This window comes from Caenorhabditis elegans, chromosome X, assembly GCF_000002985.6.
Source record: "Caenorhabditis elegans chromosome X".
Lineage (NCBI taxonomy): Eukaryota > Metazoa > Nematoda > Chromadorea > Rhabditida > Rhabditidae > Caenorhabditis > Caenorhabditis elegans.
In genome coordinates, this window is record NC_003284.9 from 1,002,258 (window position 1) to 1,274,242 (window position 271,985).

Here is a 271,985-nt window from a genome sequence, read left to right on the forward strand (position 1 = left end):
AACACAATTGCCGCGTGCCGGTTAGCGATGTACATCAAAAAGTACAATCCCACAATCTTTACTGGTTTTCCGTCCGGTTACCCAATACTCACTGTCGGCTGGTGGCTACTGGTGGGATTTAGAGATATAATAAAGTTCGGAGAACAGGGAGAGAGAAATAGTTACAGAAAAATAAACTAGGTTTTGAAACTGGTGTACTTATGACATAACGAGTGATTAATGTTTTGCTCTATTGAATAAACAAAAACGGATTAAAAATTGTTGTTGCAAACGAAAACTTTTTTTTCTCTAAATTTTAAAAAATATTTTTAAAAAAATACGTAAACCTAGGCATGTTAAAAAATTGTCCCAATTTAAGACTAGGTTTACCACCAACGCGTTCGCGACTCACCTGTACTGTCCAGGGCACGGTACCCTTTTAAAAAAAAGAAAATGAACTCAAAAACTTTTTTAAATGAGATATTTGGTTCGGAGGCGTTTAGGACCGTTTTTTTTTTGAATCGGTCGGCCCTCTCTGAGCTTCTGAGCAGGCATACATACCTGAAACAGTTTGAATACCTGCGGAAAAAATTTGATACCTATATCTGCATAATTAATACGAGAAGGTCCTGAAAAATAGAACGAAAAAAAAAATATAGACGTGGTAGACCGAATTGTTATTTGCACTGTCCAAAACATTAATTGAACTGCACAAAATTAGGATTGCATTGATACAATCAGCGGTTGCACTGACCACAATTTTAATAGCACTGACCAAAAAAATCGAAGTAGAAAAAGAAGCTGCATTGAAACAGTATTGCATTAATAGTACTGAATAATAATTAAAAAAAACACCCAACTTATTTTAAAAACCATCCTTCTTCACGGCGGGATAAATTAAATATTTTAATGCCCAATTCAAGCGCACAAATAAATTTTATTTCATTGCCCAGCTATTGATTGCACTGACAAAATCAGCGATCACACTGACCAATAAGTTATTGGCACTCACCAATATGTTAATCGCACTGACCAAAAAATTGAAGTAGAAGATAAGAAGCTGCATTGAAATAGTATTACTTTAATAGTACTGAATGGTAATTTTAAACAGCACCCAACTTATTTTATAAACCTTCTTCAAGGTGGGATAAATTAAATCTTTTAATGCCCAAGTTAACCGCACGAACAAGTTTTATTGCACTGACCAATGTGTTAATTGCACTGACAAAAGCCACCGTGACCGATATCATGGATGCATATTGCACTGGCAAATATCACGTCAAAACGTTAAACGTGGTGACAAAACTGATGATTTAATCATTATATAATAATTTTCAACTTCATGCTACACGCTTTCCCTTCTAACCCAAACTTCCAATAATTTACACCTTGAACAAAAGAAGCCTGAACATATATGCATATAACTTTCCCCTCTTGAAACGTCTTCACCTTGACTGTAGCTTTTGTTTCTAGCTGAATCTGAATCCCAATTGTAGGTTTGTTTTCCTTCTACCATTCCCTTTTTACCGCGCTCATTGTATGCGGGAAGTGGCGGAGAGAGGAAGGGCGAGGTAAAATAGCCAGTTTCCCCTTTCAACGAAAGAGGGGCGTATAACCTGTGTGCGGATGTACCGAGATGAGTATTTTTCGTCTGTATCGGACGACATGGGCGTTCTGTTTTTCTCATATGTTTGTCATAAATCTTAGTTAATCTGACTAATCAGTACCGTTCTGGTTTTAATTTTGAACTGTTGAAATTCAATGCTTGAAACTTAAGACATTCAAAAACAAATAATATTCTTTGCATGCAATTTCAAATAAAAAAAAACGATCTAGCGTTTTGTTCACCTGAAAAGCATTTAAAAATTTCTCGTAAAAAGTTATTCCCCAAAGAGTGTGTTCGCCTGGTTTTAAGCCTGTTGTAATTTTTAAAAGCTTTTCAAACCCGAAAACAGCTTTAATCATTTCTCAGATACTTTTTATTGACAAAATAATCAATAAAACTGCTAAACTAATAAAAAACTATACCTGTTTCAACTTTTTTACGTACTCTATAATCTAAATTATCTTTTATGTTTATTGCTTTAACTTGTATTCCAGTTATTTCACATGCGATCCATCATATTAATAATATTGGTTTGTTCAATAAGCTTCTGTTCCGGCCAAGTGATTATTGCTAAAAATACACAAGGTAAGTTAACATTTAAAATTTATAAAATTGATATTTCATTCTTTCCGTTGTGTAGTTTGTTTTCCAATTGCTGTTTGAAAATTTTGAAATTTTTTTAAAACTAAGGTTTTAAGTTTCGATTTTTTATGATTTTCTCAACATTTTTTGTAACCAATAATAATTTGAGAAAATTTTTTGAATAATTTTTCTCCAATTTTGTTGTTTAGAATTCATTCATGTCTTTCAAATTGACCGAAAAATTAGCAGAAAAAAGCACAGTTGTAGATCAAACAACTGTTTTTTAACCATTTATTTTTGATCAATATTTTTAGAGTTTTATGCTAAACGTTCAGAAAAACCTAAACTGCTACTGAAAACCATAAACCGGCGTGGCATGTGTGCACAGATTTTAAAAATTTGGTGTAAATTTTGAAATCTCTTTTGAAATCGCCACACAGTTTCCTTAAAATTTTCAGTTTGGCTTCAAAAAATTCCAATAAAATAATAGCATTTATTTTTTTTTGTATGATTAACAGTTTCACAAAAGTATAGTTTATTAAACTTCCCTATTATGAAACCCAATTTATTACACCAAAAGTCATTTAGTATCTAAAGCTTTCCATCGGAAACGTTTACTAATTGTTATAGAATAACCAAGTGTCTTTTCGACTTTTTCTCTATCTTTCCATTATTCCAGGCGACTTTCTGTCTTTTTCCGTCGCTTTCCTCTAACCTAGTAGTAATAGGAGTAGTACTCCAACCCAACTCGTCATAATTATGCCAGCAGGGTAATTATGATTCCGAATCGTTGTTGGTAGGTGGGTGTCGCATGCCGGTATTGTGACAGTAGCGGTAATTATAAAGAAGACTGTGTGTGTATGTATAGATTTGAGTTGAATTGGTGGAAAAGAGAGACACAAGAGAATAGATTTATACTTTTTGCAAGGAATACCTTTTCTTTCGTACGCATCTCAAAACAAGGTCATTGGGAAATGGGTAATTTGAGCTGGGAGTTGATGAGTTGAAACAAGGAAAATTGTAGTAACGGTTTGGCCAGGGAATTGGCGAGAATTGACAAGTATTCAGTACAACTTCTCTTCGAAAAAGTGGAAAAACCCGGTGACCATCATTGGAGCGCGCTTTCACAGCTTTCGAAAATATTTTGTTAATGTAACAAGTATACGAAAAATTGGTAAAAATGTATCGATAGCTTTAGAGATCAGCCAATGTTAGTTAACAAAGTGAAACAGTACAAATACATCCATTTTTTCAGAAAATTTCTGGAATTAATGAAATTGTCAGATATAACAAATCAATAAGTTTTATACAACTCAATAATCTTTTTCAGTAACTCCCCGATGTGGTTCTCAGCTTATTTCAATTGAAGTCAACTTTGACCCGACCCAACTTCCCGGTGGAAAGTTCACAGATTGGATTATTGTCGGAGTTTCAGGTTTTAGAAAAAACAATTCATTTAGCTCCCAATTTTTCATTAATTCAGGACGTCCGGAGTGCCGACTACGCGGAAATGGAGAAACAAAGTATATTATTGAAATTGCTGTTTTTAATGATCCCTGCTTAACACAAATAGTGAGCTAGTTTTCTGTGACCCAATTGTACAAAACAAATTTCCAGCCTGCTCGAAATGTGTTCCAGAATAGAATTCGGATTGGTAAGAATCCAGTGGTAATATTGGAAGAAGACCAATCCGTTACTGTCAAATGTATATATGGCCTGCCAACTGTGGAAACTATGACCCTTCCAATTATAAACTCAAATTTCAATATTGACAAGTAAGCTGCAAAATAAGCCAGACACATCACAGACGTTTCAGCTTTGGACACCCTGAAGCGGAAATTCGTACAACATCTTCAAATTCTTCGGATCTATCATCAAGCATATCTCAATCAAGAGCTAGTTTAAGTGTAGACGAGAGCACAAAAGTGAGCTTTTATGTTTTCCAGTTTAAAAAAATCAATTCGATTAGTGTTCAATTATCATAGCAAAACTTTAAAAAAACATTGAAATTTATTGAAATTAAGAGCTGACCCTTACTTAATTTTCGCAACTCAAAATTTTGAAATTCAACTAAAAATCAGTATTTTCTACGTATTTTTTTATTTGTATTCGAACACTGTCGTGGATTAAACATGCGAAATTGATAATTATATTATTAATGAGAATAATATAAAAGCAATTAAATACTATGAGAGACCCCTTAGCGTTTGCTCATTGGAATAGACATTGAGAGTGGCTCTCAGTTACAATCACCTGCAGAGGTAAGAACAACAGAGCAAGAGGGAAGACTGTAGACCATAAATTGTATTATTGTGAGTATAATAAACAGGCAAACATGCCGCATATCTAGATCAAACTATAGATAAGACTTATTTTGCGCACAGGCCCACTCGAATATCATATGTAAGTAACCAATCAATATTGGTTTCAGGAATCCATGCACCAATCATTTGAAAACAGCGAGTCAATTGATAGCAACCAGAGAGGTATTTTACATATTGAATTTCACGTTCATTTCATATTGACCCGGAATTTCAGCGACTCAAGTGAGGGACTCTTCAAATTTCGGTGGGACTCCCAATCTTTTGCCAACTCAAGGTTTCAACTCTGAACAATTTGCTGCAACAACTTTACGAAATGGGCAAAACATGAATGGAAATTGGGAAGCAAATCGGAATACGAATGCTCCGAATAATTTTCAAGTGGAAACTGGAAATGATGAGGCGATAAATGGGAATAGCATGGGAAGTGTTCCAGGAATGGGAAATAGTTTTAATAATTTTGGTATGGTTTTTCCCCAACAACTACCAATTGCTCAATATTTTTTTCAGATACATTAAACACTGGTCAAAGTTCTAAAAAACGCTCTTTCTCTATGATTTTCATTACTGCCGTTATATTAATTGTATTGGTATTCCTTGCACTGTTAGGGTTCTGTTTAATGTTTTTACGGCGGAAGCTTGCAAGCAGAAATCGGCGGTTGTTGGTAGACCGAGTCTCAGACAGAACATGGCCTGCAAACACTTCAAATGATGAATATGGAACTACTTCGTGAGTTTTTCATATATGGGATAGATATGGAATGCTTTAGTTTTTTGCATAGTTTGTAGTATTTGTAGTTTGTAGTCACATTCAAATCATTTTCAATGTCGGATAATCTGTAGCATAAGTGTTGTGGTACAGTGAGGATATTTTTTTTTCTTAATTAGGTTGAATAAAATTGGACTCAATTGGTATTGGAAATAGTATTTGAAAATAGAAAAATAGTAAAAACCGGAACAGATCAGCCGGGCATTGTGCATACCAAATAAAACGGTGGAAAATTAAGTTTGAATTTTAATTTCAGACCACCACCAGTTGCTGCTAAACCGAAACACTTTGATAACAGACTGGAATCCCATAACACATCTGTTGGGAGACATTTATTCAGGTATCTGTTGATAGTCCCAGGATTCTAGTAACAAATTATGTTTCAGATCTCCAGCAGCAAGAAACTTCCCGGATCTATCAATAGTAATCAAATCCGATGTAAGATTATTTTGTGTGGTGAAACAAAAATTGTAAAAAAAAGTTTATTGATTTTTAGAGCACGAATGAAAATGACAAAACATCTGGAAGACGTCGACCAAGTGTAAAAATATCGAAAAAGAAAACGCCTGCTCCGAATGCAAATCTTCCTTTAAAGTAGTTCCCTTTTTCCCCTTATTTTCCTCACCGTTCAAAATCAATTTTCAGATCAAATCTAGAAGAGTTTGTGTCAAAAACTTATGCTCTTGGAGAGTACAATAATTTGGCAAGTCCAGCTTACGCCTACACATCCGAAATTCACGACGAGAGAGAAGTAGACGTGGGGAACGATGTGCGATATGAGGTAGAGTTTTCCATTTAATTTTGGGAAAGGCTAGGTTGAAACTATTGGGAAACTTGAGAAGGAAAACAATTTTCCAGAAATAAGACTGCCTATGAAATTTGAAGGAAAGCTCATCATATTAACAGTAATATATTTCATTGAAAAACTGAACAGCTCCTAACGTATTTTGCTGCATTCCAGAAGCCGTACGAAAAAAGAAGTGCCAGCAAACCAAGAGCCCCAAGAGTCGAGGACGGAGCAGTATCATCATTCCGATCAATCACTGAAATTGTTCATGCCGCGGAGACAGCAACCACATCGCAAGGTGAGGAATGCAGTAACCAGATGAGTTTTTGCACTGACAAAACATAACTTTGCACTGACAAAACATAACTTTGCACTGACAAAACATAACTTTGCACTGACAAAACATAATTTTGCACTGCCCATTATAACATGTTAATTAACCTAAACAGCGTGTTATACACGCAACGCAGCTTTTCTTTTTTTTTAACTGTAAGACGTTCAGTTTTTGTGACAAATTGTTCATTGCTCAGTTTTTATTTATTTTGGAAACATATTTTGGAAATTTTTATTTACAGATCAAAAAGGAAACGGTGATTCCAGTGAAATGCAAAACATTTTGATGGATTGTGTTTTATCGATAAGAGGGTTCGGATACCGAAAGCTCACAGAACAAGAAATAAGTTAGTTTCAACTCAAATTCGCAAGACCCAACAAAAAATCCTATTACAGTTCGATGGAAAAACTTGATTCAGCAAGACTCCCACATCCGTGAATTGCTAGTTTCCTCAAAAAGTTCGGCAGAAATAGAAAACATATTTGAGCACGAGGAATATAAAAATATGTTCACGTCATCTAAATGGCATGAAATCGCACTTTGTGTGCATCGAGCATTGGTAATTAATTATTTTTACGAAAAGTTGATGCTAAAACCAATTAAATTTCAGACGAACTCGCTAGACCGATCAAATTCTAGATCTGAGTTGCAGTTATTCGTTGGAAATGTGCATACTGATTGGTAACTAAGCAAGTGTTTGAGAACGAAACAATACGGGACTGTAGTATCCATGTTATTTAAATAATATACTTGTGTGCAGTTAAATAAATCAATAACAATCAATTAATTATCTCAAAACAAAAACTGCTCCAGGTTCATTGTACAATAAAACTAAAAAAATGTGAGTTCATAAGCGCTCTGACATGTACTTGTCGCAGAATTGAATGGTGCACATGGTGTCAAGCTGTCCCATTACGATTTGATCTACAAAATAATGCGGAAATTTTTTGCCCAAAAATGTGACATCAGGACGTTCTTAATGATGCAAAATCAGTTGCGAACTCTGCGTCTCAACTACAAAGTTTATTGTAAATCTACGTAGATTAAAGCGACATAGGGCACACTAACACCACGTGCAGACGCAGATCAACATTTTTTATCAGCACTGACCAAAAAGTGTCAAGCGCTGCCCAAAATGTGACCGCACTGACTATACATTTGACTGGCACTGACCAACATAGCTGTAGCACGACCCAAATTTGCAGTTGTGGTGGGGGCCAGGGCAGTTGCAAAAAAAATTGTCGACCAAAAAAAGTTTTTGTATGTATTATGTTTTCTCATATCAACATAAAATTTGTTGATAAGAAAGCTCAAGTCTCAGCTGCATTAAAAACTTCCTGTGCAATCAAAGGAACAAAAAACCCGACGTGTATATATTAAAGTTTGTTAGGTTGTTATAATGAGTAAATTTAGCCAGGTTTCTGAAGTTTTTTAATGATTTTTCTTGTAATGTGCAATCAATCAATTCATGAAATAACGTTTTGTTAGTTTTGTTATACACAGTTCATTACAATTTAAAGTTAACGGCAACTTAAAAATACGTTCACTCACTTGCCAACTGATAAAAAACGGTAAGAAAAGTGCATTTTAGTTGATTTGATGAAATTTTACCTCGAGGTGAAAGAAAACTGTTATTGTTTCCACCGTATAACCATTTTTATGCTAAAACAAGTTCAAATGGTTTTTCTTGGGATGCTAAATTATTTTGATTCGGTTTTTGCGTACCCCTGTCCGCTGATGTAAGAAAAAGGTATGAGACATCGTCAATTGATATAGACAAACACATTTTAGATAAATAGTTTTTGAAAAATGTGAGCATTTGTTTATTTTTTACAAATTTTGAAATTTTTCCAAAAAAATCCTTATTTTGATAGATTTCCTTAAATTTGACTTTTTGGGAAAAAAATCTGCTAAAATTTTTAATGATTTTTTCTCAAATTTATAATTTTTTACAATTAACTTGAATATCTTCAAATAATATCATTTCATCTCTGTGGATTCGGAATGATACCACTTCTTAATAAAAGGGCTCGTCAAAATGAGAGAGTGCGCGACAGTTAGACGTTTGGTGAGAAATAGTGTACGAGATAGTGTAGTCATAAGTTGTTAAAGGTTTGATAACAGAACTAGTATATAAATTCACAGCAGGGGCAGATAGCTCAGTCGGTAGTGGTGGCCGCTAGCAATCAAGTCCAAGTCCGGCCTTGCCCCGCTAGGTTCACCCAGCCTCTATTGGGAAGTGGAGCAATCCACGACTGGACTATCGGCCACAGTCCCCGGCCCATTGGGATCACCACCAGGCAGTGTACCTGACTCCCAGATCCGCAGTGCATAGCGCTTAAAGAGCCGATTGTCCTTTTTTTTTAAATAGTCATAAGTTGTTAAATGTTTGATAACAGAACTAGTATATAAATTCACATTCTCCGCGTGCAAATTCAAAAACTATTGATAAACCTCCCAATAACTCTGTTTTATTGCTTTATTAACGTTTCGAAGACCGGTGCCATAGTCTTGAGTTAATCTTTGTAGAAAACGTTGTTATATTGTTATACTAATAAAAAGTTTATTGATAAGAGGACACCAGTGTCCTCCCCAAGAAGGATGATTGTCTTATCTTCTACTCTCACACAATGTGTTGTCCGTCTCTTCCCCGCCGCACCGTCTAACTATGTCATATGGCATTGCCTTGTGACACAATCTAAAAAACCACGGTCATGAGACAACAGAGACCAAATTAATGAATTAGCCTCTCGCACTTAGTAAAGATTCAAAAACTTTACCTAATGATTCTTTCTCATTTTTATCTTTATTGATTCAACATTTCAAAAACTTGTATTTTTCATCTAAAACTATAAAATGTTTCAGATTGAGCAAGATGGGGATGTAGTCAAATCACAAGAAGACGCTCGCGCGGAGCATCAATCAATCCGCGAAGGGCATCGAGCTGAAAGAGAGAGCAGAACAGCGGAGCCAAAAAATATGGATAAGATGATGAAACTAGTCAATTCTCTCGTAGAACGTGTCGCTTCGTCATCTGATGCGGTTGTTCCAAAGAATCCATTGTCCAGCTCCACCAAGCCAGCGAAAAAGTTCAAGTCTCTCGATGCTCGTCGATCCAGTTTGGCCAAGCGGACTGGAGCACATTGGAAAAAATAATTGGAAAAGATTAGAGATGAGGAAAGCAAAAGCCGTGGTCGATGCTGAAAGGTAATTTCACACTTTTGATTTTTTAAATTATAATGTGAGTTTCAGGCAGAATAAGTTCAACCCGATTTTTTCCCGACAAAGATGGAACTCAAGGATCACCTCAGAGACAATCAGGGAGAGGAGCAAAAGTGTGAAATTCCCTTTCAGCATCGACCACGGCTTTTGCTTTCCTCATCTCTGATCTTTTCCAATTCTTTTTTCCAATGTGCTCCAGTCCGCTTGGCCAAACTGGATTGACGAGCATCGAGAAACTTGGACTTTTTCGCTGGTTTGGTGGAGCTGGACGATGGATTCTTTGGAGCAACCGCATCAGATGACGAAGCGACACGTTCTACGAGGGAATTGACTAGTTTCATCATCTTATCCATATTTTTTGGCACCGCTGTTCTGCTCTCTCTTTCAGCTCAATGCCACAGCGCCCATGGTGCCCCATCTTGCTCGATTTGAAAAATTTTATAGTTTTAGATGTAAAATACAAGTTTTTGAAATGTTGAATCAATAAAGATAAAAATGAGAAAAAAATGAAGAAATGAATGAGAAAGAAGGAAAAAACTAAAAACAAACAAATGCAATGTTTGATATCAAAAGTGACAAAACGGAAAATTGTCATGAAATATTCTGTAAACGAACGGAAGGTTTTTTGTTCTTCTTTGTTTAATTTTTTGCGGAATCAGTGTTGTAATTTATTTTTTGATTTTTTTTGGTTTTTTTGGTCTCAAAAAACCAGCAAAAAAAACCAAAAAACAAAAAATCAGCCCTGGTGGGGGCTATGCACTGCAGTGTCGTGCGGCTCTTGAAAAAAGTCGGCTCTCGGCTGGCGCCAAGAGATCTCACTGTCCAAATTGTTTTATGTGTCGATACAAACAAGGTTTAATTATCAATGCGTATTTATATTTTCTCAGAAAGAAATCGAATTGACACAAGTTGATACTAATATTATTTCCTAAACAAACAAGTCCAGATGACAGGCGAACTTTTTTTGGAATTTATAAAATTTGTTAGTAAATGAAATTTTGAAGGATGAGGGAATGGGCATACAAAATTTGATTTTCGATCACGTTTCAAATTGTACTAGATATATAAATGCACAGAAAGTTTAGTTTGAAGGGTTTTGGACAAGATTCAAAAAATTTGAAAAAAAAAAGAAAGAAAACATGGAAAGAATGAAGGAAATGGAATCAAATCAGCCGAGTTTTTTGTTTCTTTGACACATGAGAATTACACTTTTGAAGAAGGGGTAGAGAAATTGAAAAATAATTGAGTGGAAAAAAGGTATAAGGCGATGAATGAAGAATCTACTATAACAACAACATAAATCGAAGAAACAACAATGAAAGAATCAGGAATTTTGGGCGTTTTGGTGATGCGCTTGATAAAAAAACAATGTTACTGCTGGTGTCACTCCGTTTTGATTTCCGAATCTGTTTGAAACGCTTGTGGCACTCCTTTTTCCGCGTTTCACAGTGAATCTGTAATTAGACATAATTGGCGTTTTTATTTGACACTTGTGAAGTAGTTGAATTTCAAAAATGAATTGCTGGTTTATTTTTTTTAATTTCTTTTAAGAATAGAAAATTAATCAAAGCGTGGGTGAGGTTTACATTTAGTCTCAGAAAATTGACTTATCTGGGTTTATACTTGTAAAAAATGTCATGGTAAGTTCAAATGTTTTGGCTAACCTGGGTCAACCCATAATAATCCAAAAAAAGTCTAGGGGCTGAAATCTGCACAATTTCAACGTTAAACAGAATCTAGTTTAAGCAATGACATTGATAAAAAACAATTGAAAGATAATTTTGGTAGAATTTTGAAAGTCTGCCCGTTTCTGAGAACTTTTAGTGTTTAACAACTTTTTTTCTATTTTCTAGAAAAATGAAAAAAAAATTAATCAAAAAATGTCTGGTTAGTTTCAGAAAATTACGAATTTTTGGAAAAATATAAAAAAAATACCGTTACGATTTTACTGAAACTTATCTAAAAAATTACTTATACTCTTTCGTGCATTCTCATTAAATTAATCAAGTTCAACAGATAAAAATTCAAATCTTACAAGTGATTTGATCGAAAAAATATTTTCCTGAATCTCAGTAAAAAAAATAGTGAAAAGGGTGAAGGCAAAATTTTTCAAACAGTTTCAAGTTTTTGGGATATGGCAATTACCAAATATAATTTGTGATTTCGTATCAAATTTTAGTTCCGTTTACTCCAACAAACCTGTGCCGCGAAAAAGTCGTGCTGAACTGAAGGAGCGTTGCCCATTGCAACACCTGGAGCTACAATTCCACGAACATCACACGGATGGATGCAGTCACATTCGTGGCGCCAACTGTCAATGTCCATATCTACAAATTTTCATATATTTGTCTCTGTTTTCAAGTTTCATTTTAAAATTTTTAAGCCGGCCGTTGAATTTTTTGCTCTACCCAACCTAAATATTAGTAGTTATAAGCAAGAGTTATATATTTTCGTGTATTCCATGTTCTGGTTTTGTCGAAGGTAAGATTGAAAAAAATTGAAATTTTTCAATAACCCGCGTGAAATGATTTCAAATTTAAATTAGTCAAATTTTCAGTTTAACCACATTTTTTTCCAGCTAAAAAACATTTATTCATAACTTTCCGCACCTTGATTTCAACTTTCAGGTTTTTCCTCTTTGAGCTTACTCCCTCAACAAGTAAAAATTCGATACCATTTAACTCCTAATATTATTCTCATATAGGTGCGGGATAGCTCAGTCGGTAGTGGTGACCGCTAGAAAGCTGCAGGTCACGAGTTCAAGTCTGGCCTGACCCCTAGGTTCACCCAGCCTCTATTGGGAAGGACAGTCCCCGGCTAGGAAGTGGCTTAAAAGCCCGGTGGGATCACCACCCCCAGCCTGAAGAACGGATCGTCTTTAAATCCTATTTTAATCCATCAAAAACCTAACCCCTCCTCCTCTCTTGTTGGATTCAAATTCGTCGTCCAAAAAAAAACGTTGGAAGTGGACCAGAAGTGCGAGTCAAGTACATGCAAAGGCGAGGTTTTTGAGAATTCAGGAAATTGAGTAACAGCACAAAGGACACACGAAAATAAGTAGATTGTGACAGATAGAGAATGAAAAACTCGGAGAAAAAAGAAGTAGACAAGCTCTTTGGGGTTTAAATAGAATAGAAGTATGAAATTGAAGATACTTGGTTTTTGATTCGATTTTTTAATAATATATACTACCACTGTTCAGTAAAACTCCAAAAAATTTTAAAATGTGACGCCGCCTGCCTACATGGCGTAATTCGTCTAAAAACTACTTGAACCGAATTTTTTTATTATACGAACTATTGGTTGTGAAAAAATTGTGAACTCAATTAAAAACCATAAATTTCAATAAAACCATTTCCTCCGTTTTCCCCTCACTGAAACTTTAACATTTCCTGTACTTTTGAGATGCTCCCTGATAAATTTTCTTACCTCTACACTGAAACGACGGATGACCTGCGTAGTCCCATAATTTTGCAGGTGCGAGATGTGGGCATGCCAATTGAGTATAGTAGCACCAGTTAATACACGGAGGCCGTTGCCAGATTTGAAGCGATTGAACCAACAACCATCTACGATACCATATCTGAAACAAATTTTTTTTGTATGCTTTCTCAGATCTTTAGCTTTCCAATACAAATAAAGATCAAATGTAACTACCGAATTTTGATCATTTTCAAGTTTTTTTTCATAAAAATTTCATAAAAGTGGGCCTAATAAACTGACAAACTGAGAAAATAAGTTCGATCAAGAAAACGCCAAATTTTTTAAAAAGCTTTACGAAAACGAAAGATGAGTTTTTAAAAGATTTTGAATAGTGATACTTTGAAAAAAAAATTAAAATTTTTATTTGATGTGAAATTAGACTAATATCCTTTAAAATTTGGAAATTGCCTTAAAAATACGTACTTTACCGACCCAGTTGAAGTCAGTGCACTTATTAATTTTGTCAGTGCACTTATTAATTTTGTCAGTGCACTTATTAATTTTGTCAGTGCATTGGATTAAAACATTTAAATTCGACTATTTTAACAGGCCCAAAAATGCAATTTAACATGTTTCATTTTTAAAATTTTTGCAAGTTTCCAAATTGTTTCAATCATTTTGTCCAATCGTTCCCTTTTATCACATTCACTTTTTATTTGAGAGCCCCCCACTAACTTTACAATTATCACAAGTTGCGTTCGGCGAGAACGGTCTTGTTGCGGAGGCAGTGTCCACCGCTGGAAGGCAGTCGAAACGAGAAAGAGTTGTGTCGAAAGACCGATAGGCTTCATTAAGCTTACGAAGAGTGCCTGAAGCAATATTCATTATTATTTGAGCAAGAATTCGTGTCTTCATTTGCTGCTTCCTCTTTTATACTTCGAGAAAATTGTCTTTTCGTTTGTCACTAATTCACACAATTTTAAAAGGTGGGATTGAAAAAAGTTGATGGGTAATTTTTGCATTTTCCTGCTGAAAACAAACCTGAGATCCTCCGGAAACACGATGTACACCGATTTATACTTCCCGAAATGCAATCATTACCCTTCTCGCCGGCATTCAACTGCCACGTGTCAGTGTTTCTCAAGCCGACGGCGAATATCTGCAAAACCATTAAATATCGAAAATTGTTAACGAAAAAATCTCTCACTTCAAAAAATGATAACGGTTGTAACTCTGGAAAAAGGAACACATGCTTTAATATTCTAATACGTGATTGTGTGCCAGCTGAGCAAATTTCAGGAATGACGTCATCAGACCAAACTGTGCAACGATCAGTTACATTGTCGCTATGCTGAAAAAAAATTTGCAAGAGAAAATCAAGGATTTATCACATATTGGGCTGAATAATGCTGTGACTTTTCTGTCAGTGCATTGATAGTTTCTGTCAGTGCATTGATAGTTTCTGTCAGTGCATTGATAGTTTCGGTCAGTGCATTGATAGTTTCGGTCAGTGCATTGATAGTTTCGGTCAGTGCATTGATAGTTTTGGTCAGTGCATTTAAATATTTTTTTAAATTTGTCTCACTTCTTTACTGTTATTTTGATAGAAAGAGTTTTAAAAAATTTGAAACAATATGCATCTATTTTTCTTAACGGACTTGCCTTTTAAGGTGCCAAATTAACATACCTGCGCAAAAAACCCAAAATTTTTACAAGGAGGAATTGTGTTGGATAAATGAGATGAAGAAGCGCAATTGAATAAAGTAAATAATTGAATAATAAGAATACCCTGAAAAGTTTCAATATTTAATGATATAATGGTTTTCACAAAATTTCCATTAAAACTTTCAAACTCACATCGGTTAAATATCGGCGAAAATTCTTGGCCCAGCACCTTCTTGGAGAACTAGTTTTCTTCGAATCGGATAAAATTTGAGGCGAAGGCACAATATCAAAAGGCTTTAACCATAATCGTTCAGTAATATCATTTTTGAATTCAAAGTTTGGCTCGTCAGTTGAACTGCAGCTTTCGTCTTGAATGCTCGCACAAAACGACTGGATAAAATCGGTGATCGGCGACGAATTTGCTTCTCGCCGGCCGAATACTTCTGTAGTGTCTGGACGAGGAGCAGCTGTAGGAGCAGGCGGATGAGTGGGTGGAGGCTTTTGATGACGACGCTCGTATCGTAGCGCTTCTTTTGTGTAAGGCGTGCGAGGCCGCATCGTGCGCGGAGAATCCACGCATGTCAGGCTAGCCCGCGCACTTCGGAGCACATCTAACTACTTTCTGAAAAAAAAGTTGTAGATTTTTAAATTATTTCGCAAAAATCTGAAGTTAGCAAGAAGAAAAAAAAGATTTTCGTCGATTTACAAACAGAACACAAGAGCTTTGATGCATGGGGGACTTTTGGCTCCGGCAAGCGCTCAAACCGGAAATAACTCAGAGGTATTTTGGGGTTAAAGTTTAAAAAAAAACGTAAGTGGTTACCAGACACAAATTGCGCTGCAATTCAAAATTCAAGGCTTATAGGTTATTCATAGGCCAGAGCACATAGATTTTGTTATTTATATATACTACTGAATATTCTAGAATCTACATCAAACAATGCTGCTCGGCCAAATTATTTAAATGTTTTCATAATTTTTGAAGTTTTCTACTAGTATAAACCAATAAATTTGTGGTGCTATACTATGATGGCTAGTATCTGGGGTATATTTAATTTTTTTAAAGTTGTTTCACTATGTATAAAAAATGTAGAAACATTTTTTTCCTGTACACAAAAAAAAATATGGGAACATAACATTCATTTTGAAATTCTTATATTTTATGAATACTAGTTTCACAGTCTCAGGTCCATATATTTTTTTTATTAAAAAAAAACTCAGTATGGCCGAAGACTAAAAATTCAAAAAGTTTGGAGAAACATTTGAACAGATCTTCAAATTTTTAACCGAAATTTTGGTAATCAGTAAAACTATTTTCAGATTATGGTTTTTTATTAAAAATTGACAACTAGTTGGTCAATTTGTAAAAAAAATATAAAAAAATTCAAGAAGCAAACAATGTATAACTTTTTGAAAAAAAAAGTGTTCCCACAAGAAGCAACTCTCGAAATGTGAAAACGTCTATCTTCGTATAAATAAAACAAAAGGCATGCGAAAAGATGTCATGAAAATACACACCATCGGCTCGCCAATACATCCCTCTTCTTTCCCCCCTCCTCTCTCCGCTGGCATCCCAACGCACACACATTGCAGCACACACACACACACACACCACACCAAAACGAAAGACAGCGAAAAGAGCACCACTCAGAACAAATGAGATGCTCAAAACCAAATTGAAAAACCAGGACAACGACAAAAAAGGAATGTATAGATATCGATCTGGAAAAAAGTAAACGAGAGAGAGAGAAGGAGAGAGTGATGGGGAAGCAGAGAAAAAGAGCTCCTCCTCTTCTCTCGAGTTGAAGCAAAGGCACTAGCGGATATAGGACTTTAAATAAGTTATCGTGACGAGGCGGTCCCATAGGACCTAATTTAAATTACGTCCGGCTTGGTGGGAGGGACGACGTGAAAGGAGGAGGCGACGGGCGGGCTGCGGATGATGAAGGAGGAAGATGGAAGAAAAAAAAGAAGAAAATGGTGAAGAAAAAGAAGAAGAAGAAGAAGGAGAAGAAGATGAAGAATTTGAAACAACTACTCGCATTTCTGAATGAGAAGCAGAAGAAGCAGACACGCTTTGTTTTAGGCACTTAAGGGAATTTTCTGGAAATTTTGCTTCTGCCTTTTTATGATATACTAGCAAGGTTTTTGTTTGAACAATGTACATCGTTATCTACAAAATTGAAAATCCTGTAATTCTACTATTGAAATTAGAAATTTCGTAAAAAGTTGGACATTATTGCAATTTTGCCGTATTTTCATGATTTGCTTCATAAAAACGTCACCTATTACAGAGCTGTGTGGCATATTTCAGCAAACGCACAAGACTGCTTATTTCATACATGAGCACCTAATTTTTTCTAATTTAAAATTTATGTAAATGTAGAAAAAAGGTTTTTCTATCTGCAAATAACATTTATTTGTGTTGAAAAGCTTTTAAAAGCCGCATATAGTGCCCAAAAGTTGTAGTTAGCCGAAAATGTGCCGTTGAGAGTTTTTCGGCGAACGACAACATTCTGGTACTATTTCAGGCTTTTTTGAAGCTTTTCAACAAAAATAAATATTATTTTAAAAATAGAGCAAATACAAAAACGAACTCAAGAAAACTTGCGCTTGGAAAATAAAACAACTCAAATTTGAAATTTGAAAACGTGAAAATTAAGAATAACCTCTTAATCTGACAATAAACAGGCAGAACGTTCCTAGGTAAGCTTCACAACTAAACATTTTGTCACAATACGACAGAAAATTGCAAAAAAAATTTCAAATATATGTACATAAAATTAGTTTACATTGAAGTATTTTACGGTGAAAAAATGTCTGGAATATTTGAAAAAATAACGATTTTAGAATCACGTGAATTATTTCAATAATCAATTTGTCAAAATGTGGAATTTGTCAGTACCAACAACATTTCCAACACGAAAAAAAAAGAATGTAAATGTGTTTTGAGCAAAATACAACAGAGTTCATTTCCACTCAAAAAAGTTGTTGGAAAAGCCTCTGAAAGGCGTAACAAAAGGGAGCAAACCGCCAGCACGACTCCCACCAAAAGTCGAAGCAGCAGCAGCAGCCGCAATATTTCGAAAACGGGAAAAATGGCGAGAAGTGAAGAAACAGAAGGCAAACTCAACAGCTCTAAAGTGTTATGACTGACGTTTTGAAGAGACGAAAAACTATTATTTTGAATACTTTGAAGATTTGAGGAAAGTTTTTTGAAAAGTTCAAAAATTAACTGGCTTTTCTGTGCAAGGCTATCAAATGTCCGAAATGTTTTAGCAACCGGAGAGAAAGAAAACATTAAGGAATCACGGAATACCAAAAGATGATAGTTAAGCTGATTTAAGCGAGTTTTCTGAAACAGTTGCTTACAAAAAAGTCCAGTCGGAGAATACAAATGAAAATTTTGAATTCAAAATCAAATTTTGCTCAATCCAGTGATAGGACAGTTTTTTCTCTATCTGCCAAAATATAAGAAATAATAAAGCACAAAAATCTTTCCTCTATTTCTGTGGTAATTACTAATGCAATACAATGCTAAACTAGTCTAATTTTTTACAAACTACTAAAATTATTATTTTAATAAAAACCTCTATTCCCATATCTGCAAAAACTGATTGAATACCAACAATTTTTGTATGGCGTCCTAATTTTTGTAGCTTCATTTTCCTCCTAGACAGCGGTGAAAAAAACAAGGCTCTTTTAGTTTTAAGGCTTACATATGAACAACCTTAACATTAAGTCGGGCACGACTTTATTTGGAATTCAAAATTCATATTACATTGCATGTCAAGAAATGAAATAATTTGACGCAAAACACCGAAAAAGTGGTGAGTCGCAAATTTCTTTTTCCATATTTTTTACTACAATTTTAAACAAAAATTGAGTTTATTATTGAATTTTTTTGTGAGTATAATATTTGAAAAATGAAAAGAAAGTTCAAAAAACAAAATTAATAGGTCTTCCAATGAGTTGCTGTAGTTTTTTGAACACAAGTTTGCTTGAAGCTTTCCGAAAGTTCTAGAATTTTTCATGATTCATGATTTCATGAAAGTTCACGTCGTCTCAGTTTCACTTTGTTAAGTAAAACAGTCTTGGCAATTCAGCCTGATTGAATATGGAAACTTTAGGTGCCTGAACGGAACATGTGGTTTGGAATATTTTGATTTTTTTCTGAGACTTCTGAAAAATCCAGAAATTACCAGAAATTACTAATTAATTGGCTCAAGGTAGTGGACATTGTTAGTGTATGCCTGGATTCATATAGAAATGTGTTATGTCTAAAAAAATTGTTTTAACTTTTTGGCTCAACTAAATTCGAATTTTTGAAATTAATCCTGATATCGTCGAATTACTGTTTGATTATCATTTGGGATTTACTAGTCTCGAATACACTTTTTGGTCGATAACTGAACTGTAAATAGTTAGTTTTCCAAAAACTGTTGTCAATTTAAATCTAAGATTGCACATTTATTACGCAGCTCAAGTTTGGAAAAAATCTGAATCGTGGATTTAAACCATTTTTATACCGCCGTATTACAGTAATTACGTGTTTAGTTATTCAAAGTATCTGATTTTTTTGAACTCAAAACTAGTTAAACGTTGTAAACTCAGGATACGGTAAGAACTGACAAAGGCTAACCTCTAAAGAACATAACTCAGTTACTGGACTCTGATGCCTCTTTTGTTGATCGGGGACTTCCCTTCTTACCCTTTCAATTATTTAATTAGAAATGCAGACATTTTTGAGTACATAACCTCCGTGTGAAGTAAGTGAGTTATGCCGTAAAAAATAACTGTCAAGCCAGTATTTAAAACGCTGACGAGCAACACAAAAAAAAACAAAGAAAAATGAAAAAAAAAATGCATTTCGGACTAAATAGAAGGCAAAACGACGCAAGATGGCAAGGCAAAGCGAAGAAGAAGAAGAAGATGGAGAAAACGAGGGATGATGCAAAAGAAGCAGCAGTAGTAGTGACGAGGAGCATCAACTTTGAGCAAGGGTGGAAAGGAGGGCTTGGGAAGAAGGGGGTAGGCAAGAGAAAGAAGCAGGGGGCCTAACCACTTCAGTAAATATCTTGCCAGTAGCATTAGCCCCCCCCCCCCCCCCACCACTGTTACCCTGAGTCTCCGATGAATTCATACTATTCGTGGGGGCCTTCGCATGCCTTCTTCCCTTCTCCGGACCCTTTTTTCCGTCGTGTCTTCTGTCTTCATACGCGCGCGCGCGCAACGATGCTCTCACCAACCGCGACAGACGCAGCGCTTTCGCTTTACAACAACAACTTCTTTTTGGACAAACTCATAGTTGCGAAATGGAACAGAACAGCGCCTGCTCTTCCTCGCGCGCGCATCCCTCTTCTCCTTCTGCTTCTTCTGCTTTTTCTTCTTCTTCTTGCTTCATCCAACTTTTTCCCGTCATCTCCATCTTTTCTCCCCAGCTTCATCTTCTTCCCTTGTTTAGTTTTGATAGGGTTTGTTAATTGTTGACTCTCTTCGTTTGTTGTTCATTTTTTGTTGTACGTTGTAAACAATAAACTTGTTTTCTTCATTTTCTCAACCGAGTTTTATTGTTTTCAAACGAACCGAAACTCACAGATTTCTGAGTGTTGTGGCTGATGTTAATGGGGTTTCTATCACGTTATCACACTTTTGATGGTAAATGAAATCCTTTTTTAACAAAAAAAATTTGTTCAGAATAACAGATGTTAGTTTCAAAAGTTTCAAATAGATTTGGTCAGTGCAATTTCAACTTTGGTCAGTGCATTTTAGTCTTGGTCAGTGCAATTTCAACTTTGGTCAGTGCATTTTAGTCTTGGTCAGTGCATTTTAGTTTTGGTCAGTGCATTTTCAATTTCGATGAATGCACTTCTATTATTGATGCGTTGCAAACCGTACTTTTCTTACTTATTTTTGGTGCATTTACAACCTTATGCACTGCAGTTTTTTCATTGATTTTTAGTTTTTATCACAAAAGTCGTTAGTTATAGCTAAAGCGCCAAACCAAATACTTTGACTCAAATTTTGGCAAGCGGCAAACTTGGAAAATTTAGTTCGCCCAACTCGGCGACTTTGTGACAATCTTTTGGCGATTTCCACATGTCGGAAAACAATTTGCCATACAACATATTTCGAAACTCCTGGCGCACTATACTCTGGAAATATCACTTTTCTGTTTGAACCATGGAAAATCTCAAACTTTATCAATCTATAATAACTAGATATGCTAGACATTCTCCTCTGCGCCTAACCTGCACATCCTCATAAAAAATAACAGCATGACTTTCATATGTATGTTAATGTGTATCTGGCATGGAATATCGGATAGATCAGGTATACATCACATTTTTGAATAATGTAATGGACTTCCGCAGTTTTTTTTCTGGAGCAAAAATATGGGATTGTCTGATGTGAAAGACTTTTGGTGAACTTATGAAAAGTTAAAACATACAATCATTTATTATTTGAAGCCACTGGAGTTATTTACTTTGAAAAACAGAATTATGGAAGGAAGTGGCGACAGATAGATGCCTAGAACAAACTTTTGATGCGCTTGAAGCCAGTGAATGCCTCGATCTGAATATTGAAAACTATTTTTCAAAAAACACCATAACAAATCTTACCAGGAACAGGATGAAACCAATAATAGAGAGCGCGATGAGGCCATAGCAGGTCCAGCTCACTAAAAATAATTATTAAATTTCATAAAAGGTCCAATAAACCAACTCGGCTCGGCTTTCTTTTCGATTTTGTAGATCCTCTCGGCTCGCTGTCGCTTCCGGATTTCCGTTGCTTCTTGTCCAACACGACGTCTACGAAGTTCTTGGTCAGCCATTTGGCTCAGCTATATGTTGGGAAGAAATGAAACTAAATGATTAAAATGTGGATTTTAAATTTTACAAAATGTTATATCACAAAAAAATATTTTTAAACATTTTAGCATTTTCTCGTATAATATTGCAACTAGAATTCAAAATTTAAACAGAAAGCGGAAGAGAAGTAGTACTAAAGGCTTACCGAGCTAATCAATGCGAAAAGCGCTGAGCCAAGAGTTACCTAGGTAACTATGATAACAATAGGTTAGAGAAGCTGAGAGATTTCACTTTGTGAAGAGGTTTTGAGAAAATTGAAATATGGGTTTTTTTTTTCTGTTTGAAAAATGTTTCTCGATAAGTTAACTGGGAATTTAAAATTTGCATTCAACCTCATTCAACCTCTAAGAAATTGAATGAAACTGCTTGAAATTTAATTTTTTCCAAAATTTGTAGTTATAAACACACCGTTCCTACAAATTTTTAGAGGTTAATCTGGCGTTCTCTCGGCTGAACCCTTGTCTGATGTTAAAATTTTATACGAATAAAGGTGGAATAATTGATTTAGAAAATTCATTTAATATATTGAACGTTCGACATTTTTATTTGAGAATGGAAACCCTACCTGGGTGCTTTAAAAGTTTTTGGCACCACCAGATACTATAACAGCCAATCTCTCCCTGGGAGTGTTTGGGAGTCCTCAAGTGTTAAAAATTAATTTTTTTGATGTGAATTTATCTTTATTTGAAATGACCAAATATCATTTGAAAAACTTCAAAAAAAAATTAGATTTTTGAAAACTTAAAAAAAAAATTGAATGTGTGTTTATCTCATTTTAGTTTTATTCAAAATTTTAATTACTGTGTCATATTAATATTTCTGGGGTTTTTAATTTAAAGTGTCAATTATTTCAAATTCGGATAGACAAGCATGCACTTTTTCCATTTGAACTTTTTGCTTCTCATTGATATCCGTTAGCTCCGTTGAGTTGAAAGTGACCGTCAGTTCTTTTGTATCCGGTGAAAGCGTTCTCTTTTCATTGGTATCCGTTTGCTCCGGTGATAGGTGTGCTGCTTCAGATGTGTCGGGCTTGCTGTAAGTTGCAGGTATTATAAAAACCATGTGTTTGGTCCTACATTATTCTTACAATAATTATATAAGTAGTGCTGTTATGCTGTTATATCTAACCAGCAAAATTAAGAGCCTCTTTTTTTCGCGGGTCTTGATGAAAGTCGGCTTTCTTCGTTTTGCCAGATAAAACGTTAATATCAGACTATTAAACACATTGTTTTTAATACATATAATAACCAATCAACTAACCTTAGCGATGGTTTTATGAATCCAATCGACTCGAGAATTGCTTCGGCAGCTGCTCTTTTTGATATTATTTTACTTGGACCTCTCCCTTCCAGAGTTTTGTTTTCAAATGTTGCTTGGATAACAAATTCTCTGTGCTTGCCCACGGCTTGTTCTTTGACAAACTCGAAAGTCGGATACTTCTTATAAAATTTTTGTGCATATTCATTTAATTGAGCCACTGGGTTTAGGACATCAATCTCCTCATCTTTTTTCATTGTGGCCTGATTCTTTTCGGTTTTGCGCACATTGGCAGCAAGGGCTGAAAAATATAAATTTATAACTGGGCAACAGAAACTATTCACAAAAATTCTGTTTCAATAAAGACTCAACAACTATAAAAACAACAAATTTGCTACAAACCTGTTGAGCCCTCAGTTTCTCGGTTGTACCTATTTTTCTAAAATTTTCTAAACTACCACATTTTTGGCACACGTCATTTTTTAAACTCAACCCCTATGGAGGAGCTTTTTTTCCACAACTTTCGGAAAATTTAGAAAATCCTTTCTTGTTGTGCCGATGTTTTCTTTTTGGAAGTTTAAATTTAAAAAAAATAGAAAACTGCTTTTCAATTTTAAGTTTCCAGAATTAGCTGAAAATTTGCCTCAAATGAACCAATGTGCTATTAGAAAAACTTAGAAAAACTCACTAAGATGCTCAACCGTAGCCAAAAGCTGTGTGCATGCTTCCTGCTGAGCACTCTTCTTATTTTTGCCCTTGCCCATCGCTTTTGCCTTCACCACATTATCGTCCGCCACCAGAGTATACCTAACAGCATATTGTCTATTATGTTGATCACCTCCCTCCTCCAAAACTTCAAAGTTAATTTTCAGTTTTAGCTGTTGAGCTTTCTCGTGGATGATACTAATCACTGATTTCTCGTTGAGCAGTGGGCTCAATACTGTGAGGGGATCAACGGCAGCTTTCTGTTCTCCGTCATCGATAACCTAAAAAATAACAGTCACTACAGAAAAATTGTTAAACTTCAAAAATACCCCTTGCACTTTGGTCCTTGCGACCGCGCTGGATTAATTGGTAGAGTTGGGAAATTTGGTGAAGCCATTGATCTTGACGAAGATGGGATTTGATGGGTATCTGGAAATATTAAATAATTCTTTTTTTTTTAAATATAACACTTAAGAAGGTTGTAATAATTTCGCGAGAGTTTAAAATCTTAACGAAGGAGTATACATAGAATAAAGAAATTGTTTCAAAATGTAGTATCTGTGACAAATTCTTAGTCACAGAATTTTTAGTCATAAAAATCAACCTTTAACATTTAACTAGAAAAGTCCTAGGCCACGACGTTAATTTGAATTTTTATCGTTTTTTGAATCGTATTTTTAATAAATAGTTTATATAATTTTTTCGTCTCAGTTTTCTTAAACTTTTGTTTTAAAAAATTGAGGAAAGTTACAAATATGGCCTAAGAATTTTGTCATGGCCTAGGAAAAATTTGCGCACGAATTTCAAATTCAACCACTTTTAACTACTTTCTGTCAATTCCAAACACCAAATGCTGAATTTTGACGGATTTCCCCGTTTTTTTCCAAATTGCTTTCACATTAAAACCCCAGCTCCCCACACGTCAAAAAATTTATAATGAATGCGTATCAAGGTCCACAGTAGACAACTTATCAGCGACTAAATAAACCTCGTGCACTTCTAAAAAATTTTAAAAAACATGTTTACAGACAAGAGGTAAAAATTATTTTAGACACTCCGTTTTTTTTTAACTATAGGCGGTGGTGACCTTGCGCACTTCACACATGACTTGATATGTCTTCACTTCACGTGTAAAAGTGCGCGTACAAAGTTTATTGGCATTACAGAGACACTTTTGAACGACTACCTTCTTTTCACAATATGATAAATGGGTATTGATTAAAAATCTACTCATATGATGACAAATAATCTTCTCGACGCGTCAAGAATTTATTTGGAAAACGTGGACTAATTAATAAATTTTTATTAGCAAAAGTTATGTAGTGGGTATAAGATGACTTTCTATAAACATGGCTTAAAAAAAATAATTTATGCATTTTTGTGTAAAAATCTATGTAGGACCTTGTTTCTTTTTAAAATTATAGAAAAAGAACAAAAAAAAACGAATAATTTGAGTTGAAACCAATGTGAAGTAGGGCACGGGAAAATAGTCGGAGTATTGAGGAAAAACAAAGAAAGTTCAAAATTAAAAAAAAAATAGCAAGAACCATCCAAAATCACTAATTATTTCTACAAACTAAAAGACTGTTTTATTTTTATATGTAGTGAACGCTAATTCCAAATATTGTTACTATTGTTACTGTGTACTCTGATATTGATGATAACATGATAGATGAAAGTAAGATTAGATGATAGGTAAGGTCAAAAAAATAAGTTGATGAAATAATACTGTGATAAGTGTTCAACCGTATACACATCGTCGACCATCTCGCAGAGGCCAGCAGCCGACACTTACCTGGTGAACATGAAGCGGTAGAAATTATAGCCGCCAACTCCTATCGTGAAGTGACCGACATCTCCTGGGTGAACACCTCACACATGGACACAATTTTTGAAATAATGGTTTCATTAAAATTCTCAATAAAAAATCTATTAATTTGCAGAAGACTTATAAAAAGGCATATTTAACAAAAGACAAGATATGAATTTGGAAAAGCAAACTTTTTCAAAAAAAAACACACAGGAATGGGGGAGAGGGGACATGAATCTACTGTTTCACAGAAAATTAGTATTTTGTTTATAAAAAGGATTCTAAGGCCAGATGAATGAGAAAACCGCGTGTTTGTATTACATTAGGGGAATTTTTAAAGACTTGTAGAGAGATGGGGTTTGGAAAATTGAATTGCATTATGAAAAACTGTATTAACTGTATCTTATAATTCTTTGGTTGCCGTACGGACTTGGAGGCAGTAGTTTAATTCTGCCTCTAAATTTCACATAAAAATTGAATCAATTATTGACAAACTATGGCATTTTTTGCAGCTATCTAACGGTTAAAATATTGTAAAATGTGGGGACTATGTCTTGCTCGCTGAGAGCTCCTTGAGCTTAGCAATAGCGTCAAGCGCTGCATTCTCATCAGCTTCAGTGGTGCTGCAACCGGTACCATGTCCAACCTGAAATTGAGACCTCATTTTTTGCAGTTTTCAACGAAATATTGTAGACCGTGTTACATTAAAATTAAAAAAAAAAACAAATTTCTAATTGTAGGCAGGCTTAGGTAAGAAAGCACCCGTTTCAACTCAATTTTCAACTCACCAGTGGTGCTTCAAGTCCTATTGACACGATTGTAAAGTGCTGATCAATGCCAACTTGTGGAAAGCTTGTGTATTGTAAGCTGAACTTGAAGAAGTCGGACAGCTGCTCCAGATGGTGATGGGCGGATGATGATTCTGTATGTTTTTTTTGTTTGCCTTTTTTAATCAGGAAGTATTCTTAAATCAAAAATAAAAAACTCAAAACAAACTTACGTGAACTTTGAATCGTCGTGTTTTTTGTTTGCAGGTAGGATTGAGCTCTTTCGGAAAGTTCCACAATTTGCTCAGCAGTTAAAGCTCTTCGGTTTTCTTTGGACCTCTTGAGCCGGCGGATTTTGCCTTCGACAATTGCATCTTTCTTGAGTGATTGAACAATTGAATTCGGGTAGTCTTGATCGCCTGAAAATGATTAATTTTTGAGATTTGGCTGAGAAGAAAAGTTGTCTAGAAAACTTGAATTCTGCTGCGGATTTATAAAACCTTAAAAAGGTGACATTTTTCCAGACAAAATTGTTTCTAGTTCAAAGTGCTTTTGTGCTGATCTAAGCTGTCTTGTGGAGAGTTTTGAAATTTTTTCAAATAAAATAACTAAAAAATAATGACTAGAATTTGCCAAAAATCAAATTTCTAAACAAAACACATACCTGGAGGAGGACAAGCATGTACTTGAGAGTTAAAAGTAACTCTTCGTTTTTCTGTATCCGGTGAAAGTTCTCTCTTCTCACTGATATCCGTCTGCTCCGGTGATAGTTGTGCTGCTTCAGACGTGTCGGGCTCGCTGTAATTTATGGATATTTAACAAAGCTAACGTAATTGTAAACTACATTTATAGTACATCCACTACACCGGTCAAATTGACTAAATAAGACAGTTGCGGACCTAGATTCATGCCGGCTCCCCCTACCCAAGTTTCACTAAACAGAGCTCCATCTATGAACTATTAAAACAATTGCAATTTTCTCATACATATGCACAACAACCAATCAACTGACCTCGTCGAAACCGAAACTGCCGTTGGCGGAGGACCAGTCCAGTGAGAAATTTCTGGCAGGGAAGGATCACAGTCTATCATTTTCTTAAGCAAACTTTTACCGGGTGGTGGTAATGGTTTAACGAATCCTATAGACTCCAACATCGCTTCAGCGGCGGCTCGTTTTGCTAAACGCTTGTTTGGACCTTTGCCTTCTTGAACGTCGTCTCCATACTTGACTTGAATGATGAATTCTTTGTACTTGCTCACACCATGTTCGGCGACCAACTCGAACGTCGGATGTTCCTTGCTTTTTGCCTGAGTCACTTGAATCAATCGTGACACTGGATTGATTTGATGTCCATACAGGGGATCCATCTTCTTGTCTTTGACAATTGTTTTTCGCTTTGGTTCACGGTTCATTGCAGCCAGCTTTTTTTGAGTTTTGCACACGTTGGTGGCAAGGGCGACCGGATTGTTTTCAGGAGCTGGAAAAAAATTGAAATTTAGTTTCAAACTTAATTTTCAAAATAAAATTATTTTGTAGAAAAAATTGAAACAAAAATTCAGGTAATTTTCTACAGGTAACAGATCACTTTTACTTAAATTTAGAACGGTAAAAATTTACTATATCGAGGATGTGAAAATTAAAAAATTAAAACAAGAATAGTTAGATTTTATCAAGGATTCAAGATTTGGTCAAATTTCGGATTTAATATTTCGGGATCTGACACCGTGCCAACTACCGTTTTCGCAGTTTTCTGAGAGCAATATGTGACAACGACGCTCCGTTGTTACTAGTCGCGTGTTGTTTAGCGTTCATAAAACCTTTTTTCGAAAAATTCTGAAAAAACACCATTGGAGCTACGTTGTCACTTATTGCTTTGAGGAAAAAAACGAAAACGGTAGTTGGCATAGTCCCAGGAAAACGTATCTCCGGAAATAGTAAATCTAAAAGCCGTAGATCCGAAACTTGACCATATCTTAATTCCGTGGTACCTCCAGCTCCTCAAGCACTATGCGTTGCAGAGACTGGCAGTCAGATACCGTTTTTTTTTAAATTTTTTTTGTGACAAAATTTTAAAGTTACAACTAAAATTGAGAACTTCAAAAAAGGTAAGTAATGTCCAAATAAAATACAAAAATGCTAAAACTCACTAAGATGCTCCACCGTAGCCAAAAGCTGTGTACATGCTTCCTGCTGAGCACTCTTCTTCTTTTTGCCCTTGCCCACCGCTTCCGCCTTCACCACATTACCGCTGGTCACAAAAGCACACCTTACAACATATTGCCTATCGTGTGGAGGGCCTTCTTCTTTCAGAACTTCAAAAACCACGTTTACCTTCAGCTGGTAGGCCTTCTCGTGGATATCACTTATCACAGATTTTTGTTTGTGAACTGGGATATTTTCTTTTCCAAATCCATTATCAGAGCCATTTTGGTGCTCGCGGAGCAGTGGACTCAAAACTGCAAGGGCTTTTGCGGCTGCATCCTGTTTTGCTAGTGGATAGGTTTCACCGATTCCAGTTGCAATTGATTTTCCATTGATGTTAACGATGACCTGAATAGGAAACAATTTACCAAAATCTTGAAAATTTATTCAAATACCGCTTGCAATTTCGGTCCTTGCGGCCGCGCTGGATCAATTGGCAGAGTTGGGAAAGGTGGTGCATAGAGAGCCATTGATTCTAACGGCAATAGAATGTGCTCCGGTAACGGGCATCCTGGATCGGGATAAACCGGCGGATTGCAGGAGATGTAGTTAGGCATTTGGTATTGTAAGGTTCGACAGACGTTTTGAAGAACGCGGTGGGGTTTGGTGGTATCTGGAAATATTTGTATTGTCTTTTTTCTAAAAAACAGGGCTCGAGAGGATTTTACTAAAATTTTCTAAAATAGTTATGATTTGCAGTTGAAGAAATACACAAAACTGCATGAGTCTTTTAAATATTTAATAAAATAGTATTGGAAGTCGTTCAAAAAATTTTTTCACAAGTTTAATATTTTTATAGGGATCAAGCATGCAGCAATGACCAAAATTTGATATTTTTGAAAAACATCGGCTCTGATTCAAAACTTTGATTGAAAATTGTAAAAAAATATAAAGGCCAATTTTTCACGCTCTTGCTAACTATCATTCTATGTAGAAGCACAACAAATTTTAATGGTTAAAAACCTTCACAAAGATTCGAAAAAAAGTGAACCTTTTAAAGTTGACAATGCTTACCAAATTATTTAAAAGTTACTGTTTTTACCCTTAAACCGCTATAAAGTTATATATTTGTTCATTTATCTAGTTTAAAGGTATAATCAAATCAAAGAGAAATACAATATAAAATGATCTTGAGATAAAAAGATAAAGTGACCAAATCTTGACCGGCAACAGTCAAAGGTCAAGTGGATGGGATAAGTCACGGGGATGGAATTAATACGCGCAGCAAAAGCCGATGGACTCATTATTTCAGGCAACAGTCTAGCTACGTGGTTCCATAATGACAAGTTAGCATGTAGAAACCCGTTATTTGGTATACCAGTTGAATACAACATATATGGAAATCTTTTGGAACGAGAACATTTAACATAGAGAAATAATGATGGAAAATGATATGACTTTGTGACAATGTTATAGAATGTTTTAAGAATCATAAGGAGTCTTCTGTGGAGGGTGCTTTTCAATTCAAATTGGGAAAGCCTATCATAATAGGATGAGAATTTCAGATTACATCTTTGAAACACTTTACGTGAAAAGAAGCGAAGTGAGGACTCTAGTTTATCTGAAAGGGCAATAGTGGACGGGTGAAAAATCTCGCAACCATATTCCAGGATTGATCTGACATAGGTGTTGTACAGTTTGAAATAGAATTGGGCATTGGAAGGCTGGAATGATCGAAACAGCTGACGGCATTTCAGTCAAGCGGCATTTGAGATTGAGATAATGTGTTTCTCAAACTTCAGGTTATCATCAATAACTATTCCTAGAGCTCTGAAACTGTTGTGCATCGGGAGGGAATAGATCGAGCAAATCATTTATATAAATTAAGAAGAGGTACGGTCCAGCTACAGTTCCTTGGGGCACTCCTGAAGTGACATTTAGGGTGTCTTGAGAAATCAGGTTTCCTACTTTGACTCTTGAAGTCCTTTGATTGAGGAAGGATCTGAACCATGAGCACGTTTTCGAGTCAAGGCCATAGTTTTGAAGTTTAAGGACGAGCAAGTTGTGTGGAACTGTGTCGAGTGCTTTCTTGAAGTCCAGATAAATCACATCGACATACTTGTTTCTGGTGCTCAGGATTCTGTGGATCAGTGAGGTGGATTCCAGAAGTGCTAGGGTGCAAGATCTGGAGTTTTGAAACCCGTATTGTTGACTGGAAATCTTTGAGTGGAACTCTCTTTTTAAGGAAGTGATAACAACTTTTTCAAAAAGTCGGGAAATCGAATGCGTGAGAGAGATTGGGCGGAAGTTGTTACAGTCGGTGAAGGAGCCTTTTTTATGAACGGGGATCACAATTGACGATTTGAATGCCGAAGGAAACTTTCCACAGTTGAATGAATCGGAGAATATTAATGAGAAGGGAACTGATATGGAATGGCAGCACTTCTTGAGCATAAAGAAATTGATGGCGTCTGTTGAGAATCCAATTTTTGGAGCCAGTTTAGTAATGATCCCTGCAATTCTTATTGGCGAGAAATCGATTGAGTATTTGTGCGGTCGACGAGCTGGCAATGCGGGGAAGGGATCACACTCGGGAGTGAATAATCTTGCGAATGTACGGATGAAATCATTGCACATCTGGGTTGGGTCCGTAATTATTACATCTTCTTTTGTAAGACAGGTCAATGGGGGAGAATAGGAAATTCTCTTCTTGATGAACTGGAATAGTGAACGCGGGCTTTTGGAGTTTACAACATTATAATCCTGTTTGGCGAGTTTTCTCTTGATGCATGTCAATTCACGTTTCACTCGCTGCTTGAAGTTGACGGCAGTCACGAGTGGGAAGTTTCGTTTTACGGTTTTACGAATACGTGACTTATCACTTGTGGTTTTATGAAACCGTACAGGCGAGGTAGGCGTGTAGAACCTGATCAGTTCATTAAAAAGCTTCAAGAAGTGATTGATCGTGGTATCGGTGCTTGAGAAATACGAGAGTTGACGTTCCCAATTGAATGAGCTCAAATGTGCATTCAGTTCCCGGAAGTTGCATTTTCGAAATAGAATGCGAGGCTCGGTTGAATCGCCAATCTTTTTGTTGGTTCGTCTCGTATGCATTTGAAGTGTGAACGATATCGAGAGGTGATCCGAGAGCAGAAAATTGGGGAGTAGAGTTGCATTGAAGGATTTGTACAACCACTGGGATTCCACTTGAACTGGGGTATGTTAAAATCACCGAGGATATAATGGCATTTGATGGTTGGACATATTAGTGATGAGATATTGGTGAAGAGACTAGAAGTTTGAGATTTAGTGGAATCAGGCGGTCTATAGACTATATCTGGAATTGGTGTGGGGATGGTCGAGGACTAAAATATCGCAGTGGTGGTTGCTGTAAAACTGACTGGAAAGAGAATCAGCAACATTTAAAACAATTGAGGGAGTGTAGAACACTACAACTTGTTGTTTAACCCAGAGCCACAAAAGAGCAAAAAGGAATTTTTGCCTTGAAGGAATTCCTACAAATAACCACAACAGAACAATTTCTCACCGTTTATCCTCTTTTTAGTGGGTTTCTCAGTTGGAAGTGGAAGTTTCGTGCCCTTGAGTGCTGCTTCAGCGGACGCTTGTTGTGCTCTTTTGATTGATGTTCCGCTTCCTGAACAAATTTTATGAAAATTTAGCTTTTTTTCTAGAAAATTTTACCCTCAAATGTCTCAGCTTCAGTCAAAACTAGCTTCACCGTGAACAATTTCTTGTGAGCCGGCCCACTTTCGTCTTGCAAATTGTAAACGTGCCGCAGCTTGTTGAATCGAGCTATCTGGAATTTTTATTTTATGAACGCAAAGTTTGAATCTGGAATTTTGTTACCTCTGCCACTCTACACATTGCCGACTTCTCCTTCTCTTTTGCATTTGTGTAGTCATAGAAATTCGTCGGCGAGTCTGCCTCGAATTTGTGTTGACCGCACCAATGTTGGGGATGCAGGCGTTCTGGTTTTTGCTCCGACTGAAATTGATGAGAGTTTTTTCCAGCAGTGCTTCAGAATTAGAAAATTGCAATTTTTGAAATTATTGAAATTTTACAGCTTTCCAAAAAGTACTGACTTTCCAAAAAAAATGTTTTTTTTGCAAAATATAAATTCTTGTTCAAAAAATATGTGCAACAGCTTAATGTTTCTTTGTAAAATTCGTTGTTTTTTTAAAAACATTTTTGGATGTTTTAAGGGAACCGATATCTCAGTATTTTATAAAATTTTAAAAGAATACAAAAATTAAAATTAAAAATTTCAAAACCAAAACCAAAATTCAAACAAAATTGAACAATTTCGTAAAATTTCAGTACTAAGTGAATATCTTAATAGCTATCAAAATGGCTCACATTTTGTTAAACGACATTGTTAAAAGAAAACTTAAGTAGGACAATTTTTGAATGGCCGGTAGTTTTTTTTTTTGAATATACCATCCTCGTGAATAGTTTGATTGGCCATTTTTTCCAGAGTTGAAGTTTTTTTAGATTTAGCATAGGTATTTTATTGATTTTTGCATTTTTTTTTTCAAACCAAAAAACTTACTTTCTCCGCAGAAATCGATGCATTTTCCAAAGTATCTGCCAGATCCGTAGTCGTCTCCTGTACTATCATCACTCCATCCATCTTCTGTGTGAGCGTTGTTTCAAATACAGCCTGCATTGGGACAGAGGAGGTAATCAATACATTTGGATGCACATCCCACAACACATACACACACTGTGTTCTCTTCTCTTGCAGGGCAATTGAAGGGCTGGCCAGTGGAGCGCGGTTGCGTAGCTGCGGCGGCTACGTGGTTAACAGACGTTGCCCTTTTCCTTTCAATGCGTATTTCACCATCGTTTTTTGCATTTTTTTTATGGAATTCGAATGTTGTTTTTGGATTTTTCAAGTTACGATTTAAAAATTTAATTTTCGTAATTAAAACTTTCAATGTTTTTGAAAACATGTCCGATTTAATCCAACTTTTCGCATTTTCCAACAAATTGCAAAATAATTTCTTCTATTAAGTTTTTATTTTCAGAGTAATGGAGCTAACGCTAATTGCCCGTGTACGAGACGGCCTTATTTTGGCCACATCGATTGAAGGAAACAATGACGGCAGTGTAAGTTGCCATTTTTCATTTTCAAGTTAATTTTCAGAAAACATGTTTCAGGGCGACTCAAGTATGGTGAAATACTCGAATCAAGCAAAAATGCTCTTCAAGAAGCTGAATGGGGCTCCAGCACAGCAAAGTGTAGAGTCAGGACCATTTGTTTTTCAGTGAGTTTTTGAATTTTAAACTCTAAAAAAAACATTTTGCTCAATATAAACATTTGATTCATTCCAGCTACATAATCGTCCAAAACATTTGCGCCCTGGTCCTCTGTGATAGGAATTTCCCGCGTAAAGTTGCCTTCCAGTACCTCAGTGACATTGGCCAAGAGTTTCTAAACGAGAACAGTTCGAGAATCGAGCAAGTCGTTCGTCCATACCATTTCCTCGAATTTGGTAGGTCAATAAAGTTTTGAAAATTTGCAACTGCGACGTGCTTCAGACAAATACATCCAACAAGCTAAACAAAGATATGGAGACACCAACAAACACGCAATGAATACGGTATCCAATGAGCTCCAGGACGTCACAAGAATTATGGTCACTAATATCGAAGATGTCATTCATCGAGGAGAAGCTTTGAATAGTGAGTTGATTTTCTTCCTGAAAAATTCAGCTTTTCTCTAACTAATAACTATGTTTGGACCTTGCATTTATCGACCTTGGTCAGTGCGCTAGATGATTTTGTCACTGCACCACACATTTTTTTTAGCTTATAAACGTTTTTTTCCCGATAAGTGATTTTTCAAATATGTTGTATTTAGTAGTACAATTCAGTATTGTTTGGAAATTTTAATAATTTTTAAGCCAGTCGCCACGTTTGGACAACTCACTATTTGAAACTGTTCACAATTTTGATTGGTGTTTTTGAAAATTTACTTTTTTACTTTTTAACTTTAACAAATAATTAAGCTTATTAATGTTTTGTTTTTTTTTATTGAAAAAAGTAGATAATCAAAAAGAAAAAAAGAAACGTTTTTTTGCACGTACATTCCTTTTGGTCAGTGCATTTTATATTTTCTGGTCAGTGCATTTTATATTTTTTGGTCAGTGCATTTTAAATTGGGTCATTGATAAGTCGCGGAAAAAATAAGTGGTCATTCGATTGCAAACTCTCTCAATTTTCAGTTCTGGAAAACCGAGCATCCGAATTGTCTGGAATGAGCAAAAAATACAGGGATGACGCGAAAGCCCTGAATCGACGATCAACCATTTTCAAAGTAGCAGCCTCGATTGGAATTGCCGGAGTTCTTTTCCTCATGCTCCGCTTCATTTTCTTCTAGAATTACAAAATTACCTATTTATTTCTCAAACAAAAAAAGAATCCTGATGGGTGTTTTTCTTTTCTCGCTGCTAAATTATTGTGTTTTTCACCTTCCTTCCAAATCATACGAATACTGTGTTAAATGTATTTTATTTTTTTGAAATTTAATGAAAAAAATTACAAAAAAAACAATACAAGCACACATCAGATTTGCCGCGATTCAGCTGGAGTGAACGTTGTAGACTGAAAATTAAAGTTATATTTTTCAGGGTATTTGAAAACTTGCCTGTCCACCAATCCAGGCTTTATATTGTTGATCATTGCCATCTGTATTATGTTGAGCTTCAAACTTTGGCATAGAGGAAGAAGGGGCAGAACATGCTTTATCTAAATAATTATATTTTTTAATTGGAACTTTCAGATAAAAAATGTAACTGGTACAAATATTTGTAATGTTTGCGGAACTTTTTTTTTGGTGACCAGAAAATTGAATTCAAAATCTAGAAGTATTCGAAGTTTTTACCAGAAAAAAAACGTTACAAATATTTCACTTATAAAAACTATTGAAAAAAGGAGACTGATGGGCATTCACTGAAGCTGCTCACCAAAGCACTGACCAAGTTAACCAAACGCACTGACCAAACTTATCAAATGCACTGACCAAGTTTACCAAACGCACTGGCCAAAGTTATTTCTGCTCTGTTCAACCTTGTACTCAGTTGAGTTTTTATTTCTTACAAAATCTCACCTTCTTCAGATTTCTCTACATCTTCGGTATCTTCATCAACTTTTACATACTGAAACATAAAAATACTCAAATAGTAGCACCCTTCAAGCACTCACTTCATAAATAACTTTATCATTTTTCTTCCAAAACTGCACATCGGAGTCGTTATTGAGCTCTAAGAAGATAAAATATTAGTACTATTGAACTACTGAAATTGCCCAAAAAATTAAAATTACTCGTGTTCCGGTTTGTTCCAAATGCAGGCTGTCCCTTCTGTGAAGCGAATTTATTGGAGCCGTATTCCCAGGAAATATAACTTGGCAGAATTATTTTTCTCTTGTGCTTCTCAGCTTGCTTTTTGGCATACTCCTGGATAACCACAACATGAAGTGTGAAAAATCTTTTCTAATGGTCATTATAGAATTATGGTAAAATTTGGTAAAACGGACTAACTTTTTAAATATAAAATAAGTCTGACGTCACCATATTCCTAATAATAACTCGAATTTCCAAGAAACTGAAAATATTTGTCTTTCGATGTTTTGCTTTTCGACTTTCCAAATTTTTGGAAAAATTTCATACTTTCGAATAAATTCACTATTTTTGAAAAAAAACTTATATTTTTCTCTTCAAAATCACCGTTGTTTTATTTATTTATTTTTAGACTTATCAATGTTCATACACATCAAAAATTAAAAAAAATCATTTTGTTTCTTCAACTCACTGTCTCATTTTGCATCTTGTTTCGACAGTTTTTGAAGAAAAAAAATCAATAGAATCACAAAAATATCTAAAGAAATATCCGCTGCTGCCAAGTTGAATGTTTATTTGAGTCTCGAATGAAACCGAATGTTTGTTCAGTGATTTTTCCAAAGCCACCGGGCTCTAACAGTGTACGCGGTAGAGGAATAAGTGCTTTATAAATATAAATTACTTTATTACAAACTACAAAAATGCTTAGTCATGTGAGAAACATTGAATATCTGAGACATGAAAAAGGAATGCAAATCACAGATCGAGAAAACTGTTACAATAAAGCGATGGGTTTTAAATAATATGTACAATGAGATATCACAAGTTTTTAACGCCTGCACTTTTTGATGATGATACCCAGTAGAACGACAGTACTCTGAAAATTTTCCAAAAATATTCAAAATGCTTATGCAATTTCTGCAGAAATTAAAAAATATGAACTTACCAAAATGATATGTAAAAATGCGATCATAGTAGTTGTCCATCTAAATCCAACTCTTTCAACTACAACGCTACCAAATGTGGGACCAATGAAAGATCTGGAAATTTTTTTAAAGAATTATTAATCTGCAATCAGATTTTTAATTTATTACCCAAATCCAAACGCAGCTTGAAAAATTCCAGACACGCAGCCATAGGTATGGAAATTGTCGTCAAATCCTTTGTCTCTGCAAAATTTTGATTTACAGGTAAAATGCTGCCACATAGTTCAAGTTAGGTCTTCCATGGGAAGCAGGCTTGGTTTGAGGGACTGCCTCAAACCTGCCCGGCCTCACCGCGCAATCCTGCATTCTGTCATGAAATGAAAGGCTTGGTGATTGCACCACATAGCGCGAAAGATAATTATTTCGAAGCGGCAGACACTATTCGGGCTTCACGCAGGTTTCGACGCCACAAGGTAGCCGCGGCAGGCTTTTGGCGCCAACATGGAAGCCCTACTTCAAGTGCATAAAATGAGACGGTAAGGCACAATGAGACTGATGATTTTATAAAAACTGTATTTCAATTGCTGTAACAAAGAAATTGACGAAAATCTAAATTTCAATAATATTTGACAATTTTTTTTTTCGAATTTTTGAACGGCCAAAAAAATTATCTGAAATATTTTGAAAAGTCTCATCATGAAATTTGGTTGCTCATAACTATAACTATCTGAAAAAATAAAAAAAAATTATCTGAAATATTTTTATCTGAAATATTTTGAAAAGTCTCATCATGAAATTTGGTTGCTCATAACTATAACTATCTGAAAAAATAAGCGGTTCCTATGAAAATGTTTTTAAAAAATGGGAAACATTTTTAAAAGTACTTTTTTATTCGTTAACTTTGCAAAATTCAATTTGCCAAACCGCAACTGCTTAGAAAATAAATTAAATGACCCCACAACTTACTTGACTTCATCTAAACACATCTGGAAGCATGGAATGTAAAGCGCACTGGCAGCCAAACCAAGAACTGCCAAGGAGATACCAATTACCCAGAGATCTCTAAAATTGTTCCAATTTTTTCTTCAAAAATTAAAAATTTGAAACTAACTTCTCAACATAACCATTCAACAATGGTGTTGGGCCAATGAAAAACATTGATAATAAAGTAGCAATTGATCCGAAAAGTAACAAATTCTCTCCATTATGAAGTCGGTCCATAATTGCTCCGAAAACCGGGCACATTACCGTGTAAAACCCACCACACAGTAGGAACATGAGTCCAATTTCAGTAGGAGTTAGTTTGAACTAAAAATTGCAAGTATCTTGTTTTTGTACACTTCAAATTCAATTTAAAAAATCAAATACCGATTCCAAGTGGTTTGAGAGTGTTGGATCCAAAAATGACAGAGAGATTGCACAGGATACCACAGAGAAAATTGGGAGCCAGATTTGAGGTAATCGCAAAATTTCCAGCATTCCTTTATCTTCAGGGTTACTCTCATCATCTGCAACATTGTAAGAAAAATCAAACAAAACGCTGGTCATTGCATTCAAATTTTAAACAGAGTAAAATTTGGTTTCGATCAGCGCACATAATTTCTTGTCAGTGGATCAAAGTTTTTGGTCAGTGCATTACATTTTTTGTCAGTGCAAGTTTTATGGTTGCATTACATAGAATTTTCAGCCAACTTAGATATGTTTTGACCAGTGATAGTTTTAATCGGCGCACAGATTATTTCTACAGATTTTCATAATTTTTCATTATGCTCATACCTTTAGTGTTTTCGATTAAAAAGAAGGCTAGTACACTAGCAACTAGCAGCACGATTCCTAACACCAAAAATGGAAGCTGAAACCCGCCAATGTCATAAAAGAAACCACCAATCACTGGTCCAGCAGTGTATCCCAATCCAGCAAATGTTTCCAGAATGCCCTAAAAACTGATTCAGCTAAAATTAAGCAAACAAAAGAAAAACAAACCACAACAAATGCGACATTTTTGGGGAAACTTTTGGCGGCAATAGCAAAACTAGAAGTAACAAACGCGGCATCTCCAACAGCTTCCAATATTCGAACAAGGACACTGAACCAGAAAAATGTGTTACCCGATGGGAGAAAGTTGAGAAATCTGAAAGCAAAAGTAAAATTGAAGATTTGAAAAATTGCCAGCGTCAAATGTTTCTGGTCAGTGCATATAATTTTCTGGTCAGTGCATATAATTTTCTGGTCAGTGCAAATAATTTTGTGGTCAGTGCAAATAAACTCACCCAAACAAAATTGCCGTAACCCCGGTAACCGCAATTCCAACAATGAACATAGTTCTAGCTCCAATGAATATGATCTGAAAAAAAATTGTACAATCTGTTTTATAATGAAAAAAATAAAAAAAACTCACATATTTTCCAAAAAGCGGTGAAATGATAAACATGGTAAATTCAAAAATTCCAAACACAATTCCTGTCTGCGTTTCTGACAAGTTTTTCAACTTGGCTTCTGCTGGATAAAATGGTGCAATACATGAAAATGCGATTGTTGAGCACAAATTGGCAAGACTAAGCATGGAAATTGAAAGAAGTTGACGGGAAGATAGAGCAGATACTGTGTGAAGAGCACTCTTAAAAAACATTTAAATAAGGGCTAAAAATTTTAAAAAAATCAAACCTTCAAAAACGGCACCGCCTGCTCTTCATCGGAAATCGCACTGAAAATTGGGAAATCAATTTGGATACTTGTTTCTATATTTCTAGATTTTCTTACAGAACTTCAAAAGTATCACATAGCAAACAATTATCATTGTGAAAATAAATGTAAAATTTAGAATTTCAAAAAAGAAAACATATTTTTGGTCAGTGAAAAAATTGGTCAGTGCAAAATAAAGCAATTCAAAAATTCTCACCTTTCCTCATCCGAGTCGCTTTCACTACCTTCGGACTCCTTAATACTAAGCCGTTCTGCAGTTGACTCATAATTGATTTTTGCACTCAGTGCTGACGATCTTGGCCCATCCACTGAGATTTGGGTGGAGATCGGCATAAACGGAGAAATAATGAACGGTCTAAAAATAGTCAAGATAACATTAACAAATTTTTTTGAAAATCTATCCAATCTCCTAGCAAAATTCCCCTGACTTCCCGAATCAGAAAAAACTTTGGAACTATCGGTTGGTTTGAAAAGATCATTGACGATATCTGGTGGACTACGTCATTTTTCACATTTTTCTCCTCCAATTTTTGATTGATAGGTCAAGTTTTGTTTTTAGATACTTGTTCTATAATCATTATAGAATTTTTGAAAAAAGAGTATAATACTACTTTTTTAAACAAAACGTATTAACACCAAATTTACATTTTCCATTTTCATCTTAACGGTTTTTTTTAAGTTTTAGCGCCAAAATCAATAATAGTTTTTTGAATAAAAATTTCCAAAAATTTATCAAAATTGCTAAATGTTCAAAAGAATATTGAAATTTTTTTTCAGTTAATTGAAATATACCATTCTCAAAACTATTTCTCGACATAAAAAATAACTTCCTAACCTTGAGGCGGTTCAAGTAGCCGGAAGACGGTGGAAGGGGTTGAAATTTTGAAAAAAAAGCATTACAATTTTGTTACAGTTTATTCACATATTACAAAAAATCCTAAAATCGAGAAAATTGATTATGTGTTTAAAATAGCCAATATGTGGGTGGAGCCAAGTTTCAAAGAATTTCAGTTAATTTCAAACATTTTGACACAGTTAAAAACATTGTACATTTTACACTGGTTATAAAAACTCTATTAAGTACAAGTATCTCAAAACAAGAACAAGCTAAAATATTAGTGGAGCAATTTTTATACTTGAACTGGAATAAGCTCCGCCCAAAAACTGGCTACTCTTTGAATACATTTTGTGCTTTATAATTTAATGTCAGACAGTTTTAAGGAAAAAACCAATAAAAAGTTTTGCCAAGTATAAGAAAAATCGGCTCTAAAGAGCCAAAATATAGACGGAGATTTTTTTGGAGCTGTCCTTGAATTGACCATATTTTAAAAAAAAGTATACCAAAAATATGCACCGCCAATAAATGGATAATTGGTGTATACGGCATGGTTCAAAAAATTCAAGAGAAGTGTAACTGGCAGCAAAAATTTCGAAAATAATGAAAAACACCTGTACCTGCTGTTTTCACTGGTTCGAACCATAGCAACAACCGAAAAGAGACAAAATGCAATATTTTGTCCAATTGAGTACGCAACCAGTTATGTTTAACATAAAAATGACAATCGCCTGCGCGTATAAGCTGTACCGTCAACATTAAATTCGTACAACCCGACATATCTAGGCACAGGGAAGGGAGGAGATGGGATGTGGAGGACGGAGGGGGTGAACACAAGAACGCAGTCCGTAAAAATGCAACTTTTTATGTGTTCTTTTGTGTCTTCTTAGTGTGAAATTTATCTTGTTGATAAGCCAGGGAGAAAATGTGTCTGCGCGGTGGTTTAAGTGTAAAGTGAGATGTTTCGATTAATTCATAATTTTTTTCTGCCATCTTCTCCTTTCAGGCTTCTTTTTTTCTGGGCTAAGAATAGTATTTTAATTTAAGTATCAATTTTTGAAAAATAAATTTAGGTACCCATTTTGCAATTTTTTATTATGCGCACCTAATTTGTGTCCACCAAAATAGGCAATAAATAGGTTTCAGGCAGGAGAAAGAGCCTGAAACATGACTACCCAAATTTATATATTTTGTGAAGTTCAAAATGTGAAAAAGTTCAATTAAAAAACATTTAAAAAAAACAAAAACAAGAATAATTATTTCTTGTTTTATGTGTTGTGAGGTCTAAAAATTCACTGCCCCGACTTAATTTGAAAATTTTTAAATTTAATATCCTTTCAGCCACAATTTTCAAAAATTCGTTTTCAACTTTTTTTAATCAGTTCAGATTTTTTCAAACAATTACGAAATGATGTCGAAATGCGTTTGAACAAATTATCATATTACAACAGATCAATTTTTTTTAAATCTTTCAAAATGTTCAGTCAAATTCTTGGCTACATTTTTGAAATAATTTGAATTGTTTTTAAACTTACAATGTTGATATAAGAATTTGTTAAATGTTACTGTGACATGTTCATTTTAACATTAACAATTTCCGAAATTCTGAACTCACTCTCACTTTTTTGAAATTTTACTTTGAAAATCTAAAATTCCGTTTTAATGTCATCTTCATCAATTTAAATAACACCCGAACAGATAAAGAAAAATAATTTTAAAATATCAATGAGTCATTTGTTGAAAAATAAAATATTAAAATAACTCGGGCTTGCAGCAGATTTGGTTTTTATTCTCTATACCTGCCTAAGTCTCTTTAGATACAAAACATGACGCAACTTTCTAACATATACGCAGAGTTTTTTGAATTTTTAAAACATGATCGCTTTCTAAATTTTACCAATTTTTTTCCGAAAAAAAATCAGGACTCGGGTGAACTATTTGAAAATCCCACTTACTTTTTTGTCATTTTTGAATATCTAAGCAAGCTTGAGCTTCTACTGAAAATTGAGGAATCAATATAACAAAGTGTAAAATCGGCACGAGGGGAGGTACTTTGCCAACACAAATATCGGAAAACAACGTGGTGGGAGAGAATTTTTGCCGTTTGTTTCGACACCTTCGTCTACTATCTCTCCCACTTTCTCTTTTGTTTTGTTATTATGATTTCAAATTTTCATGAAACATTTGTAAAACCGAGAGCTTATGAAATATTGCATCACCTTGGCTTTTTCTTCCGGTTTAATCCCTGCAGAGTGTTGAATCTCGGACGGCGTCTTTTCTTTCGGGCAAACTCTCGTGGACCAATCTGAAATATGTTTTCTACCCACAAGAAAAGTGCCTGAGCTCGCTCTACATATATAATACACCTGGTTTTTTTTTAAATAGGCCTTTCGAAAAGTTAAATAAGAAAAAACCTAAAATTTTATCTTGTGAATTCAAGAAAAATTATTTTTCGAAATTTTTTGAAATTTTCAAAAAAAAAGACTAGCACTGTGTTCGGTGCTTTTTGTGGCACACATCGAAAATGCCGAATAATACTAGGCCAGTCTGGCAGAGGCTTAAGGGAAATCCAACATCAGAAATTCAAAATGTCAAAATTGTGTTTAGTAATGCCAAAATAATATATTCACACATCGTTAATCATTGTTGTTGGAGCTTCAAAAATGCAATTTCAGATTTACGGTTTTTCACAGTTTTTGAGAAATAAAAATTTGAATATATATTCTATGTACAACTGATCCAAAATAGGACTTAATCAAATGAAGATGAATATTTAAATACTTAAATTTTTGTGATCTGTTATTCAAAAAAAGAGCTTATTTGATCTTCTATGCCAATGTGAACATTGGAAATTAAATATGAAATCTATGAAAATTTGAAAAAAAATTGTTTAAAATTATTGTCCGAATGGAGCTTCAATGATCGGTTCAATAGTTTTCTGGGCACTTTGAAATCGTTTCATTATTCCTTTATACTAATGAAAAATATAGATGACGTTTGAAATACTTGTTTAAAAGTGAACCAAAAAAGTTATCAGTCAAAGTTCTGGCTAATTGTAAAAATTTCCAAACTAATCAAAACACACGGTATATTAATTGTTACTTTTCACTCGAAAAAACAAAAAAACCTCTGATCTCGTGGTTGTCGGTGGGTTGTGTCCAGCTTGGTAATCCTCATTGAATCCGTCGTACCCAACAACTGTGGGCAGGGAACTGAAATAAAGCGGTTTTCAAATAGACAAAAAACAACAAAAAGGCACGTTGAGCTTACATTGATGGATGGAGAAGTGGTGTTAGCTCGTTGTCAATTGCATTGGATGTTGAATGGTTTCGTGTTTTTAGGTGCTGAAATTGATATTCTACATATATTGACAATGGTCTGTCTGTTTACAAGTATTGAGTATCAGCAAAGCCAAGGTGGAACAGTAAAATTTGAGTCATTTCTATGTTAGACTATGAATAGCTTAAAACTACAAACTAGTTAAATTCCTAAATGAACGACTTGAAACTTTCTCATATTTTTTTAAACTGAAAAATCACATTTTCGTTCTAAATCTTCAAAATTAAAAGTTTAATATTAAGCGATTTTTTGATAAAATTCCAATCTAAAAACATACCTGTGTAGACTTTCTAGTGTCCGCTGTATTAATTGAAACAACTTTTTTCTCCTTTTTACCAGCTGATGTTGACCCGCTTCTTTCATTACTGGTACCACCGTAGCCCACTAATGTTGGATACTGAAATATAATTTAAACTCAGCAAAACTTCACACTTTCTTACATAAACTTCACTGCTAGTATCCATGTCTAATGGATCCTGATCGAACGTGTATGGCATGTCGGTTCCAGACATTTTTGAGCATTTAGTTGTTGGTTGTGTTTCTGGAAAATCTGCAGGTTAGAATTTTCGAGAGGGAAAAAGTTGGAGAAAAAAATTGCAGAGAAATTGAAGATTTTAGGAACACAATTCCACATCAGATTTGTTTTCAATATGGTCGGGATGAGTACGTTTTCAGAATTTAGAAATTTAATATAGTCTGTAAATTTTATTTTTCACCCGAAATCTTCGCACTTATCTCTGCAAATCACAACTGTTCCAAAGATATTGCTCAAAAAGTATTCATTTTGAAAAAACATTTCCTTCGAAAATTCAAAAAAACGATTCAAAACTACCGCTCAATAAAAAAACAAGGAGACATGAATACGCCGCTAAATAGTTGTGTGTGTAACCATAAATCGATTATTTTTGTCTAATCGAGACTGTCTTATCGGGGCACACAAACACCCAAGGACAAACAGGCACAATTAGAGATAATAATTAATGAGCACAATGTAGTAGATGTCTGATAGAAGTCACAAACTAGAATAGCAAAAAGTACACGGTCATGCAAATGCGGTATTTTAACGTGAATTTTTATATGGAGTATTATCTGTGAGTTTTTTGTGTTGAAAACAACAAATTGTTGTTAACTTTTTGATGTGTTCATTTCTGTTTCTTTGGGTCATAATAACTTTTTCTAATGTTTCTATAATAAATATGCTATGAAAATATAAATGTTGTATTCGTATAAAAAAATATAAGCACAATTTTGAAAGATGAATATTAGAATTAAATATTAAAAACTGAAAGCTCACTTTTCAGACAATTGTTGAGACGCTTTGGGTCTTTACGGAACTTGGTCTTTTTACAGACACAACAGCTGTAAACAAAAACAATAGAAATAAGCCAAATGATTATTACAGTAATTATCTAGAATATTGTTTGGAAGATTGAATGGAGCTGTGCAGAAAATTGGGATATGGAATAAGTTGCGAAATTGGCAAGCAGCACAAAATTCCTACTGTGGAATGCATTATCTGGAGATTCAAATCGTTTATCTTCACATCAACACCTTCCATATTTTTTCTGAACTTCTCCATTTTAGCGTGATTCATGTGTGTGCTCTACTTAAACAATAAATTTTCCAGACTTGGGCACAGTGCGAATTGTAGTTTTTCTGAATTCCTCCATTTCAACGTGATGTAAAGTGGATACGAATGTGGAGTCTCCTATTTTCTTAGTAAAAACCTTGTCCGGGGTGTATACTTCTTTTACTTCAGAATTCTTAAATGAATTCGATGTGCAGTTTCCACGAGACGTATAGCAGCTGTAGTGTCCTCCAACTTTTGGCATTTTCCGGCAGATATAGTGTCATTCAAAGTGAACACACCAAGTCTCAATACCAAAAGAGCACTCCATTGTGGGTGAATGAGCCGACCGGTGCAACCTAAAAAATGTGTGATTGAAATCTTATCAGATACATATGTTAACTTACGAGCTCCACTTTAGCAACAAGACGAGGAGGGTTTTCTTTTCCGCAAATTTTCACGTTGTAGTGAACTAGACATCTTCCACACAAGAGTGTATAGTCCAACAATGGAAGGATGTCGGTTCCAAACTGATACTGATATCCAAGATCGTTTAACAGTGCCTACAACTTCTCATATCAGGGGGCAGGATAGCTCAGTCGGTAGTGATGACCACTAGTAATCTGGCGGTCACGAGTGCAAGTCCTAGGTTCACCAGCCTCTATTGGGAAGTGGAGCAATCCACGACTGGATTATCGGCCACAGTCCCCGGCTAGGACGTGGCTTAAATTATAACCCAGTGGGAGCACCACCAGGCAGTGTGCCTGACTCCAAGATCTGCGGTGCATAGCCCATTAAGAACGGATCGTCCTTTAGTCTTTTAAAATATTCTCCATTCCCATAACAATCTTGAATTTATTGTAGTGTCCTGTGATTCTTGTTGATCCAATCACAATTGTCATTGTGCGCTCTACTTGAACAATAATTTTTCCAGAGTTGGGCACATTGCGAATTGTAATTTTTCTCAACTTCTCCATTTCAGCGTGATTCATGTGGTGCATTTGTTTTTCAAAGTCGACTGGAACAATCTTGAATTTATCGTGGTGTCCTGTGATTCTTGTTGATCTAATCACAATTGTCATTGTGTGTTCTACTTGAACAATACATTTTTTTAGTGTTGCAACAATCGTCGCGTCTACCAACTTCTCAGTGAACACCTTGTCCGAGTTGTAGACATTTTTCACTCCACAGTTTTTGTAGGATTTTAATGTAAAGTTTCCACGTGTCATACACATCAGTTTTGTGTATTTAAGCTTATTACAAAACAGATGTGAACAAACGAGTTCAACAAAAAAACTCATTGCTATTCATGAAGTCGTTGAGATCAAGCAACTGGCTGAAATACTTGAAATTAAATTTTAAGTTTCATTTAACAAAATACATACTTTTCCGTAGTGTTCATTCCCGATTGTAGATCTTTAACACCCCATCGCAGATCATTTATTTGTTTGTTAACAATCTCGGTGTAATGAGAGGTGGCGCCATGATCGTATACAGCGCCGGCCGAAAAAACTGAATAATTTCATCTCTTATTAAACCCCTGCTGCTCATACCTGAAAAACAAATGGCATATTTTTCGGATTTTTTTTACAACAAAAAACTTACTTTTGCATTCGGATTGCAGCAACTGGGTGAAGGAGTGGAATGGATTTTGATTGAAGATTAATTTTTCCGGAACGCATCTCTGTCGTTGTGCTGCTTCTTTTTCAACGTATCCAACACCAAGTCGAACAGATTTGAGCTCTCTTTGCGTGAAGGGAGCAAGAATCGAAAGAAGTCAAAGAATAAGAATAAACAGTTTCATTCTGAAAATAAATGGAAACAGAAAGTATGTAGAATATACAAAGTCGAACTGAATATAGAATGATGATGTACATGTTCTCCAGGAAAAAATGATGACAACTCCGACGCAGTTTTTAACCGCGTTTCTCAAATCTTGCGTTAATCAATATTTTTCATAATCATTATTGATTGATTTTTTGTCATCTAAGTCATCTCCTTGATTTACGGCCCAGAGTCCATACCTATTGTTATTTGATCCCTTGTGATTTTCTAATTCCTGTTTTGACTTCTATTCTCCCAACTTCATATGTTGTGTTGCTACTTTTTTCTTTACAATTTGCCTTTTTTTGGATAAGCCGCAGCTTGGCCTGCACAATGGAACAAAATTCAGCATACTCCGAAATTTTTGTAAATGACGCACACCTGCGAAAAGTACGCGAACAATTGGAAAAAAGACAAAGCGAGTTCAATTCGAGTAAACATGTAAGGCAAAATTGAAAACGGGAATATTTTAAAACGTGTTAAGATGATGCTGAAATGATTATTAAAATATAACATTTCAAAAATGTTCGGAAAATTTTTAGGTAATGAGCAATGAAAACTGAGCTTGGTCAAGACGTGTAAAGCACTGTTGAAGCACTGACCCCTACAATACTGAAGTTTTCATGTTTTGGACTATATTACAGCGTATAACTGGAAGATATAATTTTTTTTGATGGACGACTTTCAAAAAATTAATAATTTCCCCACTGGCCGTAGATCACGAAAAAGTTGCGGTCAAAAATTGACCAAAACCTGTCAAAACAAACTTGGAAAACATAGTAGCCGCCAAATTTCAAGAATTCAAAAATAAAATTAAAATTAAAAAAAAATTTCAGAAACGATACAAGATATTTAATAAATTCAAAAATAATTTATTACCATAAAATAAATAAAATAAAATCACATGAAAACTTGAAACATTAAATTCAAAATCTGCTATTGTACAAACAAAAAATCCTTGATTTTATATTGATGGCGATCACCATATGGTTTACCTGAAAATAGAACAATGATGTCACTGGCCCCGTGTAAAGTATTGAGGTTTTCGTCGTGTTGTGCCCGAAGAAAATTGGATGGATCTCGGTGGTTGGTCGGTTAATTTGACAACATCTTTTTTTCTGTTTAGGTTCCAAAGTTTTTTTTTCTCAAGGAATGAGTCATTTTATTTGAAAATCACGATGTTTTTTTCTTTCAGAAAAGTCGCGGTAACTGATTTTTTTTTAAATGAAAATTTGTTTTTTTGTTGCTACCAAATTCACATGCATTATCATATCATTGTTCAATTGCATTTAATCAAAATTGAATAAAAACTAATCTGAATAGAATTGTACTTCTATTCACTGGAAAATGAAAAATTGAAGAGATCTTGTGATTCCAGCTGCTGATTATTTCTTTTTATTTTTACACTTTTGTTTGGTTGTGCTGGCATCCAAGCATATTCAGCTTCCCTTTTTTTTCAAACTTTCCAATATATTGTTGTTACCTACTCAAGCCTAAAAATCAGAGACGAGGGCCGTAGGCCCTCTGACTCTTAAAAAAAGTTCTCAAAAAATTATCAAAAACTTCAAGGGGCCGTAACTCTTCAGTTTTGTTCGTAGCGACCCCATTTTTTTCGGGCCCCCAGGCCCGCTAGTCAATTCGCATATTAATTTTGGTCAGTGCGTAAAACATTTTCTGTCAGAAAATATAGTTTTCGGTCAGTGAATAAGCATTTTTTGAGCTGTGCATTAAATTTTTTGGTCAGCGTATAGAAACTTTTTGTCGGTGCATGGGAACTATACATATTTGGTAGTGCTTAAACAATTTGGTCAGTGCGAGCAAAGTCAGAACAGGTTTGAACTTTTTTGTAATTTTTTTTCATGGAAAAATTAACTAAACATTATTATTTTAAGCTAGACTTTCCCACATAAATTTTTCAAAATTTTGATTTTAAGTAAAATTTAGTGTATTTATCACCCCGGTTTTCTAAGCTGCTTATTGGTAGACGCCTGTGAAAAAAAAGCTTTTGAAAACATGTGATATCACCACGCCAAACAAGTTGAAATATATGTTATTTGTGAAAAAAACACTGATCAAAACTCAAAAAATTTCAGCGTCATCCCACCTGTCTGTGTCAAAATAACTTTTGGCACTGATTAATTATCATCTGTCAGTCTCTGCGTCTCTCAATCCATTCTTCTTCACACCTCGAAATCTCACTCTCTCATTATTCTTGTCGAGCCGCGGAGCCTCTCGCCGTTTTTTTCCGTTTGTCCCCCCGCGCTGCCGTGTCTCATTGCTTGGGCTCCTGAGTTGCTCCGTGAAAATGAGAGATAGAGAAAGGAGGCAGATATACTCTATCGAATAAAATCTGAATGATGTCGAGAGAAACTTGTGGGAGACAGGAGCCAAGGGGGGGGGGTCTGGGGATTGGCAAAAAGTTGTGTTCTACGCTGCGCAGGTTTCCAGCTCTTCCTCTCATTGATCTTAGTTTCAAGTTTGCACATGAAAAGTACATTCCTTTGTTGATGTACTTTTTTGCTATTTATCTTTCTGTAAATGTTTTTCTAAGTATTCAGTCAAAGTTTTGCACCTCTCGTGGCCTTGTTGGTGGAATTTAAATTTTTTCATGTTCCTCGAATTTAATAAAGTACTAGTTTGAAAATAGTTTTCTTTGTGAAAAAGTGCAAAAGTGGAAATAGTTTATTTTTATGAAGATCGAGAAAAGAAAAATGCTTGATTTTCGCGTACTATCCAATTATTTTTCTATTTATTTTAATGAATCCCAGCTCCTTGAAACTTTTTTTTCATAAACTCAAATGTCCCAAGCCGCGCATTTCTGAATGGAACAATTAGTGATATTATGGTCCGACATCTACCGAGTTCTGCGCTTTTTTTAGCAGTGACCAACATCAATTACAAACATCTTGTTTTTGACATCACGTTTTTCTGCAATAGATTACAATTATCGGAATTTTCCAAAACTTCAAAAAATGTTTTTTTTTCTATTTTAATTTTCCTGATCTTATTTGGTTTCTTATTCCTAATATATTTTCTCTCACCAAAGTAATGTTCCGATTCTCGAATTAAGAAAAGGGTCCGAATTTCCGCCTGACTAACTACATTTAGTAGTTCCGTTAGGGCGGGTGTCTAGAAAAAGTTTGGTAGAAAACAAATGTTTTTTGAATTTAAGATTGCCAAAGTAATAGACAAAAAATTAGGGGTTCACTAAAGAGTATTGTTTGGTTTTTTCAAAAGTTTTTTTTGAACATTTACATATAAGAAACATTTTTCATTAGTGTTGGCAGTGCTAACACATTTTGAAAATTGTCAATTGCCTAAAATTTTTGGTTTCCACGCACCTTCTCGTTGCAAATAAATATTTAACTATTGTCAAATATCATGTTTCTTTATTTTGTTGCTCATTTCTCCTTGCTTCCTTGATTTTTTCTGTTACTTCAGTTATTCAAATCGCAACTTTATCAAAATATATATAATACAAGCTTTTTGCATAAAATTGCCTGAAAAACGTAACTTAGCAGTTAACATTTAGGTGCAATTATTGAAAAAGTAACGAAAATTGTTGATGCACCATGATTCTTTTTTTTTAATTTTACAGAATACTGAAAAATCTGAAAATACTACGCTTTTTCGACTCGACCATTCCAATTTTTACTGAAATGACAACTTGAAATTTTATATTCAAACTAGAGCATGATACAGGAAGGAAAACTGGCAGCAGCCAAAAAATTATTTAAAAATATAAGCTTCTGATTTTTTATTATTTCGAAGCAAGTGGGTCAGCTTTAAAATACTGAAACTATCCCAAAGTTTTGGAATACCTTACAAATCTGAAATTGTTATACGATATTTTCTTGTTATTTTTGTTGATTATAATTTTCCAGACCTATGGTTTATCTTGAGCAATCCAAAGCAGGAGAATGTGTGATTCAAATATCGCCAGAAAGTATCTATTTTGCACTTTCATTCATCCCTCAACACTTTGACCTCCCTTCAGGTCAAATTGCGTTTATTTTCATTTTGAAGACATTGAAACCTAGGCTAAACTCTCTCAGGGGAGCATTTCCCATGTCTTCCTCCTTTCCGACATCTGTTTCAACCCGACTTCAAAATGAGAACCAGACTTTTTACACGTCATTCCCTCTCATTTTCTTTCCCTCTTATCCCAATAGTTTTTTGTTTCCGGATGTGAATAATTTATTAATTTTTTTATGTAGCAATAATTTTGTGCGGAAAAATTGATCAATTTTTGGCAAAGTTGGTGAGGACATTTTTTTCATGATGTATAAGAAATTTTCTCTGTAACCATAAATAATACTTTTAAATTTTCAAATTTTAAGCATACATTCAATGTATGTTAAATTAACAAGCTTCAAATTGTTTTGTCGAACATTTTTTTTCAATTTTGATTTTAAAATTGAACTTTAAGAATTCCCCCTTTTTCCAGTTTGTAAAATTCATTGCACTTTAGGAAACAAGCAAAAACTGAAATTAGTTTGTAGCAAACGTTTTGTCCCTAAAATATATCCCTCACAAAACTGAAAACTGAAAAAAAAAAGTTACTAAGGATTTTATTTGTTGGTCAGTGCAAAAGTTCCTTGGTCAGTGCAACAGTTTCTTGGTCAGTGCAAAAAAGCGCATATTCTGTAAGATCATAAAGTGTTCGGTCAGTGCATAAACATTCTTTGAGGTGTGCAGAACGTTTTTAGGTCAGTGTATAGAAACTTTTGGTTGGTGGTGCATGGAATTTTTTTTTGTCAGTGAACAATTGGTCAGTGCGCGTAAAATCAAAACACGGCTAATCAAAAAAAGTTCTGCTACTTTAACAAGCGCTGTAAAATTTTTGGTCAGTGCAAATGACATTCTGGTCAGTGCCTTATAGACTTATAAAACAATAAGTTATAGAGTTGTAATATCTTTTTTTTCTCAACTTTCAATTTTCCTATCTACCCATCTCACTTTTTGGTTGTAATTCTCAATAATAAATGTTCATCCTCACAACCAATTCATCATTATATAAATAGATTGGCAACAAGAAGACAACAACGTGACCAAGTGTTAATGAAAAAATAAAAAAGAAGAAGAAGCAACAACTGTTCGGATATAAGATAAGCAAACGAATCAATCACAGTGTGAAAAGGAGCGGGATCGGGGAATATGGGAAAATCGCAAAGCAAAGTGCAGACGAAAAAGAAGGCAAACAAGAAATTAACGACGGAAGAGGTACAAACACTAGAACAAGTCACTTATTGTAAGTTTGATTAGGAAAATGTTGAAAGTGGTTGTGTTTTATTTTTCAACGGTATGGAAACCTGTAAAAAATTTTTCCATGAGCCAGTTAAAAAAAAGAGTCTTAATATCTTAAAAAGTTTTTATGATAGTCTAAAATTAACTAACAAGTTCCAATTAGCCAGGTAAACCTGAACCAACTATACTTTGTAGTTAAACTTAATTGACTTATCGCAATCCTTGATTAATATTGGATGCATATTTTCAGTAAAATTTTTCATAGTTTAGAGAAAACCATCAAGTAAATGTGATTAACCCTAATTAATAAATGTTCTTCTTTCAGTCACAAAAAAGGAGCTCAAAAAATGGTACAAAGATTTTGTGAGAGACTGTCCCAGTGGAGAACTCAAGATGGAAGAATTTCAAGGAATCTACAAGCAGTTCTTCCCAAATGGTGACCCATCAAAGTTTGCTGCTTTTGTGTTCAATGTATTTGATGACAATCACGTGAGCTTTTTCAATTCGAAAAAAAGTAACCGGTCAGAAATGTATTTTGATCGTAAGTTAGAGTAACATGCGTGGGGATTTTGCTGGAATTGGTAAAAAATTCAACGTTATGATAGTAAAAACTTTAAAAAGTTTAATAAATTTTTTCAAAATTTTTGTTTTAATTTTGCAAAAGATATTTCACAAGCAAATGCGTGATTAAGTTATAACCACACTTTTTGAGTTCTCCGTTTTCCGAAAAATTTAGATAATTTTTTTCGATTATTGGTTTTGTGATTTAATCAAAAATGTCACGTATCAAAACTAAAAACCTATAAACGCCAAGAAAAATGAAAAAATATCAATTAAAAAAATTTAGAAAAGTGGTATAAATTTTTAATCAAGTATATTACACTATTGCAGTCTATCTTCTGATATTTACGGAAATCTAAAAAAATGACCGTGGCAATAATCAGTCATTACAAAACCGTTTACAAAATTAAAATACTATCAAAGTTTAGATAAATTTTAAAGCAGGTATAAACTCATTTTTTGGCATTTGAAAATATTTCCGCGACAATTATTATTAACCTAAAAGACAATAATTTTGTATTAAAACTTTCAAGAAAATATTTTAAAAAAATTATGATCCTTCAATTTTTTTAACGAGCAATAAATACAATTTATAAATTTTATTTCTTCAATTTATAATTGATTGGAAACTGATTTTTTTTTCGTTTTCGTAATTCAATGCGTGTGTTGCTTTTGAGCATTTTCAGTCGATAAGTATTTGAATATGATTACTTAAAAGCTTGAAGCATGCTTAAATGTACGAAATTAAGCTAAATATATCTGGGAGTATTAGCTAAAATTAAGGATTATTTTCAAGTTCAAACTGTAAAAAAAAGAGAGATTATAGTTATGCAATAACAAATTTTTTGTTCATAGACTCCCACTCCGATACATACTTTCAGGATGGTCACATTTCCTTCAGTGAATTCATTGCTGCATTGTCAATCACATCCCGTGGCACATTAGACGAGAAGCTAGATTGTAAGTCGAAAAAAAAAATGCAAAAAGAGACATTATTGAAAATGTATGAAAGTCACTTTGCAGGGGCATTCTCACTATACGACGTGGATAAAGACGGCTTTATTACAAAGGATGAAATGGCTGATATTGTCGATGCAATTTATAGGTGTGATATGTAGCAAATCTTAATGTGCAGAAAAATCTAATACACTGTGAGAGAAAAAAAATTAGAAGCCTGCAATAATTTCAAAAATTTTGGTTTAAAGGAATTTTTATTTGTATTTTTGTATTTCAAAAATTGTTCAAAAAAGTTTCTTTTTAAAATTGGTTAACAGCTTGAAATTGGAGTTTCCGCGCAATGACTTCAAATAAATTCTCAAACTTATTTTTTAAAGTTTATGTTTGGTGTTTGGAAAAAAATTAAAAAATGAGCCAAAAATGAATCATGTTAAAGGGCAAAAATACTGAAATTCTGTAAATTTTCAGTAACTCTATGCAATAAAAAATTCATCAGATTTTGCAAAGGGTTTTCTCGCACTCAACTAAATTATCCCGTTTTTCTCACTGTCATAAATATAAGTTCCGACTCTCACAGAGCGAGTTTCAGTAATTTTTCAATACCCTCTACTCCTTGAAAATTTATAATTTTCAGCATGATTGGAAATATGTTGGAACTCCCAAAAGATGAGGACACGCCTCAAAAGCGAGTGGAAAAAATATTCACAAATATGGACAGGGTTCGGAATTTAAAATTATATTTTTTTGTCCACTCATAATTTTTTTTTTTCAGAACCTAGACGGTCAATTGACAAGAGAAGAGTTCAAGGAAGGCTCAAAAGCAGACCCTTGGATTGTACAAGCGCTCACGATGGACATTTCAAGCTGATGTGAGATGAATGTGAACATTAAATGAGTAAAAGTATTATAAATTCGCCTGATATGTACACCGTATATCACAGATTTGCCTTTTCCTGCGATCCTCATTGAATACGTAATAATATTTTGATTATCGGATATTGAATAAAATGAAAAATGTTGGTAAAAAATCAAATTTTTAGATATTCAGATATATAAAATTGGGATTTTTATTTATAAAAAGTTTACAGCAAATTCAAATGCGCAGCCGACAGGTTCGCGAACTTTTGCATGAAGTTCTCGGACAGCAGCATATTGCTTATAAGTAGCTTTTGATAATTAGAAATCCCAATTTTCCAATGTTATAAATGTCAAGATCAATATTTTTCAGGCAATCTCAAATTAATAAAAATCACTTTTAGAAAAAAATTCCTGTCCTAACTTCTCGGAAAAATTTGAATTCTTACCCATACTTTTTTTTTGAAATTTTTGAATTAATGACCACAATTTTTTAAAGAAGTTTGAATTCCTGCCAAAATTTTAATGCCATTCCGGAAAATGTTTTTGTAATTTTCTATACTTTGCACTAATACTTTAAGTTTCTTAACCAAGGATGAAAAAGTTTTTAGATTGTTGCCAGAAAAACACTTCAAAAACTCAAAAACCTTTGAAGTATACAGTTCTAGAAAAAAAAACGGTTTTTTTATTTTTATATTTATTTTTTTTTGTTAGTTTTGTGATACCGCTCATTTGTGGTATTCAAAAATTCCATGATATATTTTCCTGAACATTTCACAGAAAATTTAATTTTTTTCTGATACTTTCACATAATAAATAACTGATTTATTCATGAATATATAAATGAAAAATAAGAAGAACTAGAGTTTCGTAAATTTTGAAAAAAAGTTCAGAAAATACATGATCGGGTTGAATGACAGTTGCAAATCGGAATTTGGGGGAAATTAGAGAGTTTTGTGTTTTGTTTGGCTGGTTTTTTTTTGTGCAAATCGAGAACGTTTAGGAAAGTATTGGTAGGATAAAGGCTATTTGAAAGATAATTGTATGTATATAGACTTTGAATTAATACAAATGATTGATCTATTAATAATGCACTATCTGGGATCCAAATTTCAAAAGGTGCAGCATTTATAGAGAAAAAAAGGAAAATATGATTATTGGTCTTTTTTCATAAATGCTCCAAACATTTCCACAGGTACGGGGAAAACAATTGTAGAATTGTGCTCAGCTCTGAAAAAAATTGGATTAGCGATAGCTCGGTTCCTCTACGATTTTCCATAGTTTCAAAAATTGGTACAATTCAAAGTTGGTGACTAATTCGAAATTCAATCCAAAAGAGCACGCATCTCTCTTCTCACCGAAATTAAATTTATTCGAGAAGTGTGGCAACTTACGCAATGCTGTTGAGTGCTTGCAAGTGACGAAGCTGAAGAGCAACTGGGTTCGCTTGAATGACATCGGCCGCTTCTTTGAGAGCCCGTGACGCCTTCTGCTCTCCCTCGGCGGCGACAACTTTGGCTCGAGCTTCACGCGCGGCCTCGGCTTCGGCGGCCATGGCACGTGTGAGTTGTTGGGGGAGACGGATGTCCTTCACTTCCACACGTTCTACCTGTAATGGAATGATTGATGGCTTTGAATTGTCAGACATGAAATTGACTAGATTTGAAAAAAAAAGTAACATGATAGATTTTCTATATTTTTTTGCGACAAAAAATAAATGTTTTCTCAAGAAAGAAGAAGTTTTTGAGTGTGAATTAGTTTGGCAAATCGCAGAAAGTCCGTTCAGTTAAAATATTGTTTTACGCAAATTTTTCAATTTAACAGTGCATTCAAAATTTTGTCAGTGCAATTGAAGTTGTGGTCAGTGTAATTAGAATAATGGTCAGTGCAATAAGAGTGTTGGTCAGTGCAAATAGAACTTTAGACAGTAGAATTGAAGTTTTGGTCAGTGCAATTAAAACTTAAAGCAAAACATTTCATTCTTGTAATTATTTTAGAAACCAGAAACTTTATCAAAAACTTTTTTTTTTGTCAAACTTCCACCCCTTAAAACTACTGCCCATCATATTTACCCGTTCGTCGAGATTTCTGGGTATTTCTCCAACAAAACATACTTGTTTATCCCCAAAATAACTACTAACTCTCTGGAGGCTAATCGGTGTGTTTGTTTGGGTTACGAAATTGTTTTTATTGAGCTTCTCAGTTTTAGTATTATTTGGCGAAGGAGCCCCAAATATGAGCATTGAGTGATCAGTTTATTATACTTTTGGGAAAAAAAATCTCACCTTAACTCCCCAATGTTCAGTTCCTTCATCAAGAATGGTCTCGCAAAGTTGAGCAATGGCTTCACGTTCTGTGAGCATTTCAGTCAAAGTTTTCATACCCAAAGCGTTTCTCAGCGTAGTTTGCGCTAGCAGTTTGGTGGAGTAAATGGCATCGTCAACATTGTTGACGGAAGCAATCGGGTCGGAGGTACGGAAGTAGACAACGGCGTCGACGGATACAGTCACAGAGTCTTTTGACAGGATTTCCTGCGGTGGAACTGCGTACGAGACAACACTAAATGAGAATAATAATAATCATAAACGTTTCTTCGAGACATTAAGTCAAATCATACCGAAGATCAATTTTTCGATAAGTATCAATACAGGGAATGATGAAGATCATTCCAGGACCACGAGCTCCTCCAAACACCAAACGACCGATACGGAAGATTACAACTCGCTCGTATTCTTTGATAACCTGGAAATCATTAATGTATCATTTTAGGAACTTTTGGAGTTAATATATTCCAAAAAAAGGTATCGATTGTGTTTTGAAAATTTGATAGATTTTTGAATAAAAACAATCAATAAATAACTTTGAACCCCAAGTTTTCTACTTCTTAAAGAAAATTGATTAATGTCGCTGTTTGACTTAAAAGTGAGCCCAGGTCAGAAAATCAGTGCAGTTTGAATATTGCATTGCGCAAAAAATATTTTTGACCAGTGCATTCAAACTTTCAGTTAATCCAGTTAGATTTGTGGTCAGTGCAATTAAAGTTTTGGTCAGGGCAATTAGAATATTGGTCAGTTTTATTGTTAATTGGTATTTTGCTCTGAACGAGGCAATGCCCACATTTTTGGAGTATTTAGTTAATGGCTCTATTTTTTTTCTTCAGTTATTTCGTTATATTATATTACATTACATTATTACATTACGTTACATTAGATCAGAAAATAACAACCAAAAACCCAAAAATCTAAGAACCCAAAAAAGTGGGCGCTGTTTAATTAGCCATTTGATTTTTTTTTGTTGGGAAAATTGAACAAAATTGAAAACTGTGAGACAGAAAAATTTTTAAACAATTATATTTGTTAATCTTAATTTTTAAGAAAACAAAATAATCAGATCATCATACTCTTCCATCAAATTGAATATTGTTAAATCAGTAAAAATCGAAAAAGTTACAATCTACGCTTTGAAACTTCAAACAAACGTTTTTTACACAGAAAATTATTTTTGATTGAATTTAGTAAACAAGAAACGTTTTTAAAGTTGTGTTTGATTTTCAACTAACTTTTTATACAAAGTTGTTTTGCCAATTAATTATCATAGTTTTTTTTTCGAGTATGTGAAGTTTAGAAAAATCGTGAAAATTTTCGTTTTTAGCACAATTTTACGTGATCTTAATGTTTTATTAATGTTGATGTCAAATTGTTAAATGAAATCAATACCATTTTGGGGGAAAAAATTAAAAAGCTGACTATTTTTAAATTGACCATTTTTTAAATAACGGCGTTTATGGGTTTCGTTTCCCCCACCAAATCCACCTTTAAAAACACTCAACTTCTTTTAAATTTTTCCCCGAAAAATTAAAAACTTTTTCATTAGATAATTGGAAGAAAAAACAAACCTTTAAGCATACACACATGGAAAATGGAAACGTGACAATAATAAGTATCCATGAAAGAGCTTGTAACGCATAACCGAAGATTGTGCCAATCGTCTCGTAATCAGGTGGCACATCCTGCAAAGTTAATTATCAATATTCAAGATTTTTCCATATCGATTCCATATTTTACTCCAAATTTTGATGGAATGCAAAAAGTATTGGAATCTTCGGGTATTCAAGAAAAGGAAAAGGGACTCGAGACATAAATCAACTTGGCCTGAGATAGAGAGAAAAGAGCACATTTAAAATGTACCCCCCTCCCCCACTTACCCTTTCTTTCCCAGGGCGACTCTTTTTCTCCGTAGGGAAAAATAATTATTCTGAGCGTAAAGCGAAGTAAATTGAGAATTTGCGAGAACTTTTGACGTGCCCTTTGATAAAGTGCTTGTTGTTGCGTGTATAAAAGTACATATGGCTAATTAAATAAAAATTGCACGCCAAGGAAAATGAATGAGAAGCAAAATTAGAATCCCACCCATAACAGAAAAAAAAACAACTAATAAATATGAAAATTTGAAAATTGAAGTTTCTCAATTTAAAATTTTTATTTTGGGAATGTGAAAATATTTCTTAAAAAAGCCAAATTTTGTATCATTAATTCAAAAATTAACAAAAAATAACTAAGCTTTTAATAAGGAAATATACTTTTTCAATCTGTTAATCCAATTCCATTTTTGATTTGGTCGACTTAATGAGAATCGTTTTACATTTTTTTGGAAAATTTTAAAATCGACAAATTAAGCTTGAGTAAGTTTTTTTCTGGAAAATACTGAAGTGTATTGAAAACATAAAACTCAAAGTTAAAAAAAATTTCAGTTAAAAAACTATAGTGGCACAACTTTTTGGTATTTGTGTACTGTAACGTTTTAGAAACATCGATTTCATAGTTTAAAGAAAAACAATCACATCATGTTTAATGGTGGAGTTTAGTCAGTGGGAAAATTTTTTTAAACAGTAAATGATAAAATTGGAAGAAATTTGTTTGGTTTTTTATGTGCAGTCAAAAAATGGTAAAAACTCAAACACCGATCATAATTTTGAAAATCGCCCGAAAAATGATTTTTGTTTAATGTAAGTTGTGTATTCTAATTACAGTTCAATTATTTTGTTTTAACTCGCAGAAACTCTTCAATTTCACAAAAAGTCCTTTTCTTCTGGAAATTTACTAAAAAGTTGATTTTAAAAATTTTTAAATCTAAAGAAATGTCTGAAGTTTTTTAATATTATAATGGCCATTTTAAGTGTATTTAAAGCAATTTCCCACTGACTGTATTCCATCTTTAATACACGAGTACTTGTTTTTTAAACAAAAAACAGCCCTGATATGCACTATTATCTATAAAGTGCAAAATTCATGAAATTCAACTATCGAACAAACTAAAAAGAACTTATGAATAAAATAACACTTTTCTTAAAACCGTCCAATTAAAAATTACACTACTTCCTGCTCGTCACAGCCCTTATTCAGAATAATTCTTTGTTGTTGGTGTCGCGAGTCCTTTCTCTTCCTTTTCCTTTTTTTCCAATTCCCAAATCGTTAATATTCACGTGTGAAAGAAGACAATAACAAAGCGACAACATTGTGAGTTACAGAACGGTTACTCTGCTCAACAGCAGAAGCATGCTCAAAAAGCGTGGATAGAATAGATGTGAGTGATGGTTAATGCCAACAGTATTTTTTTTGGATTATGCTCAGATCAGATAGGGAGGGGTTTTGTGACTAGACGTGTGAGGGGGGAGTTTGAAAAATGTGAGTGAAACACGCACTTGCTGTGATACCTGATTTGACGACGGCGTTACCCACTGAGGCTCTGTTCTTTCCTTGTTTGACATTTACCTGGAAAACTTTTAGGACGGTTAAAATTAAAAAAAAATAGTTTAGAAAAAAGAACGGAAAATATAAGAAATAAACTGTTTCTTGATGGGTCAGTGCAAAAACTAATTTTGTCAGTGCAAATTCAAATATTGTCAGTGCAAATTCAAATATTGTCAGTGCAACTTCAAATATTGTCAGTGCAAATTCAAATATTGTCAGTGCCTGAAAAATGATTGGGAAGGACGTTTTTTCGAATTTTAATTAATTTTTATATTATGTTTCAGTTATACATTTTTCAAAAGACGAACAAGATGAAAGAAAAAAAAAGAAAAAAAACTTCCATTTGACTAGAGAGAAAGAATTGACTTTGGGCAACCATGAGCTACGCTTCGCAGCTCAGAGTAATTCAATAGGGGAGAAAGAAGGGGGACCCCTCTGCAGTTCCTATGCTCCACCCACTTTGGCGAGGGAGCTTCGGAGCGAAAAAGCTGAGAGAGGCAGAATAGAAAATAGAGGCGAAGAAAATACGGACGAAGAGTTGACGAAGGAAAGAGGATAGCATTTTTTTTTCTTTCAAGCTGACGGCTAAAGTGGATGAATCTGTTTTTACTTTTACTTTTTTAAGCGACTAAAGATACTTTTACTGATTTTGGCGGCGAATGAAATAAGAACGAAAATTTTGAAACGAAAAACATAAATCACGATAATGTTCGTTTGAAAGTACTGAAATTAAATCAAATCTGCATTGAAAAACTAGAGTCTAAATTGTTAGGTTATGTTTTTGAAACATTTTTATATGAAAAAAGGAGTATGGAACTTGGAAACACTGAAAAACAATATCACCAACAGAAAACGCAAAGAAAAAATTACAGCAATCATAATCATATGAATTCCTAGCTAAAAATCCAAAAAAAAATCAAATTTGCAAGCAACTTCTCGTTATTTGGCAGGTGGGTCTCCATGTGCATACATACTTCTTGAAATTGAAAATACTAAAGAAAATATCACCACTTTATTTTCAATTTGAATGCATTACTATTTTGGAAAACAATAAATTTAATTAGGTAATTTTCACTGACCAAGATGATAAATGCGCTGAACAAATGATAATGGCAATGACAAAAATGATACAGGCACTGACCAAAATGATATTGGCACTGACCCATTTTCAATCTCTGACAAAGGTTTTTCAAAAAATTTATGACGATGAAGATTATCTCATTTTTGATATTACTTTAAGCAAAGTTAAATCGTTGAACAGCGACACAAAATATCAAGAATTATATTTTTGAGTTTAAAAAATAAGCAAACTGAAACATTTTTTTTTTAATTAGGAAACATTGCTGATCCATGTTGATCAAGATGTAAACTGAAAGGATATGTAACTATTTCACAGAAACTTGAAAGAAATGGGGAGCTGTGGCAAAAAAGAGCGGAAAACGAGTGAAAGATCATCAATGTTGCGGTTGCGCTTGAGCAAAGGGACCCTAAGAGTCTATTGAATCGAAAATGAATAGGAAAGAGAAAAAAAAAGAGGAAAGGGGTGGGAGAAGAAATAAAAAATGATAGAAAGAAGAATCGAAAAAGGCTCCACTCGCGTGAGAAAACCAAATTGTTGTGGTTTCTCGTTTTGCAGACAAAGCTCGTAGTAATAAAAGCAAGATGGAGGCCCCCAAAAGAAAAGCGTGCCCACATGCCAGCCACTCCCCAAGCCGCGGGGAGCACACGTCGTCTCGAGCACAATCGATGTAGGGAGAGCACATCTCTCCCTCTCTCTGCTCCTTCGTCTTGGGGTGCCACCAGCTTTACAGCTCCGGCCGGAGCATCTGAAGCAGCAGCGGCAGCAGCAGAAGAAGAAGCTGCGAGGAGATGGAGGCGCGCGCGCTCTCTTCACTCCGAGCATTTCCTTCTCCTCTTTCTCTTTCTTTCTCTCTTCTTTTTCACTTTCTTTCTTTTACATTAATGGTCCCAGGAGAGACATGAAAGAGGAGTGAGGCGTGTGTGTGTGCCAGCAGTCCATCAGCCTACTTTTGATATTTTGTCTAACTTGAAAAGTTTAAAGTGTGTGCATGTGCCTTGAAATGGAAAGTGGCGAGAATTTGAGAAGCTGAGCAAATGGTTTTTCGCTTTTTTCAAAATTTGAAAATGGTGTGAACATAACAAAACTAACGTTAAATTCAATCTAACAGACTATAGCTGACAGTTACTTTTTATACAAGAACAGTGTTCGAAGTGAAGAATTAGTCTCCTCAAAGTAGGCCACCAAAAAATTAGTTGTCTTTGAGCATTTCCAATAAGAAAATTAGCTTCTGTAAATAGGACTATTAAATTTGTGAAGATATTCAACTCGCTTATAGAGCAGTCGGCTTTTACGGATGTTTTTAAGGTTTTAAAATAAATATGCAAAATTCAACCTAAATTTGTTTTTTTTTTTCAAATTTCTAAATGACAAGAAAATCAAAGGGAGATCTTCTTTCTTATTTCATCAAACTGTTCAAAATTGTTATTTTTACGAGAAAATTCCAAAAAAAGTAGACTAGCTTTTACAGATGTTTATAAAAAAATTTTCCATATTTAACCACGATCGACCCTCAACACACTCACCAGGTCACCAGGTACCTACAGGCAACGTTTAAAAAAAAAGATTTTTTTTGAATATAATCAATTTCTTGAAAATACTGCAAATTGTTCCCATATTCACAAAACCTCATAAAAACCACATAAGATTTAGATTAAGTCGACACAAATTGGATTTTAAATATTTTCCTGGTAAATGATTTAGAAAATTTATAGATCCACTTCTCCCAAAGAGATTGTTTTCAGCTACTTGGCATGCATTTGATTATCTTGATTTTCATGATTACATGATTTTTAATGTTAACATCATGAGTTAACTTGCAAAACAGTTGATATTAAATGTTTCTATAGTTTTTCAGAAAATGATCTATATGATTATTTTGGCAGGAACACGTGATAAAAATTTGGAAACGTTTCGATTTTTGTGAATTCAGAGTTACACACAATTTAGATTGTTGTAAATCGCACTAGAAATTGTATGAAAAATTCTGAATTATCCGGGGAACACCCCATAACTTTGCTTATGATGGTGCCGTCTTACTTGATATTTTTTTCAAAATTTTGAATTCGATTATAAAAAATGTCTAAAATTTTATATTTTAACTGTGATATCATTATTTCTGTTTGAGTAAGAGTGTGCTAGTGCTCCAATTTTTTTTAAATGAATTTTTTTTTTAATTTAACGATTAATCAAAACTTTGACTGAAAACTTTGAAATATATATATATATATATACCAGCCGTGGACCGCACCTTCGGCGCGGCCCCCGACTTCTGGGGCTGAAAATTAATTTTTTATGAAACTACCGTAACCCTACAGTATTCCTACCGTACCACTATTGTACCAATACAGTACCCCGACTATATCCCTACACTAACCCTAACTCACTATCCCTCCAGAAGCCAAAACTTCACAGACTACAAAGACTACATAGACTACAAACTATGGACACACAGAATAAGCACTTTATATATAGTAAATGAAAATGATTTGTCAAAATTGTGAATGTTGCAGTTTCCTCAAATTCGATTGTTTTTCGAAATTACAAATTGCACCAAGTTTTTCGAGGCAATCATAGTTGGTGAAACTCAAAATAGGGCTCTCACCTAATATGCCGAGCCCGGTAAATTGTTGAATTAATACTTGGCGTTGAGTGTCAAATCCCCACAAACACTCAAGCCCCGATTGATATGATAATGCCTTTTAGCTTTTCAACCTTTTACCTGCCAACCCTTTAGTGTTTTCGTCATGCCGCAAAGGAACGGTAAGTGAGTAATACACTTTTAGGTTGAAAGGAAGACGACCTTTCACAGTTAGTCATACCATTATGTTATGCGTCGCGAGATATGTTTGCTTGTCCGGGTGGTGGCTTCAGACAAACAACAAAACGGCGGAAAAGTTGATGAAAGTGAAGTTTTCGCATTTTTTGTTTTTGTTTTTTGTTTTTCAGAAAGGCATTCCTTCTGAGAAGTATAATGGGAAGAAGGGAAGGTGAATCGTAGCTCCAGTTTTCTTTGTGCTATAATACGCAGAGCATGAAATTGACAATTCTAGACTGCATTGGTAACAAAACCTGCAAAATGTTCCACATTTGGCAATATCTAGGGAGTTCAACGTTTTAATTTAAAAAGGAATAAACATAAAATGTTGACAGAAAAAAATTACACGCCAATTAAAGTTTAACGAAATTTCTTCAAAAAATGATGCAAATCCTCGTGAGCAATTAAACACAATAAATATGTATATTGTTCATAAAATTCAAAAAATTTCTATCATCTCCAAAACTCATCGCTTCGATTCCTCATCATTATCTTCTTGAGCATTAAAAGTTTCTTCGTTGCCAACCGCCTCGATTCCAGCCAAATCCGCTATTGTTGTGGAGACATTCTGAAAAGATTGATATTAAAAAAATGTCCAAATGTTTAAATGTTTCTTACGTTGGTGGCATGACTATTACTGCTCTTGATTTCCGTGCTTGTGGAAGTGAATTTATATGCCGTGTCGGAGCATTTGATGCTGACATTGATTTCCAGATCAACGTAGCCTTTTGTTGATGTTCGGCAGGCTGGAAATGGCGATAGTATTAAGTTTTCAGAACAGGAGAAGTACGGAGATTTGATAAAAAGTAATGTGTAAATTTTAAAAGTAAGTTTAAGGCAGCAGTTATAGGGGTTTCATTTGACAACTCATTTTGCTCAATTTTAGTAACAGAGGCCGCTAGTAGTCTGAAATCTACGAGTTCAAGGCCTGCGTTCTCCTTAATTTATCCAGCCATAGCTGGAAAGTGAAACATTCCACAACCGGATTATGGGTCACAGTGCTGGCTCGGACGTGGCTTTAAGTAACTGAGCGCAGTGTGAAAACCACTAGGAACGCTATACTTTACTCTCAGGTCCGCAGTGCGTATTTATCTGAATATACATTATTGGTTTCAAAATTTTTTTTTAATTTTAAAATGAGATAATTGTTCCCGGTGTTACTTACTTCTATTCTCACAGCAAAAACAATTAAATTACAAAATTTTGATTCTTACCATATCTTCCATCTGCATTCGCCGGTAACATTGGATCCACAAACTCTGCATTCACTCGTCTCAACTTTGCAATCAATTGCTGAACTGTCGAAGAAGGTTCTGGCAGGAAACAGTGTACTCGGCAAACGTGTCTGAATTGATTTGAACTAAGTGAAAAATTGTTTAAAACTCACTTTCCAGGCTCTGTTGGAATCGGAAGCATACCATAGCCAGTCACACAATCTTTACCAGAATGGTCTTTAGAAAAACAGTTGAGTACAAGACGAGGCCCTGAAAAGTTGCACTTTTAGTGAAAATATGTTAACAAAAATTTATTAATTATCTTCCAACAACTTCACTTTAACAGTACATTGGTTTTTACAAAAAATAAGTCAACTGCTTTATTTGTTTTTTTGTAAGTTTAAAATGTAAAAATAACTGATATATATATATATATATATATATATATATATATACCAGACGCTGATCGCGCCTCCGGCGCATCCAACTGGCTGGAATAAATTTCAAATACCCCTTGAAGATAACATTGAAATTTTGAAATTAATTTGATTTTTTTGAAAATGAAAACTTTCAAAGTAACGGTAATTTTGCGTGTTGGCATAGCCTACATTGGACGGAAGGAAAATTTACTTTATATATAGTAATCTTCCAACAACTTCACTTTAACTGTACATTGGTTTTTACAAAAAATAAGTCAACTGCTTTATTTGTTTTTTTGTAAGTTTAAAATGTAAAAATAACTGATATATATATAATACATATATCAAAAATGTACATAAATGTATTATTTGTTTGAAATTACCTTTACAAAATAACTCACACATAAAAGGGCTGCTTCCTTTCAAACCACACTCGAAGGGCAAATCGATGAAAATCTGATTATCAGCGCCTCGAAATGAGAACGAGGATAGTGAAACTGTCTCTCCATTGATTATTTTCCAATCGCCTGTTGCAACAGTGCTCAGTTTGACACAAACATTGGATTCTTCCGGGAACTGAAATTAGTTTTATTATAGTTTCAGTTATATTTAATTGCTCGGCACATTACAGCGAAAAAAGTTATCTGTTTTTGATCTATTAAACTTTGCAGATATTATATTCTAAAAAAAATTATCAGAAAACTATTTGAAAATACATGGTTGTCAAAACTTCCACTAATAAAACGGTAAGTGCTGCTGGTTGTGCAAATAATCGTATTTTTCAAAAAAAGCACCACCAACAGCTCTGCAATATCTGTGAAAACCTATCTAATCGACTTTTTGGAGTTTTTTGGCAAATACGAATTTTTATTATAATATGAATTTCGAACTTATATTTCAAAAGAATAAGTGACTAGTTTTTGAAATTTTCACTTGTTTTACTACCTGTATTAACAAATAAGGTTAAGAAGCTCTCATTTTTTTTCTGAAGTTATAACAACAAAAATAGGAAAAAAATTACCTCGGTAGTCCGAACGTTTCCATGAATTGTCAGTACAATACTATCAGCTTTCTCCATCGTTTTTCACACTCCAAAACTGACAATCAATGTCAAAATTGTGAGAAGCGTTACGTAAACTAGTCTCTAGGTTGCCAAGGGAACATCTGCATAGAGAGAGCGTGCAATGCGGAGGGACAGACAAGGAAGGGGGAGGGCACCTGCATTTCGCGCACTCGCAGCAGATGGATACGACAACCAGCTGGTAGAAGAGCTGGAGAACCGGAAGGAACTGTCGATTGGTTATTAGATGTTCCGGATTTAGGAGAATATAAGGATATAGGACTTTTAGTGAACAAAACTGAAAACCGAGTTTCGGTATTTTGTTTGAGCAATGCATGCGATGAGATTAAGTTCACATATTACAGAAATGTGCATCAAACCAAAAATTGCAGATTTTTTTGGATAGTTTCAGTTAAAACTTGTTCAGTCTCTGGTGAATGGACAACTGTATTGAAATTTTATATTTATTAAGAAATTTGACGCAATATTTAAATTCCTTCAACATTACAATACATTTGTAAAATTGTAAAATCTTTTTTGAGGTGGTGGGAGAATCCAAACAAGACAATTTTCACGTTTTGAAAAATGGTAGTTTTATCAAACACAATTACCTTATTTCCTCTATTGGTCTTGCACCATACTAGCCAATCGAAAATTAGTTTTGCAGCCTTTTTTAGTATTGCACCATCTAATAGTCTCGGCAAAGACGTCTTTTGGCGGTCCAGCAAAACTGTGTGAAAACTCCAGAATTTTTTTCGAAAAACTAGACTTAAAAGCGTTCAAATTGTTGACAAAATATAGGAAAAGTATGTACTTTTAGTGATTTAATCGGTATCTAAACGGTTAAGTTTTTGATAAAATTTGGCCACTTATTTCAAGTTATGAGGCTGTCTCTAGTTGTTTTGCACCCCTACGGATCAATTGGAAATTAGTCGAGCATGCGAGACTAATAGAGGAAATACGGTATATAGCGTCTAAGACTTTGAAAACTGCCTTTCCAAAGCCAAAAACATTTTGTTGAAATTATCAAGCATACTGCGGTACATCAAAAAAAATACTGTGATAAAAATTTTTTACGGATAAAGCATTCTTTTAAAAATTCAATAAAACATATCAAAAAAAATTTAAATTTAAAAAATTGTTCAGTTCTCCAGGTCATGCAAAACAACGTCACTGGAACCAGAATCGATACGAGTTGCAGAAGAAATATGTCAGAAGATACGAAAAGTACAAAAATTTTGTATTTCTGGTGTTATGAGCGTTTTCCTGCTATCCCAGCAAAAAATATTGTTGCATTTTTTTGGTTCAATTTATAATAATTTAATAAATTTTTTTGCATATGTTTCAAAATTTCTTGTAGCATAGGTAATTATAAATTTAATATCTTATCGACTAGCGGGCCCTGCGGGCCCGCCAGTTGTAGGGGGTGTAAGGCGAGTCCCCTTGCCGGGCGTAGGTTCTCGGCTTCGCCTCGAACCTGTTAGTGGGTTCGTGAAAATTTCAGTAGGTCAATGGGAGTCTTCTTGATTTTTGAGTTCGGTTTGACCAAAAACAGAAGCACCCGTTGAATCAGTTAAAGCTGAGTTTTGATTGATTGAAGTTTGAGGAGGCACCCATATTTATTAGGGGAGACGCACCCATATTTTGTATAAAATCGAGTATTTCTATTCGAATCCCGATTACTCACAAAAAACAAAAAAGTTTGTCAGTTGGCAGAATTGAACCAACTACCAAAATTTCTGAGACATACGCAATAACCACTCGGCCATGCGGGATATTCCTCCAACAGGGATGTAGGGAAGAAAATTTTCTGGAGAGGAGTCGTCTTTCGATTCCGCTTTCTCCAATAATGTCAATTTGAGAAAAGATGTTTGAAAACCGTTTATCACTGATAAGTCAGCGGGAAAACGAATTTTTGAAAATTTTATTACAGGATTGTACTCATTATTGAATTCCCGAAAAGGAGACGTACAGTTGAGGGCTATATCTTGTAAACTGTTTGATTTGTAGAAAATAAACAAGTTTTGGCCTGAAAATTAATAAAAATAATATCTCTTGGCAGAGTATTTCTAATGCGACGAAACTTCATCTTCCATTAAATAAAATCAAAAACTATGAATCAAAAATACATTCCGCAAAACTTTAGTGGAAAAAATGTTCAGGAGACCCAGGAAACCACTCTTCCCAGTACTAAATTTTTGAATTATTTTTTTCTTGAAAAATTTTCCCACTGAACTTTTTACAAATTTTATATGTCTCGATGCGTCTTAATGAGACCTACACGTCAATTTTTGGAAAACTAAGAAAAATTGAAAACTGACCGAGTTATGATTGAAAAAGTAGATTCGCGAAATAGGGGAAGTGTGCAAAATTCGGCACTGATTCGTCTTGCTCGGCCGTCTCATAGAACTTTTTTCAATTCTGAGTTAAAAATCGTGTTCAGCGTACTTTTGTACGTGGAGTAAACAAAAAAAAATATCAAAAAAGATGAAGTAGAACTTGAGATAAAGACGAAAAACTACTTTTTCGGAAAAAAATTTTTTTTAGGCAAAATGTCATTTTTTGGCCTTTTGTTTTATCACAACTTTTTTCCATTTGCACTTATGAACTCAAACTTTTTTTCAAAAAATCAGTCTCTCTGAGTAGTATCTTGCACATGAGTTTGAAACAAAACAGAGCAAAACCCGAATTTTAATTCAATTAAAACATGCTTTTTTGGGGGTAAAAAAAGCAACAAAAAATTTTTTCAAACTGGGGAAAGCCGCCCTGGGCTCAATTTTGCTCCGAACTTAGTGCCGTTTTCTGCTCCACCGTGGGGCAAAATATTTCTAGTAGGATTTCAAATATTAGAGCATGAAGTCACACGGTTCAGGAATTGTGAATGAAAACGAAGTGGGACATTTTTTCGCAAGCCAAAAAAAACGCGAAAAAACGCGAAAAAGGGGCGGAGTCTGTACACTCGGCATTTATTAGAGGCTGCTTGGCAGAAATTTGGTTGTCCACTGCCTAAAAACGTACGTTGCAATAAGTTGGAAAAATTTTGAAATTTTCGTTATTCATGTTGCTATTTTTCCCAAAATTTTGAAATGCTTTACAAACTATCAGAGCTTTTTTTTTTCAAAAATTTTACTATGAAATTATTTTATAGGGTCTTTAAAAAAAATAGAAAACCGTACTTTCAGAATTTTCGACCCAAATTCTAGTCATACCCCAAATTTTTCCTTTTTCTCTTCTCTCCTTTCTAAACCGCCAAAAAATATCAGTTTTTTGGTGGTTGTTGTTCACACAAACAATACCACGGATACTGTGGGTTTGCAGTGTTGGTTTCTAATTAGAGAAAGAGGCGGAGCCTGTGTAGTTCAGGTCACAGTGTTTGTCAAATGACACATACACTCTTATAAACCGAGATGCGTTCGTTTTTTTTGTTGCACAAAGGGGACCCGTCGGCACATGAAAGGGGGAAGAAGAAAGTAGGAACAGAGCCTGGAGAAGGTGAGTGTAAGAAATTGGCTTTCACCGTAACACGTTCTACAGGTAAATAGTGGTAAATATAATTTTCAAAAAGATTCTGGTTTTTAGACCAGATTTTTTGTTGAATTTTTGTCTCTGGTAACTTGAAAAGATCAGAAACTAGGATAAATGCCTGCAAGCTCACAATTTTTTCCCAATATTTTTTTAGAATGCTCATAGCTCTTTTTTTTTATTTTTGGCTTCATTTCTTTTACAGGACAGTTCAACGTTAGTTTTTCCAATAAGCCTTTTGTGAGCCATATTGAAATTGTAGTTGTATGATTGAAAAGGGATATTTTGGATGAATGGTGAATTACAAAATTTTCGAACAATATTGCTTTTTATGAAACGTTGTGATGCGGTTACCGTAGCCCTTATCCACCAACGCAATTTACTACAGAACTCTCGGTGAGAGAATATTGTTTTCTGATGGGAATTCTTCGTCAGTGCTTCTAAAATTTTAATCAGATCTAGAATTTTTGTCAAGGCATATTCACTGCGCTTTTGAAATATTAAATAGTGATGTCTAAACTGTTTCAGTTCTAGTCAATGCTAACAGTTTTTAAAGCACATTGTTTAGTTTTCATAATTTTTATAGAAAAATTGTAACATTTTGGTCAGTGCTTCTAAAAACTGATCTCGTCTGAAAAACTGATAAGTTTTTTTTTTTTGCAAACATTTTTGTCAGTGCTTCTGAAGTTTTGGTCAGTGCTTTGGAAGTTTTGGTGGTACTTGTGTATTACATGCCCTCATTTTTAAATTAAATTAAATTTTCATTAATTTCTCCATTTAAATTAAACGTGATATACATTTTTTTTTCTTTTTAGGCTTAGAAATTGCTATTTCCTAAGCCTAAAAATTCAAAAGTGTGGTTCACGTTTTTATTTTGCATAACTTAAAAAATTACTATTAAAATAAGGGCATGTAATACACATGTACCGTTTTGGTCAGTGCTTCTGAGGTTGTGGTCAGTGCTTCGGAAGTTTTGGTCAGTGCTTCTGAAGTTTTGGTCAGTGCTTCTGAAGTTGTGATCAGTGCTCTGGATTTCCTAAACGGTGCGTAAGCTTTGTTTGGCAACATTCTGACCAGAGTTTCTGCAATTTGGCCAATGCGTTGAGACTAAAATTTGCAAAAAATTGAAATTCGAAAAATTCAATCACTTAAAACTCGCCATTATCCATCCGGTGGGCGTTTGAGTTTTTGTTTTTTTTTCTGTTGCGAAAGTGACTTTTCAAAAAATTTCAAAACATAATTCCATTATATTTTTTTATTTTTCAAGTTTTTCTAACTTTATCCATCCACTTCACCAAAAAACCCAAGCTCAAGGTTGCTTTTTTTGTTCTTCCGTTTCCTGCAATTTTTACTAAATCATTTGATTTTGCAGAACTGAAGTGTTTTGGAGCAAATCGCGGGAGCCCATCTTACCCACCTGCCTTTCCTTCCGTCACATCATCCGTCCCTCAATATTGCACATCTTCACCCATAGGCTTTCAAGGAGGCCTTCCTCCTCCTCCTCCTGCTCTGCCCCTCTTTCATCTACAGTATCCCTCCTGAAAGCTCAAGATCATAGCGACTCCGCCCACATTTCTTCTATTTGAGATAACTCTCTCTTGCTCCTGCTCTCTCTCTCTGTGTTTTGTAGAAGACCGGAGGCAAAAGCTCAATCTCATGGTGTGTATCGTTTATCCTTCTGGCGCGATGGAGAGGTGAGCGACAATGTTTTTTCAATTAAACTTGACGTTTTATTCGGGAAATTTATTTTTTTCCACAAATATTGAATTAGGTTCTTTTTAGAAGCTCCTGTGAACATTTAGTTTTCAAATTTAAATGTTCCGAATTTTTTCTACCGTTGTGAAAAATCAAGGGTCTACCAAAAAATGTTTTCTTCTACTTGGCAACATTTCTGCTATTGTCCAAATTTTTAGAAAAATCCAAAAGCTTATTTGTGTGTCTTAATGGATGGTACGGTGGAATAACGCTCTGGAAGCTTTTTGAAAAATCTAATTTTTTTACCGAACGTATTTTTTAAATCAAAAATTAAAAGTTTCAAAAAATCTTCAACAATTTATACTGATCTCTGAAGTACCCTAAGAATTGACTATCTTCAAAATCAATGCTTTTGGAGCAAATCTACAAACTTCCTCGTAAGACCGTCCCCATTTTTCCAGAGATTGCGACATAGTAGATTTGGACCAACCCTCTCTCGGAACAGTGATCAGTATCAAAGATGGATCAACGCCCACTGATATATGTAAGTCTACCAGGAATAAAAAAGAAATGGATAGAGAGTAGAAAACGAATAAAACTAATATCATATTGAAAACAATCAAAACAAGTTTTAAGCTCATAAGGTTTCCAGGGGCGGAAAGCTTGGTGAAGCACCTTATAAGCTTTCGAATAATTATTTTTGATGAGTCTGCTCCTCATTTCAGCGACAACGTCTAGTACAACGGAAGACAAGCTTTGTTCTGGTTGTGGGTGTCTTATCAAAGATCGGTATATCTACAGGGTAAGTATTGAACCATTTTTGTTTTTTTTTTTAAATTCATTCAGCAAATCATTTAATTTCTCACTTATTTCCTTGTCTTCCTGTAAATCATGAAATTTTTTTTGAATTTTTTTTCAATTGTATTTTAAACCGAACTTAACTTTTTAATTGATATAGACAAATCAGATCCAAAAAATATATTACAACCAGAATATTTTTTTTCTATAAGAACTTGAAAAGTCAACAGTCTGGTGAACATTTTGGAAAATGTCCCCATCTTTGAGATATTGGTCGGGTGCCTTAATTGGAATGATACAATTTTGAAAACTTGGTAGTTGTGGTTCTTTTAATGCCTTTATTCCAAATATCCCAATAGTTTTCAACGGAAAATTTTGAGGTTTCCAATATTTCTAAAATTTGGGGATAAGTACTACCAAAGAAAGGCGACATAATGCGGATTTCTTGTTCAGCCACATTACCCGGTTATAAACTATTATGATACCGTATTGCTCATATTAGTACTACATTTTATTGATAAAAATGGAATCAGGGGTGTGCGGCAAATTTGCCGAACTTGCCGTTTGTCGAGATTGGCAAGTTTGCCTAATTTGCTGTGCTTGCCTTTTTTCTATTTAAAAATTGTCTACTGCCAAAATATTAGTTAATTTCTTAATTTATTTCTTCCGAGTTACAACCTTAAAAAGCAGTAGGGTGCGATACTAAAAATGGAAAAACGGGGGTTATCTGGTATTTTAGTTTTATATTTTAATCGTCTTAGACAAAATTTAAATTTTTTTCCGAATTTTTTAAACAGTATACACGGCCACTTTTTTTTCGCCCTCTTTTTTTAAAGCTTTTTTTTGACAATTCGCATTAAATTTTCAAAACAACAAATGGCTCATATTTTGTTAGTTGACATTTTTATAATCTTGACTACAATAGTTTTAGACTCTAAAAGTAATGTGAGATATGTTATATATATTTTGGTACAAGACTGAAAGCGTATTTAAAAAAAAGTATATATTGTCAATGGAAATAATGTTGAAAAATCTGAATACAGTTGAACGATTAGTTTTGAAGTGGGACGGTAATTAGATAACACGTTTTGCTCACTTCGTAACTTACAATATTATATTATGACAAAATAATGAAGATTTTCAAAATCTTGAAATTCTCAGATTCTCCTATCAAAAATTAAAAAGTTTATAAAATTAGAAACTATTTCAATTTCATACAAAAATAATCTCTTCCATATCAACATTTTCAGGTAATGGAGGACAGTTACCACGAGAGCTGCCTCCGATGCTCGTGCTGCCAACTGTCTTTGAGCTCATTCAAGAAGTGCTTCTCACGGCATGGAAACATCTATTGTGAACACGACCATCAAATGTAGGCGCCCTTCTTGAGATTGCGTGCGGGGCTCTTCTATCTCAGACCACTTACCCAGGCAAACGTGTTTTGGGTTCTCACAAATGAGGGGAGGGGGGGGGGGGGGGGGTGAAACATTTTTATGCTTAAAAAGCCAGTATTTTTATTACCCCAATATCAAAAAAATTAACGTCTCTGTTCAAAATTAATTCTTGCATTTCAATTTATGAGCACAGTAATCCGGGAAAGTAGGTGGAGGTGGAGCCCCACTCAAGGGCCGTGGATTATTGCAACATACATATAGGGATTAGTGGTTGAAGTGAATCATTGACATGGTCACCTGGATAAGAAATCAACCAGGTCAATGTATACAAGAGCTTCTCTTTCTGTTTTGTGACCGGTTTTGGAAGAAGACGCTGTAGTATGAGGCTAGGGAAACCCAAAAAGTTGGGAGATTACAGCAAGAAATTTCACGAATGTTTGAAAAAAAATCTTGAACATTGTGCTAGACTACTACACAAAACTAGCATTCTAGGCCATGTACCTACCTAATTCTCTGTACCTTTAAGGCATGTGCTACATAACTACCAAATCAAAAACCGTGTGCAGCCTTGGTGCAGAGCTTAGATTTTTAAGTCCAAAAGCTTAGCCAGTTGCATAAATATTAAAGTCAAATGTTCAAAGGAAATAATATTCTGACCCGTGCTAATGCAATATTTGGTCAGTGCCAATGAAAATCTCCATTTTCTAATGAATTTTACGATTTGCAAACAACAAACATTCCAGACAGATGCGCGAAATGAGATGGCTGCCTGCTACCGTAGTGCTTTGTTGATTTAACACACATTTCGCTTCAAGCGTTTTGGTGTTTAAGAAATTGCGATTTGAATTTGGAAAAAAGGTTCAAATCAAAGAGAATTTTAGCAAGAAGCTTAGAAAATTCACGTAATGTATGCACACTAATTGATAAGAACACAGGATAATTTGGTAGGAGCTTTGTTTCAAACTTCTTAAAAACCAATTTCTTCACAAAAAAGGTCCAGAGCAATCAAAAAAATGTTTTCCAACAAAATTAAAAAAAAAATCATTATGAAACAAATTAGTAACTTGCCTCACTAAAAATGAGTTAACGCATTTTCAATATTTTATTTCCACAGAATCTTATGTAATGCGCGAAGCTTCCTGACACCCTTATAGGCAGATGTCTCCAATATGTCAATCTTTCAGGCTATATGGGAAGCGTTGCCGGAGATGCATGACACTGCTTCTGCCAACTGACATTGTCCATCGCGTACATTTTATGTACTATCATGCGCAATGTTTCAGCTGCTGTTCCTGTCAACGACCATTTAATCTGGTGAGTTGGTTTTAGATAAAATATTGTGATTTAAGTTTTCAATCGTTTTTCAAAATGTAAGTGAATAATATTTCACATTTTACCTGTGTTACCCTGGACTTTTGGAAACTCCCTGCGGAAAGAGCTGACCTATAGGCTCCCTTTATGTTGATTTTCTGTAAAATGTGATTTGTAAGGAATAACTATTTCCTAATTCAGGAATTAAAAGTCTGAGCACTGAAAACGTTTAGTAATACTTGAAAAAATATTGGAGCTTATTTAATTATCAGGACTAACTTTGTTGCAGGGTGATGAATATCATGTATTCGATGGAGAAGTATTTTGTCGGAATGACTACCAGTCCATTTGTAATTTTCAAACAAGTGAGTTTCACTATACCCTTACCTTCACAACTTTTGCAATTTCAGTATCAAATCCAGACCCTCTCATGGAAGAAGTAGTACGGTCAGAAATCCACCGAAAAACGCCAAAACGACCAAGAACGATCCTCAATGCTCAGCAACGGAGACAGTTTAAGACTGCTTTTGAAAGAAGTTCAAAACCAAGTCGAAAGGTTGGTTGGCTGACAGAATTCTGAATTCAAAAAAAATTATTCTAAATAATTCTGCAGGTCAGGGAGCAACTCGCAAATGAAACTGGCCTCAGTGTTCGTGTTGTGCAAGTTTGGTTTCAAAATCAGAGGGCGAAGATCAAGAAGCTGAACAAGAAAGATTCGGATTCAGGGGATACATTTAAACACGGGCCTGGAAGTGAGGGACGGAGCACGGAAGACATTCGAAGCTCTGATGATGAGGAAGAGTCTGTGATAAGTAAGTTGAAGAGAATAGGTATAGATATTGGCGAGTTGTGGCTTTACAAATTGAAATCAGTTTTTCAAAAAGTTAGAAAGTTTGTTCCGTAATGTATCGAGAGCTATAGGTACAAAAGAAACATTACACACGCCTGGTGTATATCAGTCTAAACTACACCATTTTTGTCTATTCTCGAATACCTAGTTAGACCACAGGTGATGCTGAAAGTTTCTAACAATCGGCAATTTTGAGAAGCCCGGTCAGAGCTCTAATCTTTGCACGCCGAAAACACTTATGTTAGTCCGGTTAAATTGGTCAATCTTTTCTTGACTAGCAATCCGGTGTAAAATAGATTGATCCACGTTTTGGGAATATGAGGGTTCCCGAGCCCGGCAAAATTGCGAACCTTAAAACAATCAAATTCAAGAAGGCTTCACGCGTAGTACACATGGTACGGCTAGCCGATACGGTCCGTGCTTGTGTCGGCTAACCATGCCAGGTGAATTCCTATAGATTTGTATAACCGGTGAGGTGTCGGGCGATGCAGGCCCAACTCGAAATTTGCAGCAAGATCGGCCTAAGCTTCACTATACTTTTACATAATTGTTCAGTTGGTCAGTCCCGGATAGCTGAACCAAAAGGGCTAAAACTATAGACTTCTAGAATTCAAACAATTGTTCTTATCAAAAAAAAAATTCAGACCTGGACGCTGACGAGGTGGAGACTTCGGAAACTTCAAGCTACACGGACCCAATTCAAAAACTGTATAATATGACATCTTCCCAAATTTATTTTCCATATCACTCTTGACTTTTTTTGTTCGGAAATCAAACCACCCGCTTTATTTTGCTTTTCACCTCATATTATTTATTTCGAGTTGCTATTTTTTTGAATTTTGAGAAAGATAAATATTTATTTCATTATTTATTTATATAAAAAAGAAACGAAATGAAAAAATACAAAAAAAAAAATGCAAACATGGATGGCAAATCGGCAGGAGGCTTCGGGAATTGTGATCAGTACTTGATGGACCTGAAGTAATCGGCCAGGGCTCCGGTGGTCTTGCTGCACATTTCTGGTTGGAGTCCTTTCTCGTAGATGGAAATAATAACGGCTAAAAGTTTCAGAGATTGTTTAAATCAGTCTAGTAATCCTAGTTAGTTCACCTTGGATAGTTTTGTAGATGAAAAATCCAGATCCTCCTTGCTTTCCAATTATTCTGTCATTATCTGCGTTGAGGACCAAGAATTTTTGTCCTTCCAAGCGGAGGCCGGTTCCAAGAAGAGCATCCTGAAAATTAGAGGGTGAGAATGATATTAAGAGAAGCAAAAGGTACCAAGGAGGTGAAGGCTTTTCCTGCGGCGACGGCTTCTTCGACGGAGATCTGGAAATACGTTACTATTCAAATTGTACTGCTTGATCTACTACAGTGCTCAGTGCCCCGACTCTAGCCTCAACTTATGTTTTCCAAAAAATAACGAAACCTTATTTTTAGGACTAAAATAATCCTACACTACAATATTCCTACACCATCTTCACCGACGATTCCTTCAATAGATAAAACGTATTTTTGAACAATAGTAACACTAAAGTACTTCTACAGTACACCAACACACCTTTCCTACATGAAGACTATTTTTATAACAAGCTAAATATGCTTTCAGTAACAAAACTCACGCAGGCGGTATTTGTTCATTATCTGTCAATGCACCATGTACTAATCTTTCAAAACTGGTGCAGACAAAATATAGATTTTGATAGAAGTTTACAGTGTTTTTAGATCAGAGATGAGATTCAAAGAGAGGTGGTGTATCGACCAGGAGTTGCATTCCTAGAGAAATACCTAGAATTCTAGCCTAAGAAAATTGCAAGTCCTTTCCAGTTTTAATATCTCAAAAAAGTTCTAACACCAATCACAAGCTGATCATGCCACTGAAAGTCGAGATTTTGGCAACTTGACAATTTTAAAAACTTTGAAAACTTACATTAAAGTTATCACTCTTTGCCCATACAGCTCCGTCGAATCCAAGAATGGCAGCCTTGCTCACATTTCCAGACCCGATAAGGTTATTGTTGATAATATCAGACCACGACATGTTTTCGTTTTGTGTGTGCTGAAAACTTTGAAAGTAAAAGTGAAAGTCTAGAAGCTCAAAACGTGGAAAACGGGGCACAATTGTGCAGTGCGTGGGAGAAAGAGAGAGAGATATGGAAACAGATGACGCTTGGTTTCTGACGTTTTCCAAAAAATCATGAAGAAATTATTTTGAAATAGCAGTTTGGAGAGATGAGTAATGAACACATGTTGATTAGATATCTGATCGCATGTCTGGTAAACGATTATGAAATCAGGTCTAACTACCTGCTTAGGAGAAGCTAAAACTTGGTTTTATAGAAGCTAAAACTTGGTTTTACAACAAAATTTTTTTTATAATTCGTTGTTAGGTAATTCGATGTCTATAAAATATTATTAGAATTTTCAGCGGATACTTTTAGATGGAAAGCGGCAGTTATTTTTATAGCAGTTTTGTTTTAGAAAATGACGTAAAATTTTCTACAAATTTGTGCCACCTTCAAATTTCTCAACTTTTACAAAGCATTATAGCAACATTAAATTAATACGACCAGGTGCTTAACATCAATATTGAAATCAGTGAAAGTTTGAGTTTGAGCCAAGAATTACAGAGCAAATAAAAAACCTTGAGATTTCTTGTTACCAGTACTGGAGAATTTAATTATTGAGGTTAACTAGAAAGGTCTCAAATCTAAAACCTGTCTGAGATTCAAAAAAAGATAGAAAGAATAGGCCCAGTATTTTTATCCTTAAATTTGAAATACCCACAATTGGATAGTTACTTTTAGGAATACTGTAAAAACCGGGACCAGAAGTGTTATCATGACTCGACATCTACCGGGTTACGCTCCGCATTGTGCTTCCATCAGTAGTGAGTTAGCTTATTGCAAGACCGAATCCCGGTAGATGTCCGGCCATGATATCATTTGGGGTGCTGATTTTTGGCATTTCCTCAGAAAATTATCCTCAAAGTGGATGCCTACTAAATTTCAAGATTTTCACGTACACGCACACCAGTTTTGTTACATTAAATGTAGTATTCGAAAAAAACATATATAAAAGACTTTAGAGCCACAGCAGGTAAATTATTTCTTAACAAAATTTTCATTTTTGGTCAGTTTTGCAATTTACCACTTTTTGATATTTTCAGAAAATACGGCAATATGGGGAAGACGTCATAAATAAAAACAATTCGAAAAAATTAACAAAAAGTGAGAAATCTAACTTTCAAAAAGTTTCAATAAACGTTCGTTTCAAAACCGGGACGCAAAGAGATCGGAAGATATTTGCGTGGGGTTCGTTGCTCGCTGAGCCTCTGTTGGACATAAAATGTGAGACTAAGACTGAATTGCCGCTCAATAGCCGTAAGACACCAGTTTGTCTCCTTGCCTCCCGTGTGTGTGTGTGTGAGAACAGTGTGTTGATCCTGAAGAGAGCGCGCGCCGATTGGAACAGTGTACGGGGGAATGAAGTACCGCAGATAGATGAAGGGCGGGAGAGGAGTCGCTGTGGCAGAGGAGAGCCTATCCCCGGGGCAGAACTCGACAATCATAGTGTAAAGCTGTCGTTTGCTCTATGTCTTTTTCTCTCATTTGCTTTATCTGCAGGTTCCACTGACGCGACGAAAACATTCAAGAGAGAGAAAGGGAAACGGATAGCCCCGCTCACCGACGGCCATCGAAATTTCAAAAACTATTGATTGATTTGCAAGGAAAGTGTCTAATGAGATCAATGTCGAATTTTTGATTTGCGGCTTGCACGCTGAAACATAAGGATGCTTTTTAGGACGGCTCATTTTGGCGTCCACTCAACAGGAAACGTCAGCCTAAAAATTGAATCTAGATAAAATTTGATGAAATAATAATATTTCGTTTTCAAAGTTCATGTGCCAAAAAACTGGAAAAAAACGATTTGGATCATAATATCTTTACTAACACGGTACGAAAAAACAAAATTTCCTGGGGCACCCAATGAAATTTGGTTTTAAAAATTAAGCTCTACAAAAAAATTCAAAAATTTCAGAGTTGGTACAGTTGATTTGTTGATCGAAAAGATGACCCCATTTAGTTTTTAGAAAAGAGTTTTTGTCAATGTCATAAATTAACAATAAACTGTGACAAAGAAATTAGCAAAATAAAGTTAATGTGACCATCTCGGCAAAACGGCCTAACTTCATAGCATACTCTTGCAACTTCTTAACAACAATTAGACATTTTAGCTTTTAAGCAAACTTCTGCAGCTTTTCAGACGACTTTTGCAATTTCTTAGTAGATGTAAAGCTAAATTTCGCTCACAATCCCGTTGGTTTTCGCAACTTCTTAACAGCTTTTTACAAAGTTATATAAATGTTTTTATTAAGTTGCAGGAGTATTCTATGAAGTTGCGACGTTTTGCCGAGATGATATGAATTACATTCAGAACATCGAAACTTCGGAAACTCAGTCCATTTTCAAAAATGGGTTTCTGTTAAACTGGAATGTTTTCAAATGGCTTTACGTGGAGTGCGCGGCAATCGGAATTTATCGGCAACCTGCAATTTCGGCAATTGCCGGTTTTGGAATTTTTTGGCAACGGCAATTACCGAAATTGCCTCAATTTTGATTGCAGCGCACTCCTGGAATGCTTTTTGTAAAATTATTTTGACAATTGAAAGCTGAATACCGCGCAGTAGATCAGAAACGGCAAATTGCCTAACTTGCCGGTCATTTGTCAAACGACGAACTTTTTTTAATTCTCAGACTATCAAAATCAAAAATCACCTGAACTTTCGAACATATTACGGTATTTTCAAAGGTGCACGGTCGTAAAAATGGTTTGTTTGGAGTAAAGAAGTTAAAAGCTTCTTATTAAAAACTGACGTGAAAATGGATTCATATACGGGCAAGTTCACCATAAAAATAGTCAAAATTTTGCTGAATTATTTTTAGCCAACACTGTTGTTAGTCGTTGTCAAATCGTTGTTGAAATTGGCATTCGCAGAAAATAGTGATTTGCCGACACCCCTAATTGATGGAATTCACCAAAATTGGGACCCTAACCGCCGACATCTCACGGGTTCCTTGCCCCACTATATTTAACTCGCTGTGCGCGCGGCGAGCTGTCTTGCAGTTTTCTTATTTTGAGTGTAACTTAATGTTATCAGCTGAAATTTTATTCATATCAGTGATATTTGTTATATTTATTACACTTTGCAGGTGAGCATGTTTCAATAACTTCAAATGACAACTCTTATTTTGTGCACTTTTGGGAGAAATTAACACTAGATATATATTCAGAGGAAAATGTTTGATTAAAAAATGACCAGAAGACTGAATGTGCGATTTTTCCAGTCTTCAAAAGATCAAATATAAGTAGCAGTATGCCTAGTTCTGTGGAATGGACAAAACTGTATGCTCGTTTTTAAATATTTTGTCAAAACTTGATATCATGAAGTTTTAGCAGTTGTCGCCAAATTTGTGTATACTTATTTAAACACGTGGAGTTATTTTGATTTGATCTTCAAAAAATGCGGGAGTTGAGACGCAGACACATAAATGTAGAATGATCTGAAAATGTTGCATTTTCTGTTTTCGAACCATAGAGCTTATGCCCTAATAAACTGGACAATAAATAAAGTTTCAAAGTTAATTTTTTTTGTTTCAGTATGAAAAACCAACAAAAAAAATAGTACGAAAAATGATTCTTAAAAAACACACGACAAAAAAACTGAGGCAAGTTGGTAGAGGTGTGAGAGAGAAAAACGTTTAGACAAACAAAGAGGCGTCCACCCGGAGACTTGCGAGAGCCCTAAAACTATTAGAAAACGTGAAGGGGCCAATTTTTGAATTTCTGAAAAGATTGGGGGAGGGAAAATACAAAGTAAAACGGTAGAAAAGAGATTTTGTAAAATGAAGATACATGGAAATTGATACAGTCAAGATTACAGATTTTTGACTTGACAATCTATTCATGAGCATTTGATACACTTTTGATGTTGGGCTTCAGAATGTGGCCAACACGGTCAGTAGCCAGTTCGATATCCTGAAAAAGGTACTTATCAGTTGATCTCCAGATTGAAAATTCAGTTGAAATAAGGAGATGACCACTAGTTTTAGGTTTAATTTTAGACTAGGTAACTACAAAAAATATCGCATAGTGATTTAACTCTGAACTCCTGAAAATTCTCCAACTCTGAACCTTCGGTAATATTGCTAGCGCATTTTTCCACTATTTAGAAGGCCCAAAAAGTCATAGGTAGGAAAACATTCTAGGAGACTTTTGAAAATAAAACTAGTTTTAAAAGAATATCTTAAATCTTGTGAAGAAGTTGGATGAAAAAACCCTTTCAGATTTTTGAATTTTCTGAGTTCTTCCAAATAATAGTATTAAATCAGCACTGACCTTTATCAACTCCGAATGACTCATCAACATTTTTGAAACAGTGTCATCATCACCAATGTTGAATGAGGCAAGTGAAGAGACTTCCGAGTTGTCAGATCCATCAGAAAGGCCAACTGGACGTGTGTGATAGCTGATGTCTGCTTCTTCACCGTGTCTGAAATTTTTTAATTATTTTTTTAAATATCATCTTTAAATTTGCAATACCTCGGCGGTGTAATGTTGTGTTTTTCAGTTGAATTGCCATTTCCAATCAGCTGCTGTGCCAGGAGAATGACTCCGGAGCCAAGGGATCTCGAATTTCGTTTTTCTCCTTCCTCCTCTTGCTCTGTTTTGATCATATTCAACACAATCGAGTCATCGTCCTAAATACAGAAAATAAATGTGCGGCCGACATGGATCGAGGTCCACAACAAGCTTCTCATAATGGCTGAGACTCTGTCGGGACAAGTATAATCTCTTACCTTATCAATAATATACTTGTCTTCGTACGGCGGCGGTGCGGTAGGAGCATATGGCGGCGGATTACCGGGAAGGCTCTCACTACTTTTGAAGTCACTTTTCTGATCTTCTTGATCCGATGACACGGCGCTTTCTAAGGAACCAGTAGATCTTTCCTCGTGAATCCGTTCACTGATTCGTTCCAAATTCCTCAAGGACGTTGTGTAGTCGTTCTTCTTCTGACGTACTTCTGCTTCGAGGCATAGAATTGTGGCTTTTTGGGCTTCTAGTATTTTTGTGAATTCCAGACGTTTTTCGAAGTACAATCGTGACTTTTTAATGGCATATCTAAAAAAAATCAGGGTTTTTTGTAAACAGTAGCGTTCATAGTTTGAATTTGAGAAGAAGAGTTCCAAAATTGTATAAAACTTTGAAGTTAGTAGTAAGTCAATGCTTTTTTGGTACTGTAGAGTTATTATAAAATTACTGCAGATGTATACATTGGTTTGGTGAAGTACTGTACAAGCAATTTTGAAAATAAGTCTCAAACTCTGAGCCAAGTCTACATTCCTATGCAATTTGTAACATGCTGTCGTAATACTGATACGGTAGTACTAATAGTACTGTAGAAATACTGTAGTAAGGTTTTTTGAAAAAAACTATCGAGTTAATATTGTATTCTTATTAATTGGTACTGTCAATTGTTCTGCATTTTTCAATAATATTTTAGTGAAGACTTTTAAATTTTCCTAATCTGTTTGTTGGTACCAATTTTTTTTCAGATTAAAAAATTGATTTTACTTTCTTCTTCCTAGCTCAACAACTTCGCATTCTTCTCCAGTTTTTTTTTTCAGAATACGTTTTCAAGCATTCTAATGGTCCCCCACCCCCAATAACTCTAACTTGTCCCATTTTTCATCTTAGATGTTCACCTGTTATCCTTCTCCATAGCCCTTATCTTCTCTGCCAAATGTAGCATCGCGTGAGCTTTGGACGCGTGCAATGACTCTGCCGCAGTTCGTTCTTCCTCCACTTCTCTGACCCTTTGAATATGATGATTGAGCACCTAGAAACGGGATTTGTACTTTTTTTTTTGTTTTTTTTTTTGGTGGTTTGAAATTTACAATTTCACAATTCTCCTATTTATTTGCACATCTGGATGGTATTATCGGGGGGCATTTTGGCAAACTATTTTCATATGTGTGTATGTGCCCTCCCTTAGTTTAATTTGGAAAGTGAGAAAAAGCGAGAGAGGGGAAATAGACGTCACAAAGTATTGCGAAATGTACCATAAAACCGGCTTGAAAGCTGTTTGAAAGTTTCTATAAAATGGAAATGTGTCTTTGCAGACTCCGAGATAAACATCTGATGTTTTTGTATTTTAATAGCTGTATGAAAAATGGGAAATTACAGATAACACTTTGTATTGAAGTATCAAATTCTACACTAATAGAGAACCTACGATAATTTCAAAAAAACATAGGCAATTTATTTGGATACATCTGGTAGTCTAAAAATTCTCTAGAAATTTAGTAACTAGCCTAGTAACTGAATAACTTGCCTAGTGACCTAGTAACTTACCAAATAATACAGTAAGTTACCAAGATGTATAAAAATTTCACTAGTAGCTAAAAAACTTGCCTAGTAACTTAGTAAGCCAGTAATGTACCTAGTAACATAATAACATTCCTAGCAAGCTAGAAAGTTACCTATGTAGTAACCAAGTAGCTCACCTAGTAATATAGTAAGTTAACTAGCAACAATGTAACTTATCTAGTAAAAAAAAATTGATAAAATTCGAAAACTGAACTTGACCTCTTTAAAGTTTTTGATTTAATTTCAAACGCGCAGAACTTTGAAAATTGGCATCAAGTTCAAAACTCCTTTAAACCTAACAAGTTCAACTGTAGTTTTCGGACAAAATCCTACCTCTAAGCACTCTGGAAGTACTGAAGTCTGCCGGGATAAGCTTTCCTGCGTGAGGGACACTTGTTGCTTTGCGATGCCTAAAATCGACGTAGCTCTCTCGAAACGTTCAGCGGCTTTTTGAGATTCTTCCCGAAGTGATCGTTCCTGAAAATAGGGATTTTGTAAAATGTGAGAAATTAGATTTTCAGTTAAGGTGAAATTTGGAAATTGACTTAAAATAAATGTAAATCGATATGAACAGTTAAAATGTATCCTTTTCATAATTGAAATTTTGAAATTCAAATTATACAAAATTTTTTGTTTTCTCGTTTTGTTCTAAAGCTAACGTTTTCTTATACACTCACCTTAATTTTTAATTCATAAAACGGCCGAGCTTTTGCAATCTGACTTGAGTACTGTTTTGACAGCTCTTTCAGCTTTTCTGACCACTGTACTTGTGTTTCTCTGTAATAAAAATTTCAAATTACCAATTTCAAATTTCCACAACTTCCACAAACCTAAAATCCGCCCTAGCCAAGTCTAACTGAACCTCCATTTTGTTAATCACATCTGTGGAAATGTTGAGCTTTTCCAGTTCCTCATGAATCATATTCAAATGACGAGTTTCCAGTGGAGGGTGTCCATCTTCTTCGAATTGTCTTGTTGTGGGGTCTGGAATTCAAAAATTCTGAATTTTAGAAGTTAAGAAATAAGATAGGTTTACCTGAAACAAATGTTTCGGTGACCTCCGAAGAAGTTGCAGTTTCGTCCATTTTTGTACTTTTATAGGTTCATGCAATTTTTGTGGTGTGTTTTGTTCTGGAAGTAAAACAATTTTATGCGGAATGAGGCTTTTGTACAATGAGTAATAGGAAGACAGGATTTATGAGAAAAAACTATTTCAGCTCAATTTGAAAATACCTAGAAAACTAATTTCAAATTAGCAACATTTTGATATAATCGAGTAAAATAATTTTGGGAACGTTTTTTAATTTTTTTTTAAATACAAAATGAAATACTATCTAGGAAATTTTAAAAAATGAACCGCAAAGTTAATTTCTCAACAAAATTTGAAAAAAACCAGCAAAAACTAAGATATAATACAAGCCGCAGAGTAAAAAAATCCGTTGCTGGAAAAAATATTATGTGTGTAGTTGACGAAAATCTGATTAAAATGGAACATTTCCCATCATTTTCTTCCAGAAAATGTATAAATGAGAAGCCTATTTCCAGGATCTACAAAAACCGCGAAAAATCTTAAGCACCTCCTCTGACAAGTTGCAAAAGAGTATTTCGAGCGTTCGTAAATGAGTCGAGCAGGTAACGTGAAGTGAGAAAAAACGGATCCTGATGGCATGTGTGCTCATGGAGCAAAAGTTGAAAATGAGCACACACACACACACACACACACACACACACAAAGGTAGAAGAACGACAAAAGCCGGGTTAAGGAGAGAGAGGGCGAAGGAGAAGGAAGAAGAAGCAAATATATTGTGACTCGTGTTGGCGGGAGTTTTATGCACACACATATGAATGCAAGCATGCACATTGAAATTTCAACTTGCACCTCCGAGAAATGTCGAATCGGCGCGCGCACACACACAGTAGCAGGAACGTGTAGGCGGAGAGGGGGGAGGGGGTTCAAAATAAAATTCAAAACTGTAAAACAAAACTATTCTTGTTTAAAATAAAGAGATCAAGTTGCCATGGTCATTTGATGGGTATTACCCATTGGGGATATAAATGATAGGCTTCTTGATTTTTGAACACTTATTTAAATTTCCACTTGCAAAATAGACAATAAAAATACTTTTTCCGGCATTTCAGTTTAAAAAAAAATATACGACCACGGCAGGGATCGAACCTGCAATCCCCAGATTCGAAGTCTGATGCCTTATCCATTAGGCCACGCGGCCACACGCCACGTTTTCACGGGGGTATCATGTTGCGATCGGTGGGCGCCTAAAAGCCGATTTTGCCGAACTTGCCGAACGGCTGATTCGGCTAAATAGGCTAGTAGCCGCCCACCCCTGGTTGCAAGACAATCCCACCTGTATAAACGTGGCGTGTGGCCGCGTGGCCTAATGGATAAGGCATCAGACTTCGAATCTATGGGGATTGCAGGTTCGATCCCTGCCGTGGTCGTATATTTTTTAAACGTTTTTTTCCAACAGGAATACCGGAGAAAAATACCTATTTCACAATTTTTTTTGTAATTCGGCTAATTTGCCGTCAGATTATTAGAAGGAGAAGATAAAGCTGTCACTATCAAGTTTTAGAATTGTTTATTTTTGCATGCACTGAAATCAAAACGACAGTTGAGTAAAAATTTCAAACGGTACCCTAGTGTCAGCTCGTGTAAAACAGCTAAACAAAAGTACTTTAGAATAGTTCCGTGCGAAATTTGGTTGAATTTTTAAAAGTATGAATTTGGAAATTTGAATTCCCTTACTAACTTGGATTCGCCACCGTTAAATAGGCAATGCCTTTAGCTGCAACGTGGCGTGTGGCCGCGTGGCCTAATGGATAAGGCATCAGACTTCGAATCTGGGGATTGCAGGTTCGATCCCTGCCGTGGTCGTATATTTTTATCTAATTTTCAGTGGTTTCTTTCAAAAGCTTACGACTAAAATACTAATCTTTTACACTTTTTTCCCATTTCCTGACTCTCACAACAAAAGGAACTTCAAGAATGTCTAATAACCTGTAAATCTCGACAAACATGCAAACATACAAAACATATTGACAACCGGCGTGGAATGTACATTCAACACGACCACACAGTAGTAGCAAAGGGGTTAAAGCATGAAAGATGGGCGCGAAAAAAAAAGAGAAAAACGGAAGGAATGAACAGAAAACGAGAGAAAAAGGAGGAGAAACTGCCAATAGACAGCATGTAAATAAATTGCGCCCCCCCCCCCCCCCCCCTTTTCCCGCTTCATTGCCATTTCTCCCCCGGCATTAACTTGTCCTATCGTTTGCATTCCAATTTTTTAGGTTGAAAAATTAAGAAAATTCGGGATTGATATTCTGATCTTTTGATATCAAATTTGTGGAATGTTCTTGACAAGAGGCCCTAGTATTTGAGCTCGGGTGAAAAAAGTAAAGGTTATGAGTGGTTTCTGGTATTCTGATTAAAAATTTAAGTGGAAACTAGAGTAACTCGAAAGTTGGAAAACAATGAGTGAATGCATATTGAAAAAAACATTTCCAGAAGTATATGGGAATTTGACATGAAAATGCAAACATCGAGATTTTAAAACTACAAATTTTTTATAAATGATTTTCAACAAACATTGCTCAAATCTAGATATTAAAATGAATTCTTTATAATTCCGTTTTTTTTGAACTAGCATCGAATTATTCTTTATAATTTTCCGGTGATTTCTTTTAAAAATTTCAGTTAAATTAAAAATAATTATCTGCGTTTAAAATTAAAAATAATTCGAATTTTAAACTAAATTTTTCAGAAAGATTAAAAAGTTTATTATATTCAAACAATTTTTTTTTAACTTTTTGAATTAAATTTAAAAAAAAAACAACCAAATTTTAAAATTCAAAGCTTTTGAAAAAAAATTATTATTAATTTTAAAATTAACACAAAAATTCAACTTACAAAATTTTAATTTTTTTCGTAATTAGAAAAATTACAAAAAAAAATAAAATTGGCTTGTATCAAGATGACAAACTAACATAGCTCTCATCTGAACAATTTCCTACTATACAAAAAAATCTTCAAAAAAATCCGCATTCCTTCCATGAAAATGCTTCGGGCCAAAACGTCGGAAGTGCATTAAAACGTGTCCTGTTACCATAGAGATGGGATGTCAATTTCCGCAAAAACAGAATAAAATACCTTTGGTTGCAGTTGTACGTTGTACAAAGTTTGCTCAAGCGACGGAGAAAGTTATTAGTATACGGGGGAGGCAAGTGCGAATTTTTGTTTGCGTGGGCTTGCAATAGAATTTGGAATAGAAACGGAAAATGTTCAGGAAATAAATAACAAAAATATTTTTAATGGAGATGCTTATATCAATAAGATTTGGAGAGAAAAATAACAACAAATGACGTCTGTTGGTTTTATAAAAAATATCATGCTTTTTAATTTTGAAAATGTATTTTTTAATTATTTAAGTCAAAAAATAGAAAAAAAATTTCAAGCTCTTAAACTAGTACCAAAAATTTTTCCCCGAAAAATCAATAATTTTCTATTATAAAAAAGAAAACCCCAAAAAGTTAAAAAGCGAGACCCCGGGAGAGATTACATTCTCTTCTTTTCCCTATCACATTTGCACTTTTTTCAAACACTTTTCGTCACAAGACTTTTGACTGAAAAATTCAACTTGCTGGATTGAAAATTTAAATTTTAAATTTCAAGTTGGAAAAATGTGTATATAAAAGAGCGGTATCACGAGAGAAGTATATAACAATTTTTTTGGTTCCGTAGAAAAATTGAAGATTTTCCATGGTACCTAGTGCAAGTCAACTCCGTAGAATATGAAAAAATTGAAGATATTTTCAAAGAGAATGAATTCTTAATAGCTTTCGAAGTAGCAGAAGTATATAAAAGCTACCGTAACCTTTTGGAAATCACTGCTCATTTTGGGGGACATTTTCTAATACATGCACTTCAACGGAACTCTGAAGATATGGGACCATTCAATCCCCAATTTTGAAGTTTTCTCAACAAAAAAGTACCTCAAAGTTGGCGTTGGCATAACTGAATTACAAATTGTAAAAAAGTAGAACAATGGTCAGTGTATCACCAACAAAAAAAGAGAACACATAGAGTTTTAATATAAAAATGAACTACAAACATGAATTGAAAACATATAAAGTGGCATGTTTCCTCGTACATAGGTCGTTCAACTAATCGATTTGGCCAAAAAACCCCAACGGCGAGTGTCATCTCGAAGGTCGAACTTGACGATTTTTTTTTGTTTTTAATTTGATACGGAATACTAGATTTGGTTTCTAACCTAGATTTGTTTCAGTAAAAGAGTAATGTTCGAAATTGTTAGGGAAAATAGATAGAAATAAAGTATTTGAACTTAAAAAAATGAATAAAAACAACCAAGGACGGTTAGACTTTTCAAAAAAAAGGTTATGACAGTTCATAGTTTCGAAAAACTGCTTCATTCACTGATTTTTTAGCAGAGAAAAATTTGAAATTTGTTTCTTTTTTTTGCTGAGAGTACATTTTTTTTAATATTTTGGACGATGACCATAATTTCAGAAATATCGGACAAGTTGTCTATTTTAGCGATATTTATAAAAAAAAACTACAAATAATTAGAAAAACGATAACCAGATATTTTAACAATTTAAGGAACAGAGTAAAATTAGAATGTAAGCCTGATAGAAAACAGTAGTACTTATCAGAAAAAGGATTTTTTGAAAAATAAATTATCTCGAAAAATATTTTTTTTTTAAACATGTAAGACATTTTCATGAACTTATGCAACAACTCAACTTTATAACTACATTAATAAATTTGAAAAAAAAAATGCTACACCTCATAGTGGCCCGAAACATTTATTTTTAAAAAATTCTCTAATTTGAAAGATGTTAATCACTACTATGCCTAGTTATTACTTAACATTTTTTTTATTTTCTGGCAAAAAATGACAGAACTACATTTTAAAATTAGTCCAAAAACATGACAATCAAACTAGTTTGTGGCAAAATAAAATTCAAACCAAAGGGTATATTATGTGAAATTAAATTGCGAGATACTAAAAAAGGACTTTAAATTTTAGAAGGAGATTAATCATAAAATGACGTATGAAAAGTGTAAAAAACAAAAAAAAAGTGAAAACCAGAAAAACAAAAAAAAATCAGCTGTATGTTTAAGGTTCGGGAGTTCAGAGTACACAAACTCACATGTGTGTATGTATATCTCTTTCTCTCATTCTCTTTCTATTGGTAGAGGGCATAGAGAAAGAAGTGACAGCTCTACCCTACGTGCCGCGTGCCTCGCGAAACGAGTAGATGGTGAGGGTGGTAGAGAAAGAGAGGGGTAAAGAAAAGAGAATAATGGGTGGTAGGAGATGGGGGGACAAGGAGAGGCAAAAGAGAAATGAACGGAGCGTAAAAACGAAGAAGATGAAGCAGAGAAAAGACGCCTGCTGCTTTTCCTTCGTCTCACAAGCCATTTCCACATGAAACTGGATTTTTTTTCGACAAAAAACAGCAAGGGAAAACGACGGTGTTTTGCTTTAGTTTTCAGTCGTTTGAAATCAAGATTATTATTAGTTTTCGTTTGATATTCGAATTCAATTTTACAACGAGTTGATTTTTGAAATTGAAAGGGCGAAGGAAAACGTAATTTGGTTATGTTTCACCAAAAATGTTTTGGGTCTCCTAGGTTAGAATTTTCAGCATCATTTATTTTTCCGAGCAAATTTTATAAAAAATGCCTATATCGCTTACAGATTTGACAGTATTCAGAAGATCTAAAACAAAATCAACAAACAAATTTCAGGTGATCAAAATTTTCACTGAGCTGAAAATTTCTACAACAACAGCAAGTCAAAAATTTTCAGGAAAATTTAAAATTGTACTGCTATCAAATTGAATAATGCCCCCATATTCTGGATTCCATGCTTCAAATTGTTGTTGTCTTTATTTAACGCTTCAAACATCGCCATCAAACAAAATGTTTACTTAGTTGCCACTTTCTTCACAAATAACTAATAAGTTTGAAGCTTTATAGAAAGTGTTCAAAAGAAAACATCTTATTGGTAGATATTAAAAAAAACATACGATGATATCATCATCAAATCTTAAGCTTTGGTGACTATTTAAAAAAACACATAATTGGGATAATTCAATTTTTAATGGTCACTGCAACTCATGAAGGTGATTAATCAGCATTAAAATTGGTCAGTGGAATTTTGGATTTGGTCAGTGCGATTTTTTAATTGGTCAGTGCAAATTTAAAATTGATCAGTGCAAATTTAGAATTGGTCAGTGCGATTTTTAAATTGGTCAGTGCAAATATAACATTGGTCGGTGCAAATTTAGAAATGGTCATTGCAAATTTAGATTTGGTGAGTGTAATTTGAATATTTAAAACAGTTCGAAAAATAACTGAACAGTTAAAAAAAAACTACGGATTATGAAAATTAATGTATCAAATTGTATACAGCCCATGTTGTTATTGAAAGTAAATTGACGAATGGGAAAAAACAAAACGTGATTCGACTTGTAATTGTACACAAACAAGGAATGAAAGTATTAATAACTGATTGGAAATTATTTGAATTACATGTCACATCATTTACGTCATTGTGCTCAAAAAAATGTTAAGAAGACAGAACAATAGAAAAATAATGATGATAAAATGACTCTGTATTTGGGCGTAATACACAGTACATCCGTAATGGTTAAATTTTTCTAATTTTTAAGTATATTTATTTTTGTTGCAAAAAATAAAAAAAGGTTTTCGATTTCAAAAAAAAAAAATTAAGTGACGAATGCTAAAATGCAAAATAGGCAGAATAAAAATCAGTTCCCACAAAGTCGTCATCCCTTAAAATATTAAAATTATAGTAATCGGATCACAACCAACTCCCGATCACCACGGAATTACCATACATTAACCTATCACTTTTTTTGAAAATCACACCCGGTCTCTTCCCCCCCCCCCCCCCCCCCCTCCTTTTTTCACAAAAAACGGGATCACTGGCAAATAGAGCAGCAGACAAAACAAGCACGGAGCTCTCACTTTATGAGTCATTCGGAAAACTTACGGAAAGTTCACATAGTTGTTGGCCTGTGACTCATGGTGGGAAGCAGTATAATTCTAAATGACGCGAAAAGTGTGATGTTATAAAATTTGGTAAGCTTCAGAGCATAATAATTGATAATCTGTGCAACTTCTACAAGTTTTACAGATTTTGACGATTCAGATCAAATTAAATTAATATTTTTGGTGGCCCAAATTTGATTCAAATTTTTCAGTAGTGACTGGGCTGGTGCAAACATTTTTTACAAATCTATTGTGTCTTGGAAATGTGCCCAAAAAATTGGTTGACAACACGCTTGCACATATAAAAACTGTGCTCTGCAACCCCTATAAAAATTTTTTAAATTTGTGATTTGGTCACTGCAAACACAAAATTGGTGATTGCGCTCATCAAGCTGGTCAGTGGCAACACAAAATTGGTCAGTGCACACATAACCGAAATTACAGTTGCAAATAATATTTCTTATTGAATAATCCAAAATTTTATTTTATTAAATAATACATAGAAGTGAGCAAAGTAGTAACCAGCAAAAAACACGATTCATATCCGAAATCTGCAAAAAGTTGTTCGTCTCGGAACGTTTCCAATTCCACAGGAGCTCTGCTTGGGCTCTTAACTGACAACCAGTTGGGAGATTCTGATTTTAGCCTGAGATCTGAAAAAAAACACTTACAAGTCTGAAAAATTTTTAGAAAACCCACCACGAGAAGTTTTAAGTGTTGTGCAACCTTTGAACAAATCCCCTTTGCAGTCTACAGCAATTGTTGGAACAGGGAATTTTAGAGACTTTGGGAAAGCTGAAAATTTGTCCGTGGGAATTTTCAGTCAAAATTGAAAAATAAACCTTTACTCGGCGGATGTAAATGTATCTTGATTTTTAGAAGATTCTTCATCTCAAATGTTGATAGGTAAAGCTTTTTCTTGATGGCAAAGAGCTGAACGTATGATTTTTTAATGAAAAAATTTCTAAAAAATGTTCATTGCTTACCATTTGTGAATTGGTTTTCTTTACCGGTAAAACTATAAAATCATAGCCAAACCTTGCACTTTGTAACCTGAAACTTATATAAACTATTAAAAATAATCAAATGTTTATAGTCTTACTCTCTTTCATCAACATAGACACCTTCCGGAATCTCGATTTTGTAGAGAATTCGGCATTGAGGAATTCTGGATTGAGTTTGAATGAATGCAGGTAGTTTCAGTTCTCTGTGAAGTCCATAACCGTTCACCTAAGTGTTAACTAGATTTATTACTGCAGTGGTTCTACTTCGATTATCACGAAAGTTCGAGAAGCACTGTTTCATTGCTTTACTTTGTAGATAGGCCCAAGTAAATTTTATACGGGGACCTTTCGAAAAATTAAAACAAATTAATGTTGAAATTATTGTCAAAAATTACAATAAAGAGGACAACTAAGCTGTACTCTCAAAGGATTTAGTAAAAAGGACTAAAAATAAGTTTGGAAAGTCTAATTCTATAAAATAGAGCACTGCATTAAAAATTTTTTTTTTTTGAAAAAGGAGCATTAATGTATAAAATGTTTGACACTTCTGATTGTTAAAAAAAGGTAAACGAAAAATAAAACCAGTGGAAAAATATTTTTAAAAGTATTTAACGTATATTAAAACACTTCACAACAACTTTGAAAAATATTTCTGATATATTTAATCATGTTTTTGAACATTTTTCCTGGTTTTGGTTAATTTTAAGTTTTATTTAAGACTTTTCTGTAACAATTCCTATTCTAATTTACCTTCATATCTCCATGGTTATCTTTTGCTAGCAAAATGCAACTTTGAACATTTACAATTAGTATTGCAAATAGCAGTGTGAATAAACCATCTTTGGCCACCATTTTCCCGATAATCAAGGTCCCTCCTCCGTTTGCCTTTAGGAGGAGGTGTCGTAAAGTGTGGTGCATTGTGTGCATGGCCACCGTGAACCGGTGTGCAGACCCGCGCACTCATCCTCTCTTTTTCTTTGTCTTTTCTTTTGTGTTACACCGATTTTTTTTGAAAACTGAATTTTAAATAAATTTTCTTGCTTAATTTTTCTTTTTTTTTTTCAGGTAAATGGCCGATATCATCGAGCGGATTCGGTCTCAGGACGAGTATCGGGAGTTTTATGAGTTGGCCACCAAAATTCGCAATCAAAAATTGCTTACGGACGCTGAGGTAGGAATTTTGAAGTTTTTAAAAGTGATTTCAAATACAAATTTCAATTTTTCAGCTCCACTCTCTGAACAGACACCAACAAGAAGTATCGGATAACGAAATTAAGTTGCTCACCGAGGCATGGAGAAGCTCCTACTGGAATGTAAGTGTTCTTGATGATTAGGATTCCCACTAAATATTGTTCAGAACGTTGGACGTCAGCTCAAAAACCAGGCACTCGAGCCAACAATTGCATGCAGGCTTCTCAAAGAGATTAGTGAAACTGAAGCTCTCCCAGCATACAAGTGAGTAAAGAAAAGCTGAGCTGCAACCGACATTTTCCGAGTTTTGCCAATAAATTGAATTTATATGAAGTGTAGTGAATGACAGAAATTATCGGTCGAGTTGCACCATGTCATAAAATATTGGATATGTCGATTTACGAACCTAAATTTTTTAATTAATACAATTTTCGATAACTGAAACTTAAATGAGCAAAATAATTTTCATGCCTAAAACCATGAAAACCAGAATGATCACTTTAACATATTGCCCGTAAACTCACATAAAATATGACTGGAAAATTTAAAAAGACCACTATTCCGAAAATGCCATACGAGCCAACATAACAATACAGGAAAAATGCAAATTAAAAAATTCAGGCACGTCGGGCATCACTTTTCCACTCTTGACCAATTGCTGACAATATTGTACAATGAGCCCCAGTCGGTCGCCGAACTATTGAATAGCATTGACAGAAATGATGTGAGTTTTTCCATTGTTTCAACACATTACCTATAATTTCCAGATTACATCAAACGACTCCACAATTCAAGTACTCTTCCACCTCGTCTACTCGTGCGCTCTGTACCCAGAGGATGAGCTCAAGATTGCACAAGTTGTGTGTAATCTTTTGAAGCTTCAACTATACAGATCTGGCAGTGAGATGAGGACAATTCTGCGGAAGGAAACTTCCATATCAACGAGATTCTACAAGCATTTTGTAGAACTAATACATCCGACAATGGTATATCTAACAAAAGCTTTGAGGAAAGGGGTTTTGGATGTTATTCAGTTGGGCAGCTTTTGGTTGGATATCGATGCAAAACAGGTAAATTTTATGATTCTGCACTGACCAAAACTAGGATGTGGAAAAGCTTATACAGTAACCACAGAATTCGGTTCAAAAATTGCACTGACCAAAATAGTGTTACTAGCTGTTAAAACAATTGTTAGTGTAGTATATGTCATCCACAAAATACTTAAAGTTTCATTTCAAGCTCTGTAGGCTTGAAAAGGCTTGACAATTTGTTTAAACAATTTCAATTTTAAAAACCTGGTTTTGGTTTAGCTGCTGGAAAAAAACTCACTTTCAAGAGAGCTTTTCATACGTCTATATTTTTCAGTCCACGGCTCGGTTCTTACGTGATAACAAGCAGAATGAGGATCGCCTACCCGAATACAGAGCTCTCGTTGTTTCCAAGCTAGTCGATTTTGTTGACACTTTTCTGGAAAGTGAGTTGTTTTCCGCCAAACAGAACAAATATAAAATTTTCAATGCATTTAGATATCTCGAAAGCTCTGCCAATGCTTCCACCAAATTTGAATTGGATCATTCGAGACATATTCTGCTCGCTGTACGAGGTGGTCGATGATGTGTCAGCTATTGAGCTGAGTCATGCTTGCAAGGATATGATTGTTTCAAACCTCATTTGCCCGGCAATCATCAGTCCGCAAAAGTTTGGAGTTGTGGATAATGATGTCAGAGTTGGGACAATTGTAAACCATAACTTGGTTCAAATCGCGATGATTATCCAAATGATTTCATTGAGGGAGTTTGAATCGCCGCCGGAAGAGTACAAAGAGTTTTTGAGCCAGTGTCGGGTGAGTTGTCTTTGGAATTGATACTGCTCTCAACTAGAAGCTTTTCAGAACACACATCTCATATCAGAAATGATGGATGCTTTACTTGTGGAGAAACTTGCTCCCGACGTTGAGATCACGTCGCTTATCGCGAACGGGACTGCTGAATCGGATATGGCTACGAAATCGAGTTTTGTTGGAACTGTGGCGGATGTTAACGTTTTGGTGAGTCATCCCTAATATCAAAATTTTATGAAAGTCTAGACAAACGCTCTTATTGTCAAGACCCAAAAGTGTTAGGCTCGAGGGACGTCAGTTTTAGAAATAGGCTAAAAAACAGTGATAGGAAAATCAGTGATGATGTTGGTTTCAGACAAAAAAGCTACTAGACTTAAGTCAAAAGATATCAGGCTATAGACCCAAATCCAAAATCTGTATGGCTATCTTAGTCAGCTAAAGTGTTGTATACCCTCCAAAATTTCACCAGGTGGTAGGATAAGCCTGGAGGTCTTCGAATATAGAAAAAAAGCGAAATTTCTAAATTTCAATTCCAGATTAAAATTATTCGTAATGCACCATCAACTTCTGACGCGAAGCTCTCAAGAATTTTATCAGTATGCGACAAGCTTCCCGCCACAATCAGCTCCACCACTCAAAAGTCACACTTTGACAACCTAGAGGCTTCACCAAAAATATCAACACTTCGTAATATTCATCGAAAAGGTATACACCCAAATGGGAACTTTTTTCATAACTGACACTTTTTTTCAGTTCAACACTCATTCAAACGAACCGGTGACTCTTTCAACGATATCAATGAGCTCGGAGCAAAACAGGGAGAAGCACTAGCTTTTGGAAAAGAGAACTTTGATTTGTTCTACTTAGAGTATAGCCCCAAAAACTACAAAGACGTTGCGGAAGCTGATCGTCTAAAAAAGAAGGCCGAGGAAAGGAGACAGTTGGCTGATTTGGAGAAGCTTCTGGAGCCAACTCCAGCACCGAAGGAGACTCCAGTGGAAAACAATCTTATTGACTTTTCGTCTGGTTCAGCTGAAACTAACAGCGAACATCTCAGTGACTCAACATCAGTGTCCCCCGAGCCTCTCACATCTACAGAAGAACTTCAGATTGGTGATCAAGGAGTTGGTGGCGAGCAACGAGGAAAACTTGCTAAACTGAAAAGTTTGAGCGATAGGATGAAGAAGGGTAAGAAGATTACTATTTTACTAAGTTGAGCTAATTTTTTTGGGAAGTACCAGGCAGAGCGGATTACCTGCGTAGTTAAAGTTCGAGTAGTGAAAGGACGCAGAAATTGAACTGTTGGAGAATTTCGGCATTTAGAAGAAATTACCATTTTCCGGCAATCTGTGATTGCTGAAATTCCACGCACCTCTGAAATACGTGGTTGAAAAACTGATTCTTAACATTTTAAAATGAACTTTAGTCCTCCCACTTTCAATTAGCTTTCAGTTCCATCCAGCGCGAATTCTCAAACATACATATTAGCTAGAGTTTTAGGAATCACACAATCCAACACCCTATCCGACATCCGTGAGCACCTCCGTCGTTCGGGATCATTTGTAAAACCACCTCCGTCAGGCATCCCCACTAGCAGCAGTGAGCAAAACCTACCAGACGTTGCTACAGGTCCACGTGACGATATTCTGGCTAAGTACGCGTCGATATCATCGATTAAAGAGCAAAAACCAGCGCTCGGGAATCTAATTGATGGCACTGCCTCTGCCTCATCGACTCCGAGAAAAGAGCCACTGGAGCCGTATTATTCGTCTGAAAATCTGGTTGGTTGTCGGTAAGTTTTTTAATTCATCTATATTATCCAGATTATGGTGTTTCAGGGCTTTTCAAGACACCCTTCGAAAAATGATCACAGTTCTCGGGAACATTTCCTACTTGCCAAGGATCGGGTATCGCAACGAGACAAAGCAAAATGAGTGGGACAAGAAAGTGCTGCTTGGGAGGTTTTTGGATGGAGTCCTCGTGGAAACTGAGCACAGGAGAGAGTACGGGCTTGCGGCTCAGTTGAGAGAAGTCAAGCGATGCATCGAACTCTTTGAGCACGCTGGGTAAGAGCGGGAATGAAACTATTCGAAAAACATTATTTCAAGCAGTGAAATACGCGATAGAAACAATCTTCATTTTTATAATGGATGACATTTTTCGAAGGTTCATACAGGCTTAAGCTTAGGCTTAGGCTTAGGATTAGGCTCAGGCTTCGGCTAAGACTGAGCCTTAGGCGAAAGCTTTGGCATAGGCTTAGATTTAGGTCAAGGCTTAAGCTTAGACTCTTTTCATACTAGCCAAATTCCATATCCTCAGTATTGATTTGTAGATGAGACCTTTAAAAATTTCAGCGTTGAAATCCTCATGGACCATTTGAAATTGAATGAAGCTGAGCAGGACAAAATCGTAAATGGAATGCGTGAGGAACGTGCTTCACTAATGAGAAAATCGAATGATATCTCTTCGTTGGAGCAAAGAGTTTTGTTGTAAGCATCCTTCCTTTATCTGTAAATTTTCATCGATTTTCATTATTTTAGAAACCGCCGGCTCACCGAGCAAATCCTCGTTGATTTCCTCATGCGCACTTTTCTGGAAACGGGCTTCAACAACAAGCACACAGTTGGCAAAACTCAGGAAGTGACGGCCGTGCTCAAGTTTTACGACGAATTCAAATACCTTCGAGCTCAGGATGAACGTGCCGAGTTTTTGAAGAATCTACTCACATTTTTGAGGGATCGCTTGATGCAAAACGTGGATTGGAATGTAAGGAAGCTAGTATAAAGAAGCTAGTAATTTATAAATGGTTTCAGTTTGCCACGGATACAATGATGTCGCGAGCCATGACAACCATCGAGCGTTATGTGATTTTTGCGGTTTATGATAACGCATTCTACCCGAATAGAGATGCGGATCATCACAGAGACAAGTGAGGATTTTTTGAGACTTGGGAGCTTTCAACAAGTGTAATAGCTAGAAACTGTGATGAAAAATTTGGCTTACTCTTGAAGCCATGCTCCAGAAATTTTGTGCAAAAATTGTGGCTTTTAAGCTTAAAATTGCTATTTAATATTAAGGGAGGGGGGCAGATAGCTCAGTCGGTAGTGGTGGCCGCTAGCAGTCTGGAGGTCACGAGTTCAATTTTGGCCTCACCCCCTAGGTTCACCCAGCCTCTATTGGGAAGTGGAGCAATCCACGACTGGATTAACGGCCACAGCCCCCGGCTAGGACGTGGCTTAAATTACAGCTCAGAGGGATCACCACCAGGCAGTGTACCTGAATCCCAGATCCGCAGTGCATAGCACTTGAAGAACGGATCGTCCTTTAATCCTTTTTTTAATCGAAAACCAAAACTTGAACAATAATTCATGTTATTTTCTCAGGTTGCTCCGTGGAACCATCGCCAAAGTTTCTGACGTAGTCACGCCGGTCAACGACTTTTTGAAAATTCCAGAAGTTTATTTTTTATTATTTGTTTTTTATTGAATTGAAAAAAATTGACTAACATATTGTACACAATAAAAATTGCAGCACCTCCACGGTGAAGCTCCCTGGCCGTCTGCTCAGGCGGAACTCTCAATGCTGGATATTTATGTGACTGCTCAGGACAAGCTCAACTGTGTGGTCCGATGCTGTGACGTCATCAACAACCTGGTGGCGTTGTCTTCGAAAAACGCGGTCGCATCCGCAGATGACCTCACACCGGTTCTAGTTTTTGTGATTATTAAGGTGAGAGAAGCAGTTGAAATTTCGTTTTTGTTTTGGAAAATATTTTAAATTTAATTTAAAATTTAGGCTTCACCGCTGCAGACTATAGTAATAACTAAAAAGCTGTCAGTTATACATATATCTAGTTAAAACATTTATGTAGTTGAACTTCTTTTTTTTAAATTTCGATATTAGCTTGAAGCTTTCAATTTTCATTTCCAGGCGAATCCACGTGCTCTTCTGTCTAACGTGCAATTTGTTGAAACCTTTGCCGGTGACCGCATCGAGTCGGGACGTGATGCTTACTACTGGGTCAACTTCAAGTCGGCTGTTGAATATATCAAGACAATTCTGTGATTGTATATTTTGAACCAAATTATTTTTTTTTGAATATATTTTATGGGAACACTTTCGTTCCGCAGCAAACTCAGTTTTTATTGTTATGTGTATACTTATTTATTACAGCTAATTGCGAAGAATGAATGTTTGTAGATGTTCTTTTGAAACTAATTTTAAAAAATAATATCACAATTTCAGTATTAGCGTAAAAAGCGTTAAAACTTTTTTTCATAGCTCTAGCACACGTGTAATTGTCTAACTTACCCGAGTATCATAATAACATTTCAACAATTCGTAGATTTTTGGAAAATTTTCAGTTGTGGCAAATCGCTAAGTTCTCCAGAAATGAAGCCTTTTTGAAAATTTTTGAGCATCACTGTAGAAAATATTTGTTGTCAAGCTTAGCTTGGTGCTTAAAAATCTGACTTTGTGCTTGCTTTACACCCTGCTCCACTTAAAACAATTTTTTTCTGTTGAAAAATTTTTTATGCAGCATGTGAAGGGTTTGGAAATTTTTCCCGGCTGGCGATATTTCACCTTCAAGCCCGGGAGCTTATCCCACTTTAAAAGATCAAACTTTAAATTTATGCTCTAAATTCAAGAGAAAATATGTTTCACTTCACTTTGGCCAAGAAACATATTTACTAATGCATAAATAACGTTTCCCCTTTTCCGTGGTGCCTCTCTCTCTCTCTCTCTCTTGTTGTATGCGCAGATCAATAACGTTCGCCCCGTTGCCCCAAAACCTCTGCGTCTCCCCAACCGTCAATACTGTTTCACTTCAAGAGACTCAGAGGTCGTTTGTATGTGCTGCTATCCTCAACAGCCCTCCCCTCATCTTTTCACAACCACCATCGTTCCTCGTTTTATGTATTTGTATCAAAGCGATCGAGATTTTGTGGACTCCGATAATCGGAATATTTATTTGATTATTTATTGATTTAATTGCTCAATTACATCTTTTTAAATATGATTTTTCAAGTGCAAAGGTGTTTTAAAACGCTTTTAGAATTCCAGTTGTTTGACACGTTAAAGTTTAATTTTCAGAGATGGAAGCTGAAACGTCAACTCAGGAAGTTGTGAAGCAGGTCAAAAATTTGCCAATTTTGATGGTAAGATTTCACTTTGCAAAAGTAAAAGTTGGTGAACAAGTAATTTTTGAAATTCAAAATAAATTAACTTCTGAATGGAAAACATTTCAAAAAACCACGCGGTTTTCCAACCAATTATATCAAATGTTTGATGCTCCATGCTCGTGAAAACATGAAGTTTAAGTTTCCAACAGCTTTTTAAAATTTTGTTCCAGTACACTTCACACTTCAAATCCACTTATCCTATCTCCAAACTCACCTTGATGAATTCTAAGTGGAGCTTGCCCTCTAAAAAATTCCATATTTTTCAGGAAGATGCTCCGGTCGGCTCTGACGATCACCAACTTCAATATTCATACACATTTTCGTATTTCATGAGGCCAACTGGCAAATTCGATCCGGAAGATTATGCTAGTTATGTGCAGCCTGTTGGAATAATGAAGTCTGTCGAGCAATTTTGGAGTATTATGGTGCATTTCAAACGGCCAACTGGTAAGGGTTTTGATAGTGGAAAGTATTTAAAAATAAATCAAAAACTATGCTTTAAAAATTAAATTTGAAAATATAAAAAAAACTCCAGTAACCTTATAAGAGTTCAGGGGTATTATAAATAGTGAAACTTAAAAGTACCTAAAGAATAATTTGACCTAGTAGTGCAAGACTGATAAAGTGTTTGAAACGTAGTTGAACACTTTCAACTGTTCCTTTTTAAGTTTTTCACAAATCTTTATGAATATCGAGTTTTTAAACTTTTTTTTAAGCGACGAATAAATTTTTTGATACTGCTTGAATGGTTTCAAAATCTGAAGTTAAAAAAAAATCTGAAGCTAAGCTAAATTAAAAAAAAAATTGCCTAAAGTATATTATTAACCAATGTCTAGATTTGCTGATAATTGACACAGAATTTCCAGAAATTTTTTATTTTCAAAAAGATTTCCCTTCCATTCCATTCCATAACTTTTACTTAATTCCAGAAATGTGCGACAAAGCTGACATTCACTTCTTCAAAACTGGCGTCAAACCAGTGTGGGAAGATCCGGCGAACTGCAAAGGTGGAAAATGGATTATCCGACTGAAGAAAGGATTGTCGACAAGAATTTGGGAGAATCTGCTCATGGCAATCATTGGAGAGCAGTTTTTGGTTGGAGATGAGCTCTGTGGAGCTGTGTGCTCAATTCGCAATCAGGAAGATATTATATCATTATGGAATAGGTTAGTGCTGGAATTTAAAAATTAAAACTTGGAGTATTTGGGAACTGGAAAACGTGAAAAAAACAACAATGCCAAATTGTGCAAGACCGACAAAAAACAACTGAAAACATTTCACACCATAAATCTTAAAAAGTCTTAGTGGAATTTGAAAATGTCAAAAAAATCTACTAGTGCTTCTGCCAGATGTGAAAATAGTGTAATTGCAAATTTTGTTAGCATATCTTTTGAATGAACGCGCCTGTTGCTTCAAGAGGTCACCAAATCTTGTTAGAGCTCCACTTTGTCAGATCAAATTTTGCGTAATTTTACACTTATTATTTTCTGCAATTTTACTTGGAAAGTAGAACAGTTGTGGAAAATTGAATCAACAAATTTGCCATACACCCTGATGACATTCCCAACTACATCAATTTTCCAGAAACGCAGACGACACCCCAGTAACCAACAGAATCCGAGAAACTCTTCGATCGGTGCTCCAACTGCCTCAGAACACGGTACTAGAATACAAACGACACGATGACTGTCTCAGAGATCAGAGCTCATATCGTCATACTACTAAAAATATCTGCAAATGATCATGCTGCTTTACTATTATTTTTTTCGATTGGGAATCATTTTGGGTCCGGAGAAAAAGAAAATGAGAGGAATCTCGTTATTGGTTTTAATATATTCTGTATAATGACTAGTTTTATGATTTCAAGTTTTTTTTTGAATATGTGGTTTAGTCTGGCGGCTCTTGGAGCTGATGGACACTTTTAAATAAATTTATTCTATTGAAAATTAATTGAAGAATTCTGCATTAACCAAACAAAATAATTTATTAGATTTTAAAGAATCATCATTAAATGTTAAAGGAGTTGGTGCATCACGTTACTTTCACAACCCTACATTAAAAAAAAAGTTATTAAAATACAGTCGTTTGGTAATCATCATGAAAAATGGACTCACGAGATGTCGACCGCTTTAATTCGTTCCATAAAATTTAAATAATATAGACATACAAAAACATATAGACCGAGCCATGAGCTATGTTTTGTTAGTTGAAAGTGTTTTGATAGCATCTCTAGTTTTGGAGTTATTCTTATTTGAAAGTGGATATCTTCTTGGCCAGCACTGTACTACGTGATGACCTAATTTTCAACTATTCAGCTACAAAATCAGATAGCTCAAAGTCGAAAATATATACCCCTCTTTTTTCAAAATTGCAAGCAAATTCACTAACGAAATATAAAAGTTTATTGGAATTAGAAGTGTCAACTGTAAATGCCACGTGGCAACCTCAGATTGAATCGGATGTTTCAAAATTCGAAAGTCCATAACCAAAAGTCGACGCACCTGAGTTATCCGAATTGTAAGTACATTACAAACTGAAATATATAGTTTTGTCTAAATCTTACGGAAACTGCCTCCTGCTGACCTCAATTTCAAAACTACAACTCCAGCAATTAGGTTAAAATGTAGTTCACAAAATGTACAACATTTTGTTACTTGACAATTTTTCTGTATCTCTAAAAAGAAGTGAGATACACTATCCAGAAAGTGACCATCTTTTCCCCCTCGAGCCCCCAACAGCTTCTGGATTTATATATTTTATTTAAAACTCAAAAACCGCAGGGCGTCGTGGCGGGCGTCTGTAACCTAGCCGGGGGCTGTATTCAGGGGGAGTTGACATCAAACCCTGTCTTTCTTTCATGATGTCATTACTAAACAAACTAAATTTTCTTAAGTGGAGCTTAACTCCCAAAAAAAAAATTTTTTTTTAATTTTGCGCGCGCGTGCACGTGGCATGGCCTCTTCGACCTTCAAAAATTTAATGCCCTATATCTCAGCTTAAATTAGCGATAGAAACCTGAAAATTTATCTATAAAGGTTTTCGACTCTGGGCTTTCAGAATTTTAAATGACATTTTAAAAATTAGGTTACCACGTGGCAATTTTTTTAAAAATTTCTTTGCCTTTTTTGCAAGTGCGCATTTAGGCCATAAGCGGCTACTAGCTAGAAAAAGCGATAAATTTCTGAAAATTTATGTGACTAGGTTTTAGACTGTGACCTTTCAGAATTTGAACATTTAAAATTGAAGTCATCGCGTGAAAATGTTGTTTAACTCGTATACATAGCTTTGTATTTCCCTGCTGAAAGTATGTAGTCATCTTAAAAATCAGACATATAGGGTTTCAACAATGAGTTCTCAGATTCTGATGTAAGCAACTTTAGTTTATACCTGTCCAATTTCTCAATCAAATAAAAATGTAAAAAAGAATCACGTGGAACCTCTCAAGCTGAAGTATTCCGCCTGAACCAACCATTTTTTTATGTACAACTCTGTCTCCAAACCTCTCAAAACCCTTCAAACTTTTAGCTCCTTGATTTCTTTGTAAATCTATTCCACCTCGATAATCCATCTTTGTAACCTCTCTCAATCCTCATTTAGACGTCAAGGATACCCCCTACCATTAGCCGCCCTCCGAGGAAAGGAACAAGTATAATTGTACAAGCCTAATGTCACCCCATTTGATGGACATGTGTGTACTTGTTCCATTAGCCACCTACCTTTTTTCATACTTTTCCATTTCAACTATTCAATCTATGTAGACTACCTATGGATAAATTTCATTCTCTGCTAGTAGCAATATTTCTGTTGAGAGCTTTGGAAGGTAAATAATATGAAAGTTATTCAAAATCAATTAATCCGTTCAGAAACGTATTCAACGTATCATGGAAATATCTATGGAATCCAGAAGTTGAAGGGCAACAAAACTGGAAAGTCGGTTTATCAACATTTTTGGTTTAAAAGGCATCATGTGCATTTGTGAGTTCACGTATTAATTTTAATTTTTACATTTAAAGTTAGGTGCTTTGACTGTAAGATACAAGTTGTCAGAATTTGAAAAATGTGGTGTGAATAGAAGTTGTCACGTGGCATTGGCAGCTGACATTTTAGATTATTAAAAGAAACTTAAAAATAGAAATAAAACATTATTGTCATTAATTTTGAAAAAAAATGTGAACAAACCCTTTAATTTTTATCTCAACAAGTAATCAATTTCTTTGCCTAAACTGCATTTTTGTGTGAAAATATTATGTTGCAGAAGACAACGGTACCCAAAAACGCTAATGTTTGCAAGGATGTCGATGAGCCAATGCTCCAAGAAAAAAGTAATATTTATAAAAAAAATTAATCATGACAGGTACAGACAGTCAGAAAACGCAAGTCCAGATAGGTTTTTTTTGAAATTTGTTTCAAGATTTGAACTATAAACTTTCAAATTTATATGTTCCCCCAATCTTAAACAACTTTCAACAGATTAATTTAAAAAAAAACCCCCCTTTTCAGAACATCAAAATCATACAAGTAAAACGAATTGGTGGTGATTACCCATATGGTCCAAAACTGTCATCAATCTCTGAAAACCAGATATGCCGCCCCACAACAAGCCGCTCCTCCTCACCTCATTTTTCTTCCATCGCTTTTTCAACTTCCCGACAACTCAACTTTCCCAAGGTCCGTTTGTTGGTGTGTTGCATTTCTTTTTATCAATCGAGGGCTTTCCGTGCACTATATGTTGTAATACTTTGTTGAAGACCCCCTGTGTACGTTGGGTACACCAGTTGGGGAATGAGATAGACAGTGATTGATTACTTGATGCTTTGTGGTTTGTCGGGCGGGGATTGAGTCAGTAGATCCAAAGAGGAGAAAACAAATATTGTTGCTCGGGTACATGAAATTAGCAACATAGTTTCATGGTGTATCGACATGAATTGAATTTTTTTTTTAAACTTGCTAACTGAAATTTTCTAAAAATGCTTTTGCCTTTAGTTTTGTAATTGAAAAAAAACTGATATGTATTGTTAAAACTCGCAAGGGTCACCGTTGAGCAAATTTATAAGCTGGTGATTTTTCTGTCTAGAAATGCAATAAATCTTTTATTTTGAAAATAAAAATAAATAGAAAATATTATGGTTTTTTTAAGGCGAGACCTATGTACCCAAATTTGTATGTACCTAAATTTGATTTTTTTTTTCAAACCAAAATATAAACTGCAATTAAATGAAATTGATCAGTGTAAATTTTATTAATTAGTACATATAGTACAGTATAGTGTATAATATAATATGCTATAAGATAGTATAGTATAAGTTAAATGTGCTTTAAGTTTCAAATCAAATAGATTTCAAAATTGTATTCACCTAAAGTCTAACCTCTGTTTTGAAATATTTCAAAAGTGAAAATTTTTCCACTGTGAAATTCAGTGGCAATGATTCTTTAGTAATGCAAATTTGTTAGAAACAGATATACAGTTTTTTTTTATGAAAAAAATATTTACTCGTTTTCAGGTCTTTTTGGAATTGCTATGCTGTATAGAAACACTCCTAAATTTTCAAGTAGAAATTGTAAAAGAAATTTCAAATTAACTGTTCCACGTTGCAACTAGAGCTCTCTAGAAAAAATCCTTTACACTATAAATTGGAAATAACTCTAAAATACTTTTCAGAAATCTTCGAAATCTCTGAACCAAGTTCATATCAACCTGGCAAAGCGAAAACAGTGGAAACGAAACAAGGCGTGGTGTACTCATTGTGAGTCATACTGGAAGATGAAGATTAATTCGAAACAGTTGAAGTCTAGATACCCGTGCTGTTGAATTATTTTGAAATATTTTTTTATTTTAAATAAATGCCTATTTTCCGCGTGAAATTATAATTTTTACTGCAAAACGACAACCTGTGCTCATTTCTTGGATTTATACTGAAAATTTGAGTTTCAGGTTGTGCTTGAACTTTGTAGATTTTATCAACATTTAAACATCCAAACTTCTGGAAAGCCCAGTTGGTCAGTTTTATTGGCGTTTTAATTACTGTAAATTGATACTTGATAGATGCGCAGACAATTCAACTATAAAAATATTTCGAAGACATTTCTCACAAGTTTCTTACAAGTACACCAATTTGTAAATGTAGTTGTCTTCAGGAAACCCCATCAAATCCAGGATACACATATAATTTGCTCTCCGAGCACTGACCTTTTCTCCCGATAACTATACAACTTGCTCCTCCCCCTTGCAAACTCTCAGAAGTTGCCCGCCGCGGTGCAAAAAAAACAACAACAACCTTCGATATAATATCAATTCTCTCCTCTTCTCGCACATTTTATAATCCGCCGAAACTCGGAAACACACAGTTTTTATGAGTAGTGGGGGGATTTGGGACTTTAGGTCACATAACAGCTGCTCTTTTATACACATTCCGATGCTCTTTTTTCGAAGGAACTGACTTTTTTTTGGCGAATGAAATTTGTATCAAAACATTTGATATAGTGAAGATACTAAACATTTTTTGAAGTTTCAAAGTTCCGTCTTCAAAACAAAAAACAAAGCAAAAAAAAAGTTCAGTTGGTTTTGGGTGTGCACCTAGTCTCAACGCCATATGACAGAATGTAGCGTCTGCTGCTGCTGGCAGTTACGGCTCTGGCACGCCAGATGCCTACGCCTGTTGTGTTTCATCTCATACCTCTGTACTCGAGGTTTTACCCCCCTCCTACCCCCACTGTTTATTACTTTGCTCGACATGTGCTGTTCTCAAGTTATTTGGCATCCCTTAGCATAACCCACCTCCTCACGAACTTTTTTTTTACTTTTTTTTTCCCCATTTAGTTAACTTTATTGTTTAGTTTTTTCAAAAGTTGTTATCTGATTTTTCATGTTTTTCACTTCATTCCTTTATTCCGTTTAAAAATTCTAGCTTGTGAAATTTTCATGATTCCACCTAACACCTCAAAACGTATACCAACTCGTTGAATTCTTAATTTTCATATTTAACTCCAAATTGAAAGAGTTTTCTCACTTCCAGAAATTGCTAAAAATCTCAGTTCCATATTGATTTTACGCGATTTCTAGAATTAGAGCAACTTTCTGAATACAACTTTCATAACTTTCGTTATCCTTTTTTTAGAGGCTTAAACCTATTTTAACGTTATAATGTAACTGTTTAGTTTGTAAATAATGTCTACGTAAATTTATAATTTGTATTTTTTGTTGTCTGGTTTTGAAATATCAAACCCCAAATGTTAGATTTGAGAAAGCCCGTTTAATTTTGAATTTTTCTATTGTGAGTACTTTTTCAGTTCTTTAATTTTTCATTTGAATCCCCAAAAAACTCAATTACTGGGCTTGAATTCATCTAGAATCTCCACATTTTTTCGAAAACACCGTAATTTTCTGGTAAAGTTGACCCAATTTCGATAACTTTTTTTCAGATGAAAATGAAAATTGAGCCAAAAAAAAACCCTACTACTCCCGCCCTTTCTATATTGCTCTGAAACCGAGAACATTCTGGAAATCTGGTTAATTTTACAGTCCCAAATTTAATTTTTTTACTTCAAAAACCATGTTATTTTTAATATGCACAATTTCAAGTCCACCATCTCTTTTTTTTCAGAAATCATCACAAAATGAAGTCCCGGATTTTTTTTATAACATTACTGACAATAGTTGCCGCTCAAGAATCCGCAGATCAGTTATGCAGTAGTTTCGATGCCCAGCAGAGCTGTGGACAGTGTATCAAAGCACATGCAGAGTGTGCATGGTGTATTGATCCCGTATGTTTACTTTAAAGTGCAGGGGTTTTGAGAGGGGGTACTAAAAAGTTGGACGTCTTAGATTTCTGACCTTTTTGTAAAATTTGATATCTAGCTAGTTACTTTGAGTTAGTTCAAAAGATTTTCCAACTAAAGAATTATTTAAAATCGTTTTCTATTTGTATAGTTCATTCCTTTTAACTGCAAATTTTCAAAAATTTTAAAACTGGGTTTAAATTTAAATTTAAATTTTATTTTTATTAATTTTAAATTTTAATTTTAAAGCGCCACTCTACATGCACCTGAAAAATTGTAGAATATCACATTACAAATGTTATCTTAGTTTGTAATTATTTGGAAAAAACCGAAGAATTAAATTATAGGTGCTTTATGATGCTTTATGATGCTTACAATAATCGTGCAGTTACAAATTCAGAAAAATTATAAGTGCATATGCACGTGGTGTCAGGCTGTCCTATTATGGTTTGATCTACAAAACAAGCGGGAATTTTTTGTCAAAACAACTGTTACGTCAGCAAGCTCTTAGCCATGCGAAATCAGTTGAGAAGTCTGCGTCTTTTCTCTTGCATTTTTTGTAGATCTATGTAGATCAAACCAAAATGGGACACTCTGACACCACGTGCATATGTGAATACTTTTGTTTCGCAAAAAAACTTTCAGCACTCTTCCCTTACAAACCGATGCCAGCTGAAATCCAAGTTTACCAATGAGACATGCACGCCGCACTTGGTGTATTCTCCACAAACCGCTCAGGTCAAAATTCAACAAGTAAGTGTTACAGTGGTATAGATCCTCGCTGTTTAACCTTTAAAATGTTACAATTTTTGAAAGTAAAACAGCGAGGAGGCATACCCATTGGAGCCTAATTTTCCAACTTTTTCTCCAGAACTTACCACTTGAAACCAAACAGCATGATGGTAAAACCATTGTTCGACAACAGCCACAAGCGGTTTCCGTCCGTCTAATGCCATGTAAGACTTGCGTTTTATTTTTTAAATACGTAACATTTTCGATAATTTGCAACTTTGTAGCTCACTCCGCCACCGTTTCTTTCAAGTACCTGCATCAAACTGACCCAAGCAGACGGAGCACCGAACCCGAGACTATGGAAATTCAGACTTCTGATGTTAAAGATACTCCACTGCAATTGAAATTTTTCATTGTCTGTGATGGGTAGGTGAAGATTTCGAAAAACAATTTTTATAGGAATCATTTCAGAGAGTTGAAGGAGACCAAGTCGTGCCGTGTGCAGAATAATCAAATCGTTGAATTTAAGATTGAAGTGAGTCTTTTTTTGTTGAAAATTTTGTTTGATCTCCAAAACTGGCAAAAAAAAGTTGTGGATTGCTCGTCACTGATATGGAATCTGCCTCGATTTTTCGAAAACATAAATTTCTCCTAAAAATTGAATTTTTTATCAAAATCTGAAGGCAGTGACCTAGGCAGGTGCCTCTTTTTGAATTATTGGTCGTATGTTTTCAATTTTGATGGTAAACTTGTGAAAAAATGGGGACAGCGGTTTTTTGACATGCTAAATCCGAATATAAGGTTCTATGGTAATCATTTAGTTTTCCAATATTACCAAATTTGAGAGGGGTTACCATAGCTGCAAGGCAAATTAAATTTAACAAAGGGTCGCCCATCACTTGGTTTTTCAAATTTTAATTTTAAAAAGCCCCGCACGTGTTTTCAGCTTGACCATTCGGTGTTATTTGTGCAAACACCGTCACGCGCAAATGTAGACATTTTTGCACGTGCGGTTGTGAAATTCCTCTTGGCGAATTCAAATATTTTTCCCGCCTTTTTTGAAAATTTTCGAGGCGTTGGTCTAGCTGAATAAACGTGTCCTGTGAAACACAATAAAAAAGGGCATACCTTATAGACACACCCCTAGTAACCAAATTTGCTATTCAGGTACGCTAGCAGAGACCAAAATCTGCTACTGAAAAAAGCAAAAAAGTCGCTAACCAACAAGACAAGTAAGCAAAAAGTACAGAGAGCTGATCGACACTAACCATGGTTCTAATAATTTTTTTTCTGACCAAAAGTGCTACGCCTAGACAAGCTACAAATTTTAAATATTGATCCACGTTTTATTTCCGAAATTTCAAAATTTTCAGGTTCTCGTCAACTCGTGTTCCAGTACCGGCGATATTACACTATCAGTAGGTATTCTTAGACAACGCACAATTGCTGGCCTCTACGTCACCACGATTTGCGGGTGTGAATGCGAAAAGCATCCGGTAAGATGATCCCAGCCACTTAGCACTTTTTACGAAATTTGAAACTTTTCTCTTTTGTTTCCTAATCACTGGCAATCATCAAAAAAGAATAATATTTTTTTTCGCAGGAAATCAATTCTCGATTGTGCCATCAAAACGGACATCTCGTCTGCGGACAATGTGTTTGTGATCAGTCACGTGGTGGGGATAAATGTGAATGTCCGCTTGCTTCGCATGGAGTTTCCAAGGCTTCTGAATTGGAGGACAAGTGCAGATTGTAAGATTTTTGAAATTACAGAGCGTGAGAAACTAAAGTTCTCAATAATACAGTCAACATTAGATGTTTTTAGCAAAGACTAGTCTGCCAAATTTGACTTTTTTTTGAATTAGGGAAATACATAAAGTTGCTGAGAATTACACTGACAATATTTACACTAAATGCAATAACCATATTGAGAGAGCACGTGGTGTCAGAGTGTCTCATTTCGGTTTGATTTACGTAGATCTACAAAAAAATACGGGAATTGAGACGCAGAGTTCTCAACTGATTTCGAATGGCTAAGATCGTGTTGACGTCACCTGTTTGGGCAACAAATTCTTGCATTTTTTGTAGATCGAACCGTAATGGTACAGATCAGAAACTGATCAAACTGTAATCCTTTGAACTCTACTTGCAAATAAATGTTTCCTGGCAAAACAATGTCAAGCTGGGTGATTTGTATCGTTGAACTCGGGGCAGCAAAAATGACGAGTTCTGACCATATTTTGATAACCGAACTACCAAAGTTAGGTTGTTGTATTATATACCAATGACGACCTGTTTGATCCTTTGTGCTAAGGTAGCCTTGCTTAGCCTTATAGTTTCGGAGTTCTGGAACTCTATATCGGGGACAAAAACCTTCAGAAGTAGAGTCCTCTCAAAACCAATCGAGTATTTTTTCAGCAATTCATCTTCCCCAGTATGCAGTGCATCTGGAAAATGCAAGTGTGGACAATGCCAATGCAACAAACCTACTGTAAGTGGTGTTACCCTCATAAAAATAACTATACAAAATTTTGTGTTGTTTTGAAATTTAATATCTTGTTATACATCATAGGTGACCGGCAAGTTTTGTCAATGCGACAACGACAGCTGCCCGTTGGCGGTCAATGGAAAAGTGTGCTCTGGAAACGGAGTGTGCGACTGCGGAGTTTGCAAGTAAGTGGTCGTAGTAATAATAACATTTGAGTGAACAAAAAATAGAACAATGAAATTCGTATATGTTACATCACAATCAGCTTTACAAATTCGTACTTTTTGCCAGATGCGAGATGGGATGGGAACGTGATGATTGCTCGTGCTCGACGGCATCCAACAATTGTGTGGACAATGGGGTAGGTGGTTGGGGGTCTGAAAATGTGAAGGCCAGGGTGCATGCATGGAAACTAGTTTATTAGTATGTCACCTTATTTGTCTTTAAAAGAATAAACTAGCTTGATATTGCCTGTGAATTTGAGTTTTCTGGAAAAGTGCAAATTGATACTGCATGTTGTTCAAAAGCTTGGAAAAACATCTCAAAAATATTTCTAATTAATCATCCAGCAGTGTATAAATTGTAATTCATTAATAGATAAGAAAATGGCTGCAAGTCTAACAATATATATTTTGTATTGTGAAAACTTTTTGACCTTAACATTCTTAAATTTATTTTTTCTAGGCGGTGTTTTTTTTCTGGGATACTTTGCATATTCAAAATTCTATAACACAGGTCCTCTTTGCATTGCATGAATTCACTTTAAACCTCATTCTTTTTACATTTTGAAGGAACTGTGCTCGAATAATGGGCGGTGTGAATGCAATCGTTGTGTTTGTAATATGGGGAAAACTGGGGCCTTCTGTGGATCTGACGAAAAGGTGAACTTTGTAGAGCTAGATAACGTCTTCTAATTGTACGGCTCAAAATCACAATGAATTTAACATTTTCAGACACCAGCCCCAGAGGAGAAGGATAAGCCAGAATCGGTGCCGGAGGAGCCAGAAGCCACTGAAAAACCAGACGACATGCCGTCTGACAGTGATCTTGAGAAGGAACTGGATGAGTCATCGAGTGCGAAGGAAGAGCAAACTTCCTCCAGTGGAGTTGTGTCGCGAGTTTGTGTATTGTTAACCTTTTTTCTTCTTGTTCTGAATTTTTAAGTAAAGCAATGAGCTCGATTTTCGATTTCTAGATTGCTCTTTCATCCTCTCTCGGTTTTCGAAAGTTGAACCCCACTTCTTTACACATGTTTCTAATGATGCATGTGTATTATAGGTACTTAATTTAATTTGGAAATTGCTGTAAAAAAGTGTACCGCTTTTTAAATGTGATTTTCAGGTTTAAGAGAAACCTTTTTTAGCCTGAAAAGTTAAAATAATTTAGTTTTACTTTCAAAATGCGTGCCTATAATACACAAGTTTTTTTTACCTTATATCTACATTTCTCAATATGGTTTATTTCTAAACAGTCAACTTGTCATACTTGGTAAAATCATCCGTTAATTTATTCAGAGTATCAAATTGTACTTGATATGCTTTTGGATAAAAGTTTTATTTTCTCTCAGTTTGAATTCAAAACATATGGAAAAGGGGGGTGTTTTTATTTTTATTTTTGTAGGTGTTAGAGGTGAAGCTTGCAATTTGTAAATTGCAAAAAAAATTCTGGAACTTCAAACCAATAAAAAAATAAATCTTCGTTTTTCAGTAAATTTAAACTCTGAGATTTAGGCACTATAAAAATTTCAGAAGCAAAACTCAACTCTGAATATCTGAAAATTGAGCCCGAAATATTTTCAGATACAGATAGATAGGTTTTTTCAGAAACGGATATTTTCATATTTTTCCTCGTATTTTTCTCCTTTTTGGCGATCTTCAAACATACTCTGCTAAAATATTATATTATGAAATTTATTGGAAGAAAAAATAATACATTTATCAGACCAGTATTTGACAATGTGACGGAAAGCATTAGAATTAATATAATATGAATTATTATTTCGAGATGCTCAAAATATTACACCAGAATTCAAATATTACTCCTGGTCCCTTACGCACAATAAAACTCGTCTCCAGCAAACCGTGCCTGGGACGTGCCAACGTGTTGCTGATAACGTTTGTACCGAACTTGGTCAGCGATTGACATTGTGCAGTGGAATGCCACACGGCAGACGTAGACGGAGACTGAGAGGAATGTTAGTGAGAGGCACCAGCCGACAATGCACAATTGGAACGTGGCTGGAAATAAAGTTTACTTGAATACTAGAAAAATTTACCATGTGAAATGGAACTGCTTTGCATTCTTCTTTTTTATCAAATAAAGTGTTGCCTTTGCACTTCATTTAAAAAATTTAGGTTATGGTGCATCGATAAGTCCAGTGTTTGAGCTCGATTGAAAATAATTGAAATTTAGTGATTTACTTGTGCTCCTAAACTCCTAAACGTTGACAGTGTATTTCTGCTTGCTTTGGGTTTACGAAAAACTGGCCAATTGACATGATACTTCTTATTTATTTTATAATGATTTAGTGGGAAATTACTTCTTGATTTTTTGATATTTTTATGTGCGAATCAAAATTTAGATTTAAGTACAGTTTCCGATCAAGTTTTCAACAATCACTTACCATCTACCAAATCCAGCTTGAAATGTGTAGAAACAAGTTGTGCACCCATTTTTGTGCACTGCAGGAAAAACATGAAGAGCTCACTTTCCGGCTTGATAAGCGCATAGGTAAAAGCCGTCAAGAAGACGGCACTGACAAATGTTTCAAGAGTCTGAAAACGGAAATTGGTTGCAGAATTGCTTTTAAAATACATTGACGTATGAATGTTCGTAACCCCTCGTGGGAACGATTTGAGCCGCTTTCACGTGGCGTCAGGCTGTCCCATTACGAATTAATCTACAAAACATGCGGGAAATTTTCCCCAAAAATGAGAAGTTTGCGTCTACATTCCAGAAATTCTCGTAGATCTACGTAGATCAAACCGAAATGGGATAGCCTGACACCACGTGTGATTTATTATTAATCCACGAAATAAAATTTTGAGCCACTAAAGACAAGACCAGCAGAAAATATTTTCAAAGTGATCCGAGTACGCGACTTGTACAAGTTTTATGAAAACAATTTTGAGTCGCTACGAACACTTTTAATTTCTTCAAAAACTCACTCTTAAAACAACGAATGGAATGCAGAAAAATGGCTGCTGGCGGATGATACCAATGTGCATCATGAGACTTGTCAGCACAATTCCACCCATTACTGCCGAGACGTATAGGATAAACTGAAAACATTTACGGGTTAAAATTTCACATTGGAATCAAAATAACTATGCTTTACCTTGTTTCTGATCCCATTGTAATACATAAAGGCATTGAAAGCAATCACAATAATGGCAAGGGCACAGTAGATGAAGGAAATACAATGGGCAGATGAGGACTCCTAAATTTCTGATTATTAAGTTGAAAGTTCAATCAGGGAATTTGCTCCGAACTTTGAATACCACAAATTTATAACCAGATCAACATCATATGAGTGACCTTCAAAGGGAAGGGAAAAAATGACATAAAATTGATTAATTCTCTTGCGGTTTTAATTATAGGCGCGTCGGCCTTTTATGTACCCAAATTAACAAATAAGAGCAGATGGGTAGAAAAAGGAAACATCAATTTTTTATGTCTTCTCTTGGTATTCGGCAGAAAATTTGTAAGAAACCAACATGCAAAGTAGCAAAGTAACGGAAAAAACCGACTCCCTATTTCTATGATAGAAAAAAATTTCAACATTTTTACGCGGAATCTATCGAGTTTTCGTTCCGATTATTCATTTGAAGTTATCCGTTTTTTTTTTCAAAAATCACTACCTCTTTGCCAGATCCCCGCTGACTCTTGGCAGATGTTCCTTGTTCTGGCTCTCTTCTCATCGGCGCCGACGACGGATTGTACTCCTGGCCGCTATTGTTTTTCGGCTCAAATCCTCCGTAGTAGTCATCTCTCTGAAATTGAATTATCAATGTTTGCAAGACATCGTTTGAAACTACCTGTGAATATGTGGAGTATGTGTAGTAGTCTGCAGTGAGGCAAGGTGCTGATGGTCTTGTCATTTTTGGGTCTGAAAATGAAGGTTAGAAATGAAGGGGTACAGAAAAAAGAAGAAAGAAAAGAAAAAAATTGCAACGACACTATCATTAAATTTAGAACTTTTTACATAGAATGATCCTAACTCGTAACAACTTAACTGTAAAAATTATATTAATAAATATTTTGTCAGTTGAAATGGTCTGACTGAACTAATGGGACAGCTACGGTAAATTGACAGCACTATGGCTCAATTTTTCGTGATATTTAACTTTTGATTTTTGGGCATACAGATAAGTTACTCTCGAAATTTATCAATCGATCCTTGGACTTTTTTGTTCGGCAGAGGCTGGCGGAGTTTACAAGCGTACGACGAGGTTTAACTTTTTTTACAGTTTTATAAATGGGACATAGATGAATATTTCGAATGCTAAATGCAAAAAGAATCAGCAAAAAGCTCACAGACCTGTCATTTTCTGCCGAAAAACGTCGTTTAAGGATCGATTGCTAAATTTTGGCAGTAATTTTGGGCACCGTTATTAAAAATATTTGTTAAAAGTAAGAAAAAGTATATTATTTCAAAAGTGAGCAAAACATGTTGTCTATTTCAAATGAGAATATTAAAAATTAATTAAAAGGTGCAAGTTAAAGAAGGCTGTAAAAAAATTAGCGTATGTCAGATCTATGTAAAAGTTGAATTATTAGTAAGACTGTATATTGTAGTACAGCTGGTGGTGTTCTTGAAAAAATTTTCAACATTGTTTTCGACTTTGTCAAAAGTTTTTAAAAGATGTCTTTGTAATGGCCAAAAATTTGGGATTTAAAATTGGTTTGAACTTGTGTTTGGTATTTTTTGAGACAAAAAATGATACAGGTAAATCAGGATTAATATAGAAGAATTACAACAAAAAAATCAGACCTCCCGTTCAGTTGAGCAACGGGAGACTAGGACCAAAAAAAAACGCGTGGTGTGCTCGGCGGGGCTCACACTCGTTCGGACCCCCGTCTCGTCGAGTGTGGGAGAAGAAGGATACTCAATGACAATAAACGGCGGGAAATGAAGGAGGAAGACGACGAGCAGTAGAGAGACAGACAGAGAGAGATGGAGAGGTTGACCTCTCCTTGCGAGTGACCAAGCGGGTCTCTAGGGCCGATCGATTCTCTGGACCAGAAAGATGACAGGGGAGAAGACATGGGCCAAACGACAATTGAATAATTGAGTTGATGAAAGCGAGAGGAGGGACATGACGCACATTTGTTCTTCGGCTCAGTGAGCATGATTGAATAATGATAGATCTCATTTATTTTTCATTTTGACAGGACAACCAACATGTTGAAATATAATCCTGGACGATTGCATGAGGAAACGGAAAACATGAGAAATAGGAGCAGCGAAATCAAAATGTTTCGAGATTATTTCTAAAACGAGAACTGACATTTTATATAACTCAAAACCTGAAAAAACTTCTGAATAGTGTACAAAATCATTTTAGACGTGTACGCTCAAAACACTGATCGAATTTATGTCTAGGCTAAGAAAACTAAATGTCTCTACCTTCACGCGGTGCCAGGCTGTCCCATCACAATTTGATCTACAAAAAATGCGGGAATTTTTCACCCAAAACATGTACGTCAGTTCTAAACGACGCGAAATCAGTTGAAACCACTGCGTCTCTTCTCCCGCATTTTCTAGATCTATGTAGATCAAGCCGAAATAAGACGCTCTGACACTACGTGTACCATGATTTTGAACATTTATTTGTTATTGTAGCTATAAACATACACATGGTTGCATACGAAAATTCAACTTATGAGAGTTTTAAGGCAGTAGATTGTTCTGTTTTCGGTCAAAAAAAATTCCCATTAACCAGAGATATCTAGAATTAATTTTAAAAAATTGTGAGTTTTAAAATACACTACCACCTAATTATAGGACATTGAAAGCTTTCGGACAAAAATTTGCGGGAGCAAAGCTCAACTTTAACATCAAAAGTTACTTTAAATCAATGTCTGAAATGCGTCAATTCTTTTTTCTCACTACAAATTTTCTCTCAAAAAAAAATTAAACGAACTAAAAATTTCTGGTAATTTAACTTTTTTGGTGCACATTTTCACGTTAGTAAAGCTGAAAAAAGGAGCCATTTTTGCAAGTTTTTGCATAAATTGTCAAAGTGTAAAAGTGTCATGTAGTAGTTTTTCATTAAAAATGCAATATATGCACACTTTTCTCAATTTAGAATTCAAATTTTGTGTTGCGAAAGTTGTCAGCTTCTGACTAATGTTTTATAGGGAAACTTAGAGGTTATATTGAATAATAAATTCCAACTTACTAAAAATGTTTCTAGCCATGAAAAACGGGAATCTCATCCAGCTTTTCAGTTTCGTAATAGTCTAAGGATGTTATGAAATTTTGAAACTTTCTGTTGCTGTGAAAAACTAATTTATTTTTTTTTGAAAATTGAAAAAAGAAAACATTTTTGAATAGGAGCAGAAACTTTATTTATCAATTTTTTGTAAATTACCTAAGCATTTTTGATAGTTCGAAGTTTACTTTTCAAATTGAAATACCGAATTTCCAGTTCAAATGCCATTCTCATATTTTATATTAAATTAACATTTTCAGATTAAAAAAAAACTGCATACATGAGACAGGAGACCATTTTCACAAGAAATGTAAAAAAATAATAAGACTGAGTTTTTCGTGGAACAGTAGAGTAAAGAGGTCTAGCTGATGCTCATGTTTTAAAAGTTTTTAGGAAACTTGCATTTCAGGGTGCTTAGCTTTTCTGAAAATCTAAATTAAAAATTTTGAAAAAAAAAGAGATAAAAGTGAAATTTTCCAGTACCAAAAGCCTCTCGAAAATAGAATATTGAGAACATTTGTGTCATCAACTACAATTTCTTCATTTCCTCCTCCTCTTCGGACTCCTCTGCCATCTTCCTTCCCCCAGTTTCTTCAATTCTATCAAGTAAAAGATAGCCATCTTCCATCCTTTTGCCCGTTGTTTCATCTTCTCAAATACTACGCGCCAAAACCACGAGTCAGTCATACAAAGGGAAAGATTTATTGGTGTTATTTTTGAAAAAGGGGAATGAGAGATATGAAGATGTGAAAATGTAAAGAGCTATGTGTGTTGTGGTGGGGAAGAAAACAATTGAAACAATAGATTGCCTTCTGTTTATGGTGCATCGAAGAGGTTTTTGTGATTTTCTGAAAAATCTACATGGCAAGAAGAGGAGATTAATCAATTGGAAAAACTGCGATTCGAGATCTCGCAAGCTTCCAAATTTGACCATCAGCAGTGTAGTGTACCTAAAAAAAATTCCACATTTGGTGGGAAAACGCTTTTAGGAAAACTTGGTAAAATTAATTTTTCACGATTGAAATATACTAAATATTTTAAAAAATTCTAAAAACGTATAAAATTAGTACTGTTTCTGACAATGAAAAACTGTATATTTCAGATTTTGCTTCAGTGAGCAAACTAAATTCAAACTCTCTAAACATATCGTTCTCTAAACCAAAAAGCCTCAGGTACTTACCCTCTCCAATTCATCATTAGAAAAATAATCCCCTGAATCATCCGATTGGAAGTTCTCGATCACAAGCGTGCCATTTTCATACATGTGCTCACGGCCGTCTCCGGACTTTTTTGCGTTCTGAATTTTTTAGGTTGTTAAATTTTTTAAAACTACAATTTTGTTTCAATAAAAATGTTTCCAGTTTTGAAAAAATTAGATATCGAATAAAACTTTAAAACAATCTACTAAAAATCTTTTACATTAAACGATTTTTTTCCGAATTTGAATTCCCTCGCAAATAAATGACCCATCTTAAATTTTTTTTTTGAATTTTTTTTTTTCGAATTTCTGATTTTTAATTGCAAAAATACAGGAAAATTTACCGTATTTTCTTTATTAGAGTCGCTTGCTAGTCTATATAGTTTCAGATGTAATTTCAACAAAAACTATCTGACTTTTCTTAAATTAGTCGCATTATTTGTCAAATTGAAAAAAAAATTATAGGAATTCACCAAAAGACAAACTAAATATAAAATTTTGAAAAATACTAAACCGTCAAGAAATTTACAAAAAAATCGAAAAGGAATATTAAAAAATCACAATTTTCTCAAAACAACTTAGATTTGAAAACATAATTTAAATGTAATGAAACAATTTTCAAAACTTAACAAAAACACAATTTCTTTAATTGTTCAGTTCACCTTTGTCACCCATCCATTACAGGTGTCAGACGTTTTCTCATTTTTCTCGCAAGGTCTTATGGTTTCTTCAATTCCATTTCTGACGCGCTTCCATTCTTTTACCTCTCGTCCAATGTCAAGTATTAACGTTTCACCGACCTAAATATATGTTCTTCTATATCTGATTCGGTGATTCAGGGGTTTGCAAAATTTTCAATGAAATGTGCATTTCTAGTCTCAAAAAAAAATTTCAAACATTTTTTATAACTAACAATTGTAAGTCATGGTGCAACAAAGAAATTGTGTGAACTGTCAGCTTATTTCTTTGGGTTTTTTATGTCTGTGTAATTACCAGTTCAACTTTTAAAATGTCAATATTTTCCGATAATGTCTTGGTTTTTCAGCTTCGAATTTCAGAATTTTTTTCTAGATTTTTTAATATAAATTTTTAATAATAATCGTTTTTGTTAAACTCAAACTAACCTTGACTGGATAAATCGTTAGTGCACCATCAACTAAAAAATTGTTAGATGCAGTAATAAAAATTAATAGAATATTTACAAAAAAAGTATGCATAGTTTTTAATTCGATGAAAATCCCACAGATGAACACCAGAAAACAAGAGACAATAGAAGATGAACGTTGAATGGCGGGTCAAAGAAAAACGCTATGTGATGGGTTAAAAAGAAGATACGCGCAATCTTTTTATTTTGAAATTTCAAACAGAGTAGAGAAAATGATAGAAAAAAAACAAGATTGACACAAAAATAGGCTGGAAAACCGGTTGATATCACATTTTTCTCTAATTTTTTTTTCAAATTTTTAATTAGTTTCACTAATTTATTGTCACGTGTAGTTGACCTGATAATTGTGGAAAAAAGAAATATATAATTTGTGTTTTTCAATAAATATCATATCTCTAAAATGACTTTTTTTGAGATTTTTGGAAAAACCCAAATATAGCCGAGAATTACAAAAAAAGCATTTCATAATTTATTATAATGGAACAAATTTTTTATAGGCAAAGCTACTAGGTTAAAAAATTTTACGGGAATACAAAGAAAAAAACTGATTATTAGAAAAAACAGAAAATGACTGGTAATTATTGAAATTTTTAGAATTTTCCAAAACATTAAAAAATTTAGATTTTTTCAAAAATCATAAAATACACTTTTGGTACTGACGGCTTAAGTATTTGAAAACATACGTTTTAATTTTTTTTTAATTGTGACGTCACAATTTTTTAAGAAAAATTTCCCTATGATATCAATTTGAAAAAATACTTTTGAAAAAGTAGATGTACAATTTTAATATAGAAAAATTATAATTTTTAAAGAGACTAGACTAAACTGTAAATTAACCAACTCCTTCACATTTCTAGAAGTTTTTTTTTCCGTTTTTAATAACTTGTTGATGAGTTAATAAAAACGGAAGAAGATTACGCATAGATCAGTATCACAAAACTGGCTAAGTTTCTATTTTGTATCTAGTCTGCTTATTAATCAAATTAGGTCAGCAAAAACTAATTATCAGTTACGTACTGCGTCTGCTGCTCAAAGCTGACATCTCTAAAGAACCTGATCAAACATGCAACTTTTTTTGAACTCCGGATGTCGCGGAAAATTTAGCTTGAAAAATTGGTAAGGTCAAAACTTTGTAAGAAAAATTTCCTAGAAATAAAAAAAAATACAAAACTGAGTTTTTAATTTTGGAATTTTTTAATTTTCAGAAGAATCCCAATTAAAAAACAATTATCAAATCAGAAATTAATTAAAACTTTCTATATGTTTTTCTAATGACAATTATAATACAAGCAATTTTTAGTTTGCAAAGAAAAACTCAAAAATGTATCAGATTTTTTTCAAAATTTTTTTGAGTCAAATAATTACTACATACATATTTTATTTTTCTAGTCGAGTCAAAAGAGTGAAGTTCCAGTTTTCACAGAAAGAAAACTCGCTGACCAGGATCTCTGTAATGTTTCATAAAATGTATAACGACTATAATAAAATTTAAGTGATTGCAGAAAACAGATAACGCCATGCCTTCTACTATTGACGTTTGTGCTCGGCGGTTCGATAAACTCTTGCCGCTGCTTTTGAAGCCTTGTTTTTCAACATTTACAACAAGGTGGGTTTAGGTATTTTAAAGTTTTCATAATTTCTTATCAATTTTATTATTATCAACAGATGAAACAAAAATGCACCTGTTCATTATTTATAATGGTTTTAACATTTATTTCAATAGCTGATGCTGCTTCAGATGCTGCGAATAAGGGAGTTTATAAGGTGAATGTTCTCAAATTTAATAAAGCTTTCTAAAAAAACAATAACGTATTTTACAAAAAACTCATTTATGAAAATATGTTTTTTTTTTGAAATTTAATTTAGAACATCGCCTAGCAAATTTAATTTTTCTAATTTGGAAAACTTTCTTGAAGCTACAAAACTTTTTATTTTAATTTTCCAAATCCTGACTGCAATTTTGAATAGGCGATTTTGGCTGTTTTGTCTTGCATTATCAATTCCAATTTGAAATTTTCTGAAATTTTTTTAAAAATTACATTTAAGTTTAATTAAGAAACTTAATTATAGAGTTGAAGTTTTTGTCAAGCAACTATCCCAATTTCAGGTAGTAAATTCTACAACAAAAGAGCCGTGTATAATATTCCAAGCAGATATATATTTATACCTAACTTATCACACCAGTGACAGTGAGGTAAGTGATTTTTCACTATTTCGAAAATTCATCCAAAAGTGAAACAACTTGAAAACCACAAAAACTGAATAGACTACATTTGACATGTCTATTTCTACAATTATCAGCAAGTTCAAGCCATGTGTCATTTGACATTTGTGTAGTTTTTGGTATTTTGTGACTTGTGAGGGTACGTAAAATAAAAGAAAAGTAGGATTGAATAGTATCCAAATTTTTTTGAAATCTGATTTTGAAGCTTTGAAGTATAATGGCTTTTAAAGGTGCTACACGTAGGTAGGCAGAAATGTATTCAGGTGTATGTGCTTGCCTTTCTATATTTTGCATTTTGGCATTCAACTTGTCGGTTTAGCAAACAAAAAGCCGTAATGTAGCCTACAAGGACGGAAGTAGTGAATCACTGAAGTACATATAACCAAGGACCAAAAACATTTTCAAAACGTAGTAGGCAATTTTTCATACGACTAAAGCTAGATTGTAGTAATTAAAAACGTCGATGCACCATGATCAAACCTGAATTTTTCCACAATTCTCGTTTTACAGAAGGACGTGATAGTTCATGTGCCAACATCCTCAACAGCGGACACTGGGGTGTCATCATGCAACGTTACGATAACCACGTCTGGAATGTCTGTTGAATCTCAGTTACTGAGAGTAAACTTGGACCATGTAAGTTTTAATTTATATACTTTATTTGTAAAAAGTTATACAAAGTTATAACAACTATTCAAATAATTTTTAACATGAAAGGAGTAAATAGGTAGTGAAACATTTTCGTATAGCTTGAAGTTTTAAACAACGTGCTGCATAAATTTACTATAGACGTACCTGTAAATTCAAATTTTTCAGATGAATGGCTGGACAATTGACTTTGCATTCACCAAAGATAATCGATTCAAAACGGAAAAAGAAAAACAATTTGCACTGTATCAAGTGAATATCACTGCAAACTTTGCATCCGATCCAACTGCATTTCCCGATTTCAAATATCCCACTCAACAGTACTATCTTCATGTGGATCCCAACGATTTGTCGGATATTGGAGGTTCTATATTTGCAAGTGTGGGGCATTCATATTATTGTCCAAGTGAGCAGAAATATGCAATCAATGACAATGACAATGATAAGTATGGACCAATGGCCTAGTAAGTTTTACTACTAAATTTGTGACAAGTAGTAACAGAAAATTTGGCCAATATTACAAAGTTTCAGTTTTGGAGTTTTTTGGATCAGTATATTAGTTTGGTACGCTGATTGTACCACTTCAGCCCCAAAATTGGCCAAAGTGCCAAAATACTAGATTCAGATTTATATATTCAGCATCAAATTTAAATTGACAACAATTCAAGCGTTTATGGAGGACACTGATTCCTTTGGGCCAAGTAAGTCAATTTTTTTCAAAATGTTTTTTTATGCCTGATTATGTTCAGAAGAAACTTGTCCAACTGATCAAAGTACATTGGATTTGGTTCCAATTATTGTCGGATCCGCACTCGCTGGACTCATTGTGCTCACTTTGGTTGTTTATTTGGTAAGTAGCTCTACGTTAAATTGTTTACCTATTCATGGTGCATCGGAGGTTTCGGGCAGATTTTAATTTTTGAAAACAAAAAATTGGCTGTGAGAATAGTATATTCAGGTTACCGGCTAAATGTGAAGCCGGGAGTTTTGAAGCAGAACTAGGTCTGTAACAAAGCTGTGCAAAGTTTGACAAAAAAACCAGCAAAATGCCGATAACTAGAAACTGTAAATGTTCTACTTTCCCACACTGTATCAAAAATTCCCAGCGATTTACATAGTTTTCCAATTCAGATCTATCGAAGCTTCTTACCAGAGGAGGTGCTCAATTTGGTCAACCCAGAAGCTCATTTTGACAGTGACACAGCTTCCAATGACGAAATAGACAAGACATCTTCAATTGAGCGATTTTGATTTTTAATTTTCTTTTTTTAAAAATTTTTCCACACTCTTGATTTAATAAAATGAAGGAATTGTCGAGCTTTTCAGTTTCTTTTACAAATTAATGTTTTTTTGAAAAACTGAAGGTTGGTTGTGGATTACAGATTTTTGCCTGGAATATTTTAAAATACTGAAAAATCCAAAACTATTTCGATGGAAAAATTTCTGATTGAAGTTTTCAGTTGTTTGATTCAAAAAAAATGTCACCTGCTTATTGACACGTTACTATAGGAAACGTGGATTTTGTGGGCAAAAAAAACTGAATTTTTTGAATTGATTTCTTAAAATTCATAATCAAAATTTTGCATTTCCCATATTAAATCACGTCAATTTTCCAAACCGGTTTCTTCATAAACACGACAATAAAACATTGTTTTCCATTCTCCTCGCCCCGCACGCGCGACGAACGATGACTAACAAGTGCAAGCGCGCTCCGCTGCACACCTCCCCCTTCCACATGTGAATGGAGGTCAGTGTGTGCACACGGACCGTTCCCTGTGTTTTTTGCAGTGTGCGCGTCGTGGTCCGCACATCGATTCTAGCCAAAGGGGCGACTATCGATTTTGTTTGTTTATTTTTCATCTTGTTCTCTCTCGTTTTTAGTTTATCTTTTGTTGGGGAATGATATTCTATTTCATAATCTGTTTATTATATTGAATTCGCTCTGAATTTCCCGTGACTTGCTTAGTTTTCTCTAGAAAAAATTTCAAATTAATGTTTAAAATTTAAAATTTACAGAAAACCAAATCTTGTCCACCTGGAAATGTTGTCGGAAGAGGACGTTCACACAAATTCCTACGCAGGACGCACCGTTGCAGTTATGGAGCAGCCGGACTTGTTCAGCGACGACTGCGATGAGATCAACTTGGGGAATGAGGACACGCCGCCGTCCAAGCTCCGGCTTCACACGACCGAGGAGCCCAAGGAGAGCAGCTCACCGGCGGTTATCAATTCTATTGAGGATCACGATCAGTGAGTTGATTTCTTTTTTGGATGAAATTGGCAATCAAAAAATGTTGGAAGGTGTTTGTCTGATAATTAAAAAAAAATTAATAGATTTTCACGTTTTCAGAAAAAATATTGAAAATTTGAACTTTTCAAATAATTTCCAGCTCAAAAGGAAATTTACAATAAAATTTTGCAATTGAACACAATTTTTATCTGTCAAGTGTTTGCAACTGTCTAAAGAAAGCCGCAAAACTTAACAAGTTTCTCTATAAATCCATAAAATTTTTTCTGCTTCAAGATTCTACAGGAGATATTATTTTCCAGGTTAGCAGAAGGCTATATAACAATTCTGGAGAAATTTACAAATTTTGAGTTTTCGAGAAGCTTGAATTAAACGTTCAATTTCAGATACGTCGGCAATGACAATCACTACGCTCAAATCTCGCCCGAACCAGCACTCTCCAACTTCAAAGTCACAATGCGGGAATTCGAGAAGCGCGGTGACGGCATGAACGCCTATATTGTATACAAACTCGAGACTGAGGTACGACAAGCCGATGCCAAAACGATAAAAGAGCTCTTTGGTTTCAGGTGTCCGGAGTTGTTGGATACACAAAGCAACACTATGAGACGTGGCGCCGGTTCTCGGACTTCTTGGGACTTCATGGCAAGATCGTGGAGAAGTATCTGGCCAAAGGAATCGTCATTCCTCAGCCACCTGAGAAAAGCATCTCAGCACTGACCAAGACAAAGGTACTTGGAATATAATATGAGAGAGCTCTGGAACATTATGGAAGCTAACTTCAAAAAAAATTCTGAAAAATTATACAACTCTGAAAAAAAATGTTTGCTCAAAAGAACTAGCGGGAACACTCCAGCCACGCCTTCTTACCAAATTTATCATGGCTTCCAATATTTTGTCTATAAATTTTGGATTCATTTTCAGAAAACGGTTCACAAAATGTGCTCTTTTTAAGGGTTGGGTTTTTAAAACTAAAAAAACCGCCCGAAACTGTTTTCTGAGCATTAACTCTGATTGCTGTTGTCTGATATTGCAAACATTTCGAGAACACTACGAAATTGTAATTTATTAACATTTTGATCAATAAAACATTTTCAGACAAACTCGGACCCTGCAATGAGCCGCGAAGTTGGAATCCAGCGTGCCCGCCAGCTGGAACGCTACATTTGCCGCCTCATCCAACACCCACGGATGAGAAACGACTGCGATGTGCGCGACTTCCTCACAATTGAGTCGGACCTGCCAAAAGCCGTGCAGACGGCTGCACTGTCAAGCTTCGGAGTGAAGAAGATCTTCAAGAACTTCCAAGTCGTCTTCTCCAAGATGGCATTCCACATGGAGGAGGGTGATCGATGGTTTGAGCAAGTGCAATCGCAGGTTGATGAGCTTGATGAGGCGTTGCGCAAGCTGTACACGGTCACGGAGACGCTAGTGGCTTCTCGTAGAGATATGGCGACCAGTGGAGAGCAATTGGGGAAGGTGAGCTTCGGAGTTCAACTTGAAGCTACTGTGTATTAGTTGCCATTTCTACAACTTTAAAGGAGGGCGTATTTATGCGAAATGGTCTCGCCACGCGCCACCCATTGATTTCGGGGCGCGTGGCGAGACCAATGGGGCTTGCGCGGTGAGACAATTTCGCATAAATGCGTCCTTCTCTTTTAAAATCGTAGAAGTGAAAAAGTACACAGTATTGCTTGTAAACTGCTAAGATAGAAGTCCGGTAGGGGATAGGCCCACAGCTAATGAAGCCCTGACGCTTATCCCTTTTTCAAAACCAAATCTTAATTCATTTCTCATTCCAGGCCCTGTCAATGCTTGCTGCTTGTGAAGAGTCCACATCACTTTCCCGTGCCCTCTCCTCACTGACCGACGTCACTGAGAACGTCTCTGCTGTGTATGGGAAACAAGCCGAAGTTGACAACTCGAAGTTCTCGGAGTCGATCTACGAGTACATCATGCTGATCTCGGCGCTGAAGGATGTGTTTGGTGAGCGTGTTCGTGCTTGGCAGCAATGGCAGGATGCTCAACAGACGTTGGCTCGCAAACGCGATCAGAAGACGAAGATTGACTTGTCGGCGGGCGGCAGAAATGAGCGGTCTGATCAGTTGAAGGGAGAGATTGAGGATACGGTGCAAAAGATGGATCAGCTGGAGCAACACTTTATCGAGCTGAGCAAGGCGATTCGTGAGGAGGTTGCGCGTTTTGATGCCGATCGCAAGCAGGATATGAAGAAGATGCTGGTCGAGTATATGGAGAGCATGATTCATACTCATACGGAGGTAAGGTTCCAGCAGGCTTTGTGTGGTTTAAAAATACTGCGAAATCTTTATTCAAATCCAGAAAACCATCAAAAAATGTTCTTAAAATTCAGCATTCTCAAGCTCTCAAAAACTTTTTTCAAACAGAAAAGCGCAGAGTTTTAGTAAAATAAAATTACGTATACGTAAAAAATCTATACCTCTCTCGTAAATTGAAATGGCCTAGGTTTACACTCTTCCCCGGCCACCAGCATAGGCTAGTCTTTGTGAGTGGTGTGTATGCTCGATAGGAATTGACGCGTTGAATTTAGTGCTTCCGTGAATTTGGCTGATGAGCAATGCTCATATGAGTTTCACATGATTTTAGTTTGTCACTTCAAAGTGTGAATTAGTTATATGCATGAGCAAGCCCTAAAATTGAAGCGAGAAAGAAAAGAAGATGAAAAGAGGGAGATTCCTTAAAAATACGATTCCTTAAAAATTTTCTGGCTAAAAACACTAAAAAAATTTTTCAAAAGCTCTACTAAAAATTAGGGAGTGTTCAGGAGCAATGACAAATGTCCAAGTTTGCAATTGAATTGAGGGGTTGCATAATCACTTGACTGAATATTAAATACAACTCTTATAGAATTAAAAAAAAGTGACCTGATGGAATTTTAAAATACCCTAGTCACATCCAAGCCGGGGCTGTGATCAGGCTTTGATCAGCCCAGTTGTCTGTTAAAGCTAGGTGAACCTAAGAGCCAGGAAAGATTGGGACTCCTAAGATTGCTAGAAGCCACCAATACAGACCACCACGTTCTATAGGATTCTTCAAAAATGTTCTGGCTAAAAACACTTAAAAATTTGCTTATTCAAAAGCTCTACTAAAAATTTTTCCAGCTGCTCCATTTGTGGGAGAAGTTCGAGCCGGAAGCCAACAACATTCGTGTCTAACCTACCACTAGTGTAAATTATTCATCCTTATTTATTGCCAAAATCAATCAAACTCCTCAAAATGTCAATTTTATATTATTTTGTGCACTCCCCCTCTCCCCAGTCGAAATTTTATTATCTGTGATTTGAATGCAAAACTTCTAAAAATCCCCGTTTGATTTTGTTTCCTACCAACTACATATAGTCATTATTATATTTTATAACTTATTCTCTCCATCACATTTCACCTCGTCTTCATAATGTCTTCACAAAAATATCTATTGGTTTCTTTGTTTTTGGATATAAAGAGCTTCTTGTCAGATTCGGCAAAAAATGAGACTGTTTCTTCTGGCTACGGATTCCTGTCAGCTTCATATTTAACAGAAATTCAACTGATCAATTCACAGAGCCAGATTTATGTCGGCTGCTCAAATTTCGCTAAACGGCTTCGGCCTATGCTTGTCTTCAGATCATGCTCAAGTGTCGGACTCGGATTTGTGTCTGCTGCCAATTTTGCATACCTCAATTCAAATTGGCTTCTCAACTTGCGCGCCCTGATTTAAAAAACCTTGATCTTTGTTGGCTTTTAGAAACTTGAAAATGTTTGGTTTTCTTATTTATTTCAACTTCTATAACAAATGACAATTTGCAAGATGATATTTAAAAAAAAAAGAAAATAACAAATAGTATAAAGTATTCACAAGATATCTATATATCTATAACTTGTTTGGGAACGTGAGCTGCCAGGCCGTGTATTCTGAAATTGAATTTTGTGTTTATATATTTTTTGTTTTTAATAAAATACCATTTGAAATCCAATCCACAAATCCGCCTAATCGATCACCGTTCAAATATAAGTCAGGGCTGTGGGCCACTCTATCAGAGGTCAGTTGTGTTCCGAGAACCTGCATATTGACAATTTTTAGTATTAGAGAGTATGGCATTTATTGCCCAGGAGATTTGGAAAAGTGGTCATGTTGCATCAACTTTCAGTTTCAAATGTTTTGCTAACTATAGAAATTTAAAAAAAAATTCCACCTAATATTAATTAATTTTCTACTGACGAAAAATGTATTTTTATAAACTTGTAGTTTAGAAAAAAACTATTAAAACGAATTTTATGAATAGAAAATAAATTGTCAATTTTCAGTTGATTCAAAAAAAAAAATCACAAACAGTTTTCGATGCACCATAACTGAATTTTTAATTTTCCCACACTTTTCTAGTATAAACTTTCAATTTTTCAACCAAGTTGCAATTTTCCAAAGTAACATAGATTCAACCTTCAGCTCAAAAAAGTTACCTGTGGTGTATAAGAAAATGTGCTGTTATCAAAGTTTGTCTGAATAACATAAGTTGAGTATCTAGTGTTGAGATGTCTTGATGTTGGACCGTCGATGTTAGGTGAGATTCTGCAAGAAATGTATAATTCCTGCTGAAAAACTCTTGAAGCTTACGTCTCTGATCCAGTAATAACAATAATATAGTTGGGCCGGTTAGGATCCACACCAAACTCTGGCTCGTTGAGAATAATTGAGTCGATTCCTCTGAAAAAAAAGTGTATATTTGAATTTTTATTTTGCCAGTTTTTTTTTCTAAAAGCTTAAAAGCTCTTCTTCTCAACTCTTCTCAACTTCTCCCCACAAATTTCAGAGCATTGCAAGTCTAATTTTACATGCTTTGAGATCATGCTCGAAGAATCTACCCAGTTTGTGTTATATACCTACCTTCTCAAGTTGCTTATTCCAGAAGATGTGGTGATTTGGAAGTTTGAAATCTGAATTCTCAGTGACGTCACATCTTGTAAATCCGTCAAACTCCACACAGTGTTCACGGATCTTCCATATGTCACCACAGCCATCTTCGTATCATTTCCAGTTGATGTAAAGTTACCAACATTAGTGATAAAACTGTTCAAGAAGTTCTGCACATTCTGTGTATAGCCTTCTCCAAGAGCACTGTCCACCAGGAATATGTAGTCTGCCTTAACAGCATCCTTGCCGGAAATTGGTGTTGGGTAGATGGTGTTCTTGTAATCTGAAAATTTATGTTAACATTTGGATAGCGTTTGGTTACTCCAAAATTACAATAGCAATAAGTTAAGGGCACTGTAGCATCACTATCAAAAGTTTTATACAAAGGTAGTGCAGTCTGGAGCTTCGATAAATTTGCGAAACATTACCATTGTTCAGAGTTACCAAGAGATCGTTGACTGCTGGAGAATTGATCGATAGACTAGAAACATTTCTGACAGTCTCGTAAAATCCTGTATTTGTGAAATTTCTAACATAGTCAAATCTCTGGTTGTTGAGCCCCAAAGCAAATACCTTAAAATGATTGTGTACTCAAAACTGAGCAACCTCCTAGAACTTACAGAAGTCAAGTTCTTGATTTGCATTGCAGTGCCAGTATCTTTTGTATAGAAACTATCGGCGTGAGATAAAATGATTGTATAAGTGGTGACGTCATCTCTCCATCCGTTGGCCTCAGTGAGGAAGAAGAAGATTTCCTGCTCAATAGCTCCTGCCAAATCTGCGTCAGTAGAGTTTTCAGTGGCCTTGGCCAGTGTTAGCTGTTGGATTCTCTGCTTCACAACGTCATTGCTAGTTGACTCGAACAAATGGAAACCGTCCTGAAAATAATGGGATGTGACTAGAAACAAAATGATTGACTTACATGAGGAATGGTTCTTCCGTTATATGTCTGAAGAGCAAATTGTGTGGAAGATGGACCGACTGAGAATTTGGATGTGAAGTCTTGAAGGAAAGACTTCATGATCGAAAAATCAGAGTCAGTGAGACCAGTTTCATCCAGAAGGAAAATGATGTCGGCGGCAATTGAGGACGTTGGGAACGTGATACTATCTTCTGATTGTTGGTCTGCAAAATAACAACTGTCAAGTTGAAAAATGTCATGTTTTCCATGATCTTGTAGCTAAGTGAGCTCTCAACTTTGCTCAAAACCGTTTTGAAGTTTATGGAATCATAGCAATATTGTATTTCCCACTCACCACTATAGATTCTATTGGAAAGTGCCAAAACTGGATTTGGTGTAGAAACTTGCATCGATACCACACGATTGAGAAGATGAATGCTTGAGGAGACACTAAACCCGGAAATTAATTTACTATTTTTTATATGCTAAACTTACGAGAAAACATTGTTCGACGAATAAACCAGCTCCTGGAAATTGGTGCTTGCTGACTGGTTGTAATTAGCCACGTATAGTTGCTGCCCGGAGAGGAGCTGTTTCGAGTAAGACGTACCGGTAAGACTGAAGAATGTTATTTTGAAACGGGCAAATTAATTTTGAAAAACTTACTTCGTGGATCCAACAACGTAAATAATATAAGTTGGGCGGTCTGGTTGATTTCCAATCATATTTGACACGTATTGAATTGCATTTCCAACATTGGCTGTGTAGGATGAAGACGACATTGAGGACTTCCATGATGTCAGGTATTGATCCACAGCCTGAAAAATTTCAAAGTTTTCTAAAATATGCGGTATACGATAATTTAAATTCCGCACAGAAGTTACTTCTCGGTAAATCGGCGCCACTTCTAAACCAACTTTTTTTTTCTATCTGCCATTTACAAAAGCGGCAAAAGTTGGTTGAAGTTGGCTAAAGTTGGTTGAATGAGGCAGCGTTTTTACGCTTTGAACAACTGAAAAAAGTGTGTGAAAGTTGGCGAAAGTTGGCAAAAGTTGGTCAAGAAGTAGGCAAAATTGGTTAGAAAGCAGATAAAGTTGGTTTGAAAGTGGTTAAAATCTAATGGCAGATAGAAAGTCACAGTGTACACTTCTCCCAAAATGACTGTAAGAATGGACTCCTTATATGATTTTAAACCCGACTCTGGACATACAAACTTCTCTCAAAAAGAAAATAGACTTCACATGTACACTTCTCCCATAATGACTGTAAGAATGGACTCCTTATATGATTTTAAACCCGACTCTGGACATACAAACTTCTCTCAAAAAGAAAATAGACTTCACATGTACACTTCTCCCATAATGACTGTAAGAATGGACTCCTTATATGATTTTAAACCCGACTCTGGACATACAAACTTCTCTCAAAAAGAAAATAGACTTCACATGTACACTTCTCCCAAATTGACTGTAAGAATGGACTCCTTATATGATTTTAAACCCGACTCTGGACATACAAACTTCTCTCAAAAAGAAAATAGACTTCACATGTACACTTCTCCCATAATGACTGTAAGAATGGACTCCTTATATGATTTTAAACCCGACTCTGGACATACAAACTTCTCTCAAAAAGAAAATAGACTTCACATGTACACTTCTCCCAAATTGACTGTAAGAATGGACTCCTTATATGATTTTAAACCCGACTCTGGACATACAAACTTCTCACAAAAGAAAATAGACTTCACATGTACACTTCTCCCAAATTGACTGTAAGAATGGACTCCTTATATGATTTTAAACCCGACTCTGGACATACAAACTTCTCTCAAAAAGAAAATAGACTTCACATGTACACTTCTCCCAAATTGACTGTAAGAATGGACTCCTTATATGATTTTAAACCCGACTCTGGACATACAAACTTCTCTCAAAAAGAAAATAGACTTCACATGTACACTTCTCCCAAATTGACTGTAAGAATGGACTCCTTATATGATTTTAAACCCGACTCTGGACATACAAACTTCTCTCAAAAAGAAAATAGACTTCACATGTACACTTCTCCCAAATTGACTGTAAGAATGGACTCCTTATATGATTTTAAACCCGACTCTGGACATACAAACTTCTCTCAAAAAGAAAATAGACTTCACATGTACACTTCTCCCAAATTGACTGTAAGAATGGACTCCTTATATGATTTTAAACCCGACTCTGGACATACAAACTTCTCACAAAAGAAAATAGACTTCACATGTACACTTCTCCCATAATGACTGTAAGAATGGACTCCTTATATGATTTTAAACCCGACTCTGGACATACAAACTTCTCACAAAAGAAAATAGACTTCACATGTACACTTCTCCCATAATGACTGTAAGAATGGACTCCTTATATGATTTTAAACCCGACTCTGGACATACAAACTTCTCACAAAAGAAAATAGACTTCACATGTACACTTCTCCCATAATGACTGTAAGAATGGACTCCTTATATGATTTTAAACCCGACTCTGGACATACAAACTTCTCACAAAAGAAAATAGATTTCACATGTACACTTCTCCCATAATAACTGTAAGAATGGACTCTTTATATGATTTTAAACCCGACTCTGGACATACAAACTTCTCTCAAAAAGAAAATAGACTTCACATGTACACTTCTCCCAAATTGACTGTAAGAATGGACTCCTTATATGATTTTAAACCCGACTCTGGACATACAAACTTCTCTCAAAAAGAAAATAGACTTCACATGTACACTTCTCCCATAATGACTGTAAGAATGGACTCCTTATATGATTTTAAACCCGACTCTGGACATACAAACTTCTCACAAAAGAAAATAGATTTCACATGTACACTTCTCCCATAATAACTGTAAGAATGGACTCTTTATATGATTTTAAACCCGACTCTGGACATACAAACTTCTCTCAAAAAGAAAATAGACTTCACATGTACACTTCTCCCAAATTGACTGTAAGAATGGACTCCTTATATGATTTTAAACCCGACTCTGGACATACAAACTTCTCACAAAAGAAAATAGACTTCACATGTACACTTCTCCCATAATGACTGTAAGAATGGACTCCTTATATGATTTTAAACCCGACTCTGGACATACAAACTTCTCTCAAAAAGAAAATAGACTTCACAGTGTACACTTCTCCCAAAATGACTGTAAGAATGGACTCCTTATATGATTTTAAACCCGACTCTGGACATACAAACTTCTCTCAAAAAGAAAATAGACTTCACATGTACACTTCTCCCAAATTGACTGTAAGAATGGACTCCTTATATGATTTTAAACCCGACTCTGGACATACAAACTTCTCTCAAAAAGAAAATAGACTTCACATGTACACTTCTCCCAAATTGACTGTAAGAATGGACTCCTTATATGATTTTAAACCCGACTCTGGACATACAAACTTCTCTCAAAAAGAAAATAGACTTCACATGTACACTTCTCCCAAATTGACTGTAAGAATGGACTCCTTATATTATTTTAAACCCGACTCTGGACATACAAACTTCTCTCAAAAAGAAAATAGACTTCACATGTACACTTCTCCCAAATTGACTGTAAGAATGGACTCCTTATATGATTTTAAACCCGACTCTGGACATACAAACTTCTCTCAAAAAGAAAATAGACTTCACAGTGTACACTTCTCCCATAATGACTGTAAGAATGGACTCCTTATATGATTTTAAACCCGACTCTGGACATACAAACTTCTCTCAAAAAGAAAATAGACTTCACATGTACACTTCTCCCATAATGACTGTAAGAATGGACTCCTTATATGATTTTAAACCCGACTCTGGACATACAAACTTCTCTCAAAAAGAAAATAGACTTCACATGTACACTTCTCCCAAATTGACTGTAAGAATGGACTCCTTATATGATTTTAAACCCGACTCTGGACATACAAACTTCTCTCAAAAAGAAAATAGACTTCACAGTGTACACTTCTCCCAAAATGACTGTAAGAATGGACTCCTTATATGATTTTAAACCCGACTCTGGACATACAAACTTCTCTCAAAAAGAAAATAGACTTCACATGTACACTTCTCCCAAATTGACTGTAAGAATGGACTCCTTATATGATTTTAAACCCGACTCTGGACATACAAACTTCTCACAAAAGAAAATAGACTTCACATGTACACTTCTCCCAAATTGACTGTAAGAATGGACTCCTTATATGATTTTAAACCCGACTCTGGACATACAAACTTCTCACAAAAGAAAATAGACTTCACATGTACACTTCTCCCATAATGACTGTAAGAATGGACTCCTTATATGATTTTAAACCCGACTCTGGACATACAAACTTCTCTCAAAAAGAAAATAGACTTCACATGTACACTTCTCCCAAATTGACTGTAAGAATGGACTCCTTATATGATTTTAAACCCGACTCTGGACATACAAACTTCTCTCAAAAAGAAAATAGACTTCACATGTACACTTCTCCCAAATTGACTGTAAGAATGGACTCCTTATATGATTTTAAACCCGACTCTGGACATACAAACTTCTCACAAAAGAAAATAGACTTCACATGTACACTTCTCCCATAATGACTGTAAGAATGGACTCCTTATATGATTTTAAACCCGACTCTGGACATACAAACTTCTCTCAAAAAGAAAATAGACTTCACATGTACACTTCTCCCAAATTGACTGTAAGAATGGACTCCTTATATGATTTTAAACCCGACTCTGGACATACAAACTTCTCTCAAAAAGAAAATAGACTTCACATGTACACTTCTCCCAAATTGACTGTAAGAATGGACTCCTTATATGATTTTAAACCCGACTCTGGACATACAAACTTCTCTCAAAAAGAAAATAGACTTCACATGTACACTTCTCCCATAATGACTGTAAGAATGGACTCCTTATATGATTTTAAACCCGACTCTGGACATACAAACTTCTCTCAAAAAGAAAATAGACTTCACATGTACACTTCTCCCAAATTGACTGTAAGAATGGACTCCTTATATGATTTTAAACCCGACTCTGGACATACAAACTTCTCTCAAAAAGAAAATAGACTTCACATGTACACTTCTCCCATAATGACTGTAAGAATGGACTCCTTATATGATTTTAAACCCGACTCTGGACATACAAACTTCTCACAAAAGAAAATAGATTTCACATGTACACTTCTCCCATAATAACTGTAAGAATGGACTCTTTATATGATTTTAAACCCGACTCTGGACATACAAACTTCTCTCAAAAAGAAAATAGACTTCACATGTACACTTCTCCCAAATTGACTGTAAGAATGGACTCCTTATATGATTTTAAACCCGACTCTGGACATACAAACTTCTCTCAAAAAGAAAATAGACTTCACATGTACACTTCTCCCATAATGACTGTAAGAATGGACTCCTTATATGATTTTAAACCCGACTCTGGACATACAAACTTCTCTCAAAAAGAAAATAGACTTCACATGTACACTTCTCCCAAATTGACTGTAAGAATGGACTCCTTATATGATTTTAAACCCGACTCTGGACATACAAACTTCTCTCAAAAAGAAAATAGACTTCACATGTACACTTCTCCCATAATGACTGTAAGAATGGACTCCTTATATGATTTTAAACCCGACTCTGGACATACAAACTTCTCACAAAAGAAAATAGATTTCACATGTACACTTCTCCCATAATAACTGTAAGAATGGACTCTTTATATGATTTTTTTCTCTTTCCTTTTTTTTGGGAAAAAAAAATTGCCTAGATTATTTTTTAAAGCCTCCAAGAAGTAGTCATTTTCTCAGCTAGAAACTCTCCACCGAACGTTCTGTTATTTTTTTTTAAATCGTTAAAAAATTCGTAAAAAAACTTGACCGCGTGGGAGAGTTGAACTCATCAGAGAGTTGAACTGGACATACAAACAAAAAATGATTAACTTCAGATTTGTTTGTTCAACTCTCCTAGCGGTCAAATTCTTAAACATTCTTAAACAGTCATCGGACATTGTTAAAAAGCGCGCAAAGCTTAGACACTAGTTGACCTGAAATGTAAGCTGCCAACCGTTGATCTACTGTTTTGAGCTACACCTAAGCTTCGGTGTTATACAAGCTTCAACATGAAAAAGTGCACTGAAAAACAACCTACCAGCTGTGATGAAGAGAGTTGCAATGGAGCAATGACATTGTCAGAGAATGGCACAATACTGATTTGAGTTCTGTAAAACTTTTTCCAGTTAAACTAAATACCAAACTCCTAAAAATGTTACTTAATATTTCCCACAAGGAATGGAGTCACGGAGTCTGACACAAATTGTACAATATTGCTATGATCCGCATAACTATTTCCGGATTGGTCAACAACATAAATCAAATTTCCGAAGAAATTCGACGTAGATGGTGTACGCTTTTTAGTTGTCATTTGATAGATTCTATCAGCCAAGTTGTAATTTGTGTCGATTCCAGTGAAGGAAGAGTTCCAATCGGATACCATGAATGCATTCTGAGCAAATGAAGATAGAGCCGAGGGAGTCATATTTGAAGAGAGGCCAATGGAAATTGTGCGAATACCCTTGCGTTGGAGGTTCGACAGCTCCTGGGATACAGAGGAAGATGACCTGGAAGCAGTTGTTGAAAAACTTATTTTTGAGGGGTTGAACTCACGATCCAAGCGTGAAGAGCACGAGGAAGTTCTCATTAAGTGCTCTGTAGCCAGAAGTTGTATTTTCATAGACATTCTGTCGAACATTAGCAAGAACACTTGCAACATCCCTATAATTCTGATGGGATCTTGAGAACAGAGATAGCTTCTCATTTCTGCAGGAGCTCAGGTCGTAGTAGTTATTGGTCTAAAAACTTGATTAGAGAGGAGATACACTTCACAACCTCACCTGAACAAAGATGCAAGAGTACTCAACAGTGGTTCCATCAAACGTGGCTAGTGTGAACCTAGATCCCTTCTCTCCCACTGAATACTTGATCAGAAGGATGTCAAGGAAAGTACGGATCTTTTCAAAGTAGACATCTGTCATCGCGTTGTCTGGGCTTGAAGATGTATCGACTAACAGAGTGATATCTGGCCAAACACTTCTAGCCTTGACAACTGGAATTGGACCAGGCAGAGTTGGACTTGGCGATGCTGGCTGTTGAGTTGGAGCTGGAAAAGGGATGTGGCAACTAGAGTTGATGGTGGGACTTACGTTGAAGTGGAAGGTAAATGCAAGTATGTTGAGTGAGGGAGTTGGCCAGTTGTCTCACTGAGTATTTGTTGTAGCCGCTGAGCTGGAATAAATTACTGTGAGTTGGTTAGCCAAACACTGAAATGTTAGGTCAGGCACGGACAAGCCCAGATGTATATTTGTTCACATTTTGAATACTAATCTAAGTGCTAGAGTTGCAATATTTTCTGTGCCTAATAGTATAATTTTCGAATCTATCGCATCTATCACATCACAACCTCACAAAAACCTTATTATAGAAAATTCGGGATAGGACAGATTTGAAAATCCCTACTTCATTTTTCCATCATTTACCTGATATGCATTAATATTGACTTGATAATCAGCTCCCGGAATAGTGTTTGTATTGATTGTGAGAGCAGATGTGTAACCTCCAACAAGCTGAACCATGGCGTCGTGCTCCGAGAATGCATTCTCCATGTCACTAATGCTGAAATCAGTATGGTTAGAATTATCCCCACAGCTTTAGAAATGTTCTTACTCCATTCTGTCCGTGATTAGAATCACATTTTTACTGGCGTAGTTTCTTCCGTCTTGGAAGATTTCAATTGCCTTCTTGTAAGCTCTGCAATATAAAATCTGTGCTGAAATTTCAGCCAAATTTCCAATTTCTTACGTAGACAAAGTAGCAGTTCCTTGTGTGGGCCGGAATGTGATAGAACTAACCAAGCTTTGATAATCTGCTGGGCTCAGGAGATATGTGAAATCAGCATGCTAAAATTGCAGTTCACGCAATTAGATTCAAAAACTAGCTTTACTCACAATCAACACATCCAAATAGTAGTATGAAGCAATTGCAAAATTGATTGGTGTCGATGAGGTGAGTGCTCTTCCAGAAACTGCTCCAGTGGCACCTAGCAGGTCAGGGATCAGCTGATAAGCGGTGAAGTTGAGGATGTTGTTCCAGTTGTTCTGGTTATTGGCGTGAAGGAGGATCAGTGTGTCGATTGGGTCCTCGCAAGGTGGGTTGACTGAAAGTTTGATTATATATAAAATATGTCTATGTACTTGGTATTTCTGAAATTATTTTTAGTTTTGATATCAAACTAAATTTAGAGATTCTAAAATAAGCAGCCGACACTGATCTACGCTCGCGATGGACCAAGTGGGAAAGATCCTCATCAGTTTTAAGACTTTGGAATACCAGTAATCTTCCTTACCAAATTGAGGAATTCCTGGACAATATTGATTGTTCATGAAATTATCCACCACTGGTAGAATTGCATCGGAGATTTTCTGTGCTACTGATGCACGGCTGTCTGTTGTCTGAAAATTATCCTCCTCATAAATTAAAAAAACCACAACCCACATTCAAAGGAGAAGATCCCATGATTGCATTTGCGTCAATTGAGTTTGAGCCAGTTAGCGCGTCCAATTGGTTTTTAGAAGAATAGGGTCCGATCACAACTCCTTGAACAGTGGCTAGTTGTCTGACGGCGGCGGCGTCAGCAGTAGGATCTGGGCAACAGTTGGAGAGCTTCTCGTAGTTACCACGGGCGAAGAAGATGACTAGGTTGTTATTTTGAAGGTAGCCGTTTCTGATATTGTTGGCGGTCAGGGAGAATCCGCTGTAAAGTTAGCAATTCTTTTCTTGATTGTTTTGATTCCGATTCATATTAGAAAATCAGTAAGCTAAAATAAAAGAAGCTCACAGTTGAAGATCAGAAGCCGCACCAATTGGCAAATTAGTGTTATTCAATGTGTTTATAGCAGAGTTTCCGTCGGTGGCATGATCAAGAAGCACTGCACTTTGACCGGATTGGTTAGGGGCCAGGTTGTCTGGAGATGAGAAGTACACCAATGACACCGACATTTTGAACGGAGAAATCATGGACTGGTAATGGCTCATCACATTCAATACGGCACGGGTTTCCTGGAAATTTTGGTGTAAAAAGTAAGAGATTAGTTAAGATTGACATCTGTTATGCGTGAATGGAGTCTCAAGACTTGAAATTACAGGAAAATCCAAAAACAGTGCCAAAGTTCTAGAACAATTTGGAAGTCAAACACAAAATCTAGAAAAAAATAGTGTTATAATCTATATACATAATTATACTTGTCCGATAACTGTATGTATAAACTGATAATGACAACATATCAGGTGCTAACTATTTAGACTGTAGACCGAATTGCGACATAAGTTATATCCTTGTCTAAATTTATCTTACAGATCATAAGCTATCTTTAACGCCTCAACTTCACGATACCAGAAATGGTGAGACACTTACCACATCAATGTAATTAGCTCCCTCAGCTTCAGAAGTTTCAATGACAAAAGTGAGTCCAGTATAACAATTTGAGTAGTCTTTGCATCTCAACTGATGATTTGTTGAGTTCAAAATGTTCGCATCGAGAATTCCATTTGGTTGGCTCACTCCAACGTAGATTGACTGACTGTAGCCATCGTAAACTCCAAATTGAGTGGCATTCTGCACATTCTGCTTGCTCTGCACAGTTTCGATGAGATCTAAACCGATAGAGTTCGAAATGCTGAACTAAAAAAGAACATTCCGTACCAACTCCAATAACTTCTGTTTGCAATTGAGATCTAATAGTTAGGGTGGTGTTAATAACTTTTGGGACTAGTCCAGCGTAATCCGTTCTGGAATTGGAAATTTTTATTGGAGAGAAAATCAGAAACCTTACCCATCAGTGATATAGTAGAGGAGGGAAGTGACGGAGTCGTCGTTGTATTGAGATTTCGTTTTGATAAAGTTGAGAGCTTCATTGAATCCTCTGTAAGACGAGGTTCATGTTTGATTGGTGCTGTTTTCCATAAATTTTAAAAATTTTAAGGCTTTTGGCAACTTTTACCAATACATCGTTACTTATTACTTCATATCGGTAAGACTGGCACAGTTCTACTATAACTTACACAGTAACATCTGAAGTACCAAGTTGTTGGCCTGCATTGCTAATTGCACCGGTGAAAGTTTGAAGATCAGTGTACCCGTTCTAAAAGTTTAAAATGTTTCTAGTTATAAAGTTCTGATCTATTTGAAACTTACCGATTCTGCGATAACAACTTGGTTGTAAATAATAAACGCAAAAGTTGTCTGAGAGTTGTATGTTGATAGTGAGGTAGCAGTGTTTTTGGCAAATTGGATGGCGCTCTGTAAGTGGTTTTTCGAATTTCTATACAACGTATCAAATTAATGTATAGGCAATCCATGCTACACAATTCACCCTGAACCTTTATGCAATTTTTATTTCTTACATTATATCCACTGAGTAGAAGAGTCTGTGATTGATCGATCAAGAATAGAACATTCTGTTTACAAGAAGCAATTGGTGGGAACAATGGATTTACTGTAGTCCTGACAGCCGGGTTCGTGGTAGTTCCGATTGTAGTGATCAGTGGTAGTCTGGTTGGTGGAGGCGTTGGTGGGGCTGCAGTCGGGTAGAATGCTGCACAGATCCATTGAGCTTGGGTTTGAAGGACTGATGGATTCATAAGATAGTCGACTGTGTCGATCGGGTAGAAATGAGAATAATCGGTTGCCAACTGCATAACGACTCCTTGTTGGGCTTGAGAAGTGGACATCAAGATGAAGCCGAGAGAGAAGAAGTATTGGCTTTTGAGAGCACTGGCAATTGGGGAAGCGGATTGAGCTTCATCGAAGTCGCTGGAATGTTTTGGTTTTTAATAAATGTAGTCTGAATATTTTGAGGAACGTCTAAACTATGAAGCATCAAATTATTGAATATGGCCATACACTATCTTGTGAGTCTAGCGTCTGCAAAACATTTACGGGATATTTCAGCAGAGTCTGAAAAACAGTTATCCCATGATCGTTGAGGGTATTCACTCCGCAGTAAGGAACGATGATAAAGATTCAATGTTCCCGCTAGACTTCAAAATGCCGACTATATTTTCAAGTCTAATTTAAAGCCCACAAAAACTCAGCAAACAACTTACAATCCATCTCCAACAACAATGATATTTCCAGCAACTCCTGGAATCGGCCGGTAATTGTTGTATACAAAACGAAGAGCACTGAAATTAAATTTCTTATCAACCAGATAAAACAAATGACTAACTCAGTGAGTTGATGTCCATCAGCACCAGTTGGGTTCACAATTGACGAGTTGAGGTTGGCAACGATGGAAGCCCAGGCTGGTTGGTTGCGGGCACGTCCCATCGGCGTTCTGAACGGACAAGAAAATATTTTTTGCTTCTCAAATGTTTTAATAAATCGGTTTAATTCTCCAGAGATTTTAAACAGTTCTTAAAAATCTGCAATATCTCAAAGGTTCAGTAATTTGCACCTAAATTTTTTCCAACAAAAAAAACTAACGGCTCATTTGCTCCATAAACAACAAGCCGGAACTCTTGATTATTCCAATTAGTATTTTGATCTAAGTTTACCAATGAAGCAGCATTACTCAAGTAGTTCGAAATCATTGCCAGCTTATTATCCAGCGTTCCAATAATTGGCACGGATACGTCAACCAAGAAAATGTTTCTGAATGGCGTGGAAGATGAATCACAGACTGCGCCAAGTTTCATAGGAGCTGTGGTAGTGGGCGGCATATTTGATGGTGGTACAGATGGAGAAACAGATGGATTGACCGGTTGAGTAGGAGGAATGAGGCCCGAGCATTGCGATGTTGAAGACACTGAAGAAAACTTGTTTTAACAGTAGATAACGTTTTTTAGTTTCTAGTCAAGTTTCAACCATAGTAGTCCCGATTCGTAGTAAAATGTTACCGTTTTAGTATGATATCATGAAGTACATTTGTGTTAAAGGTAGATCATTACTCATTACTAGAATTTTATTACTAGAAATACTAGACTCATTACTAGGTCATTACAGAAAACTGCCGGTAGTAAATATTTTTCAGCTAGCACAAATTCCAGAGAAATTTAAGCACAATTATTTGTAATTAGCCTTCAAAACTTTAACTTAGATTTTTCAAATTTCAATTTCTCTTTCATATTTCACATATTAGAGTAATTTTGAGCAAACTTTAGTAGAATATTACTTCTGTAGGCAATATCAGTAGAATATTACTTCACTAGGCAATATCCGCACATCTCAATATTATTCAGGAAATCTGAAAAAAAGTTCAAACCAACCGAATGCGTTGGTCAGGTAACCCTGCGACGAAAGTGCATTTATAACAGATGCTGGTGTTGCTGTTGTATCCGGGAAGATCAGCTCAGCGTAGAAGTTAACTCCATTTGGATTTTGGCTGAAAACTTGACTCTGGCCAATTGATATACATTTTGTTCTATGCTTCATGACTCCCATTTGTGACTACTTATTTTTTATCGGCTTATCATATATCAATTATACAACGCCCGAGCATCTGGAAAACTGATAAGGAACTCACGTAAACGCATTAATTTGAGTTGTGAGCGGTGCTGAGCCAAATGAATTTGTTGGGCTTGTGTAGGCATTTGAGATCTAAATAAAATTAGCTTAAAAATTTTAATAAATCGTTGAGATGTAAATTTTTAAGTGACTTTCAAAAAATCTTACGTTTGTCGAAATTCCAGTGGCAAGAGTTTTGAAAGCATCTGAATTCGAATTTGCATAATCAGAATTCCATGAAATTCCGGCTACAAGAGAAGTCGTGAAAATTACGACTGGTTGGATTGTCGGCACAGGCGTTGTAGTAGGAATGTCTTCAGGCATAGGTGCTGGAAAGTAACCGATTATGGATTGTTTTAAAAGTAATACTCTTTCTATTTTTTAGTTATTAGTTCTTTTATATTTTACAATATAGTCTATTCCATATAGTGTAACATTTTTACCCAATTACTCTGACAAGGCTTGTGAAATAAGATGTCCTATTTTGAAATTTCAGACCTAGTCTTTTGGTAAACACATTTTTTGAGGCTAATGTTTCCAGGGCGGCCTGAATCTCGAAAAGAGAAATAACGTACTTGATAATGAAAAATTATATAAAGTGGTCCATAATTATGAGCTCCCTGTATACAAAAGAAAACTCACGCATGGGTGGTATACTTGCAATCGCCACACCTAACATTACAGATCCAGCAATCAGCATGGCAAGGGATACGAAGAAGAATCCAATGTTGACCCATTCTCGAAGTTTTAGACTTTTTATAAAGTCTGTAATAAAAACAAATGGGATTATTATTACAGTTCACAATGCAAAAAATACTCACCTACAAACCCCATATTGAACGCCAAAAAATGAAAATCTAGGAGCTTGGCGCGGAAAAAGAAATAAAACTGAAGTAAATCAAGGCTGCCGCCACCCGCTTATCTATATATCAGTGGCACAGTGAATTAGTGTTTGGAAATGTGTGCCGTTGCATCATATTATTGTGATAAGCGCTTTGATTTCACCCGAAAAAGGAGCACAAGCCTTGATGTATCATTGCGAGTTAGATGATGAAATTTATGACTTGCTACTGATTTTTCGGAGACACAGAACGAAATCAGCGCTCTTTGGAGTGACTGTGAGGAAGTTTAAGCTTTCGAAACTTTTTAATTTTTAATTGTGATTTTAAAACGTTACCGATAAAATACTTTTCCACTTTTTTATAATTTAATTTCAGTGTGTGTTTTCACGCAAGTTTTACTTTTTTTCCGAAACTTACGAAAGCCTAACATAAAAGCCTACAGTCAAAACGCTTCAGCCTAAAAGAGTTTGTATTAGAGAAATCTGGTCAATTTACGTCACGTCTCAGTTTGTACCAGACATATTGTCCAATTTGTCAGTTGAGAATATTTTTGACCATACAAAATAAATATTTCCGAAATGAACCAAAATTGTAAGAATTTCTGTAAAAACTTGTTTTCACTTTTGAAGTACTTTTGCAGTAGAGTATGCAGCTTTTTTCTAAATTTTACAGTTTTTACAAACCTCATTTAGGTTCATCCAAAATTATTTATTATTAAATATTACATTTTGCACACATTTGAAATATTCTTTCTGTAAAACTTTCACAGAAAAGTACAACTCTAAAACAATTTCCCCGTGGCGATCATTTTCCAAGTGTTTAATCTCAAAATTTAGATATAAAGGCCACCGTACCAAATATTTCAAATGGAAAATCTGTGCTCAAATTTTTGATTCGAAAATGTTAGCTTCCCAACTTACATTATAATAATCTAGGGTTGCTCCATGGCAATTTTCATTCACCACTAGCATGAATTAAACGATTTCAAAATAATAAAAATAAACTGAGATCACCACAGTTGTTGTGATCTTCTGCAGGTTACCACAATTTTTTTTTAAATTTTTTTTTTAACTCTCGAAATCTCAATACGAAAAAAATAAAAAAGTACCATTTTCTTGTGATGAAGCTCAATGATTATTGTCCGCAAACCCTCTGTCATTTCATAGTGAATCCATTTGCGGGGGACTTCTGAAACATTAGAATTTTAAAAACGTAGTTTTTTTTTCGAAAACTAAGAAATTTAGAATCGCACCCCATTAGTTTTTTTAAAATTTACCTAGAATCATTCTAAAAAACAAATAAAAAAAATCAATGAAGTGTTATAGAAAATTCGATTAAACAAACATTTCAAATGAGCATGTCATTTTTGCAAACATTTCAGAACATCAGAAACATTTTTTTGTTACTTGAAATTTCTTTCTAAATACTGAAAAGTTGAGAAAATATTTCGATTCTTTTGAAAAAAGTGTTATAGTTCTAAAGCCAAAGTGCTTTAAAAGTAATACACAAAAATCAGAATAACAACTGAAAGAAAAATTGAGTAAAAAGTGAAAAGTGGGCATTTGAAACAATGCTATTTCTAAATTGTTGCTATAATTACATAAAAGTTTTGAAAAAATAAATCTTTTTGTAACTAACTAGAATCATTGAAAAAAACAAATGTTTCTAAAACTAACTCAAAATTAAAAAATATCAATGTATCTCTTTTTTGTTGATGCAATTCAATGACCATAAATCTATGAGTCCATGAGTCCCTGGAGCTCCAATTTTGTATAAAACTGAAAAAGTAGTATGTTATTGATAATTCGATAAAACAAACATTTAAAATAAGCACGACATTTCTGCTAAAATTTCAGATCATCAGAATCATTCTTCTTACTCCTTGAAATTTATTTTCAAGTTCTGATTAGTTACGGAAATAGTCCGATTCTTTTGAAAAAATATTATATTTTTTTAAACCAAAATGTTTTGAAAATAATACACAATAAAGAAAAATGCGTATAGTGAACGATCGATATTCAATGCCCTCCTTGCTGTTAACAACTGTGTGTTGGCAAATTAGACTTTGCGCGCAGCCGCCATTGAGCAAGATCATTATCTTCACTTTTGATCTACCAATGAACATTCCTAGAATTAAAAGAACTGCTGAGGGAATTATCAAAATTTTGAATTATTAAATAGATTAACATAATAAAGTGCTATTGAAATTATTTAAAATGTTCTAATTTCTTCCACGCAATTTGACTCTTCTGCTAATCTGTTGCAAATTTCTAGTTCTTTCCAAAAATAGTAGCAAAATCTCAGTAGTTTCCAGAAATTTAAAATTATAACAGAGACAAGTACTTATGTATTATGTATTAAATTTTAATATATCATCAAAAATATTCAAAAACTGTACTATTTACAGCTCTCCACCGATATTGCGAAAAATGTGCAATTCTAATATTGAGTGGAGCCAGAAAGTGGTAATTCTTGATTTGAGATCTTAATTTGATAGCGTGGGATAAATTTTTGTTCATATTCTTCTATACTGCAAAAAGAAATCTTAAGAAAAACAGAAAACCCCGTCAAACAATTCAATAGAGGGCCCCACCCAATTTTTGGTTTATCAAAATTTTAGACTTAAGTTTTTAAAACTTATTCGAAAAGAATTCCCGTGTCAGAATTTATTATTTGAAATCTTTTTGCAAACTGGGAATATGATTCTAATATTAACAAAATAAGTAAAAATTTTAACAATTGTATCCGGTTATTATGGCCGATTTTCTACAGATTTCGCCCAAAATTCCCCCTTCCCAATTTTTAATTCTTCAATTTTTTTCCATGTTCAGGTCATGCAATTCAATGCCAGAACTAGTAATGGTACCTCGTCAGCAACATCATTTTTTTGGTGAGTTTGAACTGAAAATCTGAATCTAGTCGAATTGGAGTTCATTTTCAGGAAACCTATGTTCAATCAAATGCACAAGTTGGTGATTGCAGAGATGGGAATTAAAATTTTCATAATGAATTTGATTTAAAAAAAAAAAATTTTTTTTAATTTTAAACATGCAATGCTTCTTCATGAACACAAAACCCCCGAAACCCAACTGGGCAAAGTTCTTAGGTCACTTCTGATAGATCCACGAGGTTGAGCAAGCTCTACCAAATATATATTTCCAGATTGAGTTTCAAAATGTTCTATTTCAAACGAACAAGCAATTTTTTTTTCTAAAAATCTGAAAACACTTATATTTGTAGTAGAAATACAAAAAAACACATCAAGCCTAAAACACCAAAAATTCATTGAAAGTTTTGGTATATTTCTAGATTTTCAAAAAGTTGTGGATTTCATGCCGATTCGAACCTTAACATTTTCAGTTGACAACTTTTTTCTAACTTTTTGTTTCTTCGAGTTCTGAAATCAAGGTGCGAGACTTTTCGATGGACGTCTACTGAAAACCTTATCATATTGAAGTACAGATCTCAAGGTACTGAAATTGTGCTCCAAGTTTCGTTTAGTCTCCATCATTAGGAAACTCTGCAAAATCAGGGGGACAAATGCATTCTGTTAATATTCATTGTTTTTCTATCACATGGAGATCTCTTAGAAAAAAGTTCAATGGATTACTCGAGCAACACGTTCTCCCCGCAATCTTTCATATCGAAACTCGAGAACCAATCAACATGGGGATACTCTTTGACGAGTTGATCGAATATTCCAGCGGGGGTAGCACATTTCTCAATTTGTGACCACGCTTCACGAATATATCCATAATTCACATCAATTTTCATATCACTTCTTCTCTGAAAACGATAGTTGATTTTTCAAGAGTAAAAAAATAACAAACTCACGAGCTTCATTTTGTTGCTCAACACAACATTCTGTGGCCCTTCAAAGCAATCAAGTCCACTCATGGTGATAAGAGTGTAAATAAAACTCTTGTAATCGTCCCATTTTGTTGGACTGATCCCTGTGCCACTTTGATTGATGCGTAAGCTTCAGCATGCAAGTGTGGATTGAACGGATTCTGCAGATTGAAGTCGGATACGAGCGCGGTGTCGAAGGCACCAATTTTCACACTGTCGAGCTGAAACAAGAATGATTACTAAACAATGATAATATTTGGGTAAACATACAGAGGAATCGAAGAAAAGTGAAGCAGGAGAGATGTTGGTGTGTACTATTCCAAATGTGTGGATCTACTCCAGTTCTTTCAACATAGTACAACCGATCCGCCAGGTGTTCAGGTAACTCAACTTTCGAACATTGTATTCGTCGAAGTATGATTGCATTGAGAACATTTCATCCTTGCTGACTGAAATAAGGTGTTATTTGGAGAGAAGGAAGCTCGAAACTCATACTGATAACACTAAGATTTCCAGCCACAATGTGATCGGTCATCATAGTCGTGTTCTTGTTTCCAATGAGCAGCTGAGAACAAAAAATATTCTTTTCGAAAGCAGAGTTTGCCAACTCGTTTCCAACCGGAAAAGCACAAAATGAATATTGTTCGCCAGTGTGCAGTTTCTCTGACACGGCCTGGATCCCGAAACGACCGCGTTCGACTTTTTCCACAATTCGATGTCCATTTATTATTTTACCGACAGAAATCACCAAGCTGTAATGAAAAATTCAGCAAGGAGATGGCGTTAAATCCAAAAACCAATCAGTCTATCAATGATAAAAGAATGATATTGATTACACCGATTGTTTCATGGATCTAAGGCTCGAAAATTCAAACCCAAGAGAAGCTGGAGTTGGCAGGCGAGGACCACATGGAGCACGATTCATGTACATTACGATGAGCAGTAAAAATGTGATGAGCACAATCAGAAGTTGAATAATCGCTTGAAAACGATAAGTGATTTGAATACCAATTTCTCCGACTTTTATATGCACAAATTTGAACTTTATCTTTGTTTCTGATCTGTTTGTCCTTGTTTTTCTGTTTTTTGAAACAGGTTTTTGTTTTTCGAAACAATTTTTTCGAAACAGATTTTCGTTTTTTTAAACAGGTTTTTGTTTTTTGAAACATGTTTTTATTTTTTGAGACTGTTTTTGAATGTTTTTTCGGCATCCACAGTTGTTTCTGCAACTTGAGGAGGAGGCATAGTCAGACCCGTAAATGTTAAATTTCGAGCTTTCAAGTCAATATATAGGTCAAAAAATTGAATTTTTTATACGTCCATACAAAGGTCCGAAACTTGAGGGGTAGGTATAATCACTCATGCAAAATTTATTTTTTAGGTTTTCACGTCAAAATATAGATCACAGAAAAAACTTTTTTGTACGTGAATACAGAGGTCTGAAACTTGAGGAATAGGTACAATCCGACACGTAAAATTTGTTTTTTAGGTTTTCACGTCAAAATATAGATCACAGAAAAAACTTTTTTGTACGTTAAGCTACAGTTTTGAAACTTGAGGAGTAGGTACAATCAGACACGTAAAATTTATTTTTTTAGGTTTTCACGTCAAAATATAGGTCACAGAAAAACTTTTTTTCTACGTCCATATAGAATTAACTTCATTTTGATACTATCAGCGGTTTTAAAACTATAAAGCAAAATACTGTTTCTTGGCTTTCACAAAGATGACAGCCCTAGTATGGACGTGTGAAACAGGTTTTTGTGACCTGTATATTGACGTGAAAACCTTTAAATTAATTTTCACGTGTCTTATTGTGTACAACCCTTAAGTTTCAGAACTGTAGCTTCACGTATGAAACATTTTTTTTGCTGACCTATATTTTGACGTGAAAGCCAAAAAAATAAATTTCGCATGCCTGATTGTACCTACCCCTCAAGTTTCAGAACTGTAGCTTAACGTACAAAATTTTTTTTTCTGTGACCTATATTTTGACGTGAAAACCTAAAAAATAAATTTTACGATGTCTGATTGTACCTACCCCTCAAGTTTCAGACCTTTGAATTTACGTACAAAAAAGTTTTTTCTGTGACCTACATTTCGACGTGATGACATAAAAATAAAATTTTACGTGCCGGAGTATGTATACTCCTTAAGTTTCAGAACACTGTATGGGCGTACAAAAAAGTTTTTTCTGTGACCTATATTTAGATGTGAAAACCTAAAATATAAATTTTGCATGCCTGATTGTGCCTACCCCTCAAGTTTTAGACCTTTGTATGGACGTATAAAAATTCAATTTTTTGACCTATATATTGACTAGACAACTGGAAATTCAACATTTACGGGCCTGATTATGCCTATTTCTCAAGATTCAGAAACAATTGTGGATGCCAAAAAAACATACAAAAAACTGTCTCAAAAAACAAAAAAATTGTTTCGAAAAACAAAAACTTGTTTCAAAAAACAGAAAAACAAGGACAAACAGATCAGAAACAAAGATAAAGTTCAAATTTTTGCATATATAAACCGAAGAAATCCGTATTCAAATCACTTATCCTTGTCATTCAAACTTCTGGTTGTTGCTTCTGCCGTTGTCATCCCTTACCATCTATGCTCTACAACACGTCTGCTCTCTGTGCTCCAAAACTGCCATCCATCGGATCTCCAATGTTCGTAATTTTTTGCAGTCATGTGAGAATGACTTGTGGAACCAGGTGTTCTTGATCCATGAAACAATTCATGGATGAACCGAAACTGAATTTTTTATTTCAGATCGGTCATCAAGACCGGCGATGTTGTTAGAGACTATTTTATCTGCGATAAGGTGTATCTTGGAAAATTCGGTGTAGAGACAGTGTCGGAAAAAGTCGACGGCGGTGGCGCATTCTCTCTTCAACTGTATCCGACGAACAACGAAATTTCCCGTGTAGCTGCAGAGAAGAAGGTTCTATGCGGACAACTTCTGACCGGCTTCCGTCATTGTACACAGTTCAATGAACGCTTCTCATTTGGAGATTACTACGTGATTGGTACGATTTTCGATGTCACTTCTTTCCAAATAATATTCCATTTTCAGTTTCTGATGAAATGCTCTCGATGGAAACTTATATGGAGGAGTATAACGTCAAGAAGCTTAGCTCCGGTAACGTCTGGCCATCGGGTGCGTTATGCTCAAAGGTCTTCATCATATTCATCAACTGGGCGTTACGCATAACAACTTGGCACCATCGTCTTTGTTTTTTGATACAAATGTTTGTTCACCCAAGTTCAGTATAGTTTCACAGTCATTTTTGTTGCAGTTGACACGCGTTAAAATCGGAGCATTTGATACTGCCACTGTTCACCCCTTGCCAAATACATTCCACCATTTTCTGCATCAAGAAGCTTTCAGTTCAATTGATGTGGCAAAAGGAGAGCGTCCGATGAAAAAAGACGATTATGAAAGCATGATCTACCTTGATTTCTCTGAGTGGTCTGGACATTTTTGACGGCCCTAAGGAGACGGTTTCGCAGATAAAAAGGGATCTCGTGAGTTTGTTTTTTTTTTCGGTCATAAATATTCAGCTATTTTTTTTTGCAGAGACGAGGTGTGATTTCGATTGATAACGGACTTGGTTTTCTGAATTTGATATGAAAGACTGCGGGAGAACATATTCTTCTTATGTAATGTGACAAACAAGTTTGGCTCGAAGGCACGAAATCAAAAGTATACAATATCAAATGACAAATAAATTACTGTAGAAAAGTTGCATGTATTTCTTTTTTGTTCTGCAAGGCTCCTTTGGGGCCTAATTTTTTGATACAATTGTAAATTTGGAAATTATGTTCGTTACGGGTCTCGCAACGATTCGCCAAAGAAACTGAATACTGTGGATTGTGAATAGAAAATTTTAGTTTCGCAACATACGTTTTTTGAATAACTGAATATCAGGATTTCGGGCTATTTGAAAAAATATAAATTTGAATTTCGCGCAACTTATTTTTTTGCAAAATCAAATTAGGAGAGAATCTGTCTGAAAATTCGACGGCGAATGGAATACCGGCCAATGAGTACCTGTAAAAAATGGTTCAATAAACCTAAAAAAAAACACATATTGTTCGGTGCACCATGAGCAATACACCTGAGAATTTTTTGAAAATTTTCTAATTTAAAGGTGGATAGAAAATGGTCCAAAATGTTTTTGGCCACTTGGGTTTTTTTCCGTAACTTTTGTGATAATCTATGTGAAACACCGATTGTCTATTTCGCAGATTTTTTTTGTAAAATAATTATACGTTCACATGAAATTACGACTTTTAGGCCTTTTTTTTCAAGTTTCAGCAAATCTCTTTCGGGATATAATTTTCTCTTAACGGAAAAAAGAAATTGACAACCGGTGTTAACGGCCAGTGGGGAAATGATAAAAACCCATTCATATAGTGTTAAACTCACCAAATATTGTAATATAACTTTTCAAGGCACCTTTTTGAATCGTATCATTATTGACAGTTTATAAGTAGCAATTTCCGATTTTTTGGCATTTCTAGAGCAAACGATTAACTGAATAATTGCCACTTTTTGACTGCCAATGAGATATTTTCAATGTTTTTTTTTTTGAAAAGTTGAAATATATTAGTTGTCCAATTTGGGACCATATATATAGTTTATTACAGCTTCCCCACAGTCGCTACTTCACCTTTAAATAGATTCTGAACAAGTGTCAACAATTTTGTCTCCAGAAGTTTCTTCGAGGTTTCTAAGGGGGGGGGGGTCAAATGTTTAACTTTAGTAACATTTCGAGTCTCACAATTTTTAAAAACCATTCGAGCACACGTCCTCTGTACAAGTACGTGTCGAATGTGGCCGACTTAAGGGTCGAAACTTGTGCACCCGCACTTCCGGTGTCTTGGTGTTTATGCGCACGCCTCGCAAAAAGGTTGCTCATTTCTTTGCGAGTGATGGTTGGGGGTAATTCCAATTTCCCGACGCCTTCTGAATCGGGAAATTTGGCGACACCGACTGCCTCATCAACATCGTTTTCCAGGATGGGTGAGTGTGAGATTAAAAATCAAACATTAGAGGCTGCAACTTTCATTTTGTGTTGGTTTTTGTCTGGAGTTTTTAGAGTTTTTTTTTTCAACTGAAAAAATTCTAAAAATCTGAAAAATCTTCTACATAGTTAGTACCTGAATTGCACTTCACAGGTTCCACTTTTTGATATCCAATTTCACTTTTTGTAACAGAAGCGGAAACTAGTAAGTCATCAAACACCTAATTGTTTACTGATAACTTTTGAAAAGATTTTGAAAAGAAAGAAAGGTTGGTTCAGATTTTGAGAATCCAAAAAAACTCAAGCTGTATGCAAGATTTTTTTTTGAAAAATTTGAATTTGAATTCCTGCTGAAACTCCTTATTTAAAAATATTCTGAATTCCAAACAGTTTCGCCAAAATGTTCAAAATTTGAACGCACACCAATTTTTTTAAAAATTTAAATTGTATTCCCGCCAAAAAAGTTTTTATGAAAATTATAGTTTGAATTCTTACTAGAATATTTGAAAAATTAATTTTGAACTCCCGCCAATTATTTTTGGAAATATGATTTTGATCTCCAATGAAAAATTAATTGAAAAATTGAAAAGAAATAAATTCCCACCAATTGTTACTTGCCAAAAAATGAATTTCAAATTTTCACCAGAATTCTTTAGAAAAAATGAGTTTGAGTTTCCGCCAAAAACTAAAGAAAAAAATTCTCAATTCCTGCAAATTTTTTTTGTTGAAATATAAGGTCTCGAGTTCCTCAGTCAAGAGCGAGTCACGGCAACTCGGTCCAAAACCATTTCTAATTAGTAAACTCTCAAAAACCACAACTAAATAGCTTAAAACCATTGTAAATTAGCTTATTTTTGCTAAGTAGCAATGATTTTAAGCTAATTAGTTGTGGTTTTTGAGAGTTTACTAATTAGAAATGGTTTTGGACCGAGTTGCCGTGACTCGCTCTTGACTGAGTCGACTAAAAAATTAATGATTTACATTTTAATTCTATATCTATTTTTGAAAACAACATAAATGAAAATCTGGAAAAAAAGAATTAACTATTATTAAACATTTTTATGCCATAAGAATCAAAATACCTATGAAATTTCTATATTCCAATTGATTAAAAATTGGAATTTTTCGAAAAAATGACGTCTGTTTTTGGTCCTAAAAATTTTGCAAAAAAAAATATTAAAAAGGACATCCCTGGTGCACGGTAGGCTAAAATTTCGGGTTTCAGGAAACCTTGTGTACATTCTTACAATTCAAAACAGAAACTTAGATACTATCAAGTTTCAATTTTCAAAGAACAAAAAAATTGGAGACAAAAGAGCAACTACAAAAAAAGCGAAAAGATCAAAGAAATGCTCTGTGGGAAAATTATGATGACGGAAGAATCCCTCTTTGTGGCCTGGCTCTGTCAGTTTCCGTGTGATGTGATATGAGTGATATGAGCAACATAAGATAAACGTTTTGTCGCAAAGTTGTCAGAGAAGGAGAGAGGGTCCCCCCACCAAGTGATTTCACAATCACTCAATGTCCTGCTAGTCGTTACGTTTTTGAATTTTTGAGATACCTGCGCTTTTTTGTTGGGTTCAGTATCGGAATATTACTAGATATTGTATTCTGATGGGTTTTAAGACGGCAAGTCATGATCGAAAATCATAGGAGTAAGTTTTTTATTTATCTTTTACAGTTTTAGTGAGAAAAAATTACTGCTATATAATAAGAGGTGGTTAGATTTGTAGTTACCTTATTTCTCCAGAATTATTCAAATTGAGTGTGAATAGGCAGCTAATAAAACTATCCTGAAATAACGAGATTTAAATATTGTTTTCATTTATATTTTTCGAAATTCTTTTGCGTAATTTGCCACAATATTTTTGTAAAACGGATTTTCTATAGAAAGTTAAAGCTTTAAAAATATGTGTTTTCTTGGTAAACAACAGAGCCAAATTGATTTGAAAAAGTTCATTACATATAGTTTAAAATTTGACTATGCTTTTTCCAGCACACACTTTTTGAACTAAATTTTTCACAACTTCACCTGTGACAAATTTTCAAAATTTTCAAATTTACACTAGCCTCTTTCTCGGTCCATTTGTGTCCACGTAGAACATCTCGCAATTTGATAGGTTTAAAGCAACAGCAAACATAGACACATCCGAGACGAGGCTGGGCACACCTAATTTCTGTTAATGCTCCTCGTTTCCCCCAGCCCACTGACATGTCCACATTTGAATGTTGGCTCCGGTGGTCCGGCGCAATTAGCTAAACAAACAAACTGTCTTGTAGAATACGAGAAAGGATGCGCAATTTTTTTGTTGTATAAGAAAATCTTTGTTAAGTTCCCAAATTTTTAAAGTTTAAAATTTTATTTAGAAATGAAAATGGTTAAAACTGAAAGGTTTGTCTGTCAGCTTTTAAAGACCAACTTAGGCGTAGCTCACCTTCGCGAGGCATGCCTACATTTTAGGTACCCGGAAGAAAAATATTGGTTTTCGATTTTAACTTTTGGGTGAATATTTGGGTGAATATAATTTTTTGAATATATTTATATTTTTTTAATTTTTGTAAGTTTATTAAGAATTTTTTTCCTTTGGGCAAAAATAATTCTTCTCTTCTAGAGGTATAGTGTTTGCGCGGTAATTCAAAATCGCTCTAAAATTGCTCTAAAAAAATTTTTTTCGTAAAAGTTTTTTCAAAAATCATATAAAATCTTACAATTATTCTAAATGTATTTCCAAATTTGGTCCATTTTCGGTTAGTTTTTAGGGATCAAATGTTTTTTGAACCACTTTTTTCGAATACTTTTGACTTTTTTTTCAGAAGGTTACTAATTGAGGTATAAGTTCAACAAAAATTGCTGGAAAATAAGAGACTAATAGTACTGATAAGAATTCGTCAAAAACTGGACGTTTTGTGGTAGGCCGTTCAATTTTCTATTGGAGAAATTTTTAAAAAAAGTTAGCTTCTAGGATTTTCTTTTCTGCATTTTTCCACCCCATTTTATTAGGTTTAGAATTTTGGTAGTTTTTCAAAACTATTACCGTACTCTGTCAAATTAGTCATGTCCTACAATCTTTGTAAAGCCTGTTTCTCAAGTAAAAAAAATTGAAATCAAAAATTTTGAAACAGCGTTCAACAGATTGTCCAAATCCGATTACTAGTGATCCAGCGCTTTGCTCCAAAAAATTGCATTCCTTTTTCCGATTTGCTCGCCTTCTCACTCCTCACGAAAATTCTTCATTTTCTGCCCTTTTCACGCGCGCACTTTTCAAAGCCCGGAAGGACCCGTAGGTGAAAAAAGTGGTGGCGAGGCGAAGGAAGAGTTATGACAAATTTCATTTGTTTGCAATATTTAGACACACATCCCATCCCTTGGGGTGAATGCATCAAGGCTCCTAGCATGCCTTACATTGTTCGAGCAATGACCTCTTCTTGTGCCTAGAGAGATGGAGAGAGAGGAAGAGACAGAGAGTGTACATCCAGAGTCATCCCATCTCCCCCCTCATTCCCATCGCTTCTCAATTCTTGTATTTGTTTTCTCGAAATAGGTGTTGAAAGTGTTGCCTCTTGGGACACCCGTTAGTCTATGTTTTATTGAATTTTGCCGAGCGCACTCACTTTGTTAAATTAACTCTCCGGCTAATTTTATGGCGGCGGCCTATGACCTAGAGATTTTAAGTCCAATTTTGGAGAAGTGCTTTTTTGTCATAAATGTAGGCTACGTCAAGGTTTACGTGAACAATTTTTCTTATTTTTGGAATACTAAAAGTTTTTATTTTATGAAAATTGCTAGTTTTATCCTAGGCGACATAAGCCTACCTTAAACCAATGACCTAGAGATTTTAAGACAACTTTTGTGATAAGGTTTTTGTGAAAATTTTTCTGATCTTTCAAAACACTTAGATATATTTATGTCTTGAAATTTTTGTCTCGCATCTTAGAACTTTGTAAAAAAATGGATTTTTGAAAAATCGAAAAAGAGGCCCATCCCTACCTTAACTTGAAATTTAAAAATCAATATTAGTCTTTTTTTAATTTTAATACAAAAATTCATTATTTTTAGAAAAATGTAAAGTCTCATATATCTCCATATTTAGAATTTTTCTTTCAAAAACCATATTTTTAAAATTTAGATATTAATAGTAGTACTTTTAAAAACAGAAGTTTCATGCTGAAATCACCTTGTTTCTCTGTAGATTAAAAAAAAATATTAGGTTTTTCAGAAAACCTGCTGCGTGACTGAAAAACAGTTGAAAAAATATTTTTAAAAAAGATTGCGTGTGAATTCAATTTTTATTTAAAAAATTAGTACGAGAGCTAAATATAATTATACAAATTATGAGTTTTGTCTTGATGAATTTGTTTTTCAATTTTAATTTGTCTTACAAATGTTTTGAAAATTCACTGTTTCATGGCGTTCACTTTTTTTAAAGTTTGGTTGTTTTTTAATGTTTTAATTTTTAATGTGTTGTCTTGCAATAAAAACTTCAAAAGATTCTTAAAAGTTAACGTTAATTGTGGCTTCTAGTTTATCGAAAAAAGCCAACTCTCAATGTTTTTTTAAACCATTTCCCATGCTTTATAAAAATTGTGTTCATACTCGAAAAACTATCGAAATTTGATAGAAAAATGGAAATTCTAAATACATAAATTACCACTTATTCAGGTGGAGTACACGATTTCGATGGAGCGCATTTTCTGGCCAAGAACTTGCATTTCGAGTTGAGAAATATTATCAATAATCTATCAAAAATAATGAAATCATAATTCCCCCACCGAAAAAAATTCCTTTTCCCTCCTCCCTCCTTCACATGTCAAATCTGTCGTGTGTGCCTTGATGAGTTTTGTGGTGGGGGTTGCCAATTCAATTTAGTGCCCAATAGCCACCGACAATCTCATATTCTTTGTGATTTTCTAAATAGCTCCAAATATTTACCCCATCCGCTTTCCGTACCCAAAATATGTCAAAAAGTAGGTTCAAATTATGAAGAAAAATTTGAAAAATGCAAATTGTTCCATTAAAATTCAAAAAGCTGTGATGAGATGACACTTTGAACTTTCTAAGAGGAAGACAATTTTTGGTGGGACCATCCCTTCCAAGTGGTAACAAATTGGTTCAGAGAGTTGACTGATTCCCATAGGGTGAATTTGTGGCCAAAAAACTTACCCACTCTTATACTTCCCCCCCCCCCCCACTTACAAAACTTAGCTTAAGTTTTTTGGTGACCCTTTTTGTTTCCTTATCAGTTTTTACAACTTTCTGAAGAAACTGACAAAAAATTGTTACCTAACAAAATGATTTGTAATTTTTTTGGTACCTGTTAATTACAACCGCAATATTGAACAATTATTTAGGTTTTGATCGTAAAATTTATTTGGCTTAGAAAATCATATTTTTTAATAGTAAGCATAAAATTAAAATAATATTCACGTTTTAACACGTTTTAAAACAATTTTCTTAGTTTAATTCACAAGTACATAAATTTCTTCATTTTTGATTATTTTTTGGCACCTAGATTCAGTATAAAGTATGACTGTTAGTTTGGCAAAAACTATGTTTTGTACTTATTTTTTAACTGTTTTTGTCAGCTGAATGTGGCAAATACCATAAAAAAAATTACGGCGGTAGGCAGGCACGTAGGTACACCAAAAAGTTTATTTTTGCATTTCGTTGTAAAAAAGTTAAGCAGTTGTAAAAAGTTGAGCATTGTAAAAAAGTTTGAGCAACCAATATTGATGAATTTTTTTAGTTTAAATATTTTCACAATTTTATTATATAACATTTTTTCAGAACTAGGAGGCGGCGGTGGCGGAGTGTTAAGCGGTGTGGCGTGCATCGTAACACCCACTCTTGCTCCGACGACTATCAAAATGCAGGAAGCGGCAAGGAGAGCGTCGCTACGCAAGGAGCACACGCCAACAAATGAAAAGTTTGGAGATTTGTCAAAGCAGGTAGGTGCTTGAAATGGGCAATTTGTGTGGGATTCGTTTTTAGAGTTCACTTTCCAAAATAAGTTCAAAAGTAGTTATCGGCTTCAAGATGAGAGTTTATGCTAAGACAGAACCATCACAAAATTGTTTGAATTAACTGATAATTTTCTCATAGAATAATGGAACCTGTGCATTATACCACCTCATTTTTACCATTAATTAAACTATAAAACATGATGCCTATTTTCCCTATTTAGGCTTAGGAATAATTATTTCCTAAACCTAAAAATGAAAAAAAACTCCACACGTTTTTATTTAAAAATTTATTTTTAAAAAATGAGGGGGTACACAAGTACCAAAAAAATTGCAGGACATTTGAAAAAAACATGTCGAAAAATTTTCAGAATGGAGCTATTCTAAAAATTGCAGAAAAATTACAAACAACTTATATTTTTCAGTGATTTTATGAGCTTTTGAGTATTTTGAAAAATTTTAAATAGAAAAACACGTTGCTTTGCCAATTTGCCGAATCTTTGCGTTTGCAAAACATTCAAAAACATTTATTGATTGCTTTCTGTTTTTTTTTTCTAATTCTTGTAAAATCTGTAGAACCTGATTGAAAATAAAATTTTCCAGAAAATTATCGGAGTTTTACAAAATTCAGAATTAAAAAAATTTATGTACTCCGTTCTAATCAGACCTACTAAGATGTGTCAAAGTACATTTCTCAAATTCGCCGACTTTGATGCTCTAGGAATGCTCACAAGGGAATTTCGTTATCTTGATCTTGATGTTTCATAGAGAAAGAGAATAATGAACTATGAATGAGCATTCCGGAAATTATTAACTTTGTTGTTGTAATCAATAATCAATAGAATTTTTTATCTAATTTTAATCATATCACAGTGAAAACTAGAAAATGGTAAGAACGTTCAAATTGGGACTATCAAAATATTTGAATTTTATTATACTAATCACCAACTTTTTTTTCAAAACACTACATGTAGACTCGCAAAGTGTATAATTGAAAAAAAAACCCATTTAAGCTTGGCGATTTTATATCTATAGTGCGCCCAATTGTTATGCGGCACCGCATAAATTTTTGGTTTTCAATAATTCCAAGCAGTTGCATGACAAATTAATGTTGAGATCAGATCAAACATGTCAAAAATTTCAAAGGGTACCTGTAGTTGTTAATCGGCAGATTTTTTAATTTTTGGTGCATTACTCCTTATTATTGAAATAATGAAATGGAAATTGTGGTAAAAGAGGTTTTTGATGCCCTGAACATCATATCAGTCTAAGTTTGTCATGAAACTTTTTAGAAACATTTGAAACACCGAAACTAAAGAATTAAGGTGGTATTTTCTATACAGTTATGGTAGACAAATAATGTTTTCGTGCTTGAAAATATTCTTTTTTTCAGGATTCGTTGGGAGAAAGAGCGTCTTCAAAACTCACCTTGGATGATGAACTCTATGACATTCTCTACGCGTTTGGGTTTGTTAATTTTTATTTAGTTTTCATGATGGTGGCTGAGAATTCAAGTGTATTATTTCTTGAACCAGCTATGGGAGACCTCCTCAATTTAAGCCATTGCTATCGCAAAAAAATTGATTTTGGAAACAGATTTAACACTCCAAATAGAGTTTGTCTTTCAAGTTCTTCTATAAGTTTTTAGAAAAAAATCAATACAATTTTGTATGTTGATGAAATGTTATTTATGATAGCTGACCTGGCCATATTGTATTAAAAAACAATGAGGTTATAAATATTACATTTCTCTGTAATAGTAGAGCAAGTTATAATCATAATTATAATTGTTAAATAATTACAATTGTAATTATACAGTTTTCACAATTTATTTTTTATGTTCTAAATAACAGTTTGCAGTAACCTGAAACTTTTTACAGCCGGAAATTTCAGAAACTACTTGTCTCTGAAATTCTTTGACAACTTATGTAGTTGCTGAACTTGTCCTTTTTATCGAAATTTTCAGCGATATTGAAACTTGGCCTTTTTAAAAGAAAATTTGAGGTATGTGGCACTTTGTGCTTGAAAAGTGAAAACTTTGGCATATTTTCATGATTTAAAATTCTCAGAAATTTTAGGTGTTTGTGCATTACACAAAACGTCAAATTTTTTTCCGAACAAACTTAAAATATTTAGGTAATTTAGGGTTAGACATATTTATTTCTAGTTGTAAGCTTTAAATTAATGTGGTTTCAGGCTGTTTTATCTACAAAGAATGCGGGAATTTTTTCCCCAAAATTTGTGACGTCAGCACGTTCATAATCATTCGAAACCAGTTTAAAAGTCTGCGTCTAAATTTTCATAATTTTCGTAGATCTATTATACGTAGATCAAACTGGAATGGGTCTGCCTGATACTACCTGAAAATGAACAAAACAAAACTGTGAAAATTGTAAATCGGCAATACCGACAATTACCTCGGACCCCTGGTTTTCAAGTTTCGTGATTTACATTCAAATTTTTTTAATTCCCAACTGGTGACAAAAAATTGGTGGTGCAAGTGGGTGTTCTTTTGCACATCACCCATCAGGCCCCATCTCAAAAAGTTCTTGTAATAATTCCCTCGAGGGAGCATTTGAACAGCAACCTCCCCCCTCCCACCAACCCAGAAAGCTTTTTGACGAAAATATATATTCGCTGCTTCTAATAGATTTCGAAAAGAATTTTGAAAAATTTCACTCCAAGCGGGAGAAGCAAACAAAAAAAAACAGAACAACTACGACTGTTCCCATCACCCCCTCCCGGGTGTGCTCTTCCAATTTTTCTCATTTTTCCCAGGGCCAGTAGAGCTCCCAGGCGGGAGAGACACATTCATTATTGAGTTGTCAAGAGGTGTGTATGAGCAACTGGAGCAAAAGAGCATCTCCCCTCTCGTACGCTATTCTTTTCTTTTTTTTCCGCCGCTGGTCCCAAAAAATTGCTAATAATTATGATATAAATTTTTGACATATTTACTCTTTTATTCTGTACATCAGTGTTACATATGGAAACACTACCCGAAGGATTGCAAAATAACCCACTAGTCCAGAGAAGAGCCTCAGTATTCCATGACTTGATAACGGTTTTCCGGAAGAATACGGCTCACCGGTTAGCTCATAACACCCTAGATCCATTCTCATCGCCTTTTATTCCATGGAGTGCAAACCCTGCTCAGCCGTGAGTTTTTAATTTTTTTTTCCTGTTCCTGACTTAAAAATGGGCTAGGTAGATTTAAAAATTTCAAATTTTTTGTGTAAAAATTATGTCTGTCACTTAGTTTTAGGGATATGTGAAGTTATTGGAAATTTGCAGAAAATTGCTGATTTCAGTTCTATAGGGTTAAACAAACATTAAGGATATTTTTTTTTCAAAAATTTAGACCACATTTGACAGTTTTTACAATATGAAAAAAATGAAAAAAAAATTCAACTGCAAAAACAAACAGTCCGAAAAAGTCGACCAAATTAAAGCATTGTGTTCTAAAGCTTTAATTAAATTTTTTTCGTTTTTCAGATTGAAAAAAAATAATCAAGTAACAATTTTTGTAAATCGATACTTTTTTATTGTAACAATGAGATTTTTTGATTTTCCAATTTTTGCATCGTAAGGAAAGTGTAGTTTCAGTTTTTTTTTTTTGAAAGACGAAAAATGTTTTAAATTAAAATTTAAATATATCGAGGGTCAAAAAAAGTTGTCGATATTTTGTGAAATTAGGCTTACACGGCCTGAAGTTCCTGTACCGGAAATTGGAAATTCAAAAGTAGACGCCAACTATGACTAACCCCGACAGGTGGTGTCAGGCTGTCTTATTGCGGTTTGATCTACAAAAAATGCGGAAATTTTCCCCCTGGAAAATGTGACGTCAGCACACTCTTCTATGCTTCTGTTCTCCCGCATTTTTCAAAGATCAAACCAAAATGGGACACTTGGTCGGTCCGATGCATACCAATTAACCACCCCCCCCCCCCCTCCTCCCCCTCCCAACAATCAACGAAATATCTTGCCGCAACACGACAAATCAATGAGTGATAAATCTTCGGGTCTCCTATCATTACAACAACGTAATGTTGCATCACATCAAAAGCCTCGATGGACTTTTTTTGTGTTACGTAGGCACTCTCGTATCTCATAAAACGTCAAAAATGCCGCCTAAAAACACGAGGAAATGTGTATTTGTGTGTGTGTTTTTGTTTGAATTGTTGGCTGTTTTGCAACAACAAAAAATGGGTGCAACAGGGGAATTAAAAAAATGTTCCAATAAAACTTGCGCAATTAGAAATTTATTTTAAATACTATTGCTCTTAAAAGTTGCAGGATGAGAAAAAAAAGTTAAAAGTTAAAAACAACATTTTCAAAATTTGAAGTAAAATGTTCATATTTCAAATGGGAAAAAATGATCGATAGGCAAGTCCTAAGGCCTCAGTCCTGCTTGCCTACGTGCCTATTCAACGCCTACGATCAAAAATACTTCAAGTTACTTCACTGAATTGATTTATTTAACTTGGTAATGCAATTTCACAGCAATTCAATTGAACTTTAAAAGAATCAATAAAATTTTTTTTTTGAAAATTATAAAAAATTATAAACTCTCGATGATCTACTCTACTTCAATATTTCCAGTGAAACCGATGCATTCATCAACAAGGGTGATAAGCAACGGGAAACTGACGAGGACGGGAATCCACTGACACGGCAGGCACTTCTCGAGCGTATTCGGCAGAAAAAGGAGGTTATTGGAAAACTTCGGTGTCAGGCGTGGAGTATGACAAGGAAGCGGCGGACATTGAAGTGAGTTATTTACTTCCTTGAAAACTCTCGAATTCACAAAAACTGTTTTTTTTGCAGACTGGCTCAAAAATATCTGGAACAACACGAGTCAAAAGTTTCGCGAAGTCATCTGTACATGGAAGAGATGAGAAAAAGGGCGAGGCTTATGAAACGGAGTTTTTCAAATTTTAAAACTTACCTCATACCTTGGGAGTCGAAAATCAAACGGATAGAAAGTGAGTTCAGACGGCAAAATTTCAAAAAATAAAAGCGTGTTATTCAGGTCACTTCGGATCAGTTGTTTCGTCATATTTCACATTTTTGCGATGGATTGTTTTTGTGAACATAATGATCACTTTGATAGCTCTTGTTTTTGTGGTTTTACCAGAGGTGGGTAATTTTTTTAGGATATAGTTTGTGTAGCAAAAGTCATAAGCTTTGAATTTTGATTAAAGGTAACTTTAGTAGTCAATCTTTTAAGGCCTAATCCAAGTTTTGAGCCATCGCAAACAAAAGCCTATAAGATCTTCAGGCTCCCAAGCCGGTCCCTTGCAACAGCTAGTCCTATGACGAAGGTTTAAGCCTCTTTAATTTCAAACAGTAACTAGAAGGACTCCAATTTACAATCGCCTTTTATACAGGGAGAGAGGGCAGGGAACAACAGTACCAGCGGGAAAAATGTACGTCACACTATATATATACCGGCAGACCGGCCGCATAGATCAATCTGTGGGTAACACATTTTGTACAGGAAGAACACTGAGCAACCGCTCAGTACCTAGGCATTGGGGCTAGAAGGACTCTCTTTTACAATTACTTCCTATACAGGGAAGAGGAGAACAACAGAGCAAGCGGATAGAGTAGGTCACAATATACCAGCAGACGGGCCGCATAGATCACACTATAGATATGACATCTTGTGTGCACAGGACCACACAGCACTACTAAATTAGGAAAACATTTTTGTAACTAGGTATAAACAACTTTGATTGAAGAATATATAAACTTGATCCGAGTTCTGTTTTTTGTAAGTGACAAAGTCCAGTTTTTTTTGAGCTCGTTTTTTCTTCCGCCAGTAAAACTTAAATTGTTCAGACCCTTGCTGACTCTGTAGCAAATGAAGGCCGTTTCAACCGAACGAAAACGCGGAAACAAATTCCAGCCAACGAAAGAGTTCATGCAGATGAGTTAGCTGTTGTTTGGCATTATGATGTAAGTTTTCGGAACTTTTTTTAAAATGTTGAACTATTATATAAAAGTGGTAGCAAACCCATAAGTACTTAAAAAAATTTAATACAATTGCTTTTCAGGGATACCTTCGTTACTCACCATTATTTTATGGGTACTACTCCGACGACCCTTTTCTAGGAAACAAGATTAAATATGCTCTACCACTTGCTTATTTCATGGTGACACTTACAATATTCGCTTACAGTTTCTTTGCAATCTTGAGGAAGTAAGCATTTTTCTTTTCAGTTTTTCGAGAAACTAATCGTGCAAAATTCAGAATGGCTGCCAACGCTAGAATGTCAAAGTTATCTGGTAGTAAAGCGGAACAGTATATATTCAATTGGAAATTGTTCACCGGATGGGATTATACCATTGGAAACTCGGAAACTGCTAGTAACACCGTGATGGCTGTAGTGATTAAGCTTAGGGTATGGCTATCAACTAAAAATTGTAGATTTGCCAAAATAAAATTTTGGAGTATTTTTATGTTACCGTAAAATCAGAGTAGCTGAAAAAATTGAAAACAATTACTAAATAAACTATTGAGGCTAAAACATGAAGTTTACTGGTAAAAATAAAAATGCACTGACAAATCCGTAAAAAGCACTGACCCAAGATTTCTTTGCACTGACAAAAATGTCAAATTCACTGACCAATAGTTTGAACGATTTTTACAACAAAAAAAATGTTGGACCTTAATAATTTTTCTTTTTTTAGGAATCAATTGCCGATATCAAAAAAGATGCACATGGAAAATTTCGACTACTGCAATTCTCTTTAAGGTGAATTTCCATCTTTTCTGTAAATATTCCATCTAATAAAAAATATTCCAGAGTATTCGCAAACATCATAATTTGTGCGATGCTTGGCTTCTCAATCTACTGCATCATATTCGCAGTGCAAAAATCCCAAGTGCAAGACGACGGAAATCTATTCACAAAAAATCAAGTTCCATCTGTCGTCTCGACAATTACACACGTCTTTCCCATGATTTTCGATTTGATCGGAAAAATGGAAAATTATCATCCGAGAACCGCGTTGAGAGCTCATTTGGGCAGGTATGAAGCTGATATATAAAAATTTTTGAGTGTTAAAAAATTATAAATTTCAGAGTCCTAATTTTGTATACTGTAAACTACATCACTTTGATATTTGCATTGTTCGAAAAAATGACCGCACTTCGAGATCGTGTCAATTCAACTTCCACATCGTCTAGTCACAGAACGAAAAGACAGCAGGGTGGATGGAATCCGGTAAGTATTTTGGGAGTGTGTGGGGGAGGGGTTCCGTTAAAAATTGTAAAAAAACCGAGGAAATGCAAACTAGGATACGCTAAACACTAACCCAGTCAATAAACACTAGGGCTTCCATGAGGTCGCCGCACGCCACGCTACTCGTTTCACGCCAAGCTGTGGAACACCCGAACTTGTCGGCCGCTTCCAAATAACTACTTTTCACACACAACGACAACGTCCAGCCGGCGTGAGGCCCGCATCTCGCGCCTCACTCAGCTGGATGCCCTACAATAAACTATACCTGAGGTGTCTAGTAATTTTCTTACCGACACTCTAGGTTGCCTAATTCCAGTTAGCTTAAAATCTGAAAAAGCTAACCCAAAAATTCCAGAATATGCAACGACCACCGCCATATGCTAGCCGAGCAGAAGTCCGCCAAATGAGTGATTTTCTAGCTGCGAACACCAGAAGGTTCCAAACTGTTAGCCAACGTACAACTCGTTCAGTGACTACACCTTTCACTGTGGGTTATCACAATTTCTATTCAGCCTTTTTATTTATCATTTCTGCAGGTTGCACCTCAATTTGGCCCATTTAATGTGAACAATCCCAATGCAGTATTTCACAACGGAACTCATTCTACCAGTTTTGAATCGCAGATTCTTGGACCTAAAGCGTTACCGATATTCACACCACCACCGCGGAAATATCCAGGATTTACGCCGGGAAATGTTGGACAGGTACAAGTTTGTTTGAAATTTTGCACACTACATCTTTTTGTAAACGTGTCACATTATATAGAATTCAAATAAACAGGAAACTTCCTGATTAGTTATTTAGCTGGGGTTCTGTTAAACTTGTAAATGCTCGGATTGATTTTTCAGCTCTGAAAAATTTGTCGTTTGTTTTAAAACGTGCTCATGACACCACAATGACTAAATATCGTAGTAAAAACTTTTTTTTTAAGTTTCAAAGTTTTATATGATTCTGTTGAAAATTTGAAAATTCTCTGTTTTTGCCACTTTTTTGGAAGTCTTCAATCAAAAAAACATTTCTTTGAGTCTACTTAAATTTGAAAAATCAATAAAAAGTAAAAATTCAAACATGCGACAGTGCTATAGTTTTGTCAAAAAGTGGCAAAAACTCAGTAATTGCCACTTTTTGGCCGTTAATAAAAAAATTTCAATTTTTTTTTGAAATTAGTAGTTTTCAACAATTTCCTCACTCGCGGTATTCCAAATACTCTACCATCAATCAACAATATTTCTTACAGCAATTCGGAGGCCCTGACTTTCCTAGAAACCAAGTATACACAAAATCGACTCCATTGCCACGTGTTCGAACAAAACCACCTTGGGTATACACGACGACGCATCCACCGTTAGTTCAGAATCGTGCAATGACTACAACAATGAGCAAATCAGCGAAGAAAGGGAACTCAAAAAATTTAGATGATGATATATTGCTTTCGAACGGTAAGTGGTAGAGTTAGAGGGGAGCTGTGAATTTGCTAAAAGATAACACTTTGAAGTTAAGTTTAGTGGCTTTATTTTTTTTTTAATCTCTCTTTTGCTATTTTTCCTATGGCTTCCATGCAGGCGCAAAAACACCTGCCACGCCGTTCTGGCGGCGACCTCCGCCTTCCTCGCGCCGCAAGCCTCGCCTCTTGTATAGTGCGGTGCAAAATTCGCAAAGTGTCGGGTTGGAGGCAGGCGTCAGGCCTTGAAACCTCGCCTGCCTCGCATGGAGGCCTAATTTTATCTTATTTTAAACTCAATAGAACACTAAACTGTGCACAACATTTTCCCTCACCTGAACAGAAAGAAGTTTCAGAGACCATTCAAATGTCTGAAGCAGCTCTTCGCCGAAACCACGACGGGCATAACAATGACATATGTTGGGAAACCATCATTGGTCAGGAAATCGTCAAACTCGTTACTATGGATCTCATTTTTACGATTCTCTCCATCCTAGTGATCGACTTGTTTCGCGGCTTATGGATCAAATACTGCTCGTCATGGTGGTGCTGGGATATTGAGACGACGTTTCCCGAGTATGGAGAGTTCAAGGTGGCGGAGAATGTACTGCACATCATCAATAATCAGGGCATGATTTGGCTGGGATTGTTCTTTGCGCCCTTGCTTCCAGCGATTAACAATATCAAGTTGATTATTTTGATGTACATTCGAGGATGGGCAGTGATGACTTGCAATGTTCCAGCGAGGGAGATTTTCAGAGCAAGCAGGTGAGTTATTAGGAGATATTGGAAAATTTAGTTGGCACAGAGCATGTAGACCATCACACGAATCTTTTTTTATAGATCAAGCAACTTCTACCTTGGAATTCTTCTCATCTGGCTGCTCCTCTGTACTCTTCCAGTTGGCTTTGTCATAGCCTCAATGAGCCCGTCCCGGTCGTGTGGCCCCTTTGCGTAAGTTTTTGACTGCTCTATTTCTACATCCTCTGTACATATTTTAGTCGATATCAACATTTCTACACTGTGGTAACTAGAGAAATCGAGAAAAGAGTCGACCAAACAGTTCTGTCCTACATTCGACACATTGCTTCACCCGGAGTTGTTATTCCTATTATATTGTTTCTGATGTAAGGTTTTTGAGTTTCTGTATCACATTTATTTGATGATTTTAGCCTCATAATTTATTTCCTCTTTTCTCTGGTAAGAGGTCTCCGGGAAGCAAACACCGATCTTCAAGCTCAACTTGTGCACGTGAGTTTAGAACTTTAAAACATGCAGAAAATTGCGTGCATATAAGCACAGTAATTTTAGAGAAAAACAACGATAAAGGTTCAATTAATTTCAGGAACGAACTGAAGAGAAGAAGAAAATCTTCGAATTGGCTGGTGGAAAGAAAAATAAGTTTGAAAAAGATCGAGATAAGAAACGATCAAACGACTATATTCCACTGATTGAACAGCGACGACGTGAGCCATGGAGGCAGTACCATGAGGTAAGAAATTGGCATGACACTTTCCTAAACTCTTTCAGTAAAAAGTATACCATTACAACATTCAATAGAATTGTTACAGATGGAAGCGGATCACGCTTTGGCATCAGATTCATCTGAAGAAAGTGACATCAACGAGGATGAAGACGACGAACGCCAACCGCTGACTGCATATCCATTAAGAGCAATTGAAACACCACCAGAGACACTTCAAGTCACTGCGTTCCATCCATCACTAGGGTTGGTAAAGTTACTTTAGGAAATGGACTGTCTGATTTTGTCAGCTTTTTCTGTAGAAATTTGGCCGAAAAATTACTTAAGTTTAGGTTTAAGCTTAGGCCTAGGCTTATGTTTAATATTAGGTTCAGGCCAAAACTTAGGCTCAGGCTTAGTCATAGGCTTAGTTTTGGGTATCAACGTGTATTGACCCACGACGTGGCTAAGATCGTACAACGTGAACTTTCTAACTAACTCATTTATTCCTTAGATTAGAGTAATAATAAACAACTCGTCTTCGCCTCCTCGTTTGGCCTCAATACATAACACTTAAGCTTATGCTTTGGCTTAGGCTTAGGCTTGGGCTTCGGCTTGAACTTAGGCTTGGCGTCGTCGTCTCGTAGTGTGAGGTGGTATTTAGGGTTAGGTTAGGCTTAGGCTTAGGCTGGAGGGGTGGGGGAAGAAAAAACCAACCTAAAATACGCCTAATTGATGAATGTTTAGTGAAGAAACATGTAGTAATAATCTAGACTAAATAAAAGCATGCTTAATTTTTTTAGACAAATTATTTAACACACACCTAATTTTGAAAAACTCAAATTATCCCAATTTTTCAGACAATATTCAAATTCTATAAGTTTTGCAGATCTCTAATCGAAAATCGAGAAATGGAAGATGAAGAAAGTGCAAGTGGGGACCAACTACCAATGATTCACAAATCAGTGTCTTTCCAAGGTACACATACCAAATAGGATGCCCCCATATACATATACTTAATTTTATTTCTCACAGGACCCTCTCATATGCAAATGCGGCAGAGTATCTCAACAGAAAGTTGTAGTCAAATATCAAGGAGTGCAATTCAAGTGGCGACGCCTGAAGAAATACGGTTAGTTTGAATGCAATTAATTTGGAATGATGATATATTTGGTTTATAATTTTATGGATTGAAGTGGGAATGGTATTAATAGCATATATCCAGTAAAACAAATATTACAAAAAAGTTGCACTTTTTGCTATTATTTATCATGAAAATCATTCCTATAAATACAGATACCCAAAAGAAAAACGTTTAGAAATTTTTTTAACCTTTCTGATAATATAAGTGTTCCCTAACAACAATTATCTGCATGACGCATGTTTGGGAGTTCCTCCATATTCTTACAGAGCATTGCTCCGACCATATCTTGAAGCCAAGTATGGCATACCGTATCAGCATGGAATCAAATCTTTTCCCATTGACGTGCACACCCCTCCAAATAACACACCGTCCAGGAGATCGTCAAAGTATAATTCGTTTGTGTCACTTTATGAGCATACGAGAGATGATCACAAGTTGGTTTTTTTTTTCAAATTCAGACATTTTTCTGTTTTTTTTGTGTAGTGCACCTTATCAGTTTTGAAATATCCATTTGTTTTAATAAGTTTTAAAATAATCAACAAGTTCTAGAAACTTCGTTGCGTCGACAATTAAAGAAACCGACGAAGACCCTGGCAAATCTGACAAGAAACAAACATCCAGTAAAGATGTGGCTCCCGATTTTATGCCTTGGCCGTCTGCAGATGAGGTAACTAGTGTTTCTGCCACTTTATTGGAGATCGTCGATCAAAAAAAATGTCTTCAAATATTAGTGCTATAGTTTTCTCAAAAAGTGACAAAAACTTAGTAATTGCCACTTTTTGACTGAGAATAAAAATGTTTTTCAAATTCATTTTGAAAAGTTTTATTATTACATTAAATTATTCCAGTACCAAGTAGTTTTGACCAATTTTCCCATTGGCGCTACTCTATTTTTAATACTGACATGCATTATTACCAGGTACACCCATGTGACGGAACATTGTCACTTATTCGGCAACTACACTCAAAATAAATAAAAAACTGGGTGGCGTGTACTGCAGAAAACCTCATATTTAGGCCCCGCCTTTTTTTCGTCCACTCACGGAGAAAAGGCGGGCCTAAATATGAGGTTTTCTGCAGTACACGCCACGCAGTTTTTTTATTTTGAGTGTAAAACAGTTTTTTTTTCAAATTTGCATAACCGTTTTAGACACTACACACTTAAATTTCAGGCACGAGCTCTACGAGAAAAGATGAAATCCAAAACTCCGCTAATGCTCACAAAAACAACTGTGGAGGAAAAACCGAAAGGCGGAAAATCTTCAGAATCGGAATTCCGACCGCCTGTACCAATTCATAGAAAATATAATATTCAGGTACTTAGCAATTTTTAAACAACTTGGACATTTGAATTTCAGACAACGGAGGAAGAAAACGAGGAGGAGGAGACAGACTCAGCTCCGGAATCTTCCAAAAAACGCTTTAGAATTTCCGTGTCGCCGACGAAGACTATAGCTCCAGCATCTGCAAGCAGGTATAAACTTTGAAAAAATATAAATGCAGTATTTTATGGCGCTAATTATAGTCCATGAAATAAAATTTGGAATATTTAATTCAAAAAGCACTGACCTAAATTTGACATGCACTGACCAAAATGTCAATATGCACTGACCACAAAAATGCTTTTCTTTATATGTTCATTTATTGAGAAGAAAAAAATCAATAAATATAATTAGATCCCGCAAGAGAATCGTCATTCTTTCACTATAGGTTGTCCATTTTCAGTTTTTTGACAGGTTTTCGTTATTTTTAAAGTTAAATTGACCCGTTAAAAATTAGAACTAAAATAAATTCAAAAATAAGTTTAAATATCAAACATAGCAGTAATACTTAAAAATAAAACGAAGAGCGATATTTTCTTCAAAATTTTTTTTTGTATTGTAATTCCCCGGATTACCATTGAAGTATGCTGACAGCAATGTGATGTTCATCTCTATCAAAATAGAATAAAATAATAGTAAAGTTCTAGAGCTCAACATAAAATCGTATCACAAGCATCGTCTAGCAGCTCAATTCCACATGGACGGCAACCGGATCCAAACAAGAAAGCGTCGCTTGTTTTGCCGCCGTTAAGAGCCCCACGTGTTCAGTTTGATGAGGATGACTCTCCGCGGCAAATTGATTGATTTTTTTTTGTTTTTTTCGAAGAAATCTTTTGCTCCCTCCGGTGGACTTGCTCCTGGCTGCAGGAATATCCGGTTGAAATATTTAATCTAATTCTAGTTTCATTTCGTTTTTTTTCTCTTTTTTTGCCATTTTTATTTGTGAACATTCCATCGAAAAAACTCATTTTCTGAAACAAAAATTCACAAAACTCTTTCTAACTGATCTCTCTGTTTTCTTTTCATATATTTAACTATTTTATTCAATTTCTCATTTTTCTGTCACTACTACTCTATTTCTAAAATACCCGCAAAGTAAGGTACATTAAATGATCTTGAACCCCTTGCAAAACCGTTCCATTACGTTTTTCCGGAAACTTTTCCTGTTTTCTTCTTTCCTTTTCAATCATTTCGGTTCGTTCATATCACCTTAATAAAGCTTGCTTTTATAAACATTTGGAGCTCACCCATCAATTGTGGGAATTGTATACCAGGGAAGTGCGACGGCAGACTCGTCAAATTTTCCAAACTCGGTAAACTCGGCAAATTTGGCAAATTTGCCGTGCTGGGCAAACTCGAAAATGTGACAAATAAGTTTTAATATTTTTTACGTGTGGTCTGGCTTCATAATATCCGAAATAATTCAATTTTATGTCATTTTACTAAATTTTTTTAGTTTTTAGGGCAAAATCAAAAGTATCGGTCAATATTTGTTTGTTTCCAATTTGCGGATTGTGCGCCAAATTTCAAAATTCGCCAAGCTCGGCAAGTTCGACGAATTCTTTTTTCAAAAATTTGCAAAAATACGGGCGAAGCTTACTGTAACGTGTTTCCATTTTAATTTAATGTTTTATTAGATTAATTCAAAAAAGGTTCAGTGATAAAATCACTTAAAAAATTGTTTTATCATATCTAGACCGTTTTATACAACTGTTAACTGGAAGATATTGAAAACTGCAATTTTTGAAAAGTTTATTGATAACATATCATATCTAGACCAGATATTCAAACCAGAAGAGTGCGGCAGATCATAGTTTCCCGCGAGCTCGACATTTACCAGTTTTAATTTTTTTTTTCAGCTATTGGTAAATTCGGCTAATTAAAAAAATGAAGGTTAAATAGTAAACATTCGATTGTGTAGTTACAAACTACTGGTTTTTTTAATTGAAAATAAATTTACCGTATTTCTTCTATCAGTATTGCACCCCATTGTTCAACTTTGACAGCTTGCATATATCTCAGTTATCACTGGCTCTATTCAAAAATTGTCAACTAACAAAATATTTTTAGTTCTATTTTTTTATAATATAATTCCGTAGTGATATATATATATATATATATATATATATATATTGAAGCATATGCCGAGATTTGTATATCCTCCATATAAATTTATTAATCTCTACCAGGGGTGGCGCTAAGTTGCAACAGGTCGACCTGCCTATTTCACAGCAGCTTCACCAACAATCCAATCATAATTTTGAAGATAAAATTACATTAACATGGCGGCCCCCTTGCTCAAATTTTCTTTTTCGAGGCCGACACTTTATTTATTGAGGTCTCTACAAGTGTTGGAGCAGGCCGACCTGTTGCGACCTATCGCCACCCCTACTCGTAACTGTATGCATCTCTTCCTTTTTGCATCCGGTAGTCGTAAAATGACACACGCAACAGAGAAATATTAAAATCTCTTTCCAGGAGTGTGTTAATAGCCGTCAATAATAGGTAATAAACATTTCTTCTCAATTATTATTTACAACTGTGTACATGACGTCCGATTTGTTTTTTTTTTCTAAACACCGTTTGTCGGTCACTGACTGCCGGCGAACGGAGGCTGGCAAGCCAAAAAGTGCCCGCCGGTGATCGGTACTTTCCTGAACGCTTTTTTCCTATTGGGTTGTGATTGTGAGTTTTATATATTCAATTCAGAGATCGAATATTAAACAGATCATGTCTTTTTAATACAGTTCAAGCAAGTTCAATAAGCCACCTCAAGCAAATATGAGCACAGAATTAGAATTTTCAAAAAAAATGGTAGTGCAACTTTTCTAGGACATTCGTTAAAATTTCGTTAAAAACAACGGAAAATAAAGTTTTTTCAGCGTTTTTCAAAAATGATTTTGTACTTTCATGGATGACTGTGCTTTGAGTCAATTTGTTATATATTTTGTTCAGATTTCGTTGGTTGAGACATGAACTTGTTTGGTGGCTTATAGTTTTGCGCATTTTTGTGGTAACTTTTTCAGAGCACTGCTCATAAGAATTTCAAAATAGTTACTTCTGAATTTTCAGCAAATTACATCAATTTTAAAAAAACGGTAAAGTATTTAAGTACATTTTTTGAATACAGCTGTAAGTTTTGCAGGAATCAGCTAAAATTTTCAAATATCGGATAACTAGAACGGTTGTGTCAATTTTTTAAAGCCGGTGCATTTTTCAACTTATCTCTCAATTCTGACTCAGAGTTGCATAATGTTGCTGAAAATCTGAAATGCAAAACTTCAGTAGCACACTTTTTTTCTTGAAAATTCTCGCCATAGTTTGCAGGCACTCACTTTTTGAATTGCGACAAAATGTGACAGCTTTTGTTGTTTTTTTTTTTCAGTTTTCCACAGCTCACTCAAGCTATTATGAACATCACAACATCTATATAGCACATTATTGTTTTTTCGGAACATTTTCTTGGAGTTTTTCCCACCATGACCACCAACTCTTGGTACTCGAAAAGACAAAGGAGGGCTGGAGGCGGAGTTAACTAGAGCCTTTTTGCTCCGCCCCAGATGTTGGGCCAAAGGATGCTCTCACGGAAGAGAAGAAGGCGCTTCTCTCAACTCTCGCCACGACGGGCAATCATTGAGCGAGACTTTTTTTGTGTTGGAAAATTTGATGCACTCTTTTATTTCGTTCTGTTTCATTTCTCGAACTGCCAATTTTTTTCGATTTTTTTGTCGGTCATTTTTTGCTGAAATTTGGTTTCCCGTGAAGTTAGAGTTTGGAGAATTTTAATGGAAAATAGTTGAATTCTGCAGGGAAAAACTTAGAGTTTAATGCAGAATATATTATACAGAATGAATCGCATAATTTTTTGGATCTTGAACTTTTCTAATTAGAATTTTCAAAAAAAAAAAAATTTTCGTCATTTCTTATTTTGGAGAATTAAAAAATTACCAAAAATTTATGTTTAGTTAATATAGTTTAAATATAATTTTAAGGAGATTAGGTGAAAAACTTATCCACAAAATTTAAGCCATATCATGTGTCGGCTTTGATGCACCATAGAAAAGTTGTAATTATTTTTTCTCGTCTACTAAAATAAGTTCTAAAAAGTACTTTTTTGTTCTAAAAAGTATTTTAAATAAGTTCTAAAAAGTACTTTATTTTTTTTCTCAGTGTGTGTCGATGTACCATGACCAAATTGTCTCTTCCTCTCGGTGATTATTGTAATTTTACTGTACTTTGTTAGAGTGCTAATGCACTATTTTATTTTTTCTTAGCCACTATCTGTATTTTAACACATTCCACCGTCAAAACTTTATCATTGTTAATTTTTTCGAATTTCTAGAACCAGAATTGGCCCGTCACTGTTCCGTGGTTGCTTGTCAATCAGCGAAGAGCTGTTTCGAGATAGCCGAATGATCCGGTTATCATCTGCATCTCTAATTTAATGCTGCAACCGAGGCCTCACTGGATATCCAAACTGCTCATTGCACTTTTTTGCTCAGCCAACGTGTTTGCATATTCCGAATACAGGTTTGAGCTTATTTTTTGGTGATGCCCTACAAAAAATGTATTTCAGCTCTACCACAAAATATTGCTATAGCTGCATGTCAGAAGACTTCCTACTCCATTGGCCATATCTTGATGAGGTGAGAATTTGGTTTCTAGTGTAAAATATTAAAATTAAATTTTACTAAGCTGTAGTAACTGCCTGAAAAAATAACTCAATGTCATGTTCTATCACGTCAAATGGAGTTATCCTAGCGTTCAACAGTTTTCTATTACTCAACAACGTCTAAAATAAGCATTTTGGGTCTTAATGCACCATGACCAAATTTCTCAAGTGACCGAAAATTTTCCAGTACTTGGTCAAGTCGAAAATGACTGTCATTTTTATTTTATGATGCACCATGTCCGTGTTGTTCACAAAAACGAGATCGTGCAATATTTGTACTTGGCAGAGGTTCTTTAGATTCCGGTTACGTATAGAATATCTCATCTTTGAATTGATGCACCATGACCGTATTTTTCAAGTGACCGAGTCACAAAAACAAATGCGTCTGGAACAAAAATTTATATCATAAATTGGTTACTAAACCCGCTTCCCAAAAAATTTGTCTCATGTGATCCCGTGATGACAAGAAAATTGCAGCAGCAACAGAAGCACACCAACGGCACATAGATTGCATTTGATAATGGGGACAACCTGTCAGCCATTCATTATCTCACTTTTATGTGATTTCCATCCGTTGGTATTTAGGATGTTTAAATGCATACCTATGGAGCAGTTATTTATACACATATCCCTCCCGAGAGAGAACGAGTCCCCCTTTCACAACTGTTATTGAGAGAACGAGCGCTAGGGGGTGTTGAATTTCGGTGTGAGGTATGGGGGGAGGGGTATCGCTAAACCTTCTAAACGTATTAATTTTCACTTTGCGTGCTCCTTCAAAAATTTGAAAATTTCAAAATATTTTGGGAAAGAAAATAATAACGTTTTGCTCTTCAAATCCACAACTCATCTTCCGAAATCCACATTTTTCTGTCCCGTGGCAATCAAATTTACATAATTTTCATAACAGGGAGTTTGTCGAGTTTGTCACATGTTTTTCCCTCTTTCCCACTCCAACTTTGACCCTTCTGACACTACTAAAGCCAGAAGAGATTTCTTGAAGCAAAACGAAAAAAATTTCTCTCCGGAAAGGGGGTCATGATATATCTTCAAGCCCCCCCCCCCTCATCTAACCCCATAGGACTCGCCAAACAAGTATGAAGATTTGGGAAAGAGGAGCACAATGTCAAATCCTCAAAACCAGAGGCTTGGCGACGACTGGGGGTCCCTGCAATCCCTTGGAGACCGTCCGCATATATCAGAGAAGACAGCCCGATGTCGTCGACGCGAGGAGCTTGGAGAAGGGGAAAAGCTTCTATTGCAACCACAAAAAAGGGGGATCGAGAGGGGGGTAGGAGGGGAGAGTCATAGAGAAACAAAGAGGGGTATTTGGAAATTGTATTGTAAAAGCTGAAAGTATGGTAGAATTTTTGTAGCGAGCGGAATTAAAATTTAAAAAAACATGAACAGAACAGTGTGTCTTCGAAAATATACCGACAAATCTGTAAACAGGAAAAATAAATTATATATTGATCAAAAATATGTTGGTATCAATAAGAAAAAACATACATTAAAAAATAAATCAATGACCGAAAAATTTGTCAAAGTTTGAATTTTTCCAAAAATCAAAAAACGTGTAAAACATCCTTTTTTCATGTTTTTAAAAAAAAATTTTACAACACATTAAATTGATTGAAAATTGCAAAAAAAACTTTCGAATGACATCTAATTTTTTCTAGTAACAAAATTGTTTCAAGCACATAAGAGTAACTTTTGTAGCAACTATTCAAGTTAATATATCATGTTGTTTCAAAAAATTTGATCATGGTGCAATGCGACACGGACGAATATACACAAAATAAAAATATTTCAAATTGAAATTTAGGATTTTGTGAAAACCGAGAAAATATACAATTTCTTGAAAAAATCGATAATCTATACATTAATTATTGCAGGTAAATATTGATATAGCGATTTTTCAAAAAAACACCTTTTTTATTTGAGACCATCAAGCCTAACTAATATAGCAGTATTGAAAAGAATAAAAAATTGTTTATCAGAAAACGTGGCCTCGGAAAAGAAAACTAGCTCACGGTGCACGGTTCTCTGATTTATGGTGCATCGAAAAACTTTACAAGGCCAACATTTCTTAATAAATATGTTTTGGCAACATGTACCAATGTACCAATGTACCAAGATCTTTTCAAACTGTATTTCTAAATAAATAAATCGAAAATTTTCCAAATTTCAGGTGTACTATCGCCCTCTCAACTTCACCGACCATTGCTTCAAAATGACCCCATCAGTAATGGAACTTTAAAAAATCAATAACTTATACAATTATTGCAGGCAAATATTGGAACAATGCCTTGCAGTCATTCGATGTGTGTGACCGTCATTGAGCCGAGAATTTTAGCAGGTAAATTTATTGGCTTCGAAAAAATTTGAAATTTTGAAAATGTTAGAAAAATATTCACTAAAACTTAAAAGTTTTGCAAAAGATAAGAATCGCAAAATTCAGGTTTAGAAAATTGAAAAAAAAACAGATTAAAAAAAATAATTGTATGTATATTTTCAGCTAGTTTTCAAATCTACCTTTATTTCATTTTAAAATGGCCCCGTTTTCATTTTTGCGGTCATTTCTATGATAAAATTTATTTTCTGAGCCGTTCAGTTCAAAAATGTCTCCAACTATTTTCCAACTTCCTCCTCATTCATTCATTCCCATTTCCTAATCCCATTCATCAATAACAACAGCTCTGGGGTACCCAGGTGTATCCTATCCATCAGGGACGGCCGAGGGGAGGGGTGGGAGAGGGAAAGAGTCGAAAAAAGTGCGGTAAACGAGAAGGTGTCTCATTGAAAATGATGGATCTGTTACAATAAACCACTTATCTTTCACATTCCTTTCACTTGATTGTGATGATTAAAAATGTTGCGTTTTTAATCAAAGGATACGCTTTGAGAGCTACTTTTTGGTTTTTGATGCATTGAGGAAAAAAGTGGTCTTATCTTTGAAAATTGAGCAATTGAGAAATTGGTGTAAAGTAACAAAACGTCTGTAGTGTGGCATTTTTCAACGGTGGCAGAATTTTTAAAAAGTATGCTCCTAAGCATTCAATAAATAGGTATATGTTTAAAAATACCACATTGCCCGATCCAATCATGATGTATCGACTGCTGACTGTTAAATAAAAGTGATCAGTGTAGAACCTAAATTTGTCAGTGCAAATGATTAAATGGTCAGTGCAATTTGCCAAGTGGTCAGTGCAATTGGTCAAGTGGTTAACGCAGAATTACCTTGTATTACAAAACATAAAAGTAAAATGCAATGACTTTTTCAGTTTAACTTTCCATCTTAAAATTCTGATCATTGTGAAAAATGTTTATAATAAAAGTTTCAAATTCTGCTGTTTTTCCCAGAGATTCTAAAAAAATGTTCATCAAATTTTCCAGCAACCAAAGATCGCAATTTTCAAGTTCAATATTTTCCGCTTTACCGCGTCGAATGACCTCCAACTGCCCTTGTGTGTCGCAATGTAGTTATGCTCAATTGCGACTTGTTCACTTATTCTAACTCACTGTGCGTCCTCCTCTCTCTCTCTGCTGCTCCCCCCAATTATCTAATCTAATCCTCCTTCCGTTTCGTGTACAGAGCAAGATTTCATGGAATAAAATATTCTTGTGGTGCTCCAAGATTAGTTGTGCTCTCTTTTCTGCACACTGCCGCGCTAGTTCATTTTTCGGGATTTTTTTCCTGTTGGAACTGGGAGGCCTGTGAGGAAGCAATTGGTCTAATAATATTATGCAAGGGAGACAGGGAGAACAGCATCTGTTAATCAAATTACAACTTGATTGCGATTGAGTTAGAGTTTGTTGACTCTTTGAGCACAAGAGCCGGGCTCCAGGGAACCGTCCATCAAGATTTTGGACCACCCATAAACAGTCTCCAGAGGTTAAGCTGCACTAAACCCAATACAAATTGGCTACCTAGGATCGCCTCAGTTGAAAACTTCTAAAGTTAAGGCTATAAACGGCAGCTTTTATCTAGATAGTGTTCACTCCTAGTTAAAGAAAAATCATCAATTTTCCACGGTTTTTGCAATTTACTGATAATCTAGTCTAACTTATAAATAAGTTGAAATTTAAATTTTCCAAATCCAACACGAGCTTTGACTACTTCGGAGCAACATGTTTTCAGAAAAAGAAACAAAAGGATGCAACTCACCAATCGGATTACCCTTTTCTCTTTTTCTTTTTTTGTGAACGTTTTCTGATTCCCACAAACTTGATCCCTTTTATTTTATTATTTTTCCAAAAATACAGGGGAGAGGGGCGAATGAAAAATAGAAAAAGTTCAATTTTGATATCAGGAGTTGGCTCAAAATCTAGTTCAAGCTGTTGGCCAAGCTCAAGATCAAAATTGTGCTCGAGCCGGTGCTCAATTGTTAAAATCAAAGTGGCCGGCCGCATTCAATACGTCAGACTATTTCAGTTTCCGCTAGTCTGAGTCTAAGCTTCTAACCTCGCTGCGTTATAATAATCGATTTATGGCCAGATCAAGCTAGCTCCAGCCTAAATTTAAGGCACGGCTACTAGCAAGCTCGGGCCTAGTCTATGTGCAAGATTGATGATGGGTTTGTTTTTTAAGCCTTGTACACGGTCTCACATACGCTTTTAATTAAATCCTCCTTATAATGAAACTGCAGCAACAGTTGCTCAAGCCTAAAGATATGAGCTCGAAAACGAAGCTAAGGAACTTAACATTTGATCCGCATACTCAAAGTCTCATCAAAATCAAAAGCTCTTGGCTTTAGATCTCTGTTTTTAAGCCTAAAACTTGAGCTTAACCGCATGATAGCTCCAGGTCAAGCCTAAAGATCCAGCTCCAGGCTCTAAATTAATAACAACACCATAAGTGGCACACTTCTTTTTGTCCCACCAACAACACAACAACAACTACTACAACTATTACGACAACTCCAAATCCACTCGAAATCTCCTGTAGGACCCTGGGATGAGGCACCTCCTGAACAACTTTGATTGGTTTTTTTGTTGAGTGTGTGTGCATGTGCACATCACAAAATAAAAGCATAAAAAGAGGAGACAAGAAGGAGTGCGCGCGAGAAAACGAGAGGTAATCGCATTGAAAATGGAATTTGAGTGGAAAAAGAGGGGGGGACAAATGAAAGTACATCATTTTGATGATGCAAACATGTCCTCACTATTCAACTAAAAATATTTGGAGGGAAGGGTGACAGACAGGAAAAAAAAGGAACATTTGTATGGGAACGGTACTGATAATTAAAATACCTCAACTAAAATTACCGACAACCATAGTAAAACTTTTCATCAAATTTTTGAATTATTTTCTAAATTCACATCCAAAAAAGCGGTAATCTCATATTTCACTTGTCTTAGTTTTGGAAGTTTCACAATTTTTTTATTAAATTGTTAAATTTCTCAGATAAGTCCAATTTTTAAAAGTGAACTTACCAATTTGCCAAAACCTTGATTGAAAGGTTTCATTGTAAAATTTTCTAGGCTAAAATTGATTTTACGCATAACTTTCACTAGCACCACTCCACCTTCAAAAAATTAATTTTAAAAACTGTAAGGTTTTTTTTTGAGTTGCTGCCCACTTTCAAGTCACTTTTTTTCAAGTAAGATCAATTTGATTGAAACTGTTAAAATTTAAAATTTCTGATCTAGAAAAATTAAAGTGCAAAAAAAAAAATTTAAATAAAAATTGCAGTGAGTATTTGGAAAAAGTTTTTATCTTAAACCTTTTTGTAAAAAATAACGTTGACAAGTCTATTTCGGACAGTACTAAAGATTTTTGAATGTGTTTCAAGCATTATATGCGAAAATGAAACTTTTTTTTCAAGCTAATTTTTTTTAATTTTTAAATCTGAAAATTTTAATTTTTCAACTTCAACTGCAAGTATTAGATCTCAAAAAATATCCTTAAATATTATTTTTTGGACAATTTTTTAAAAACCTTGTAACGCTTGTTTTGAGAACAGTTACCTAGTTTCTATAGAAAACTTTCGGTTTCAGACAATTCTTTCTGGTTTTTATTTTGAAACAATTTTGCTAGCTCTCCCAAAATTAAATCAATAAAACGTATCACAGGTCGAACAGTACACATTCCCACAATGTGCCAGAAAAAATTATATGGGATCAGAGTTTGAAAACTTCAATTTCATATGTTCTAAAATGAACATCTATTTTTAAAATTAATTTCCCAATTCCAGGTCAACACATTGGAAACAATATAATACGTGGTTGCTTTTCCGGTGTTTTCAAATATGGATCAACGCCGAAATCTCAAAGTCAACAAGTTTTAGGTAATGTCTTTCAATTTATAAATTTTTCCGGCTGACACAAACCTTGATAAAATGCCTACTCCTTGAATATACGTCTCAAATTTCAAGAAATGATATAAGTTACCCTAAGTATTGAGTTTCATAGAGTATGACTAAAGTGATCTCTTAAGAAATATTTTGTGCAAAATTTGAGACATTTTCAATAAAATTTATAAGAACAAAAGGCAACACATTTGGAAAAGGAAATTGCAGAAACATAGAAACTTTGAAATTTTTCAGATACCTCATGTAGTCGAATGCCTGCACATAAATTATTACCACCCCGGCTGGCAGCAAGGAGCAGCAATCGAACAGTCGAACTGTGCTGGTGTGCTGGACAGCTGTGTAATTATTATCCCAGTGTTGCAATTAATCATAGGTAACGTTTTTTATGCGGAAAATGAAAAATGGAAAAAAAAAGTTGGATTATTTTATATTGCAATTGAAAAATTGAACTTTATCGAAATTTTAAATTTTTTCGGTCAAAAATTTTAATAAAAACTAATAAACTAGAATATAAAATTTAGAATGTTATCTTGAAACTTTTTTATAAAAAATAATTACTTACTGCAAAGGTTTCGAGTAAAAATTTGTTTAACAATTTGGTCAGTGCAAATTTCCTATTTGTGTCAAAGTGTTCAGTGTAAATTTCCAACTTGTGAAAAACTTTAGAAACATTGCAAAGATATAAAATCAAGAAATGTTGTTAAAATACAAAAAAAAACCGTTATTTTTTCAGTACTTCCCTCCACGTGATAGCTGCACTTCCAATCTTCCTGGTTCTCATACTGTGCTCATTTTGGAGTTGAAACGCGCGCTGAAATCTCATTCACAAACGTCTAACAAAAATCCTGGAGTCTTTGAAAAAGGGTCTTTCTTTGATATTTTTTGTAATTTCCTTCCTTTCCAACTTCTTATTCCCAAGAGAAAACCGTACACTTGAGAGCTTTTCTTACCAAATGATTGATCTCTATTTTTATCTTGTCTTATGTTTTTTTGAAGAGTTTTTTTTTTGAAAATAATTTTGATAATATAAATTTATTTGGAATTTAATGTATTGTTATTTTGTAATCGTAGTATTCGTAGTTTTCAGGATTTGTATTAAAATTACTTTGAAACTATGAATACAGTTTCGGCCAAAACTCGTGTTTTTGGTGATTTTACAAGTACGCATCACTAAAGATTTTTTTTTCGTTCGTCTATGTAAAATTTTGAGTTGTGAAGGGTAGGAGCAGTGAGACACGTGAAAATATAGGTCAGAAAATTAATTTTTCATACTTTCATGCACAGGTCTGAAACTTTAAGGGTAGGCATAATGAGGTACCTGAAATTTATTTTTTAAGACATCACGTGAAAATACAAATCAGAAAATCAATTTTTAATACTTCCATGTAGAGTTCGAAAACTTCACCCTCTGCATCAGCGACAAATGTGTCTCGATTTATACAACTGGAAGACTTCTTCAAAAAGATGATGGAACCTTCTATTCACCATTTTTCTATCCTACGTTCAATTTTTAGTATCATTTTCTTTTACGCAGTAGTACTCCAATTTCATACGTTTTTTGTGATTCATAAGCCATAAACATAAAAAACTAGGTAGTCAATATTTGAATAAATTACAATAACTGATTAGTGTTGATTTTTCCAAGTAGAGGTTTGAGAACTTTGATCTGATCATTTGTCACTCCACAACATCCTCCGATTGCTGTAACGCCTTTTTCAATCCATGATGTAACCAATGTTTTAGTGAACACATTACTCTCGTCGATTCTGCAAAACGTTTTTTTCAACGGAATCAATGAACTGTGACTCAAAAATCACTCCACTGATAGTCAGTAGTGGTGGCCGCTAGCAATCTGGAGATCGCAAGTTTGAGTCCGTCCTCATCCCCTAGGTTCACCCAGCCTCTATTGGAAAGTGAAGCAATCCACGACTTGGTTATCGGCCACAGTCCCCGGCTAGGACGTGCTTAAATTATAGCACAGAAGAATCACCACCAGGCAGTGTACCTCCCTCCCAGATCCGCAACACATAGCGTTTGTGGAACGGATTGTCTTTTAATCCTTTAATCTCTTAATTGGGTTTATCAGAAAAGTGGCGGGTTTGCAGCCAAAGGTCAATGCGAAACCCCACTATTGATGCCGTGAAGAAGATCCAAATCAAGGATGGGACAACTAGGCCAGTCGAGTATCTTCTTACGGTAATTGATGCCTACGTCTTTATACTGTCATCGCTAAGAAAATAGGTCGTATGAAGTATGACTAATCAACTTATGTTGCATTGGACATATACAAATTTTTTGTTGATTCTCATGTTTTTTCTGACGTTTGGTGTTAAAGTTACACAACAATATTTCTGTGGCGGCAATTAGTAGGGATCTACTACATCAAACTACAAACTACAAACTACAACTACAGCAACAAACTACACGCAGGAGTATGTCATTAGGAGCAGTAGAAAAAGCTATACCAGTAACAATAATTTATCGTTACAATTGCAAAATTTTGTGTAAAGATTATTTTTCAAACGAAAAAAAAAATACTCACCCTTCTTCTAAAAACTTGGAATCCCCCTTGTTCGGATACACAAACACTTCGGAAAACGCGAAAGGCTGTAATTCATTTAAGGCGGGCAATACGTTGTTAGGGTCCGTGCAATTAATTCCTATTCCCAAGACTTGAGGGCTTTGTTTCATCTGCTGAGCGACGGAGGTTATTTTCTCTCCATGTCGTAGGCATCCGTGCTCCTGGAAGTTCATAAAGATTTTTCATTCGATTTTAAATATCAATGACTTTCACTCTAGTTATGTCAATTTATTTGCAAGATTTCACCAAATTTTCAAGTACAGAAATTTGCTTGATGACAATTTTTCAACAAAATAGAACATTTCTAGAAGCGGGTAATTATTTTATTTGAACTACCTTAAAAGTAAAACTGATTACAGCTTCAAACTCTGGGAACTCCTGAAGAACATCTAAGGCAACTGATCCTTCATCTGCAGATGGAATCGTTTCAAAAATCAATTTCCGAATGCTTGATCTATTATGGAACAATGTCAAGATGATCTTGAAGTAGTCGTAGGCGGTTTTCTGGAAAAAACGGAAACTATTTTTGTTGTAAATGTTTTTTCTCAGTTGAATGTTTTATATCTAGTTATAGAACTAGTTTTTTTGTTGAAAAAGCGCCGAATATATGATCAGTTTTTGAATTAACTACTTACTCATTTGCAAATTTGATCTCATATTTCTATCACCTCTATAAGTAGTGACTATTCCAAACTTCATAAAAACTCGCCTTCGCTTCAGATTGGTCCATGTATGCTCCAGTATACTCTGACAAATCATGGTACATTGTTGCAAGAGTGCCTACTGATCCCCAAGCTTCCACATCAGAACTTCCTGTTGTCAAGTGACACAATTTCAAACAGGTTTCTTCGAAATACTTCTCATAAAGCTCCCTTTTCTCTGCATTTTCCGGAATTGTTTTGTCAAGTGTGCTTCCAAAGTGGTATGTATTGCTGGTTATGACTTTGACTTCCAGGTCCAAAAATCTAAAATTTAAGATACATTGGCAAAGGAATGAAAATTGAATTTCCTCACGATTTATAAACGTTCTCCATTAATTCCATATCAGCATTAGCAGGGAAGGACCAGTGCGGCTTGTTTTCCTGCTGCTGAAAATTGTATATTTTACTATTAGAGTTTAGATAGGCTTCTGCATCTGCTTTGGCCAACTTTGAAAAATATAAGAACACACTTACATTACAGTCATACCCAAATCTAAGCAATTGAGATGACATGGATCCATCAAGAAGTCGAACCATTCTAAAACTCTGAAACTACGAATATTATTTTTTTGAAAGAATTAATATTAAATTCGTAGAAACTATAGTGATAGAAAACCGACCAAAAGTGCCAAAAGTTAAAGAAAAAAGCATTATGTGTTTGTTATCAAATTGAAATTGATAAGATATATATTACCTGTACAGAGAGTGTAGATAGTTAGAGAGTGGCAGACATCCGGGACCCAAAGGGGAGGGGCGCGGGGAAGAGACGAAACGATTTACGAGGTGTCGGTTTACGGAGCATTTCTCTTGATTTTTTTCTTTAGCGCAGACCGATTTTCTTCTAATTTCTGTTGTTTTTATCCATTTTTCTTCCTCTTTTTTTTGTTTTCTTGTAAAAAATAATTATAAAGGTATGTTTAATTTTTATTTTATTTTAAAAAATCTAAATAATTTCTATTTGAGGGTGTATCCTTTCAATTTTCCATAAAAAATAAACAGAAAACACATTGAAAACATATTATCTTTATTCAAAAAATTATTTTTTACAAGAAAACAAAAAAAAAGAGGAAGAAAAATGGATAAAAACAACAGAAATTAGAAGAAAATCGGTCTGCGCTAAAGAAAAAAAATCAAGAGAAATGCTCCGTAAACCGACACCTCGTAAATCGTTTCGTCTCTTCCCCGCGCCCCTCCCCTTTGGGTCCCGGATGTCTGCCACTCTCTAACTATCTACACTCTCTGTACAGGTAATATTAATTTTATTTTTGATACCAAAGAACGGTTTGAACATTAAAAAAAAGAAGAGAGTTTTAACAAAAAACCTTGAATAAAAAGAAACTAAATTTTTTGCACAATTTTTTATTTTCAAAGATTATTTTCAGACTTCGAATAAATCCAGGTTGATTAAAATACAAAGTTCGATAAATAAAACAGAAAACGTCGAAAAAATGCGCTCCACTGCGAATATATTTGAAAGTGTGTCGCGGCAGCTGGCCTTGCGGGTACATCTATTGTAGGAAACGGGGAAGGAGGAAGAAAGTACGGCTGTTGGTTGACCCTGTGTCATTAGGCATGCCGCCTGCTACGTTTCACACCATTTATTGTTTATGGTTGATGACATAACCATTCAGATTGCAATCTACACCATACATTTGCAAATGCTAGTTGTTCTGAAACATTTTGCCTCACTTCTTATCTAGTCTTTTATTTTTCAAGTGCGCGAATATCCCGCTGGGTCTCTCCCTCAAAAATGTTTGAAAAATGCGGGAAAATTTGTTTGAATTCACTTGTCTGCATATATACCGTTTTCTTGTTTTGATGTGCACAGAAAATACTTAATTAGTTAGAATTTAGAATGTCTTTGTCTGTACTGTTCAAATTTTTTAGTGTTTTTTTCTATGATGATAGGGCATTGATAGGGTAGCTGATATTACTCAGAATTTGGTGCTAGCCTCTTGCCCCAAGTTTGGGCAAAATTTGTTTTAGGCAGCTTCCAAGTTTAGCCCAATTTTGATATAATTATTACCGAACTCTTACCACACTTAAAAATTTGAGGAAAACTTTGGCACTAGTTGGGTTAAATTAGGGGTTGTCTTGGACACTGCCTGCCTGAAATAAGTCTTGCCAAAATGTTGCTTCAATTTCAGCCAATTTCCATTTTCCGAATTTGGTCAATTTCAATTCCAAGTAAACACTTTCTGGACCATACTTGAACAAAGACCTAGACCCCCCTAGACCCAAATTTTTTTTCCACATCTAGGTTCCCAGAACCATATTTATTTAGTGAATGGTGTCTTAATTCAGGCGTTCCGCCGTTGGATTATTTCTTCACGCGGTGTCAGAGTGTCTTATTTCGGCGTAAATCTACAAAAAATGCGGGAGAAGAGACGCAGAGTTCTCAACTGATTTCGCATGGCTAAGAACGTGCTGACGTCACTTTTTTTTTTGGAAAATGGCTTTCCGCGTTTTTTGTAGATAAAATCTTAAGGGGACAGCCTCGCATCACGTGTTTCTTCAGTTTCCCTTAGAAGTTCTATAAGTTTTGCCAAAAACCGAAAAGAGATTTTATTACCACGATCTCATATTTTCCAGGTGTTTTTTTAATTAGTGTGCATCGGTTTGCACGGGGTCGCTTCTTTTTTATCGCAGCAAGCGATCTTTTTTCTTGCGGGCCTACACCATTTCCCAAAAAACGCACTCCGCGAAATTTGCGATCAGAAAAATTAGATTATTGGGAAAGTGTAGCAAAACAATGGCCTAATTTTGCCACGCGCTCTTTCGATTTTATTGCCCGCCAAAAAGTTGGGTATTCCAACCACTCGTTATATACAAATTTGTACCATTTTTCAAAACTTTCGAATGTTTAAGTTAAATAGAAAAAAACCTCATATTCGTTCACGAATACCTTCAAAACCCCAAAGATTTAAATATGCTTTTCAGAATGGAAGAATCAGACGATGAGCTTGAAATTTTCTACATCGACGATGAAGACAATGTGCAGTAAGTTTTTTTTTCGTTGACTGTTTTTTAAATGAAGTCTAGTATACTCTGAAGTACACCCAAGTTTTATAGCCCCTCCAAAAATTTTAAGTCAAGTGAAACTCGGGGAGCATAATTTTTTTTTGTTGATATTTGCTTCCAAACTACATTAATGTCTCCAAAAGATATTTCGTAATGTACCAAATGTGAAAGTTAAAAGCACTTTATCACAATTTTCAGAGGTCCATATGGAGCCAAACACGTGCTGGGATGGTACCGAAATGGTCATTTTCACGACGATCATCAATTCAAGATTGTTGATTGCGCGCAACATGGCGAGCTGGTTACTTATGAAGCTTATCTTGGCGATCTAAAGTCCAGATTTGGAGTTGAGGCTCCTATCCCGACAAAGATGGAACAGTTTCAATTTCGGGGGTTTCTGCTGACTCCAAAGTCAAACAAGAAGCCAATTTCCGGAGGTCCGATGGACTCAACGAGTGATGAAGTTCCGGAGGAAACTGGACCAACTGAAGAAAAGATGGATGAGAATCATGAAAATGATTCTAATGTGGTCAGGAAAGACGAACCGCCAGCACACCCAAGAAAGAGCTATATCGCAAGCCCGGTATGTGTTAGCCAAAAAAAAATTTTGGACCAAAAAACAAAAAATTGAAGTTTTTGAAAAACCAAAAAACCAAAAAACAAAAAAAATTGACGGCGGCATGACGATTGCCTGAAACCCAAAATTTAGTGACGTGAAACGTACCCTTTTTCTAAAAAACATAACAACAATTCTTTAACTTACAATACTTTTGTGCCTTTCGTGACCTTTTTGTTCTCTTTTTCGATTTTTCTGCTCTCTCAATTTCTCTGAAAAATTATTCAGTGTGTTTTTTGCAAATTTTCCATCACTAGAAAAATGACAAGTTCACGATCCTCAGGCAGGCAGGCGACTATGCCAATAATTTTATGAATTTTGAAAAAGAAGAGGGATATCTTTTAAAAGTTTTTAAAGAACAAGCAACGTTAGGCTGAGAAATCATGAAGAGTATTAAGTTGTGGTGTTGGATAATTCGCAGAAAGTTCAAAACTATAAAACCGAGAGAACATTTGCACAATTAGCATCTGAAAGCCGTCTCAGCCTTTGCCGATTGGCTAATTCCACTGAAAACTGCGCTCTAGCAGAGTCAAAAATTCTGTCAAAAATTTATAAGCCTCCCCTGGTTAACACTTACCTAGAACTACATATTAGTTTGTCTCACCTTTTGAGCGAATTCTTTTTCTGAAAAACCATAAGAAAAATACGTCGAAATACAAAAAAAATAGTCGAATGAAACGGAAATTTTAAACGAAACGTCGATACAAAAGTCAAAAAATTGAATGATATTCAAATTTGACAATGTGATAACAACCAGAAAATAAAAAGAAAGCGTGAGACTTTTTGTTGCATGGCACGGAAGGCTCCGATCATAAAACAAGCTTGTGTCGATATTTTTGTATCAAAACGAGATCTCATTGTGTAACGGGAAATCGATTGTTAGAGATTGCATATAGTTTCTGTTTCATATTCATAGTGTACAATGCTATTAAATGACAGCATGAGAGATTTTTGCTGAATGTTGAAAAAATACCATCAAATGTTTGAGACATGGGAAGCGAGAAGAACAGAAAACATGAACAAACTTATCGGAAAAACTATCAAATTGAATTATCTTTATGAGTTCTGTATATCATACTTAAAATGAAGTAAAAGTGAAAAAAAAAGAGAGAGAGAAAAAATTCGGAATATTGAATTCGAAAAAAATATTTTTTTTCGCATAAATATCTTTCGAAGAAAATTAAAAGTGCAAGGAGAGATTATCAATAATTTTTTCTGAGTGCTTCGGGATATTTTTATGTTTGCCACACATGGGGTTTCATACTCAAAGTAAATTTTCCAACAAATTATTGGGAAATCTGTCGTGCCAGATTAAAAAATCAATAGCATTGCGTGTCTTGAGTACAGTTGCCATTTTCCCATCATTTCGCTCAACGTCAATTCCCTTGGCACAATCGACGCTTCCGATTCCATCACTGAAAATGTCATAGTTTGGTTTTTGAACTCAATATCAATCTATTTTTTCGTGTAACAATCTATTTTTTCGTGTAACAATCTATTTTTTCGTGTAACAATCTATTTTTTCGTGTAACAATCTATTTTTCGTGTAACAATCTATTTTTTCGTGTAACAATCTATTTTTCGTGTAACAATCTATTTTTCGTGTAACAATCTATTTTTCGTGTAACAATCTATTTTTCGTGTAACAATCTCTTTTTTGTACAATGTTTTGCGCAACAAAGGTGGTTATCTGGAAGCGGCCGACTCATTCAGGGTTCCGCTCTGCGCTATACATACAGATGCATTGCGGCGTTAGTAAAAGCGTGAGGCTGTTTGAGGCGCCTCACCGGCCGGCGCTGAGATGGAGACCCCCCACCTTAATGAGTTTTTTTTTTTGAAAATATTTTTAATTTTTTGGTGATTGAAAATTGAACTTCGTCCTTGCACTGAGTGATACTCAAAATCATGAAAATATAAATTTCAATTTGTATACTGCCTTCAATCGAAAAATAAATTGAACGTGGTACAATGAATCGAAAAGGAATTTATTGCAAATACAAAAAAACGCGGGTTATCAAAAAAATCACCAATTGAGAATGATTACGAAAAAGTTTGAAAAACAGAGCACAGGGAAAGATTGAAAATAAGAACTTGAACAAATTATCGAAGATGACATGGAAAAGTAGATGAGAACAAACGATCAAAGGTGGGAGAAGATCATAACTGGGAATGGTGGGATCTTTTGAATTGTGCATATGTGTAGAGAGCTAGAGGAATGGTGTGTAGGAGTTCAAAAATTTCAGAATAGCAAATTATAAAAAAAATACTCCAGATGAGAAAAACGGTAAAAATTGGATGATAATCCAAGTTCAGAGCTGAGCAAATCAGTACAAACTGGGCAAGAAAACAGGGATTGAGAAAGTGGACCTGCAAAATAATAATTATCAGGAATCCTATGTCTTATTCCATGTCGTTGTTAGCTTTCGAGCAATGAGGACGACCCCAGAGGACTGAAATTGAAAGATGTATTGATTGAAGATGCTTCAACTAGAAGCGCGAGGCAATTGCTGTTCGGCAATTGCAATTTCGACAATTGTCAAAATAGTCTAGTGCGAAAAATTTCGAAAATCAGCAAGTGCAAAAATTGCCGATTTGGTTGCCGCACACCCCTGGTTTCTGCTGAATTTTGTAAACTTACCGCTCTCTTCAACCAGTTGAAGTGGTGCTGAAAATTGAGAAATTATGCTATAAATTTACAGAAATTAGAATAGTTACAAGAAAGTGTAAAAATGGCATCAATATGTTCTTCAAAACTGTCAAATGTCATCGGAAGAACTTCTGCTTGGATCATGGAAAAGGACAATTCCGCTGGATCTGAAAAAAGAGAGTTTCAATGCAATTTCAACCCCAGACAATACGTTTGAAAGTTTTGAAAAAATCTATACCATGTCCGGAATCCAGAGACTCATTGGACGGTTCCATCTTTTCCAGAATCCCATGAGAGATATCGCTTTCTGCAAAAAAACTTTTAATAACTGAACTCGAGGGCTCTTTTTGCCTGAAAGTCCTGATGGAAGGATGAGGAAAGCAAAACAAGTGGCAAGGAATCGACAAGAGGACCTCGACGAGCAGTGCCCCGCGTGGATAGATAAGTTAGCCGAGGTATTCAGAAAAGCGCTACGTGAGGTGATAAATGAGCCTATTGGTGAAGAAGTTGGCAAAGTACGCACCGAGGTGCAGGAAAAGCCGGACACAGTGCAAAAGAAGACCAAGAAGTCACCAAGACCAAAGCCAAAGCCGACGAAAGGAAAAGTAAGATCAACTGTAGGAAAGTTTGCGAGGTTTGGAGCTGGCGGCCATCTCGTAAACAAAGAAAAGCACCTGCATATAAGGAATCTGAAGAACAACACACTGGGTCACGGAATACATCTTTTGGGTAGCGTTACGAATACGATTTGTTTGGTGAACTGTTCAAACCGCTGTGCGGCAACAGGCAAGCGAGTTGCCGGTTGCCAAAAAGTTGCCGAAGTTTCGGCAACCAAAAGCCGGTTGCCGAAATTTTTTGGAATCGGCAAATTCGGCAATTGCCGGTTGCCAAAAATCCCGGTTGCCGTACAGCTCTGTGTCGTACCTCACATCCCGTATCCCAAAAAATTATTAAATTTTAAACATTTAGACGGGAATTCTTTTTGGATTTTTAGGGTTAGAAATATTTTTCGTAACCCGAAAAATGAGAGTGATATTGAAATATTAGTCAACGTTTTAATTATCGAACAGTTTGGGGTACAGCTACTACAACAGTTTTGTTTCTATTTTTGTTACAATCCCTACCCCTCTTCTACAAAGACCCACCCTTATATGGAACGATTTTTCCGTCGTCAACACTCATTGAATCATTTTCATTTTGTCCAATTCTGCCAGCTCTTTCTGGAAAATAAACATATTTGATAGAAAATCCAAGCATTCATTTTGCCTGGGATAGGAACTTGTTCTGCAATTGGGTAATTCATGTCGTTATCCTCAATTTCCGCGTGTTGAAGTAGGACATCTTTTTGACTCTCTGGAAAACTAACATTTCCTTTAAAAAATAGTACCAAAAGTAAGTCGTGGTTTTTTTTGATTTATGGATTAAAATTCAATTATTAAATATATCACTAACCGGTATCAGAGTCCATTTGAAGACCATCACCAAAAATATCGCTTAAATACTCTGAAAAATGCATTCATATAAAATCTGAGTTCAAGCTTTATTCATAAGTAACTTACCATTACTGCGAAACTCTGAGGTATTGTGCGTAGTATTAACGTCCAGTGGTTCCGAAACCTGTGATTTTTTTAATGTCGATGTTAAAATATGAACCTCCAGGCGGATCCATTCTGGGATTCAGAGCAGCCACCCAATCCGCCGACCGATTTCTCGGAGCCTCGTTGTTCCCATTGCCGATGCCTGAAAATTTCAATCAGAGATGTACAATCTTAAAGAAAAGCGGGTCATCATAAAAAAACAAACCTCCATTTCTCCTGAGTGTACCCGCGCCTCAGAAGAAGCACGTTCGCAGCTTCAGCGTTAGCTGTTTTTTTGGATCGACCGTATCCGATTCCTTCGAGCCCAAAGACTGTAACGGTAGACTCGAAGGAACTACCATCCTCATAAAGACCCTCTACGCAATGAAATCTTGGAGTATCCATTCTTCCCATTCCGGCAATTTTGCACAGTCTACTGACTGGATCCAGTTCCTCGCCGAAGGTGGGACTTGCAATTTTCCTAAGATTCTTCATGAACTTGTTACGGGATTTCGCCCTCATTTTCTGAAGCGTTTGTAAAGTATGGGTATTAAAAATAAATTTGAGCGATTTTAAGTTGGAAATTAAGAATGATAGGATTAATACAGTGTATGGCGTTTGAAGGTATGCTATGAAAATTTAATTTTTACAAGGGCAAAACCATGGTAGTGCATCATAGAATTTATGCAAAAATGCCTAGACTGCCACGACAAACATTAAGAAAAAACTGTTATATGGTGTTGGTAGGAGATGTCTACAAGATAGTGTAATTTTATGACATTACCAAATACCAAAAGTAGAAAATAGAAAAAGTAGGGTCATGGATTCCAAGAAAAAAAATAAAGAGAAATTGGAAGTTCGTTGATTTCTTCAAAAAAAAATTACCCGAAAATTCATTGATAACATTATCATGGGCACTAAAGCTGGCCTGATAGAAAAATAGGACAAACGTCTCCTCGAGACAGGGTGTCCGGCTATGAGTAATCTGTGAGAGAGAGAGAGAGAGAGCCTGTATTGATCGGAGTCGCAGGAAGCTTGATGACTGTAGGCTCTCTCTGATAGGAGACAATGTCTACCACTTTTTGAATATTAGGCAAAGTAGAGGAGAAACTATGATGTCACTAGATAAGATGAGAGCAGAGGTGGGAAGAATAAGTTTTGGATTTTGAAGCGAACATATTGAATTGGTGTGAAAATATAACTGTAGTGTGTTGAATCATTTTCGGTAAATCGGCGCCACTTCTCAACCATCTTTAGCCACTTTCTAACTACCATTCACAAAAGTTGCAAAAGTTGGTCAAAAGTTGGTTGAAGTTGGTAGAATTGGGCAACGTTTTTACGCTTTAAACCACTGGAAAAAGTGTATGAAAGTTGGCGAAAGTTGGTTGAGAAGTGGAGTAAAGTTGGTTAGAAAGCAGATAAAGTTGGTTGGAAAGTGATTGATAACTAATGACAGTTAGAAAGTGGACAAAGTTGGTATAAAAGTGGCACCCAATTGCCGAGAATGTTAAAAAACATTGTAGGCGTTTCTTTTTTGTTTTAAAGTACTGAAAATATCACTATGAACCCTGTGAATAAAAAAAAATATGCCAAACGCGTCATGAGGGCAAAAAAACAACATTACGTTTGTTTTGACCTTGAAATATTTTATAATGCACACCTGCCCCAGTACTTTTTAAGAATCAGGAAAAAATAATAACCTTAATCAGCATAGAGAGTTGAGAGTGAGGCTTCCATGTAGGTGTTAAAACGCCTGCCTGCCTGCCTTACATTGAGGCAATCTATCCGCCCTTTGAACTACATATATATGATGCCAAGTTCACAGAAAAATGGTATTTGCAGAGGAAGTTGAGATGAGAACATGGAAAAATTTGGAAGCCACAAGTTTTTGATGTAATGACAGCTACTACACAATTTATGATCTGCGATAGTCATAATAGTACATATGCAGTATATCTACCAAAAGCTCAAATTTAAAAAAAAGAAGAGAAAAAGAGAAATAAAAAATTACAAGTTGTTATGAACATTAAAGAAAAAAATATGCTTACCGCCCCTGCTACCATAACGTATGTCGCAGCTTGTGAAAAATGATGCAAACGAGTGTGAAAGAGACTGCTAGAGAGATATTCTAGAACGTATACTTGCATAGAATGAATATCTGCTCAGACATTGGAGAAGTAGACCAGATGTTGGATACAGTGAACCAGTTGTCCGAAATTAAAAAGAGAAGTATTTAGCGGTGGTAAGAGATGGGTTAGAGCTAGAACAAAGAATAAAAATATCTGGGAAGTTAGGTAAATGGCAAGATAGAAAAAAAGCAGGATAGAAAATGAAAAAGAACAGAATTTCTTTGAGGCACGGTACATCTCTCTGAGTAATCTGAGAGAAAGCGTGTTCTGATTAGAAACGCAGGAGGCTAGACGTTTGAGGCTCAATGGTCTGATAGGCGGCATCGTCTACCCCTTTCGAATATTAGGAGAAGTGGAGAGAGAAATATGATGTCACTCAAAAAATCAGTTGGAGATTATAAAGTGGTAAAAAATTCCTTGACAATTATTCCAAATTTTTTTTATTGAGCAAAAATATAAAATTGTGGAATGTCGAAAAAAAAGACACCACCAGGATGTTATGGAGTAGGAAAGTTGCGTTGGCCTTGAAACAGTGCGTATTGCACAACTGCCTCAGTTAGGCAAATGGGAGAAAATGAGCCTTTCAATACAAATAGTCACAGATATAGTTGAGGATTTTGACGGAACTGTATAAAATTTTTTATAAGCACAGTGAAAGAATTGTTGCGTTTTGCAATGCTATAAATCTTTGGGTGTTTAAGAAGAAACATAGGCTCATAAGGTAAATACGGTAACAATATTTTCGTATGAACTAGAAATTGGAAAATCTCTGAATCTTTAACGCGCACGAGGATTCACATTGGTAAAAAATTGAATGATATACAAATGTGATAGGTGATTTTAAAAAAATCGATAGTAAACGAGAGATCTTCGTTTCATGGCACAGAAGGCCCCGGTCATGAAAGAGGCGGTCTAAGGCATAGATGGGTGACTCATAGAACTTGGAAATCGGGAAATCTATTGTTTCTGGGAATGCCAGAAAAAAGCTTAGTTCTCTCTTAAACTCTTCATGTGAGTTAAAACCGGACTCAAACAAAGTTGTTTGAAATTATTGCAATTTTAATCAAACAAGGGAACTTTTTGGCGCATGCAATTTAATTTTCTACTGATGCAACAATAACCGAATTTGCTGATCCAAAAGAACTCAACTTAAATGTAGCATTGAAACATTCCCTGCCTTAACTTTCAATGTGAAATGTGACAAAAAATGTGAAAAAACGACATTGGCGAGCAGAGAATTCATGAGAAAATCAGTACTATAAAAAGCGATCATTACAAAAATATGTAATGGGGGGAGGTGTCCAAAACGCGAATAGGTTTTTGTTATGGCGCAACTCAGGTGGCCGGAAATTTTTTAGGAAAACATGGTGCTGATTGGAAATTGTACACAACTTGAAGGATGCATACTGTTACTTGAGCTACTGTAGGTAAAACATTTTACCATTATGTATATTTTGTTTCTTATTTCCAATTAATAAGCCTTATCTATTCATGTACTTTTGTTGCAAGTTGATAGTAAATGAAGAAAAAAAGCATGAATACGTCATATTGCTGAAGTTCCTTCAATTTCCTAAATCGGCACTGTGCTCCCATCCCATTGACACTATCCGTAGAACTTACAAGGATACGCCGTTAAAAATATTTGTCTGTCAGTTATCACCTCTCTCGCTTTACTTTTTGCATAGAGAAATCAAACGTCTAAGTTAATTTGAGAAGAAAACACAAAGACAAACTAGTTGCTCCGTTGCTCCAGACAACACTAGAAAATTATCTAGTTTCCTTACTACGGATTAGCGAGGAAAATAACACGATTTGAGTACATAGTAGCAGGAAAAGCACAACTACATTTATTCCACTTGTATAACATCTAACATTTTTCAATGTTCCCGCTTTGAACAGTTATTCAAAAAAAATTTTGAGCCGTTTGGAAATTGAGGCTTCTTGATATTATAATATGATATATATATATTATTCAAATAGTTTTAACTAATTGGGATATTTGAAAATAGATTACTTCACAGGCATCAATGCAATGTAATTGCAATTACTTTTCATTTCATACTTTTATTTCAAAATGAGATGGTTTGAATTTGAATATTCAAATTTTCAAGACAACGTGCACTCGAGGACACAATTAGTGATAAAATACTTGCAAAATGAATAGGAGTAAATGAAAAAAAATTTTAAAGAAGTATGGAGGGAATCATGTGGAAAGGTAGATTGAAAATTTTGAATTGTCTTTGGTTCGATGATGAAGGAAAGTAGCAGAGAAAGTTGGAAAGGATGAGAATTTTGGAAAGTTCACAAGATTGATGTAAAATAGAAGAAAAAATTGTGGTTGTAAATAAGATGGGGGGACATAATGAGAATTTCAGAATTGCTTCGAGATTTATATCTTGTGGATTTCTTCTAATGATCCGTGTTCTGAGCCTCTCCATTGGATGGCGTTGGGTTGACGGCACCATGCTGCGGCGGGTTATAATTTGCCATGAACATGGGATGATGGTACATTGGAGGTGGCGGCGGTGGATAGGGGAATCCTCGCGGTGGGCCATACCATCCGTATTGTGGAGCAAACCACCCTGGATGAGGTCCGCCGTACGGGGCAGGAAACCACGGCGTCGGTGCGAAGCCAGGAGCTGGGCAGAATTGAAGGAAGGGTGGACGAATCGGAGCTGTCCATCCTTGCATTGGAACAAACCATCCTGGAACACCTTGGTGAGGAGGAAGGTGCTCCGGAGCATATCCTCCTCCGACAGGATCCGCCGGTGCCTCGGTTTGTGGCAAAGCCTGGCCGTTTTGCTGATCTGTTCTTGGCGGGAAGACAGTTGCGAGCACATTTGCTGGAAAAATATTAAACTCTTCATAGAATTTTTTTTGGGTGTTACCTATTTCGTAGACTTGATCTAAAAACTCGATGTATGAGTTGGCACCTTGTCTGTATCCTGAAAAACATTTTGGGTATAGTTCTTTCTGTAACAATTACCTAGGGCTTCCATGTGGGCGCCGCAAACGTCGTTCCACGCCGCCCCCATCGCCACGATCCAAATCTTTATAGCGATGCGCGGAACCCAAAAAGTGTCGGATGGGGGCCCAGTTTGCACTTAATAGTGAGATACCCTGTCGCACTATTTGGCGCAAACTTGGCCCCCGTCCGACACTTTTCGGGTTCCGCGCATCGCTTTAAAAAATTGGATCGCGGCGATGGGGGCGGCGTGGAACGACGTTTGCGGCGCTCACATGGAAGCCCTACAATTACCATTTGGATGTGGTGGGACATTTTGTTGTTGAGAAGCCTCATTTGCTGAGGTAAGTCTGCCGGTTTGTGCTGAAACGTTCTACTATTATTTATCAAAAAATAAACATTTTAAAGGTCAGCATCCAGTCCCACTTGAGCAAAAGAAAACATGGAAACTCACGAATTTCCCGAGAGCGTTCCACATTTGCTGGTTGAGATGAAGTCATCGAGGGGTTCATGTTGTTCCCATCTAAAATGCATCAATAACTTAATTTGATAAAGTGAAACTCACTTGCAGGGGCGCACGGTTTCTTTGCCGGCGGTGGCATGGCGACGTCGCACGTTTCTGGAAATAACACAAAAAACGAATATTGGATGTTTTGAAATACACAACGACGCGACCTCTTCCGGTTGGCTGTTTTTGTGAGAGGAGACGCAAAGGACATAAGATTTGCGGGCGGTAGCGGCCCATCGCGGACCTCGATCGATGTCGGCTGCGCAGTCACCGTAAGGTTCGGGAAGTTCCAATTTCTCAGAGATCAAAGATCAAACTACATAAAGACAGACGAGTTTGCTCTACGTGGTAAATAATGCTAGTTTTTGTATCGCCCATTAAATCATAAGTTGCTATCCCCTCCGCACACTATGAGTAAAAATCGGAAAAAAAAACATAATCGGAGTTTATTCTAATCAACTATTGGCTAGAGAAAATAACAAAATGTTTATGGATGAAGATTTGCCGAGCACACTTTGGCTATTTGTGATATCCAATGATTCACATTAATCACGTGGCATCATGTTGCCCCATCATGGTTTGATCCACAATAAGTGCGGGAATTGTTAGCCCAGAAAATGTAACACCAGTTGAGCAGCATTCACTGTAGACCAAATCGTGATGAGACAGCGTGACACCGTGTGTATAAGAAGAGAAAGCTGGCCACAAAATCACTTTGATGAACGATTGACGACTCGACTTTGATATAAGAAAGTTGAATGGTTTAAGGTAAATAGAAAACCCCTGACTACTCATACATCAAAGGTAATAGTCCCCCTTATAGTTAGTACTCCATAATAAAATATGCATATGATATCAATGAAATGTCCTAATTAGTCACTGACTAGAGAAACGCACGAGATTCTCTATTGCTCATATCAATAACAATCCTCACGTGATATTCATTGATAATGTGGGATGAAGTCTATTAGTCACAAGCGAATGTACGAAATGTACGAAAGTAATGTCACATCATAGCTTGATCTAGATTTAAAAAAAAACGGGAGTTATTAGCCCACAAAACTGTGACGCCGCATGGTGCTCAAATGCAACATCCGTTGAGCAGCATTTACTGTAGATCAAATTGTGATGGGACATCGTGACACCATGTGATAAAGAGGAGGAATCTGATTGATAGAGCATTCTGATGAACGATCGGTGACTCCGATAAAAGAAAAAAGCCTAGTACTCCATAAGAGTATATGATAGCAATGACAATTTACTAATTAGTTGGGCTAGAGAAACTACAGGGTGGGCCAAAAGTATGGTAACACATGAAGCGCTCTTTTACATGAGATTTTCGCGCGACTGCCACGTCATACGTACATTTTTCTATCGAATACTGATAGCTGAATAAATTTCCTTCAATTTGGCCCAAAATTTGTAATGTTTCCCAATAAGGTGCGATTTTAATCACCTCGGCAATTTGGCGAACCCTTTCGAAAAAACGGCGTTTTGGCACGCGGCACTTCCCACACAAACGCACCTCCCACGCACGCCAATAATTTTCAGATGTATGATTTTTATGTTAAATTGAAAGTTAAAGAAGTGAAGAAGCGTTTTTGATTGTTTTTGTATCATATAAAAATTTTCTGTGTCGACACTGGCGCCTAGCAAGAACCTTTGAATATTTCATGAATTCAACTTTCCGAAATTTACTCAGTTTTTTTGGTTTCACAAGGCGTAACGACCCACAAAATCAGCAGAGCTAATTTTTTTCTAAAAATTCTGAAAAGTCAGGTCAAACCGTGCCAAAAAGTACTAAAATAAATTTTGCTGCATACTGCTGCCGCCGCTCACATCCATCTTTCTGGCGACTGTGTCATTCAAGACTTAAACTACTGCCACAGTCCATGACAGAAATACCACGACAGAAATTTTTTGGATTTTTGTTTTTAAAGAATCTCCAGACCAAGAGCATTCTTTGAACTATAAAAACTTGTAAGATACTTGATGGATTCCTCGAGAAAAATGTAGAAATCCCGCAGAATGCCGACTTGCGTGCCATAAAGATCGTGATCTCAAAAGTTCTTAAGGTCTGCAGCGATTCGGATAGGGAAATTTTGAAAATTCAAAACATTAATCTGGTCAGTAGTTTATGGAGAACAAAACTTGTACACATTGTTGTAATAACTCTCTCCACACGTGAAGTTATAGAGCTGCAAACGTGTTACCATATTTTTGGCCCACCCTGTATTGTTGCTCTCTATTGCTCATATCAATAAGAAACCTCACGTGGTATTTATTGATTATGTGGAATGAAGTCTATTAGTCATAAGCAAATGTACGAAATTCACGAAATTTACGACTATTACTCTCTACAAAAACTACTAACCTCTGCTTCTTCCCTGCTTCCCCTTTGCCGGAACTTTGTCGGCCATGCTTGGAATCGTAGACGGACCCTTTGAATAGTTTCTTCTCCTGAAAGCATAAGTTCTAGTTGATGAAAATCTGTTAGGTTGAAACGAAAAAGAGGAACACTTAAAAAAATGCCGCACTGCTGCCCCCTGTCTAAAAGAAATCACAATGTAAACACATTTGCCTAAACGGTGGACCGCTAGAAAATGTGATGAGAAAAGAATGCCGTCGCAGCCTTTGATTTTTCATATGCGGAGTGGGAAAAGAAACAAGAGGACGGAAAGTGGGCGGAGTGAAAGTGCAAAGCTCTATGGTAGGGTGAATGTTTTTTGTTTGAAAATTGAAAAGTAGGGACCAGGAGAAATACCAATACCGTCATATTTTATCAATTCCCAATTCGGGTAACCAGTATGCTTTATCATTTTTTGGCCTCCAAAACCGTGGCAGTATGTTTATGTTAAAATAAAAAATTACTGAAATTACCTCTGTATCCTTTCTAGTTTTGTAGGATTATTGTAATTTTGGTAAAAATGACTTGTCGTCTTTTGAAAGGGTAATGGGTGGAGGCTCGTGGACGGACGTTGTCGGGGTACTGTAGTAGTATTTCAGGGGTAATGTAGGAGTACTGTAGGGTTACTGTCATTTTAAGTAAAATGAGTTGTTGTATTTTGAAGCAATATTATGTTGGGGTTGGTGTACTGGTATGACTGGGACTGTACTATAGGGGTGCTGTAGGAATACTGTAGGATTACTGTAGATTTACTAGGGAATGGCCAGCTTAGGGGTGAGGTACCGAAAGACGCCACATATGCCAAACGGAAGCTGAGATCATTGGCTACAAGAATATGCTTTCAAATTCTGCAACGGACCTCTGGGAGTCTGGAAATTCTTGTCTGAAATTATGCTTTTGAATGCTCGAAAGTGGTAAGAATTTAGAATTTATTACAGAAAAACGTTTAATTAATAAAATTAGTTTTATACTTAAAAACAAGTACTGTATGCACTGTATCAAAACACATTTTCATCTTTTCTAGGTATTCAACTTCACGTTTTTCTGTAATAAATTCTAAATTCTTACCACTTTCGAGCATTCAAAAGCATAATTTCAGACAAGAATTTCCAGACTCCCAGAGGTCCGTTGCAGAATTTGAAAGCATATTCTTGTAGCCAATGATCTCAGCTTCCGTTTGGCATATGTGGCGTCTCTAGGTACCTCACCCCTAAGCTGGCCATTCCCTAGTTAGGGAAATGAATCGTTGCATTTTGAAGCAATCTTGAGTTGGGGTTGGTGGACGGGTAAGGCTGGGGTACTGCAAGAGTATGTACTGTAGGATTAGTTTGATTTTGGGAAAACGAATAAAAATTTTTTTTTAATTTCAAAAAGATGTTGGGATACTGAGTCGGCGGGATTACAAATTACAACAGAAAATATTGGTGAGAATTCAAATCTCTCCATTTTTCCTGGAAGTTAAAAAAAATCAATAATCTTCTAGATTTCTTGAAAATTTTCTGAAAGTACGAAAACTTGAGGAACTTCTGAAAACAATCGGAGACATCAATAATCTTTTGGAGAGTTCTAGATGTTTCGAAAACCTTGAACAACATTTGAGAAAAACTTGCAAAGAAGTAACTTTTGCGGTAATTTTTGAAAATTTCAGAAACTTCTGGAATTACTCTAAAGTCTTATGCAATACTAGTTTATCGAAAATAAGTATGACATGTCAAACTGCAGTGTACCACAACTTCCCTTAACTACAGCCCCCTAGGCCTCTTGTCGTCGCTTTTTTGCAATTTTTTTCGCTTGAAATCTGGAAACAAGTCTGGAAAGTATAAGAAATTACAGTGAAAAATTGATTTTCACAGACACAAAATAATTAATTTCTGAATTTGCAATTATTGAAAATTTACGTGAACATTTCATTTTCACAAAAATCAAAAATTCAATTTTTCTCGAATGATTGAAATGAAATAATTTTCATTTAATTTTCAAAACTTTTATATTTTTTCGTGGAGGCTTGGCACATTGGTAGACGCTTCAACTATCAATCAAACGTCCTGGGTTTGACCCCCACTCCGGTTCAACATTTTCTACTCGTCATATCGATCGGTTCTTCACTAATGCATACAAAACAAATACCATATAATATGTTAAAATCGCAAAGAACAAAGAGAACTATTGTAATTGAATGAAAACTTTTTTTTGAGTTTTGTAGCTTGTGAACTAAAAAGCACGTACACATGTTTATTCGAATAACTTCAGGACCGTCCAAAAAAAAAAAGACTGCGTCAGTATATAAGGCAAAATACTGATATGAAAAGTTTTTTGAATTTCGACTAAAATTTAGGTTCTGTACCGATTAGCAGCGATTTTGAGCCAGAATTTTAGCATTTTCTTTAGAATGTGAGCGATGAAGAAGTCATTTTCAGCGAAAATTGTGAGGAATTAGTTTCACAGAAAATGCTTGATTAGTTCTATAGGGTTTTTATAGCTAAAAAAATTGTCTTTTGAAGGGAGGGGTACTGCAGTAGTACTGTATGCGTTGGCGGGAGTTCAAATGTTTTCAGAACAGTTTTGTAGGAATTCAAATTACTCCAGTGTTTCCTGAAATTTATTGAAACATCCTAAAATCTACTTCGAAAATGCAATACTACCCAATTTTTTAACACATGCATATGTTTTCTTTGGTTCAATGAGGGTTTTAGGCATGAATATAATTTTTCGTGGTTAAGCTTGGTTATAGTTGAGCAACAGAAGTATGCAGCAACCAAACTCTGCAATTTTTGTAGCGTCCCGTGTTTCAGAGACCAAGCTTTCCGGTTTTTGAATTTTGTTAAAGGGGTCCGTGCTCCTGGGGCAACTATCGGCTCAATTGCCATTCTTCAATAAAACTTTTTAAAAATATTTTTTTTTCAAGAAAGTATACAGAGTGTTGTTGCAGTACACCTTTTACTAATTATCCAGCTTAACTGTTCTATGCTCGCACCTCCTGCCTATATTTTGAGTAGTTTCGAGTTTAATTATAAATACCTGCAAAATGAAATTTGATACATGTACTAGTCTATCCTTATCAGATCTAGTTGATACTGGTGATGCATCTTCCCCTAGCAACAGCCAATGATCTCCAAGGTCCAAAGTATCTTTTGCTCGGGCGTAGGTGATGCATGTCACACCACACCGACGGGACCTTCTGAATTCCCATATGGGCGTGGTCTACCTGATATGCTTTCTCGAAAATTCTCCCCATAACAACAATGATTCATCATATCATGAGTTCATTCAAATGATTTTTCGTTGACTTTTTAACTTATTGAATTTATTCTTTTATTGTAGGTAGCAACTCGCGATGGTCAGGAAATTCTACGAAAAGAAGAAGCCGAACAAGAAATCCAATAAAAAAGGTCAGTTTTCAATTTATTTTAGTTTGTGCTTAAGTTCTTTTTTTTAACGTACTCTTTATAATGGCTATATGATAAGAAAAAAAATCTACAGAAAAACTTTCTCAAAGTTGGTAAAAATAACAGATTTGTAACTCATTTCAGATGCACAAATCTCCCAAAAATTAAGCTCCATCCCATTAGGTGGAGGCTCACGTCTGAGCACAAACAGTGTGGTAAATCCGTATTCAAGATTAATGGGTGGACAACCATATCCGAATCTTCACTCCTCGTTAAGACCAGATTTAATGAGAAATCCTCGTGAGTTTTGAACAAATTAGTAAAAATATTATATATTTTCAAAAAAATATGATCGTAAAATTTTCTCATAATTTATTTTTTGATCTACCTTGTTGACTAGGCTCCTCCCCTTCCTTCGACAAGACATCCACAACAAAATAACAACGGCAACAAGATTGGGGGCGGAGTCAAGTTCAACAGGTAGATCAAAAATAAATTTTGAGAAATTTTTGCGATCGTATTTTTTCGATAATATGTGGTGAGAACGCCAAGCCATTAATTACTCGCCGTAGTGTAGAAATGAGACAAGAGGCCGGCGTGAGACGGGCAGATGGAGGAAGGCGTCAGGCGTCGGAAGGCGTTTGAAACCGCGCCTGCCTCCCATGTCCTACATTATATTAATAAAATTAAGAACCCTATGGCACAATGAGATCACCACAACCAACTATGGGGCCCGTCCCACCTTACGGTCAGCCTTTGAACAACTCTGTGTTTGGTAAGGAGCATTATTTAAACTTTAGAGTTTATTATTCAACATTCAGGTAGTTCACAGTTTCCACTGCCACCAATGCCAGTTCCAAACCTGGTAAACGTGCAGAATGATCTAGCGTTTAATAACTACAGTATGTTTGTCAAAGACCCATCTCTTGCAGTCTAAAAATTCTTTCAGTCCGACATCTCTCCCAACAGCTGAACGCTTCAATCCCAGGATTGCCTGGAGTCGCTCCATTACAGCTACCAGTGCCACCAGGACCTTTCAACTTTCCTGCACTACACCAACAGTTGGGAGCACCAAACAACATTTTTCAGAGACCTACGTTTCCAACTCAAGAAGAGTATAATTTATGTTTTCTTCCGTACACTCCTGAACGCTACGAAGCACTCTTGAGAGCTCACAAAAATCTGAAGCTTCCAGGGAGACTAGTCTTGCAAAAAATCTGAAAAAGTAGTATCTTTCTACGTCCTTGTTTTATTTCAACTTCTAAAAACAAAAATAAATTCCAATTTCCAAAATCAAATCTTCGCGTTTGTCATATTATGATACATTAGCGTTCAAATTTTCACATTTGTTGTATGAATTCTGATAAATGAATGTGTATTGAAAATATTGATCCGTTTAGTATGTTGCCTTTCACGCAGCCTTCTTTCTCAAAGGTTTTCAAGAAAATATTCACGAGCTTCTTAGTTATCAAGCAACAAAGTTTGAAAAATGATTACAAGTTTGAAAAATGTACGTTAAACTTTTAATAATATCAAATTCCGGAATTTATTCAATTTTTTCTGTGAAAATGATTTTTTATAGGATTTTTTAATTATTTTTCTAGCATTTGTTCAAGCGAAAAAAAATTACAAAAACTTCTAGTCTGCCACAAAAAAGCATTGAAAAGGAAGGTAGAAACATGGTACTCCGAATATATCTACTACTATATCTCTTTTTCTTCAAGACTTTTGGCAACGTGACACCTGCGAAGTCACATTGAAAACTGTCTTTGGCCTCCGATTTGGGTAGTCGCAGTTAAAGACAAAGTAGTGCCAAAATTTTCTCTATCCTTCAAAAAACAACTTGGTGACAATTTTCCGTGAAAGAAAATTATTAGTTTAATTCAAATTATCAATTTTTAGATCAATTTTTGAATTTTAGCGTACTTGTTTTGTGATATCAAATTTTATACAGGGAAAAGTTGTCACACAAATTGACAAGAGGAGTTGTTATATATTTTTAAAAAAGCAATAAATTTTGCCCAAAAACGTAAAAATGCCGAAAATGACCTCACTCCTTCGCGCATAAAATATGGGCAAATTGAAAAAAAAGTTTTTAATTCAGAAAAATTTTAAATTTTTGAAAGTTATAAAATCGGTCATTACGGCCTATTTTCTGTTAAATTAAATATTGGCATAATTCCACTCTTAACAACTAATGCTTTCAGTTTTAACAAATATTTTCCTCCGGTTATTTAGAACTATTATTCGTATAATAGACAAAATCCCTGCCATCGATTTAATTCAAAAAACCTCCTAAAATCAACACGTGTTTCATTCACAAATAAAAGTTGAACAAAAAATTGAAAGAAAAATTACAATTCAAAAATTCAATAAAAATCAGCCCGTAAAGCAGGTGAACCGTTCGATCATTCAATAAATTTAGGAAAAAAGAGAGAGATGATGGGCATGCAAAAATATTCTATAACCTATAGAGAGAACGAAAAATTATGACTTTTTAAGTGCTTATGAGGATATCAAATTGTCCATTGCGCCCTGAATGTCTTGGAGCATTTCGTCAATTGTGGGCTTGTTGCAGCTTCCCACAGATGAGTGATCACTGAAATTTCACAAAAAGTTGAAAATTTTGTTTTTACTTTTCTCGCAAGTTTTTGTCTCAGCACCCAAGTACCAAATGTCAACAAATATTTCAAAACTGACAACTTTCTTTCAAAGGTCTGTATGTATGTATGTCAAGAAAAAATAGTGTGATTTACGAATAATGAAAAATGAAATTTCTCAGTTTCGTACGTTTTTTTTTTTCATTTTTCTACTTCCTTCAAACAAAAATGCTCGATTTTTATGAAAAACTCCACAAATTCTAAAACATTTCAATTCTAACCTTGCATGATCATCGGATAACAATGGTGGTAGTGCCGCCGGAATGTCAAAAGCAGTAGCCGGGCGTGTAGATGAATATCTGCAAAATTTTTCAAGTGTTGAATTTTCAGTGTAACAATGAATACATCTTCATGCTCCTACAGTAACCTACAACAATTATTTCTGTATTATGATTAATTAAAAACATTATTTAAAGTATTGTAAGCTCTTACCTTATTGTACCACAATTTTCATTTGCAAATGGAAACTGATCGTTGCTGAGTGAGGAGTTGAAGGAAGACAGGTTGCCCGACGAAATGTGATGGAGACCCACATTGCAGTGTAGTGGAGCTGTAAATCTTTCCGCTTAACCTAATAGTGTGAGAATTTGGCTGCTCCGCTTTAAGCTCGAGTTTTGCCAGTAATAAACATATAGGAAAATTCTGTAGCTTGATTTTAACTAGAGAGTTTTCTCATTTTCTATTTTTTATAAATTTTCTCAAATCTCTCAACGCTTTTTGTGTACTTGAATAGTTAAACTGCCCCAAAAATATTTTCCTAAACTTTTTCAATATATGAAATTGATTTGGATTTTTAAGCCAATAACAACACTAACCCTAAGCCTAATATGCGCGAAAAGGATCCCGAAAATTGTTTTCAAAAAGTTAATATTTTGGGGCAGGATATTATTCAAGTTTTTTTTCTGAAAGTTACTAGGAAATACTTACCTGGGGGTGGTGGGCACTCATTTGGATCATCCAGCTCTTGATCCTCCTCCTCATCCTTCTTCAACTTGCTAATATCACTCAATATCTTCCCAGTAGGCACCAAATTTAACCGAATTGGTGTATCATCTCCAAACAACAAATCCGAAGTACTTTTCGGCTTCACTGACAAAAACGCCGGTGCCTCTGGAAGAGCTGACGCCGACTTCCAGTTGTTCTGCTGATAACTGAGGTAGTCGATTTTGTCGCAGCTCGCCCGGAACGCTCGATTCGGTGCCGATGGAGCTGGCGGCGGAGGATCGTTGAGCCTTGATGCAGATGCGGGCTGTCGCTGAATGGGAGAAGGTGTGGAGTACCCGAATGACTGTGGAGAACTGTAGCTGCTGTTGTAGCTGCTTGTATTGGAATGAACTGCGTAGTGGGATGGGTGCAGGCTATTCGAGGCATGACGCTGGTGATCCTGTAACAATCGGGGAATGAGAATTAAAATATTTTCTTGTTCTGTCACATCACACAATAACAATTTCTAGTTTTTTTTTCTTGGGGATTCTTGGGGAAAATTTTTGATTTCAAATTTGTTTCAATTTTTAGGAGCTACTGAATGCCCTGTTGCTTGATTTTTTTTGACTTCCAAAAATGTTGGTTTAAAAAAAACTGAGTATTCATCGTTTTTTTGTCCGGAAATTGAAAAAAATTCAAAAGATTTAGGGAAGTTTTATTATAACATTCTGTTACTTTCGCATGATGGGAATAGTTTTTAATCGTTTTTCCAAAGGCTGTAATCATCTTTAATTCTCATTTCTTGACAAAAATTGCCGTCTTTCAGAAAGACACTTGACTCCCATTTAGAAATTTCAAGAAATTAGTAGTATTCCAACATATAAATTTACCCATAGACTTGATAATTTTGGAAATAAAATTTGAATTAGCATCTTAACACCTTGACAATAAAATACTCACTTTCAATTTCTTGATCGTCAATCCAAACCGCTTCAAATGCCCCAGTCGCTTGACACCAATATCCTCGAAATCTTCCCATTGCAAGTCCAAAACATCACTGACAGATGTATAGCGTTGACTTTCAAACATTGGAATGTACTCGGCTAGTGCAATTGCATGCAGCCACTCTCTCAGACTGTTATTCGGCACAACCGACGGCCATTGGTCAATTATTTTCCAGCTGTGGATATCAGACATCAACTTTTTACGATGATCCGGGTTCTTGATTCCTAGACTGAGGAGATCGGCTGGGGTACATCGGGCTGAAATATTGATTAGTTTTTGTTGTGATTTCTATTATTTAATTTACACCTGATTTTTAGCTCATATCAGTTTTGTATCAAATAAAATTTCACAGAAATTTGAAGATAACCAAATTTTGGGCAGTGCAAAGTATTTTTGGTCAGTGCAAAAGTATTTTTGGTCAGTGCAAATGCATTGTTGGTCAGTGCAAAGGTATTTTTGGTCAGTGTAAATGCATTTTCGGTCAGTGCAAGTCTGTCATTTTGTCATGTACCAAAGCACCTTTGTTTTAAATCAAACATTTCCAGCACAAATTTTACCGATCTTTGAATTTAATCAACCATCAACTCACCAATAGTCTGTAGATCATAACCTTGCTTCAAGAAAACCGCCAAATAATTGCTCATATTGATACTATCCAGCCAGTTGGCCAAAACCTCCGCGTGCGGCACACCACTCTGCACCATGCTGGTCACATCGACCTCGTGAATGGAGCGATACAAGGAATCATCCAATCCATGAATTGATGATGAGGAGCCGCTTCCACTCTCCACAGAACGCACACTGTGTGCTGATTCGCATCCAGATTCATTGCTTTGCACACCCGACGGGAATGATGAGGCGGACGTTGACGTCGAGCACTGGAAATTTGGTTTTGGGATTTGGAGAAGGTGTGGGTAGGAATTCAACTTCTCAGTGATTTGAAAATTCGCCAATTTGGAAATTTGCCTAATATGTAGATTGTCACTGAATTTAACCCAAAGATCTAAATTTCAGTAGGAGCTCTTTAGTCAGTGCAATTACCTTTTGTCAGTGCAAATGTAATTCACCAATTCTCTGTAGGTTGACCCAAAAAACTATCGGTTTTTATAATGTTCTGTAGTAAATTTTTTTAGTTGTTAAAACTTTTAATTTACACGTTTTTCTTGTCAGAATTAAACCGTTAACCTAGATACCACTATACAAAACATTTAAAAATATCTACCTTTGCACTTTCGAACCCAGAGCTACTCTGGCTTGAGCTTGAGCCAATTGAGGCGTAATGATTCTCAACTTTTACAGGATACAAGCACGATGACGATGAATACATAGCAGTCGGCGGATCTGTAAAAACAAATATATGAGCACACGTACACTTTTTTATCTACGGAAAGAAGAAATGGGAGTTGCTGGGGGGGGGGGGGGGGGAGTACTGGAGAAAAAACAGAGTTGCTCTCTACTCAGCGCTGTGTACGAGTAAAGGAGAGATATCCGATGACAATGACAACACAAAGTCAAATGTAACAACAACACGGGTTTCGACTTTCATTCCTTTTTTAGCGGGGGACATTTCTTCGAGGAATATACATTTGGAGGATCAAAGACGAAAATCTCTACAATTTATTACTGGACAAAATTATAGTCAGAATCTACAAAACTGTGTTAAAAATTGAATATATTTTGAGAATTGCCACAAACGTCAAAGAACCTAGCAAAAAAGTTGTAGCTTGCGGCGAAAATTGAAATTTAAAATGTGCTATTATTTCAAAATGGAATTTTAGTAAATATAACGTAACTTCTCGCAATCCTTATCAAATTACGATTTTTTAAAACTTTTTTTTTAAATTAGGGTAGTTATGCGTGCTGAGACATGACTTGACATCACTTCTTGCTCATTTTTGTTCTTATGGATTTCGTTACTCACGAAACTTTTTCTATATTTTTTAAACGAGACGTGACTTTTTTTTAATTCTCAGGCTTAGAGAAATGTTTTCTGGCTTGAAAATAATATAAAAAAAGTAGAATACATAAATATGTTCCGTGGTAAATAATTTTTAGAAACCTAAAAAACATTCTGGGGAACAAAACCCATAAGAACCAAAATAAACAAAACTGGACGTCAATTCATATCCTGGTAGGTCTACCAAATCTGCCAAATTTCGACTGAGTTCATGACTCAAACTTTGTAAAAAAACGATCTTATCAGTTATAAGATCGTTTTCAGTTTTGCGGAAATTCGTTGAATTCCAAAAAAATCGTTCTGGTCTGGGCGTGAACAGAAATTGACAACACATTTTTCTCTCTGTGAAAAGTATTCAAGGGAATTTCAGGATATTTCAAATGTGTCCTTCAGCGAGCAAAAAAATGCTGTCAATTTACACTTTTAAGGGTCTGGACAATATTACGCTCAAATTCAAAATCGGTACAATTTTTCGAGTTTTTTTTTTGTATTCACTCAATCCTAGGCCCTAAACTTAAACCCTATAAGTTAGCCAAAACAAAAAATAAATTCTCATATCTTCACTTTTAGAAATACCAAAAAGTTTTTACAAAGAAGCCGGGAGGAGGAAAATGTGTGAATAGAGTGTGTCGCCGTTTCCGCTTAAAAATGCAGTTTTGTCGGCACCACTGAATTCATAGTTTCTCAATTTTCCGCGTGTATTTTCTATCAGAAATTCTCAAAAACTTTTCAAAAGTCAGATGGGAGACCTGTGCCTGAATTAGTTTCAATTTGAAAAAGCCAATATTTAAGCTTTTGAAATGAAAATGAAATTGAAAAAATTGAAAAAGTAAAGATACTTGTTTACCAAATTTGCCGGAAAAAAGGGGAGAGATGATAGACAGACTCATTAATACTTTCACTCTTCTTTTAGGACAGCCCAATAATATTTTTCTCATATGACATTTCATTTTGAGAGCGGAAAGATGCAAAAAATCCCGCATTGCTGGGCACGAGCACGAAAGAAAAAAGTAAGCAAATCCAATTACTTGAGGAGAGGGAATCTAATTCCTGCTTCTGGGGAACAATGACACTTGAAACCTCCAGGATGAGAAAAAAACTGATTTTTTGTTTTTTAAGGATTACATTCAAAACCTAGTCAGAAAAAAAAGTCGCGAATGAAGCTTTGGTTCCGATTTGAAAATGTTAAAAATTTTAGAATGTTCTTTTTAGGGCCCGTGACGTCACATGCTACAAACTACAATTATTGCACCCTTAAAAACTTAAAATTTTAGCATTCATTTGTATGCATATACAAATGGTTAGTTTCAGTTTAAGTCTAAGTCTGTACTTAAGCCGAAACGTACGCCAAGGCCTGTGCCAAAAAAAATGCCAAAAGTGTGTGCTCCTGGGTTAAACATAAGTCTATGCTTTGCCAGAGCTTAAGCCTAAGATTAAACCTGAGCCTAAGCCAAAGCTCAAGCTTAAGCCTAAGCCTGTCTGAGCCTACGTCTAAGCATGAGTTACAGCATAAGCATAAGCCTAAGCCTAAACCTAACCACTGAGCCCATGCCTGAGCATAAGTCAAAGCTTAAGTCTCAGCCAACGCTCAGGCCTGTACCGAAAACATAACCTACGCCTGAACCTAAGCTTAAGCCTAATACTACGCCAAAGAATATGCCTAGTCTTATGCCTCAGCCCAAGCTTAAACCTAAACTTAAGCCTAAGATGTTTTAAGGAAAACAATTTCCATAAAATCCAAAATTTCAGAAAATTTAGATTTTTCTGTATTCTCAGTTGACGCGCTTAAAACGTGTCGAGTTCCTCAAAAGTACGCAAAAATCGCTCAACAAAGCGGAAACTTCTTCAAATAACTTTTTTCTTCTTTTCAAAAGAACTTTTCTGGTCAAAATCACGTTTCCTCTCATATTATTTCACAACATTAAAAACCACAACTCACTGGGCGTTGAGGTGCGACTGCCATTGAAGACATGAAAAGAGTCGGAGCCAAAAGAGCCAGAAGTGGATTTCGTCATCATGTTATTTGGTCTGAAATATATTTTTAAAGAGAGGGTAGGGGATAACAGGAAGCTTACCGCTGATTACTGGTATCACCATAACAAGAGGTTGTCCTTCCGAATGAAGACATTTGAGATGGGGTGTTACGGTTGATGTCTGGAAATTGAAAAAATTGAAGTTTTACTAAGTTCGGTATGTTTTATCCGGGTTTTTCAGGTTCACATCACTAAAGATATTTTCTAGATTTTATTAATTAATTTGAAATTCCTCAGAATCATGTACAGATGTAGGAATTCGAAAAAAAGTTTGACCAATTTTTTCGAATATTAATATGTGCAGCTTAAACATCTAAACTCCTTGTTAAAGTGGGACAATTTTAAATTTTTGGGAAACTTGTTACTTACCATGATACTGAACAATGGAGCAACTTCTGCGTGGAACAGCCGGTGCGGGCACGGGTTTGGAAAAAGTGGATGTTGGATTTTTTGGCGTCTTTGCTAGTCGGGAACTCATTTTGTTGTCTGAAAAAAAACCAACCAATTTAATTTTATTAGTACATACATATAAAAACATTTGAAAGTGTAATAGGTCCATTCCCACAAGTATTATATCTGAGCAATTTTAGGCAGTTTTTTAAATTAAAAATGGGCTCAAGGTCCAAAATCTATAAGCTTCAACCTGAGAACCTAAGCTTGGCGGCCTATTTATCAGCCTTTGAGTCGTAAGTGACCGAAGCCTGAAGGTTTACGCCTAAAAGCCTGATATCCTATAGCCCAAACCGTCGGGACTGAGCATTATGGCCTAAAAAAATCCTCCAAGCTAAAATGTAAGAGCCAACGCTATGAAAAAAAACTAGTGTAAAATGGAAAAAAAACTACAGTAAAACTGTATGAAAAACTCACGATTTTTTCTGGTCTCAATCTTGGGCGTCGTAAGAATCCCGTCGCTCGCCCCCGCGTCTTCAATCACGTTTGATTGGAAAAATCCGCTACGAGAGTTGCCTTTCCTTCCGAAAACAATTCCCTTCCAGACTTGTGTTGTGCTCCGTTCGATAACCTGCAAAGACGGCATTTCGTTCAATTTTATACAAAATTTGTGCTCAAAAAGTAACGTCGTTTTTGTAGGTTCGAAAAACAAACAACAAGTGTGCAAACATTATTACTCACCCAAACTTGGTCACCTATCGATAAGCTCAGCTCGTTTGCTTCAACACCACAAAAGTCCTCAACTGCTACAGCATTGGTGAACGTGTGGAAGTCTGGAAAAGTCACTTTTTGCAGGAAAAACAATTAGTTTTGATCTATTTGGTTAGTGGTGTCCCAGGTAGATCAAAATGAACAATAGTTGAACATTTTTTTGTCAAACTTCCAAATTTATACAACCAGAAGAAATTGAATCAGAACAGAGGAAAATAGGGAGACATTTGGTATTCTAATATATTCTGATTTTATTGTCCCATGGTTTGGAAGAAAATATTCAAAAGAAAAGGGGCAATGTGTGAATAGAGGCGGGGTGGCACAATTTCTTTAAATTTTAAAATTTTAATGAAATTTCCCCTCAATCCAGGGACGCGAAAAATTTTGACAAAAAAATTTTCCAATCTTAAAAACTAAACTAAAATCATAGTATTTTACCTATAAACAAAATTTAGAAATGTGCACAATTTTCAGTTGGACAAACTTTATTCAAAACAATGCTACTCAGCTTGTTCCAAAATTTGAAAAAAAATTGAAAAAACTTTCGAAAAATGTCCAAAAACTAGTATTAGGTTCAGCTTTGAAAATTTGGAAAGAGAAATAGGTTTAACTTAGAGTAAAAAATTAGATATATATTTTTAACTTCACTGTTTTTTTTAAGCAGAAAAAAAACCTGACGAAAAAGAGAAAGGCAGTAAAAGTTGAAAAAAAAAGGGGGGGGGGGGGGGGATTTGAGTGTGAAAAGATGTCAAAAAGCCAACGCGAGTTGAGGAAGAAGAAGAACTGGTTCTTCTTTTCGTTTGCTGCCTCAAGGTGAATTGCGGCATTTGATGCATTTGAATGCAAACAATCATCAGTGATGCATATGGCCGATATGCCTATCAGTTTTCAATTGCTTTTTCTTCAAATGAATACTTGGAGGAAATGATATTTAACATGGTTTGTGAGGGTAGAAGGGGGATTTGGAATTGGGGATTTTTGTTGGAATTCAGTATGGGATTGATAGTTTTAACTACAACCTTATTTACGAAGAAATTTTGAAAAAAAATCTTTGAATAAGAAAGATCCAAAAATTTACACTTAAATTTATAGGCAGAGGATCACTTTTGACTAGAAAAACGTAGATCAAAATTTTTTCCAATTTTTTCAGACCTTTAAATAATTGATAAAATTCGATTTTTTTTAATGAAAAAATTCCGCCAAAAAATTCGATTTTAATAGTTTTTTGAACATTTAGAAAATGGTCAACTATGTCTGAATTGATAGTTTTGATATTTTGGCACACGATTTCACTATAAATTGTGAGTTTCTATGAAATTTTACGGATATCTAAAAGTTTCATAAAGTGAGATGCAGTAAACTTTCTAAAGAAAATTTGTTTTTTTATGTTGAAACCAGCCGTGGACCGGCCCCCGACTTCTGGAGCTGAAAACTAATTTTTTGAAACTACCGTAATCATACAGTACTCCTAACGTGCCACTATTGTACCACTACAGTACCCCGACTATATCCCTACACTAAGCCCAACTCACTTTCCCTCCAGAAGCTAAAACTTCGCAGACTACAAAGACAACTACAAATTATGGACAAACGGAATAAGCGCTTTATATTTAGTAAATGATAATCATTTCAAACACTGCTGACCATTTTCCAAGGTTTCAAAAAAATGTAAGCTTGACGAAAAATTTTTGTGAAATTTTTCTGTTCCACTTAAACAAACTCCGAAAAAGATCATTTCAAGATTTATTCAAAAAAAAGTTTTGGAAAATTTAAAACCTTTAAAATTTCAACACTATGATTTTGGCTAAAAAGATACTTGGTACTCATTAATTTCACTGTTTCCAAAAACAACTCAACTCAAAAGTGAAATTTCTGCTCGAAACCCTTTATAAAATTGAAGAAAAAATTATGACCAAGCAGAAAAATGAAAAGACGTAAGCCAGTCCTTTGAATCAAAAAGAACATCTGGTGAGGAAATTAAGTCACACTCGAGTTCGTTGTACATGTCCGATTTATTTTCGGGTTTGGCAAAAAAAGAAGTATGCATCGTTTTTATTTCGAAATTTGTGCTTTTTCTAAAAAGAAAGCTTATAATTGTGCAAATTTGGATAGTTAAAAATGAGAAAAAACATCCGAAGATAGATACTACTTCCTAAAAATCTCAAGAAACCTACTATAAAAAAACCGAAAAAAGAAATAAAAAAAGGCAAGCGGAAGATGAGACCCTCTCATCATGCGGGTAGGATAAAAGAAAAATAAAAAAAGATTTTTTCCGAGTGGGTGAGCACAAAGGTGCCTTTTAAAGAAGAGTGAGGGTTCGGTTACAAGTGAATGAAAGGACGGGGGAGGAAAAAAGAAGGAAAAGAAAGAAAATGAAGGGGTTTTTTGAATACATATGACTCTCGTACTTTTATAATCGTCCCGTCAGTCCCGGAGAGATTTTTCTCGCCGATTTTTTTTAGTTTTGTTTTTTATAGAGCCGTGGTTTGAATAATGTAGGGGAGCTAGTAATATCAGTAAGTTTTTAATGTTTTCAGAGTACAAGAAATATCAGGCAATATAAAACGTAATAGTCTCAATTTGTCGTAATCTATTGTTTTCGAGCTTCTTATCAGCAATAATCATGAATAAGCACTATTTATAATGAATCTGATTAGAAATTAAATAATTAGACACGAAATTGTTTCAGTTTATTAAGGAAATGAGTTTTAGAAAACATTTCTTGCACTGACCAGTTTGGTTGGTGCACTGACCAAACTTGTTTTTGCACTGACAAAAAAAGTACCTTCTAATAAAATATAGTCAAGAAAATAAAAATGCACTGGCATGAAAAATTAAAAAAAAAGAAACTCACTGTTGCTACAAACTCCAAATAAAGTTGATAAACTTGCTTAATCAGATTTTTGGACTACAGATCAAAAGAAATTTTCAATTAACTAATCAAATGCGCGAATAAGTTTCAAGAAAACGAGAAAATTTCCAAAACGCATTGACAATATATCAGATGCACTGACCAAAACTGATGTTTCACTAGCACTTCGGCTCTCCTTCAGAAAAGGTTTTCTTCACTTTAATATTTACAAAATTAATTTGTGAATCAGTGAGATCAAAAATTTGAAAAAAAAATCAAATTTGACCACCCAAACTTGAATTTCTTAGGTTACACAAGTCCACATAAAGACCACAAATAGTAAAAGAGGGGGATTAACATCTCTCAAAAAACCAACAAATATTCGATTTCTCAAACATCGATCAAACAGAAACAGAAAGAGAGAGAGAGAGAGCAAGAGACAAAAAGAGGAATAGGAGGGGTGTCTGTTGGGTTTTGCCGCCAAAATCAATAAATAACGAATGGTGTGTGCAGATGGTGCGCGCGAGGGGTGACCGTGAACTTTTCGGCATACACACTGTCCGCCCAGACGGACGACGGCAGAGACACATTTTACCACCTCACCCTCTCGCGCATATCCTCAATTAATTACAATAAGGAGAAGAGTCAATAGTATCCGTGAATATGTAGATAAGAGTAGGAGTGTAGTGGACCAGAAAATTTTAAGAGAACTTTTAGAATTTTAGAATGAAAATTTCAGATTACGTTTTTCACATAAGAAAAGCTAGAAAAGCACTGACCAAAAGCCTCGTGCACTGACCAAAAAAACTACTGATGCACTGACCAAAAAACTACTGATGCACTGACTGAGACAGTTATTAGAACAAAGTTACAAATTGACTCTTTACCTTTAACTAAATTAGCATGCCATAAATATTAGATATTGATACAAAACAGTGTTCAAATTTTTCAACAATTGATTTTGAAAATTCTACAAAAATTCCTTTTTTTCTAGGTTACCTACGCCTACCTACTTTTTTATAACTGAAATTTGTATTAGGATGAATTTGCAATTGAAACTGTAGAATCCAAACACCTAACTTAACGCTTGAATGCAAAAAAGGCAATAAATGTGCCTGAATACCAAACGAAAAATTGATCAGTCACCTAATTTTTCTGTAAAACAGTCAGAGAGCGATATACACCATAAAAACCATAAATCAAGATCAAATACCGATCTGACAAGGAAACTGAGATTTAACACCTGCTCTCACCAGTTGCTCCTAACCTAATTAGCGTCATTAGTGCCTGTACCGGGCGGCGAGATAAGAAATCGGGACTAGCTTTGTTAGATCAGATTTTTTCCCACACTAATTGGGAGATGAAAGGATATTGAATTTGTTGTGAAAAAAATTGTGAAATGAAAATTGTTTTGAAATTTTTTGATTTAAATCTACAATTGAGTAAGGCGAAACTGTAAAAAAGTTTGAAATTAAAAAAAAAGAAAAACTGGGAATTAAAAACCGTACATTTTTCTAGATTTTCAAGGGATCTACAAATGAGTTGCGCCCTAAAAATTAAAGCCTTTATTTTTTTAAATTTTTGAATCAATTTGATGGAATTATTAAAGAAATCTCCTAGCCAATTTTAAGTCTCAAAAAAAAAACTATTCAGAAAAAATTTCCAAATAAAAATCTGCTGCAAATTGTCAAAAGTGAATATGGCTGGTAACAGTATTTGAACTTGTATTGTTCTTTTCAAAACAATGGTTGTTATGGTACTTGAAAATTATTCTCTTCTGACGTTCGGTGCTGTAAAATGACCTGTACAAACACATGCGTTTTACCACCTCTCCAGTGCCCCGTTTACCCACACCCCCCCCCCTGCGCATACCCCAATTAATAACAGTCTCTTTCAACGTTTATTGTACTGAACGCATGAACAATAGGTGTGGGGAAGACAATAGGTTGTGGGGGAGAAATGACGTGTCTGGGCGAATATGTTGATTTAACGTTTTCTACAAACCGGAGAAGAAACAGAGAGAAAGAGCGACATACGGAGCGCGCGGCAAGGAAAACCGCAAAAAGCATCTCTCAAAAATTGTGTATGAATGATTGATGATTAATACGCGGTTTTTTGATCCATTTATTGCTTGGTGATGGATTGCGAAAATGTGGTGAATATGGTGACAGCTTGTGGTACGGTGAGTGGTATTGTGAAAAGAGAGAGAGAGAGAGAGAGAGAGAGAGAGAGAGAGAGAGAGCACTCACCGAAATTACTTATCACTGTGAGTGGGTGTTGTCCCAGTTCTGGAGCAAAGGGGTTATATAGTTATCTTGTTGAATGACTGCCACACGGGTCAGAATCATGGGTGTGCGGTAAATTTGCCAAATTTACCGTTTGCCTAGCTCGGCAAAATTTGAAAAAATGGATTTGCCGCACAAACTAACAATTTGACAGAAAAAGAATGGCCAAAACTCTTGATTTGGCTCCAAAAAACTCTAATAAAATGACCTGAATTTATATTATTTTGATCTTTATGAAGTCAACCCACACATACCTTACCACAAAATTAAACTTCTTTTAGGAATAACTGTAATTGTTGTGCTCCAAAAAACCTCAAAAATTCTCAACATTTTTCTCAGTTTGCGAGCTCGCCAAATTTTTAGATTTGCCGCACACCCCTGGTGGCCACAATCGTAGTACAAATTATATGTTTCGAAGAATGATGAATGAAGTGTTAACATAAAAAACACCCATGAAACCTCAGCTAAAAATTCGACAATTGACAAAATTGAAAATTTTCGACAAACTGTCAAGTCGGCAAATTGTACGTTTTTGTCCAAAAAAATGGCAACTGCCAAAAACTTTCTACAAAATTTAGTTTTTCAATTTTTTTTATGAATTTAAAATTTCAAGCTTTAAATTTTGAACTTCTATATCAAATCAAAGTTTCCGACAAATTAGCGATTTCAAAATGTTCTACAAATGAGGAGAACCGACAGTTTTGCCGTCTTTCTAAATTTGCCAAACGGCAACAGTTCCACCTGAACTATCGCTTGCTGAGTTATTTTTCTATTTAGTTCTACTCAGTAAGAATATGGAAAAAATTGTAAAATGTTGAGGTGTGTACAAAAAAATTCGACTGAAAACGGCTTAGCCTAAACCGAGACAGAGGTGGAGCGTATTATCGATTTTTTTTGTAATTTAGGCGTAACTTGAAATGAAGTATGATACCAACTCACTAGCGTATTTTGACAATTTTCTGAAACTCTGAAATCACAAAATACGTTCAATATAGTTTATTAAATTTGTTACTATGATCTTTTTCAATGCAAATTATTCTAGAATTTGCAGAAAAAGAAAAAAGCAATATAATTAAAAGACTAAGTTCAAAGTAAAATAACTCCCATTGAATGCCCATCACATTCAGGAAAAAATAGAGAAAAAAGAAACAACCAATACATTTTCTGCAACACAGATTAATTGTGTGTTTAGTTCTAGTTCTTTTCATAAGCTGTGTTAATACCCGAGAAATTACGACACACAAGTGAGTGTGGTGTGAAAATGAATGTAAATACTCAAAATGTTCAGATTTTTTTTGGGAGCAAATTTTGAGAAGTGCTCATTTTTTAAATATAGTTTTATTACCGAAACGGGGGTAACATTTTTTGATTTTTAAACTTTCGCGAATAATTCAGTGTTTTTTAAAACTGAAACACAATATTCTTAGTCCAAAAATTAGATGGTTTTTATTCAGTCTTCGGGTTAAACAAAAATTGCATTACTTGGAATTAAACATTTTTAACTTAAAAGTGGTACCGTAGTCCTTTTTTGAAAAAAAACCAAAAAGTGAGTAGGTGTACAAGGCTCTTTAAAAATATCTACAAAAATTAAGAAAAACAAAAAATTTTTGGTTCTAGAAATTTCAGAGGAAATTTTGGCAATCAGTGTTAGCTATGTGAGTATATTTTAATGAAATACATGAAAGAAAATAATTTTTCAAAAGTGAACCAATAGTTTTGCATATAATAATTATGATTTTTTGCAATCCCTCACCCCCCCCCCCCCCCCCCCCTCCTCTTCTCAAAACCCTCACAGCTGTCACAATGAATACCCATCAACGTCCCATTATACATATTCTTGTTTCAAATATTCAACACATGCACCTATGACAACAGATGATCATCATCACCTAGACTCACTTTTCAGCAGAAACCGGATCTCCTTATACGTTATTGGATTGCGACTGCTATTCTTTTTAGCCCATGCGTAGGCTGTCAGTCCGTCAGAGTTTGTAATGTTGATATCGATTCCGGACTGGAAAAAAAATTCAAAATTAGAAATTAGTTTTGAAGAAGATGCTGGAAAATTACATAATCAAACAGAAATACATTTTAATTTTGGTCAAACTTAAAAATTATAATTTTTATCAAATATTTTTGAGTGTCTCAATTATTAAAACCAGGAAAACATATATTTACCCCAAAAAAACCAACTATCTGTGCAGGGCTGAGTCCAAAAAAATGATTTTGGACCAAAAAACAAAAAAAAATTTTTTTGAAAAACCAAAAATAAAACCAAAAAAAAAACCAAAAAATGTTTTGATGCTTGAGTTTTTTTAATGGGGTTATTCAAGTAATGTTGCAAAATGTATCAAAATACATTTATGACGTCACAACTGTATTAAAATACACTTTTTTATGTATTTTAATAAAGAATAGTCTCGAGTCGAGACTCGGCACGACAAACATATATTTTTTATTTTTTTGTTTTTTTTATCCCAAAAAACAGAAAAAAAACTAAAAAATCAACTTGTCGTCAAAATACCAAAAAATCAAAAAACAAAACAAATCGATTTTTCGTCAAAAGACCAATAAAACCAAAAAACAAAAAACAAAACAACAACCCGAAAAAGTCCCAGCCCTGCATTCGCACAGTGCATATCTAGCCAAGATTTCAAAGTTGTGAAAAATTATTAGGTTGGTCGAAAAGTCTTTGCAAAATTTTGATTTTTTTTTGGAAGTAGTATTTTTTCAAAGCGAACAAGATTCAATGGGTAATATATTTACCATTAATGCCTATGACTTCTTGCCAACATAACGGAAGTTGAACAGTACCCTCCGCCTAGAACTTAGGAGGCAAAGAAGTCGTCCAACCCCGTTTCGACGACCTTTCGATCATGAAACTTCTGCCCGGCAAGGTGATTCTGGAGTGAGCGGAACAGATAGTAGTCAGTAGGAACCAAGCCCGGCGAATACGATGGGTAAGATAAAATTTGGATTCCGACTGTCTGGAGCTTCTGGCGGGTCTTAAAAGTTGTATTCGGTCTTGCGTTGTCATGGAGCAGCAACAACTTTGATCCTCTAGGGCGATGTAATCGATAAGCATGGACCATCTTTTCCAATTAAATGCAGTATAGGCCAGCGTTGATTGTAGCAAAGTCTGGAAGAAGCTCTCTGGAAATGACACCCTTACTGTCCCGCCCAATTGAGAGAAGCACTTTTTTCCGTGAAGTTCTAATTTGAGGTCAGGTGTCGCGGTTTCCTCGACCGGGACCAACTCTTTTTTCCTGGTATGGCTAACATACAATACCCATTTATCATTTCCAGTAATGATATCCTTAACCCAGTCCGTTGTTCGTTTCCTAGTGAGCAGCGAAAGAGAGAGGTCACAAAACAATTTTTCTGAGAATCGGGCAAATTGTGAGGAACGAGTTGACCGAACTTTTCTACCCTTCCGGTTTCGTGGAGATGGTTGATGATGGTTTTTTGGGGATGCTTGAGAGTCGCAGAAAGTTCGCGGTTCGTTGCTCTTGGATCATCTTCCAGGGCTCTCGAAATATCCTCGTCGATATTCAAACGAGAGCGATCTTATCTTGGTTTATCATCGAGATCGTAGTTCTTTTTCGTGAACTTTTCGAACCAAAACTTCATGGTATTATAGGTGACAGAGTTCTTGCCTAACACTGCACACATGTTACGACGAGCTTCGTTGCAATTGCAGATTTGGGGGAACTCGTACAGAAAAACCCATCGGAGGGCGTGACGTTCGGCGAGCAAATTCTCGGTCATTTTGAACAGCACCCAAAAGTTTTTTTTTAATATATTAAACATGCACATTACGTACTATGCAAAAAAAACCGAATCAGAAAAAAATGAATTAACGCTGAGAAATGAAGAAAAGTACAAATTTTGCAAAGACTTTTCGACCAACCTAATAGTTCCTTTTGAAAATTTCAGAAATTAGAAACTAGCTAAAGATGTATCAGAGTGGTCTGCGGAGTTAAAAAAAATAAAATAGACCGAAATTGGTGAATATTTTTAAAAATAGATACATTAACCTTTTCTGAATTTTTATTGATTTTTTAAATTTCGCAAATGAAAAATTAGAAAGCCTGAATAATTTCTAGAGCTCCATATGTAATTTATGGATTTTTTGTAAATTTTTAATTTTCTGTTTTATGTTTAGATACATCGGTTTTTGAAATTTTCTAATCAAAAGTGAAATATCGTTTTTAAACGTAACTTTATTTTTGGAAATGTAAAATTTTGCATTCATTTGAAAACGAATTTAAAAATAATTAAGCCACTTATTCCTTTTTTTTCAAAATGGAAAAGTTAATACTCTTGTAATAATTTGATTTTTTTTAACTAAAAGCTAGTAGCCATTACATCTTTAAATTTGATTTTTCAAAGATTTTGACCATGGCTTTTCTATTATTCTGAACTATGTAAGTTTTCGTTCAATGGTTTTTACACAAATTCTGGCATACAAAATAACAGATAGCCATTTTTATTCAACTTGGAAAATTAACAATAAAAAATTAGGCACTTACATTCAGCAAAAACCGAACAACTTGAACTTGTCCAGAGCCAGCTGCCATGTGAAGAGCCGACCCGCTTTCTGTCACAAAATTCAAATCCCAATTGTGTTGAAGTAACATTGATAAAATCTGGAAATTTAATTTTAGCCTAGATTTCTAGTAAGCTGAAAATTTTGCCAAACCTGAACTTGACCACTTCCAGCCGCCAGGTGGAATGCCGAAGCTGTGTGGAGATGGTCCATATATTGGAAATTGATCTTTCTTAGGCCACAGCTGAATAATCGCTCCAGCATCTGAAATTTCCTGTTTAGCAATGCAAGAGGTAGGTAGTAGGGCATCCATACAGGCGGCAAAAGAACTGCCGTGTCTATCTCGTGCCGCAAACCGCGCCTCTTGTATGGTACGACGCAAAACCGAAAGGTGTCGGCCGCGTTGAAAGATCAACTTTTTGCACTATGAGGTATAAACACTAAGCTTTTTGCATCTCGCCATAGTGCAAAAATAAGTGCAGATATTTGGCAGGCGTCCGGTCTTGAAACCGCGCCTCCTTCCCTAGTAGGTAGCAAACCTTTTCTTGTCCATATTCACATGCCAAATCGAATGGTGTTCTTCCACTTCTGTCAACTAAACAAATGTCTGCATGGTAGTAGATGAGTAGGTTAAACTGAAAATTTTTAATTCACTTTAATGAAATTACTTTGTTTTAAATTGAAACATTTTTATACACCCTTAATTCTGTCATTATTAAAAAAAGCTTTAAAAAAACTTCCATTTTTTATAAACTTTACGTAACTTCTCAATTTTCAATTAATAAAGAATCCCTGATTTAACACAGTTTTCTGTTTTTTTTTTCAATTCGAAAAATCTAGAACTTTAGTGACTTTTTTTTTGAAAGGGTCTCAAAACAAAATAAAACTGACGCAGTTAATATATTTTCAGTCAGTGATAGAATAGTGTTTGAGATTTTTGGGAGCATAATTTATTAACATGCTGAATCCGAAAAAAGCAATAATTCATTACAAAAGTTTTTTATTTACCCATTTTTTTAAAAGATGGGGTCCCATAGAACTGACACATAACTTTTCCAATCCAAAAAACCTACATGATCAATCATACCGTCTTTACATGCAATATGACATGCCGAAATTCCATCATAATCTACGGAATCCACGTTTGCACCGCCTTTCAGTAAAAGTGACGTCATTTCGGTATCACCGTAGGTGATGGATAAGTGGAGAGCAGTTTGGCCTAAAAATTGAAAGTTTAATACAGTTTGGTGCACGTTTTAGTATTTTTTGAAGTCGAATTTTGAAATTGCCGCTCAGAAAATGCTTGATAATTCAAAACGGGTTTTTTTTTTAATTTTGCAAAAACTATTATTTTTTAAGAAATTTCAAATTACCTCTACAATCCGGCTCATCTATCCACACTGATTTCGAATCTATAAAATTCTTTGCCATAACTGTATTTCCCATTTTGACTGCATTATGTAAAGGTGTAAATTCTTCATTATCACAAAGGTCTCTTTTGGGTATGCTAAGAAGATCTGAAATAAACGAAAAAAAGTGTTTTACTCCCAGAAATTATTTTTTCTCAGTTAAAAAATTTTTAAGAACATATATTTTACAATTATAAAAATGAAAAACTGAGCTTCTTTTCAAAAACCAAACAATCTCAATTTTCTGCTCCTATTTTAACAGGAGCACTGACCATGTCACTGACCAAGTATTTTTTATACTGACCATGCCTAGAGTTGCTAAAATCCTTAAATTTTTATAAGAAATTACGCCAAACTTGTTTTTTCCACTTTTGATGTTAATTCTGCCACATGATCTCACCCACCTGATATACTTGATGAAAACCTCCTAAGAAGTTTTTTGCTGGACATACCAAAAGATCTCTGCAAGTTTAACTAAATATTTAAAAAAAACCGAATTCTAAAAAAGGATAAAACATCAAAAACTGCAGAAAGAAGCATTTTCAATCACAAAAATACACATTTTTAGTGCACATCCCTTCTCCACTTGAGTACTTCCGCCAGAGAACGAAAGACAGCAAAAGGTACGGGTGGATATTCGGGGGGTAGAGAGAGGGCGACGACTTTTGTGATAACAAACGAATGGAAATCTACGCAAATAATACAATCCACTTTTGCTATTTTTTTGTGGCGGTTGTGGCTCAAGAAGATCAAGGAAAACAAATTTTAAAAAAAGAATCGTAATAATTAGTAATGGGCTTTAAAAATTTCCTTAAAATATATACCGAATTTAAAAAAATCTTAAACTATTCAAATTTTATCGTTTTGGAATTGACTATAATTATGAAACGCTTGAGCCTTCTAAACTACAGCTACTATAAAAATACTTAAAATTTTGGAAAGCTTGGTTAAAAATGACCAGAGTTGAAATTTAAATAAGCTATTTTTAATTATTCTCAAAATCATTTTTTTAAAGTATATAAATCAAAAGCTCTGGTTTTGTTGAAATTTCCGACGAACAAACTTTTAAGAAAAAAAAAATCGTTTTTATATATTTTTTATTTCAACGTAATTTTCCAAACTTCCATTTTTAATTCTCTTATTTTATTTACTGGCAAATAATTTTAGAAACATAATTTACCTTCAGAAATTTCCATTATATTTTCAGAAAAATTCGAAAAAATTAATTTTCTATAATTTTTGTATTTCCATTACAAAGTCAAAAAACTGAATATGAAAAAAGGAAAAAATTACAAATTTAGTGGACGCGTCATGCAAGTGACAGAATAATGATATTAAAAAAGATTAAGCTTGTTTTTTGAAATAAATTTTCTTTTCGTTTGCCAAAAATGAGTTTGTCCGTTTTTAAATTATTTTTGGTTATTTTCTTTTTAAAAAACTTTAAGCAGACTAGAAATGTTCACAAACAAAGTTTGTTATTAGTTTCTTGCACTGACCAACCTTAGAGTGCACTGACCACTTTATTTTCTGCACTGACCAAAATAATAAATTAAAAGGTTTTTGTGAATATTTTCTGGAACATATCTAAAAATTAATTTTTATAACGAAGCAAGTTTGTTTTGATACGGTACCCGGTCTCGGCCAACAATTTTTTATGCAAACTGAATAAAATAGAAAGTTAGAGGAAAAAAAAAAAGAAATTATGAAAAATTAGTGAAGCAAACATTTGTCGTCTCAAGACCATCCAAGATATTTGTGTTTAAAAAAATCGCAAAATTAAATCATTTTTGTGACGATTTTCCCTGTATCTGTACTCCTTCGAGAGATACATATAAAACTTAAAAAGAATAAAAATGTTAATTCTCATAAACGCCCTTTTCCTCTTCATCATCATCTCATTGTTATCATTATTATGTTCCGTTTTCCAGATAAGAGACCTTGAGATGAGATTTGAACAAGGGAATTCGGACGCCCAAAATCTGTGTCTCTCCATCAATAAATGTGTATGTACATTTGTTGTCATGATCATTTGTCATATCATCTCACTTCTTCGCAGGTGGTGACGAAAAGGGTCAGTGCGATGTAAGGGGTGAATATGGGAAAATCTATGATTTATTTGAATTCACAAATTTTAATCTCATAAAACGATTGAGGAACAATAGGGGAATAGCTGAAAACTTTGGAAACTTGGAGTTTAGAACAAAAATATGTCTGTTCAGTAAATAAAACAAAATGGCAAAATAAACTTTTAAATTGAGTTTTGCACTGACCAAATGTTGAAACGCACTGACCAATTTTTTGAAAGCACTGACCTAATTTTAGAGCTAACTGACCAATTTATTTATTTAATTTTGCTGCTTAAACCAACTCATCAACTATCTGCATTGTAAAGTTTTTAATTTTTCAAAATGACCAGTTCCAAAGTATCCAACTAAAGGTATATACCCCTTTACAACTCAAATATAAGATTCTGTAGATTCTTCTGGTTCTGACGGTTCTTTTTCTGAGTTCATCAGGTACGGTATCTCCTTTCTCATTATTTTCCCTTTTTCTGATCTCGGAATGAAGTCGAGCACTATCACTTTGTTGATCGCCATTGGGATGTGGTGTTCTAGAAAAATAACAGTTATTTAATTTATTATGGTGAGTAATAATATTTTTATGTTCCAAGTTTTCATAATTAAAAAAAGGTATTTTGAAGAAGATCTATGTAGATTTTAGCCCGTGAGTAGTAAAAAATTTATGACAACAGCTTTTTTGGAAAAAACTTTCATTTTTTTAAGCTAGCCCAATTTCCTATTTAACTTTCTTACTTTTTAACAACTTTTCCAACGTCTCCCCGCTTGGAGTTTCATTTTCATTTTTCAGCAGCACCCCACACCACACATGTTGATCATTTTGCATCACAACCACGTCATGGACCATTTTATGCTCGCATATTATACTTTCCATCATCTCTGAAGAAACCTGAAAACTTTGAGTTAAGATGAGAATGGGTCATGCATTTGCCTTACCAGCTTGTTTTGTGCAGTTATAAGATCAGAAATTGCACCTTCAATATGTACCCTGTCATTCTCATCAATCATACCGTAATCACCTGGAATATGGTTATTGAGGGAATCACAAAATTTAGGCCCCGCATCTTTATCGGAAATGCTATGGGAACAGTTCAAAGTAGGAGACCCAACGATTTGCCGACATCTCACGGATTTGCAGAACCCGTGAGATGTCGGCATATGATATTGGTCGGGGTTTCGATGTGTTTTGGTCTAGGTCCCAAGATTGGATTTGAGCGTACCAAATCCTCCAATAACCTTCTTCAGACCCCGCAGGCATATTTGTAATTATGATACAGTACCCATCGGCGGTGGTTCTTGAACAAAATATATCCCGAATACAAGTGAAACTTTTCAAATCTTTAGTTGTCTAAACCAGGGCTGTGCGGCAACCGACAACCAAGTTGCCGGTTGCCGAAAAGTTGCCGGTTGCCGAAATTTTCCGGGTTCGGCAACTTCGGCAATTGCCGGTTGCCGAAAAATTTTGAGTTCGGCAACCACAGGCAAAGCGGAAAGTGCCCAAAACGGTCCGTTCACGGACCGGGAACGGCTCAAATTTAAGAACAGTTCACGGTTCGATTCCCGGTCCGTCAACGGACCGTAATTGAACCGTAAGGAGACTAAAAAATGGGAAAATTTTTTCACCCTCCAGCTGCCCCCTTTTTCTTTCCCAATGCTCCACCGAGCTCCGGTCTTGCTCCAGACCGTCTTACGGTGATCCTTCGTTGTAGCAATTCTATCTGCCTCAGCCGGGGTTGAACTTGTCCACTGCCTGTCGATTGATTACTGGCCCATCACCTTACCGTTTGGCCGTTCGCGCACGAGTCGAAAATCAATAGACTTCGCATAAATAGCGATCAGCTCGCGCTCGCGCATTTTCTTCTGGTTTTCACGTCTTACACCAACTTTTTCGATTGTATTTTCAGTAGTTTCTGATTCTCCATCTTGCCGTTGGGCTTATATGAAAGCGAACGATAACAATTGACAGTTTCGTGTAGTTCAGAACTTATTTCGCATATTTCTCAACATCTACCTATACGTGCTCCATCTACATGTAATACAGAAATGGTACTTACCATATTTCCTCTATTCGTCTTGCATGCAAGACTAATTTTCGATTGGACCGGGTTACAATACTAATAGAGGAAATAAGGTATATGCGTTCTACTTGAATGATACCTTAATTTCTTAAAATACACACGGAACAGAAACGATATCAGGAATGATTCCAGAATGTATTGTTAGTAAAATATTTTATGATATTTCAAAAAATGCTCCTGTTGCTCAGCTGAAGAATACCAGCAGAGAGAGAGTGAACGTTGCGTATACACAGTATCTACCCAATTGTGGCATTTCATCTTTTTTATTGATATGTTTATAGGATTACATTAATATAACCTCTTTTACACACAATGTCATGCTGAATAGCCTCAGTTAGATTGCATGCGATTACGGGCCGAGTACGGACCAGTTGGACGGATGATAGACAAAATGGTTGCCCAGAGGAATTTTTTTTTCATGAAAATTGTGTTTTTGAAGTACCTACAATGCTATTTGGTTCATTGTAGCCAGTTGGCTAATTTTTTGCCTGATTCAAGGTTTAGTTTTAAAAAGTGCAGTTTTGCCGATTGGGACGGTTAATTTACGGATCATCTACGGACCGGCTACGGCCAAACTACGGATGATCTCCAAAACGGAGGATAATACGAAAAAATTTTTTCATGAAAATGGAGTTTTTGAAGTGCCTACACTCTCCTTTGGCTAATTTGAGCACTTTTTCCGTGCTAGAACCTGAAATTTTCAAAAACAAAAATTTGGTGCTCGGGACGGTTCATTTACGGTCCGTCTACGGGCCGGCGACGGACCGTCTACGGACCGGAAACGGCCCAACTACGGCTCAAGAGCCATCTCGGTCGGTAAATGTGGTTTTTGCTCTAAATAATGCATTTAACGACGTAAAAATGCTTGAATTAGCCAACTGGTATCATAGGTATTTAAAAAAATTCGTTTTCTTAAAATCCATTTTTTCCTCTTAATGGCCATTTTTTACATTCCCCGTAGATTGCCCGTAATTGGTCCGTCCCGCTTTTCATATCCGTAGTTCGCCCGTTAATGGTCCGTTCCCGGTCCAAGATCCGTAAACGGACCGTACCCGCTTTGCCTGTGAACTTCAGCAACTGCCGATATCAATGTCACACATTTTATAGCTCAGAAAAAAGCACTCAGAGAGCCTTAAAACTTCTAAAATTTCACTGTAAACGAAAAAAAAACGACCATACTTTTTGCCAATCACTCAAAAATATAATTTCAACAAAACAAATTTTGAAACCTGGTTGCCGGTTGCCGAAATTTTTTGGGTTCGGCAACTTCGGCGATTGCCGGTTGCCGAAATTTTTAGGGTTCGGCAACTTCGGCAATTGCCGGTTGCCGCAAATCTCAGTTGCCGCACAGCCCTGGTCTAAACCGAACTTGAATGAATTTTTTTAACTTACCAGTTTTGAACCACGACTTTCCGAACTTCCTACTTGTGTTCAGCTCCTTATTTCCAATGTACTCTTTGAGCAACTGCCGCCCACTCAAAATAACTTGCCCCCACTTCCCCTTTGCCATTTCCTTGTCAGTTTCCATATGGGCTATCTGAAAAAAAAAATTACGATTTTTTCTAATATTTGAAAATTTCGCTGACTACTTTGATTTTGACATCATCAATTGAGTGCCCACAGTTGACGAGCTGCTTATCCAATGTTTCATCAAAATCTCCAAAACTGGCAACACCAAACTCTGCGGCAGAGTATGCTTGGATAAGGGTGACGTCTAAGATTTTCTTGACTTTTTTGGCAGTGGCCACTGATACCACAGCCCCATGGTTGGCTACAATCTGGAATAGGAGTTGAATGAGATGTTGGGTTATGGAAATAAAAATGAAAATGGGGCTTACTTCGAGTGATGATAAGTTGTAGATTTTGTGAACTTCATATTTGATAAAACATTTCAGCAGTTGGGAGTTTGAGAAGAGTAGGGTAACCTAAAAACTTTCATTTTAATTTCAAAAATTTCAAGTTTTTTTGGCAATACAAGCCTGTGAGCACAAATTGATTGTCTGGGTGAAAAAAATGTTAAGTGCACACATGCAAAAACATTTAAAACCAACCTTATATTGCTCGATAATCCCAGCGATTCGATCTAATAAAGACGCTCTCCAGACATCCATCGTCGACTCCGCAAGTATACAACTTTCGCCTTTTGTAAGGATTGTGTAGAGGTAGGATAAAGCGTCATGACAGTGAAGCCCGTCAGTGATTAGGTGATTTTTGGATCCAAGCTGTTCAGTTTTTTTTAGCATACCAAATAGCTGCTCGAAGTAGTCGTGGCACAGGTGGAATCCACTTTCCTGTGAATGTGAGATGTATTGATCGTTTTCCAGACTGAAAAATGTGAGTTTTATTTTAATATTCACTTCTGTACTGCAGTAAAACCGCAGTTACAATTCAACAGGAAACAACACCACCCTAGCTGTACATAGTTTGCCATCATACGCGGCGTGGAAATTAATGAGATCTTTGTGTTTTATTTTTGTCAATGAATTTTCAGAAATTCAACTTAAGTCAGGAGCAATCTGAAAATCAGGCAACTCCCGACAGCATGCCTCAACTTTTGTCGGCTGCCTGATTAAGACACCTAACATGCTAACTTGAGAGCCCCATCCAGTATTTGAGCGGCCCCGCCAAAGTCGGCTGCTCATTTTTATAGTAGTTACCTTCCGGGTATAATAAATGCCACACTGTCATTCGATTCTTCAATAAACTGGTCGCAGACATAGTTTGGTGGGAATCCTAAAAACCCAAAAGCATCAATCACCCAAACGTGCCGAGCAAGACTAATCGCAGCAATATCCTCGGCCAAAACGAACACTCTCTGAAAAATCGTGTTGTTGGCAGTTTTTTAGTAAGTATGACTAGCTGACCTCAATACTTTGAAGTGTACTTTGTGAAATTCTGAGCATGTGGCCGTAGTGCTCAAAATCCACGATAGCTGTTGTGCAGCCGATGTCGCTGAGTTTTTCGGAAGCTGAAAAAAGAACATTTTCCGTAAAAGTGTGCATGAAAATTTTTAAATTTGTGTCGTAAAGGGGTACTTTACTTGGAAACTTTGCAGCTGGTCACAAAATATAGAATTTTGAAATACAGATAGTCGAGTTGGATTGAGCGGTAGAATGCAAGAAATAATTTGGTCAGTGCAATCCAAAATTAGGTCAGTGCGTTCCAAACATTGGTCAGTGCAAAAAAATTGGTCAGTGCGTTTCATGAATTGGTCTAGTATCTTATGGGGAGTCTTAGATAATTTTAGAAAATTTTCAGCATTTTTGAAAAATTTCTAGATAGCTTCATTCAGAATTGCTAGTACTATATAAAACTACCAGCCGTGGACCGCACCTCCGGCGCGGCCCCCGACTTCTGGGGCTGAAAACTAATTTTTCTGAAACTACGGTAATCATACAGTACTCCTACCGCACCACTATTGTACCACTACAGCACCCCGACTATATCCCTACACTAACGCCAACTCACTATCCCTCCAGAAGCTAAAACTTCACAGACTGCAAAGACTACATAGACTACAAACTATGGACAAACGGAATAAGCGCTTTATATATAGTAAATGATAACGACAAAACCTTACCAATATGGCTTGGATTGATTAGTACTGGAATCGCACCAAGCAGGAAGCCACCGAGTTGGTACAACACGTACTCCACAGTGTTCTCCATGCACATTAAGATTCGATCTCCGTTTTTAACACCGTGATGTGACATGTAGTTTGCAGTTCGTTTGGACCCATCGACAAGTTCCTCATAGGTTACACATCGTACTTCTGAGATTTCTTCGATCTGAAATTTGCTTCGATTTTCTTTAAACTTTTTCTTTGCCCACCAATGCAATTTTCGCTGGATTATAGTTTCTGTGATAGCTCAAATTGTCAAGAAGCCATTCTCGGAAGTTCGCATTTTCTGGAGCCTTTTCAGGAGGATTTTCTGGGGTTTCTGTGTTTTCCTGGGTCGGTGTCGGGCTCGGCTTTAAAACTATCGTACAATCTGTCGTTTTATCGTTATCTTCGGTGGTTTTGTTTAGCTTTTTTAAATCCTGAAAATTCTTAATATTCTTTATTGAAAAATGTATTTGGTAGTTAATTTTTAATTATATGTCTCGTCACAGTGATAACTGCAAGACTTGGTTGTAGGTTAAAGCTTATAGGTTTAGGCTAAGGCTTAGGCTTAGGCGTAGTTTTAAGATTAGTCTTAGGCTTAGGCGTAAGGTTAGCCGTAGTATTACGATTTGGCACAGGCTCAGGCTTAAGCTTAGAAAAACTACAAAAAAATTAATATACAGTATTCAAAATAGTACATACACTTTTAACACAAAAATTGAAACCTTACAGGATACAACTTAGGCTTGATCGTGCCCTCGTCTTCGTCCTTAGCGCTGGAACTATCATCGACTGTGACCGTAATCTCGTATTGATCAATATTGAAGTCGGTCATTTGTTGAGGAGTCTGAAACTTGAAAGTATCTGATTTGGTCGGTCTATCGGGGGCAAGGTTCATGAGCAAATTTTTTGCGAGCTGGCTCTTGAGAGATGAGAACAGTGTGCAGTGTGTGTGTGTGTGTTGAAAATAACCTCTACGTTTTCGCTAGCAACCCACTTGACAAAAGCACACTGATGGGGCGAGGGGAGTATAACGGAGTAACATTGATTGTCACTAGTAGCACGAGCGGACAAAAAAGTATGTTGAGATGAATTTTGGTGTTAGCAACAAAAAAAAGATACTACATACACGGCACAGGTAGATTCATTTTGGTGAAATTCCACGTTACAGATGAAAATGTTAGACTTGCCGAAAGATTTTGAATTCAGCAGATTGTCTAAATTTAAAAAAAATCTTTGAGTTTGAAAATTTCCGAAATGTGTAGCAATCGGAAAATTTCAGCAATTTTGACAATTTCTTAAAATGCGAATTTTACCAATATGGCGAAACTACCGATTGCTGAAAGTTTCCAATCTCTGGTAGAAACCAAAATTTAATTTCAGAAAATCTCTAAGATATGTTGTTTTCTAGTATGTTCCTTAGAGAAATTGTAATATTATGTTTTGTTTGAATATTCTTAGAGGAGTTGGTGCACAATATGCTAAAACAAATTTCGAAAAAAAATTACAGTATTTTGAGTCTACATTTTGAACAGCTATTTATTTATTGTTCAAGATTTTTTTAAATTGCAGTACCAAAAATTTTCCAATCCTAAAAAAAAATACTCCAAAAAGTAGAGAAATGTAAAAAAATGTGAATTCTGAAAAAAAAAACATCTAGTGAAAATTCTAGTTTCATGTTTGTTTTTTTCTGTTTTTTGAACAAAACCAACACTTCCGCATTATGTTAATCCCCAATTTTGTTTTGTGACATTTTCTCCTAAACATCGCCAACAAACATTTAAAAAAACCTATAACACTAAACTCAATACATGTTCGAATATTAAAAAAACTGTCTTTAAAAATCGCTTAAACATGCATATTTTGTTTTTAAGGGCGCAGATATTTGAGTTGACCAATGTGATCTTATGAATAACTGGAACATCTCAAATGACATTTGTAAAGTTTTCGTTATGGAGCGGACCAAAATATGTATTATTTATGCTTTAAAAAACTATATTTTTAGACGACATGTAGGTGTTCTTCGAAGTGTTGAGTTTTAAAAGATGGAGTATCAGTTTTTTTAAAGCTTTCACTATATACAAAGTATTTCGACAAAGTAAGGTAGTGTAGTGCCAGTGGGGATTTTGTCTGAATAAACTTATAGTTTTCCAAAACGACCTTAGATTTTTTTATATTTCCAGTCAAAGTTTTGGCAAAATGTCAAATTTTCAAAAATATGAGCTTTAAATGAAATCCAGAACAATATTGTATGAAATTAAATTAAATTAAATTATAATAAAGTATGAAAATTGTGGAAAAACATTTTTTAGGCCGACTCTCAAATTTATCAGCGGCAAAAACTGTTACCTTTTGACAGTAAATGAAAAATTTCCCGTTTTTTTTTTGAAAAGTTTAACTATGATATTTGATTATTTTGGTACCATAAGAGTGGTTTTACCAAAGTTTCCCCACTGGAGCTTCACCAATTCAGTTTATTTTAAAAACTCTGTGAAGCAAATTTGCTAAATTTGGATAACACTTTGGAAATTTTTGAGCACTGCTTTATGTTTGAACTACTGACATGCCAAATCTCGTTTTAAAAAAATATGGTCAACTTCAGAAATGTCAGGAGAAATATGAATTTTCACCATGTTTTTAAACTTCGAAATAAAAAGTTACAAATAATTTTTTTCAAGTTTTTACTTGGTATTTGCTTTTTTCAGCAGCATTATTGGCGCTACACCACCGTCAAAACTCGGGTTTAATTTTAAAATATCAATTTCGTCATGTAAAAATACTTTAAACAAAACTTGAGTTTTAAGAATTCAAACAAAATGTTCTTGGGAAAACGAAAAAAATGGAAAAGTCAATCTGAATCCCATTTCAATGGTTTAAAATCTTGAAACTTGTTCATGCATACAAATCACTGCATACATCACTTCACTTTGACTTTTTTTGTATTCTTATACGTCGTTCCTATTTTGTTCTATACACGTCATCATGTATTCAAAAAAAATTTATATTTTTTGTTTATAACCTCTGTCTTTTTCTTGATCGGGACCTGGCATATGATAGGATTTTACAATTTTTTTCTAAAAATTAAAAGTAAAAGAAATTCAGATACCAAGATAATTTCTGAAAAACTGAAACAAAAATAAAAATTGCACTTAGTCTCTGGATTATCACAAAACACTGCCAGCAAATAAAAAAGAAAATAATCTTAATCTTTAGCCAGAATCACATGGTTAATCTGAAATTTTACATAATGATATGTATCGTAAAATTAGGCTGTGCGGCGACCGTGATTTTCAGCAACCGGCAATTGCCGAAGTTGCCGAACCCTTCGGCAACCGACAACTTTCGGTTGCCAACGTATCGGCTACTTTTCGGCAACCAGCAACCAGGTTTCAAAGTTTTTTTTATTGGTTGAAATCATATTTTTGAGCGTTCTGGAAAAAAGTATGGTCGTTTTTTTCGTTTACAGTAAAATTTTAGAATTTTCAAAGCTCTCTGAATGCTTTTTTCTGAGCAACAAAATGTTTCACAGTGATATTGACAGTTGCCGAAGTTGCCGAAAAAAAGGTCGGCTCTTGCCGAAGTTGCCGAACTCTAAAAATTTCAACTTGGTTGCCGGATGCCGCACAGCCCTGATGGAAATATATTCGAATTTTTTTAAAATGATTAGGTTATATAGTTTTCACAAGTGTTATATAATTTTGAGTGGATTAAAAATTTGACTGTTCTGCAATTTTTCAACACATGGACAGCTTAAAGGAAGAAGTTATAACACTAATATTATTAATAATACTTTTTTCAAAAGACTAAAATTTCCAAAAACTGGTAATCACTTTTTGGATGATTGTCCCATCTTTTCTGCCAACGTGCTCAACATTTTGGGGTCAACATTTTGGGGCCCTTGATGTGGGAATCTCCTGAAAATGGCAGGCAGCTACTTCTCTTCCATACTCCAATATTTTCATAGCGAGCTTCTGAAATAGTGTGTGTCATTTGTTTTCGCGACTACCTCCAGTAGTCACTTCCGCTTGTGTATGCATTATTTCCAAATCTGCATTCTTTATAGAACAAGCTTTGAGAAATTGAAGATAGCAGAAGCAGAGACTGACACCAATTTTTCTTCCTCTCTCTCTTTGCCCCTTTACTTCCACCTTGGAGATTCCAATTTAAAGCGATCTTCAGGGAATTGATGGGATGGAGGGCTTTGTCTTTTTTTGCACAAAGTGCACTTGTCCCTGTTTTTTAGTTTGCTGGAGGGGAAAATGTTTTTTTTTGCCATAATTGCCATTTTCACTACTTTTTGAAACTTTTCTTTTCAAGACTTTTAAGTTTGTTGCAAGGTTTTGAGCAAAAATTTGAAAAACGCGAAAATAGGCGTATTTTTCCAATAAATATTTTGCAATTTTTGAAAAAATAGCAAATCGCTAACTAGTTTGTAACGCTATCAGACATTTCTGGGGGAAAAAACCTATATGAGAACTTGTCAATTGGCCAAGAAGTGGACATGTAGACTTCGCCCATTTAATGGTTTACAAGTGCAAAGTACAAGCCAAATCATTTTTTTTTAATATTTCGCTCAATAACAAAGCTTTAACTAAATTAGAAATGAGTTCTCGAGCAAAGTCCTTGCATCTGTCAGGTACAAAAATGAAGACTGTTTCAAAAATAGGCTACGCCCATTTCTTGGTTATTCGAAGTTTGTGAAAATATGAAATTTCAGGACAAATTTTTTTCTTGAGTATTTTTAAGACTATGATTGTAAAACTTTGAACCGAAAAAAATTTAATGGGGTTATTCAAGTGATGTTGCAAGATGTATTTGAATACATTTATGACGTCACAACTGTATTAAAATACAGGTTTTTATGTATTTTAATACAGTTGTGACGTAATTTTTCTTCACTTTTTTAATTTTCCGACACTACTTGAATAATTCCATTCAAAAAAACGAAATTCGTAATTTTCTTCAAAAATAGAGGTTTTCAAATTTGGTGCCAAAAGTGTTCTCCATTTTGAGTTTAACTTTTATTTTCAAAAAATTGTAAGAATTTCTGGAAATTTTTCTTGTAAGATTCAGTTAAAATTTTATATAAATAATTCAACTTCAAACTCCGCACACTTATAGGTAATTTTACAATTTTGGATGTTTATACAATTTTTCCATTTATTCAAACATCCCATAATAAAATTGGCATGCCACCTTCAAAAACATTTCCTTAAATAAACAGAAAAAAAACGTTTCTTTAGGAACATTTGCTTGTCAGTTAAAGCTTTGCGTGAGGAGAAAAAACATGGAAAACAACCTCAAGTGTCTGTGTGTTTTTCTTCTTCTCTTAAAGAAAAGAAAATTGCCTTCCTCTCGTACCTTTCCAAATGGACATGTCCGTGCGAAAACATTTTTCATTTTTACACGAGAGACACTCTTTTTCCCGCTTTTTTTCTCAGTTTAGCGGGTACGCTTTTTTTTTGGAACACGTTTTTGTAAAATTTCTGAAGGAAATGAGAATAGTTTTCTAGTTATGAAGTCACGAGAGCAGATGTCTCTGATGTCCATCTGTGAGTTAGCTATTTTGTAGTCAGATGGTGTTTGTATGTAATTACAGGCGCTGACCAATGTTTTATTTGCACTGACTAAAATATCAGAAGCACTGACCACAGTTTAACATGCACTGATCAACTTTTCATTAGAACAGTTCACATTTTCAATCGAACCGACAAAATACTATTTTCTTTCACATTTGTTAGGTTATTTTTTGCAGAAATTGATTTTTTTTTTAAACTGCAAAAAAAACACGTTTTTGGGCTTGTGAATTGCACGCTGGAATGAAAAACTAAAAAAAAGGTTTTAATTTGCACTGACCACATTTTTATGAGCATTGACCAAAATACAATATTTTTTTTCCATTTCGGAAGTGAACCTAAAAGCATTTTGAATATCATTTTAATAGTTTTTTTGCATTCGCATATAATAGATTAAAAAAATTGAAAGGAGCTATCATTTTTTTTTCAAAGTTACCCTCTTGACTTCAAAAGCTTATTCGCACTAGAGAATCTGAAGAACTTCAAGAATGATTATTCAAAAATGCATATGAATGCTGTAAGCCTAAAAACTATGAATATTTGCCAATTTTGTGAAATTCAGTTTTTTACACGTCTGATTTCCAACGAACATTAAATCAGCTAGCTAAACTTGCGAAAAATTGTCAAACTGGCGAATGCCAAAACTGTGATGGCCCTCTACCAGCTGGGTGTGAAGCACCGGAATGTTAAAAGTAAAGAGAGTAGCCCGGTGGTCGCCCCGTCTCTTCTTCACACCCTTCCATTAGCCACTTTCATCGCTAAATAGAACGCGTGCGCACGCGACGTACCCATCCAACACTCACACACCAAAAAAATCGATGACGCAAATTACCTGCACTCTTCTAACGGCATGTCGGCTAGCCGGACGAGAGGTGGGGAGACGTAGAAGAGACGATTGCCCATGACTAATACGTACCGGGCCGTTTTCATCAATCCCAACAGCACCCACCCACCACCACAACCTGTCTGCACATTACTGCGTATTGTTTCCTGAACGTTCGTTTCATTTGTTTTTATTGGATTTCTCGTGATAGTTCTAGGTGTTTCTTTATAACAAAAATTCTAGGCTCATAATTTTAAAAACAAGTTTCCCTTTTTTTCAAAACTGATCTAGCTAAACTAAACGGGAAGCTTTTTGTTCTATTTGCACAATTTCTAATATTTACTAATTTAGTCATCCCAAAAAAAACAGATGCTATTTGAACATGAGAACGTAACAAGCGCGTGCCAATTTCAAATAAGCACTGAACACATTCAAAATTGCACTAACCAAGTGTCAATTGCACTGACCAATTTCTAAGAAGCACTGACAAAGTTCCAAGAAGCACTGACCAATTTCGAAGAAGCACTAACCAATTTCTTAGAAGCACTGACCTTATTTAAAACTGCACTGACCAGGCTTGAAGATGCACGAAAGAACTTTTCAACTTGAGCTGACTAACTTTTCAAACGTTTTCAGAAAATCTAAGCGACTTTTTGGCATTTTTCAATTTTCACAAACTAAAATGCTTGTTCGTAAGAACAAGTCAAACAATATTAAATCTCACTTGAAAAGAAAAGTGAATTTGCGATAATAATTAACCTGGAAAATGGCGTTAGGTCCGGACGAAAAACGAGATGCAAGTCGTGCGCTAACAAGATTATGGTAAAACCTCAGCAGGAGAAGGGAGGCTGTTTTTATTTGCTGACCTCTCGGGATGTTAAACACAACATTTTTGTCCGGTCAAACAAAGACCCCCACCTGTATTTTCGAATCGCAAAAAGTCCTTGACTGCTTTTTTCCGTTTTTTTTGACAAAAAATAGTGTCATTGAGCTGAATTTTGCCAATGATACTTTTATTGATTTTCTCAAATAAACAAATAATAATTAATGAATTCAAATTCGAAAATTTCAGAATATAACAAAAATCTTCTAGTTTTCAAGAAAAACTTGTAATGTGCTTCAACTATTTTATTATAACTTTTCAAATCTCTTGAAACTTTAATCTCATGCATGCGTCTGCCAAAGTAGGCGCTGAATAATTTTTCAATGCACTGACCAATCTGGATAATGCACTGACCCAGTTGTAAAATGCACTGACCAATCTGGAAAATGCACTGGCCAAGTTGTAAAATGCACTGACAAATTATCGGCCCTATATTTTTAAACTTCAATTTATCAAAACAATTTTCTTTAACAAATTTTTCCATAAGTTATCAGTTTTCCACTTGAAAAAGGGAGAGAAATGAAAATAATAAGTTTACTTTCTTATCAATTTTTCTTTCTAATTCCCATTCTTATCTGTTGATTTTCACCAGTTTCCACTTCAAACCGAACTTGCATAACTTTTTTTTGTTTAATTTAATCAAGCAACTTTCTGAAATTCAACTGAAATTTTTTCCAGAGACAAACAATGGTGTGCGGAAATTCTTGCATAAAACTATTGTTCTTTGTCATCAATTTTTTCATTTGTATATTTGGAGCACTTATCTGCGGATTCTCGTTGTGGGCAAACTTGGACAAAAACTTTGGAAGCCACTTGTCGGACTTTGTTCGGCAAATTGAAGGAATTGACCAGAAATTGGTTAATGAGATTGCTGAAGTAAGTTTGACCACCAAATTGTGGAATCTTTTTCAATTAGTTAGGTATCAAAAAATTTCAAAGAAAATCCTGTAGTTTTTGAGAAATTTGCAGATTGGCACGAGTTTATCCTAAAATAAATCCTAAGATTTTTAAGGGGGAAAAAACATCAAAATTGCTTAAACAGTGTTTGCTTGAACAAGAAAAACTTTAGAAATTTGTCAACTTACTAATATTATAGTACCAAGCGTCTCTCTGGATTCTGGTTGCTGTTGGAGCCCTTCTCTTCCTTGTCGGATTTTTTGGATGCTGTGGAGCCGGATGTGAAAGCCCAGTACTTCTCGGACTTGTAAGTTAACTCATTCTTAAATTTCTAAATTACATGCCCCACATTTCCAGTTCATCTTCATCATTGTCATTCTCACCGCTGTCGAGCTCGGAGCAACTGTGTTCGCAATGACTAACCGGGAAGAATTTGTGTCCTCGATTCAACAAGTCCTTAAGAAGTCCTCGGCAACTTATGAACTCCGCAAAAACATCAAGCCAATCCAAAACGTGTTCCAGTGCTGTGGAGCAACTGCTCAGACTCAGAATCGTTACATTCAAGATGGTTTATGTGGTCCTGAACCGCTCAGTGTAAGTTTGTTAAGAATTTCTAAACTTTTAATCATTAAAAACTGAATGCCTACCAAAAAACAGTAAAAAATATGATAATTTATTCTACAAGTCTTCAAGCGTAATATTAGGTTAACCACTTTTATTAAACCGACATAAAAAATTTGAAAACTTGTGGCACTGACCAAAAAATATTTGGTTCTGTTCGAAATCACTGTTTTATTTAAAAAAAATTTAACGAACAGATTACCTACAATGAAACTGTTTTGTAGATAAAAGTGTTTTTGTTTGTTGAAATAATCCTAGTAACTATCTAAATCATTCTCTAGACATGTTCGAATCACTGACCAAGTTTTCTGTTGCACTGGCCAAATTTTCTGTAGCACTGACCAAACATTTTCTTTCGCACTGACCAAACATTTTCTTTCGCACTGACCAAACATTTTCTTTCGCACTGACCAAAAAAAGTTTCCAACTCCTCTTAAAAATACAACACAAGTCAAGACTAAACTCCAATTTTCAGGCCCCGGTCAACTGCTTCGACCGAATCTCACATATGGTACAATCATGGGGCGAATCCATTGTGGTGGTCGCTTTCCTGCTTCTAGCAATCGAGCTGTTCGCAATCCTGTTCTCTTGCATTTTGTGCAGATCATCGCAAGAAATCCGTTACACTCCGTACTATTCGTAATTGATTCGGTATGAAAATTGAAACATTTTCTCAAATAACGTTGCTCCTCAATTTAGACAGCTTATTTTTATTTGGTTCTATCAAAAAAAATTCTCAACAAACATAGTTGAAAATTTCTTGATAGCGTCTGAGAAATGAGCTTATCCTCTTAATCCATGCTCATTCCGTTCTCCTTCTCATGCTAACTCTGATTTGATCTACCTCGGGTTTTTCTGTCCTATTGTCTTTTTTTCTTTTTTTTTTGAAACATATTCAACTAGCTTTGCATTTATTTTTTTAACTTTCCCAAATACGTTATTCTCCTGAAAACAGTTTAATTGTCAACTTCATTCACTTTTGTTCTCACAATAACATATTGCAATAAGTAAATTAAATCAATAAATTTGATGTATCAACCAAATCGTAAATGACCGTCTGGTTTCTTGTAAAGCTGCATGATATTGCTCCGGAAACCGTCTATCCAGGAGTGCTTCTGGGTGTAGCTTGGCCCAGTTGATGAAGCATCAGCGGCAACACGGAAGTTTCTGGAATATCGAAAATTTAGAAAACCAAACTTGGTTAGGTTGGACTTTTCGGTCGGGGACTGGGATCACATTGCTTTAAAGTGAATTTACCCCCTAAACCCGGTTAAAAACTTTTTAAGGCTTTTTCAGCTCTGAACGTGGCTCTGCCAATTTGATAAAAACGCCACAGTCCTAATTAACTTCAAAGTTGCTCGCCGAGCCCAGCTATTCCAGGAGTGTGATGCCTGGCTACCGAAAAAGTCGTGCCGGAGTCATGTTGGCGCACAGTGCTCAAGTTTTCTCTCATTATAAAGTGCAAATTATTCCTAAAATTTGTATGCATTTTTTGGTAAGTCTTGTCATCTTTGTCAAGTTTTAGTTGCCCAGAGCGCGTAGCTACTGCATCATTCAAAAATTGCTGAACCCTCAAAATGTCGGCTGCTTCTACTTTTCAACTTTAATGTTTAACTCTATAAAACACTCACCTGTTGACTCTAAATTCTTGCTCCTGCTTGTCAAACTCCGACTGATTCACATGTTCTCGAGAATCTAAAATCTCGATTTCTCCTTTCAAAAAAAACTTATCTAACTCACGGAGCCCATTGCAAATTCCAACGACTGCTTTGTGGAGAACTACAGCGCCTGTTTCCTTGTCTCGAAATTTGAGAGATCTAAACTTTTTCTTTTTTGCATGTGTTCTTGGGGGAAAATTCTGTCCTACCTATAATTTGGGGTACATTTCAAGTCCTGACTGCTTAGAACGTCCAGCTCCCCGTTCTCAACAACGAGGTCACAAATGCAACGGTTATATTGAGTAGGGACCACACTTTCTGTCATTTTTATCATTTCACACCGGGGAACGCATTCTGGAAAATTTTATATATTGAAAATCTCAATGGTTTTGTATATTTAATTTTCACAACAACGAAGTCTTGCGTGCCTGCCAAATGCCTATCGGCCTACTTGCTCTACTTGCCTGCCTTCCTACCTGCCTGATGTGAACCAACCTGCCTATCTACCTATCTACCTATCTACCTAATAGATATTTGCCTACATATTTGCTAATAAGCATTCCGTTTGCCTATCTGCCTATCTGCCTAGGTGCCTGCCTGATACGTTTTTGTGCCTCCATTTACTTATTTCTCCAACTATATGCCTTTCGTTTGCCTACCTACGTTCCTGCTGCAGACAAATCTGCCTCTCAGATTGCTGCATGGATACTTGCCAACGCGCCTACCTGATGCCTAGACGTCATCATTCTTGCAATATACCTTTTTTTGCTTGAGCCTGTTTTTGTTTGCCTACATACCTACTCATGCTTACCACCTACCTAAATACCTGCGAAAAATTAACTTACACATCTACGTCTATCGGCCCACGTATGTAACTGTCTTATATCTATTGGTTCTACGTGCCTGTTTCATATCCAAAAAAATGTCTGCTTTAGGCCTATTTGTATTTTAGCGTACCTGCCTAGATGTCTGCCTTAAGTGCACTCGCATTTTCTCTTTGAAATTTTGTTATCATACTCATAAACCATTCACTGAACTAAGAAACAGGTCGTTCTGCTAAAAAACATGCTACCTACGCCTACCTAGTTACATTAGATTTTCTCATTTGAGCACACTAAAAAATAGGTAGGCAGATAGGCAGGCATTAAATTTCGAAAATGAATACCTGCAAGATTTTGCTCGGCAGAATAGTTAAACTGTATGAAAAGGAGCAGTAGAGTTAGCATTTTTGAGAATACTAAAAACAGCTGGTAGCTTCTTTTTGTTTTTAAATACTGGTGTCAACACTAAGAAGCACTTGAAAGCTGATCGTTTTGGAGCCTTTCGGAGGCTCCGCGCGCGAGGCGTTTCATTTTATTTCCGCCTCAAAACGCCCTCTTTGTCACAATTTTTGGTCCATTATAGCCAAAAGTAGTCATCAGATTTCTCCCGGCGTGTCGGTTTCTGTTTGTTTTTCATTTTTAACCACACTTCTTCATCTCCCCCCCATTTCAATTTTGAATGGAGCCGGGAGGGGAGGGGATTTTTCAGCGCTGAATTTTATTTTCATCCACAAACCACACAATTTGCATTTGCGTGGGGGTCTGAAGAGAGCTAGAAGTGCCTATACAAACCGATGACGGAGGTAAAATGCAATTTTTTTTGCAAAACAAACCCTTTTGACTACAAAATTTAATAATTTTCTAGTCTAACGGAAAGCCAACCCGGTGATAGAATTTTTTCTGGGAGAAGGTTATTACTGAGAAATCACCAAAACTGAATGGAACTGTGTTTTGTAATGCTAAAATTGACATTTAAGTATATTAATCAAGTACTATAGTTTTGGTAAAAAATTCGAAATTTTTTCCCAGAATTTTCAAAAAGTTTGTTTTTTTAGGACTAAATGTTCCTACGCTGCAATTTGCGTTGGTACTTATTAAACAGCTCTTTTTCAAATTATACATTTTCAAATAAGAGTAAATGAGCTCAACTACTATCAACGTAAATACTGAATTTCCAACTTTATGAAAGTTGCGTGGGTTTTTTTTGAAGTTTCAGAAGCTCAAAATAACTAAATAGAGAAACTAGAAATATTCGAGCTGCATTTTTTTTAAGCCGAAATTGTTTTCATCAATAGATTTAAGAAAGCTTTCAGCATAGATATTATGATGTTTTTTGAAATAAGTTTAGGTATTCGACAATAAATTATTTAAAATTTAAAAAAATCCTTCAGTCAGGCATTTTCTTCACAGAATCGTGGTAATTTTAATTCTAGGAAAGAAGAGTAATGAGTCACTGCGGAGTTAGAAAATGTGTACAGCATTCCTGGTGATACAGTAACCCTACATCAATTCTACAGTTCCCCTACAGTACCACTACAGTTCATTGTCTTAATCCTCCACCAACTCCCAACCCAGTACCGTTTCAAAAGCTAAAAATTCGAATTTTCCCAAACTACAGTAACCCTACAGTAGTCCTACAGTACTTGAACAGTACCACTACAGTACCATGGCATTGTCCCCCACTAACGTTCAACTCAGTACCCCTTCAACTATAGAAAAGAGTTCAGAGGTCATAATTGAATTATAACCAAATCCTAGCCGGGGAGAGGCTGGAGTCGATTGCTTGTGACCACCTTTTTGGAACATCTTCAAAATATATTTTTTTAGAACAAAAAGTTTGCCCCCACTCGATCTAAAAAATTGGATTTTTATAAGAAAAACACAATTTTAAAAAAGCTATAAAGAATTTTCATTTTTGAAAACCCCCTGCAAGCATGTTAAAAATTACATTTGCATATAATACTCAAACGTAGCGTTTGCATTTTTTAGTGTACACAGTATACACGTGGCGTCAGGCTGTCTCATCACAGGTTGATCTACAAAAAATGCGGGAATATTTTTGCAAAAATTGTGACGTCAGCACACTTTTAACCATGCAAAATCAATTGAGATGTCTGCGTCTCAACTCCCGCATTTTTTGAAGATCAAACCGAAATGAGATATTCTGACTCCACGTGAGTATATACTTTTGTCCCAAAAGATTTTTGTTATCATTCTTACATCAAATCCCCCCTCCCTTAAAAAAAACAAGCTTTTTTGACCAGTTTCCGATGAGTAGTTCATTAAAATTCACTTTCCTGTCTCGAAACGAAGAACCAAAAACTTCCATATCCATGACGCCATTTGTTTTGAAAAGCTGCCGAACAATATGGTTGTTCAACTCAAAAATACCCTAAATTTTCCGCATGACTGCGCATTTCAGTCAGTCCCCTCCCTAATCTTCGGTCACTTCTCTCAAATTTGACCAATCATCTCTCTTATGACAAGCTTCATTTACAAATCTTCATATGTGAAACATAATAGGCTGAATCAGCAACATACTGACGGAAACGAAAAAAAAAGTAAAAAAAAAGAACATCAAAATCAAATAAATTAGGTTTTAGAAGCGTTTTGAAACAATGACGGAATGATTTATTGTTACCCTACATGTTTTCTTAAACAATCACAGCTGCTCATCTTGCTCCATCGCACTCAGAATCATACTTTCATTCATTCTCTGGAAGGTTGCTGGCTCTGCAGTAGTTACCGTCTTACAGCCTCCACGGCTTCTGAATTCAGTGCGCATACTTTTCTTGAGCGACTCTTGCTCTCCAAATATCACGACTCGAAGGGATCTGGAATATTGCGATATTTTTTTGAATTTTCAGATTTTTCTACAGTACAACCATCTATAATTTTCTTCAAATTTACTCATTATTCCGTGAGCCTAATCTCCGCAATTTTTGTAGATCAATGGTATTACGGGAACACAAAATTGTGAGAATGCGTACTGCACAACATATTTGACGCGCAAAATATCTCGCAGCGAAAACTACAGTAATTATTTAAATGGCTACTGTAGGTCGATTTAGGAGCTTGATTCTCAAATTGAATTAAAATCATTTGTTTATCAATATAATATATAAATTAAGGAGGAAAATATAACAAAAACGAAAAAAAATGGAATATTGATGTCCCTATTCAAAAAGAAAATCACTTCAAAAATTGAGCCCGTAAATCGACACAAGCACTACAGTAGTCATTTAAAGAATTACTGTAGTTTTCGCTACGAGATATTTTGCGCGTCAAATATGTTGTGCAATACGCATTCTCAAAATTTTATGTTCCCATAATAAAGGACCTCTTTATTATGCGTGTCAACTTAGGGCGCTTAATTGGTAGATCGCTTTTATTTTCTGGGTGTATCACGACTTTGATACAAAAGCTGTAAACCAGGCCACACACCGCAACAGTTCTTCTACCAAACTATTACAGTACCTTGGTAGTTCCTATTATATTTATATAACTCTTGAGGAAAGGTTTTCCACAGTGTAATAGCCCCACTGTGTTTAGACCACCTGCCGGCAGGGTCTTAACACGGCAATTTTTTTTCAAAAATTGGAAGGTGAGCCTTTAAAGAGTACTGTAGTTTACAACTCATTGTTTTTATCAACTAATTTTACGAAAAAAAAAATCATCAAATTAATAATTGAAAATTTGAGAAAACCGTATGTCTATGAAAAATTCATGAAATTTTAGCGATAATAAAGTTTGAAAATTACAGTACTCCTTCCTCAAAGGCGCACATACTTTTGTATTTAACAAAAATGTATCGTGACGGGACCTGGTACTGGACGTTTTTGTGCAAAATGACAAAATTGCAAAAATTTTCCACCAACTTTACACATAAGTGTTACCAAAATTAACTTAAAATGTTCACAAACCTCAACCCAACTCTATCGAAAAGATGCATAAATTCGATCCGGAAGTTATGATTGAAAAATGCATAGATCAGCGGATTCAAGCACGCCGAGCACATTGCCAAGCAGTGACAGATGCTGAACGTTGTAACGGAAAAACTGTTGACCAGCTCGAATGTGTTGAACTGAAATTTGTTATGGTTTTAGTGGAACATAAAACGAAAATGCTCCTACGATATGAAAAACGTTGAGTGGCAGCCAGGCGACGGCGAATACAGCTACAACGCATACAAGAAGGAGGTGGGTGCGTCGTTGACGTTCCACGACGGATCTGGAACTTTTTTTAAAATAATTTTATTTCGAAGAACATCTATTTTGTACAATAAATTATGTGAAAAATTTTAAGTTGTTTGATTTTTGAATAAGCTCAAAATTTAGTTCTCCAGGCAAGTAATGATCCGAAAGTTTCAAAAATAACTTGAAATTGGGTGATTGGGTTAATTTCAAAATGTTGTAGATATCAGTTTAGTATAAGTTCATTCACATGATTTTTTTACAAAAAATTAAAGTTTTTTACTAACATTTTTTGAAAATTTTATGACCGCAGATAAAATAACAAATTTTGAGCACATTTTTCTCGAAGTTTCACAGTAGTAAAGGTGGAATAGCCCAAATGGGTAAATTGATAAAAACAACTCCTATGGTGTCAAATATCATAGTAAAACATTTCAAAAAATGCTCTAAAAATTTTTATTGGGCTATTTATTTTTTTTGCACAAATAGAGATTTTCCCAATTTTCAAAAAAAATTACATCAAATTTAGAAAATTGTTTCAATTTTTAAATTGTGGTATTCGGCCCAGGTGGGTCAGATTTTCTCAGAAAAGTTCTGTTAGAACAGTGTTTCAAAAATTTCGAATGCCACTTAAAACGTGGAACTTTACATTTTTCGAAACAAAAACATTTCAAAAATTTCTTACCGTCTCCTCTGACTCGTATTGGTATTTGTTGTCACATTCTGATTTCGGTTTGCAAATCTCAGCTTCATCCGATGTGCTATCCGGGAGTAGGCGAAGACTAGTGAAAACAGGGGAAATGCGTATTGGGTGATAAGAACTGCCAACGTGTAGGTGCCTTTTGATATGATCATCTGGAAAAATTGGAGTTTAGCCGAAATTGTCTTTTTTTATATTTGTTTTTATATTTCCATACATACTGGTTAATATAATACCAGTTAACATGTTTTCAGAAAACTGAAAACTTTAAAAAGTCATTTGAAATTTTATTTGAAAATTTTAAAAAATCGGAACAATTTTTTTAAATTTTTTTTCAACTCTTTTATGTATTTGGAAATTATGACACATTTTCTATTACTCAAAGCAAATTTCCATAGAAAGTATTAAGCAAGTTCCCTTGACTATCGTCACACCATATTAACCTAATTATTACAGTAATACTACAGTACATAGACAGTTTTTATATTTCATTAATAGGAGCTGATACATGAAGCTTATTGTTTAGTTTATAGTTCATTTAGACCACTAAGAACCAACCTTTTCCCATATCTCATTTTGCTCATGGCAAATGTAAAGAGCCAAATCGCACGATGGCTCAACGAAAACCGGTGTCAAATCAGAAGCCTGCAGAAGTGGAACCGCAAGGATTAGGGAAATCACCCAGATCATGATAAAAAAGCAGAACGACAGATTTTGTTGTCGTTCTCGCTTCGTTGGGAAGATAATGAGCACGTATCTGAAAACTTGTTAAATGGCATTTTTAATTAAAAAAAATATATGTACATACCTATCAACAGCAATTGAGGCTATCGAGAATGTGGATAAAAATATGTTAAAGCCTTGCAGCGAACCCGCAATTTTGCATAATGTCCTGCTAAATGGCCAGAACATGTAGAGAACCGTGTATAATGTGGTCGGCGCTGTCACAATACAAACCTGGAATTTTTCAAATTGTTTCCTATCTTCAATAATTCCAGCAAAAAATACTCACAAAAAAGTCCGACAGCGCCAAGTTTAAAATGAAAAAGTTCCTTGTTGTCCGCATTGCTGGGTTGAGTATGACTACGATGATTGTCAAAAAGTTGCCTATTGCTCCAAACAAAATGATCAGCATGTATGCGAATGTGATGAAATATCCGAACTGAAAATTTGAATGTTAAGTTTTGAGTAAGCACTGACCATTTTTAAATTTGCACTGACAAAGTTTTGATTTGCACTGACAAAATTTAAAAAAATTGTCTTTTTGAATACCAACCTCTTTTGGTGAATACTCAGTCCCATTGATAACCTGATCATCTCGAAAAAAGTAGTTGATTTTGTTGAAAATTTCTACATAATTGTCACATGATTCATTCACCGATCCCATTTGTTGAAAGTTCTGAAAATACCGACGAAAATACAAAAATACGGGAGATGAAATTGAAGGCAAGAAAAAAAATATGTGAAACGCCAATTTTCTCACACAGAAGGGAAATAAATAAACGAATATTCCAAGAAATTGAGCATCCAGACTAGTGGTTAGTCGGTCGGTTATAAGAGAAAAATATCAAAAAATGAGAGGTAATTACTGCGAATTATAGAGAAGAAATGAAAATTGAAAAGTGAAAACTATCATCTCATTTAACTCATTCTCCCGCCCCGGTGTCTACTCCCATATCCCTTTTAAATTGAAACTTTATAAAAACAATAACGTTGAAAGACAGGGGTTTGGGAGCAATATGTGCACCGAATTTCAGGAATAACTTAGTTTTTTTTTTTAATAATATTTTTTCAATTTTACCAGCCACAATCATCTATGTTATGCTGCCTAAAAATACACAACTTGCACTGACAAGATGTTTAGTTGCACTGACCAAAACTTCGAATGACTTTATCCAATGGCTATCATATATGCCAATTGCACTGACAAAATTTTCAGTTGCACTGACCACTATATCATTTGCACTGACAAAAATTTTGATTGACTTTATCAGTTGCACTGACCACATCTCCATTGCAATGACCATAATTTTTGGTTTACTGTTAAGAATTGCACCAAATTCGAAAGAATCTCGCAAACAGTCAAAAGCTATAGGAAATAGCAAAAATTAATAAATGTGTGGGAGCAGTTCATGAAAAATAATTTTGAAAAAACAAAAGAAGCGGTGAATGAGCTCACCAGAGACAACCAAATACGATTAAACCAAACTAGTAGCATCACCACAAGAATAAAAAATTTATATGACTTTGTTTTGACGGAACTCGTCTTTTCAACCGCCATTTATTTCGGCCACCCAGGTCGGTTTTTTTAAACATTTCTCTCTGCCATCTTGTGGTGGATATCCATAAACATCGGAAATGCAGGAACGGGCCGGATATGAAATGGAGAAGTGAAACACAACAACAACATCAACAAAAGAAAACTGGTATCAGAAAACAGAACTTTGTGTGTTTTTAAAGGTGGAGTTCCAAAATCTGAGACCTTGAGACTTTCCATTTTTCAGACCAAAAATTTTCGAAAATTTTTTTTTCCGAAAAACAATTGTAGAAATGAGGGGTTTTTTGAGCTAAAATCTCGTTTTTTCACAATTTTGCCAATTAAAAAAGTCCCAACTTGAAGAAATAAGGTTCATTAAATTATCACCCCCTGCGACACATTTTTTCGATTTTTTGATTTTTACAGGGAAACTTTCGAAAAATCGATAAATTAAAATGTTTGTTTTTTGAAAATCTGAAGTAAAAAATTCCGATTTTCTTCAATTTTTTAAAGGGAAAATCGGAAAATCGAAAAATTTTTCCATTTTTTTGAACAATTAAATCGTTAATTTTGTATAAAAGTTTACAGAAAATTAACGATAAAATTATAATTTTTAATCAAAAACCAAACAAGAAAATGTTTGATTTTTTGATTTTAGTTAAAAAAAAATCAATCTAATCTACTGCAAAATCGGATTTTTCCAAAACTTTGATCCAACTTAACTTTGTTTTGAGAAAATTTTAAGCAAAACTAAATAACAATTATTTTATCAAAATTTTGGATTTTATAGTAAATTTTCATAAAGGGTAATAATTAAATGAAACTTACTTATTCAAGTTCTGATTTTATTTAATTGAAAAAATTTTAATTTTGGCTAAGATACAACTTTTTTTTCCAAAATTTTACACCACCATTTCATGTTTTTCGAATAAATTTCAAAACCTTTCAGTACAAAATTCGGTAGTTTCATGTCAAATTGAATCTAAAAAAAGCAAATTTTCAGATTTCTGTTATTTTTCCACCTTTAAGAATCCCGTTGTTTTCGGTTTTTATCAGAACCAGGAAAAGTTTATTAAAACCAGGAATGCTCTTTTCTTCCGGAGCCACACAAAAACGCTATTGGTGTTTTTGATGAGAAAGCCTGCTAAGTACTGCGAGAGAATGCTCGAACTTTTTCTATAATGCTGTTTGTTCACAATAAATCAAAGATCTTCCGTATTTTTCACTTTTCAGATGATTTCTGAACAAGAGGAAATTGTTTCAAAATTTTTGAAAAGGTGGCTGAAAATACTTTTTTTTTCAAATTTGGGGAAGCCTCACTGCGACCATCACGCCGCAAGCCAAGCCTACTGCATAGTACGGCTACTGAACTCGGAATGTGTCGGCCGCTGCGAAAGTATCACCTTTTGCACTATGTGGAAGCCTCTGGTTTCATATCAGAATGCGGAACTATGGCGATGAGGCAGGCATCAGGCCCTGAAGCCGCGCCTGCCTCCCACAGAAGCCGTACTTATGGGGCCTATGGGGCCTGCCTATCAATCATTAACTGTGTCTTAAAACATATGCAGTACATCTCTGATTGGAAGCAATTTTTGGAGCTAGACATGGTGAAACGTTGACCTAGGTGTTATGTTGCAGGCCAGCTTAGGCCAGCGCTACTTGGAGCAACTTTAGATTGGAGCACGGCCAGTGAGGGAAGTGATAAAAAACTATTCGTATGAAGCTGAAATGACCAAGGAAAAATTGTTGTAAAACTTTTTATTTCGAGTCAAAAAGTCGTCAAAGTTTAGTTTTCATTTATTTTTCAAATTCTAGTTTTTTTTGTTTTATTGTGCTAAAAATGTTTTGTAGTCCAACATTTTAAAGGTTCAAATATGTGCCAGTACTGTAAATTTCATCAGAAAAAAATTTTCCATAGAAAATGTTTTTTGAAGAATTCAGGTACATATTAAGTTACATTAAAGTTGTGGAATCAGGCTAAATTTTAATTTTTGTAGAACCAAACGTTTTCCAATAAAATAACTACATATTTTTAACATATTTTCAACGGACAAACTAAAAACATCGAAAAAAAAAAGTTCTTCAGAAAAAACATAGTTTCGTGTGTACTGCTCGAATATTATGTACTATTGACTAAATTTACATAACTCACAGTTTCCTAAACCTACCATAACTTGAAAAAAATGCGAAACAAAAAAGCGGCAAAACCTATTTATCACCTTAATATAATGAAACCGCATAGCAAGAATAGTAGGAAAAGTACGGAAAACGTAGAAAAAGTTAATTTCCGCGTGACCTTCAATCAACAAAAGTATAAGTTATCACCATGAAAAATAATGTATTTTCAGTCAAAAAAAAAAGTGAGAAAGAGGAGGCTGGTGGCATAATTGAAAAACCAGCGGTCGAGAGAATCAATGAGAAGGAAATAAAGGGAATTTGGAGTGAGCAAAACACGTAGGAGTTAATGAGAAGAATGAGAATGGCAAGAAGATTTGAGTGCGTGTGTGTTGATATAGTTTGGTGGACAAAAATGGAATACAAAGTACTTGTATGAATTCTCAAGAATACGTTTTTTTTTCTTTTTATATACCTAATACAAAGATATTATACATTGCACAAACAGGGTGATGTACATGTTTTTCTTGTTTTATACTGAAAATGGACCTGAGTTGGAAATTCCTGGAATTTTTGAAAGTTCACTACTAAAAATTTCAAGAAGAAATGTGATTTTCCAGAGCTTTTTTATAATCTGCTTAGCTGGCTTAGAAGTCCATTCCGTAGACTGACTAAATATCAAAATTGGAACCTCCAAATTTTTTTGAGATTTTTTGAAAAACAAATTTTTAAGAATTTTTGTCTGTTTCATTTTGAAAAAATTCAAGAATCCGTTAACATTCTTGTTTTTATGACACATTCGAATAAGGGGCTAAAATCAGATTTTCAATAGCTCAGTTTTCCTGCTAAACCGGTAATCCTAATTTGATATTTTTTTTTGTATTTTATAAGAGTTAATCACTAAAACATCAATGTTGGCAAATACTATTCCACTAAAAGTTAGTGAAAGTTGATCACACAGTACCGAGAAATAAATATATTTTGTTATTTTTATTGAGAATTTTACCTTTATTTACTAAAAAAAAGTGAATGCCAATTGGCTAAAAATTCAACAATTATGAAAACAAAAAAAATTGAAAGGGAGTATCGCCAGTAAAGATTTTGTCGAATTATGCTAACAATATTTTAGCATATTATAAATTACGGATTTAAAATTTTTGAAAAAATTGTTCAAAATTTGCAAACGATTTTTCTGGCAAATCGGCAAATCGGCACATTGCCGGAATTGAAAATTTTCGGCACATCGACAAACCGGCATATTGCCGACTTGCCGAATTTGCATCTAATTTGAAAAGTAAGCAAATTCTATGAAAATATCTAAAGAGAAAGGGAAAAAATTAAAAGGCACAGTTTTAAATGTTTCCGTCCTATAAAAAAATCTTTGAACATTTCCGGCAATTCTAATATTTGGCAAACGGCAAATCTGCAATTTGCAGAACATGAAAATTTCCGGCAATTCGGCAAACCGGCAATTCGCCGATTTGCCGGATTTGTCAACCAAAAAAAGTTGCCGAACAGCATTTGCCGCACACCCTTAATGCAAAAAAACATAAGAAATTAGAAAATAATTAACCCTTGGTATGAAATGGTTTAGCTACAGAATTGTCCTAAAAGTTTGTGATTTTTTTAAACAATTTTCTGTCAAAGTATTTGGTATATAGCCCAAGTTTTATAAATGTAATTAAGAAATTCTGGAAAACAAAACTATTTTTCAAATATTATTTTGGCAGATATTTTGTGGAAATACAAGCAATTGGAAAAAATTTTTAACATTTAAAATTTTTTAAAAATGGTAGAAACGATATTTTTGGCCGACTTCCAAAATTATCATAAGGAATACATTTTTTTAAATATTAAAAAAAATATATATCAAAAGTATTTTGAAAAGTTCAACATGAAATTTGGCCATAATTTTACCATATTTTTGGTAGCTGAGAAAATAGGGAAAAATTTGCAGTAAATGTTTCTCAAAAAAAAACCAACAAAAAAAATTCCAGAAGCAATTTTTTTTCATTAATTGTTCATGACGTTTACAGCTATGTAGAAAAAATTTATAACGCTGAAACTGAAAAGTCAAGGTCTCTGGTTTTTTTTCGGCTCTCATTTGCTTCATGCGCGAATGAATTCATTAGTTTTTTTCCCAGTGCCATCCTCTTGTTTTTGCTATATTGATAAAACAAAACAAACGGAGGACAAGAGGAAAAAGCTGGAAAAAACAACAAAAATGTAGATGAGAATCATGAAACAGGAGCGAGCAAGAATGAGTGTTTTCCGTGTGTTAATGAAAAGAAAACTACAAAAACCGAGAGGCTTATTCATAAAAAATTTTTGCGTTTCCTTTTTCCCACGTTCCAGGCTTCCGACAAAAAATGGCTTCCACACTAATGCAAGTTGGCAGAATCCGTGCAATCAGAAAAATGGATTTTTTGTTCCAAAACATGTTGGAATTATTCTTCGGTAATGAGTAGTCGGCTACTGAGTGGGCGGACTCTATACTTTTTGTTTTGAGTAATAAGGAATGACGATTCGAGTTGACAAAAAATGCACTGACCAATTTTTTATTTCGCGTTAAAAAAACTTCCAACTTGCACTGACCATTTTTTCTAAAAAAAAAACTTTCTGGAAAATTTAGAGCATTTGTTTCAAACATTGAAAAAAAAATTAGAACTCAGTTTTAACGGGTAGAAGACACTTGTAGACTGTATTTAAAGCTTAAAAGAAACTTGAATACAAACCGGGTGTCCGAATAGGAAAATTACATTGGTCAGTGGACAAATTAGTTTTGGTCAGTGCAAAATCCAATCGGCCAATAAAAATATTTATAAAATTTTTTAACACGAAAATCGAAAAAAAAAGCCAAAAAAAATAGAGGGACATGTTAAAAAACGGAGACACTTGAAGATCAGTTGTTGTGTTTTTTTTCTCCTTTTGAATGATGAAAACAAATGAATGGAACGGATATAAATATAGCCTAAAGGCGCTCTCCGTTCCCTATTTTCACTGCCTCCTCCTTTTTTTTGACAAAAAAAACACTGCCATTAATTTTATATTTCAGCTTTCAAGGCCAGATATCTATTTTGAAAACATGTGTGATTTGAGAATGAAAAACGAGTGAAAAACCAGCTGCTTTTCAGTTTTTTCAGCTTTTTTCAGTTTGCCATGAGAAACACTCAAAAAATTGTTAATAATACATCGAAACAAGACTAATTGATTGTTCACCTCATTTTCAATAACATAAGAAGATAAATTTTTAAAATTAATATTTGAGTTCTAAGCGTTAATTGTTTAAAGCAGAATAAATTAAATTACCATCAAATTAGAAAATTTTCAATTAAATTTTTCAATGGAATATGAGTACGCTGGAACTTTTTTTCGGTGTTCTTTTTTCAAAGAATTTTTAAGAGCAAAATTTTCAGACACAAAATACCACAAATATTGCGCCGATAAATTGAAAAATTCCGGGTAGGAATCCCAATTCCGGCCCGAAAACAAGTCACTGAAGCCTGGGGCAGCAGATATTCTTAATTCTAATTTCAAATTCTGGGGAAAATGAGAACAAAGGTCTCTTTCCTCCTCATCTTTTTCATTAGAATTTTATCCACGACTACAACGACTACGTCATTTTCTAGTCAAATGTTTTTGTTGATATGATTGTTGAAAATTTGGAAAGGTTCAAATTCCGTTTTCAAATTTTTCCTAGTATTGGTAAACAATTCAGATTTTTCAAAAACAATAGTTCACTATTTTTGTTTTGAAAGAATTGGCTTTTTGCACCAAGTTTTAAAAAATTTGAATGTGAATTTGAGCTTCCAGTCTATAGTTCTTAAATTATGAGTTTTTTTTAAACTTTTTGTGCTGGACTATTTGAACAAATAAAACTTGGTTAGTTCTACTGACACGTTTGTTAGTGCAACTTTAAAAAAATATACAAAATTGGTTAGTAGAAATTGATCGATGAGAAGAGCCGTAATTGTCAGCTTTGTAGATTCCTTTAAATTTTCGAAAGTGTATCAAATTTTCCATTTTCAGAAAACAACCCAAAAATAGAAAATATTGAAACATGATTTTTACTATTTTTCAGAAATTAATACATCTTACTATTAGAGTTGTAAAACCAATATATGGGTGAATCACAAAAATTATGTGAAAGGATTTTTAAGGTTCTAATCAATAGGTCACGTAAATTAGAAATTTCGATATAATTTTTTATATCATAAATTCATAGCAAAGCTGCAACTGGAAAATTTTTTCTGGAACAATTTTTTAAAGAAAATGTTTCCTTCGAAGCCAAAAGAATCAAAGAGCTTCTTCTCACATGGCTGAAAAAAAAACAACCCCACTGTGTGAATTGTGAATTTTGAGGCAGGAAAGTGAGAGGGGGGCGTGTGTATATGCACGGCCAAGGTGTCAGGAAGTATGAGTAAAAAAGGAAGGGTAGAACGCGCGCAATGTGAGACAAGCATCAGAAAAAAAGTAGTGCTGAAAATTGGATCTGCTAGCTGAAAAAAAAGGAAATCTGTTTTTTCCTGTGCTATCTGTTTAGCACGTGAAGCTGTAATCTGGGTTCCAGTTCTAAGAATAAGTTATGAGAAAGGATAACTTAGAAATAGCTCGACAACATCGGAAAATTTTTTTTGAAATTTTTGGTAAAAGTTGGTCAGTGCAAATGAAGAGTTGGTCAGTGCAAATTCGTTTCAGACCAATTTAGAGGTACTCTTCAGTAATTTCTCCAATTTTCTTTAGACAAACTTTGCTAGACAACACATTTTCAGCTTTAAATGTTTACTGAGAATATGTAGAGGCAAATGAAAAAGAAAGAAGTGAAATAATGTCTGAAAACGCAATTATCTGACGGAAATTGCAAAATCGACGAATTCGCTCCATTTCCAGAAGAACCAACTGAAAAATACAATGATGAATAGGAAAAATCAAGGTTTGTTGTTTGAATACTATCTCAAATTGAACAAAAATTCCCGTATTTCCGGGTTTTTGAAAAGTAAAAAAAAGATGAATTGATGATAAATTTAGAGTTCCAGCATTTATAGCTTAAACTTGTTTGAAGCTTTAAAAACTTGGAAAAATGCAAAAAAAATATCCAGATGAGGAAATTCGCGATTTTCGCCGCGAAAATACTGTAATAGGTCTCGACAAGTATTCGATAAATGCAAAAAGGTGAAGAATTGAAATTTATGAGTCTTTACTAGAATATTTTTTTTTAACTATGAAAAATCGATGAAATTGTTGCAGTAAATTTCGCTTTTAGAGACCCACACTTTTTTTAAACTTACTTAACAAAAAACAATTTCGTGTTGAGACCGTGTACCGTATTATCGGCCCAAAATTGCAAAAAAAAAAATTGTGTCTAGGTAATTGAAATTGTAATTATTTGCTTTCACCAAAAACCAAAAAAAAAAAAAAGGAAGATTTTTAGTACTTCAAACAATTTTAAATGATGTCATGCAATTTGGACGTATGTGCAAAACTTAGTTTTTTTTTTAAATTTAGAATGTTTTAATCAAAACCAATTCAAGATTTTTTCCCGACAAAATAAAAATTCCAAGTAGCGTCCAAAAAATTGGCGCACTTCCGGACACTTTTGAAATTATCAAAAGACTGCCAAAATTTATTTTGGGGTGTTGTTCTGCTTTTCTAAACTGGTGAAAAATTTCACTGGAAAATATTCAGAACGAATTTTCAAGAAATATGAAAAATTTGAATATTTTTCAGACAAAAAAGGCATGCGACTCGATATGTTACATATTATTCTAGCCAAAACTTTGATCTTTATGAATTTGAAAAAATATCTAAAAATTAAAAAAATGTCTTGAAAAACAAAAGTTTGCAAATTTTGATCCGATCAGCCTAATGCCAACGCAGCAAAAAAACAAGTTTGTCGGTTTTTTTTTTGTTTTTGCAGGAAAGACTCATTAGATTTGGGCAATTCAGCCCGGTCTTGAAAAGAAAGATTTTCAGATTCTCAGAGAACTGATAATTTGATATTCGGATTAAAATGAAAATACAAAAAAAAAATCGTGATTTTTTGCTCATTTCTATTAATCTATCATTGAAAAACACCTGTTTTCTGGTCGGTTTCTCTGTAAATAGCATTCACCCAGACTTGTGCAATTTTCGTGTTACAAATCCGCTTATGGTGCATTCTAGACATGGGAGTGTATTCATGTGTTGTTGTTTTAGGAATAGTGCAAAAAGTGTGAAGGTTAGGGGCAAGAAACAAAGTTCAGTTAGTTAGAAATGCAAAGTTGTTCTGTTTTTTGAAGAAAGAAATGCACTGACCAATGTCCTAATTTGCACTGACCAATGAGATAATATGCGTTTTTACATGCGAGCACGGAGAACACCTCTACAGAATTTTCATATCAATAATAAAACCCTATGTAAGAAATTTATCAATAAGTGGCAATGTTTTTTTGTTTTAAATTACATTTTAAGAAAAATGCAAGGTTAAGCATGTCCATTTGTAAGCTTCGAAAATCACCATTCCTGGGTCTTCATGAAAAGCCTCAATAATTTTCAAAATTGGTTCTAAGAAATTTGGGGTACTTGAAACTAGGCCGTCCTACATAACCGTCTAAATAATGGTGAAAAAATTGTAGATTTTTAAATGGGTTAACAAGAAAACTTTATAGGTATTGATAAAAGAGAATTTTGCACTGACCAAGTTGAATTTGCACTGACGAAAAAATTAATTTTTTATTAACGGTTTAAAAGTTGCCTAGGTCTTGTTTTTTTAACAGAGAAATGTCTGAAATGTATCAAGATAACTTGCGGTAATATCGAAAAACCTAGCAATTCAGAAATTCAGCGAATTATTCAATTTCTCAACTCGACACCACAATGAAAAAAAAATGGCGATGGACGGGAGGGGAAATTGAATTGTTTCCAATTTTGACAACGAAACAAATTGGGAAGGTTCATGCGCTCTTCCGGCTTCGCGCATATTGAGAGACTAATGCACTCCATGCGGGATGCCCGGGGGGAGGATAATCGAATTGGCGTCAGGACCCCGGGAAGGATAGAGTAGCGATATGTGTGACATGCAAACTCTTTTTGCCATGTATCTACATATATCTTTTTTATTTTCTGTTCTATTCCTCTTTTTATGTCTTTTTTCTTGACGTTTTTCGTTTACCCGATCCTAAAAAGATGAACACACAAACTTAACACGGAGAAAAAAAAATTTTAGTAGGAGAAAAAATGATGAGTAGGAGGGTTTTGGGAGACGAGAAGCTCTTGAGAAGAAGTCGAGAGCCAGCAAAAGTAGGAAGAGGAAGATGAAATTTTTTAAGCTTGTCTTCGACTTTTTGGTTTGACTAGACTGAAAACAACAAAAAAACAAAACATTTTCAGGAAAGGAGTATTTGCGAATATTAGCGGGAAGCTGAAACTATAGTTTTGCAAATGAACCATGAAATTTGGAAATTGCTGCATTAAGTTTGTCTCTGAACTATTTAAATTCCTATGTATTTTTTTAATATGCACTGACCAATTGATCTAGTAGCACTGACAAATAAGATAAAATAAATTCACAAGTAGGATGTTTTGCACTGACCAAATATAAATTTTGTACTGAAATTTATAAACTTCTGTAAAGATCAGTATATTTTTATGTGAACAATATTTTCTTCCTGATGGTTGCATTGAGACCAGGTACTATGATTTTAGGAAAAAATGTGTGTGTTTTTTTGAAAGTGAGGAACATTGGTTTTATAACTAACCAATACTGCCGAAATATATGAGATTTTTCGATAAAAAATGTTTGTTTTTAAAATCGAAAAATCTGATAACATATTTTTGAAATACTTCCTCGATACTTGATTTACTGGGTTTCTGAGTTTCAGGAAAAAATCCTTGTCTTTTGATTATGGGAAACATAAATTATAATTTGTGAACGAAGTGTGAAAAAGGTTAAAATTTTGTTTTCAAATAGAGTTTTAAAAAATTAAAATTCTAGTTAGAAACTTTAAGTTGTCTTCAGCACTTAGAAATTCACCAACCAGCACTGACCAATGAGAAATATGCACTGACCAAATTGTTGGTTTGCACTGACAAACTATAAAATGCACTGACCAATTGGATAAATGAAGTTTTATTTGAAAAAAAAATCATTTCAAATCATTTCATTCATTTCATTTCATTTCATTTTGAGTTGAAACAAGTTTATTACGATTGAACTAGGATTACTAATAGATAGTACTTCTCCTTTATTAAATTCCCTTAAAAAGAAATTGACTAACAAAAAAATGGGAGAAATCCAAGTAATATTTTGCACTGACAAATTTTTCAGTTGTACTGAACGTTTTATTTTCCCAAATTCTTTGTGTTACTTTGTTCTTAACATCAGTAGGAAGTAAGTTTTGTTTTCAAATACAAAACAATCTTCAAAGAAATCTGACACTTCGTTTTTGGTGTCTTCCTTCAAGAGCTCACAAAAACTTCTCTGAAAATTGATTTAGCATCACCGAGGGAATACAAGTTCAGCTGAAAGTTTTCAAGAAAAAAACACTCAAAAACAACTGCTTTTCTGAAATCCTCGAGAAATTACCAAAATCTTTAAAGAAATACGGCAAAAAATATGAAGCCAAAGTGAAATGGCAGGAGTTGGTGGGCTTCAAACGGATCTAGATTAGATCAGTTAAGCTCAAAAATTTATAAATACTAAAATTGTAATCCTCCGCCCGCAGTTTAGTTCTTTTAGTAAAAAAAATATTAGATAACAAGATTTTTGAAGGAATAAATTTTTGACTGAAACTTTACAAATTAAAACAAAAATTTCAAAAACTGGTCACATCCAGACTATTAGCCCAAGATGTAGGCGGAAGACCAAAAATTAAATTTAAAAAATATTTCCTTTGCGGGGGCGTACAAAAAAGCGCCAAAATTATTTAATTTTTTTGTTGCAAATTCACAGAATAATTTTCTTAATTTGTTTTTCACATTTACTCTGAAATTCAAATTCTTAGAAATTCGAAAAGCATCTGCTCGCAACAAAAAGTGACGACAAAGTTGTTTTTTTTTTCGAATAATAAAAATTCCAAGTCCAACATCTTAACGAACTACTGATTGGGAGGCAAAACGTTCCGAAAAAAAAAAGAGAATTCCCGGTAAAGAATGTTTCAACGGACATTTTGTTTGATTGAACTTATTAGGGCATCATGAGTTGAAGAAAAAAATTTGAATAAAAATAAAAAAAACTAAAACTAGGGGAGGTTACACAAGGGCGGGGGAGTATTTAAAAAAGTTCAAGGAAAGGCGATAGGGGTGCCTATCATTCATTCTCAGTGGAAAAAAGTTACGATTTTAAAATAAATGTTATCTCGAAAGAGGATAATAAAAAGAAGAGTGAATACAAAAGGGCCGCTGAGCAACAGGCATTGGGACTAGAACGACTCTCATTTACAATCACCTCCTACAGAGGAAGGGTGGACAACAGAAAAGAGATCGTAGGTACCGACAAACAGGTGCCATAGATCAAACTACAAGATAATAAGACGGAAAGTGAATACAAAAGGACCACTGAGCGCTTGCTAGACATTGGGACTACTCTCATTTACATTGACCATTTACACCTCTTACACAGAGAGGGGGAGGACAACAGAGCAAGCTAAAAGAATATAGGTCACAATATAACCGGCAAACAGGTGCCATAGATCAAACTGTAGATGACAGATTTCGTGTTCACAGGACCACATACCAGTTTTTTTTTAAGTTTAAATGAATGTGGGAAGCGAGTGTCCGCAAAACTCGAACGATGTCGGTTACACATTTATTAAGTTGAACCCCAAATTTTTCCGATTAATATTCAAATGTAAACTTCAAACTACAGTCAGACTGCCCCATTACGAGTTGATCTACAAGAAATACGGAAATTTTTTTTTTTCAAGTCGGAAATGTTGAGTGGCGTCATCACGCTGTTAACCATGCGAAATCAATCAAAAAATCCGCACCACAATTCTCGTAGATCAAACCGAAATGGGACACTCTGTTACCACGTGTTCTTATTCGAGCATGATACACTAGAAATGAATCTGTAATTTGTTGTCCGTTCCTTGAAAAATTTAGCTGAAAATTTTCCAAATTGTCAAAATTTAACACTTTAGCATGCCAAAAATAAATCTGGCTCGGATTATGAAAATTTTATTCATATTAAGATTTCGGGTGGGAGGAACCCATAGTTTTTTCAAAAAAAAAGATGAAAATATAAACTAATATTAAACAAAGTGAATCTGCGACAGGGAAAAAAGAAAAGAACGATTTTTGAGATTTTATGTAACAAAATTAAACAGCGTCCTTTCCTGTCTAACTAGGAAAAAAAGAAAAAAGTAATTTCTCAGAAAAAAATTCATCTCAGAAAAAAAAATTCAAAAAACGCGATTTCCAAACCTCCTGACTCTGAAACCGCAGCTGAAATTTTTAATCCATATACCTCTATTTCGGTTATTGAATGACGAAAACTGGGAAACGGGACATAGCATATTTTGTGGTCTTTCAGAAAAATTCCACAAAAAAAAACCACAACAATTAGCACTGACCAAAAAAGTTACAACACTGACCAAAAAATTATAGAGCACTGACCAAACTTACTTGAGCGCAAAAAATATGTACATAAAACTAGGACATCTAGTCTTGATAAATATATGTGCATTCACATATATATATATATTTTTTTAATACCATTTGTTTTTGCGGAACTAATTTCTGCATACGTCAAAAGAATATTGGTATCAATTATTTATATGTTTTTATTAATAGACAGTTTCACTAGACATTGTAGGATTTTGTTTATTAAAAATCTTGTTAAACGGAAGATATATTACTAGGATAATATTAATTTTAAAGTTGCTCAAGGAGCATCCGGAGCAAGGGTGGATACGTTCATTACAAGAAACTTCAGCAAATTTCAAATTTTTGGCATTAAAAAATTGAATTTTATAGTTTCTACGTATCGTTTTTTTGTCGATTTCCAAGAAATTTATTGATTAAAATTTTTTTAAAATATAAATATTTTGCATGAAGTCTTAATTTTTATCTGAAAAAAAACACTGTTTTGAAAAAAGCAATTCCCAAAATAAAAAATAAAACATGGAATTAATAATACGCGACATAGAAGTCAAAATGACCGAAAACTTCAAGCAGGGTGTTGCTCATTATTGCCCAATTACGGGTGTCATTTGTAAACGAAGCCAATCTCAAAAAGTACGTGGTTGTTCAGGAATACCCGGCAAACGGTAACAACTATTCACAATTAGTTGAACTTAATGCGAATAACGTCTAAGAGTAAAAAGGAAGTTCATTTCGTTCTCAGAATAGGATGGCTGAGGGTAGAAAAATGATGAGGCTCAGTGTTTGTGACGCTTGGCTTCATGCAGAAAAATTTTTTGCATGATAAAATGTTTAATCATTGGTGAAAAATTCACTCTTTTTTGAGTTAAAAAACATTTATTTGGCTCAAAACTTTAGCTTAAAAAATCTGGAAAATAAACTTAAAAAAAACCTTCTACTCTTAATATGTATAATTTTTCTTCAACCTCTATAAATTGCCCCTCCGAAAACTGCTAAAAAACCGTCTCACAGTAAATTTCTTGTGAGGGGTCCCGCAATTTGTGGAGCTCAAACGGCGAGAAATGCACCTAAATATTAACATGAAAATTTATGTGAATTCTAGCAAGTAAATTTAATTTGAAAGTCAAAAACATTTTTTTTTGACTATCACAATCAAACTTGTTTGTTCAAAACTTTTACTGGTTTCTGTTTCCAAATCACTTATAAAAACTCAACCCTGTAGCACATTAATTTCAATTAAAAATTAAAAAATCCAGTGATTGGAGTGTATTTTTCATGACAAAAACTTTTGAAAAATGGTCAGTGCAAAATGACAATATCGTCAGTAAAATGAAAAATTTGGTCAGTGCAAAATTAATATTTTGTCAGTGCAAAAATTTGGTCATTGAAAAATATGTCAAGCGTTTTTACAAATCCCCCACCCAATTAACATATTTCCCAAAGTTTTCAAAAACATCCACGATGCTGGTCTTTGCTGTACAACTATTCTCGAGTGTTTTTCGCTGAAATCCTTGACAACAACGCTGGAGCAATCTTTAAAACGTTGTTCGCCTATTCATTCACCAATTTCCATAACGACTCGTCTCAAAAAGAGAGACCATCGCCAGGAGCAACGCGAAGAGTGGTACCGCTTTAAAGCAACAATACGTTTCATATTTCTAAATTCTATTGTTCTCTTCTAAAAACCAAACCGAAGAGGGAAAAGGCGGCTAGTTCATTCTCATTATTTTTGACTTTTAGCAACCGGCTGCCAATTTGTTTCTCTCTAAAATTTGAAAAACGATGACACTTGAATTTTGGATATTGTTAGTGCTATATGCTACAGGTAAATAATTTTCAAATTTTAAAGTTAAGAATTGTTGGTATAATTTTTGTTTTTTCAAAATTCCAATTAAAAAATATTTCAATTTAAAATTTTGGAAAAATGTCCAAAAGCTTCATTACGGACACCTAAAATTGTATGATTTTTTCTGTCAACTTGCCAAATTTTGCAACAAAAAAAGTATGTCAGAAATTGACAGCGAATCTAGGTTTTTCAATTTGTGATAGCTATTTTAAATGTTATTTCTGCTAGAAAAAATTTCTAAAAGTCGTGTGAAAAGCAAGTGAAAGATTAAATTAAAAATACAGAGTTTCATTGTATTTTTGTTTTTAAAAATTTTTCGGAAAATTGGTATTTGGCAATTCGGCAAAAAATATAAATGTTCGGCAACAATTTACGGCAACAAACTGCCATAAATTTCAATCCAGTTTCGCAACCAAAATTGCATCAATTTTTTTGGGTGCAATATTTTCAAAAAACACACATTTTTTTTAACAACAACATAATTTTTTCTAGGAACAAGTGCTCTCAACTGCTACCAATGCAATGGATGGCATGGGGATTATCCGTTGCGGTAAATTATTTTTCGTTGCATTTTTTTTTGAAAAAATTAGTAAAATTATAGTTCTCAAAAATTTCAGATACTCAACTGCTGCCACCTGTGACAACAGGAATGATCAATGTCAAACTACTCAGGTTTGTAGATTTTTTGTTTTTGCGTTATTTTTAAATGTGTCACTATGTGGCGACGTAATGTAATTTTTTTGTCAGTGCACTCATCATTTTGGTCAGTGCATGACCAAGTTTTTGTCAGTGCATGACCAAGTCTTTGTCAGTGCATGACCAACTTTTGTCAGTGCAGGATTTTTATTGGTTTTTATTGTAATTTTTTGTGATATAACTTGCCACATAATCCGCTCCAAAATTTAAAAAAACTAAGCAAAATTCAAAAACAAAATAATAAATTTCAGTACTGCGTGAAAATCATCGACCCAATGTCTCCCGGAGTGAACTACGTGACCTTCAAATCCGACTGCTTCTACCAAACTCAAATCCAAGTGAACCCGACAAACTTGAGTTATATCCAAGGAAAAACGTGCTTCCCATATCAAGATGGATCGGCTCCAGTCAAAAGGTGGGTATTTGATTTTTGTGTTGTTCAGCCAGCTTGCTGCCGCCCAGTTTTAGGCCGCTGTAGGCCAAGCTGCAGGAATACATGTCAATTTGATTTTGAAAAACTTTGGCTTCATAATTTTCTTCCAAATTTTGTAGTTCAATTTTCTGCATTCTCCTATTTCAAAAACTCCCACTTCAAGTAAAGTATGTTTTAGTCTGAAGTCAAAATCAAAATAACTATAAAGCTTAGTTAGTAAGCAGGCATGTAAACCTACATGGCTGCCTACCAATCCTCTCACTATTCAGATGGTACTACTGCTTCTGCAACGACCGTGATTATTGCAACACTGCAAATGGATTTGGAATCGGGATTGTACTTGTTTCTCTAATATCTCAATATTTGCTCTAATAAATAGATTCAATAAAATTAAACTTCACACTATTAGAGTACTTTGAACTTTTGATTGAAAAAAAACTGGGTAAAAAATCACTATACTGATAGTTATCAGTAATTTTTTCAACACTTCCCACAGTCCAACTCAATTTTCGTACAGCAGCTGATTGACATTTGTCAGGAAAAGGTAATAAATTGCGAAAGACGCTGAAAGTCGCGGAGAACATCTGACAATCAGTGGACTCTCAGTCACAAGTGGCGCCATTTGATAAGAGAACATATCAACGCAACCTCGGAAGAAGAAGGGCAGTGTGCCTTTATTTGGACAACGCTCTGTGCACAAATCAATGAGTCAAAATACAGAGTCGCAGATGTTGGTGGCGTTGCCTGCCGATTATATTCCAGTGAGTTTTGGGTAGTTAGGCTTTTGAAAAACAAACGTAGGAATCTGAAAATTGTGATCTACAAATTTTGAACAAATGTTTTCAAATTATATTGTCATTCTATTTGAAACTGAAAAGACATCCTCATTTCAAAATGTGTGTTAAAAAAACAGAACATTGGAAATATTTGCATTCGATGCACCATGTCAAATATATATATATATATATATATGTATATATTTGCATCACATTTAAACAATAAAATATTGAAGTGATTTTTTAAAATCTTTTTTAAAATCATACCCGACCAGCACACCATTTTTGCCGGCCTACGTAATTTATAGTTTTCTGGAAATTTCTTTGAAAAAATGTTTGCTTATTTATTTAAAATGTACAAATTTTATGGCAACATTTTTTTCTGTTTTAAAGTTTTTCAGTCGATGCACCATGTTAGCATGCGTTTCCAGAATATATCATTTTTACGGTTCCTGTTGTAGCAAAATCATGTTTTAAATATTACCACTAATTCAAAAAATTTAGTTTGAACCAAAAATTAAATTTCAAAAGTTTCCAGGCTTCTTCTTGTGTAATCCTCTTGAACATGTATTAAACTATTTGCCTATAGAATTAGTATTAATGTGATTATAATGATAAAATACGGCGACAAATTAAATTTCTTCCTGTGTCAGTATTAGAGGGCAAAATTCAATTTAGGATAGCTTTGCAAAATTTGGAAATTTTTGAGAAAAATAAAAATAAATAACATTTGTATTCCAGGAAGCGTCTAGAAGATGCAAAATCATCGTTGTTGGGGCCAAAAATGCAGGAAAATCGACTTTTATTGAACGTGTAGAATTTGGAAAGTTTCATGAAGAGAAACAGACGGAAAAGTTGTATCGTGTTATTGCAAAAAAGGTGTTTGAACAAACATTGACCGTGGAACTGATAGAGAAAGGTTCCCATTTTTCTGTAATAATGTCTATAGGTTAAAGTGAATTTTCTAGATCTTGGTGGCTTAACGAATGAAGATAATGGATTCAAAAAGGTAAATTTTTATTGACATTTATTCAGGGTTGCTGAAAAAAAAATTTTAATCGGAAAAGTTAGGTATATTACAGAAAATTCAAAAATATTAAAATTTCTTTGAAAATTGATAAATTAAATTGTAAAAATGGAGAAATTTTTTTAGAAATCAAAAAATCGAAAAAAAATATATTTAAAAAATTCCGTGTAATTGAATATGTGCTTAATGGCTTAATAATAAGAATAATTAGAAATTCCAAAATTCCAGACTGAAATGAGAGACGTGGATGCAGTTTTATTATTTTACGCGGCTGATGACCTGG

The 271,985-nt window shown here is 35.0% G+C and overlaps 39 protein-coding genes, 15 non-coding genes and 3 pseudogenes across 67 annotated transcripts in view; 28 read left to right on the top strand and 29 right to left on the bottom strand.

Annotated features, from left to right (window-relative positions):
* Positions 1–2,079: 2,079 nt before the first annotated feature.
* On the top strand, positions 2,080–7,165 carry cutl-21 (ZP domain-containing protein). Its single transcript, NM_075791.7, has 16 exons — positions 2,080–2,170; positions 3,498–3,602; positions 3,651–3,739; positions 3,785–3,942; positions 3,984–4,092; positions 4,599–4,653; positions 4,706–4,951; positions 4,999–5,218; positions 5,514–5,597; positions 5,644–5,695; positions 5,754–5,851; positions 5,903–6,038; positions 6,219–6,342; positions 6,620–6,724; positions 6,774–6,937; positions 6,989–7,165. Exons 1-16 carry the CDS (start codon positions 2,089–2,091, stop codon positions 7,061–7,063), a joined length of 1,902 nt encoding a protein of 633 aa, NP_508192.2. The 5' UTR covers positions 2,080–2,088; the 3' UTR covers positions 7,064–7,165.
* Positions 7,166–9,243: 2,078 nt separating this feature from the next.
* rncs-1 lies at positions 9,244–10,090 on the top strand. Its single transcript, NR_000961.1, has 2 exons — positions 9,244–9,585; positions 9,631–10,090. It is a non-coding gene; the product is annotated as an Unclassified non-coding RNA rncs-1 (non-coding RNA).
* Positions 10,091–10,454: 364 nt separating this feature from the next.
* nlf-1 (NCA Localization Factor) lies at positions 10,455–15,310 on the bottom strand. Its single transcript, NM_001364050.6, has 8 exons — positions 14,881–15,310; positions 14,711–14,812; positions 14,231–14,374; positions 14,065–14,182; positions 13,759–13,892; positions 13,030–13,183; positions 11,800–11,927; positions 10,455–11,054 (listed from the first exon to the last, which is right to left on the bottom strand). The coding sequence occupies exons 1-8, from the start codon at positions 15,244–15,246 to the stop codon at positions 10,884–10,886; spliced, it is 1,317 nt and encodes a 438-aa protein (NP_001350981.1). The 5' UTR covers positions 15,247–15,310; the 3' UTR covers positions 10,455–10,883.
* On the bottom strand, positions 15,270–15,299 carry F55A4.13 (uncharacterized protein; the record flags this gene model as incomplete). The annotated part of the gene is made up of 1 exon (NM_001361783.1): positions 15,270–15,299. The coding sequence occupies one exon, from the start codon at positions 15,297–15,299 to the stop codon at positions 15,270–15,272; it is 30 nt and encodes a 9-aa protein (NP_001348809.1).
* Positions 15,311–16,441: 1,131 nt separating the features above from the next.
* F55A4.12 lies at positions 16,442–16,586 on the top strand. The gene has a single exon (NR_070371.1). It is a non-coding gene; the product is annotated as an Unclassified non-coding RNA F55A4.12 (non-coding RNA).
* F55A4.11 lies at positions 16,442–16,586 on the bottom strand. Its single transcript, NR_070372.1, has one exon. It is a non-coding gene; the product is annotated as an Unclassified non-coding RNA F55A4.11 (non-coding RNA).
* A 4,543-nt stretch (positions 16,587–21,129) lies between these two features.
* On the bottom strand, positions 21,130–22,853 carry F55A4.3 (Stress-associated endoplasmic reticulum protein). The gene is made up of 4 exons (NM_075793.3): positions 22,821–22,853; positions 21,415–22,593; positions 21,312–21,370; positions 21,130–21,264 (listed from the first exon to the last, which is right to left on the bottom strand). Exons 2-4 carry the CDS (start codon positions 21,521–21,523, stop codon positions 21,220–21,222), a joined length of 213 nt encoding a protein of 70 aa, NP_508194.1. The 5' UTR covers positions 21,524–22,593; positions 22,821–22,853; the 3' UTR covers positions 21,130–21,219.
* F55A4.4 lies at positions 22,389–23,581 on the bottom strand (annotated as a pseudogene). The gene is made up of 3 exons: positions 23,506–23,581; positions 22,821–23,118; positions 22,389–22,593 (listed from the first exon to the last, which is right to left on the bottom strand). Coding segments are annotated over exons 1-3 (579 nt in total).
* A 1,829-nt stretch (positions 23,582–25,410) lies between these two features.
* stau-1 (DRBM domain-containing protein) lies at positions 25,411–33,029 on the bottom strand. Its single transcript, NM_075795.5, has 11 exons — positions 32,813–33,029; positions 32,110–32,247; positions 31,945–32,059; positions 31,790–31,897; positions 28,698–28,915; positions 28,248–28,650; positions 27,112–27,577; positions 26,764–26,897; positions 26,333–26,518; positions 26,121–26,254; positions 25,411–25,978 (listed from the first exon to the last, which is right to left on the bottom strand). The coding sequence occupies exons 1-11, from the start codon at positions 32,927–32,929 to the stop codon at positions 25,880–25,882; spliced, it is 2,118 nt and encodes a 705-aa protein (NP_508196.1). The 5' UTR covers positions 32,930–33,029; the 3' UTR covers positions 25,411–25,879.
* Positions 33,030–33,290: 261 nt separating this feature from the next.
* Positions 33,291–34,809, top strand: sec-22 (Vesicle-trafficking protein SEC22b). Its single transcript, NM_075797.7, has 5 exons — positions 33,291–33,372; positions 33,424–33,530; positions 33,598–33,758; positions 33,805–33,948; positions 34,491–34,809. The coding sequence occupies exons 1-5, from the start codon at positions 33,295–33,297 to the stop codon at positions 34,643–34,645; spliced, it is 645 nt and encodes a 214-aa protein (NP_508198.1). The 5' UTR covers positions 33,291–33,294; the 3' UTR covers positions 34,646–34,809.
* F55A4.7 (Ovule protein) lies at positions 34,760–36,190 on the bottom strand. Its single transcript, NM_075798.5, has 6 exons — positions 36,078–36,190; positions 35,590–35,722; positions 35,470–35,528; positions 35,375–35,423; positions 34,913–35,013; positions 34,760–34,869 (listed from the first exon to the last, which is right to left on the bottom strand). Exons 1-6 carry the CDS (start codon positions 36,090–36,092, stop codon positions 34,831–34,833), a joined length of 396 nt encoding a protein of 131 aa, NP_508199.2. The 5' UTR covers positions 36,093–36,190; the 3' UTR covers positions 34,760–34,830.
* A 66-nt stretch (positions 36,191–36,256) lies between these two features.
* Positions 36,257–43,949, bottom strand: vpat-1 (the record flags this gene model as incomplete). 4 transcript variants are annotated; one of them, NM_171624.7, is made up of 17 exons in its annotated part: positions 36,279–36,482; positions 36,552–36,645; positions 36,700–36,774; positions 37,498–37,593; positions 37,643–37,839; positions 37,900–38,039; positions 38,308–38,467; positions 38,515–38,662; positions 38,802–38,875; positions 38,930–39,148; positions 39,196–39,235; positions 39,431–39,589; positions 42,289–42,374; positions 43,197–43,281; positions 43,340–43,413; positions 43,686–43,805; positions 43,849–43,949. In NM_171624.7, the coding sequence occupies 17 exons, from the start codon at positions 43,918–43,920 to the stop codon at positions 36,435–36,437; spliced, it is 1,887 nt and encodes a 628-aa protein (NP_741716.2). The 4 variants fall into 4 exon arrangements, with proteins under 4 accessions (NP_741717.1, NP_741716.2, NP_741718.2 ...); NM_171625.6 differs by lacking the exons at positions 42,289–42,374; positions 43,197–43,281; positions 43,340–43,413; positions 43,686–43,805; positions 43,849–43,949 and adding an exon at positions 42,025–42,147 and having other exon boundaries at positions 36,257–36,482; NM_001129679.4 differs by lacking the exons at positions 36,279–36,482; positions 36,552–36,645; positions 36,700–36,774; ... (3 more) ...; positions 43,686–43,805; positions 43,849–43,949 and adding an exon at positions 42,025–42,035 and having other exon boundaries at positions 37,494–37,593.
* Positions 43,950–51,823: 7,874 nt separating this feature from the next.
* On the top strand, positions 51,824–54,589 carry ncs-3 (EF-hand domain-containing protein). The gene is made up of 6 exons (NM_075800.6): positions 51,824–52,050; positions 52,372–52,535; positions 53,489–53,567; positions 53,631–53,712; positions 54,199–54,283; positions 54,337–54,589. The coding sequence occupies exons 1-6, from the start codon at positions 51,957–51,959 to the stop codon at positions 54,430–54,432; spliced, it is 600 nt and encodes a 199-aa protein (NP_508201.2). The 5' UTR covers positions 51,824–51,956; the 3' UTR covers positions 54,433–54,589.
* A 640-nt stretch (positions 54,590–55,229) lies between these two features.
* On the bottom strand, positions 55,230–60,196 carry unc-1. 2 transcript variants are annotated; one of them, NM_001129690.5, is made up of 6 exons: positions 60,121–60,196; positions 58,315–58,428; positions 57,037–57,161; positions 56,705–56,978; positions 55,814–56,028; positions 55,230–55,649 (listed from the first exon to the last, which is right to left on the bottom strand). In NM_001129690.5, the coding sequence occupies exons 1-6, from the start codon at positions 60,184–60,186 to the stop codon at positions 55,574–55,576; spliced, it is 870 nt and encodes a 289-aa protein (NP_001123162.1). In that variant the 5' UTR covers positions 60,187–60,196; the 3' UTR covers positions 55,230–55,573. The 2 variants fall into 2 exon arrangements, with proteins under 2 accessions (NP_001123162.1, NP_508202.1); NM_075801.7 differs by having other exon boundaries at positions 55,232–55,649; positions 60,133–60,190.
* Positions 60,197–64,348: 4,152 nt separating this feature from the next.
* On the bottom strand, positions 64,349–66,872 carry mksr-1 (B9 domain-containing protein 1). Its single transcript, NM_075802.3, has 6 exons — positions 66,720–66,872; positions 66,100–66,274; positions 65,453–65,549; positions 65,280–65,410; positions 64,684–64,811; positions 64,349–64,633 (listed from the first exon to the last, which is right to left on the bottom strand). The coding sequence occupies exons 1-6, from the start codon at positions 66,774–66,776 to the stop codon at positions 64,532–64,534; spliced, it is 690 nt and encodes a 229-aa protein (NP_508203.1). The 5' UTR covers positions 66,777–66,872; the 3' UTR covers positions 64,349–64,531.
* Positions 66,873–71,650: 4,778 nt separating this feature from the next.
* On the top strand, positions 71,651–77,195 carry lim-6 (LIM/homeobox protein lim-6). 2 transcript variants are annotated; one of them, NM_001270051.2, is made up of 9 exons: positions 71,651–71,974; positions 72,437–72,519; positions 72,701–72,777; positions 74,024–74,145; positions 75,352–75,481; positions 75,768–75,843; positions 75,889–76,034; positions 76,092–76,290; positions 76,973–77,194. In NM_001270051.2, exons 1-9 carry the CDS (start codon positions 71,967–71,969, stop codon positions 77,080–77,082), a joined length of 951 nt encoding a protein of 316 aa, NP_001256980.1. In that variant the 5' UTR covers positions 71,651–71,966; the 3' UTR covers positions 77,083–77,194. The 2 variants fall into 2 exon arrangements, with proteins under 2 accessions (NP_001256980.1, NP_001256981.1); NM_001270052.2 differs by having other exon boundaries at positions 71,893–71,974; positions 76,092–77,195.
* Positions 77,173–78,392, bottom strand: pfn-3 (Profilin-3). The gene is made up of 4 exons (NM_075804.7): positions 78,258–78,392; positions 77,609–77,656; positions 77,439–77,562; positions 77,173–77,386 (listed from the first exon to the last, which is right to left on the bottom strand). The coding sequence occupies exons 1-4, from the start codon at positions 78,366–78,368 to the stop codon at positions 77,289–77,291; spliced, it is 381 nt and encodes a 126-aa protein (NP_508205.1). The 5' UTR covers positions 78,369–78,392; the 3' UTR covers positions 77,173–77,288.
* A 3,567-nt stretch (positions 78,393–81,959) lies between these two features.
* Positions 81,960–85,891, bottom strand: rei-2 (Guanine nucleotide exchange factor rei-2). Its single transcript, NM_075805.6, has 9 exons — positions 85,797–85,891; positions 85,591–85,744; positions 85,438–85,537; positions 85,094–85,237; positions 84,097–84,230; positions 83,188–83,512; positions 82,931–83,088; positions 82,727–82,880; positions 81,960–82,366 (listed from the first exon to the last, which is right to left on the bottom strand). The coding sequence occupies exons 1-9, from the start codon at positions 85,843–85,845 to the stop codon at positions 82,289–82,291; spliced, it is 1,296 nt and encodes a 431-aa protein (NP_508206.2). The 5' UTR covers positions 85,846–85,891; the 3' UTR covers positions 81,960–82,288.
* A 1,011-nt stretch (positions 85,892–86,902) lies between these two features.
* On the top strand, positions 86,903–86,990 carry K03E6.8. Its single transcript, NR_070373.1, has one exon. It is a non-coding gene; the product is annotated as an Unclassified non-coding RNA K03E6.8 (non-coding RNA).
* On the bottom strand, positions 86,916–86,988 carry F49E7.t3. The gene has a single exon. It is a non-coding gene; the product is annotated as a tRNA-Arg (tRNA).
* Positions 86,991–87,140: 150 nt separating the features above from the next.
* F49E7.3 lies at positions 87,141–87,210 on the bottom strand. The gene has a single exon (NR_070374.1). It is a non-coding gene; the product is annotated as an Unclassified non-coding RNA F49E7.3 (non-coding RNA).
* On the top strand, positions 87,143–87,217 carry F49E7.t1. The gene has a single exon. It is a non-coding gene; the product is annotated as a tRNA-Arg (tRNA).
* A 361-nt stretch (positions 87,218–87,578) lies between these two features.
* On the bottom strand, positions 87,579–87,646 carry F49E7.4. Its single transcript, NR_070375.1, has one exon. It is a non-coding gene; the product is annotated as an Unclassified non-coding RNA F49E7.4 (non-coding RNA).
* On the top strand, positions 87,581–87,653 carry F49E7.t2. Its single transcript has one exon. It is a non-coding gene; the product is annotated as a tRNA-Arg (tRNA).
* Positions 87,654–90,049: 2,396 nt separating this feature from the next.
* On the top strand, positions 90,050–90,179 carry F49E7.5. The gene has a single exon (NR_102145.1). It is a non-coding gene; the product is annotated as an Unclassified non-coding RNA F49E7.5 (non-coding RNA).
* A 3,108-nt stretch (positions 90,180–93,287) lies between these two features.
* Positions 93,288–94,756, bottom strand: pigx-1 (Phosphatidylinositol-glycan biosynthesis class X protein; the record flags this gene model as incomplete). Its single annotated transcript, NM_075806.5, has 6 exons — positions 93,288–93,478; positions 93,525–93,620; positions 93,668–93,758; positions 93,812–93,878; positions 93,928–94,055; positions 94,580–94,756. 6 exons carry the CDS (start codon positions 94,754–94,756, stop codon positions 93,306–93,308), a joined length of 732 nt encoding a protein of 243 aa, NP_508207.1. The 3' UTR covers positions 93,288–93,305.
* A 138-nt stretch (positions 94,757–94,894) lies between these two features.
* Positions 94,895–101,067, top strand: rme-6 (Receptor-mediated endocytosis protein 6). 2 transcript variants are annotated; one of them, NM_075807.7, is made up of 18 exons: positions 94,895–95,000; positions 95,056–95,142; positions 95,187–95,284; positions 95,642–95,744; positions 95,788–96,090; positions 96,386–96,494; positions 96,547–96,863; positions 96,912–97,067; positions 97,397–97,565; positions 97,614–98,048; positions 98,361–98,652; positions 98,699–98,926; positions 99,215–99,349; positions 99,401–99,626; positions 99,674–99,789; positions 100,244–100,316; positions 100,392–100,589; positions 100,791–101,067. In NM_075807.7, exons 1-18 carry the CDS (start codon positions 94,899–94,901, stop codon positions 100,923–100,925), a joined length of 3,282 nt encoding a protein of 1,093 aa, NP_508208.2. In that variant the 5' UTR covers positions 94,895–94,898; the 3' UTR covers positions 100,926–101,067. The 2 variants fall into 2 exon arrangements, with proteins under 2 accessions (NP_508208.2, NP_001379623.1); NM_001392724.1 differs by lacking the exon at positions 94,895–95,000 and having other exon boundaries at positions 95,054–95,142; positions 100,791–101,056.
* An 887-nt stretch (positions 101,068–101,954) lies between these two features.
* Positions 101,955–103,989, top strand: ife-4 (Eukaryotic translation initiation factor 4E-4). Its single transcript, NM_075809.6, has 4 exons — positions 101,955–102,019; positions 102,310–102,490; positions 102,973–103,210; positions 103,629–103,989. The coding sequence occupies exons 1-4, from the start codon at positions 101,957–101,959 to the stop codon at positions 103,783–103,785; spliced, it is 639 nt and encodes a 212-aa protein (NP_508210.1). The 5' UTR covers positions 101,955–101,956; the 3' UTR covers positions 103,786–103,989.
* Positions 103,990–104,821: 832 nt separating this feature from the next.
* Positions 104,822–104,950, top strand: C05D9.12. Its single transcript, NR_102146.1, has one exon. It is a non-coding gene; the product is annotated as an Unclassified non-coding RNA C05D9.12 (non-coding RNA).
* An 850-nt stretch (positions 104,951–105,800) lies between these two features.
* Positions 105,801–107,903, top strand: C05D9.4 (uncharacterized protein). Its single transcript, NM_001373219.3, has 5 exons — positions 105,801–105,864; positions 105,908–106,019; positions 106,300–106,366; positions 106,545–106,712; positions 107,704–107,903. Exons 1-5 carry the CDS (start codon positions 105,810–105,812, stop codon positions 107,851–107,853), a joined length of 552 nt encoding a protein of 183 aa, NP_001359830.1. The 5' UTR covers positions 105,801–105,809; the 3' UTR covers positions 107,854–107,903.
* Positions 107,904–108,625: 722 nt separating this feature from the next.
* C05D9.10 lies at positions 108,626–108,702 on the bottom strand. Its single transcript, NR_070377.1, has one exon. It is a non-coding gene; the product is annotated as an Unclassified non-coding RNA C05D9.10 (non-coding RNA).
* Positions 108,626–108,702, top strand: C05D9.11. Its single transcript, NR_070376.1, has one exon. It is a non-coding gene; the product is annotated as an Unclassified non-coding RNA C05D9.11 (non-coding RNA).
* A 943-nt stretch (positions 108,703–109,645) lies between these two features.
* Positions 109,646–114,598, top strand: C05D9.3 (the record flags this gene model as incomplete). 2 transcript variants are annotated; one of them, NM_001373220.3, is made up of 12 exons in its annotated part: positions 109,659–109,805; positions 110,466–110,573; positions 110,692–110,776; positions 110,837–110,978; positions 111,024–111,087; positions 111,926–112,048; positions 112,156–112,304; positions 112,971–113,043; positions 113,125–113,225; positions 113,332–113,401; positions 113,832–113,921; positions 113,994–114,594. In NM_001373220.3, the coding sequence occupies 12 exons, from the start codon at positions 109,659–109,661 to the stop codon at positions 114,201–114,203; spliced, it is 1,362 nt and encodes a 453-aa protein (NP_001360655.1). In that variant the 3' UTR covers positions 114,204–114,594. The 2 variants fall into 2 exon arrangements, with proteins under 2 accessions (NP_508212.3, NP_001360655.1); NM_075811.8 differs by lacking the exon at positions 113,832–113,921 and having other exon boundaries at positions 109,646–109,805; positions 113,994–114,598.
* Positions 114,599–114,941: 343 nt separating this feature from the next.
* On the bottom strand, positions 114,942–117,148 carry C05D9.7 (uncharacterized protein). Its single transcript, NM_075812.6, has 6 exons — positions 117,078–117,148; positions 116,901–117,032; positions 116,378–116,479; positions 116,208–116,321; positions 115,664–115,814; positions 114,942–115,277 (listed from the first exon to the last, which is right to left on the bottom strand). The coding sequence occupies exons 1-6, from the start codon at positions 117,138–117,140 to the stop codon at positions 115,090–115,092; spliced, it is 750 nt and encodes a 249-aa protein (NP_508213.1). The 5' UTR covers positions 117,141–117,148; the 3' UTR covers positions 114,942–115,089.
* Positions 117,149–120,163: 3,015 nt separating this feature from the next.
* On the bottom strand, positions 120,164–121,989 carry C05D9.9. 2 transcript variants are annotated; one of them, NM_001047751.3, is made up of 4 exons: positions 121,800–121,949; positions 121,338–121,475; positions 120,658–120,774; positions 120,165–120,427 (listed from the first exon to the last, which is right to left on the bottom strand). In NM_001047751.3, the coding sequence occupies exons 1-4, from the start codon at positions 121,890–121,892 to the stop codon at positions 120,356–120,358; spliced, it is 420 nt and encodes a 139-aa protein (NP_001041216.1). In that variant the 5' UTR covers positions 121,893–121,949; the 3' UTR covers positions 120,165–120,355. The 2 variants fall into 2 exon arrangements, with proteins under 2 accessions (NP_001041215.1, NP_001041216.1); NM_001047750.5 differs by lacking the exon at positions 121,338–121,475 and having other exon boundaries at positions 120,164–120,427; positions 121,800–121,989.
* A 1,396-nt stretch (positions 121,990–123,385) lies between these two features.
* lmp-2 (Lysosome-associated membrane glycoprotein 5) lies at positions 123,386–126,031 on the top strand. Its single transcript, NM_001392725.2, has 8 exons — positions 123,386–123,446; positions 123,506–123,604; positions 123,948–124,034; positions 124,575–124,700; positions 124,881–125,176; positions 125,352–125,413; positions 125,462–125,562; positions 125,844–126,031. Exons 2-8 carry the CDS (start codon positions 123,506–123,508, stop codon positions 125,961–125,963), a joined length of 891 nt encoding a protein of 296 aa, NP_001379622.1. The 5' UTR covers positions 123,386–123,446; the 3' UTR covers positions 125,964–126,031.
* Positions 126,032–126,728: 697 nt separating this feature from the next.
* snx-1 (PX domain-containing protein) lies at positions 126,729–130,454 on the top strand. The gene is made up of 6 exons (NM_075815.8): positions 126,729–126,962; positions 127,347–127,482; positions 127,530–127,691; positions 128,059–128,439; positions 128,763–129,239; positions 130,101–130,454. The coding sequence occupies exons 1-6, from the start codon at positions 126,754–126,756 to the stop codon at positions 130,152–130,154; spliced, it is 1,419 nt and encodes a 472-aa protein (NP_508216.1). The 5' UTR covers positions 126,729–126,753; the 3' UTR covers positions 130,155–130,454.
* A 281-nt stretch (positions 130,455–130,735) lies between these two features.
* Positions 130,736–146,328, bottom strand: R193.2 (VWFA domain-containing protein). The gene is made up of 37 exons (NM_075817.5): positions 146,208–146,328; positions 146,029–146,151; positions 145,555–145,715; positions 145,406–145,479; positions 145,149–145,264; positions 144,367–144,688; positions 144,110–144,217; positions 143,988–144,065; positions 143,286–143,694; positions 143,077–143,181; positions 142,944–143,023; positions 142,715–142,804; positions 142,585–142,670; positions 142,297–142,535; positions 141,721–141,941; positions 141,378–141,636; positions 141,229–141,334; positions 140,831–141,039; positions 140,685–140,782; positions 140,550–140,633; positions 140,363–140,498; positions 140,030–140,111; positions 139,721–139,986; positions 139,494–139,678; positions 139,100–139,447; positions 138,979–139,048; positions 133,455–133,606; positions 133,284–133,406; positions 133,144–133,238; positions 132,810–133,012; positions 132,508–132,765; positions 132,316–132,460; positions 131,861–132,170; positions 131,591–131,680; positions 131,437–131,545; positions 130,939–131,038; positions 130,736–130,890 (listed from the first exon to the last, which is right to left on the bottom strand). The coding sequence occupies exons 1-37, from the start codon at positions 146,218–146,220 to the stop codon at positions 130,850–130,852; spliced, it is 5,694 nt and encodes a 1,897-aa protein (NP_508218.4). The 5' UTR covers positions 146,221–146,328; the 3' UTR covers positions 130,736–130,849.
* Positions 146,329–146,529: 201 nt separating this feature from the next.
* On the top strand, positions 146,530–149,250 carry R193.6 (uncharacterized protein). Its single transcript, NM_001374947.2, has 3 exons — positions 146,530–148,693; positions 149,060–149,118; positions 149,170–149,250. The coding sequence occupies exons 1-3, from the start codon at positions 148,658–148,660 to the stop codon at positions 149,246–149,248; spliced, it is 174 nt and encodes a 57-aa protein (NP_001362119.1). The 5' UTR covers positions 146,530–148,657; the 3' UTR covers positions 149,249–149,250.
* Positions 149,251–149,834: 584 nt separating this feature from the next.
* R193.3 lies at positions 149,835–151,008 on the bottom strand (annotated as a pseudogene). Its single transcript has 5 exons — positions 150,953–151,008; positions 150,573–150,829; positions 150,348–150,526; positions 150,063–150,298; positions 149,835–150,014 (listed from the first exon to the last, which is right to left on the bottom strand). Coding segments are annotated over exons 1-5 (908 nt in total).
* Positions 151,009–152,690: 1,682 nt separating this feature from the next.
* On the top strand, positions 152,691–153,383 carry R193.1 (uncharacterized protein; the record flags this gene model as incomplete). The annotated part of the gene is made up of 4 exons (NM_001374948.1): positions 152,691–152,749; positions 152,853–153,109; positions 153,157–153,331; positions 153,380–153,383. The coding sequence occupies 4 exons, from the start codon at positions 152,691–152,693 to the stop codon at positions 153,381–153,383; spliced, it is 495 nt and encodes a 164-aa protein (NP_001361930.1).
* A 5,158-nt stretch (positions 153,384–158,541) lies between these two features.
* R193.5 lies at positions 158,542–158,677 on the top strand. Its single transcript, NR_070378.1, has one exon. It is a non-coding gene; the product is annotated as an Unclassified non-coding RNA R193.5 (non-coding RNA).
* On the bottom strand, positions 158,542–158,677 carry R193.4. The gene has a single exon (NR_070379.1). It is a non-coding gene; the product is annotated as an Unclassified non-coding RNA R193.4 (non-coding RNA).
* Positions 158,678–160,901: 2,224 nt separating this feature from the next.
* tmc-1 (Transmembrane channel-like protein 1) lies at positions 160,902–174,915 on the top strand. The gene is made up of 27 exons (NM_075820.9): positions 160,902–161,056; positions 162,462–162,535; positions 165,668–165,835; positions 165,893–166,050; positions 166,098–166,204; positions 166,910–167,026; positions 167,125–167,270; positions 167,322–167,472; positions 167,762–167,826; positions 167,878–168,102; positions 168,156–168,297; positions 168,671–168,802; positions 168,852–169,019; positions 169,553–169,754; positions 170,113–170,524; positions 170,600–170,710; positions 170,758–170,883; positions 170,929–171,007; positions 171,102–171,248; positions 171,328–171,485; positions 172,108–172,196; positions 172,254–172,350; positions 172,629–172,796; positions 172,912–173,029; positions 173,535–173,678; positions 173,721–173,836; positions 174,332–174,915. Exons 1-27 carry the CDS (start codon positions 160,976–160,978, stop codon positions 174,486–174,488), a joined length of 3,858 nt encoding a protein of 1,285 aa, NP_508221.3. The 5' UTR covers positions 160,902–160,975; the 3' UTR covers positions 174,489–174,915.
* Positions 174,916–178,026: 3,111 nt separating this feature from the next.
* hot-8 (Protein quiver) lies at positions 178,027–185,714 on the top strand. Its single transcript, NM_075821.6, has 7 exons — positions 178,027–178,214; positions 178,261–178,330; positions 180,545–180,598; positions 180,643–180,712; positions 184,551–184,643; positions 184,902–185,040; positions 185,401–185,714. Exons 1-7 carry the CDS (start codon positions 178,129–178,131, stop codon positions 185,468–185,470), a joined length of 582 nt encoding a protein of 193 aa, NP_508222.2. The 5' UTR covers positions 178,027–178,128; the 3' UTR covers positions 185,471–185,714.
* Positions 185,715–186,195: 481 nt separating this feature from the next.
* On the bottom strand, positions 186,196–188,495 carry T13G4.4 (Hcy-binding domain-containing protein). Its single transcript, NM_001383526.2, has 6 exons — positions 188,424–188,495; positions 188,263–188,336; positions 187,958–188,213; positions 187,585–187,752; positions 187,210–187,409; positions 186,196–186,433 (listed from the first exon to the last, which is right to left on the bottom strand). Exons 1-6 carry the CDS (start codon positions 188,484–188,486, stop codon positions 186,280–186,282), a joined length of 915 nt encoding a protein of 304 aa, NP_001370579.1. The 5' UTR covers positions 188,487–188,495; the 3' UTR covers positions 186,196–186,279.
* Positions 188,496–190,890: 2,395 nt separating this feature from the next.
* On the top strand, positions 190,891–191,601 carry T13G4.1 (GYF domain-containing protein; the record flags this gene model as incomplete). The annotated part of the gene is made up of 2 exons (NM_075823.1): positions 190,891–190,949; positions 191,169–191,601. The coding sequence occupies 2 exons, from the start codon at positions 190,891–190,893 to the stop codon at positions 191,599–191,601; spliced, it is 492 nt and encodes a 163-aa protein (NP_508224.1).
* A 2,401-nt stretch (positions 191,602–194,002) lies between these two features.
* Positions 194,003–196,224, bottom strand: T13G4.5 (annotated as a pseudogene). Its single transcript has 9 exons — positions 196,037–196,224; positions 195,793–195,973; positions 195,686–195,736; positions 195,500–195,586; positions 195,379–195,453; positions 194,472–194,540; positions 194,302–194,400; positions 194,225–194,251; positions 194,003–194,036 (listed from the first exon to the last, which is right to left on the bottom strand). Coding segments are annotated over exons 1-9 (811 nt in total).
* Positions 196,225–199,987: 3,763 nt separating this feature from the next.
* T13G4.7 (U1 small nuclear ribonucleoprotein C) lies at positions 199,988–203,872 on the bottom strand. The gene is made up of 6 exons (NM_001392726.1): positions 203,787–203,872; positions 201,470–201,523; positions 201,359–201,427; positions 201,199–201,267; positions 200,828–200,884; positions 199,988–200,782 (listed from the first exon to the last, which is right to left on the bottom strand). Exons 2-6 carry the CDS (start codon positions 201,504–201,506, stop codon positions 200,349–200,351), a joined length of 666 nt encoding a protein of 221 aa, NP_001379810.1. The 5' UTR covers positions 201,507–201,523; positions 203,787–203,872; the 3' UTR covers positions 199,988–200,348.
* A 3,266-nt stretch (positions 203,873–207,138) lies between these two features.
* On the top strand, positions 207,139–208,594 carry C46H3.1 (Protein HAIKU1). Its single transcript, NM_075827.4, has 5 exons — positions 207,139–207,208; positions 207,350–207,505; positions 207,897–207,980; positions 208,027–208,107; positions 208,155–208,594. The coding sequence occupies exons 1-5, from the start codon at positions 207,154–207,156 to the stop codon at positions 208,424–208,426; spliced, it is 648 nt and encodes a 215-aa protein (NP_508228.1). The 5' UTR covers positions 207,139–207,153; the 3' UTR covers positions 208,427–208,594.
* Positions 208,595–209,502: 908 nt separating this feature from the next.
* On the bottom strand, positions 209,503–228,501 carry C46H3.2 (the record flags this gene model as incomplete). Of its 3 annotated transcripts, NM_001330891.5 has the most annotated exons (19): positions 209,504–209,804; positions 210,087–210,164; positions 210,298–210,415; positions 210,793–211,249; positions 211,750–212,051; positions 212,384–212,672; positions 213,017–213,135; positions 215,691–215,779; positions 215,827–215,905; positions 216,154–216,270; positions 216,652–216,805; positions 216,916–217,007; positions 223,981–224,095; positions 226,614–226,730; positions 226,784–226,894; positions 227,170–227,265; positions 227,704–227,849; positions 228,004–228,147; positions 228,444–228,501. In NM_001330891.5, the coding sequence occupies 19 exons, from the start codon at positions 228,487–228,489 to the stop codon at positions 209,711–209,713; spliced, it is 2,763 nt and encodes a 920-aa protein (NP_001317737.1). The 3 variants fall into 3 exon arrangements, with proteins under 3 accessions (NP_001359896.1, NP_001317737.1, NP_001317901.1); NM_001373221.5 differs by lacking the exons at positions 223,981–224,095; positions 226,614–226,730; positions 226,784–226,894; ... (2 more) ...; positions 228,004–228,147; positions 228,444–228,501 and having other exon boundaries at positions 209,503–209,804; NM_001330892.4 differs by lacking the exons at positions 215,691–215,779; positions 215,827–215,905; positions 216,154–216,270; ... (7 more) ...; positions 228,004–228,147; positions 228,444–228,501 and having other exon boundaries at positions 209,711–209,804; positions 213,017–213,121.
* A 2,334-nt stretch (positions 228,502–230,835) lies between these two features.
* C25G6.3 (AMP-dependent synthetase/ligase domain-containing protein) lies at positions 230,836–236,646 on the bottom strand (the record flags this gene model as incomplete). The annotated part of the gene is made up of 11 exons (NM_075830.4): positions 236,530–236,646; positions 236,027–236,236; positions 235,776–235,983; positions 235,060–235,163; positions 234,853–235,010; positions 234,247–234,520; positions 234,034–234,120; positions 233,782–233,973; positions 233,588–233,732; positions 231,054–231,136; positions 230,836–231,006 (listed from the first exon to the last, which is right to left on the bottom strand). The coding sequence occupies exons 1-11, from the start codon at positions 236,632–236,634 to the stop codon at positions 230,836–230,838; spliced, it is 1,737 nt and encodes a 578-aa protein (NP_508231.2). The 5' UTR covers positions 236,635–236,646.
* Positions 236,647–243,759: 7,113 nt separating this feature from the next.
* Positions 243,760–245,635, top strand: tsp-9 (Tetraspanin). Its single transcript, NM_075831.8, has 4 exons — positions 243,760–243,957; positions 244,178–244,285; positions 244,336–244,572; positions 245,075–245,635. The coding sequence occupies exons 1-4, from the start codon at positions 243,769–243,771 to the stop codon at positions 245,240–245,242; spliced, it is 702 nt and encodes a 233-aa protein (NP_508232.1). The 5' UTR covers positions 243,760–243,768; the 3' UTR covers positions 245,243–245,635.
* nssp-74 (DUF19 domain-containing protein) lies at positions 245,550–247,581 on the bottom strand. The gene is made up of 5 exons (NM_075832.5): positions 247,423–247,581; positions 246,467–246,611; positions 246,340–246,416; positions 246,231–246,294; positions 245,550–245,766 (listed from the first exon to the last, which is right to left on the bottom strand). The coding sequence occupies exons 1-5, from the start codon at positions 247,481–247,483 to the stop codon at positions 245,634–245,636; spliced, it is 480 nt and encodes a 159-aa protein (NP_508233.2). The 5' UTR covers positions 247,484–247,581; the 3' UTR covers positions 245,550–245,633.
* A 1,976-nt stretch (positions 247,582–249,557) lies between these two features.
* Positions 249,558–253,390, bottom strand: npr-11 (Putative neuropeptide Y receptor 11). Its single transcript, NM_075833.5, has 8 exons — positions 253,248–253,390; positions 252,984–253,133; positions 252,780–252,928; positions 252,530–252,728; positions 251,957–252,126; positions 251,212–251,308; positions 251,002–251,162; positions 249,558–249,912 (listed from the first exon to the last, which is right to left on the bottom strand). Exons 1-8 carry the CDS (start codon positions 253,356–253,358, stop codon positions 249,741–249,743), a joined length of 1,209 nt encoding a protein of 402 aa, NP_508234.2. The 5' UTR covers positions 253,359–253,390; the 3' UTR covers positions 249,558–249,740.
* Positions 253,391–268,640: 15,250 nt separating this feature from the next.
* On the top strand, positions 268,641–270,304 carry nssp-75 (Protein sleepless). Its single transcript, NM_075834.4, has 5 exons — positions 268,641–268,749; positions 269,263–269,320; positions 269,388–269,442; positions 269,718–269,881; positions 270,169–270,304. Exons 1-5 carry the CDS (start codon positions 268,707–268,709, stop codon positions 270,269–270,271), a joined length of 423 nt encoding a protein of 140 aa, NP_508235.3. The 5' UTR covers positions 268,641–268,706; the 3' UTR covers positions 270,272–270,304.
* A 226-nt stretch (positions 270,305–270,530) lies between these two features.
* The window catches only part of C52B11.5 (NF-kappa-B inhibitor-interacting Ras-like protein 1), a 2,629-nt gene continuing 1,174 nt past the window's right edge, over positions 270,531–271,985 (top strand). Inside the window, exons 1-4 of the mRNA NM_075835.6 lie at positions 270,531–270,660; positions 271,417–271,594; positions 271,644–271,684; positions 271,931–271,985. The exon at positions 271,931–271,985 is cut by the window's right edge and continues 47 nt beyond it. Of these exons, the coding sequence (NP_508236.1) occupies positions 270,604–270,660; positions 271,417–271,594; positions 271,644–271,684; positions 271,931–271,985 (331 nt within the window). The 5' untranslated portion in view covers positions 270,531–270,603. The remainder of the gene's footprint in view (positions 270,661–271,416; positions 271,595–271,643; positions 271,685–271,930) is intronic.

Coding starts and splice junctions, on each gene's coding strand:
- cutl-21 (NM_075791.7), top strand. CDS start 2,089: ATGCGATCCATCATATTAATAATATTGGTTTGTTCAATAAGCTTCTGT. Junction 4,093..4,598: donor GTGTAGACGAGAGCACAAAA/GTGAGCTTTTAT, acceptor TATTGGTTTCAG/GAATCCATGCACCAATCATT. Junction 5,598..5,643: donor GTTGGGAGACATTTATTCAG/GTATCTGTTGAT, acceptor ATTATGTTTCAG/ATCTCCAGCAGCAAGAAACT.
- nlf-1 (NM_001364050.6), bottom strand. CDS start 15,246: ATGCGGCCTCGCACGCCTTACACAAAAGAAGCGCTACGATACGAGCGT. Junction 14,183..14,230: donor AACCGTTATCATTTTTTGAA/GTGAGAGATTTT, acceptor ATGGTTTTGCAG/ATATTCGCCGTCGGCTTGAG. Junction 11,055..11,799: donor ACGACTTTTTCGCGGCACAG/GTTTGTTGGAGT, acceptor GTCTAATTACAG/ATTCACTGTGAAACGCGGAA.
- F55A4.3 (NM_075793.3), bottom strand. CDS start 21,523: ATGGCTGACCAAGAACTTCGTAGACGTCGTGTTGGACAAGAAGCAACG. Junction 21,371..21,414: donor CGAAAAGAAAGCCGAGCCGA/GTTGGTTTATTG, acceptor AATTATTTTTAG/TGAGCTGGACCTGCTATGGC. Junction 21,265..21,311: donor TTGGTTTCATCCTGTTCCTG/GTAAGATTTGTT, acceptor TTCAATATTCAG/ATCGAGGCATTCACTGGCTT.
- stau-1 (NM_075795.5), bottom strand. CDS start 32,929: ATGCAGGCTGTATTTGAAACAACGCTCACACAGAAGATGGATGGAGTG. Junction 32,248..32,812: donor CATCGATTTCTGCGGAGAAA/GTAAGTTTTTTG, acceptor CATCAATTTCAG/TCGGAGCAAAAACCAGAACG. Junction 28,916..31,789: donor CACTAAAAAGAGGATAAACG/GTGAGAAATTGT, acceptor AAATATTTCCAG/ATACCACCAAACCCCACCGC.
- sec-22 (NM_075797.7), top strand. CDS start 33,295: ATGGAGCTAACGCTAATTGCCCGTGTACGAGACGGCCTTATTTTGGCC. Junction 33,759..33,804: donor ATACCATTTCCTCGAATTTG/GTAGGTCAATAA, acceptor GACGTGCTTCAG/ACAAATACATCCAACAAGCT. Junction 33,949..34,490: donor TCGAGGAGAAGCTTTGAATA/GTGAGTTGATTT, acceptor CTCAATTTTCAG/TTCTGGAAAACCGAGCATCC.
- F55A4.7 (NM_075798.5), bottom strand. Junction 35,529..35,589: donor TGGAACAAACCGGAACACGA/GTAATTTTAATT, acceptor TTATCTTCTTAG/AGCTCAATAACGACTCCGAT. Junction 34,870..34,912: donor AAGCCTGGATTGGTGGACAG/GCAAGTTTTCAA, acceptor TTTAATTTTCAG/TCTACAACGTTCACTCCAGC.
- ncs-3 (NM_075800.6), top strand. CDS start 51,957: ATGGGAAAATCGCAAAGCAAAGTGCAGACGAAAAAGAAGGCAAACAAG. Junction 52,536..53,488: donor ATGTATTTGATGACAATCAC/GTGAGCTTTTTC, acceptor ACATACTTTCAG/GATGGTCACATTTCCTTCAG. Junction 53,713..54,198: donor ATTGTCGATGCAATTTATAG/GTGTGATATGTA, acceptor TATAATTTTCAG/CATGATTGGAAATATGTTGG.
- unc-1 (NM_001129690.5), bottom strand. CDS start 60,186: ATGTCAAACAAGGAAAGAACAGAGCCTCAGTGGGTAACGCCGTCGTCA. Junction 58,429..60,120: donor CAAATCAGGTATCACAGCAA/GTGCGTGTTTCA, acceptor TTAACTTTGCAG/GATGTGCCACCTGATTACGA. Junction 57,162..58,314: donor CCATGTGTGTATGCTTAAAG/GTTTGTTTTTTC, acceptor AATGATTTCCAG/GTTATCAAAGAATACGAGCG.
- mksr-1 (NM_075802.3), bottom strand. CDS start 66,776: ATGGAGAAAGCTGATAGTATTGTACTGACAATTCATGGAAACGTTCGG. Junction 66,275..66,719: donor GAAACGTTCGGACTACCGAG/GTAATTTTTTTC, acceptor AACTAATTTCAG/TTCCCGGAAGAATCCAATGT. Junction 65,550..66,099: donor AGGAAGCAGCCCTTTTATGT/GTGAGTTATTTT, acceptor GCAACTTTTCAG/GGCCTCGTCTTGTACTCAAC.
- lim-6 (NM_001270051.2), top strand. Junction 72,520..72,700: donor ATCAACGCCCACTGATATAT/GTAAGTCTACCA, acceptor TCCTCATTTCAG/CGACAACGTCTAGTACAACG. Junction 74,146..75,351: donor TGTGAACACGACCATCAAAT/GTAGGCGCCCTT, acceptor TCAATCTTTCAG/GCTATATGGGAAGCGTTGCC.
- pfn-3 (NM_075804.7), bottom strand. CDS start 78,368: ATGTCGTGGTCTGATATTATCAACAATAACCTTATCGGGTCTGGAAAT. Junction 77,657..78,257: donor CAAAGAGTGATAACTTTAAT/GTAAGTTTTCAA, acceptor ACGTATTTCCAG/ATCTCCGTCGAAGAAGCCGT. Junction 77,387..77,438: donor CATCTACAAAACTATCCAAG/GTGAACTAACTA, acceptor TGAAACTTTTAG/CCGTTATTATTTCCATCTAC.
- rei-2 (NM_075805.6), bottom strand. CDS start 85,845: ATGGACGAAACTGCAACTTCTTCGGAGGTCACCGAAACATTTGTTTCA. Junction 85,538..85,590: donor TTGGCTAGGGCGGATTTTAG/GTTTGTGGAAGT, acceptor TTTTTATTACAG/AGAAACACAAGTACAGTGGT. Junction 83,513..84,096: donor GCTATGGAGAAGGATAACAG/GTGAACATCTAA, acceptor GATTTTTTTTAG/ATATGCCATTAAAAAGTCAC.
- rme-6 (NM_075807.7), top strand. CDS start 94,899: ATGGCCGATATCATCGAGCGGATTCGGTCTCAGGACGAGTATCGGGAG. Junction 95,001..95,055: donor AATTGCTTACGGACGCTGAG/GTAGGAATTTTG, acceptor TCAATTTTTCAG/CTCCACTCTCTGAACAGACA. Junction 97,068..97,396: donor TGGCGGATGTTAACGTTTTG/GTGAGTCATCCC, acceptor TTTCAATTCCAG/ATTAAAATTATTCGTAATGC.
- ife-4 (NM_075809.6), top strand. CDS start 101,957: ATGGAAGCTGAAACGTCAACTCAGGAAGTTGTGAAGCAGGTCAAAAAT. Junction 102,020..102,309: donor AAAATTTGCCAATTTTGATG/GTAAGATTTCAC, acceptor CATATTTTTCAG/GAAGATGCTCCGGTCGGCTC. Junction 103,211..103,628: donor ATTATATCATTATGGAATAG/GTTAGTGCTGGA, acceptor TCAATTTTCCAG/AAACGCAGACGACACCCCAG.
- C05D9.4 (NM_001373219.3), top strand. CDS start 105,810: ATGGATAAATTTCATTCTCTGCTAGTAGCAATATTTCTGTTGAGAGCT. Junction 106,367..106,544: donor GCCAATGCTCCAAGAAAAAA/GTAATATTTATA, acceptor CCCCCTTTTCAG/AACATCAAAATCATACAAGT. Junction 106,713..107,703: donor GACAACTCAACTTTCCCAAG/GTCCGTTTGTTG, acceptor AATACTTTTCAG/AAATCTTCGAAATCTCTGAA.
- C05D9.7 (NM_075812.6), bottom strand. CDS start 117,140: ATGACAAGACCATCAGCACCTTGCCTCACTGCAGACTACTACACATAC. Junction 117,033..117,077: donor CATACTCCACATATTCACAG/GTAGTTTCAAAC, acceptor ATTCAATTTCAG/AGAGATGACTACTACGGAGG. Junction 115,815..116,207: donor TTCCATTCGTTGTTTTAAGA/GTGAGTTTTTGA, acceptor TTCCGTTTTCAG/ACTCTTGAAACATTTGTCAG.
- C05D9.9 (NM_001047751.3), bottom strand. CDS start 121,892: ATGCATACTTTTTTTGTAAATATTCTATTAATTTTTATTACTGCATCT. Junction 121,476..121,799: donor TAACGATTTATCCAGTCAAG/GTTAGTTTGAGT, acceptor ACATATATTTAG/GTCGGTGAAACGTTAATACT. Junction 120,775..121,337: donor GTAATGGATGGGTGACAAAG/GTGAACTGAACA, acceptor TAAAAAATTCAG/AACGCAAAAAAGTCCGGAGA.
- lmp-2 (NM_001392725.2), top strand. CDS start 123,506: ATGAAACAAAAATGCACCTGTTCATTATTTATAATGGTTTTAACATTT. Junction 125,177..125,351: donor AAGTATGGACCAATGGCCTA/GTAAGTTTTACT, acceptor TTATATATTCAG/CATCAAATTTAAATTGACAA. Junction 125,414..125,461: donor CACTGATTCCTTTGGGCCAA/GTAAGTCAATTT, acceptor GATTATGTTCAG/AAGAAACTTGTCCAACTGAT.
- snx-1 (NM_075815.8), top strand. CDS start 126,754: ATGTTGTCGGAAGAGGACGTTCACACAAATTCCTACGCAGGACGCACC. Junction 127,692..128,058: donor CAGCACTGACCAAGACAAAG/GTACTTGGAATA, acceptor AAACATTTTCAG/ACAAACTCGGACCCTGCAAT. Junction 128,440..128,762: donor GTGGAGAGCAATTGGGGAAG/GTGAGCTTCGGA, acceptor TTCTCATTCCAG/GCCCTGTCAATGCTTGCTGC.
- R193.2 (NM_075817.5), bottom strand. Junction 144,689..145,148: donor TTACCTGACCAACGCATTCG/GTTGGTTTGAAC, acceptor AGTTTTCTTCAG/TGTCTTCAACATCGCAATGC. Junction 133,407..133,454: donor TACGTTGTTGGATCCACGAA/GTAAGTTTTTCA, acceptor AACATTCTTCAG/TCTTACCGGTACGTCTTACT.
- R193.6 (NM_001374947.2), top strand. CDS start 148,658: ATGTGCAATTCTAATATTGAGTGGAGCCAGAAAGTG. Junction 148,694..149,059: donor TTGAGTGGAGCCAGAAAGTG/GTAATTCTTGAT, acceptor TTCCATGTTCAG/GTCATGCAATTCAATGCCAG. Junction 149,119..149,169: donor TCAGCAACATCATTTTTTTG/GTGAGTTTGAAC, acceptor GTTCATTTTCAG/GAAACCTATGTTCAATCAAA.
- tmc-1 (NM_075820.9), top strand. CDS start 160,976: ATGCAGGAAGCGGCAAGGAGAGCGTCGCTACGCAAGGAGCACACGCCA. Junction 165,836..165,892: donor AGGAAGCGGCGGACATTGAA/GTGAGTTATTTA, acceptor TTTTTTTTGCAG/ACTGGCTCAAAAATATCTGG. Junction 167,473..167,761: donor CTGTAGTGATTAAGCTTAGG/GTATGGCTATCA, acceptor TTCTTTTTTTAG/GAATCAATTGCCGATATCAA.
- hot-8 (NM_075821.6), top strand. CDS start 178,129: ATGCTGCAACCGAGGCCTCACTGGATATCCAAACTGCTCATTGCACTT. Junction 180,713..184,550: donor TGAGCCGAGAATTTTAGCAG/GTAAATTTATTG, acceptor TCCCAATTCCAG/GTCAACACATTGGAAACAAT. Junction 185,041..185,400: donor AGTGTTGCAATTAATCATAG/GTAACGTTTTTT, acceptor TTATTTTTTCAG/TACTTCCCTCCACGTGATAG.
- T13G4.4 (NM_001383526.2), bottom strand. CDS start 188,486: ATGGTTCGACTTCTTGATGGATCCATGTCATCTCAATTGCTTAGATTT. Junction 187,410..187,584: donor TAATCAGTTTTACTTTTAAG/GTAGTTCAAATA, acceptor ATGAACTTCCAG/GAGCACGGATGCCTACGACA. Junction 186,434..187,209: donor TCCAAGTTTTTAGAAGAAGG/GTGAGTATTTTT, acceptor AACGTTTTGCAG/AATCGACGAGAGTAATGTGT.
- T13G4.7 (NM_001392726.1), bottom strand. CDS start 201,506: ATGCCACCGCCGGCAAAGAAACCGTGCGCCCCTGCAA. Junction 201,428..201,469: donor GAAACCGTGCGCCCCTGCAA/GTGAGTTTCACT, acceptor GATGCATTTTAG/ATGGGAACAACATGAACCCC. Junction 200,783..200,827: donor AGATCAAGTCTACGAAATAG/GTAACACCCAAA, acceptor ATATTTTTCCAG/CAAATGTGCTCGCAACTGTC.
- C46H3.1 (NM_075827.4), top strand. CDS start 207,154: ATGGTCAGGAAATTCTACGAAAAGAAGAAGCCGAACAAGAAATCCAAT. Junction 207,209..207,349: donor CAAGAAATCCAATAAAAAAG/GTCAGTTTTCAA, acceptor AACTCATTTCAG/ATGCACAAATCTCCCAAAAA. Junction 208,108..208,154: donor TCTAGCGTTTAATAACTACA/GTATGTTTGTCA, acceptor AAATTCTTTCAG/TCCGACATCTCTCCCAACAG.
- tsp-9 (NM_075831.8), top strand. CDS start 243,769: ATGGTGTGCGGAAATTCTTGCATAAAACTATTGTTCTTTGTCATCAAT. Junction 243,958..244,177: donor TGGTTAATGAGATTGCTGAA/GTAAGTTTGACC, acceptor CTAATATTATAG/TACCAAGCGTCTCTCTGGAT. Junction 244,573..245,074: donor GTGGTCCTGAACCGCTCAGT/GTAAGTTTGTTA, acceptor TCCAATTTTCAG/GCCCCGGTCAACTGCTTCGA.
- nssp-74 (NM_075832.5), bottom strand. CDS start 247,483: ATGCTAACTCTACTGCTCCTTTTCATACAGTTTAACTATTCTGCCGAG. Junction 246,612..247,422: donor TGCCGAGCAAAATCTTGCAG/GTATTCATTTTC, acceptor AAAATTTTCCAG/AATGCGTTCCCCGGTGTGAA. Junction 246,417..246,466: donor AAATGTACCCCAAATTATAG/GTAGGACAGAAT, acceptor GAAAAAGTTTAG/ATCTCTCAAATTTCGAGACA.
- npr-11 (NM_075833.5), bottom strand. CDS start 253,358: ATGGGATCGGTGAATGAATCATGTGACAATTATGTAGAAATTTTCAAC. Junction 253,134..253,247: donor CTGAGTATTCACCAAAAGAG/GTTGGTATTCAA, acceptor TCAAATTTTCAG/TTCGGATATTTCATCACATT. Junction 251,163..251,211: donor CACTCAACGTTTTTCATATC/GTAGGAGCATTT, acceptor AACAAATTTCAG/TTCAACACATTCGAGCTGGT.
- nssp-75 (NM_075834.4), top strand. CDS start 268,707: ATGACACTTGAATTTTGGATATTGTTAGTGCTATATGCTACAG. Junction 268,750..269,262: donor GTTAGTGCTATATGCTACAG/GTAAATAATTTT, acceptor AATTTTTTCTAG/GAACAAGTGCTCTCAACTGC. Junction 269,443..269,717: donor ATCAATGTCAAACTACTCAG/GTTTGTAGATTT, acceptor AATAAATTTCAG/TACTGCGTGAAAATCATCGA.